Source organism: Microcaecilia unicolor, chromosome 1 (assembly GCF_901765095.1).
Source record: "Microcaecilia unicolor chromosome 1, aMicUni1.1, whole genome shotgun sequence".
Taxonomy (NCBI): domain Eukaryota; kingdom Metazoa; phylum Chordata; class Amphibia; order Gymnophiona; family Siphonopidae; genus Microcaecilia; species Microcaecilia unicolor.
This window is the reverse complement of record NC_044031.1, coordinates 657814734-658052495: the sequence shown is the minus strand read 5'-3', so window position 1 is coordinate 658052495 and position 237762 is coordinate 657814734. Positions and strand designations below refer to the sequence as shown.

Below are 237762 nucleotides of genomic sequence, written 5' to 3'. Positions count from 1 at the left end.
TGTCATGGACCTGAATATGACATCTGAGTCTGGCAATCAATATTTTTAAAGATATCTATTGAGGGTGGGAGGAAGTTAGTGACCACTGGGGGAGTAAGGGGAGGTCATCCCCGATTCTCTCCGGTGGTCATCTGGTCATTTCGGGCACCTTTTTGTGCCTTGGACGTAAGAAAAACACGACCAGGTAAAGTCGTCCAAATGTTCGTCAGGGACGTCCTTGTTTCTTTCGATTATGGGTCAAGGATGTCCAAGAATTAAGCATGCCCAAGTCCTGCCTTCGGGGATAGGTAGGGCATTTATTGGTTCCTGTGTCCGGGTTTTTTGATAACTTACATTTTTGCAGATAGAGCTCATATGCACTGTTTATGGGTGCAATTTGGCTGGGATGCCGCCTCCAGAGATATTTGCAATACTTTTCTTTTTGGTGCTGTCATGCTGTGGTGGAGAGATGGGTAGTCTGCAGGTTGCCACCTTGAATGTTGATGGCATACATTCACTAATCAAGCGTATGAAAATCCTTAGCTACAGTAAGCACTTGAAGGTGGATGTTCTGTTACTTTAAGAGACACACCTCTCCCACTCTGAGCACACCAAATTGAAGAAGAATTGGGTTGGAAAGTTGGCCTTTGCCTCTTACTATAATAGGCAGCGGGGTGTAGCTATTCTCATTCATAAGTCTCTTGATTGCACAAGGTCATATAAGAGCCAGAGGGGCGCTATGCGCTGTGGCTGGGGGTTATTCAGGGGTTTTGAGTGGCTCTGTGCTCAGTCTATGCTTCAAACGTTTACTCCCATAGGTTTTTTTTTCCTCACTATTGGCATCTTTGGCCCCACTGACTGATTATAGGTTGGTGGTGGGGGGTGACTTTAATATCACAGTGGACCCGCTTATAGACTGCAAGCCCCCAAAGCCTAGGGAGAAGGGGGCAGACAGGAAAGGTGTTAATTTTTTAATCCATGAACTGGGACTGTTCGATTCCTGGAGGGTACTTCACACAGATGTCCATGATATACATGCCCGGTTAGACTATATTTTGCTATCATCATCGTTGTTATCCTTAGTGCGGGCGGCGAGTATAGATGCAGGTGTGGTGTCAGACCACAATTTAGTTTGGGTGGATTTGGGTCTCTCTAGAGGACTGAGTCCTGCTGGCTGGCGTATGACCCCTACGCTGTATCAAGATCCCAGATTTAGTAGGTTTTTGGGGGAAGAATGGAAACACTTTTTACAGGATAATGACCCCTCGGAGGTGGACCCCATAATGTTTTGGGAAGCGTGGAAAGCAGTGATGAGGGGGAAAATCATTGAATATACTAGCAGTGGGATGGGGAGCTTCTTAGGCTACTTGGGCAGCTTCAGGGGGTGCACACTGCAACCCTGCATGAGAATGTCCTTGGTGCCAGGGATGAATATTGGAAGTTCAAGAGGCAGACCAATGAGGTGTTAAATCGAAGGGCCCGTCAGGATGTTCAGCTTCATAAATATAACTTGCACCAGTGGGGGAACAAGGCAGGCAAGCTCTTGGCTGCGGTGTTTTGGAGCAGGACAGCTAAAAAACTTATTACTTGCATTAAAGATTGGACTGGAGACTTGCTTACCACAGGGGAGGGTATCCAGAAAGCTTCTGTGGATTTTTATAAATCATTGTATGATGCAGGCCATTGTGATGTGCAGGAGCAAGAGCTCTTTTTTAAAGACTTACAATTGCTGGCCTTGACGCCGGATCATTTGGCAAGTTTAAACGCCCCTATCCAAAGCACTGAAATCCAACAAGCAATAAAGAAACTAAGTTAGCAAAGGCACCAGGCCAGACAGTCTGGGTCCTGAATTTTACAAACGTTTAGGACTCCAGTTGATTGGCCCTTTTGGGGACCTAGACCAGGCCTTTTGCAGCCCAGCCCAGCATTCAGGGTCCCTCACTCATGCTACTATTGTCGTGTTGCCCAGGCCTGGCCATGATGCAGAGCAATCATCCCATATCTTTATTAAATCAAAACATTAAACTCTTTGCGAGTATATTGGCTGCCAGTCTGGGCAAAGTGTTGCCCTGTTTGGTTCAGAAGGATGAGATTCATAAGGATAAAACTGGCTTTGTGCCTGGTAGATATGCTTCAACTAATATATTGTGTGTATTGAGCACCCTGCAGGTGAAAGGGGGGCTTCCTGGGGATGCAATTATTACTAGCCTCGACGTTGAAAAGGCGTTTGACAAAATTTTATGGGACTATTTATTTTGAGCGCTTCCTAAATTTGGCATTATGGGGGAGTTTTTGGCGGGTGTCCAGGCCTTGTATAAAACTCCTATGGTGCAAATTTTAATCAATGGTTGTCTAAGTTTGCTTTGGAGAGGGGAACCCATCAGTGTTGCCCCCTATTCCCCTATGTTATTTTTGTCCCTGGAACCACTGGCTAGTAAGATTTGCCAAGCCATGGATATAGATGGGAATCGGGTGGGACCACATGAATACAAAATTAATCTTTTTGCAGATGATATGCTGATATTTTTGGAAAATGCATCTTGGGGGATGCTCATTTAGCCCTCATCCAGCAATTTGCCTCCTTTTCTGGGCTAAAGTAAATTTTGATAAATAGAGGCTATGGCCATATCTTCAGATTGCAGCTGTAGGCGCTTGCCACATTTCCCGTTTGCATGGTCTACACGTCTGCTGAAGAATCTAGGGGTCTATCTCCACTTAGACATGGTTGTCATATATAAGAAAAATGTGCAAGAGAAATTGGACGCTATCCAAACCTTGTGTAGCCGATGGTGGGGACTCCCAGTTTCTTTTCTAGGCCAAGTTGCTTTGGTTAAGATGATTCTTTTTCCTAAGATACTTTACCCCCTTCAAATGATGCTGCTCTGGGTGTTACAGAGGGATGAACTATTTTACTGTGGCTTAGTTTCTTCTTTCCGATACGGAACGTGCAGAGCTAGGATTGGCTATAACAAACTGGTTTGGGCCCAAAATGGGGGGGGGGGGGGGGGGGGGGTTAACCTATCAGACTTTCATCTTTACAATGTTGCAGCAGCTCTCCACTGGATTCATGAGCTTCATACCGGTCAATTTAAATTTGCGCCGGAGGGTGTGTGGGAGAATACTGATGCCTGTGCCTCGATGTTCAACGCATTTCATTGCAGGAATGAAAAGGTGCGTTTGCCTTCTCTTGTACGCCTCCTGAGAGCTACCTGGGATTGGTGGGGATCCAGGGTGGGGGGTGCAAAGGGTCCCTCCCCTTTTTTGGAACTCTTGCAGAACCCAGATTTTGCTGCTAGTCAGGAAGGGTCCCCTTTTGGAGCATTGGATAAAGGGGGGTGTAGATATGTTGGACGCGGACATTGCCCTTCTTTTTCACAATGTTAGTTACCTTGGAGAATCCCACAAAAATACTTTTACTCCTTCCTACAAGCTCTGACATTATCTTGCATCTTTGAAAAGACCAGATGGTACCTTTGCTACTTTCACCACATTGGATAATATCATTATGCAAATGCCCGCTAACTAAAACTCACTATCCATGTGGTATAGAATTGGGAGAGAACATAGATCCGCCCCTTTTCTGCACAGCTGGCAGTGGAGTGGAGTGCATGGTTGGGGCTGGAGGTCTCTGTCATGGAGCTATCACGTTGTTTTAGTCTGGCCTTCTGGGTCACCCCTAATGTAGGCCTCCATGAGATTCAATTTAAAATTCTGCAAAATGCTTACATCACTAGAAGAAAGGGTCTGACATGTGCGACAAGTGTGGGTTGAGCCGGGGTTCTTTGGTCCACCATTTTCTAGAATGCCTGTTGCTCAAGGAATTTTGGCCTAAAGTCATTGCTGTACTGGAAGACGTTTTGGCTGGTTCTTATGAGTGGTCTTATGGGGTTCTGCTGATGGGCTCCAACGCTGATTTGATCAATCAAGGTCTATCTAGCCATTCTCGTAAATTTTTCTTGTTAGCATTGTTAATAGCCAAGAAAATAATTGCAACACTGGACTGGTTAGCTCACCCCTCCTTTGGAGCAGTGGTACGCTAGTATGTGGCAGATGGCTGATGGGAGGGCCAGAGGACATCTGCATTACCCCGCCAGGTCTCCCAGGAATATGGTGGCTTGAGGAAGCACTGTCTAGAATGGCTACCTGCTACACCTCTTACTATTGTGTCTGTTCCATAAGTCCTGGACATGGGATGGGGGGGAGGATAGATGGGTGAGGGGGGGGGGGGTTAGGTTGGGGGGGGGGGCTCGGTTCCTTTTGTTTCTTTGCTACTATAACATACAAGTGGATTGCTTAACAGGACTTTGTGGACACAGTCAATTATAACCATTTTTGTGCCTTATTGCTTTGTATACTTTTCATTCCTGTATTGATTGTTATGCGTTGTAACCATGTTTTTGCACTACTTGTCAATAAAAGATTTTCAAAAAAATAAAGGGTGGAGGTTGGGTTACGGAGGCTTTTTCCCTTTCTCATATTTTCCACTCCACAGGAACAGTATAGTATATTAAGTACTTTGCAGTTATACAAGAGAGGGAGATTTCTGTATAGTAGATATTATATACTCTCTTATCCTTTGAGTGCTGAACCATTGGTAGATTACTAGCATATACATGTGTATATACACACATATACAAATATATGCCAATATTCTATATAAATGCTAAAATGCATGGCATATATTTGCAAGGGGGGCGTAGCTTGGGTGAGACATATGTGGGGCTCACATTTACACATGTGGAAGGGCCTTTTTGAAAAGATGTCCAAGTCACAATAGGACAAATAAACAAAGTAAACACTGGGCTTTCAGGATTGAGAAAAATGTAGTCCTTTATTTATGATGAAAACCCGACACGGGCCGTGTTTCGGCGTTCAAACGCCTGCATCAGGGGTAAAAGAACTCTTCTAGGTCAGCTAATTAGCTAGTTGACAAAGATGTAGAATAAACAATCAGGATATATTTCCCGCTGTTTGAACAGCAGTTTATGCGGCTGAAGGCGTTCTACAAACAAGCTGTTCAAACAGCGGGAAATATATCCTGATTGTTTATTCTACATCTTTGTCAAATAGCTAATTAGCTGACCTAGAAGAGTTCTTTGACCCCTGATGCAGGCGTTTGTACGCCGAAACACGGCCCATGTCGGGTTTTCATCATAAATAAAGGACTACATTTTTCTAAATCCTGAAGGCCCAGTGTTTACTTTGTTTGTTTGGTTGCTTTTGTATGCTGTTTTCCCTCTTTTCTGTGACTGTACAAGTCACAATAGGGACATCTAGGCCATAATGTCCAAAATGGATGTCCATCTCACAGGTACATACCAACAGGAATTACATCAAGATTTCTTGTTGGAAGTGAGATGGACATCCAGTCAAAACAGCCATGTTAAAAACTGGAATCCAACATATGAATGGCAAAAAAGCAGGAACAAGGATGTCTATCTGATAGCATTCTTAGAAGAATGGCCACACAGACATTTTCTGCAGAGTAGAAGGGAAGCCTAGTGGTTTTGCCATGTTTTTGTTCTGCTCTTAAGACCCTTAGGTGTGAACTTTGCCAGTCAGAGAGAGAGAGTGTGGAGTAGCAGAGATATAGAAGCAAAAGATTCATATTTGATTAAGTTGAATGAGTACAGAGTACAGATTGGCTGTAGCTCATGAGAAAAATTGTTATTACAAAAAGAAGGTGCAGGAAGCTCTGAATTGTCTTAAGGAGCTCTATACTATTGTTCATTCCTTAACACAAGTGAAGAAGGATTTGGAGTCTTGTACTTTGTGAGTTCCCAAGCGAGGGTTATAGGGTGGCCCTGTCAATAACATAGCCAGACAAGATTGTAAACATGAAATAAATGCTTTATTAACTTAAATCTGAGGTCTGTTCCTCTTAGGGTTACCATATGGCTTCAGAAACAGGACAGATTGAGCCAGTCTGGGTTTTATTCCATTGCTTTCAATGGAAGCAAAACTCAGACTGAATAAATGTGTCCTCCTTTTCTGGAGCCATATGGTAACCCTAGACTTCCTCCACAGGCCTAGAACAAAGGTAAAGTCTCTTTTCTGCTGGGGGGGGGGGGGGGGGGGGGAGAGGTTTGTATGGGCCTATGGGCAACAGGGCCCAAAACATAGTTTATGGCCTGTGATAACCATGCCTCAAACACAGTTTGTAATTTCCAGGTCTGGCTCCAGCCAGACTTCAGAACAGGGCTCACAGTTCTTCAAATAAAAGATTGGCCAGATCACAGAAGTTAAGAGTGTTGACTAAAAGCGGCAGCAAGGGCTTCAATTCTTCCTTCCCTAGGCCTCCTTAACCTAAGCCTGGCCTTGTCTTTCCAGCTCACTTCCTCCTGGGGGCGGGATCAGTGCTCTTAAGGTGGCCTAGGCTAGTTAGAGGAACTTTTCTTAAGGGCAAGAGGCACTGTTCTACAAACCCCATCACATACTCCTTTTCAGCCTGAAGACTTTAGTGTTTTTGAGTCTAAAATACAACGCACAATTGACTCTCTTCCAATTGGTGAACTACGATGAGGGAGTCTGAATCAGTAGAAAGCACTTGGAATGTGTTTGCTGTTGTGAGTGAGAGGAAAGTGTGAGCAAATCTGCAGTTGTGTCATAGGACTGCTTTCTCTTGCGATGTTTTTCACTATAGGATGGTCTTGTACCTGCAATGACTGTTATTATTAATCAAACTTTGCAGGAAGGATTTCTCCCAGATGATTTGAAAAGAACCACTGTATGTCCCATTCTGAAGTCTCAGATGTTGGGCTATGGTGATTTGTCCAATTTTCACCCTATTTCTACATTGCTTGTATTGGCAAAAGTGATTGAGCATTCTGTTTGTCAGCTAAATGAGCATGTGAATCAGGCATCCCTTTTGGACTCATCAATACGGTTTCCGCAAGGCACAAAGTACTGAGATGATTGTGGTGGCTACTTTAGATGAACTATGTCATGGTATGGATCAGCATGTTATTTATTTATTTTTAGATATTTCTGCCAAATTTGACACATTGGATAGTGGGATATTGTTACAGAGTCTACATAGTTGTGGCCTTGCAGGAGTCCTCTTGAAGTGGTTTGTCTCCTTTATCTCTAGCTGTAGCCAAGAGGTATGTGTAGGGGCTAAAATTTCTAAGGCCCATTTGTTGCATACTGGGGTGCCGCAGGGTTTGCCTCTGTCAGTATTATTGTTTAATTTATATTTTTTTGCTTTTGTGTTATTTGTTATGTTCCTTTGGGGTTTCATAACAATTATATGCAGATGACATCCAGTTTTTCCTTCCACTGACAGTTGATGTTCCTTCTGCGACTCTTCAGTTGCAGATCATTCTGGTCAGTGTTTCAAATTGGATGAAGGATAATCAACTTTCTTGGAATGTTGGTAAGACTGAGTTACTGTTTGTTTCAGCTAATGAGACTTCTGAAATTCCTTCTTAAGTCTCACTTTCAGGGAAGCCTTTTCAGATTTTGCACCAGCTCTCTTAATTTGTTTTTTTTTTTTTTGGATTCTAGCTTGTTTTTTACAGTTCAAGTGTAGGCTATGGTCAGAAGCTCTTACTTCAAATTACGTTTGGTAAGTTGCGCCTTTCATTAGCACGTTCTGACTTTCAAGCTGTTTTACAGACAATGATTTTGAGCAGTTTGGACCACTGTAATATTGCAAACCTAGGTTTGCCCACTTCATGTGTTCAATCTTTGCAGGTAGTCCAGAATTTAGCAGTCTGATTGCTGTACGATTTGTCAAGATTTGAACGTTACCCCATATTTGATTTCCTTGTGTTGGCTACCTGTACCTTATCGCATCAAATATTACTGCTGCTTGTTCATATGCAGTGGTGTGCTGGAGCAGGCTCTTACAGGGTCGTGAGCAGTGGAAGTCTCGCAAGGCCAGCACTTCAGGGGCCTAGCGAGGGTATATTAGGTCTTTGTGAGTGGACGGAGAGGGGGGGGCAGAATGTGCGTTGCCTTGAGCTGTCTGTTCTGGCTTGCCTTGCTTTACAGTTGTCTGTCTTTTGGTTGGGGGTCTTTTGTGGGATGCATGAGTGTCATTGATCACCCAGTCTTGTGGTAGGACCTCCCCTTTTAGATGCTGGAGGTGAGGCATACTCCGTATGAATTGTGGGACATTCCTTCACCCACTGGGCTGGCGTCAGGGCAGTGCAGTGGCCAGGAGGGATTCACCTCGGACTGGCTCAGCGAGGGATCCGAATATCTTGGTGGGGAGAGCGCGGCATGCAGTGGTGTCAAATCCTGCCTTTGCTCTATTGGTTGCGCAGCAGACCCCGGCACCCCCAGATGCTGCTCATTCATTTGGGGGGCAACGATGTTGATGTCTGGACGGGCAAGAGGCTCATTGACACCATGCAGGAGGACTTGCGTTTGGTAATGGACTGGTTTCCCCAAGCCAAGGTGGCCTGGTCGGATATTATACGCCAGCCAGCCTACCTCCCGTCGCGTAAGTGGCCAGAAACGGAAGTGCCACTTTGCTAACATGGTGGGCGGGGTCGACTGCTGAGGTTGAATTGTTAATAATAAATCAAGCTGCGGCCTATGGTTATCCCACTTTGGTGTAAAGAGTTATTGGTGATGGGAAAGGTGAGGGGGTAAAAGGGGGGGAAGGGCATGCCGGTTCGAACGGGTCCTGGCTACAAGGTTTAAGGTTAACCGCCTCCACAACTTAGAGGAACAGCTGCAAATGTCAACAATTTACATCAACCAGTATTTATGGCAATTAACTTAAATATATCTTGCTAGGAGCCTTACATATACAACACTTTCAAGTTATATGGATCCTAGATGTAATTATGTTCCCTTCAATCATCCATACAAATTCTAAACAATCCCAAATATTTTGTTCTTTCTTTTCAATTTTTTGCCTCAGCGGTGCACATGACCAACTCTCATTGTATGTTGGAAATGTATATTAGCACCAAGTTCTTCATTGGCTTTTAAATGCAATCAAATTTCATTATATTTTCATGATTTAAGTACTTATCTTAATAAATAATCGGACTGGGGTTCAAAGTTGTCCGACATGCATGTTTTGCCAGCTAGGCTGTGTCAAGGACTTCCCCTGCAAAATTAAGCGTAAACCGTCTCAATACATCATGTATGAGTCGTATCTTAGTTTCCCATACAAAATGACCTCCCCTTTATATTCTACATTCAGCATCGATCTCATATTTACCCTTTGCCGTTTTCAGTACCAGCCTTGCAATGTTATTCACGGGATTTCCCCTGCAAAGATGGCGGCGGCATTGTAATGAAACTATTTAAACCATTCCTATCACAACGTCTCTTCCCCCTCTTGGTTCTCATTGGATGGAACCTAACGTCATCTACATTAATGAAGCCCATTCTAATTCGGCATTTAAGCCCATCAGGGCAACTGTTCTTAAAGTGTAAATGTACCACTGCTCTCTGTAATTCAACAATTTATGTATCGATCCCCCCTCCCTCCCCAATTGTATATATTCCAAAATCCTCTACTGCATGTCTTCTGTCATATGATTTTTCTCTACCCAGTGTTCCTCTAGGGAAGCCTGAATGTTCTTGGTGGTAATTCTAGACTTATGTTCGTTAAGTCGCACCTTTATTGGTCTACTACTACTCCCAATATATATCAAATTGCACAGGCACTGTATAGTATATATGATATTTCTTGTCTCACAATTCGTGAATTATTTTAGCTGTAATCAGGCATAGATTAAAAAATACCATCTTGGAAACCATGTATTAAAAAAAGAGGAAGGAAGGCCAAACAACAGATGGCATGGTTAGAAAGTGAAGTGAAGGAAGCTATTAGAGCTAAATGAAAATCCTTCAGAAAATAGAAGGCTCCAACCGAAAATAATAGGAAACAGCATGTCAAAATCAAAACTCTGGTAAGGAAGACAAAGAGAGACTTTGAAAATAAGATTGCATTGGAGGCAAAGACACATAGAAAAACTTTTTTAGATATATTAGAAGCAAGAAGCTAGTAAAAGAATAAGCTGGAATGCTAGATTACAGAGGGGTAAAAGGGACACTCAGGGAAGACAAGACCATAGCAGAGAGATTAAATAAATTCTTTGCTTTGGTTTTCACAAGGTAAGATGTGGGAGAGATACCAGTGCCAGAAATAATATTCAATGATAATGAGTCAGAGCAATTGAAAGAAACCTTTGCAGACCTGGAAGATGTAATCGGGCAATTTGACAAACTGAAGCAAAGCAAATCGCCTGGACTGGATGGTATACATCCCAGAGTACTGATAGAATTGAAAAATGAAGTTGCAGAGCTATTGTTAGTAATATGTAATTAAACTTTAAAATCAAGCATGGTACTAGAAGATTGGAGCATGGCCAATGTAACACCAATTTTTTAAAAGGGTTCCAGAGGTTATCTGGGAAATTATAGACCAGTGACAATTACGTCAGTGGCAGGCAAAATGGTATTGACTATTATAAAGAACAAAATTACAAACTATATATATACATAAGCATGGATTAACGAGATAAAGTCAATATGATTTAAGTGAAGGGCAATCTTGCCTCATCGATCTACATTTCTTTGAAGGGGTGAATAAATGTGAGCCAGTCGATATTGTGTATCTGGATTTTCAAAAAGCATTTGACAAAAGTACTTTATGAGACTGCTGAGGAAATTAGAAAGTCATGGGATAGGAGGTAATGTCCTATTATGGATAAAAACTGGTTAAAAGATAGAAAACAGAGAGTAGAGTTAAATGGTCAGAACACTCAATGGAGAAGGGTAGATAGTGGGGTTCTGTGCTGGGACCGCTGCTTTTTAACATATTTATAAATGATCTATAGATGGGAATAACTAGTGAGGTCATTAAATTTGCTGATGCAAGAGGATTGTGAAACATTGCAAGAGGACCTTAGCAGACTGGGATACTGGGCATCCAAATGGCAGATGATGTTTAATGCGAGAAAGAGCAAAGTGATGCATGTGGGAAAGAGGAACCTGAACTATAGCTACATGATGAAAGGTTCCACAATAGAAGTGATCATACAGGAAAAGGATCTAGGTGTCAATGATGATGTTATGTTGAAACCCTCTTCTCAGTGTTCAGCGGCATCCAAGCAAATAGAATGTTAGGAATTATTAGGAAAGGAATGGAAAACAAAAATGAGAAGGTTGTAATACCTTTGTAATCGCTCCATGATGCGACCGCACCTAGAATACTGTGTACCATTCTGATCACTGCATCTCAAAATAGATATAGTGGAATTAGAAAAGACACAGAAGGGTGATGAAAATGATTATGGGGATGGGCTATGGCTTTTCAGCTTGGGAGAAGAGACAGCTGAGGAGAGATATGATAAGAGGTCTATAAAATACTGCGTGGAGTGGAACTGTTGGACATGAATTGCTTGCTTACTCTTTCCAAAAATACTAGTACTGGGGGGCACGCAATGAAGCTACTAAGTAGTAATTAAAACAAATCAGAGAAAATATTTCTTCACTCAACATGTAAACTCTGGAATTCATGGAAAGCAGTTAGCTTAACAGGGTTTAAAAAAAGGTTTGGATAGTTTCCTAAAAGAAAGGTCCATAACTATTATGAAGATGGACTTGGGAAAATTCACTGCTTAATCTGTGTTTCAGTGACTCAGAGGGCTATGCTGACAGACCATATCAGACAGGCCTCTGAGGAGAAACCAAAGAGTGTCCCAAACTAGGGAGAGTGGAAAGATGGTGACCTGAAGCTCGTATGCTCAACGGCCCAGCTGTCCTCTGAAGTTTGTCATTGTTTACTTGAAATTTCCTCTCTGCATTTGCAGTTACCTTAACTGAGAGGAAGGGGACAATGGGGGGGGGGGGGGGGGGTCAGCCGCTGAAGACCAGCATTTTGTCCCCTGTGTAGCAAGTGTGGGACCGCTGTGCGACAAGCTGCCCATAGATGACTGGGTTGATGATTCCTTTGATTAGCGCCGGCGAAGGAGCGTCGATGCTCTTGGACCTGGAAACAACTTCATCGCTCCCGAGTCATTTAACCACCATATATCCAAAGGAGTGGAGGAGTGAGTTAGGAGTGTATGCTAAAACAGAAGTCGTTTACAGCTGAACCCGTGTCGGCAGTGCCACTCCTAAACCCGTAAGAGCTATCAGCTTGGAGTTTTGGCTCCCGTGGAGGTTACATTGAATCTGGAAGGCGCTCCAGGACCTAACGGTGGTAGTAAATAATTTTGCTTCAGATATAATCTTATTAGTGAGCCACATGGATAATCGAATCGAATCCTTTGAGAATGAAAAATTGATACAGCAAATGACGTTCTACAGGAGTCGTAAACTGTTAAGATTTTGAAAATGATAATACACCAGAAAAATTTGAACAAAATGAATATTATTACAGATTATTATCAAGATTGTTGTTTTCCCAGAGTTCCGGGTATGACTCCTAAAGTTTTTTCCTCTGAAATGATTCCTCTTAGTATATTAATTCAAAAGGAGTGAAGCCTGTGAAACTGGGATTACCTTAATCAGTGGGAATTGGATTAGATATTCAGTGTTTGTATTGTTAAATAATTTCTGGTTTTAAAAGAGAAAAAAATGAAATCAGGTGTATTATTTCCACTAATATCGGACAATAAGTATGTTTCCAATGAAATTAATTGACTATACACCGTCTTGGGTTTGAAGAAGCCAACCAGATGATCAATGTAGAATAGTGATTCAGATAAATAATAACTGGGGATAATCAGGTTAATACCACATTTTCTTTGTTTACTGTTAATTGATCTCCTTGTCTTGTTTCACTCTCCCTATTTATTTTGTGGTCTAAGAAAAAGAAAGATTGTATATAAACTATTTATCTAGTTGAGATTGCTTTTCTCTAATATTGTATTAATGTACAGTCATCTCTGTATTACTGTTTGCAAGTGACCCTTGTAAAATGAAAAATTATAAATGATTAAAAAAAAGAGAGAAAGTCTACGATTCGAAAGCCAGGTAGTCGTGCAGTCAAGACAATTAGTTTAGGGGAGAGGTATCAACCGAATCTGAAGTATTGGGTCGGCATAGCAATACAGGCTGTATCCACAGGACTGAATGAGTGATATCAAAGAAATAATAAAGTTGGAGCCAGGATAGAGCCTCAAGGAACACTTAAACTATAAGGATATATAGAAGAATGGAGATTATCTGGAAAGATTGCTCTGGCTACCAGTTCAAGCATGTTTAGTTTTTAAGCTTTGTGTGTTCATATTTTAAATAATTTATGGTATTCCACAAGGTTACATGCAGTCTAGGAAATTTATTACCATTTTCCCAGTTGCAGCAAAATTGCGCATAAACTGTTTAATTTTCCTAGCTTCAAAATGGTGGAACATTCTACCCCTTGAGATACGTATCCTGGATGATTATGCTACATTCTGGAAAAAGCTAAAGACTTTTTATTTCAAAAGTTCTTGTCTTTATCATGAGGTTATATTATTTTGCATGACACTTTCTACTTAATAGAGGTTTTTTTTAAATTATTGTTTAGCTTTGTAAGCCACAATAAACTTCACAGCTAATGTGGGATAGAAATGTCTATTAATGTAATTTGAAAGTTGGAAACAGCAATGACAAATATGAGGTGAACCAGGATAGAACTGTCTCTGATATGCCCTGTGAAGAGAAGTGTTGTAGGAGTAGATCATGATCAACCATGTCAAAAGCAGAACTCTAACAAAACTATTACGATAGAGGTTTTGAGATCCAGTGAGATACGTATTTTATTATGGAGTGCGGTGAGGAGGGTCGTGGTGCTGTGGACTCTATGAAAATCTGCCCATCTGGGGTGCAATGCAAAAAAGTTTTGTCCAAAACGGATGTAAGTTGTTTCAAAACCACCTTTTCCAGAATTTTGGAAAAGGGAGAAGGTTGGAAATAGGGCAATAATTAAGGGGAAGGGAGGGATCTAAATATGATTTAAGAACAGGAATTACAATGGCTAATTTCTAGATGTAAGGTACAGTTCCCAGTTCATTATTCTGCTAGATAAAAATCATCAGGGAGAGAATAAAATGTTTCACCAGAGAAGCTGGCCATGGAGAGGTTACACGTATTGAGGGCCAGAGATCCATTAAGCCCCGTATTGTAGGTAGATTAAAAAAGCACCATTGTGCCGTAAAAGCAGAGCTTAGTTCCAGAGTATTGGGTGGGGTGGGGGGGGGGGGGGTTATGGACGGACACAGTAATGTTCATATATTGCCTAAGATTACTGATTTTATTCTGCGTGGCCAAGATGTCAAGGGGCAAAGTGCCACAGGGAGGACGTGGACTTTTGTTTCAGTGGAGCAACTATATTCAAGATATCGAGGATTGGAATTGAGAAACTTGATCAGATAAGGGTAAATAAATAAAGGGAGGTTCTAAATGGTCTAGTACTGATTTCATGTTTAATAGAGCCAACTCATTAAGGGACATGGTGAAGTAATGGGAAGGTTTAGAAGAGGAGGGGGCTTAAGGAAAGAAAGCTGAAAAGAAATTAAGTGATCCGACCACGGAACAAGGTGACTGGTAAAATCAGAAAGAGTAAGAAAGGAAGAAGATTGAGAGAAAACTAAATTGAGAATGTTGCCCAAAATGTAAGTGGGGAAATTGACATGTTAGAAGAAGCCAATATTATGAGCCAGTGTGAGCAAGTCAGAAGAAGGATCAGTGGTGGCAAGATTAAAGTCTCCCAGAAGAATAATAGGAGAAAGAGATGCTGAGTTCAGCGATGAATGCGTTCAACTCATCCAGAGATGGAGATACAGAAGTTGGAGGGTGATAAACTAGCGCTAGTTAGAAAGAGAAAGCTGTACTAAAACAAAGAATACCAACATCAGAAAAGGAGAGTGGTTTGAAAGAACATGTATGGATTGGTAAGCCGAGGAATAGAAAAGGCCACGCCTCCACCATGGGGGAAGCATGTGGGAAATGGTAATTGTTAGAACAAAGGTCCAGTGCAGAAGCAGTGTCACCATGCCTAAGCAAAGACTCAAACTCTCCATTCTTTGCGTCACTAAAATGCATGAGCAGATCTGAAACAAGAAGCCCTTTGTGTCTGAGTGAACGAGAGTTGAGAAGCCCAGCAGTAGTAAGAGGTGCAGTGAGCAGAGTATAGAGAGAGCTGCCTGTGGCATTGAAGATTGCAAGTGAGCCAGGATAAGAAAGCTATCAAGAGTGAGGATTATACTTATCTAAAGAACACTGGGGTAGGGGATGATGACCCCACCACACCGGGAACTGAGAGGGTATAAGGAGCTACACACCCTGGCTAATCCAGGAATACGTGGAAGGCACCAAGACAAGGTCCCAGGATGGCCAAATAGGTTCAATTTATTCTTAATGACCAAAAAGTCTGTACATAATCCAGTCTAAAATACAATTCAGAAGATGTACTTGTCAGTCAAATCCCAACACAGGCCATGTTTCGGCAGAAAATGCCTTCATCAAGGGTCCTGTCAAAGCTGCAACTAGTGCAAACCGCAGTGAATGTTAAACAAAAGCGCTGCTTTTAACCCTGTAAAGAATGGCCCGACAGCTTGTCTTGATGGGCTCAGTTAAACGAGGGCTGGGCCCGTTCGGGAAGGTTCTGGGCAGGAAGGAGAAAGTGCGTGGGGGGGGGGGGGGGGGGGGGGGGGGGGGGGTTAGTGTTCTCGGCTGGAGGGCTCGGGGGCTGAAGGATTGGTTGGCTTAAAAGAAGCCAGCCAGCACTTGAGCCTGATTCTTGCTTCTGATTGGAGGAGAGGTTGCCGGGGGCGGGGCAGTGGGGAGGGAATAAAGGCTCGGGGCTTTTCCTGAACCTGAGGCGGCTTTGAGCAATGGCGTCCAGTGCTGGTGCTGCTATGGAGGAGGATATGGTTACAGAGGTGTCTCTGCGCTAGTGACTCCCTTGAAGAGAATCCAGAGTGGGTGGGGGGCTCCCTAAAGGCATGGGCGGCTCCTTGACAGGTTGGGACCACTGGCCGCCCTTCGTTTTGCCCCCATGGGCAGCGATGGCTGCCCTTCCCCCGGTGGCCCCCTGGGCTGGTTTGCCCCCACTAGCGGATATGCGTTGGACATTCCCGAGGGGCAGGGTCGGGAGTCAGAGGGTCTGGTCCTGCTGTTGCTTCCTTTTTGTCTTTACAGGTACAGAGCACAGTGGAGGGTGCGGAGCCGGTATCAGGCGTGACTGGCCAGGTGGAGCTTGGGACAGCGGAACACCCTTCTACATCTGCGGTGGGAGGCGCCAGTGGCAGGATAGTGGCAGGTCGCGAGCGGACCCCGCTCATCAGGGACACGGCCTTGCAACCGGAGAGAACATCGGGAGATGGCCCTGCTGCAGCCCCGGGGACGTCCATGGCAGGTGCTGGAACTTCAGGATCGGGTAATAGATCGTCCTCTACTCGGGCGCGGGGTGGGAGTGCATGGCAAAAAAAGAAGGGGAAGAGAAAGTGGAAGGGCTTCTTCCTCTTCCACATCCTCCTCTTTTTCTTCGTCCGGGAGCGTCTGTTATCTGGTGGAATTGGCGACGGCTGACAGAGAGGGGACGAGGGGCCCACCTGCCTTGGTGGCCCCTTTCAGAGTTATGGGAGCAGGCCCCGCGCTCGTTGCGTAGGAAGATCAGAGGGATGAAGTGTATAGATAAATTTCGGCTGCTGGAGGGCAGGGGGCGCCGGAAGGATAAGAAGAAAGTGAAGACACAGAGGGTCCGAGGGAGCGCAAGGTTGCCAAAATGGTGGTTAATTAGGTGCGATCCTTTCTGCGCAAGGCCAGTGTATGGGGTCGTCATGAACCGGGCAAGTATGGCCTTTTGTTAGCATACGTGGACTCGGTTCTGGACGCCTTTCAGCATTTTGGGGGGTGGTCATGGTTGAACTACGACGAAGCCTTCAGGGACAAGATGGAAAAGAACCTCCATAGATCCTGGGGGACACAAGATATCAACTTATGGTTGGTTCACATGGCTCCTCTGTCCTCAGTGGTGGGGGTGGGGGGGACGGGCAAGGGAGGGCTCGCTCTTGCGACTCCAGGTAGGTCCTTTCGTCCCTCGAGTCTGGGGGTCGGTGCCCTAGAAGCCGGATCAGTTTCATCCTCTGAGGTGTGTTCCAGAAATGCGTATGGCTCTGTGAACATGCCTTTACTTTCTGGGATCAGAAGAGATCTGCGGAGTCCACTGTAAGCAGAAGCTTTTTGAACTTGGTTTCTTTTTAGGGCTGGATTAAGGCACAGACAGACTAGGCATACTAGGTAGCCTTGTGACCAGCTCCTTGAACCCAACCCGCCTGGATCTTTCCCTACCGGTCCTACCATCTGCTGTCTACATTGCTGTCTGGATGTCTCAACGCCACCTGAAATTAAACATGACCAAAACTGAGCTTCTCATTTTCCCTCCCAAACCCACCTCCCTGCTCCCCCCATTTTCTATTTATGTTGATGGCTCTCTCATTCTCCCTGTCTCTTCAGCTCGTAACCTTGTGGTCATCTTTGACTCCTTTCTCTCCTTCTCTACTCATATCCAGCAGATCGCCAAGACCTGTCTTTTCTTTCTTTACAACATCCGTAAAATCTGCCCCTTTCTTTCTGAGCACTCTACCAGAACCCTCATCCACACCCTTGTCACCTCTCGTTTAGACTACTGCAATCTTCTTGTTGGCCTCTCACTTAGTCACCTCTCCCCTTCTCCAGTCGGTTCAAAACTCTGCTGCCCGTCTCGTCTTCCGCCAAGGTCGCTTTACTCATACTACCCCTCTCCTCAGGTCGCTTCACTGGCTCCCTATCCGTTTTCGCATCCTGTTCAAACTTCTTCTACTAACCTATAAATGTACTCACTCTGCTGCTCCCCAGTATCTCTCCACACTCGTCCTTCCCTACACCCCTTCCCGTGCACTCCGTTCCATGGATAAATCCTTCTTATCTGTTCCCGTTTCCACTACTGCAAACTCCAGACTTCGCTTCTTCTGTCTCGCTGCACCCTACGCCTGGAATAGACTTCCTGAGCCCCTACGTCTTGCCCCATCCTTGACCATCTTTAAATCTAGATTGAAAGCCCACCTCTTTAACATTGCTTTTGACTTGTAACCACTTGTGACCACTCGCCTCCACCTACCCTCCTCTTTCCTCTACACATTGATTTGCTTGCTTTATTTTTTGTCTATTAGATTGTAAGCTCTTTGAGCAGGGACTGTCTTTCTTCTATGTTTGTGCAGCGCTGCGTACGCTTTGTAGTGCTATAAAAATGATAAATAGTAGTAGAAGTAGTAGCTTATGAGTTGTGGCCTGGGAAATTGCAGAATAAAAGTATCTTGGTGTGGTGTGACAAGCAGGGGGTGGTGGAAGTAGTGAACAGGTTGCGCGTTGCTTGCTGGTGAACTCCTTGATTAGGGAGCTGGTTCTGCGTTGTCTGCAACTAAATGTTCGCTTACGGGCTAGGCACGTGCAGGGAATTTCCAATCGTTTGGTTGATGCTCTCTCTCATTTTCAATTTCAGACTTTCCGGGCATTGGCACTGGAGGCAGACGTGGAAGGTCAGCCGATGCCGGGGCATCTTTGGCAGCTAGGAGACCTGAGGTGTGGGAGATGCTGAGAGCCTGGGAGATGCTGAGAGCCTCGGTTGCAACTTCCACATTGTCAGTGTATACCTACGGTTATGACAGAGTGACTAGCTATCTCAGGAGCGAAGGTTGGTTAGCAGGCCGGGCATCTGACGAGCTGTTAGCTGCCTACATTGCTAATGCCAAGGCAAGGGGTAGTTTGTGAAGTGCAGTCACACGTCATCTAGAAGGGGGTTCACCTTTTTCAGCAAGGCGTTTGGGTGGGGTCAGACGACATCCAGTTTTCTAGTCTGCAGTTCCTCGAAGGGTTGGAAAAGGTCATCTCCCCTGGTGCCGGATGCTCATCGGCCAATTACTCACGACCTTTTGGTGCACCTTTTGCAGGCTGTTGATAGTGTGACCTTTTCAGCTTTTGAGATGTCTCTTCCGAGTGGCCTTTGCGTTGGCACTTTACGGGGCCTTTCGGGAGGGCGAGCTTGTTGAGAGCCGAAGGTCAGTTAGTGTAATCCGGGCTGCTGTGAGAAAATGTATGTATACAGAGCGAAGTGCTGTGCATCAAGCTGTTGCGCTCAAAAACCGATCAGAGGGGTGGCGGGGGGGGGGGGGGGGGGGGAGCACAATAGTGTTGAAGAGGGTCCCTGGTATGATATCCTGCCCGTGTCCTTGTTGGAAGCCTATTTCGAGGTCCGCCCCCAGGGTCCTTGCTCCTTATTAGTGCATGCGGATGGCTCAGTTTTAATGAGAAATCAATTTGCAGCAATTCTGCGCAAATCTCTTGTCAGCACGGGCGAAGATTCGGACCATTTTGGAACTCACTCCTTCCGCATTGGGGCGGCAACCAGTGCCTGCCAGGCGGGATTGGGGGCGGACGCCATCCAGAGAATCGGCAGGTGGTCTTCTGGGGCTTACCGGGGTTATATTTAGGCCTTCCTGAGGGGGCCAAGTACAAAAGCCTTTGCATTACTTGGGGGTGTTATCTGTCCTGGCGCCTACCCTGCTGTTGCCTTTTGCCTGTCATTCTGGCTGTCTGGTCTCTTGAAGGGGCAGTTTGTGTGTGTCCTCACTCTCCCATCTTTTGGTTGCCCCTCCTCCTTTTTTAGATGCTTGTGGTTCGATATACTCAGTATGGATTGATGGACATTCCTTCATCCATTGGGCTGGCTGCAGAGCAGTGCGGCGTCCCGAAGGGATTCATCTGGGATTGGCGCGGCGAGGGATCCGAATATCCTGGTTTGGAGAGCACAGCATGCGTTGGTGTCAACTTCTGCCACTGCTGTATCAGCTGGGCGACAGGCATCGGCACTCTCAAATGTTAATCATTCATTTGGGTGGGAACGATGTGGACTGCTGGAGGGGCAAGAGGCTCATAGACACTATAAAGGATGACTCGCGATTGGTAATGTCCTAGTTTCCATTTACAAAATTGGCTTGGTCGGATATTGTTCCCAGGCGAACCTGCCTACCAGCGCGCAAGTGGCAACGGGGTTTGAGTAAGGTCAATCAGCAGGTCGGAGTGTGGGTAATGACAAGGGGAGGTTTTCAAATTAACCATAACTGGGTGGACACTCAGTGTGCGGGCCTTTTTACGTGGGACAGGGTACATCTGTCAGCTATGGGCCTAGACCTGTTCTTGAATGATATTCAGGAATTTTGTGTTACAGGGTCCCAGTAGGCCACAGCTTTCTTTCGGGGGGGGGGGGGGGGAGAAGTCTTTGACAGGTGCAAAGGCCCTCCCCCTGTTGCAAAAACCCGAGCAACAGGAGCAATAGCTCATGGGCATTAAAGGTGGGTCAGGTGACCCGGAATAAATGTGTGGAGGTCCACACAGGCCAGGGCTCTTGCTGTTAGGGCGGAGCTGGGAAGAGGAAGAGTGGCGGTGACAGCAGGAAGGTAAAATTATGTATCATACCTGATAATTTTCTTTCCCTTAATCATAGCCGATCAATCCATAGACTGGTGGGTTGTGTCCATCTACCAGCAGGTGGAGATAGAGAGCAATCTTTTGCCTCCCTATATGTGGTCATGTGCTGCCGGAAATTCCCCAGTATGTTGATATCAAAGCTCCATCCGCAGGACTCAGCACTTAGAGAATTACACCCACAAAGGGACACTCTGCCCAGCTCACCACCGCTGAAGCGGGGGAGGGGAAATATTCCAGCGCACCACCACCGGGGCGGTGGGCGGGAAACCATACCCGCCGACGCGGGGAGGGGAACTGGCTTATCCTGCTACCGCAAACCGCGAGAGGAGCTGGCTTACCCTAACACCGCCGAAGCGGGAGGGATACAAAGCTACCCTACAGCCGCAAGAAGCAGGAGGGAGCGCCGGCATAATTTAGTTATCAATCCAGCCACCGCCGAAACGGGGGGAGAGGAAGCAGCAGGTCACTGTAACACAAAATCGTCTCAACTCGAAGAGACTTCAATTGGAAGAACTTGAACACGAAGTCCTCGTGAACAGGAAATGAAGACTGAACTTGAACCTGAAATATAACCAGAACACAAACAATACAGATATCTGGGAGGGGCTATGGATTGATCAGCTATGATTAAGGGAAAGAAAATTATCAGGTATGATACATAATTTTACCTTCCCTATCATCAAGCCGATCAATCCATAGACTGGTGGGATGTACCGAAGCAGTACTCACCCAGGGTGGGACATGGAAATCCCTGAACGCAACACTGAAGCCCCAAACTGGGCCTCGGGCCGAGCAGCCACATCCAAGCGGTAATGTCGTGAGAAGGTATGAGCCGCCGACCAAGTAGCTGCTCTGCAAATCTCTTCCAAGGAGACAGATCTGGACTCCGCCATCGAGGCTGCTTGTGCTCTAGTAGAGTGTGCCTTCAGCTGAATAGGTGGAATCTTCCCTGCCGCCACATAAGCTGCCACGATCGTCTCCTTGACCCGTGCCACTGTTGGCTTAGATGCCTGCAGACCCTTAGGAGGGCCTGCGAACAGCACGAACAGGTGATCCGACTTCCGGAAATCATTGGTCACTTCCAAGTATCTGATGATGACCCGTCTAACATCCAGGTATTTGAGCGCAGGGTACTCCTCTGGGTAATCCTCCCTACGAAAGGAGGGTAGGTAAAGCTGCTGATTCACATGGAATCGAGAAACAATCTTGGGCAGGAAGGAGGGCACTGGGCAAATCGATACTCCTGCCTCAGTGAATCGCAGGAACGGCTCTCTACACGAGAGAGCCTGGAGCTCGGAAACTCTTCTGGCTGATGTGATAGCCACCAGGAAGACCGCTTTCAGCGTCAGGTCCTTCAGCGATGCCCTTGGCAAGGGCTTGAAGGGCGGCTTCTGCAAGGTCCGTAGTACCAGATTGAGATTCCACGTAGGCACTATCGAGTGCACAGGGGGGCGCAGGTGATTAACTCCTTTGAGAAAGCGTACCACATATGGCTGTGAAGCCAGGGAAGCCCCCTTCAGGCGACTCCTGAAGCAAGCTAGAGCCGCCACCTGGACTTTCAGTGAACTGAGCGACAGGCCTTTCTCCAGCCCCTCTTGCAGGAACGCCAACACTGAAGAAATTGGAGCAGGGCGGGAACACGTAGAGAAGCTCCTGTGCCGGCCACTGCTGGAGAAGAGCATCGACTCCCAGAGATTGAGGGTCCCGTCCTCTGCTGAAAAAACGCGGCACTTGGCAATTGGCTGAGGACGCCATCAGATCCAGGCTCGGCCGGCCCCAGCATTTCGTGATGTCCAAGAACGCCCGAGCACACAGTTGCCACTCTCCGGGATCCAAGTTATGGCGACTGAGAAAGTCCGCCTTGACATTCATGACTCCCACAATGTGGGCCGCCGACAGCTGTTCCAGATTCGCTTCCGCCCACAGGCATAGCTTCATGGCCTCCTTGGCTAGAGGGGCGCTCCTGATACCTCCCTGGTGATTGACATAGGCCACAGCCGTGGCATTGTCCGACAGGACCCGTACCGGCCTCAGCACCAGTGCCGGGAGAAACTCTAGAAGCGCCAACCGAATGGCTCGGAGTTCCAGGAGGTTGATGGACCATTTCGTCTCTGCAGGAGACCAGAGCCCCTGCGCTGTCCGTCCCAGGCAGTGGGCTTCCCAGCCCGTCAAGCAGGCGTCCGTCGTGACGACAACCCACTCCGGGGTCGTAAGAGGCATTCCTGCGGACAGCTTGCCTGGCCTCAGCCACCAGCTCAGCTCCTTTCGCACCGCTGGATCCAAAGGAAGGCGTACAGCGTAGTCCTCCGAGACTGGAGTCCACCGCCGCAGAAGAGAGTGCTGTAGTGGTCTCATATGAGCCCTGGCCCAGGGCACTACCTCCATCGTGGCCGTCATGGAGCCCAACAGCTGCACATAGTCCCAAGCCCGAAGAGTAGAGGAGGCTAGGAACTGGTCCACCTGGGTCCGAAGCTTGACGCTCTGGTTGTCCGGCAGGAACACTCTGCCCACTTGGGTGTAGAATCGAACTCCCAGATACTCCAGGGACTACTACTACTACTATTTAGCATTTCTATAGCGCTACAAGGCATACGCAGCGCTGCACAAACATAGAGTCGGGCGCAGCTGGCTTTTCTCCCAGTTGATGACTACTACTACTATTTAGCATTTCTATAGCGCTACAAGGCATACGCAGCGCTGCACAAACATAGAAGACAGTCCCTGCTCAAAGAGCTTACACTCTAATAGATGACCCATCCCAGGGAGCTCAGAAGAGCAATGACCCTGTCTGTAGCTCTCCCGCACTCCGCATAGGAAGGGGCTCGGATCAGCCAGTCGTCCAGATAGGGATGGACTTGCACTCCCTCCTTGTGGAGGTAGGCCGCGATGACCACCATTACTTTGGAGAAGGTCCGCGGAGCCGTAGCCAACCCGAACGGGAGGGCTCTGAACTGGAAGTGTCGGCCCAGCACTGCAAAGCGCAGAAAGCGCTGATGAGGCGGCCAGATGGGAATATGTAGATAAGCTTCCTTGATGTCCAGGGAGGCCAGGAATTCTCCCTTTTTCACCGCAGCTATTACGGAGCGGAGGGTCTCCATCCGGAAGTGCCGAACTTTCAAGGCCCGATTGACTCCCTTGAGGTCGAGAATAGGCCGAGCACAGCCTTCTTTCTTTGGCACCACAAAGTAAATGGAGTAGCGCCCCTTGCCAAGCTGATCTACTGGCACCAGGACCACCGCGCCCAGGCGGATCAGGTTGTTCAAAGTCTGCTGCACGGCAGCTGCTTTGACCTGAGACTTGCAAGGAGAGTTTACAAACCCGTCTCTTAGGGGTCGGCAGAACTCTAGCTTGTAGCCGTCTCTGATGACTTCCAGAACCCAAGCGTCTGAAGTTACCCTGGTCCACTCGCCCAGAAATGAGGACAGCCTTCCTCCTATCTGCACTGGGCCATGGACCAGGTCCCCGTCATTGGGTACGCGACCCTGGGGGCGGGCCGGAAGACGAACCTCCTGGACAGCGGTCCCTACGAAAAGAATGTTGCTTGGGGGAGAAGTTCCGTTTGAAGGAAGCGGAGGCAGAGGAGGCCGACTTGCCCGGGCGATACCGACGGGCTTCCTGGAATCGGCCCTTAGAGGAACCAGGACGGGCACTGCCGGCCCGAGTCCTGACCTCCGGCAACCTCTTGCCCTGGGACGTGCCCAGCTCAGTCATAATCTTGTCCAGCTCGTCCCCAAATAGCAGCTTGCCTTTAAAAAGGCAGCTTGGCTAGGCGAGATTTAGAGGCAAGGTCAGCAGACCAGTGCTTAAGCCAGAGCCACTGCCGCGCAGAGACTGTCTGAGCCATACCCTTGGCCGAGGCTCTCAAAACATCATACAGCAAATCTGCCAAGTAGGCCAAACCCGACTCCAGGGTCGGCCATTCCGCCCTCCAGGAAGGGTCAGAGGGGGAAGCCCGCTGCAAAACAGTCAGGCACGCCCTAGCCACGTAGGAGATGCAAACCGAGGCTTGCAAACTTAGAGCGGCCACCTCAAAGAACGACTTTAAGGCCGCCTCCATTCTCCTGTCCTGGGCGTCCTTCAGGGCAGTGCCACCTTCCACCGGCAACGCCGTTTTCTTAGTCACGGAAGTGATTAAGGAATCTACCGTGGGCCAGACAAAGGCTTCCCGTTCCCCCTCAGGTAAGGGGTACAGATGGGACATAGCCCTGGCTGCTTTCAGGCTCGCCACAGGGGCATCCCATTGCTCTGAAATTAACGTCTGCATGGCTTCATGAACGTGGAAGGTTCTAGGTGGGCGCTTCGTTCCCAGCATAATGGCGGAGCCAGTAGAGGCTGAGAGAAAGCCTTCCTCCGGAGAGGCAATCTTCAAAATGCTCATGGCCTGCACAAGCAGGTTAGGCAAATCCTCTGAGCGAAAAAGCCGCGCTGCAGAGGGGTCGTCCGCTCCATCCGAGCGAGGATCTGTCTCTTCCATAGATTCCGCTAAGGATCTCTGGGAGAACTCAGACATGCTGCCGTCATCCACATCAGAGGAGACCGAGTCCCCCGAGGGTGGAAGATCCACCCGAGGGCGCTTAAGCATAGAGGCCTCATCACCCCGATCAGAGATGTGGGCAGGAGCAGTGTTCTGCATAAGAAAGGCCTGATGCAGCAGCAAAATGAACTCAGGGGAGAAACCCCCCAGTCTGTGAATTTCTGCAGCCTGTGCCGTGGCCCTAGAGGCGCCCTCCATCTGCGCTCCCAGTAGCGGGGGAGAGGCATGTTGCGCGTCCAAAATGGCGTCTGGCGCGAAACTCTGAGGAGCCGCGCGGGAAGAAGGGCGTTTTAATTTCGCCGACTTCTTACTGTCGCCTGATTCAAGGGCGACCAAGCTGTTAACGTCTCCCATCTCAAGGGCGGCCCAAGTAGAAGCCGACCGAGCCGCGTAGACAGTCACGACCGGGAGGGTGGCCAGCAGGGGATGGGCGCCTAAGGCGGGAAAGAAAAACCGGTGAACTCTCCCGGCTCCGAAATGGCGCCCAAAAAGGGCGACTCTACCTTCGAGCCCCCCCGCTTCCCCGCTAGGTGCGTGAACGCGTTCTGGGGAGCGTCTTTTTGCGCCCTTGCCATCCGAGGCCATAGCCACGTGGAGACCGTTCAGGGAACCCCCTGCCCGCTAGTAAAAGGTAAAAATTACCTGCTTCTTGCTCCGAGCAGCGACGACTTGTTCCAGTGAGCAGCTGCAAATGGACGTCCTTTTTGAACGTTTAAAATTTTTTTTTTTTTAACGGAGCCAGCGGGAGGGGGGAGAAAAGGAGGGACCTGGCACCACCAGGTTTGCACTTGCTCACGAAGAGCCATCAACCCCAGGTACTCAACAAAACCTAAACAATTAAGCTTGGAGACCTAGCCAGAGCTGCTGCTGTGTGACCACACACCTGCTGAGATAGAGAACATACTGGGGAATTTCCGGCAGCACATGACCACATATAGGGAGGCAAAAGATTGCTCTCTATCTCCACCTGCTGGTAGATGGACACAACTCACCAGTCTATGGATTGATTGGCTTGATGATAGGGAAGTGGAAGTTGCTGCTTTGCTATCAAGGCGAGCGGCGGAGGGGGGTAGCTGTTGGTGTTATGCTTTGACAACTGTAGCTCGGGAGTGGGGTTCTCCTTTACTGATGTTAATTGAAAGTTTTAAATTGTTAAGAAATCAAGCTGCAGCCTATGGTTATCCCACAATTGTGTGCAGAAGAGTTATTGATTGATGAAGTATTTGGGGGGGGGGGGGGGGAGAAGCAAAGTAAGTGGGAGGGGCATGCCTGGTCGAACGGGTCCCTGCTCCAAGGGTTAAGAGCTGTTCTCCCAGTGAAAACCGAATGGCATCCTCTTCTTTAAAAAGGATTATGGATGAACTGGGCCTTCTGAAACAGCAGAGGAGAAAATGAAATGGCAACAAAGATCCAGGAAATCTGGGAGAGTAGTGACATACAAGGAGTAGCAACAGCTCTCTGCAAGGTGCTTGACTCTTTGGAAAAGGAAGGAAGAAGAGGGGGACCCGCCGGGTGAGGTGGGGAAGAGAGGAAGGGAGGTGTGAGCTAAATCCAAATGATTCCTATATGTCTCTGCCTTGGGGTTTGCAGTATGGAGTGTTGCCAAAATTTGGGTTTCTGCCAGGTACTTATGACTTGGCTTGGCCACTCTTTGGAAAACAGGATACTGGGCTAGATGGACCACTGGGCCTTACCCAGTAAGGCTACTCTTATGTTCTTATGCAAGAATAAACAAACTATTTGGCCATCCTGGGACCTTACCTTTTTGCCTTCTATTCTTTGACTGTTAACTTACTATGGAAGGATTATTTTCCTTTTAGTTTTGCTTGTAATACAGAAATGACAATAATAATAAGAAAATCACCATTCTCCACTGCTGCATGAATAAAAACGTATAAAAATATGCAAGAGATATTCAAAAGGCTAATTTGAACAGCACAGGCAAGAAGTAGTTGAAGCACTGAAAGGTGAAATAAAAAATACTACTTCTGAATTGCTTTTTTTTTTTTTTTTTTTAAACTGCAGCACATCAAAGCTATTTTCTGTGGAAAGTTTTAAATTATGTAACACACTTCCAGAGAACTGCATCATATGAGACATTATCTACAATTCTGCAAATTATTAAACACACATTTGTTTCAACAGGCTTTTAGTGTGGCATGGTTGCTGAGATTTTTTTTTAGTGGTAATTAAGGAACTGATGGTGTTTAGTGTATATGTTAACTTGTTATATGCTGCCTAGTAAGATGGATAGTGCAGAATATAAACTGCGGAAACAAATAATCCTTATTCTATTTTTGGAGTTTATTTTATCGGCTAGGTACCATACATAATGGAGCGTAGATTTAGATCGCAAAGGTAGCTAGCCATGACAGAATAAACAATCCAACTTTCTCCACAGAACCAAGGAGAAATAAAAAACACAGATTTCCATACTCTTTGGGGTTGCCATGCACATAGAATTAGGAAAGCAGAATGGTAAAAACAGTTGTTTAAAATAGGAACGGCAGGAATTACAATAGCAAAACTTCATTCCAGCTAAAAATTGTTAGGACATCCATTGCCATTTGCTAGAAAAGGTAGACCAAATGCGGCAGCAGTAAAAGACTCTGAGAAAATTTATTTTTCCCCGTCTTCGAAGCCGATGAGACCGCGAATTTCTGAAGAAAACTGCAGACCAAGAACAAAAGGCACTTACCTCCAGTAGTACAAAAATAAAGAGAACATACTTGGGGGTGGGTGATCACACTCAGGAGGTCGAAGACAACTATGAACAGATTCATCATTTTAAAAGTATAGCTGTCACACATGAAAGGAGCAGGGCTGGAGCTCGAGGGATGAGGGACTTCGCACCATGGAGTGTCATCCAGACACAGACATCTTCAGGTAACAGGAACAAGCAAAATTAAACCTGCAGTGACCCCCCCCTCCCTGTTCAACTCACAGATAGAAAAACCAGGGGCAGAAGCTAATATACAGGGCTCCAAGCAGGAGTTGCAAGATTTGCCCACTATCCGCTAGGAGACAGAGAAAATACTGAACATTCTAGGCTGCATGATACCCTTAAGAAGTGAATCACTGGAAACTACTTATTTTCTCTAACTCCTTCTACTGGTGGATGGACATAGCCTTCTTGTTCTGGACTAGTCTGGTCTGGATGACAAGAAATTTTAGCTTTGTGGTGAATGTTTTCAAGTTTTTCAAAAGTGTCTTTCAGTTTTTCCTTTTCTATGTACACAAAAATCAATAAAAACATATAAACTCGCTCACACATGGCTTTGTTGTTTTGCATCGTTCAAAAGGCAGTATATCAAGAAATAATGTAAAACTAATACACATTCTAAAGGCAATCCCAACTTCAAAACTGCCAGGCTTGCCTAACATTGTTACAGAATTTTATCTAAAAAAATAGATAATTTTCAACAGGAAAAGAAAGCATGGGACCATTTTGTCCCCACATCTTTAACTTCTCCCTTCATTCACCAATACCAAATTCATTACAGAAAAACATGCAGGTGTAGTGTTGGGGGCAGTGGGGCAAAGAAGTACTTTCAAAACAAAGTAATGGGGAACGTATGCAGAAAAATTTGTAGAACAGACAATGTTACTCTTAAATTATACACTGTGTGCTATGCTTCACTATGGTGCTACCATTTGATGCAACCTTGGGGTAAAGGAGGGGAGGGGTGAAATGCAGTTTGTGCAGATTCGGGTAGAATGTTGTTCTTATGGGAGGAAGTTAGAAGCTGTGAAATGTTGGCAAGCACATCATTAGAAAAATCTCTCTCCTCCAGATTTAGGTTAGCACAAAACCAAAGCAACTCAGGGGTCCTTTTACTAAAGTGCACTGAAAAATGGCCTGCAGTAGTGTAGGCACGTGTTTTGGATGTGCGCAGAACCATGTTTCAGCGCACCCGCAAAAAATGTCTTTTTAAAATTTTTGCTGAAAATGGACGTGCGGCAAAATGAAAATTGCCATTATCCATTTTGGGTCTGAGACCTTACTGCCAGCCATCGGTCTAGCAGTAAAGTCTCACGCGGTAACCTAATGACCTACACGCGTCAAATGCCACTTGGCGCATGTCCAATATGCACGTCTGAAAATAAAAATTATTTTTCAGATGTGCGCCAAAGATTAAATTACCGCAAGAGCCATGCGGTAACTCCATTTTGGCACGTGTAGACGCTTATGTGGCTTAGTAAAAGGGCCCCTCAGTTACCATAATATTCTGGTATAAATTTAAGCTTTAGAAAGCAAGAAAAAAAAAAAAGATGACTATAATTACAATTACATAAATACATCTGTGCATAAGGGGTGAGGGCAAGTGTTTTTGCAGAGAAGAACTTAAGTGGTATGTGGAAGGCATTTGAATATTTGAGAGGGGTACCGACCTTTGAGTTGAGATGTGTGTTATGAGAGCAATGCACCATCCCTTCTTCATCTACTTAATTTTTTTCTTTCCGTACTTGCTCTTGGCCAAACTGCTGGAAGGGGGGCACTTCTGAACAGAACCCCTCATTACTTCTCACAGTACAGGGATCAAGCACTCATTCTTTGAAAATACTAACCCAAAGTTTCTGGTTTTCAAACAATCCACAATATTCCTATTTTCTTTTAGTGAGTCAAATTTGGAGATTTGAAGAGCTATTTTCCCACAAACGGCCCTCTTTTTACTGGTAATTCGCAACCCAGTTCATGTTGGAACACATACAAAGCACTCGTGGAGAGGTTCATTTGTCCACCCAGAAGCATAAGTACTTTGTTTCAATTGCTGTGGTCATACCATCCCACAATCTGGAATGTACTCTTGAAAATGATCCAAAAACAGATCAGTACTCATTGGAAAGTACTAGAAAATCTATGCATATGCATGGTTTTGTTTACCTTGTTTTATTAACACCGCAGCATGTTTGAAAACGTTTGAGCCAGAATGCCAAAAGAAAGCGGAACTGTGTGCCTGTTAAAGATTACTGTGTGGAGTAATCTTTAACAAGCCGTTTCGCTATTAGTTGGCAGGAAGAATCTGTTGAATGGTAACAGATTTTCTTTAATATTTTGTTTGCAAATTCAAGAAGAAAACAACCAAGCCAAAAGTACTAATATATTCACAATCCTTAACAGCAAGGCAAAATTCCAAACCAAAAGACTTTAACTGCATTCAAGCACTCATCAGAGCTCAATTAATACAAAACATTAAATAACACAAATAGCCTTTCTTTATATAAAAATTACACTATAAACAAACACTGGTGTCCAAGCTTCTCTATACAATCTCACTCCAGCAGACATGGGAGTCTGAATCCACTCATACCCATGAGAAATATTGACCTTTACTTGGTCACATACTAAAAAATCTGGCTAGCTGCACTGGTCTACTTCATCCCCCAATTTTAAATAAATACTATATGTAGTGAAAATCTTTATTTGGTTCTTATCCATATTCATTCATGTTAGCTTGTAAATAATGAGCACAGGTCATGCACCATGGAACAGGGCCAAAGGGCGAAAAGCTGATAAGCATGTGAACCAGAAACTCATGATCTGATAAGACATTCTTGTGTGCCAGCAGGCATGAGAAAGAGGCAATTAGGAATAGACAAAAAAAATGTGGTTTAGCAACAGAGGGGAAACAGATGGTGAGAAAAGAAAACAAGATGATCTCTGAGGAAGATAACTTGCTGAAGCTATGTTAAGCATTGTTTAAAGAAAAGATATATAAGCAGCTGTATTAGAACATTACTTTGGAGAGACAGTTTCAGATAGTACTTATGTATAGCAGAGCTGCTCTCCCAAGAGAAACAATTGATTGTATCTTTATTTGGTAAGTAATAAAAATTGCTTTTCTCATACGTGGCCTTGGTCTTTTATCACTCCAAATTGTGGGTAGCTGGTACATAATAATTTGGGGTGGTGGTAAAAAGATCTAAAAACAAGCTATGTCTAAAACAGTCATATAGTCCTGCACCTTTTTGCCCCCCCCCCCCCCCCCGGTAGAATAAATTCCTACTGCTGGTAAAAAAAAGTTGCCTCTCTGTTTTTCAGCTGGCCCCGTTCTGATTTCACATGTAAAAGATTGGTGGCAAAATGGACATATGCTTGACAGTGAAGCTGGGAAGTATATCTCATTTTGAAAATTGATACACCAGTGTTGATTGTACAACATCCTCGAGATAAATAAATGCATAGTTATCTGGAGAAATTCAGTTTTATGTTTTCTAATATTGCAAAAAGGTCCAAAATGAGGGATAGTTAAGCCTGAACCTATGGAATGCTGCATAATTTTTGCAATCAGCAAATGCATATTGATTAATGTTCTCATTTTGTAATGAGCCAAGAAATGCATTTGAAAATCTCTTCACCTGATGTCTTCATGTGTCTTGCTCTGTTATTTAATGATTCATTTTAATTAGATGCAAGTGCTAAGAGGGAACAGGAAACACCTTGTGAGAGTGGTTAGTGCAAATGGGCCATCACAAAGTACCTGTACAGAACACAACAGTAGAAAAGTTGACATTATATTCTTCCCAGTGTGAACAGATAAAAGAGTAATATACAGTATATCATGGTGCTGTTGTAGTAAATGTTTTCATTTATACCACAACAAAGTAACTTAGAAATGTATGAACAGGATTTAGGAGCTCCACATGAAAGGTACAATAAAAATGTATTGTTTTAAAAATGGATAGAACATGAAAATAATGGTACCACCAATGGAGACATCTTAATTTCTGTCCGCTTGCTAACATGTAAACAGATATGGGATAAAAGTCACAAGGTCACTAGAACAATCCAAGGACATAGTACAGATTAATTAACTGGTCAAGGGAGGACAAAGGGCTCGGTTTCGAAAGCAGCTCTTTGAACAGAACAAAAATGGGACAGTGATACATCAGCAAAAGATCACTGAAGTCCAGGAAAAATCCTACCACCACCACATCATGAGATGTACGGATAGATGGATGAGAAAAAGCAAAAATTGATCTCACTGGTGATTAGGAATGCCAACCAAAAATCTGCCCCATGGAACACTGGGCTAGAATGATTGTAGTGAAGATTTTAGAAACAGTTTGGCAGGTTTCACAGGTCTTTTAATCCCCAAACTGGTAATGCTGTTTTTACTCTACTATCTCTAACCATCCATTTTCATAGTCCTGGAGCAACTCCAGATAGTACTGCCACTCTGGCTCACTGTCGTACCTGACCTCATATATAGTCTTTAATGGGTTCTGGTGTCGTTTGTGGACACTCAGCACTACCCCCTGGTACCAGACCTCTGTCTTGTCATTCTCTTCATACAGATGCCTGATCCGTTTTCCCACAAGTTTTGGGTATGGCAACTGAGCTGCAGGGGGTTCCACATAGTATCTGTGTGGACGGAGGAACTTCCTGAGCAATGAGCAGTTTTTGCTCTTGCCTGCACACTTCTTCATTTGTGCCCCTGGAACCATTTGTTGAAATTTGATCTGGACCATGGAATTTCGAAGGTGCAAAACCCTTGAAGTGCTGCGTGTCTTCCTGGCAATCTGGGCAGTTCCTTTCTTCACAGTGACCTCTACTTTCTGCTTACTGGGATGGCTGCCCACTTCCGAGTAGTCTTTAGCAATTTTACTGCCAAGTGAGAGATTGGTCTGTTTTAGCCGAAGGGACTGAGATGGCTTTTTGGACTGGAAGACTCCTTTCTTGGTACAGGAGGGCAAGAGAATTCTCTTCAATTTCAGAACCAAAGACTTAGTTTCTTTCCCAGGAAAGGCCACCTCTCCTGTTGGCAAAGCTACCTTCTTCCCATTAGGTAGTCCCTCTTGTTTTTCAACATGAGCTTTATTCTTCTCCAGAGCTGAGGCACTAGTTTCTTCTGGCACAGCAGACAGTCTGCAAAAGGAACGCACTACTTCCTGTTTCCTGCGTTTCTCCTTCATTGTTGGACCTGGCATCTTGGCAAGGGTTACTGTTCTTTGTGCCGTCTTATTTTTCTGACACAGCAGCGGTGGTGCCACCCTCTCTCTCCCTTCTGAGCTCCCCTTGCTATGTTCACCTGAAAACAGAGAAAGGCACAGCTATGACTAAAACTGGAAAATTAATCTATTTACAAACAGAACAGGTAGCTAATAAGTTGACAAATAATGTTGGCCCTGAAAATAGAGGAGGTGGTTATGTTTGCATTCTACAAGCCAACACACAGCTGCAATAATCTTCTACTTGGTCCTCCCCCTACTTAGCTCCAATTTAATCAAGACAGAATGAAGAAAAGGAGTAGCATCCATATTCCAACAATAATCCAATGCATTCAAACATGAGAACACTAGCTGCTAATTTCACATTCATTTTAAACCTTCTCAGAATTATTTGCTGGCATCATACCATTATTTTTACACCTGTAAAATAATGTGGACAATACAGGAGAACAGTGGAGGAAGATGCAAGTTAAAACAGGCTTAATGATGTGGGTGTGCAGCACAGGAATAACCAGAATGGTGCACAAAAAGATTCAGATGCTCTATGAACTTTATGGATGCTAGGAATGTAAGAAATGCGCACAACAGAACAGCCTGATGCATTAGCATGTTTCTCAGTCTGGTCGTCCCCGCATGAGATATCTGCACGTGATAGAGGTAGCATATGCAAATATATTCCATGCATATTCATTGTGGCTATGCTGAAACCAGATCAACCAGGTGGTTTCAAAAAGAATGGGCTGAAAACAGCTGTATTAGCAAAAATAGGGGAAGGGATATCCGCAATACCAATGAAGGTCAAGGACACGGTACACAGAGAGACCACCGTGGGGACCAGTATTGTAGTAGCCTTGTGTGCAAAACGGGATTGGTAATCATTAGCAGAGCTGTGTGAAGAACCTTGCATAACACCCAACAGAACCACACCTGGATAGTGCAAACACTCACTTTTATAAATGTAAGTAACAAATTATTTCTATTACATTCATATTTGACTTTAAAAAATAGATGCTTAAAGACACCTTTCTCTCAGTGCTGACCTGGATGTTAAATGTATGGAAGGGTGATGAGAAGGGAGAATGGGATGATAAACCAGACAGAGTAATCTGCTACCTCATTTTAAAGTCACAAAGCCAGTTGTTTAGTCAGCCCTCTTCTCCGTCTGAAATCCCCCTTTACACAAACCATTTGTTTGGTTTACAAAGAACGCATACGTACTTGGAGGCATGTAGGCCAGCCTGTGAACTGGAACCTGTAAAAAATAAAGTTAGCGGTAATAATCTGGAAAATTAGTGGAAATATTCTAAAACTGTTAGTACTGGATAGGAACTATAGATTTCAGGAGTGTAATAGTTTGCAGACTAGCTGGAATTGAAGCTAAGAAGGACTAAATAGTAAAGATTCAATAGGACTGCTGCTAGTAGATAGAATAAGGAAGAGAGTATTTAACTTCATTTTACTTTGCTATAGCACATGACAGATCCAACACTCATGCAACATGTGATGAAAAAAAAATATTAAACACTCTAGAATGTCTTTCAGTCTGAGTGGATACAATGTCTCAACAATTTATATTCAGCCTGTTTGCCTACATAAAAAATGTTTTAAATATTGCCCAGTCACGAAAAATATTACAAAGTACATTTATATAGCCATTTCTACAGTTATATGAATGCTTTCCAATCTGAATTCACAATTGTTTTTTAGACTATGGAAATCTGAGTTCATATTACCTAATCAGTCAAATGGAGGTAAAAAGTCTCAGGATGCTGTAGGCGTATTGGATCTAATAAAGGCAGAAAAGGCATAGTAGGCCAGAAAGAGCCATTTTGTTTCTTGTACTCTACTCGTACAACTAAAGAAGCTTAAGGAGCTCAGTTGCACTGTTTAGAGAAGGTCTCTCTCTGCCTCAGATCCTTGTTTGTCTCTACCTGTTGGCCAAAGAGCTAGTTTACTCAAAAGGTGAAATATTCAAGAAAAAAAATCTATTTAAAATTAAAAATGAAAATAAATACATTCATAAGAAAGGAATAACAAAAACAATTATTGAGGTATTGGTATTGAGGCAAAAACATTCTTTTGTGATTAACTAGTTTTATCCCTGGTTTTGTGGGTTTCCAGCTCAATTACAATTAACCTCTATTGTGAATGAAGCTCATGAGTCCATAGCCCAACTACATGGGGGCTCCTCCTATTGTTTATAACATCCTCTCCCCCAAACTCAGCTTAATCATGGCAGTGAAAGTCTTAGGATTACAACCCACAGCACCCTCTAAAACCTAGAGAATGTGACCCCTGAGTCTTGATGAAGTGCTCACTAAGTCTTAGGTTTTATCTTCTCCTACAAGGATTCAATGTGTTTAATCCATACGCTCTGTACCTGTGGTTGTTTGATCTTCATAATATGTAATGAGAAACTATTCCACATAACCACTATGCTTTCTGTTAATATGCCCTTACACTGAATCCTTAAGAACACCATTACCAAGCTATGTTAAATGGTATCCTTGAGATTGTAAGGTGTGCAGGAATATTAAGGAAAACATTACACAAAGCCTGTAGCTGTAAGAAAGCACAAGCAGACCCTACCCTCTCCTACTATGGGTTTCCTGTTTGAAAACTTGCAGAAGAAGAGGGCAGAACTGAGAGCATGTAATGGTTCATAGTAGCCTCAGGCTTAGTGTAAAGTGTTCTTGCCTTGTGGCAGCAGAAGCCTGCTACCGGCCTTCTAGCAAAGAGGTGGGGGGTCATGGCTATCAAATAATGCAAGTCAGGTTTAACTATTCTTGAGGCTTGTTCATGTTAATGCCTGCTCTAGAACCAGGAGTCTCAATCCAGTCCTTGGAACACATCTAGCCAATCAGGTTGTCAGGATATCCATTTTTAAAAATTAATGAGATATATTTCTATAAAACCGAGGCAGGACATGCAAATCTCTCTCGTGTATAATCATTTTAGATATTTGAAAACCTGACTGGCTGAATATGCCTGGAGGACTGGGTTGAGAACCCCTGTTCAAGAAGGTTGCTTATGTCACTCCTAATTTCACCTCCTTTCAACATCTTGTGATCCCCTTTTTCTGAGCATTTCTTACATGGAAAATATTTCCACTAAAACAACTCTAGAACAAGGATTGATAATAGAAGGCTCACATATAGTAGATGGGAATTAACAAAGAAATCCCTTGGCAGAGAAAACTGTGCAATCAGAGCCCCATTCTCCTTGTTTTGAGATGCAGTGGGTAATTCAACTAGCCCAATGTTTCCAAAAATCTTTGCAATTTTTTTTCAAGATTTCCTAGTACACCTGGGGAAATCTGAGGCAGAAACACCAGTCTAAATTAAGTCTCTATTTTTAAGTTTTCCAAGGCTCATCAAATCTGATAAATCTTCAAATTATTTCCAGCTGTAGCAATACTAGACAGTGGACGAGAAGGAAGGGTGATCAAGATAAGGAAGGGGTCTACAGAAGGATAGGCGACAAAGAACAACTAACTTCTGCACCCAGACTCCCCACCCCCATCACATGCTGTCTTCCTCTTTCTAATCTACTCCCACCTTTATGCATTTTAACTTTTCTCCTTCCCCTAGCTTCTGTCAAATCCTTCATGCCTGCAGAGCTCTAAATCATTGACACAGCCAATCATACAACAATCCTGCTCTGCCATGTAGCATAGATCCAAAATCGATCCATGCTCTTTTCTGCAAAACAAAACTAGTATTCTATGATGGCACTTCTTCAAAACAGGACTAGCAACAGGTCCAGCTTTGCCATTAAGTGAACTAGGAGGTTGACTATAGTGCCTAAATCTGAGAAGTACATAAATGCTGCACTGGAACTGCTAGGAGAAAAGCCACATGAGCTGCCAGCTGCTGGAGCAGTGGAAGGCTATGCTACCGTTCCTGACCTAGAAACACAGAATCATGATGGCAGATAAGGGCCAAATGGCCCATCCTCAGCAACCACTAGCTCATCCTTTTCCTAAAGCATCCCACATGCCTATGTCACATTGTCTTAAATTCTGATATAGTCCTCATCTCCATGACCTTCACAAGGCCATTCCACGCATCCACCACCCTTTCCATTAAATAGTATTTTCTTAAATTCCTCCTAAGCCTATATCCTCTTAACTTCATCCTATGCCCTCTCATTCCAGAGTTTTCCTTCATTTGGAAAAGGCTCACCTCCTGTACATTAATGCCACTGATGTATCTAAATGTCTCTCTCCTGCCTCTCTTCCAGAATATACATGTTGAGGTCCATAAGCTTGTCCCTATATGTTTTAGGACAGAGACCATTTACCAATTTTGTAGCTGCCCTCTGGACCGATTCCATCTTGTTTATATCTTTCCGTAGGTGCGGTCTCCAGAATTGCATGCAATTCTCCAAATGGGGCCTTGTCAGAGACTTATACAAGGGCACTACCTCCTCTTATTTCCTGTTGGTCATCCCTCTCCTTATGCACCCAAAACTCCTTCTGGTTTTGACTGACGCCTTTTCTACCTGCTTGGTCAACTTAAGGTCTTTAAACACAATCACCCCTAAGTCCCACTCTTCTTTCGTACACAGAAGCACTCCATCCCCTAAACTATATCGCTCCCTTGGATTCTTGTAACCCAAATACATGTCCCTTCATTTCTTAGCATTAAATCTTAGTTGCCAAAATTCTTAAAGCTTCGCTACATCTTTCCCTATGCCATTCACACCCTCCAGGGTGTACATCCTATTACAGAGTTTGGTATCATTTGCAAAGAGACAAACCTTATCAGATAGCCTTTCCATGATACCACGCACAAAGGTGTTAAAAAGGGCTGGCTCAAGGACAAATCCCTGCAGTACAGCACTGATAACATCTTTTCCTCAGAGCAAGCTCCATTATTAACATTACTCTCTGTCTCCTCCCATTTAACCAGTTTTAAACCCAGCCAGTCACTTTAGGTCCCATACCAAGGGCACTCAGTTTATCAGTCACCTGTGCGGAACTGTGTCAAAGGCTTTGCTAAAATCCAAGTACACCACATCTAGCACCCCCCTCCCATGTCCAACTGTTTGGTCACCAAGTCAAATAAATCAATCTGATTCATCTGACACGACCTGCATCTAGTGAAGCCATCCTGCCTCAGGTCCTACAGTCTATTCAATTCGAGAAACCTCACGATCCTCCGCTTTAGAAGCGTTTCCATTAGTTTACTCAGCGCAGAGGTCAGACTGACAGGTCTGTAATTCCCAACCTGCGCCTTACTTCCGGCTCATGTACAGAAGGACCACATCTGCCCTTCTTCAGTCCTCCAGAACCACTCCAGACTCTAAGGATGAACTGAAGAAGTCAGACAGCAGAGCCGCCAGAACATCTCCAAGTTCCTCGAGTACCTTTGGATGTATCCCATCAAGCCCCATCACTTTGTCTACTTTTAGTTTAGCTAAGTCCTCACGAACACAGTCTTCTGAGCATCAGTCCCGGTCTACCACACATCCATCCCACTTAGCATTTATTTTCTGCAGTCCTACCCCCGGCCTTTCATCCATAAACACAGAACAGAAATAATTGTTAAGCACTTCAGCTTTGTCCTTATTGGTTTCTACAATTCTTCCTATGGAGAATAAAAGATCCCTTTGCTTCTAGTCGACCCCGCAGCAGGGACGCTCCAAATCAACGTCCGGCATATTAAAGTTGCCTATAAGTAGTGCTTCTCCTTTCCTAGCTATCTTGTGGATATCTTCAATTAAGACTCTGCCAATTTCTTATATTACACCAATGTAAATACATTTTCCTTTCCCTCTTACCAGTTTAACCCACAGCGCTCCTTCCTTACCCCATACATCCTGTAGTTTGGTCACTTTAATATTATTCTTAACATATAATGCCACTCCTCCACTTTTTTTTTCTACCCTGTCCTTCCTGAATAGATTATAGCCAGAAATAACTATATCCAAGTCATGGTTCTCCGTGAACCACGTCTCCGTGACTGCCACTATATCCAAGTCGGCTTATATCACTGCAGCCTCTAGATCTAGGCATTTGTTTACCATATTACAGGCACTGATATGTAAGTAAGGCTCTCCAGATGTTACCTTTTTTTCCCCTTTCTATAGGGGCATTTGGCATCTTACCTACCATACTTCCCTGGCACTTACTGTTGCTGAAATTATACACTGCAAGATGAGCAAAGAGAAATGCCAGCTTGTGCTTGAACATTTCTCACAGTAGAGGTACTTCATAATTAACATTTCTCACAGCTGATTCCATAAATTAACACCAGCAATTGAAAAAGTACAATTTCATATCTCTGATAAATGACATGTAGTTACACAAAGTTGTTTCATTGCCTCAGAGCATAATTCTTGTTGAGGTTTATATATCAACACGGTATCCATAAAATTCTGAACTATACCATACACACACTGATGGATCAAATTCAGTATTTGTACTGCACACAAAACTTTATTGGTAACCAGTGCAAACTTTTCAGAGTTGGAGTAATTTGCTCTGATCTCTTTATTCCCACAAGAAATGGGCTGCTGCAGTTTGCACTATCTGCAGAGTCTGAGCATGGAACTGGTACTAATTCCATGCTCAAGGTGACTGCAGGGATCTCCTGCAGCAGTTTCGTCAGACTGCTGCTGGAAGTCCCGGAAGCCATTTTCTGGGCCAGGCATGCGCAGGAGCGAGTGGAGACGCTCCTGTCCCCACTAGCCACCAATGAAAAAGTAGGCCCAGGAAGGGGCTGCTGCTGGTTGGCCTCTAAATGCAATATTTGTATCCTCATGTTAGTTGCAAAATATAAGGTATACAGCACCAATTAGAGCCTAATTCTCGAGAAAGATCTGCAGTCTTAGTACGAACAAAGTTTAGCTGGAAAATTTTCTTCGGGGTCCTTTTACTCAACAGTGGTAAAAAGTGGCCTTCGTGCACCCTTACTTAGGTCATTCCTGTGTGCCAAGGCCATTTTTACCATTGGGGTAAAATGGCTGATTTTCAGATTTTTTTCAATAATGGCCATGCGCTAATGTTCGCATTAACATGCGAGTCCCTACTGCCACCTAATTTGAAGGCAGTAGGGACTCATAAAATAAACCTGCACTAACTGGTTAGCGTGCGGCAATGTAGCTGCACAAATCGATTAGAGTAGAACCCATCCACTCTCCGCCCCAGACACGCCCCTGCACCAAAAATAATTTTTATTTTTTAGCATGTGGGTAGTGCATGCACATGGCAAAATTACTGCGGGATGCTTCTGCATTAGTGCAGTCCAACTCACAATTTGTCGATTCGTTTTGGGAAAAAAAATCAGGAGTTCCGTTCCGGGATTTCCACACCTCCCTCCCTTCCACACACACGTCGTCTCCCAAGCTGCTGCTTCCCTCCCTTTTTCCCTCACTCTGTCACCCAAGCCACTGCAGCTGCTCAAGGTCTCTCTGTTGTTAGTGCAGGCAAGAAAGTCTTTCTATTGGCACGCAGCTGGAACAGGAACTGACATCAGGGGGCAGGACCAGCAGCCAAGCCAAGTAAGGAGGTTTAATAGACAACAGTGGAGGTGAGCTGCCTATCTAGTCCACTGCAAGCAAGTAACCCAATTTGGTTAATCTGTGTGTCCACTCCCCCGCGCAGCCATCATTGCTCAAAACAAAGCAAGCAAACCTATGAGCTGCTGCTTCCACGTTGTCGTTTTTTAATGTTGGTCCACATCTGTAACAAGTCTATAGCTGTTTCAGTTGGATAGGCAGTGCTTTAGGTGGAGGAGAAAAGAAATAACAACTGAATATCACTAAAACAGCTTCACAAATTATTGTAGCTGGTAGAAACAATAATTATAAACTCCCTAGTTTGTGCCTGTTTTTCTTCGCTGTTCTTCTATATAATACAGATGGTCAGATTTTAATGAGGATATCCTGTTTCCTGATAGATTTTATTTTAAATGTTGTAATCTGCAAAGCCTGGTGTTATAAAGATGATGAAATATATTGAAATTAAATGGAAGTAGAATTAAACTCTCCTTTCATTGGGGAACATGGAATCACATCTTCATCTGTTTTGTAGAAGTTTACCTTTTAGCTACACAAATGGATTATTTTGTTTTGAACATGTTTCAGGGGCAAACAACCCATTGGTTTGGCTTTGAGCAGCAGGAATAAAGTCACAAAGAAAGGTGCACCTGCTGAACGTGACTATGATCTTGCCCAAAAACTCATTTATGTTTTGCAGGCTTTTGAGGAAGCCACAATTGTATTTGAAGAGCAGTACATTTCTGTGTACACCAACCACCTCTGTGCCCTCCGAAAGAATTTTTTTCTGCTTCTGGACAAATTATAGCTGCAAGACGCAGTTGTCTGAAGCCAAAGTGGACAAAATTATTTTTCTTAATAAAAACTGGAAGATGTAGAACTTGACCAAACTTCACTTTTCACACGATGTAACACTGCATGGCGTGTTCACACTAAAGTTTGCCTTTGTTCAATTGCTGCTGCCTGTGTAAATTGAGAAACCAATTTTTTTTGAAAGAATCGAATCGTACCGAATCGAAATTTTTTTGACTGAATCAGACAGAACTACTCTGCATGCTCTGTGGTACGCCATTTTTGATGCTGTAAGCATGCTTTAGTGCTTACTGCAGCTTTGTAAAAGGGCTTCCCAAATAAAATGAAAAATCACATAAACATGAAATTAAACAAAATGAAAATTTTTGGCCTGCACACCCATGATGCATATTTCACCTACAGAATTCAACACTTTTCACCTGTTGGTTTTTATGTGATAGAATTTCACAGGTGAATTGTGTCCCTGGCAAAAAACCTCCCCAACTCAATCCACTGGTATTCTTTCAAACTGTGACTGTTGGTGTGCCTCAGGGTTCTGTCCTTGGTCCCCTCCTTTTCTCCATCTATACCTCTTCCCTTGGTACCCTGATTTCATCCCATGGCTTTCAATACCATCTTTACGCTGATGACTCTCAAATCTACCTCTCCACCCCTGAAATCTCAACCTCAATCCAGGACAAACTTTCAGCCTGCTTGTCCGACATTGCTGCTTGGATGTCTCAACGCCATCTAAAACTAAACATGACCAAAACTGAACTTCTCATTTCCCCCCCTAAACCCTCCTCCCCCCTTCTCTATCTCTGTTAATGGCTCTCACATCCTCCCTGCCTCCTTGGTCACCTTGGAGTCATCTTTGACTCCTCTCTCTCCTTCTCTGCATATATTCAACAGATCGCCAAAACCTGTCGTTTTTTTATCTACAACATTAGCAAAACTCGCCCCTTCCTTTCTGAATACGCTACCAGAACCCTTGTCCACACCCTTGTCACCTCTCGCTTGGACTATTGCAATTTACTTCTCACTGGTCTTCCACTCAGCCATCTTTTTCCTCTCCAATCTGTCCAAAATTCTGCGGAACGTCTTAGTTTCCGCCAGAACCGTTTTACCCACACTAACCCACTCAGGTCACTTCACTAGCTCCCTGTCCGATTCCGCATACAGTTTAAACTTCTTGTACTGACCTTTAAATGCATCCGCTCTGCAGCCCCCCATTACCTCTCCACTCTCATCTCTCCCTACATTCCTCCCCGTGAACTCCGTTCACTGGACAAATCTCTCTTGTCGTGCCCCTTCTCCTCCACTGCTAACTCCAGGCTTCGCTCCTTTTCTCTCGCGGCACCTTATGCCTGGAAAAAACTTCCTGAACCTATACGTCTAGCTCCATCTCTACCTGTTTTCAAATCTATGCTGAAAACCCACCTTTTCACTGCTGCCTTTGGCTCCTAGCCAATACTCAATTGCCCTCCCCTTGTCCCTTCCTTCCTTCTCACCCATTACTTCCCTCACCCGTAACTGTCTTGTCTGTCTGTATTATTTAGATTGTAAGCTCTTTTGAGCTGGGACTGTCTTTTTATGTCAGGTGTTCAGCGCTGCATGCGTCTGGTAACGCTTTACAAATGCTAATAATAAAAATAATTTATCAATAATCAAACTTAGCTTGCAAGATAGTGTGCTGTAAATGTTCATCGGCCCCACCGAGTTTTGCCATAGCTGTGTTAAGGTGACATAATTCACCCGTGAAATCCTATCACCTAAAAATCAACAGGTGAAGGTGTGGTTCTGAGGCTTCCCCCCCCCCCCCCCCAAAAATATCATATTCTGTGGTGGTCTGTTAGTAAAAGTATATTGTGAAAAGTGTTGGTGATTTTAGAATAGAATATAAGGTAGTAGAAGAAGTCCCCCTGACGTTTTATTATAAATTAGCAGAAAAGAAAAATTGGAATATCTTCAATAAAATGTCAACAGCATATGATTTATCTGCAACAATCAGGGATGTCACATGAGGTTCAATGAATCACCACATCATGAGTGCTGGAAAGTAGATGGGTGTAATGGGGGAGGACCATTTGACATGCATTATTCTTACACATTTACTTTTTTTTTTATTGGACTAACATAATACATTTTTTGACAAGCTTTTGAAATTAGAGCCACCTTCTTCAGGTCATATAAGAGCAAAAGAAATCAATATTAAATATATACAGTGAAACATAAAAACTATGACCGTCTTGAGGAAAAAGTAGGGGGTTGGGGGAGTGAGAAACAGAGGGAGGTGAATGGGTAGTTTGAAGGCTACAAAGCAGTATAAATTTTATGATTTGTAATGAGATACGAAACACAGATGCTTGTTGAGTCTTGTCTAATGGGTGTCAAAATATTTTATCATTCTAACAGCAAAGGTCTTATGTTCCTGGGTTGTTTTAAAGTTAACCTCTTAGAATTCTGGCTATGAAGTTATCTATGCAGTGTCCTTGTTCAGAAAAAGGTTCCCCACAGAGGTGTCACCCTTAATTGTTTTGTGGTGTTTGATGTGCTGCCTGTGTGAGTTAATTTTTGTATTTAACACCTGTCCGGTTTCTCAAATATAGCACCTTCTTCACATTTTCTGCATTGAATAATGTATACAACATTTGAGGAACAGCATGAGTCGAATCTCTTACACCCTCATGATCAAAAGCCCTGCGCTGTTCCAAACAGTGCTCTAAACTACTGCTGGAACAGCGCGGGGCGCTATTACACCTATGATCAGAGATAATGCATGCAAATTTAAGCAGCGCAATTATCTCTGATCATGGGGTATTAGTGCGGGCGAATTGTGCCGAGCATGCGCTCAGCACAATCCTCCAGGCACTTGTTTGACAGGTCTGGGCTGTCAAAATCCCAAACCTGTCAAACACAGGGGCTGGAGGTCCATGGGACCACCAGGCCCTGACTACCCCTGCCCTGAGCAAGGAGGGCTGGCTGGAGGTCCGGTGGACCTCCGGTTCCACCCCCCCCCCCCCCGGTTCAGGGAAGGCTGGAGATCCGGTGGGTCTCCAGCCTCCCCAAACCCCCAGAAAAAGACTCCCTGGTGGTCAGGTGGCCGCCGCCGCCGGTCAACCCCCCCATCCCTGCAAGCGACAGGGGTGGGCGGACCTCCAGCCCACCCCAACTGCCCGAGTTGTCTGCCGCCGAATCCCTGATAAAAATAACCCCAAACCCCCTCCCGGCCCCCCTACCTTAGTTGGAGGAGGGATGCAGCCTGCCTCCCTCCTCTTCCTTCGACACCGCAAAATGGCGGCGCCCAGCCCTGCCTAGTGCATACTGGTCTGAAGGTGGCTGTTCCTTCGAAAGCTTCAAAAATGAATTTAGTCCAATAAAAAAGTATCACTTTATTTTCCTAAAACAACCACCACACTATTTTACACATTTCCTGCAAGCACCCACTTTTGGACACATTCAGAAACATGATGCTGAGTTAGATGGAGCTTTAGCCCAACACTGTTTGGCTTTTCTTATATTTCAAGTTTCCTGTGGCAGTGCCAGACCACTACTACTAACCATTTCTATAGTTCTACTAGACATACACAGTGCTGAGACCACTTGCTGCTTATTTTGATATCTTACCAGTTTTTCCTGTGACTAATGCCAAAATCTAAGCAAAATATGTGTGTATTATTTTATATAGAAGGGTAAGAAAAAAGTCCTAGTGCCCTACTATAAGCCGATTTATAACTCTGCAACCAGGTAGCACAGAAACATCTTCTGCAACTCAGAATCAGGTCCCTGATGTAGGACAAGAGAAGATAAACTTGCTACTGAAGAGAAAAGAGTTGCTTATATTGTGGCCTGGCTAAGTCTCCTACCATTAGGCAACTGCTGCACCTTATCCAGAGAGATAGAGAGATGAGGTAAAGTGATGATGGAAACATAGTGAGCAGAAGGAAAACACCAAAAAAAAAAAACCCTTATGCTATTTAAGCAATTATATGAACGTTTAAACTCTCTGTGCTCTTTAAGCTCAGAAAATGGAACACTCTTGCAGATCAAACTGTAAAGTTTGTAGACAGGTGGCCACTACAGATAGGACATTGAGGGGGAGGGGCGTAAACTATTATGAGCGGTAAGGAATCTCAATATTTTTAGAAAGACATCTTAAAAACTTGGCTATTCTCTTCAGTTATGAACTACAGGTATTTTATTAATTAGGATTAGCTCAGCCAGATGTTTCCGTTAAGGTATACATTACATCAATTTGAAGTGTGCTCTCACTGTTGAGAATTGTAAAGTGAAATTTAGCTGTACCTGTTAATTTCCTTTCCTTTAGTCCTGCTGCACCATTCCGACTATTGGGTTGTGTTCCCTGCCTACTAGCAGATGGAGGTAGAAAAACTGACTTTTCCCAGTAATGTTACCAGTATAACAGCTGGTTATTTGTAGAAAACTCCAGTATGCATCTGTCAACATCTATGCTTCATTAACCACTGCAACTATAATTAACTTTATAGCCAGAAACCTTGGAACTCTTTTCTTTTAAACACCACTAGAGAGAAAGACAAAATCCCCATGAGTCCTATCATTTGAAGTCTTCTGTGTGTGTGTGTGGGGGGGGGGGGGGGGGGGGGGGGGGGGGGGGCACAGGATGATGCAGCTGAACTAAAGGAAAATAAAATCAACATGTATGATGAAATTGGGATGTACACAAGCAGAACTCAATGGGCAGGGGAAGACAAGGCCCCCTAAATGATGGCTCTGCCAGTCCAAATGGGCTCTGGCTAGTACATCCAGTCTGTAATGCTTTCAAAAGGAATAGGGTGATGACCAAGTTGCCACCCGGCAGATATCCTCCAGGAAGACCACTTGGGCCTCTGCCCAAGAAGTTGCCTGCACCCATGTTGAATGTGTTCTCAGCTCAGAAGGCACTAGTTTGTTCCTGCAAATGTAGGTGCCCTCGATGACTGCTTTTATCCAATGCACAATGGAGGTATTGGATGCCATGTAGCCCTTATGAGGTCCTTGGAATAAAACAAATAAATAATCAGAATGTTGAAAATAATTCGCCTCTTTCAAGTACTGAAACAGGAGTTTGTGGAGCCTCCTGGCTCTTGAATTTGAACCCTGGCCTGCGAAGAAAGGTAAACAGATTTCCTGGCTCACATGCAAGGGAGATATCACTTTAGGGAAAAAGGAGGGGACCGTGTGGATATACACAGGGTCCTCCGAGAAGGAGAGAAACAGGTCCTTACAGGACAGGGCCTAAAACTCCAACAATCTCCTAGCCAAAGCAATTGCCATCAAAAAGACCATCTTCAAGGTGAGATCCTTGATCAAAACCATCCTCCGAGGCTCAAAAGAAGCTCCCAAGAGGACATTCAGTACTACATTCAAATCCCAACTGGAAGAGACAAACAAATGGGATGTCACAGGTGGGTGACCCCCTTCAAAAACTGAGCAATATCCCCATGAGCTGCAAAGAAAAGCCCCAGAACAGGAGAGGGCCATCAGCTGGACATTAAAAGAGTTTAGCACTCACCCCTGATCAAATCCCTAATGGAAAAATCTGAGCACCTCAGGGATCTGAGCCCTCCATGGAGAGAGGGAATGCTGTTTAATCCATTCCTCAAAAACCTGTGTGGAAGAGTAGCCTATTGGTTAGTGCAGCGGACTCTGATCCTGGGAAACTGGGTTTGATTCCCATTGCAGCTCCTTGTGACTCTGGGCAAGTCACTTAACCCTCCATTGCCCCAGGTACAAATAAGTACCTGTATATACTATGCAAACCACTTTGAATGTAGTTGTAAAAAAACACGGAAAGGCAGTATATCAAGTAGCCTTTCCCTTGTAGACCCAGACATAATCCCTCCCGCGGGAGGTGGTGGAGATGAAAACGGTAGCGGAATTCAAGCATGAATGGGATAAACATAAAGGAATCCTATGCAGAAGGAATGGATCCTCAGAAGCTTAGCTGAGATTGGGAGGTGGGGCTGGTGTTTGGGTGGTGGGGCTAGTTCTGGGCAAGATTTCTACGGTCTGTGTCCTGAAAATGGGGCTAATTCTGGGCAAGACTTCTACAGTCTGTGTCCTGAAAATGACAGATACAAATCAAGGTAAGGTATACACAAGAAGTAGCACATATGAGTTTATCTTGTTGGGCAGACTAGATGGACCGTGCAGGTCTTTTTCTGCCGTCATCTACTATGTTACTATGTTACATAATCCAAAGAAGTGGATGACTTGCAGGCCTTTAGCAAAGTGGAAATAACCATAGGAGAAAACCTTTTTCTTGCTTAGTGCCACCTCTTAAGGGCCAAACCGTAAACCAGAAGGAATCTGGATCTTACATTTCCACTAGACCTTACTTGAGCAGCCCGAGACCCCTGGGGAAGGAGAAGCAGAGCCTTATACATAAGTACATAAGTATTGCCATACTGGGAAAGATCAAAGGTCCATCGAGCCCAGCATCCTGTTTCCAACAGTGGCCAATCCAGGTCACAAATACCTGGCAAGATCCCAAAAAAGTACAAAACATTCTATACTGCTTATCCCAGAAATAGTGGATTTCCCCAAGCCCATTTAATAATGGTCTATGTACTTTTTCTTTAGGAAGCCGTCCAAACCTTTTTTTAAACTCCGCTAAGCTAACCACATTTACCACATTCTCTGGCAACGAATTCCAGAGTTTAATTACACGCTGAGTGAAGAAAAATGTTCTCCGATTCGTTTTAAATTTACTACATTGTAGCTTCGTATTTTTGGAAAGCGTAAACAGACGCTTCACATCTGCCCGTTCAACTCCACTCATTATTTTATAGACCTCTATCATATCTCCCCTCAGTCGCCTTTTCTCCAAGCTGAAGAGCCCTAGCTACTTTAGCCTTTCCTCATAGGGAAGTCATCCCATCCCCTTTATCATTTTTGTTGCCCTTCTCTGTACCTTTTCTAATTCCACTATATATTTTTTGAGATGCAGCGACCAGAATTGAACACAATATTCCACTAACTGGTGAACCAGATCTGTGTACCATTGCCTTTAGGGCTAATCTGGATCCACCAGAAGTACCAGAAAGGGATGACATGCTATTCTAAGGCCAACCAGAGGCCATCGCAGAAAGACGCAAAGTAACTCCTCCTTGGGCCACTGCTGGACTAGGGCACTTCCTGTCTTGGTATTCCTGCTCGAGGCCATGAGATCTAAGGCTGACTGCCCCCACCAGTCCTGGAGGAGTTGAAAGGCTGCCTGCCCCAGCAGAGATTGGTTGAGAAAATCCACCTAAAAGCTCCTTGCCAGCTATGTGGACTGCCAACTCCAGAAGGTTTGCTTTAGCCCAGTGACAAAAGGTTGCTGCTTCCAAGGCCACTACTGCTGGACTCCTGGTACTTCACTGCTTGTCAATATAGGCCATTGCTGTTGCACTGTCTTAAAACCACTCAGACCACTCTCCCCCATAGCAGCAAGAGAAACTCCACCAGAGCCTATCAAAACACCCTGGTCTATCCAGTATGCTTTATCTTGTTGGGCAGACTGGATGGACCGTACAAGTCTTTATCTGCCGTCATTTACTCTGTTACTATGGTCTCTAGGAGGCTGATGGACCAAGAGGCCTCCAGGGGAGTCCAACAGTGAGCCCCCCCCCCTCCAGTCTAGTAGGCTTGCTTCAGTGGTCACTACCACCCAACTGGTCAGGTCCAGTGGGCCTCCCCACCCCAAAGAAGGTCCCTGGGACAGTCCCATTAGTCCAGGCTGCGTCAAGCCTTGAAAAGTAGAGGCAGATGGTGGTTGAAGTCCTGCGAGACAGAAGCCCACTGAGACAAGAGGCCACCTGGAGAGGATGCATATGGGCCCGAGCCCAAGGTATCACTTCAAGGGTTGCTGCCACGAAGCCCAAAAGCTGGAGATAGTACCAGACCCATGGGGCATACAAATTGTATAGGTTGAATTTCTTGGCCTGCAACTTGCCCTTGCACTCTTCTGTGAGAAAGACTGCTTCTAGAGCTGTATCAAGGCACACCCCATGCAATCCATGGTTTGAGCAGGCAAGAGGTGATTTTTTGCCTGATTCAACACCCAGCCCAAGTGCTCCAGGAGCAGGATGATCTGAGAGGTGACCACTACAAACTCTGCCGCAGAGTCAGCCCGGACTAGACAAGAATCCAGATAGGTTTGGACATGAATGCCCTGGTGGCGCAACTGAGCTGCAACCAGTACCCATCACCTTAGAGAATCTGAGTGGGGAAGTCACCAGGCTGAATGGAGAGACAATTTTATACTGAGTGTAAACCACCTAGACGGTACTCTCTGACTGGCAGTATATCGAGTATTAATAATATGAAACTAAAAATGTTGCCCCAGGACACAAAAATGCAGTTAGCACATGTGATCTACCTTGATTGGAAAATGGAGATAGGACTCAAAGATCCAGAGATGTCAGTAACTTGCCTGGACAGACTGAGGTGATCACTGAGTGAACAGCCTCCATTCGAAAGAAGTGAACACTGAGGCAGGTGTTTTACCCCTTTGAAGTTGAGGCAGAACTGGTTCCACTGCTCCCAAATCCAGTAAAGATATGATTCAGAAGGGTTTAGATGTGGGCACTAACTGGACGATAAAAAATGTTTACTGTCACCGGCTAGATATAACTCCAGATATTCAGTGCTTGGCCACAGGCTGAAACCATTAAGTCTTGATTATTTTCATACTGTTCAAAATTACTGTAATTTGATTTATCTTGGCTTGCATGCTATTTTTTAAAGACATTTTCAAATAGTTCAGAATGCTGCCGCCCAGATCTTAACTGACGTGTGGTGAGTTAAACACATTTTGTTGCATTGCACTGTCATCCATTGGTGTGTAAGATTTTAACTTTGATCTGTAAAGCCTTAAGTAGAGAAGTAGTTACAAAAAAAAAAAAACCCCCCACAGAAAGGCGGTATATCAAGTCCCATTCCCTTAAGTAGAGAAGTACACCTATGCATCAACTGTTTTAAAGATTTAATCAACTCACTAGTTAAGATTTATTTATTTAAACAGATTTCTAATCCACCCATCCAAACATCTAGGCAGAACACAATAAAAACATACTTAAAATCATTATCACAAATAATACAATACATCCCATTACCCTACTGATATCCCAATCAAACTCCTAAGAAAAAGCTTACAGAACAACAAGGTCTTCCAACTGTTTCGTAAACACAGATAGCCAACAGTACTTGGCACAAGGAGAAGGACATTTTACAGTTCCACAGACTAGGCCCCACAACAAGGAACACGCACGAACGAAGTTCCTCAAGCCGAACCTGATGAAATGAAGGAACCAACAGACCCTGTCCCTGGGATCTCAAAACACGCCCAGGACAATACGCATGCAAGCCCTGTGCCAAGGCCAGGGCAGCATCATCATACAGTGCCTTAAAAATCAACATAAGGATCTTAAACTCAATGCGCCACACGATAGGCAACCAATGCAAACTCTGCAACTGAGGTGTAATGCGTTCCACCTTATTAACACCTGTAAGCAACCGGGCTGCAGAGTTTTGTGCAACCTGTAATGCCCACAAGGTGCCATCAAGACACTTATTACAACTAATAGACTTGTATCCAGACCTTTGCTGTTGTCAGTCCTACCTTTTGGATTTCAGCTCTGGAAGGAAATTCCAAACCCCAAGCCTCAGTATTTAGAACATTTAAAACCGTAATTCTCTAAACAGACTTTTGAACTGAACAACAAAAAATGTGAGCATTGTGAGGCTCGAAGCCGAGAAGGAGGAATATGTATAAAGCAGAACTGCTTAACAATTATTTCTGCTCTGTGTCCACGGATGAAAGGCCGGAGATAGGACTGCAGAAAACAAATGTTAATGGGGATGGATGCATGGTACACCAGGAACGATTTTCAGAAGACTCTGTTCGTGAAGCGCTAGCTAAACTAAAAGTAGACAAAGCAATGGGGCCTGATAGGACACATCCATTCTGGCGGCTCTGCTGTCTGAACTCTTCAATGCTTCTTTAGAGTCTGGAGTGGTCCCGGAGGACTGGAGAAGGGCAGATGTGGTCCCTCTGCACAAAAGCATAGGGAGGACGTTAGGAATTACAGTAGACTAACGGAAATGCTTCTAAAGCGGAGGATTGTGAGGTTTCTCAAACTGAATGGAGTATAGGACCTGAGGCAGCATGGTTTCACTAGAGGAAGATGTCAGACAAATCTGATTGATTTCTTCGATCAAGTGACCAAACAATTGGATGTGGAAGGAGCACTAGATGTGGCTTACTTGTATTTTAGCAAAGCCTTTGACATGGTTCCGCAAAGGCAAGTGATAAACTGAGTGCCCTTGGTATGGGACCTAAAGTGACTGATTAGGTTAAAAACTGGTTAAATGGAAGGAGACAGAGGCTAGTGGTAAATGGAGCTTGCTATGAGGAAAGGGATATTATCAGTGCTGTACCGCAGGGATCAGTCCTCGGGTTGGCTCTTTTTAACATCTTTGGGAGTGATATTGCGGAAGGACTGTTGGTAGGTTTTGTCTCTTTGCAGATGATACCAAACTCTGTAACAGGGTGGACACCTCAGAGGGTCTGGATTGCATAGGGAAGGATCTAATACAGGCTTGAAGAATGGCCCAATAATTGGCAACTAAGATTTAATGCTAAGAAATGCAGGGTCATGCACTTGGGTTACAAAAATTCAAGGGAATGGCACAATATAGGGGGTGAAGTGTTTCTGTGTACAAAAGATTGAGATGGGGTTGATTGTGTCCCATAATCTTAAGGTGGCCAAACAGGTAGAAAAGGCAACTGTCAAAGCCAGAAGGATGCTCAGGTACACCGCAGCCAGACTCATTTTTGGAAAAACTGAATACGAAAGTGCGAAGCCCCTAAGAGAGAAACTGCACTGGCTCCTGCTCAAGGAACGAATTGAGTTCAAGATCTGCACAACCGTTCACAAAATCATCCACGCAGATGCCCCACTCTATATGTTAAACCTAGTGGACTTACCGCCCAGAAACGCCAAAAGATCAGCCTGCAAATTCCTCAATCTGAACTTCCCCAGCTGTAAAGGAATTAAATGCAAACAGTCATATGCCACTACTTTTGCGTACAAAAGCACACAGATATGGAACGCATTACCCATGACCCTGAAAACCATGGACAATCTAACCAACTTTCGCAAATCGTTGAAGACACATCTCTTCAACAAAGCCTATAAAAGACATCCTTAATGAAACAAAGCATTCCTTAAACCATTCAGGTTCATTAAAAACACCTCTCACATGAACTTACCCAACACCTTCCCATCTAAATCCTCATCTACCTTCAGCCTACTATCGATTGTATTTAAGATCATGTAATGACTACATCATAATAACACTCTGTAAGCATTTAATTCCTTTACAGCTGGGGAAGTTCAGATTGAGAAATTTGTGGGCCGATCTTTTGGCGTTTCTGGGCGGTAAGTCCACTAGGTTTAACATATAGAGTGGGGCATCTGCGTGGATGATTTTGTGAACGGTTGTGCAGATCTTGAACTCAATTCGTTCCTTGAGCGGGAGCCAGTGCAGTTTCTCTCTTAGGGGCTTCGCACTTTCGTATTTAGTTTTTCCAAAAATGAGTCTGGCTGCGGTGTTCTAGGCTGTTTGGAGTTTTTTAATGGTCTGTTCTTTACAGCCTGCGTACAGGGTGTTCAAGTGACTTATCACTAATGACTGTACTAGTGTGCGGAAGATGTTCCTTGGGAAAAAAGGTTTTATTCTTTTGAGTTTCCACATCAAGTAGAACATTTTTTTCGTTGTATTCTTCACATGGGTATCGAGTGTGAGGTTTCGATCAATAGTGACTCCGAGAATTTTCAGATTTTCTGAAATAGGAAGTGTGCAGTATGGTGTGGTTACGGTAGGGTATTTGTTTGTGTTATATTGGGAAGTGAGAACTAGATATTGAGTTTTTTTCTGCGTTAAGTTTTAACTGGAATGAGTCCGCGCAAGAGTGCATGATTTGGAGGCTCTTGTTGATCTCGTTGGTAATTTCGTTTAAGTCACTTTTGAACGGGATGTAGATCGCGACATCATCAGCATATATGTAGGGATTAAGGTTTTGATTGGCTAGTAGCTTGGCTAGTGGTATCATCATTAGGTTGAAAATAGTTGGTGAAAGGGGGGATCCTTGAGGAACTCCACATTCCGGTATCCAAGTTGGTGATCTGTCAGTATTTGTTGTTACTTGGTAGGATCTGGTGGTGAGGAATCCTTTGAACCATTTGAGAACTGGACCTCCGATTCCGAAGTATTCTAATAGGTGTAGTAATATTCCATGATCCATCATGTCAAAAGCGCTGGACATGTCGAATTGTAATACGAGTATGGTCTTACCTTTGTTGTCTGGTGATTTTATTTTTCTAATCATCTTATTCCCTGTCTCTGGTTCTGTTCCTCTGTCTGTGCTCTGAACTCTATTTTCAGGGCCTCCTCCCCCCTTCTTCTTCACTTCTTGCCCTATATACATCTTTTACATTCAAACTTTCTGCCTTTTCTTTCTCCTTGTATCCGTCTTGTTTCTATCCCTTCCCCTTCATCCATGAGCACCGTCTCCTCTCTCCTTCGGTCCCCTCCCCTCCATAGGCACCATCTCCTCTGGTCTCTCCTCCACCCCATGGGCACAATCTCCTCTCTTCTTTCTTTCCCTTCCTCTCTATGGGTACCATCTCTCTTCGCTTCCCTTTCTCTCCACTGGCACCATCTCATTTCCACAAACAACCCAGTGAGGAGAGAGGATACTTTGGTACGAATTCCCTCCCTTTCTCTTGGTGGAAAGAGGACAATCAATGAGACACTATGTTAACAGTTACAAATTGTATCGAAATGTTAGAGAGGACCAAATTTGGGGGTGGGGGAGGGAGGAAGGGTTGTGCTATATGTTAAAGAGGGAATTGAGTCAAATAAAATAAACAATCCACATGAAATAGATAGCAGCGTGGAATCATTATGCATAGAAATTCCATGTGTGTATGGAAGGAGTAATCTTGTAGGAATGTACTACCGTCCGCAAGGACAGAATTGACAGATGAAGAAATGTTTACAGAGATTAGGAAAGCTGGCAAATTGGGCAATGCTATAATAATGGATAGTTTCAATTATCGCAATATTGACTGGATAAATGTTACATCAGGAAGTGCCAGGGAGATAACATTTCTAAATGTAATAAACAACTGCTTATTGGATCAACTAGTTCAGGAACCAACGAAAGGTAAAGCCATTTTGGATCTGGTCCTTGGTGGTGGGCACAGCATAGTGCAAGGGGAGGAAGTTGGGTCCCCTGGGAAACAGTGATCATAACATGATCAAGTTTGAGCTACTATCTGGGATGAACCTGCAAAGGAAATGTACTGTAGCTGCATTTAATTTTCAAACGGGCGACTATAATAAAATGAGAAAAATGGTTAAAAAGAAGCTAAAAGGTTAGGACACTAAATCAGACATGGATGTTATTCAAAAATACCAATTTTGAAGCCCAGACCAGATGCATTCTATGTGTTTGCAAAGGTGGAAAGAAGAGAAAATGACAGCCAGCATGGTTAAAAGTTGAAGTCAGGGCCGTGCCTAGGGTCTCTGGTGCCCCCCTGCAGACTATCAGTTGGCGGCCCCCCCCCCCCCCCCCCCCGTGTGGCACAAGATGCAAAGGAAATAGGAGCTGAAAGATGGAGTGCATCTTTGCGGGATTGCTGAACAAATAGAGGGTTTACAACCACTTAGCTTTTCGTGCTTTCATGTTCACGAAATTAGTAATTAAATCTTTGATATCTAACTGGGCACATATATCATTCTCAATAGCAATCATGGCAAGGCTTACAAGCCTTTCTTGCAAAATACTTGATAGCAAATAATTTTTTATGATTTTTAACCGTGAAAATGATTGCTCACCACTTGCTACACTGACAGGAATTGTCAGCAATATTCTTAGAAACAAATTGCTATACATTGCAAAATAAGATAGCAGATGTAAATTCTCAAAGTGGACATATTCCAAACACTAAAATGAAAATAAAATGATTTTTTTCTACCTTTGTTGTCTGGTGACTTGATCATGCTGGCCCAGTACATGATTCTGCTGCTCTCTGTCCTCTTAACTCCGTTTCCATGGCTTCCTTTCAATTTATTTCTTTACTTTCCTCCTTTCTTCTTCATTTCTTGCCTTACAACCGTAAGTAAAAGCTGGGTCCTCTGCAGACTGTCCAGTGGATCCAGCTTCTGCCTATTTTCTCCATCCATGTGCAGGTTTTCTCCCTTTTCCCTCATCTCATCTCCTTCCCTTCCCTCCATCCATGCCCAGCATTTCTTCTCTCTCCTTTTCCCTCCATCCATGCCCATCCTTGTCCCTCTCTGCCCTTCCCTTCCCTCTATCCATATCTAGCAATTCTCCTCTCTCCCCTCCCCTCCATTTCCAGCAATTTCTCCTCTCTCCCTGGTCCCTGCCCTCTCATCCATGTCCTTCCCTCCTCCATCCGTATGCAGCAATTCTCCTCTCTCCTCTCCATATCCAGCAATTTCTCCTCTCTCCCTGGGCCCTGCCCTCCCATCCATGTCCTTCCTTGTCCCTCTCTGCCCTTCCCTCCTCCATCCCTCCTTATCCAGCAATTCTCCTCTCTCCCCTGCCCTCCCATGTCCACCTGCCCGCCCTCTTGAGTCTGGTATCTTGTATTTAAATTTACCTCCATCGTGGCAGCAGCTGCGCAGCGTAAGTGAAAGCGCTGCCGACGTCTCCAGCCTTCCCTTTGCGCTCATTCGTTCCCTCAGTGTCCCGCCTTCTTTTGATGTCATTTCCATGCGAGGGCGGGACACTGAGGGAACGAACGAGCACAAAGGGAAGGCTGGAGACGTCAGCAGCGCTTTCATTGATGCTGCTCAGCTCAGCTGCTACGACGTCGGAGGTAAATTTAAATAAAAGGGCTGCTGTCGGGGTCCAGGAGCTGCGGTAAGCAGCGAGGGTAAGCATGACGCGGCGGCGCCCTCCAGAGGTCGGCGCCCCCCTGAGTGCTTACTCCGTTTACCGTGTTGGCACGGCCCTGGTTGAAGTAAAAGAGGCTATTACAGTCAAAAGATTGTCCTTCAAAGAATGGAAAAATGACCCAAATGACGAAAATAAGAAGGATAAAAGAGAACATGAACAGAAACTTGCTGCAGAGGCTAGCACTCACAGTAACAACTTTTTCAGATATATCAGAAGCAGAAAGCCTGCAAGGGAATCCATTAGATCACAAAGGAGCAAAAGGGGCACTCAGTGAGGACAAGGTCATAGAAGAGAAATTGAATGAATTCTTTGCTTCATTCTTTATGGAAGATGTAAGAGATCTGCCTTTACCGGAAATGGTTTTCAAGGGTGATGATGTGGAGGAACTGAAAGAAATATTGGTGAACCTGGAAGACGTACTGTCATCTGGACTGGATGGCATACATCCAAGGGTACTCAAATAACTCAAGAATGAAATGGCTGATCTGTTGTTAATAATATGTCATTAAAACCGTCCGTAGTACCCAAAGATTGGAGGATGGCCAACTGTAATGACGATTTTTAAAAAGGGTGTGATCCAGGAAATTACAGATTGGTAAGCCTGATGCCGGTGCCGGGTAAAACAGTGGAAACTATAATTATAAATAATAAAACTATGGAACACATAGACAAAATGGTTTAATGGGACAGAGTCAGCATGGGTTCAGCCGAGGGAAGTTTTGACTCACCAATTTGCTTCATTTCTTTGAATGCATGAATAAACATGTTGATAAAGGTGAGCCGGTTGATGTAGTTTATCTAGATTTTCAGAAAGTTTCGATAAAGTTCCTCAGGAGAGACTCCTGAGAAAATTAAAGAGTTATGGGATAGGAGGCAAGGTTCTGGTGTGGATTAGGAATTGGTTATTGGACAGAAAACAGAGGGTAGGGTTAAATGGTCATTTCTCTCAATGGAGTAGGGTGAATAGTGGAGTGCCACAGGGATCTGTACTGGGACCAGAGCTATTTAACACATTTATAAATGATATGGAATTCAGAACAACCAGTGAGGTGATTAAATCTGCAGATGATACAAAACTATTCAAGGTTGTTAAAACACGAGTGGACTGTGAGATATTGCAGGAAGATCTTAGGAAATTGGAAGACTAGGCATCTAAATGACAGATGAAATTTAATGTGAACAAATGCAAGGTGATGCACATTGGAAAGAATAATCCGAATCATAGTTACCTGATGCTAGGGTCCACCTTGGGGGTCAGAACTCAAGAAAAAGATCTAGGAGTCGTTGTAGATAATACGCTGAAATCTTCTGTTCAGTATGCAGTGGTGGCCAAAAAAGCAAACAGGGTGCTAGGATTAGGAAAAGGATGGTGAATATGACAGACAAAACTATAATGCCTCTGTATCGCTCCATGGTGCAACCGCACCTTGAGTACTGCGCTCAATTCCAGACTCTGTATCTCAAAAAAGATATAGCGAAGTTAGAAAAGGTCAAAGAAGAGTGACCAAAATGATAAAGAGGATGGAACTTCTCTCGTATGAGGAAAGGCTGAAGAGGTTAGGGCTCTTCACCTTGGAAAAGAGACGGATGAGGCGAGATATGATTGAGGTCTACAAAATCCTCAGTGGTATAGAACAAGTAGAAGTACATCAATTTTTTACAAAATACAAAAGTGCAAAGACTAAGGGACACTCAAGGAAGTTACATGGAAATACTTTTAAAACAAATAGGAGGAAATATTTTTTCACTCAATGAATAGTTAAGCTCTGGAACTCTTTGCTGGAGGATGTGATAACAGCGGTTAGCGTATCTGAGTTTAGAAAACGTTTGGACAAGTTCCTGGAGGAAAAGTCCATATTGTGCTATTGAGACAGATATGGGGAAGCAACTGCTTTTGCTTTGGGATTTGTGGCATGCAATGTTGCAACGATTTGGGTTTTGAGTTACCTTGCTTGGCCACTGTTGGAAACAGGATACTGGGCTAGATGGACTATTGGTCTGACCCAGTATGGCTACTCATATATAACCCTGAATGGCATATTTTTCTCTCCTACCGCTTTCCCCCTCCTTCCCGGGCACTGCTGCAGCTTTTTCTCTCCTGCCGCCTTGCCTTCTCACCTCCCCCCCCCCCCCCCAACCCCCAGCAGCCTTTTCTTTCCTACCACCCCGTCACTCTCTCCAAGACTCTTGCTCCCTTCTGCATACAATTTTTCTCTTCTACCGCTGATCCCCTCCCTCCCCAGTGCTACTGCAGCTTGTTCTCTCCTACCCCCCCCCCTGCAGCTTTTCTCTCCTGACACTCCGTGTTCTCTGGCATCTCATTCCCCACTCCGAGCAGCCCTCCAAACTTGCCTTGTACGCACAGTGGCATTAAGCTCACACTGCTCTGCACCTCTTTAACCGGAGCCCTCCCTCTCTAGTGTCCAACTCCTGCAGCAGGAAACAGGAAGGTTCATCAGAGGAGGCGGGACGCTAGAGAGGGTGGGCTCTGGTTAGAGAGCAGTGGAGCAGCGTGTTCTTAACATTGCAGTGTGTACAAGATAAGTTCAGAGGGCTGTATGCGTGGTGGCAGAGTGTGAAAGAGAGTGGTGTGGGAGGAGAGAAAAGGCTGCTGGCGTAGGTCGACAGGGGGTAGGAGAGAACATTTTAACGCATTAATCATGTTAAAACACGTTAAATGTACAGCCCTAGTTTTGATTAATAATACTTGGTTTAAATAATTAGAGAAAATTGCTGCTGGTATATATTATTATTGTCTGTATGACCAGTCTAGTAAGACTGCTGGCCCTCAGATATCCCAATTGTTTGTTTTTGTGTATTTTTCCCTTGGATGTTTTTGTTTGAAAATGGCCTTTAAAGAATGACATGCTGAGCACAAAACTTTCTAAAATAGGATGATTTTCGAACCAGATTGGGGTGGTAGGAGAGAAAAGGCTGCCAGCATAGGTTGACAGGGGGTAGGAGAACATTTTAACACATTAATCATTTTAAAGCGCGTTAAATGTACAGCCCTAGTTTTGATTAATAATACTTGGTTTAAATAATTAGGGAAATTTGCTGCTGGTATATATTATTATTATGTTTGAGCCTAATTTTGCATAGGGCTTCTAAGTCAAAAAACAGATGTTCAAAACCCTTATAAACAGGCTTTCTAAATGTGGAGGTTTTTTTTTTTAATATATGTATAGCACCAAAACAAAAAAGGTGAATTTGCTGAAACATACATCAGAAGAAACCATTTCATAAATGCAAATGTCTTGAAAGAAGAGTGGCATCACTTGGGGATTTGCACGTAGTGCCACTATTTACATCTGTAAGTAGCAGATTTTTATTTTTTTGTGATGGTAGAAGTAGGCAGAATTCTCCCCTCCCCCAACATCCTCGAATCCCCAGGAGTTATGAGTTTGAGCAGATGTCATTGCTGACATGGAAATTTTCTGGGGTATATATGTATTGCCAGAGAGAGAGAGAGAGAACCTTTTTTAAAATTACTGCTTGTTTGTATAATGCTCAAGGGTACTAATTTGAACCTTGAATTTACTTTAAGGGGAAAAAAGATTTCGGAACTTCAACTTTTGCTGTTTCCAGCTTGTAGCCTTTAAGCTACCTTTGTCAGTTGATTCCTTCGTCATAGATCTTAAAAAAAAACAACCCATGTTATATATCCTAAATTTATCAATTTTTTTTATTTTTTACATTATATTTTCTTTTCCTAAATGATAGAAAATATTCTTTGAAATATCATACAGATTCTAATATCCAATTTGTAGTATATGCTATACTGTGTCCCTGTAGAAAATTATATGTAGGCAAAAACTTAAGATCCAATAGTTTCACATTGCCTAGAGAATGCTAATGCATTTGAAGACATAAGATGCTGGATTATAGATCAAGAACAGGAATCAATAAGAGGTAGGGATAGGGGTAAAAAAATTGTTTCAAAAACAATGCTGGATTTATAAACTGTAATCAGTTATCCCGAAGGGTCATAACATTCGGGTTGAATGGAAATCATTTTTATGAATTAGTTTTCTGAATTGAGAATTGTATTATTCATATAAGCAGTCTGCAAATATGTAAACTATGTATTACTGACATATTAATTACTGACTGGTAGCCTATCAGATAGCGTCTATTTAAATCTTCAGGTGCCATATGGAAGTTGCCGACAGACTTTATACAACAAAAAAGGCAAGTCTGATCCAAGGTACTGTGTGTTAGCCTTTACTGCTATGTTATCCATTATATAAAATACATATTGAACCATATATTATATTTTTAGGTTGCACTGGTGAAGAGAGACGAAGAAGATGCGCTCTGTCCGGCTTGGTGGTTAATAAAGACTGTATAGAACAAAGTAAATTAAGTTTTCTTCCAGTTGCTTACAAGAACCTTTCAGAAAAAGAAAATATAATGAAAAAAATTAAAAACTGATACATTTAAGATATATAATATGGGTTTTGTTAAGGTCTGTGATGAAGGAATGAACTGACAAAGGTAGCTGAAAGGATACAAGCTGGAAATGGTGAAAGTTCCGAGATCTATTTTCCCCTTAAAGTAAATTCAAGGTTCAAATTAGTACCCTTGAGCATTAGTTATAATCAAGGAAGTGCCGATACTGTAAGAAAGTTGGATATTTATATGTATAACCCAATTTATACATAAAAAGCGCATAACTCTTCTAAAATCTCCTCTATCTTCATCTCCATTACAGATGTATTTCTGTACCTTGCGTAGCATTGTAGATAGTGAAGTTGCTGGTCAGGATATTCACCAGGAACCACAAACCTGTGCATTCAGGTGTATTCTCAAATGAGTATTAGAAAGAAATCACACTGCAAATACATATACAATGAGGATATGGTTTTCAATACCTTACCGAGTTGTTGTCTGACACAGTCATGCCAGAGAAGATCGAGAAGATCTGGATAGATGTCAGGAAGCTGTTTTAAAGCCAAAAGCTTCAGCATTTTAGAGGAACAGCCCTTCAGTTCAGAGTCTCTTAGCAGCCTCTCCTCAGAGAGTGTTGTTGGACGCAATTCTACCTTATGTTCCTGCAAGACCTGATCAACAGATATTCCTGGAAGCCCTGGAAACAACTTCTCCTTGACCAGATGGATAGGGATGAATATGGCACGAGCTCGAACCACATGTGGAAAAGGGCAGTTCTGAATAAACATGAACGTCTCTAGTTGAGAAAGCAGCTTGCTAAGGAGTACAGGGACCCCCTCAAAATACATCCAAATCTCCCTGCTTTTAGAGGCTTTCAGGACATCCAAGATCCTGGAGCCATTTTTGTGTTTGTTGGGAGATTTTGGCCTCTCCTTTGACTCCCCATCAGGCTCAGTCCTGCTCAGCCACTCCTGAAGGAGCTCCAGAGAAGATTCAGACACACAGGTGGAAATGGTAGTGCAGAGAGATAGATGCAGATCAGTGAAATACTGACCTGAAGAGCTCTGTGCTGACTCACAGCTGCAGGGCAGGGATGCACTGGCTTCTGCAAGTGTTGGGGATGACTGTGGTGCACTGGGGGTTAATGAATTGGAAAATTCTGGAAGGACTACTTTAAAGGATGTCACTAATAAAGGTTGTGGGTTTGGCTGCATCAGCACTTGGACTTTTTGGTGCTCAGGGAGGGCATTGTCATGGCAAGAGGTTCTACCAGTCACTGGGGCAGGTTTTAGGATTTTATACTTTTTAAACATAAAGCTTGCTGAGCTGTGAAAGTTGTTGTTCTTATCAGCAGCAGTATTGTTTCCTGGCTGAAGTGGAGATTCTTTACATATTTCTTGGCCTTCTAATGAATCCCATTTCTCTTGCAGTATTTGATGGTCTTGTGCTTGCCCTTCACAAGGATCAGTCTTTCCCGACACAGTCTGGTTCCAAGGATTACTGGCAGTTTTTTTCAGACTGAGATCGAGCACTTCGTTCTCTCTCTGTAGTTTGTTACTCTGTATATTGGCAGGTGAGACTGAGTTATTAACACTCAATCCCTCATGTGTGGGCTGATTCATTGGAAGATTTGGGGGCACAAACACTGGCTGACAGAGTTCATGGGGCCTGACCTCGCTACTTTTCTCTTTACTTTCCACTGTAGATTTCACCCTTCCATTATTTCCAATGTTTGCTTTCAACACACGGGGGTCTGTTCTGCAAGAAGGCTGTTCACTGGCTGTCTCCTGGTATTGAATATTGAGTGGATTCAGGAATGACTCTTGGGAGGAATCTATGCCTCCTCTGTTCTCATCTTTATGTTTCAAAGACCCCTCACTTGATTGTGCGCCTCTGCAGTCTTTGGTGAAAGGGTGAATGCCTGAGCCTTCAAGATATGCTCTGTAAGGTGCCAGACTAAAGACATTATTGATGACTGGCATAGGAGGTGAGGAAGGAGAAGAATTCTCATTATTCCTGAGATTCTTTGGTTTCTCTTTAGAGGGCTGATGGACACACGAGGATGTAGAAGTGGTTGTCTGAGTCTCTAGAGGGTTTAATCTACTGACTCTATACTTTTGAGCTTCTGCTTTACTATGCTGTGGAGTAGGGCTGTCAATAACAATTGGAGCCATGGGACTTGCTTCCTGAAGTAGCATTTTTCTGGACCTTAGCTCCTCAAAAGTTAAACTGGCCCTTCTTTCAAAACTGGAGGATTCTTGTCTACACATATTAAGCTTCTCTACCTCGACAGGATTTGTTATGTAGCTTGTCTCCCCACCCAACACCCCATCTGCAAGCTTTTTAGAACAGTTTACTGAAGCACCAGCTACATATACTGGCTGGAAAGCACTGTGATGGCCACTACGTTGCTGCCCTCTTGAGCACCCTTCAGCTGGTGGCATTTCATAGGAAGAAACAGACATTTTGTTGCTGCCAGGATGGACATACTGGATATCAGGAGTAGGCACAGCATTATTGTATGAAGCCATATCTGGTGAAGCAAAAGCAAAATTGGAGGTTGGTTGTAGAAAGTCCTGCTTGTACCCAAGGTTATGCTGGAGTTCAGAGTTTATCTGTGTAACTCCAGGCTTCACACTGCAAGATTCTACAGGCAAGTGCACAGGAGCGCCATTTGGAGTTGGAACCATAGATCTATATGGATAATGCTCTAGAGTGTTGGGATAATGGTTCTTCAGAATTTGTTGATTGAAGTAAGAACCAGGAAGTGTCTTTGGCTCTCCAATACTTGAACTAAAGCCTTTATAACTGTTTGCAGGCTGCTGTAGGGCAAACACTGAGCCATTCTGTTTGCCAGAAAGAGGATCTCCTGGGTGATATAAAATTGTTTGCCCGTGTGATGTCAGTGGGTAGAGGGGTGGAGACCGGTTATGAAAGGCTGGCATTTTGGAATGTGTCAGAACACTGTGGGTGCCAGGGTGTAAACCTGACCAAGCCTTTTGAGTTGGACTCTCATGATGCATTTCTGAAATTTTCTGGTTCTCATACATGGTTGGATATTTAGTTTCTGGAAAAGAGGAACCCTGAGATATTCTAATTTTTTCCAGTGTTGGCTGAAAAGTTGCATAATCCATAGGTGACCTCCCAGTCTCCTTCGTGTGCACCACAAAGCTTTGCGGCACAGGTAGAAAGTTGGATTCCTGCTGCTGAGGATTGTTTTGCCTGACTGAGAGGGTTCCATAATGATCATCACTTGGATGGGTCAGATGCCCTGATGCAGTTGGGGTCACATGTCTCCATCCCCTGTCCATTTGCTGCTTCTGTTTATTTTCTCTCTGGGATCCTAAGGAAAGGGATGTCCCTGAATTGCAACCAGGCTCCACAAAGCAAACAGAGTTTCTGTAAACTGGTTTGGGAACAGCCAGAGAAGCACACCCAGCAGATGCTGGTGTTGATGTTGAGTTTACAGGCATAGGCTTTTGCAGTGGAAAAGCATGAGTCTGGGCTTGCCGTAACTGGTCCTGGTGTCCCATGAAGTTTGCCCGTGCAATCAGCAGATCCCTGACAGTTTCTTCTTTTCCTTTATCAGTCCCAGTAGGCTGCAAACAAGGCTTCAAATTATCAGTTCCAGGTCTATAGCACAGTCCTTTTATTAGTGCTCCATCTGTTCTCAGGTGATTTAAGGCATTGCCTGCATACTGCAAATAAGCTGCAGCCGGGCTCCAGGGATGAGAGGGCTCAGATCCTTCAGGGTTTTGCAGGGAGTATGGTAAGTAGGCATGTTTATATCCAAGCAGGTTGTCTGTGCCATAACCAGACAGAGGGTTTGACTTGCATAAGCCTGTGGCAATGGCATGGTCTGATTCAGTCTCCAGGTGAGGTAGCTTGTTGTAAATCATAGGATCCAGGGAACTGAGCTGTCGTTTTGCTGCCATTATGGATTCACTTTCACTCCCCACCGAGGACACACACTGGATGTGTTGCTCTGGGCTTCCTGAAAGAGAACACACAGCACTCATTTCAGCAGTGAGTCAAGACAAATGTAAACTGAACTCTGAATAAACTGCCAGGACTCTCCAGATCTGAGCAAGATGCATATTAGAAATTTAGGATCTCTTTTACTAAACCGCACTAGCAATTCCCGCGTGGCAAATGCGGCACAGTCTAGAAAATGAATGGGCTGTAGCGCATTTGCCATGCCAGGAATCACTAGCACGGTTTAATAAAAGATGCCCTTAATGCAGTAGCTCACAATAACCTCCCAAACATCCACTCTTTTTCAATTTATTTATATGTACATATTTTTTTCAGAAAACCCACATTAAAGAAACTTTTTGTAGAAATATATATATGGGGATCATCAGAATCTTCATTAGCAGTCCCTTCTGGGCACAGCGTCCCATATTTTAGGGCGCCATGTAACTCTTCATAGATCTACCCACTTCATATTTTTTCTTTATTGCTTTCTAATCTTTATCTTCTTATTTTTAGTTCTTCATCTTACGACTTATACAATTATAACATTTCATTACTTATAAGTAGCAAATCACTTAGCTTTTCAACAGCAATTTTGCACGCAAGCCAAACCTCTGCCAACATGGCCAGGTTTCGAATCTCTTCGTCAGGGTAGAGGTTTGCGTATCAACATATGCTCTATAATCATAGCAAAAATGGCCGCACATCTATAAAATCAGGTCTTTCAAAATAGCTTAATGCAGTAGCAGCACTAGCTCCACTTTAATCCTCTTCCTGGTTTATTGGTTATATTGGTTCTTGTGGCTTCATTCTGAGAGTTACTTTCTTTCTTTTTTTTTTAAGCCATTCATGACAGAGTTGGACACGCCTACATGTACCAGTATGATGCCTATATGGAGTGCCAATACAGACCAGCATAGTGGCACCAACATCTTCTTAGTATTCCCCCATTATAAAAAGGAACTTTCAAAACCTTGAAACACCCATGTCTTATCATAAATGAATATTTAAAGAGATAATTTGTTTTATTGCCAAATGAATTAACTAAAAGAATATGACAGCCACTACAGCTTTAAAGTGGGCCCCTGATGCGAGTTACTTTATAGACAGAAGGCCTTTGTGCTTCACATACATTAAATCCAGTTCATCAGTTACAAATCTTTAGGATGTTCTGCTAAACCCAATTATGAATTGTTGATTCCATAGGGTTCTCCTCATCCAGCAACAGCAGTTCCTGATTCCAACAGCTTTGCATTTTGCTGCAGTCGCATTGGTGGTCACTTGAGGCTACATGCCTAATATTAGGAAGGCCCCTATTAGTATCAGGGGGCATGGTGCAGTACGACCACGCTCACATTAAGGGTTGTCAAAATTAACAATTCCTTGCCTTAATTAAGCAGCACATAAAAAGGAAGGAATTACTCGGTTCCAGAGTTTGTTTGTTTTTCTCAAAAAGGAAAAAAAAAAAAAAACCCTCTGTGTCTTGTTTGTATTACAACTGAGCAAAAAAAAAGCATTTTTTATATTATTCAACATTTCAACCTAAAGCACTTAGGCTTTATCACATCTCTGACATCTTACAAATCCTTTTCTACATGTGTATCTGTATGAATCCAGATATATTTCAATGCATTATCACAGATCATGAGAAAAAGTATTCTGGAACTTTGAAAGCCAAGTCTTTCAAGCATACAGTCAGTCTAGGAACAGTCCAGTACACAGAAACTGTAGAACACACTGATGTAACTTTCTAGTGTCAGTGGATTCCAGCAGATGGCGTATTCAGACTGGATCTGAACTTAGTTCATGTAGTATAAGAGTACGGGGAAGTGCATTTTTGAAATGTTTCATTTCATTTTTTTTTTTTATAGCTCACACTATTTCATTTAGAGGGTCCTAATAGCACACTGGGACAGGCATTTTCGATATGATGTCCATATCCAATTTTAGACATTTTGCAAAAATGTCCAAAAATCCAGTGCCAAACAGATGTTTTTCTGGATTGAAAATCTGGTTCGAAAATCACCCTATTTTAGAAAGTTTTGTGCTTAGTGTGTCATTCTTTAAAGGGCCATTTTCAAAAAGACATCCAAGGGAAAATGCACAAAAACAAGCAATTGGGATAGCTTACCAGACTGGCCACATAAGACATCCCAGCAGAGAAGTGGGGCAGCCTAGGGGGAACTGCAGTGGACTTCACATAAGAGGTCCCAGGTACACATCACATAACCCCCCTTATGTTGTATGGTGATCCCTCCAGAAATAGGAAAAAAAAAGTGCACAACACAAAAAAAAAAAAGCCCTTATGCCTGCCTACAGGTGTCACCTATATGTGGGTTCAGTTGATATTTTGTGGTTTTGGGGGCACTCACACTTTTCACCACAAGTGTAGCAGTTAGAGTGGAATATGGGCCTGGGTCCCATTCTCTATAGTCTACTGAACTGACCACTAGGCTACTCCAAGGACCAGCTTACTGCTCTAACAGGAATGGCCATTATATCTGCAGCTGCCATAGAGCCTGTTATGCACTGTTATTTTCACCTCTTAGGGGGTGTGGGAGGGGGTAAGTGACCACTGAAGGATTGGGGGGGGGGATCATGCTTTTATCTCTCTAGTGGTCATCTGGTCAGTTTGGGCATCTTTTCAGCACTTGTTATTGAAACAGGTGTAGCCAAAAACATCCTATTTTTTTGCCCTGGACGTTTTCATAACATTCCATTATCACAGAAAAATGTCCAAATCGTAAGTACGCCCTAGTCCTGCCCCAAACACACCTCCAATGTGTTCTCTTGAGATTTAGATGAACTGTATAGAAAAAAAAGTCTTAAAAATTAGTTTTGAAAATAGCGATTTGGACATTTTTGTGAAAAATAAATCCATCTGCTGCTTTGAGCCCTTTTTGGATGTTCTGTTTCGAAAATGAGCCCCTGTATTATTTGTGCCATTTTGTAATAGTACACACTAACGAAAAAAGACAGACACTTTCTGCCACTCCCTGGAGTATCCATGCACATACAATTAACCAAATCCCATAAACAAAAGGTAGAAGAGGAGAGATAGGGGTGGCTTAATGCAAGAAAACCCAACAGCTACAGAAGAAAACAAATGAACAAGTAAATATCGGTGAATTCTGGATACAGATAAGCAAGGACTGCCAGACTTCAAGCAAAAGTTTTTCTAGTTTGGGGAACTGGTTAAGATTACAAAACCTGGTGATATGGCAAGGGGGGAGGATAGAACAGGCAGGGAGGTTGGCTGCTCTGTACAGTCATGATAAATATTCAGGTACATTATGTCTTTATCACAAAAAGTTTACAATCTAAGGGCCTTGTTTACTAAGGTGTTTTTAGCGTAGAGACACCCATAGAAATATATGGGTGTCTCTAGAATTAGTATGTACTAATTTTTAGCGTGCACTAAAAACGTTAGCGCGCCTACAGCACGGCTTAGTAAACAGAGCCCTAAATGTGTTATTTGAGGCAAAGGGAGTGTAGAAAAATGGTAGAGCCTGAGGCCTTGTGGAAAAAGATAGGTCAAGTAATAGGACCTAGAAATCAAATAGGCCTCTATGTATCAAAAGATGACAAGAAAACAGTGACACTTGCTTCCGATAGTTTGGCAGATGCCAGATGTCGAAACTAAGATGATGAATATAACTGTATAAACACCAGATGCAAGAAAAGGAGAAGTTGCAGTCAGAAGTCCAGTACAAACCAGGTGTGGAAAGTTGGGGTTTTTCAGTTATGAAAATCTGCGGTTAGAAGTGTCTTAACGGACATCTGGAACGTAAGGTGTAAACATGTTTATCGGTTGTAGTTGAAAATAAAAAGAATATTTAAGGAACTGACAGCTCAAATGCTGGGGGAGTATCTTGGACATGGAAGACCAGGCTGGTCACTCTGTCGGAACTCCCCTAAGAAAATGCCTATATTCTTATAATCCATTTGTAATGTTTGATTGGGTGAGTAAATAAAATCTTGATTAATCTTATCTCTTTCTCTGTATATTATTTCTGGTCTGTCTACCATTTTGGTAAAAGCAAGTGCACTGCTTTACTGAATTTGGGAGTCAGTGAAAGATTAATTGCAGCCTGGGATTCCCACTTCTCAGTCATAGAGGCTGTTCTCCTCTGTGATCTCAGAACTGGGAATACACGAAACAAACTGAACAGGAGATAAAGGGGCCCTTTTACCAAGCTGCGGGAAAAAGGGCCCTGCAGTAGCAGCAGGGGCTGTTTTTCCCGCAGCCGGTAACCCCCCCCCCCCCCCCCCCAGAATGGCCACACGGTGAGATAACTCTTACCGTGTGGCCATGTGGTGGGGAGCCCTTACCGCCAACCTCTGAGGTAGCGATAAGGACTCCAGCGCTAAACCGGCTGCGCAAGCCATTTCCAGGGGTTTTCTTTTTCCTCCACCAGACAGGACTTAAAGATCTGGGTTTTCTAGCCCATTATAAACCATAAAATTGTACTGCTTTGTCACCCTCCTATCTCCATGCATATCTCCCTGTCCCTCATCCACCCGACTCTTCCTGTCTCTCACCTATCCACCCCCATCCTGTTAGACTGTCACTGAAATGCTTTGATGTTTCACTTCTACTGTCATCTACCAACATTTGTTTATTTCCGATCTGACGAAGAAGGGCAACCTTCGAAAGCTAATCAAGAAATGTATTAAGTTATGCCCAATAAAAAAAAGGTACCATCTTATTTTTTTCCATGTTTTAATTTTGTTTTATTTCTGTTGATTACTTTTAAAAGTGGACTAACACGGCTACAACACCTCTTTTTCCTCCGGAAATGGTGCACACTTGGGACGGGACTACCGCTGGTGGCCGCGTTGAGCCAGCGGTAGTCTTGGAAGAGCGAGCAGTAAGCCCGTGTTGGGCTTACCGCCACTCTGTAATAGGGCCCCAAAGTGATTTGCCCAGGGTCACAATAAGTGTCAATGGCAGAAATGGAAGTTGGCTTTCCTGGTTCTCATTCCACTGCTCAAACTACTAGGCCACTACCTCTTCTTGCCAGCATTTACTAAGTAATATGTAAGCAGAAAAAAAACCAAACATTTGGTCCTTCAAGTGCATGGGTGGCTCAAGGCAACTGGCTGCTTTATGTAATAATCTAGTCTTTTTACCACCACCCCAAATTATTATGTACCAGCCACCCACAATTTGGAGTGATAAAAGACCAAGGCCACGAATGATAAAAGCAAGTTTTATTACTTACCAAATACAGATACAATTAATTGTTTCTCATGGGATAACAGCTCTGCTATACATAAGTACTATCTGAAACTGTCACTCCAAAGTAACGTTCTAATACAGCTGCTTATATATCTTTTCTTTAAACAATGCTTAACATAGCTTCAGCAAGTTATCTTCCTCAGAGATCATCTTGTTTTCTTTCCTCACCATCTGTTTCCCCTCTGTTGCTAAACCACATTTTTTTGTCTATTCATAATTACTCCTTTCTCATGCCTGCTTGCACACAAGAATGTCTTATCAGATCATGAGTTCTGGTTCATGTGCTTATCAGTTTTTGCCCTTTGGCCCTGTTCCATGGTGCATAACCTGTGCTCATTATTTACATTTAGGTGATGGAAGAGACGGTACCTCCTAAGTCACCCAAGGCTAATAGTAAAGAAATTAAAACCTTCCAATTGCTGGTTATACTAGGCAAAAAATTGTAGCAGTTAAATTATGCAGCCTGCGACTAATATAAAAATACTGATCTGAGATTACACATATCACTACGAAAGTTAAATGTAAATATTCTGCAGTCACAGATGCCTTTCTTGCTTGAGTACAAAGCAGAATTAGGACACAATTCCCCACCATAAAAAATTCAGATTCTGGTGTCATCTCAGAACAAGCAACATAAACTCTCTCCAGTACCAGAATTAGGTGACACATTGAGCGAAAAGATACCAAAAGTGGGGTTACAAATAACAGAGATAAAGGTTATAACATTTTGGAGGGGTAAATTTGAGCAACTTTTATTTTTGAAATTTGATCAGTCTATACAATATATCGTCAACATTTTGAACTTCCTATGGATTACAATGTATTTTTCAAATGCATTTGTCCAAAAAGCATACTTAAAAAAAATTGATAAACATTTCTCATTTTTTAAAGACATGATTAGTCCATACCTGAGGCTGAAATTCTGCAGGATTATGCAGCTGATATCCCTCTATCTTGTGGTATAAATAAGTCACATACCCCACTTTTGGTACCTTTTCATTCAGGTCACGTATTATGAAGTAATACAAAACCCTGCAAGTGTCACTCAGGACCAGAACTCATATAAAGACACTAACATGGAAAATGGAGCTTCGTAAATATTACACAGAACCCCAGAACATCAATTTGCCTATTGAGAAAACTGGATAAGCCAGATCCCTACAGAAATATTGAGTGCAGCTTAAACAAATTGAAATAGAACTATATAAACACAAAAATTAAACTGAACCCCCAAGAAGTCACACTATGAATGCAGTTCAGCAACGGAGAAATAGAAACAGCAATGCATTTCACCATGTACTGTGCAAAATCAAGGCAGATGTAAATTCACAAAACGGACATAAACTAAATTGAAAATAAAAGTCTTTATTTTTGTTGTCAGGAGAGTTCATTTCTCTTCTTGTATGGGTCCCAGTCTCTTGTTTATGCCTTCCTATGTCTCTCTCAAACACCATGTCTAGGGCATCTTGTCCATTTGCTATTTCTTATCTTCCCTCTTGTCTTGTTCATTTCCTTCCCTACAAGTAAAACTGACATTGCTGTTTTCCCTTTCAGCTTACTTCCATTTTTCTTCCTATCTACTCAGATTTCACCCTATTTTTAATCATCAGCTGGTCCTTAGTCTCCTTTTTACTAAATCTCCTCCTCACACTCAAGTCTCTTATTCCCATACCTTTCATTAACTCTTCCCTCTTCTCCTCCCAGTGGGGCAGTATTCTCCCTGGACTGTGGTAACGCTAAAACAAAAAAGTAAGCACAGAGCTTTTGAGCCCATGCATGCGTTCAAGGCCTACCACATCTCACCCCTTAGAAACACGAAAGCTGTGTCAGATAAGAAGGAACAGGACACAAAAGCTTAAACATGCAAATGGGCTTAAAGGCCAGCTTCTTTATCATATCCCAGGAGTTCCCAGTCAGTAGCGGAGTGCCCCAAGGATCTGTACTGAGATCTGTGCTGTTTAATATATTCATAAGTGATCTGAAGATGAGAGGTGACAAACTTATTCAAAATTGGAACAAGGGACTGCACAGATTTGCAGAAGCATCTTGTGAGGCTAGAAGCTTGGCATCTAAGGGGGGATGTTACTAAGCTACATTAGGGTTTTAAGTTGTTATTTGCCCTTTAACATGATTTAACGGACTCTAATGCAGCTCATCTTGCCTGTGGTGTTATAACCACAGATTGTATACTAATGAGATGCAAAACATGCAAATGCATGCAAGTTGCAGTATAGCCTGTAAAATAACCTCTGCTAAAAGCTGGGGGGGGGGGGGGGGGGGTTCACCACTTGGGAGCATCGGGTCATAAAGCCATGGCCTGATGCTCTCAGATCACTGCTTCAAGGGCCACTCAGTTGACAACCCTACCTGATCCCCAGTCTCCCCTCCCCCATTATTCACCCGACTCCTCCAATCCTCAACCCCACCTTCCAAATCTTCACCCTCCCCCCAAAAGGCACCACTCCCACCCCTGGAGGCCTATACCTGGTGGGTCGGCCACTCTTGCCTGGCCATTACCATCTTCAGTAATGGTGCTCCTAGCGGTAGTCTTGCACTACTACAGCTAGGAGTCACGTTGACTTTTATGGATCAAAATGAAGTTGCCACCAGGGGCATTTTAAGGCAATTGCTACAATGCCAAAAAATCTGCCACTTGAGGTGACCACCTCACTCTGTCTAATGATATAAACACCCTTGATCAAGTGTGTCCATTTTTACTTGCCTAATGTGCTGCGTATTTCCTACGCTCCCTGCCTCTAGGGTCCCTTTGCATCTGTGTCATGCACCATTTAAATTCTACCACTGTCTTAGCTCCTGTCACCTCCATTAGAAATCTGTTTCAGGCATCCACCACCCTCTCAGTGAAACAATACGACTTGTTTTCTTTTGACCCTCCTTCCTTTCAGCTTCATGTAACAACCTCCTGTCCCCCTAAGGAACTGAAAGGAAGGAGACTCAAAGGGAAAGCAAGAATAGAGTTAAACATCAATAAAATAATTGCAAGTAATTCTCTCTCTAATTTACTGCCAATAAGTTAAAAAAAAAAAAAAAAAAAGTTAAAAAGTGCTTTCATCCAGTAATAGCTGTGCATAACTGCAGAAAACTGACAAGCCGAAAGCTTTATTTGCACATGGAATATTAAGTACATATAAGTATATAAGCATCGCCATGCTGGGACAGACCAAGGGTCCATCGAGCCTAGCACCCTGTTATCGACAGCGGCCAATTTGTCCCGCCCATCCTAGAAATACTGTATTCCCTCGTCCATTCAATAACATTCTATGGCTTTTTCCTCCAGGACATTTCATATGGAACATTCTTCCCATGTAAAAGTAATAAAACCTGTATTTTGTCTAAAAATAAAGTGAGACTAGCAAAATTTTTAGACTTAAAATGAAGATTGTTATCATTTGTAATGGTTTCTTGGACCTTCATAACATCACTTGTACAGAACACAAAATATTCCGGGGGGGGGGGGGGGGGGGGGGGGGGGTGGAGATGTACAGAATTTCTCTTTCACATATAATTTTAAAATTTGCAGAATCTGCATACCCAGATCACATAGGATAGAATGAGGCTTCAGAAGTAATTGGAGGAGCAAAATAGCTGCAGCCCACAGCAGGATCAGCGGGATGCTGCAGCCACAAGGGTTCAGGGCCAAGAAAGAATGGTGGGTTCAAATCTGGAGGCTGGAAGAGCAACGTGGGATAGAACTCTGGCCAGACAGAGAGAGCATAAGTCTTAAGTTTGAAGTGGGTTGGAGATGGAGGAGAAAAGAAGGCAGGACCCCTCAACGTGAATGGTAGTCAAGATGGGGGGGAGGGGGAGGGAAGCAGTGAAAATAGCAATAGAGCTGAAGCTGGGGGAGAAAGAATTTAAGAAAACATGGGGTGGGTTTGAGGCTGGGGAGGGAAAGAGAGAATGGGGGAGGGATGAAAGCTCTAAAAAGAAAAAGGGAGGGGGGTGGGGTGGTCAAGGCCAGGTGTAGCCTGGGTGGAATGAGAGTGTAAAGACGAATGCTGAAGGAAAGGGAAGTTGGGATAGTTGAGCTTGTAGAGGCGAGTCAAGCCGGGGGGGGGGGGGGGGGGGGGGTGCTATGGTCTGGTGAATTACACAGAATTTTTTTTAAGTTTCTCATTTTTGAATAATTTAAAATGTGATACAGAAAATAGTTATCAAATACAGTAATTATGTCTAGTTTCTTGTGATTGTACTCTGCTAAGAACTGAAAGGTATGGCGGCCTATAAATCTGAAATTATGTTATTTCCTCAAAGTGTACAGAATTTTGTAAATACTATGCATAAAATATATATACCCCCAACATACTCATTATTTAAGGAGGTTTGCAATACACAATAAAAAAATAAAAACAGAATTAAAAAAAAAAAATCAGTTGTAAGAATATTCTGTGAGAAGTTCCAAAATGTTGCTAGAATACCTTAACCCACATTCCACCTTCTTAAACATTTTAATAGACAGGATACTACTCAACAAGTGTCTCAAGAGATCAAAGACATCTACTTGGTAGATATCCTGTCATCTTTTCTCATTTTTTTGTGCACTATTTTTCCAGGAGTACACAAAAAGGAGACGAGTTAATATAAGTTTGAAACTTGTAAGCAGTGGCACCAATCTTCATCTTCCACTGACTCTATAGGAAAGTTCACATTATGTACAAAACTAGAACATGTTAGTAATAAGGATTTTTATTAGACTAATGTAAAAATTATCCAAAAGAGAATGATACCAATAAGATTCAGACCACAGAACCAGGGTATGCCAAGACTGTACAATCCAAGAGCTGAAAGAAGAATGGGCTTAAATATACAAATATCAAATTTATGACCCTTTAATACCACTATTGTAAGCTTCCAAGGATATGTAACTGCGCCAACAGACCCCAAAACTTAGAAAGACCTGATTTTATAACAGGATGCCTATAACGGAAGTCCAAAAAGCTGCCAACTTTAATTCTATCTTACAAAAGCAACATAGGAACCTATGTACCTTTATAAGTTAATCACCCAGAACCAGCCTCTGTAGTGCACAACTGCAGACATACACATTTACACCTGCTCCATAGTTAGTATAATGTTGTGAAGTATTTGCATATTTTATAATATATGTGAGTGCATGCATAATACTACTACTACTACTACAAATCATTTGTACAGCGCTACCAGTCGTACGCAGCGCTTCACAATTGAACATGAAGAAAGACAGTCCCTGCCCAAAAGAGCTTACAATCTAAATCAGGACAGACAAGACAAATAAGAGAAAGGGTAGGCCAGACAGAAAGGACACATAGGGAAAGGGGATTACTATAGAGAGGAAGACAAGATAAGGTTACGAGCAAGTAACAAGTTAGGAATCAAAAGCAGCATCAAACAGGTAGGCCTTTAGCCCGGATTTGAAGGCGGCCAGGGATGGAGCTTGACGTAATGGCTCAGGAAGTCTATTCCAGGCATAAGGTGCGGCGAGAAAAAAGGAATGGAGTCTTGAGTTAGCAATGGAGACGGGTGTAATTAGAAGAGATTTGCCTAGCGAACGGAGTTCCTGGGAAGGAGTGTAGGGAGAGATGAGGGTGGAGAGGTAGTGAGGGGCTGCAGAGTGAATGCACTTATAGGTCAATAATAAATGTCAACTCTGTCTAAACTCCACCCAATTCTGCCCTGGCAAAGTCTATACTTGGTTGGGGCAATTCTATAAGTTGGCGCCTAGAGGTATGTGCCACTTTTGTGCAAAAAAGGCACCATAAATTGAAAGTGCCTATGTGCATGTGATGCTATTCTATGAGGTTGCAGTTAAATGACATAGGGGGTCTTTTACAAAGGTGTGCTAGCATTTTTAGCATGCGCTAAACATTAGTGTGCACTAACCATGTAGAAGTCCATACTATTCCTAAGGGCATCTACAAAGTTATTCTTATTTATGTCAGTCCAAATTTCAGTATAAGGAAAATAAACTCTCTCTCTGTGCGTTTCCTTTGGAAGCTATCAGAATCTGACTGGCACAAGATGTGCTTAGCCAGAATACTGATGCTTAATTTTGTCCAATCACTTAATGCCTTATATTTTCTCTTACTTATCTGGTACTCTTCAACTCTGACCTCTAAGGTCACCTTCACATAATTCTGCTTCTTTGGTATTTTTCCCAATTATCCATCATTTGCCCTTTGTAACCTCCCTCCCTCGAAAACTTATCACACTCATACTTGTCCACTGAGAATGTCTCTGTGTTATGATTAGAGCCTGTTTGAAGCAAACAAACAGACACTTGTTAAAGTTTGTGGCCCATTACTAGGGCTAAACAAGCCTGTTTATGGTCTCTGAGATGACCAAGAAGACTCAAGCTAGCTAATTGCCCTACTAGATCATAAATAAGGGAATAAGTTATATATATACAAATTATTATTATTTTATTACATTTGTACCCCGTGTATAGGACAAAGTATATGTAAGAGCTAAGGCGATTGAGGACCAGACCCTGAAGCAGATTCCGAAACACGGATTATGTCGGTGTGGGTCCACTATTATTTAACTAAAGCTGCTGTTAAATAGCATTTTGTTTCAATAAAATCTCTAAAAAATATATATATTAAAGGTTACATGGACCGAAGATGATTACAGTGAGTCACTTAACTGTGTCAAAAGAGTCATTGCTAAGGTCAATGGGATTGTACCTGTACTTTTATGTATGCCAAATAATTCAGTGCTGGGTCATTATCAGTGGAGGGCGTATAGGTGGGCGGAGCACAGACAGGGTCTCCCAGTTACACACATGGGTTATAAGGTATTAAAATTACACATGTCAATTGGTAGACCTACGCACACCAACTTATGCCTGCAATTGACATGGTGTAAGAGGGAGTGCCAATGCCACCTTAAACTACTATTCTACAATGGAATCTTTATGCCAAGATTCCATTACAGAATTGGCATTCAGTGCATGGCATTGTGGTGTCTTGACTGAGGCGCCAATTTAATAAAATCGCCCTTCGTATTCATATATACCTAACATGGTGTCTTGATGGCATGCTGAAAACAGGCTTTACATAATAAAATTAATTAAAAACTGATATAGAATTACCTCTCAAAAGTACTATATCACAAAAGGAAATGGTCACAAAGTGTCTCCATCCTTAAACTTGGGTAAGCATTCTGCCCATCCAGGAAACTAGATGAATTGAGAAACTCTACTGAAGATGAGTGAAAATCCACTGTCTATGACCTAGACCATCCCATTTCTAACATTAAAAAAAAAAAAAACAAACCACAACCCTGGATGCTGGGATCCTGAACTTTTGTCATAAAGGACAGAAATACCGGAAGAGTATTACTAACGTAAGTATCATCAGTGCAATTAGTCTATGCTACCCATGGCGAGGCAGTCCCAATGAATTGCTACTATCAGAGACCGAGAAAAGGTGGCAGAATGATAAACAGTCAAGTCCCTACTGTACCAAGAGCAAATAGCAGGGTAAAAAAAAAAACTTCCAAACAGGAAACAGCGCACATTTCCAACTGACGACTTTACCTCCTCCCGACTATTTGCTTTCTGCATTGATCTTAATTCCTTCCTTATGAATATCTAACATTTTATTTGTAATGAATTAAAAGGCTTCTCTGTAATCGTAGCCGCACCCCCCTCTTCCTCCTCACCATCCCTTCCCTCCCCGAGTCAAGCTGTGCTCCCGTCTATGAGTGCGAGAGCAGCAGCGCGCCTTTTGCGTTCCCGTGTGAAGTTAGAGAAAAAAAAAAAAAAAGGCAGCGAGCTCAGCTCGCCTCTCCGAACACCAGGGCGACGAGCAGCGGCATCCTCAAAGTCAGACTGAAATCTCCCACCGCCGATCACGGCAGCCTTCGCCCGACCCGCCTCTTACCTCACCGCGAAGCCGCAGCTGCTGCCTGCAGACAGAGCAGCAGCACATTTCCGCCCGGTCCTGTGTCCCGACTCCTCCTGCGCCGCCCCTCCCTCCTGCTAACACGCGCCCGGAAGGGGATAAAGTTCCCGCCCGGGGGCTCGAGGCTGTTCCAACTTGTAGTGATGTCTCATCGTGACTCCTGCACTGCTCCTTGAGGCAGACCGTAATAGCACTTTGCCGGCTGCCCGCCGTGCCTTCTCAAGGAATCTCTTCCCCCATCACCCCCCCCCCTCCTGCCCGTAGCGCCCCCCACTGGCGGCATGGTGCAATCTTACGGCAAGTTCGACCGCTGCCCTGCCGGTAGCGTACAAGAATACTTTCTTTTTGTGTTTTGAAAGTGGGAGGTGACAAAAATAACTGGAAAGCTGTTGAGATACCTTCCTTCATATGTAATTTTTCTACAACGTGTGGGCTACTTGAAAACCAAATTCTTCCTAAAAGTGCTGCTCTCCCTTCGTAAATAGCCGCTAATACAAAGGTTGACTGCAAAGATACAGAAGACAACTGTGGGTCATCCGTGGGGGTGGGGGTGGGGGGGGGGAAGGCGGGGCTAGTGCTGGGCAAGACTGAAAATGGCAGATACAAATCAAGGTAAAGTATACACAAAAAGTAGCACATACGAGTTTATCTTGTTGGGATTTAATGGACTGTGCAGGTCTTTTTCTGCCGTCATCTACTATGTTACTATTTATTTATTTATTTATTTGTAGCATTTGTATCCCACATTTTCCCACCAATTTGCAGGCTCAATGTGGCTTACATTTGCCGTAATGAGAGTTGCCATTTCCGGGTAACAGAATTACAAATGGTGTTGCGTTAAGGTGCATACATATATGGTAACATACATGGAACATGGCATATATGGAACTATGTTACTGGAGAATAACGAATAAGAAAGAGGTCAGCGATTCAGAGATCGCATTTCAATATACGCAGTATGGGTTGAAGAAATAGCAGCGCGGTTATGGATCAAGGGATGTTGTTAAAGGTGAAGGCCGACCGAAGTAGCAGACAAAGACTAGGTAGAATGGTATGTGAACAGGAGTTCAGGAAACAACATGAGGTAATAAAGTAGCAGGGAGTTTTTGGCTGTATACAACATAAGAGAAAAAGTTGATAAGCGAAAAGAATGAAGTAATGTCTTTCATGAAAGGGCTTTGTGTAGAAACAATATATAAGTAGCTGCATGATTCGTGAATGTTTGAGACAGTCTGTAGCCAATACTTTTGTATAAGCTAACTATACTATGCGAGATTTTTAATTCTGTATGCACTGTTGGTAAGTTAATAAATTGCTTTTCTCATACGTGGCCTGGTCTTTTATCATTCCAATCTTTTCCTGGGATATGTATGAATGTTGGGATGGTGGTAAAAAGACCTAAATCTTTATTACAGGGTTGAGGTGGTTAATCTAGGTGAGAAATCGAAAGCATCATATGTTTTATAAAGGGCAACATAAATACTTATGTACCTTTATAAAATAGGCATACAAAACCAGGCTCGAATTTAAGATGGTATAAAGTTATGTATGCATCCACATCTATATAATAATTTGTCAATCTGCATCCCTGGCTGGCTGAGTTCATAACTGTATGCAAATGAGCTACATAATCAACGCGCCTCCAGCTTTCCCTTTCCTCTCAGTGTCCCGCCTTCAGGAAAGAGGAAGTTATGTCAGAGGAAGGTGGGGCACTGAGAGGGAAGGAAAGGGAAGGCTGGAGGCGAGCCGAGCCGAGACTGCCGCTTTCACTGATGCCGCTGTGACTTCATCAGGTAAAATAAAAGTTTTAAAGGAAGGGCGGCAGGAAGGAAAGGAGGGCGATTGTGGGAAAAGAGGGCAGGCAAGTGAGGGCTGGGGTTGAACTGGAACTCGGTTGCTTAAAAGGGGGGTAGGTGGGGGCTGGGGTAGGTGGGGGCTGGGGCAGGTCACTGAACATGGAGGGGAGAGAAGAGAAATCGCTTAGAAGATAGCCTTCCTAGGGCCCGTTTCATTTTTGGAGAAACGGACATTTTTGCTTATATTTCATAAAGAACATACTTCATAGCAACCCTGCTTTCTAAAATACACACTTGGGTAGGGCAAGCCCTGCTATTCGGCTGCTGTGTTTTTCACACATGGCCTGCTTTTTTGCTCTTAGTAACTTGTAACAAATGAGGCCTCCACCAAGACACTGCCCTTGCTCCTTGGGAGCCCCCACTGCAGAGTTGCCAGATGGTAAACATTTTTCCAGCCCAAAAGTAGCCCAATATTAATAAGGTCAATGTGAATATTAATAAGATAATCATAATCATCATAAACAGAATCTGCATCAGCATGAGTGGAGGAGTGGCCTAGTGGTTAGGGTGGTGGACTTTGGTCCTGAGGAACTGGGGAACTGAGTTCGATTCCCACTTCAGGCACAGGCAGCTCCTTGTGACTCTGGGCAAGTGACTTAACCCTCCATTGCCCCAGGTACAAATAAGTACCTGTATATAATATGTAAGCTGCATTGAGCCTGCCATGAGTGGGAAAGCGCGGGGTACAAATAAAATATATATATATAATTAGCACAATCAGCACCATAATCAGCAGCATCATCATAATTGTAATTAGCACAAATTCACAATCCATCACAAACCATCTATCTCTTTTGACCTAGGCACAGGAAAAAAAGATTTTACCTCTTCCAGGTTTCAACTTAAATCATGTTTAATGTGGGATATAAATTTTGTAAACTCTGAATGTTGAGCACATGATGTCTGTTTTAGTAGTCCTTTACCAGGAGAAAAAAAATCTCTTCACGATAATACATGCTAGGGTGTCACTATATCCAGGCCCTCCAAATGACACACACATTATGATTTATATCAAATTACTACTCTACCTATGAAAAATTATACTGTGTTTGTGTACATCCGTATGCTGCACAAGCTGGCATGTTTGAAAATATAAGTGAGATTAAATAAAAATGCTACCATCAATAAAGCACAACGTGCACTAGTTGCAGCAGCTCATAGCTCCACTTCGGCTCCCTCCCCCTCCTCCGTTCTGGACTCACGTGCTTTCTTCTGCCTCTTCTGGCTCCGTCCTCCTCTCTGGTGGAGGCCGTGGGTACCCTCTCCTGATGATCTGCTCTGACTCCGAGAGCAGGTCAGGAGGGGATGCGCCACCAGAGCCAACACAGTCCAGCATCCGTCTGTCTCCTGTCCTGCCCCTCGTCTCCGGCTGAGAACTTCAGCATGGCCAGCTGCGGCCACAGCCATGTGGAGGAATTGTGGTCAGGAGGCACAGAGACCTGAAGACCACTGAAAGAGAATAAAGATGCACAGAGCGCGCCATGCAACACAAGAACATCCGACACAGCAGCACTGAAAGGGTGCCGGATGATGGATCCTACCTCCCTTGCCCTCCCATTGGTCCAATTAGGAGCAAGGGGAGGTCAGGTCAGGGAGTCAGGGACGAGCAGTAGTACAGAGCATGTAGCATGATATAAGTTTAATTCTCAGAGTTATTGGTTTTGCTGGATCAGATCCAAATCATATAAAATATACAGCTGCAAAGACTTTACTTCCCCCCTCTCCTCTGGAAAACTACTGAGAAGCTGGATGAATACCTAAGGCCATCAACACCTCTCCAAAAATAGCAGCACCTAACAAAAGACTATACCTCCACCTATTCTCAGACAAGGACTAAGCCCATCAAAGCTCAATCACCCTCAGACAATGGACCAGCGGATGTTCCTTTCCAAAGACAGCTATCTCAGAGACTGCAGTAACAAAAGACTACACCTCCACCTATTTTCAGACAAAGACTAAGCCCATCTAAGCTCAATCACCCTCGGACAATGGACTAGCAGATGTCCAGGCAGGAAGTATTATGATGTCATTGAACATGTGACCTGTTACCATGCTCCATCTCAAAACTAGATGCCCAGAATTCAGCTACCCAGGAGCTTTCTAATTGGACCAAGGGCAACCACCTGACATGAGTCTAAAAATAGCCTGGTAGATAAATGCCCAGTTCAGACACTTTAAAAGCAGGGGCTCTTTCTTTAGAAGGTTAGTTCTTCCTGGCTGTTCCTGATGCTCCTGTCCTAGTCGCCGCTGCCCTGAAGTGATTAAATCTAAAAGCAAGCTAGAATCTCCTGGAATCCTGACTTCTCAAGCTGGACATCACATCCACCTGAAAGATATGGCTTCAAGTAGGGTTACCATATGGCTCCAGAAAAAGGAGGACGGATTGAGCCAACCGGCTTTTACTTCCATTGCTTTCCATTGAAAGCAATGGAAGTAAAACCCGGCTGGCTCAATTACTTCCATTGAAAGCAATGGAAGTAAAACCCGGCTGGCTCAATCCGTCCTCCTTTTTCTGGAGCCATATGGTAACCCTAGCTTCAAGCTCCATCAGACAGCAAATCTACAAAGAAACTTCCTGTTCCAGCAGTGAGGCATCGAGTGGGTTTCCACCTATCTCGAGGCCTCTTGCTGTGCAGGGTCCCCGGGACCGTCCATCATCGGACCCGACCCCGAGGTGATCTGAGGATTCAACGTCGTCCTCGTCGGCACCGAGAAGCCTCGGTGATGTGCATCGAGCGAAGGTGAAGAAGCACCATCATCGTTCCCCCTCGACACACGGTGCTGGGAGCTCTGCGGCGTCGAAAGATTCGGCACCCAAGAATCATCGGCGCCGGGAGGACCACTCCCCATCCATCCAGGAGGTGCCGATGCATTGGCCTCCCAACCGTCTGGTTCCTGCTCCCAAGCCTCAGTAGACTCTGCCACCTACTGCTCCACCGGCCCCGCAGCCTTCTCCGATGGTGGCTCTCGATGAGCACATCCAGGCCTTACTTCCAGAGCTGTTGGAAGGACTGCTGTGCCAGTCAGCGTCAGGGGTGCTTGTGCCTTCCCAACCTTCTGTTGCAGTGGTGTCTGGCCCCCTACCTACGGTGAGGTCCCCGAGCTCAGTGCCGCTTGCGGCTCTGGTGTCGGCTGCCACACAGGTCGACTCCCCATCGACATCAGTGGAGGAAGCTTTGCCGCAGTTTATACAAGCGTCGGCCCCTCGACATCACCATCGGGACCGTAGGTCTTTGGCGTTGAGGCAGGTACATTCTCAGAGTTCACTGAGGGAACAGTGCTCGTGGGAGTCAGAGGAGGATCCCAGGTACTTCTCATCAGATGAGTCCTTTGGGATACCCTCTGAACCATTCCCTCCACCTGAAAGGAGACTATTTCCCCTCCCCAGGAGAGCCTCTCCTTTGCCTCTTTTGTGTGGGAAATGGCTGAGGCCATTCTATTCCCCATAGACATGGAGGATGAGCCCAGGGCTGAGATGGTCGAGGTCCTGGACTACACCTCTCCACCTAAAGAGACAGTGACAGCTCCATTGCATAAGGTACTCATGGAAGTCCTCATGTGAATCTGGGCATCCCCTCTGGTCATGTGATCCCTAAGAAGACAGATTCCCAGTATCGGATCCGAGGAGAACCTGGGTTAATAAGGTCTTAGTTACCCCATAACTCCATGGTGGTGGACTCCGCCTCAAGAGAGCCAAGAGTTCTAGTGACTATGCTTTGGTCCCCAAATCAGAGAAGCTGGAACCTTGGACTCTTTTGGGAGGAAGACGTATCAGTCCACTATGCTCGCCTGTATTCAGTCCTACTAGCTCTTCACGAGCGTCCACTTGCGGAACTCGGTGAGACAGCTGTCTAGTTTGGTCGATGCCCTCCCACCAGAGCTGTCTGAACCTTTTCGTCAGGTGGTCAGACAGCAGAAGGTGTGTCATAAATTTCTGGCCAGGGGCACTTATGACACTTTTGATGTGGCATCCAGAATCTTTGCTTAGGGTATAGCGATGCGCAGATTCTCATGGTTGCGTGTCTCTGACCTAGACCATTCGGTCCAGCAGCGGATGGCGGATGTTCCTTGCCGGGGGGGGGGGGGGGGGGATAACCTTTTCGGAGGGAAGGTAGAAGACCTGGTCGACCAGATCAAGAAGCACAATGATGTTATGGCTTCTCTCTCCTGCCAGGCACCTTCTGCTACCACCTCCTCATCTAGGAGATTTTTTGGTGGGTTGCGGAGTGCTCCCTATTCCTATGCTAGGTGTAGGTAGGCCCCAGCGTGCTCATTCTCCTCAACAGCGTGCACCCAAGGCCCCTGCTGCTCCCCAGCAAAAGCAAGGGACGGGCTTTTGACTGGCTGCAGCAAAGCATAGCCACAATAAAAGTGTCCATGCTGGACTTTCCGGTTGGAGGGAGGGTAATATTTTTTTTTACCAGTGGTTATGAGATAGTCTGGTTAGGATACACTCTCAGTCTGGAATCCAAACCTCCAAATTGTTCACCGGGAGCTCATTCATACAGCTCCCAGCACAGGCAGGTACTTGCAGAGGAACTCTCAGCCCTTCTAAAGGCCCATGCGGTCGAACCCGTTCCACCAGGGGAAGAAGGGCTGGGATTCTATTCCAGGTACTTCCTTGTGCAAAAGAAAATGGGGGGGGGGGGGGGGGGGGTGCTTCCCATCCTAGACCTAAGGGCCCTGAACAAATTTCTGGTACAAGAAAAGTTCAGGATGGTTTCCCTGGGCACCCAATGATTCAGAAAAACGATTGGCTATGCTCTCTGGACTTAAAGGATGCTTACACACACATTCCGATACTCCCAGCTCACAGGAAGTATCTTCGTTTTCGACTGGGAATGCAGCACTTCCAGTACTGCGTGCTGCCCTTTGGCCTGGCGTCTGCTCCCAGAGTGTTTACAAAATGCCAAGCAGTAGTCGCAGCATTTCTACGCAGACTTGGAGTGCATGTGTTTCCTTATCTGGACGATTGGCTGGTGAAGAGTACTTCGGAGGACGGTGCTCAGGAGACCATGCGGATGACTATCCAGGTGCTGGAACTGCTGGGGTTTGTAATAAATTACACCAAGTCCCATCTCACTCCTGTTCAGAATTTGCAGTTCATTGGAGCACCGCAGGCAGACAACCTTCTATTCCTGGTGTCCACAGTTCGAACGTCTCAGCAGATCACAGCTTGGCAGATGTTAAGACTTTTAGGGCACATGGCCTCTACAGTTCATGTTACACCCATGGCATGTGTACACATGAGATCTGCTCAATGGACCCTAGCTTCCCAGTGGTTTCAAGCTGCAGGGAATCTAGAGGCTGTGATCCAACTGTCCTCCGACTTTCACAATTCTCTTCAATGGTGGACAATCCGGCCCAATTTGACCATGGGACGACCATTCTAAATTCCTCAGCCGCAGAAAGTTCTGACGATGGATGTATCCCTCCTAGGGTGGGGAGCTCATGTAGATGGGCTTGACACTCAGGGAGCCTGGTCCTTCCAGAAACAGGTCTTCAGATCAACCTCCTGGAGCTTCGAGCGATCTGGAATGCTCTAAAGGCTTTCAGAGATTGGCTGTCCAACCAAATCATCTTGATTCAAACAGGCAATCAGGTTGCGATGTACTACACCAACAAGCAGGGGGGGCACCGGATCTCGCCCTATGTGTCAAGAGGCCGTCCAGATGTGGCTTTGGGCACGCCATCATGACATGTTTCTCCAAGCCACTTATCTGGCAGGCGTAAACAACAGTCTGACCAACAGGCTGAGCAGGGTTATGCAACCTCACGAGTGGTTGCTGAATATGGGCGTAGCCTACAAGATCTTCCGAGCATGAGGCACCCCCTTGATGGATCTTTTTGCCACTCCAATCAATCACAAGGTCCCTCAGTTCTGTTCCAGGCTTCAGGCCCACAACAGACTAGCGTCAGATGCCTTTCTTCTTCATTGGGGAACAGGCCTTCTGTATGCATATCCTCCCAAACCTCTAGTAGGAAAGACTTTGCTGGAACTGAAGCAAGACCGCAGAACCATGATCTTGATTGCACCCTGCTGGGCACATCAGATTTGGTTACCTCTTCTTCTGGAGTTGTCCTCCGAAGAACCATGGCGATTGAAGTGTTTTCCAACCCTCATCACCCAGAACAAGGGGTCGCTTCTACATCCCAACCTCCAGTCTCTGGCTCTCACGTCTTGGATATTGAGAGCTTAGAATTGCTTCCTTGGGTCTTTCAGAGGGTGTCTCCCGGGTCTTGCTTGCTTCCAGAAAAGAATCCACTAAGAGGTGTTACTCTTTCAAATGGAGGAGGTTTGCCGTCTGGTGCGACGGCAAGGCTGTAGATCCTCTCTCATGTCCTACACAGACCCTTCTTGAATACCTTCTACACTTTTCAGAGTCTGGTCTCAAGACCAACTTCATAAGGGTTCACCTTAGTGCAATTAGTGCTTATCATCAGCGTGTAGAAGGTGAGCCTATCTTTTGACAGCCTTTAGTTGTTCACTTCATGAGAGGTTTACTCTTGTCAAAGCCCCCAGTCAAACCTCCACCAGTGTCAAGGGATCTCAACATTGTTTTCACCCAGTTGATGAAAGCTCCTTTTGAGCCACTGAATTCCTGCCATCTGAAGTACTTGACGTGGAAGGTCATTTTCTTGGTGGCTGTTACTTCAGCTCGTAGGGTCAGTGAGCTTCAGGCTCTAGTAGTGGATGCACCTTTTACTAAGTTTCATCACAACAGAGTAGTCCTCCGCACACACCATGCCGAAGGTGGTGTCGGAGTTCCATCTGAACCAGTCGATTGTCTTGCCAACATTTTTCCCTGTCCTCATACCCACCCTGGTGAAACCAGCTTGCACACCTTGGACTGCAAGAGAGCATTGGCCTTTTACTTGGAGCGGACGAAGCTCTTCAGACAGTCCGCCCAGTTGTTTTCCGATGGCGACTCCCCTCCTGTTGGGTTCAAATGCAACAATCTCCAATTGGTTAGCAGATTGCATTTCCTTCGCTTATGCCCAAGCTGGGCTGACTCTGCAGGGCCATGTCATGGCTCATAATGTCAGAGCCATGGCTGCGTCAGTGGCTCACTTAAAGTCAGCCTCCATTGAAGAGATTTGCAAAGCTGCAATTTGGTCTTCAGTCCTCACATTCACATATCTCACTACTGCCTTAAGCAGGATACCCGATGCGACAGTCGGTTTGGGCAGTTGGTGCTGCAGAATCTGTTTGGGGTTTAGAATCCAACTCCACCCACCTAGGCCTGTTTTATTCTGTTCCAGGCTGCACTCTCAGCTAGCTGTATATAGTTTCAAGTTAATCTATGTTTTCTCCTTGCCATTGCAAGGCTCAGTTGACCAATGTTAATTCTTTTGGGTGAGCCTGGATGCTAGGGATACCCCAGTTGTGAGTATAATCCAGCCTGCTTGTCCTCAGGTATTCTCAGAGGACAGCAGGCTGATTATTCTCACAATCCTGCCCACCTCCACTTGGAGTTGTTTTGTTTTCTTATGCTATAGAACTTAACTGAAGAGCGCGGTTGCGCGATGGGCAGAAAGTCAGTCCGCGCTGCACATGCACCAGACGACTCCGGCAAAAATTTTTCTTTTTGCTGTTGCAAATGCCGGTTCCCGGGCCAACGCGGACGTTGACTCAGTTGTGAGAATAATCAGCCTGCTGTCCTCGGAGAATACCTGCTACAGATAAGTATCTTCGCTTTCTGTGATCCCAGCCTTCCTCCCCCCCCCCTCCATTGCTGTACATGGTGTAAAATACAAAATGGGACACCAGCTTCCCCCCCTCTCCCCCTTGCTCTCCCCATTGCTGTACATGGTGTAAATGCAAAATGTGACCTCAGTCTAGATTTTGGAGTAGCCTAGTGGTTAGTGCAGTGGATTTTGATCCTGGGGAACTGAGTTTGATTCCCACTGCAGCACCTTGTGACTCTGGGCAAGTCACTTAACCCTGTTTATATGGGACATGCAGGTTATGAACCATAAAATAACTTTGCAACAGTAACTGAGAATTATGAGCACAGCTATGCCTCTGTGAACAGGCTATGAACAAGAATCACTGAGAAGCTAAATAATAAATACACAGAATGTGAATCTCATGTCAGCTTGCTCTTCTGCTGAGGAGACAGACGGATATGGAATCATAACAAAGATATGTGTGGCAAGAGAATACTATAATGTAAGAGGGAAAATTTGCTGTTGACCATGAAAAGCAGATAATGGAAAAGACACAACTTTAGTTGCTGGGAAGATGGTTTTTGCAAAGTAGGATAACTTTACTGATCTTACTTATTATAAACAAATATGTTATCAAGGACTTTGCTTCTGTAAAGATGGAATTTGCTAGAATGGGCTGGAATGTTGATTTTGTACACCTAATACTAGCCTATGAGAGAAATGCTGACTTTGTACTTCCAATACTAGTCTATGAGAGAAAAGAGTATAAAAGGAGAAATATGGAGAGAGGCAACCAGAGAGCTAATGTCAGAGGTCACGTTTGAGTCCCGGTGGCTGTCTCATATGAGAATTAATTAATTATATTATGTAGTCTAATTGTATTCCTGATTGGTAAGTGTAATAAACAATTATTGATTATTCTTATATTATTACTATAGCCTTCTGTGTCTTTCTGTGTCTCCACCTGGTGGTGTTAGGACCATATTCTCTGGAGTGCTGGACATTCCAGTTTGCAGGTAAATAGTACCTTTATACCTGGGAGAGGGCAGAAAGATAAACAACCCTTCATTGCTCCTGGTACAAAATAAGTACCTGAATATATGTAAACCGCTTTGAATGTAGTTGCAAAAACCTCAGAAAGGCGGTATATCAAGTCCCATTTCCCTTTCCCCCTTCTTCTTGTGTCTTCCACCTGGTGGATCTGCTGCCTCACCAGGACTGCCAGAGAGGCCAGCAAGTGAGAGAAAATCTCCTGCAGACACATTTCTTGTGAGAAAGGTGAGAATATTTATGATATACAGGTGACAAATAGTGACTAAATGTGACCCCAGCCTCCCCACCTTTTCCTTTCCCCACACAGTTCTGTACATGGTGTAAAATACTTTCTGTGACCCCAGCCTTCCCTCATCCTCTCTCCTTCCTCCAGTGCTGCACATGGTGGAAATGCAAAATATGACCCCAGGCTGGATTTTCTTCTTGTATCTTTCAGGTCAGGGTCAAAGTTTCCAGTTCCACGGTAAAACCACAAAATTGGGCGGTGTCCCACGACCCACCGTGGATTTTTTTGAACGCCAAGGGTTGTGGGTAATTGGGCGTTTTTTTACTGCCACAGCCGTGGGTTGGGCAGTTTTCCCCCACTCTTCCTGATTGCCCTTCTGTTGGTCCAACTGGACCAATAGGAGGCCGAGGGAGGCGGGATCCCAGCCCTCTTGAAATGCCTGTCGGTGCATGGTGGTGGCGTGGCACTGGTGTTTATGGGAGACAGACAGACCCTGGTGTTGGCTTTGGTGGTGGGTCCTCTTCTGATCGAGCAGATCATCTGGAGGGGGACCAGTGGCCCACCACCAGAGAGGAGGAGGCAGAAGACAGGAGCAGTAGCACACTGGCAGGCGCAGCCAGTGAGTCAGGTCAGGAGGATGGGGGAGGGAGCAGGAGCTGCAGCCACAGTGGAGGGAGAGGGACCCAACGCATCATCGTGGGGATGGGGAATTGGAGATCCCACAGTACAGTTTGTGAAGTCTCTATGATTCACTGGCCCCCTCCTCGTCAGTGGGGCAGAGTGGAGGGACATGAGAGGCCACTGTTGTTATTTCCCTCACTAGGGAGAGGGAGAGGGAGGTGAGCAGGCCACTCTAGAGAGGGAGGTGAGCAGGCTACTCCAGGCCCAGTGACAGGCAGCCGCCCTGCTGCTGGATCTGGTGGGAAGCACCTACTGGGGAGATGTAGTTCTCTGCTTGGAAATGCGCGCTGTGTTCCAGCTCCCACTAACCGGAGTTTGGTGCAAGCCGCTACTGAGTGCCCAGGCTGCACTTGGATGGGCTGCAGGCACCTTTCCCCAGTCAGTCTGGAGCGGTGGGGGAGGTCACGTTGCCCATCCCCTGTCCTGGGAGTGAGAGTTGAGCAATTGCTGGGACTGTCCAGTCCTGAGGGCAGTGGCGTCGGACTCAGGTCAGTGAGCAATTGAGTAACGTCTCCTTCCCCTCTCTCCAGCCCTGGGTGCCCTCCCCGAGTCCCTGAACATAGCATGGTACTTCCTTGTGGTCTAGTAAAGATCCACATTCTTTCCTGCCCGCTGCCGCTGATCTGCTGCTCGTTCTGGCTTGTTATTTAAAATGGCTGCTGCGGAGGAGGACAGTGGTGGAGAGAAGGAGAGGCTTCAATCTGTGGCCTTGCAAGAGTTCTGCGGAAGTCTCGAGATGCGAGGCTGCTGCTTGAAGTCTCGTCAGTCGTCAGCCATTTTAAAGAGAAAAGTGGGAGCTACAGGTTTAGCTACCTGATATATCTATTTTCTGGACTTTATTGCTTAATTAATTTGTCCTGCAAATCTGTATTGTGGTGTACTTCTTCTAACCCAAGACCCCAAAAAGACATAAAACAACAAAAAAAAACTTTCTCTCCCTTTCTGCCTAGCTCTGATAATAGTGAGCTTAGGCTTTTCAAACTGTTTCTTGTCCTTTACCCTACTGACTCTAGCTGTAGCATTCTAACTTTGGCTATATACTGAGGTCAAGTTCTGCCAGGTTTATTTTCCATTGCTAGTCCTAGGTAAAAAAGCAGCTTTAGTTTTACAACTGGTTTAATTTGCATTTGCATTGCAGAGACTGCTATAATTATTGGGAATATTTAGATTTACAGGAGAAAAGTTAGTTTCTAGCTGAATTTGACTGTTGTATCAAACTGAATTTGATTAGTTTAGCAAACTGTCTCATTACTTGCCCCAGAAAGTTTTTGATAGAGGACTAGGCTGACACTCACTGAGAGGTAATCACTGCACAGCAGGAAGGGGCAGGGCTCTGCATAGAGAAACCTGACTTACCTACAGCCCTGAATAAACTGATTACCTAACATCAGTTCAAGAATGGGCTAAACACAATAAACTTTGCCTGAACCCAAGTAAAACCAAGCTTCTCTGGGTCCCAAACATAAGTGGACACGTATCTGACATCAAAATCTCTTCTATTAAAAAAGCTGCTTCTATTATTTGCGACAACTATGCTGCCTCTCTCCTTACATCAAGAAGGCAAATCTTATCCCAGTTGTGCATGCCGTAATAACATCAAGACTGGATTACTGTAATGCTCTCTAGAATGGTCTGACTACAAAGGGTCTGCACCAGCTCCAATTGATTCAGAATGCTGCAGCAAGACTAATAGAAGGTTGCAAGAGAGTGACCACATCACACCATTTTTGCAAGAACGTCACTGGCTACCAGTACAATACAGGGCTAAATTTAAAATTCTATGTCTGATCTTCAAGGCCCTTAAAGGAAATGGCCCCAAGTACTTGAAGAACAGGATGACCCTCTATGCACCTCTAAGAATACTAAAGTCCTCCCAAGAGGTATCCCTAACCACACCCTCTCCAAAAGACATCATATGATGTACCCTTCAGGTGAGTCTTCTCTGAAGTAGCCCCACACTCTGGAATGTACTCCCCGAAAGGTTCCGCTTAACACAAGACTATCTCTACTTCAGGAAGCAGGTGAAAGCTTGGTCTTCAACCAGGCCTTTAAGGGAAGAAGTAACTTGTTAGTCTCACTCACATACACAAGGAGTGACATGGGCTGCATATGCTGCAGCAGGACATGTTTATCCACTTCTACCCTAGCGGAGATAACATTTTATCATCTCTCTGACATCATGTGCAACTTTCTTTAAATTAGTCACCTTATTTTCTAACTCCTCTTAATCTCTTACCTATCTATATGCTTCTTCTTTGCTTATACCATACGCTGTTTATTAAATGTTCTACTATGTACTTTGTTGACATTGTAAGTAGTGTACTATGCCATACTTTGTATTTGAATATTTTTACTGCTGTAATTGTCTATTGCTTATGTTTGATTTATTCTTACTGTACACTGCCTTGAGTGAATTCTTTAAAAAAGGCGATAAATAAATCATAATAAATAAATATCAGATAGAGGCATTGAGATGAGATGAAATGACAGGACACCCATATAAACGTCATCTTTTTATAATATATACCTTTTTCTTCTATGTACATAATATAAAATAAAATTGTTCAAGGTTAGCAAAATAAAATATTTACAAAAAGGTGTACATAAAAACAAACAGGAGGGATGGGAAAATGAATGACAGCTTCCTTAGCGTCCCTCCGGACCGGACCAGGATTGGACTGATGGGTTGTGCTCGCCTACCAGCAGGTGGAGACTGAGAAAAAAACTCTGACTCTAGAGAGCCAATAGGAGCCCTGGCCATGTGACCTTAGCCTCAGTATTTTCTCAGTCTCCCAGCAGGTAGGAAGTGAGCCCATTAGTCTCTCTCCTTTTCTCTTTAGATATTACAGATATTTGTGATAATTCTTCTGTGCTTGGAATCTTATTTAGAGGCTTGACAGGGTTTCCTTTCTCTTCTTTCTTTGATAGCCTCGGGGGTGTTAAACTCGGGTGTCTCGAGTCCACCCCCCTTCCTCCCCATCTCCCTGGCTTAGCAGGGAAGGGCCGTCCCTTTCTCTGGAAAGGTGTACCGTCTTTGGGAGAGGCAGCCACTTTTAACAGGCAGCTGCTTTAAAAGAATTAAATCAAATAAAAGGAAATTCAAAGAAGCAGCCTTTCTTTCCCCAGACTTCTAAGGAGCAGGCAGCTCCAGTGTTTTATTATGATTGAGGGGTTATAAAAAAAAAACAAAAAAAAACAAAAGACAAACAGAAGAAAATAATTGTGTCTGTGACTTTAAACAGCGATTTTTCTTGTCAGATTTAATTTCCTCCATTTTCTTGCGTTTTGGCGGCGGCAGTTTAAACAAATGAAAAAAAAAAAAAAGAAAGGTGCGAACCGCGTAAGCGCGGCCACCTGTTTTTTCCGATATGGCTTAAAAGTTCAAACAGCTGCTGTCGGTCAGCGTCGCGCAGTTCACGCAGCCGGAACGTGTAAATTTTGCTCTCCCTTCAAGGTTTCTTCGGGTCCGGTGCTGCCTCCGTTTTTTTTTTTTTTTTTTTTCGGGGCCTTTTTTGCCGGCTGTTGTTTCTTCGCCGTTCCATTGGGCTCCGCTTGTTCGGAGGTGTCGGGCGCGCTGTCGACGATCGCCACGGGGCCAGTGGCGCGAACGGCGGCCATTTTGTTTCTCCCTCCGTCTTTTCAGTCAGGGATCTCTCTGCTGAAGGTAAGGCTGCAGTTCATAGAGCAGTTCGGCTCCAAGATGTGTACACTTTTGTATGTGCTGAACGGCGTATTCTAAAATGCTCTTCACATCAGCAGGCAATATTTGGTTGAAAAGGGGGCTCCTTTCATATATGGATATATAACAAGCTTTTCTTGTTTTAAATTTCTATGTATCACGGGGCTGTTAACACTAGTTTTTTCTGGTGCTCAGTCATTTTTCATTGCCTGGTGGAAAATCTACATCTTATCATAATATCATAATTCATTTCAAGCATTTTCCTCAATAGCTGTAGTATTATACAGTGTTTTAAGAACTTTGGAAACTTTCTCTATAGGCATAGAGTAAATTTCTGTCTTTCTCATTCCCTGGTGGATAGGACTACATTGTCTAAGAGTCAATTGATTGGTACTTTGCACTTCTGACCATAATATCTTAGTTCCTTTCAAGCATTTTACTCCATGCCTATGATGTTATATAGTGTTTTAAGAACTTAACAGACAATCACTCTCAATGGCTGTAGTGTTATACAGTGTTTTCTTTTTCAGACTTTAAGAAGCCTTCTCTAGAGGCATACAGTAGATTGTTCAGATGCCATGGGGATATATCAGCTTTTTCATATTCTCTGAGGGACAGTCCTGTCTACCAAGCTCCCAATCACTCAGCTGCCTTAGCAGGCATGCTTTATTCATGTCTTCCCTTCTTTTCCTACTGCCTTGAAGCCTCTCATATTTCATTTTAGCTTTCTTCTGGGTTTTACAGGACATATGGTCACTTAGAGAATAAAGTCATCCTTTCATTTTGCATATTTCCCACTTAAAGATAGTGGAAGGTCCTCAAACCATCTACTCGTATTTGTCTCTACTCTATCAGTGCAGCATTGGCAGATTATAAACATCCTGGTTTGGTCCAGTATGCCTATACATACCATCTGCTATCTCTTCCTCTTCCTTAGAGAACTGATGTTATATCAAGCTTTCTTGAATTCAGATACAGTCTTGTCTACACTGCCTTCACCAAGTGGCTGTGGCACAACTTCACTTTTTTCGTTACAGGTATTTTCCAAGTTTGTCCTTTCATTTTCATTCTATGCGCCTTCACTCCAGAGTGTTCTTTCAATTGGAAGGGGATTCATTCACTTCCTATGTATTTATGCCATAGGTACATAAGTGTGGTTATGCTGGGTAAGGCCTAAAGTCCATCAAGTCCAGCATTCATATCTAATGGGCATAGGTACATACGTTTTGCCATTCTGGGAAAGCTCAAATGTCCACCTTTCTACAACCAGAACAGCATTAAAAAAAAAAAAAAAAAACCTCTCACGAGAGTATCGAACAGAAATCTCTGCTCCAAAAGCAAGGCTTTGCAGTAATTCTGCAAACTAACGCATACAATATTTGCCATGGCTGTTCACCACTAGGAACACCGGGGACCCTGGGCCTAGGTTCGGTGTTTTAACCTGAAACAAGCTCAACATTCATATCTATTGGGTGTGAGTCTGGTACTACTACTACTTAACATTTCTAGAGCGCTACTAGGGTTACGCAGCGCTGTACAAATTAACAAAGAAGGACGTTCCCTGCTCAAAGGAGCTTACAATCTACATCTCAGTGAGGGAGGACGCATGACCGTGGAAAGTGGATTAGTGGTATGTGAATTAGGGAGATCCAAGAAATTACAGGCCGGTGAATCAGACGTTCATACTGGGACAATTTTTTTCTGTCCGGAGCGTACTACCATAGCTGGTGGACTTCTATATTCAGAACTTACCCAACTATGGAACGCCATAGAGATAGGGTTGGAGTTTGTAGCCCTATTTAACTGGTGTCCTTGGTCACCCTTCCTCTTCTCCTCAGGATCCAGAGAATGGCTAGTTTTTTGCTTATGCATTAACCTGTCATTTTCAGCAGTACTCTCTCTTCCATTCTTTTATAGATCTAAGAGGATGTTCATTGCGCTCTTAGGGTCATTTCATTCTTACCTAGACGACTGCCTAACTGGAGAAAGTCTTATCAGCAGAGTTCTCAGGTCACGCACCGGGTGTTGCATTTCTTACAGTCTCTAGGTTGGGTGGTGATTGTAGCCAGGCCTCTCTTTTGATCTCTCATTTGATCTCTCATCAGATATCTCTGATTTTCTCTTTGTTTAGTCAGGTGGGCGCACAGTCTTTTGTCTCCTCTGCAAACATCCTAGTTTATATTTTTCTTGGTGACCTTGGGCCTTCGGCCATTTCCTCGCTCTATTCTGCAGAATGCAATTTTACTTTCTAATGCCCAAGAAGGAATTTTCCTTCATCCTATTGCGAATCTCAGGGTCATCAATCGCGCTATTTAAGTGTCATCTAGTTATCTCAAGAACCTTAGTTCTGTCATTGGGATGCTTCGTGCAGTACACGTGCAGTACACTTTTTGGCAGAAGCTTGTTTGTATATATTTTTTTCTGGGGGACCTCAGCAATTCGTTTTACCTTCGGGTGAATTTTGTTTTCCCTACTGACAAACAAGGCAGAGAGAGCTATGTTGGTCCTTGCCATGGCAATGGGTTATGTCATCCGCCAAGGAGGAGTTGAGTATACTCTTGAGTTTGTAGTCATTTTTTCTTAGTTGTCTCACCCTGCATTTAGGTGAATGGACTCTCATTTTTTCAGCCTTACTTCCTCACTGTGACACTTCAGGGCTATCTCTTTTTGCCTTCAGGCTCACGAACATTTCTTGCTTCTTCCGTTCAGCAACAGTCTTGACGGAGACAGGGACAGATGCCAACGTCCAGCAGGGGTTTTTCAACCTTCTATATGCATTTCTTCCGTCATCTCACTAGGTGTTCACGCAGAACCAAGGCACCTTTCTACATCCGGACCCCCAGTCACTCAAACTTATGGCGTGGTTACTGGGTCCGCAACGTCTTTGATATTTTCGCAGGAAGTACTTCAAGTTTTAATTGCTTCCAGACAGAAATCTACATTAAAGTCCTATGAATCAAAGGGGCGACGGTTCACTCTGTGGTGCTCCTCTCGCCACTTCATTCCACAAACAGTATCCATTTCGCAAGTTTTGGAATATCTTCTGCATCTGGCGAAATCTGGTATATCTTACTCATCCATTAGAGTTCATTTGGCAGCTCTATCAGTGATGCATGATACTGTTGACAACCGCAAGCTTATGCAGCATCCACTGTCAAAGCGGTTTTCTTAAAGGAGTCCAGCACCTGTACCCCCCGCTTCGTCCACCAGCTAGGTGAACTACGTGAACAGACTCTTAAAGTTCTGATTTCTAGTAGCCATAACTTTTTCTATAAAGTTTTCCTCTTCAAGCAGTGTTTCCTAGTAGCCATTGCAGCAAGTAGATCTATGTGTGGAATACTTCTACGGTTGGTAACTTCTTTTCAGTCTGCTGTAGTTTAAAGTTTTCACCTTTCCCAATCGGTTTTTTCTTATTGGTTTTGTCCTTCTAGCCAGTAGGTGTAAAAGTTTTTCATTGTTTCTAACCCGCTATATCTCGAAGGATCAAGGAAATGAGAATGTCTATTTTTCTTCTCGCTGAGAGGGCAGTTCCACAGAGTATTACAACATATTCCACAACTTCAGAAGCGGGCTCTATTCTTACTACAGCGATTTTTGGTGCTCTCGGTGCACATTGGTAAGTTGGCAACTTAGTCCTAGTTTCATTTTATTTTGCTCATTGGGACACACTACATGTTAGTTGTCGCCAGGTGGCCTATGCAGCATGAACATTTCTCTGCAGTTTTCATAGGGTCCCTCCCTTCAGATTACTGCTTTGGTACTTCCCATCAGTCCAATCCTGGTCCGGTCCGGAGGGACGCTAAGGAAGGAGAAATTAGATCTTACCTGCTAATTTGCTTTCCTTTAGTCCCTCCGGACCGGACCAGGACCCTCCCATGTTTTCTCTACTCTTTAGCTTCTTTTATTAAGTAGGAAGTGTATTCATTCCTTTACGATTTGTGGAACAATACTATATATATACAGAACTTTACGTGGTCTATACCACTTCTCTGGTGGTTGCTGGTGAGCTCAATTGCTGGAATCTATCTATAAAACCTTAAATACGCCATACCACTTCTCTGGTGAGAGTTGTGGCTGAGCTCAGTTGCTGGAATATCTATAAAACCTTAAATATGATTTACCACTTTTCTGGTGAGAGTTGCTGGTAAGCTCAGTTGTTGGAATATATATAAAATCTTAAGTGGGCCATACCACTTCTCTGGTGAGAGTTGCTGGTGAGCTATAAGACAAGTGAGCCATACCACTTTGCTGGTGAGCTATATTATACGTGAGCCATACCACTTCTCTGGGGAGAGTTGCTGGTGAGCTATAGTACAAGTGAGCCATACCACTTCTCTGGTGAGAGTTGCTGGTGAGCTGTAATACATATCGGGCCATACCACTTCTCTGGTGAGAGTTGCTGGTGAGCTCTGATACTTGGCATTGCCGAGTGCTTTGTGGCTGCTAGGATTCCATACGGCACAGAAGGTCTTTCTTTCTTTCCTGCTTTGTTATTCAAATACTGAGGCTAAGGTCACATGGCCAGGGCTCCTATTGGCTCTCTAGAGTCAGAGTTTTTTTCTCAGTCTCCACCTGCTGGTAGGCGAGCACAACCCATCAGTCCAATCCTGGTCCGGTCCGGAGGGACTAAAGGAAAGCAAATTAGCAGGTAAGATCTAATTTCTCCTTAAAAGGGACAAATATATGCAATACAAATAAAAAGGGTGAGGAAAGAGGGAAGGCTCAATTAGGGAAGACGGGAGGGAGGGAGGTGACCTCAAGAGCAGAGCTACCTGAAGAGGTAGGGCCGACTAAGGGTCCTAAGAGGTGGGGGGTCCAGGGATGGCAGCACGCCCTATAGCAGAGAGAAGTAGGGGTTGGTTGACTGCGATGTGCTGACCTGATCAGCTTCCAGGGCCCTTAGTTGCTGGTCAGTAGCATTCTGCATGTACTCCAGCTCCCCCAAGACAGCTTCTGATCCAGTTTCAGGTGTAGGCAGAGGTAGAGCTCCACTTGTGCCACCACCTGCCCCTGGATCCACATGAGTCTCAGCTTGCTGTCTTGGGGAAAATGGGGAGACATGTAGAAGGCCATTGTCCTCTCCTGAGGAGAAGTTTCTTGCCTGAGGGAGTCATACTGCTCCTGGGGTGGTGGAGTAGAGGATGTTGGACTGTGGGGGTAGCTGCTTCCTCATCATCATTTTCATCTCCTTCCTCATCATCTTCATCATCTGGCTGCCCATCTCATCATTTTCCTCCTCCTCTTCACAGTCCCTCAGGGCTGGTGAGACTGGCCTTGTGGCAGCACCGGGGGGGGGGGGGGGGGGGGGGGGTAGCTAGTGCCTGAGCTACAAAGGTGGGAAACAGAAACATTGGTTACAATCATTCTCTCCATCACCTGCACAGTCCAGTTGGCCATTGAAGTTATCATGGGATTTATGGACAAACCTTTGCTTATTGGTTAGACATTGGCACGTAGTTGCGGCCATCGAGATAAGCAAGAAGTAGAGAGGTCATTGGATACTACGTTACCTGCCTTGGCACAAAGCTCAGCAGGTAGCGGGTCCCTCTGAGGTCTTCCATCTGTATGGAGACTGGTTGGAGTGGGAAGGGAGAAGGAGGTTGAGTGGCAGATACCTGACAGATTTTGCATAGTTATGACATTCCTGCTCCTGCCTCCACCTTTATCTCACAGTGTAACATGCCATGTCAATCTCTCTATGTATGTGTCATGATATGGATGGAGAGGCTGGTGTGATTGTCCATTCACATTGAACCTCACAGTCTTTGTGGAGTATTTAACATTAATATGTGTTTCTGTGGGGTGTAGTGCAGTAGGAGGCCTACTGGTTAGAACACTGGCTATATCCTAGGGTAGGGAGTTTAAATCCTGTCACTGGTGCCTGAGCACCTCCCCCTCCCCAACCACACCCCCAACCTGCATGCATTTTGCACTTGACTCCTCAGGCAGGCAGGCAGGCAGGCTTTCTCATTGACAGAGGGTTTCCTACTCAAGGAAGGAGGTGGCAGAGTGGTTAGAACACTTGCCTTACCCTTCTGGGGTAGGTAGTTTAAATCCTGTCACTAGTGCCTGCCCCCAAGTTGCATGCATTTTGCACTTGCTTCCTCAGGGACACAGGCTTTGCCACTCAAGGAAGGAGGTGGCAGAGTGGAGAGTTCAAATCCTGTAACAATGCCAAATTGTCCACAAAACTGTTCAGTAATTAAATTGGTGCTGCTTAAATACCAAAAATATGACAAATAGGAGAAAAAGTCTCAGAGCTCAGTTTGGGACACAGGCATACTCACAAACTTTGATATAACTTTGAAAGTACTAAGCAGCTCTGCCGATATGAAAACTTACTAGGTCCCTATCACCCTGAAGCAGCATTTTCTTTGTAAAATGCTGGTCACCATTGGTGGGACTGTGCATTACTTTATTCGAAAGAAGAAAACACTTTTTCAGATAACTGAACTTTTTTGACATTTCTGAACATTTTTTGGATAATTCTGTTTTTCTGAACAAGTTCACTATTAAACAATTTGATTGACATATTGACAGAACTTACATAAGTACACCACCTTGAGTGAATTCCTTCAAAAAGGCGGTAAATAAATCCTAAGAATTAAATATGTGCTTAGGAGGTTTCTATGACTATGAGGTGGCTCATAAAGCTTTGTGCGGATGAGTGTGTCCCAAACTGAGCTCAGAGGCATTGCCTCCTATTTGCTTCTTTTTTCTTTTTTTTAGTATTTAAGCAGCACCAATTTAATTACTGAACTATTTTGTGGATAGTTTGATTTGCACTGTTATAGGAGTATCCACTGTTTCTTTTGGTTTTGAGTTCCAGTCCAGTCACAGTTGCTGCCCCCAAACCTGCATGCACCTTGCACATCCTGCCTAATAAGCATTGCAAAGCAGGGGAGGAAGTAAACCACTACTATCAATGAACATAACGTCTGCACAATATTTAGCATACTTACATCCCTGGGGAAGGTGGCTTGGGCATTGTAGGTGGCGGTGAGTCTCTCCAAGGCCCTCCTATACTGGAGACAAAACACCACTTTTCTTTTCGAAGAAATAGACTTGCTAGCAGTTTGCTATCTGCAAATGAAAAGTTGGACTGTCTCCTCAGGGGCATTTTTGCTGATGTCCCTGCATTCATCATGTCATGACATTTTGCACGGTTGATGTCAAATCAGTGCTGATCATGTTGTATAAAGTGTGCAGATATTTAGATGTATTCTATATATGGAGTGTAAATTCAGGCATAATCTATATACTGCATGGAAGGTGGGAAGTAATGGACTGCGCTTACATTTAGTCGCAGGAGTGACCACTAAGCATATTCTATAAACTGCACCTAACTTTAGGCAAAGTTTATAGAATTTGCTTAGGTGTATTTTTTTTACGTGTTGTTTTAATGGTCGCTATATGTACAATCTGGTCCATATTGGGTACCCGGACCTGAACCGGACTGCAGTAACAAGTTTCAAATCTTAACTATTTATTGAGTGAAAAAATATTTCCTGCTATTACCATGTAACTTCTTTGAGTGTCCCCTAGTCTTAGTACTTTTTGAAAGAATAAACAATTGATTCATGTTTACCCGTTCTACACCACTCAGGATTTTGTAGACCTCTATCATATCCCCCCCACCCCAGCCACCTTTATTCAAAACTGAAGAGCCCTAACCTCTTTAGCTTTTCTTCATATGAGAGGAGTTCCATCCCCTAAATAATTTTAGTTGCCCTTCTTTTAACTTTTTCTAATTTCTTCTATATCTTTTTTGAGATATGGCCATCAGAATTGCATATAATACTCAAGGTAAGGTTGCACCATGGAGTGATACAGAGGCATTATAATATTTTTTGTCTTATTTTCTATCCCTTTCCTAATAATTCCTAGTATTCTGTTTGTTTTTTTAGCTACTGTTACACACACTAGGCAGAAGATATTGGTACATAGTCCATGATGACACCTAGATCTTTTTCTTGGGTGCTGACTCCTAATGTAGAACGTAACTGGATTATTTTTACCAATGTGTATCGCTTTGCATTTATCCACATTTAATTTTATCTGAAGGTCTTCCTGCAATTTTTCACAGTCTGCATGTGTTTTAACAACTTTGAATAGTTTTGTGTCATCTGCAAATGTAATCACCTCACTCGTTCCCATTTCTAGATCATTTATAAATATGTTAAACAGCACCAGTCCCAATACAGATACTTATAATATATTGTATTTTCCTTTACTTGCACTCATTGTGTGGCTCCAGTTTGTCCTGGCTCCAGGCCTGTGCTTGCTCATGCTACCACACTCCCCTATATATAGTATTTTCTCTTATGCTCTTTCCATTAAAAGTCATCAACCTTCATTTCAACTTATTAGCACTCTATTTCTAAAATGGAAGAGGAGTTAAAGGGGATATCAGAGAAGACAGGACCATAGCAGAAAAACTAAATTTTATTGCTTCTGTCTTTACTGAAAAAGCTGTTAGGGAGATATCCACACTGGAACCATTTTTGAAAGTGATTATTTAGAGGAAATCAAGCAACTCAGTGTGACTCTGGGAGAGATGCTAGAGCAAGATTAACAAACTAAGTGGTAGGAAATCATTAGGACCTGATTGAAGTTCCTTCAGAGATCTGAGGTAAACAGTAATCTAAAACTGCAGATTTCTGTTACTGGTAATTAGTATGCTGTATTTCATTTATTGTTTAGATATACCTAAGTTGGTGTACAGAAGATAATTAAAATCTGCCACTGTATTTGAGAACTGGAGGGTGGACAATTTATTCCTAATTTTTAAAAAGGCATCCAGGATGGCCAAAGAAACTATCAGCGTATCTCTTGTTTATGCCAAGTAAGCTAGTGAAAGCTATAGTTAACAGAATTACTGGACATATGGTAAACATGGCTTAATGGAGAAAAACTGGCCTGGATTTAGCAAAGGGAAGTCATTGCTCACTAATCTGTTAGGGTTTCTTTTACAAAGCCGCTCTAGAGATTTCTGTGTGACAAATGAGAGGACACCCATTCAATTTCTATGGGTGTCCTCGCATTTGCCACACGGGAGTCACTAACGTGGCTTTGTAAAAGAAGCCCTTAGACTGCTTTGAAGGTGCGAGTAAGGTTTATCAAGAATTACTGGGACCAAGGCCATTGAGGATTATGAGAGTTCTCCGTAGGTTAAAAAACAAAAAAAGAAGAGAAACGAATGACAGTGTAAAGAAAAAGTATCAATGTAGAAAATAATACATAGCGAAAGTAAGTAATAGTGCATGCATGAGGAAGTCAACTGCCATTAGAGCAGGTATAGATGTCCAATGTAACTGGAGTGTCAAGATGGTCACTGAGTGATGGGTACTGTAGTATATTGCTGTTCACATTCGTAATACGAAGATTCATCTGTTTTCAGTTAGAGGAGCATAGGACTTCTTCCATGGTAATTGGTGTGGTTGCTGTTACTGCATGTAAAGCATTTTTCATATCCTTCTGCGTCTTTTTAATTTATACATACCAGCTGCCTTAGAAGCACGTCAATATAGTCCATCTGTAAATTGGCACAGTGGTTGCTTGATGAGTGTGGATGACTTGGCCTATACTACATACTTCTCAGCAGCTTTGTAAGCAAGGAAAGAGGATACTGCTGCTGAAAATGTAGCCATCTCCATTAATATAGCCCCAGACACACGTTCCAGATTAAATGGCATCTTGATCCATTGGCTGAATTACAGAGTCACAGCTGAGTGGGAAGCAGGTGACAAACATATTGCTTCTGTCCAATTTTTCAGCAGCCGGCTGAACAGCACTGTTGTCCATCAGCAACACATTCTTGCTATTTGCTGGGCTACGGACTTGATTTTCCAGCATTCACAAGCATATTTGTGCCACTGGCACCTTTTTTGGTAGGCTTACTATTGCCAGAATTGCTGGAAACAGAGGAGTGCTGATGCCCCACTTTCTGCTGAATGGATAACACAAAACCTCTTCTTTTTCACCCCTTGACTTTTCTCTGAAGATGTTTCTTCTAGAGACTACAGTTTTCTAATATACTTTCATCAAATTTAATTCTTAAGTCTTTTGGCTCCTTTTCTTCCAGGCTCACTACTGCCATAAATGCTGGGAGCAACAGTGGAGCAGTTTGTCCATATGCTGTAGCTGCATGTGCACATTAATGGCTTGTGAATAAGGGAGGATGAGTCTTAGCATTAGTTTGTAACATATATGTGGCCTGGGAGCCATGATATTTTTCCATTTCTTTTTTTTATAACATGTTCTGTATATAATTTTTCAGATGATGTTTAATAAAATCTCTCATGATGGACTTTTGGGCAAATTGAAAAAAAGTCATGTGATAAAAAGCAATGTCCTATTGTGGATTGTTAATTGATAAAAGGAAAGAAAACAGAGTAGGACTAAATGGTCAATTTTCACAATAAGTAGAAGTAAATAGAAGAGTGTCCCAAGGACTTGTTCTTGAACTAAAATTTGTTTTTGAGATCATTAAAGAATATGTTAAAGGGAATAAAGCACGGGGTGATCAGATTTGCTGCTTAAACTAAATTATTGAAAGGAATTAAAACACAAGCCTGCATGGAAGATTAACCCAGTGATTACAGTAGTGGGCTGAGAACCAGGAAGGCCAGGGTTCAAATTTCACAACCTTTATTGACACTCCTTTTGACCTTGGGCAATTTAGGCAAATTTGACATCACACCTCATATTTTTGAATTTGGATATTTTTGCTCACACCTTTTCAGCACAGAATCATCTCTTTGCCTTGATCAGAAAGAGGGAAGGGGTGTAAAATTGGGCAAGGGCCCAAAAGACTATTACTACAGGCGGACGGGCCTGTGGGCTCATAAACTGTGCTGAAGAAGTGCTCCCTAAAATTATTAGTTGTGAACTTCCCTCTTGGGGAAAGCCTTGAAACCAGACCCCAAGGAGTAGAGTTTAACTCCTAGGGAAGCCACTACTGGACCTTTTGGAATTTTTGAACCAAACTGTGTGTTTGGCAATGATACAGGCATTCAGAAGGGGACCAGCTACCACTCCTGGAGATAACAGCAGAGGCCTTGAGAGATTACAAATTCTACAAACAGAAAAACTCTCTTACTTTTGTTGCCATTTAGTCTACTATCATGTCACCACTCGTGCCTTTGGATCTCGCAACCAAAATCGCTTGTACATGCCTGGCCACAAAGAAATATTACATGAACACACAAGAGACTATTTTCTCAGTACAGGGAACTCGCTCCCATCTCATCTCCACTTACAAACATCCCTAGCCCCGTTTAAAATAGATTTGAAACCATTTCTATTCCAAGAGGCCTACACCTGAAACTACAACCCCCTTGCTTTCCTATCAAACATTGTAGTTCCACCCTTTGATTTCTTCACTGTGATTTTCTGTAGTGCACATATCTATACTTTCTTTCATTTTAGTCTGTAAACCACCTAGATGGCACGTCCGTAGAGTGGTGTAGAAAGTGTGAATTAAACTTGAAACTTTCTCTGTCATTGCCTCGCTTATGAAATTAGATTGTAAGGAAGTGATTCTATAAATGGGCGCTTCCCTTTAGATGCCTTGATGCCACATAGAGATTATTCTATAACTGAGGCAGCCTGGACAGAGAAATCATATTAATTTGCTAATTCTGTTTAACTTTGGTTCAGTCCTGTAAGTGGTAGAATGCCATCTGGTTTTAATTACTCAAATGTCTAGCTTTTGCTAGACTAGAGGTTAGAAAGGTCAGCAAGAAATAAAACTTTCTTTGTCCCTTTTTGAGTGATGGATTGTTAAGGCTAGTTCATAGGCATAATAATAAACCACATCTGGATGCCATTCTAAGCAAGGCATACTGGACAGTCTCGAGGGGATCAGCATGCAGGCAGTTTTAAAAGATTAGGCTGAATGCTGTTTAGAGAGAAGGAGATAGTTTAGATTTAAATAATTTCTTGATAATTTAGATTCTGTCTTATAAGGAATTCTGATTTCTGCTTATTTTAAAATATGTTTTATTCTGTTTAATTAATAAGTTCTATTTCTCCCTGTAAATATCTTTTCAATTCAGTGTCTGACTTTCAAGTGAGATTTTCTACAGTTTAAGAGGTCATCATCTGGTTTGAATTATCCACATTCCTAGCTAGTTCTGTGTATGAAGCTAAAGGTGAAAGAGGTCAGGAAAAGTCAACTCTTTTCCTTGATTGATTATAGCTAAGTGTAGGACTGGCCCCTTAATGAACCCAGCTAGTATTTTAAGTTATGAAGTTAACTGGGAATCTGAGAATTTAATAATAAAATGCAGGAGATAGGTGCCGCATTGTCTAGTTTGAGAGGCCCCAGGTCGTAGGTCAGTTTAGGAAATATCTGAAACCTATGTAACTGATATTTTAAGTAATGTGTAGAGATAATTAGTTCAAGACAGGGTAATCAATCTATTCCTTACCATCTGGTGAGAAAGGGGGGCTAGAGGGGTTTAGGACCATATATAAATGAGAACAGAAGCAGCTTATACAACAGACAGGAGACGCAGGACCCAGAGAGCTCAGAAGAAGAGACACAGAGAGCCACGAGAAGGAGAGGGCTAGCGCTGATGTCCTACTTTGTTTGCTGGCAAATAAAGAAGACTTCTCTCTCATTCTGGTGTGTGGTATTTGACTCCTGAAGTACCATAGATTCTGCTAACAATAGTGGTAATTCCTGCATCATAACAGCATCTGGGCACCCAGATTCTGTTCAGAATACTAGTGCAATCCGGTATTAGCGCACCTTATATTATACTTGACTGCTTCATTTACTTTGTCACTAATGAACTTTAACGCAGTACCACTTTATTTCTCATTCCGGAAATGAACTCTCTATACTTGACTGCTTAATTTACTCTGTCACTTATGAACGTTAATGCAATACCACTTTGTATTTCTCATTCCAGAAATGGCGATCGCCATTACGGCATAATGTAAGCCACATTGAGCCTGCAAATAGGTGGGAAAATGTAGGATACAAATGCAATAAAATAAATATTTTCGCACCCTAAGTTACACTAGCCATAGATCTGGCATAAATGTGGTAGGGGTGCAAATAACATAGTAATTTATGTATGTTAGTTGGAACCTTGCCCATGTGTTACAACCCCTTGCATTATGTGCTATGCCACTTATGTGCACTATTGCAGAGTAGCATTTAGGTGCCCTGCTGGCACTTTTGTGGTTAAGTATGCAATTAGGTGTGTGACTGCTAATATTCTGCACATTAATGCATGCAAAGGGCATGTAAACACGAGTGCCCAGTTTAGAATTGCTCTTCACAACCATTAAGGCAGGAGACTAATTACACTACCTGCATTGTAACTTGCTGTGACCTCAGGTTTGAAAAGGCAACTAATGTCATCTTAAATCCACGTCTAACTCTGAGAACTTTGAGGCAGGCTTTGCAAGAGTAGGGAACTGGACATGTGAAGGGTAGTTCCGTAAAGTAGGTGCCCAAATTTATGTGCCCCTTATGCAGGAAAATGTATTGAATTACCCACCCTTATGCACATAAGTGTACACTTACCTGTGAAATTGCCAGCAGGGTGCCTAAGTGCTGTTCTGTAACTGTGCACCTAACTTATATAATGTATAAATGCAAGGGGGAGCGTATACATACACCCCTTACTTAGAGTACTGTAAGTTATGTCCATCACTGCTACATGTATACGCCCACAGGTACGCCAGGTCTATGGCTGGTATAACTGAGTGTGTAAATGTTAGGTGTGCCAATACCAGGTTATGCTAGTATCCTGTAATGGAATCTGGGTGCCCAGATGGCAGCATAGAATAGGCTCATACCAAGTGTCTTGAGGCACTTAAAGGGGGTGTCTACTTGAAGAATTGCAAAGAGTGGGAGTGTTCAGCACTAATCAGTTAGTGCAGCTACATTCTAACCGATTAGCACATGCTTAACGTGTGAGCCCTTACCGGCTACATAATACAAAAAAATAGGAATTTCGGCCATTTTATCCCAGTGGTAAAAATGGCTCAGCATGTGGGTATGACCCGCGTAAGGATGTGCTAAAAGCCACTTTTTTACCGCTGTGTGGTAAAAGGGCTCTGTAGATTGTAAAATATGCTAATTTATGCATACAAGGGAAAAGGGATGGAATTTGATATACTCCATTTCTATGATTACAATCAAAGTGGTTTATATGGAAGCAATGGAGGCATGGATGTTCTCACCTGTTCTTCTCTGAGCCTGCAGTGTAGGCACATTTTCTACTGCTTACACTAGTATTTTACAGACATATAGGAGCCTCTTTGTCTTTATAAAATAGTGCCTAAGTAGGCATCTACTTGCCCTATTAAACCAAATGCAACATCTTATAAAATTACTCTCCTTAGGGTTAATTTTATAAAGCATTTTCTGTGTTTAAAGCATGTTCTATGCAGAAACTGGCTCTTATAAAATTGCACAGAGACTAAAAAGTAGGCACACCATAAGATTGCATCTATTTTTACCTGATCTTCCTGGCAGTGTAGTTTGGGCAGAGCTGGGGTGGAACTGCGATGTATATGCAAATTTTGTAAAATGTATTCTTTCAACAAAAACTCCACTATATCAAATATGTACGGTCAAATAGTTCCTACAGAATTCTTAATTTAAAAGGAAGGAAAAGCCTCAGACACTACAGGGGTTCAAATTTTTTGGTAACCCAATCAATCATCAGCTAAAAAAAACCTTCCACTTTCCTTCAGTACTTTTTTTTTAATTTTGTGATAAGTCTAGCAACTGTAGACCCAAAAAAGAGCAGTTAATCCTGAACTACAATACCCAGAATCCCTTACAAGAAGGAAGGAGACGGGCAGACCCAAAAATGTGGAAGGGATTTCTAATACCAGCAGGGGGAGAAGTAGCTCAGCACAAGGTGGGCCAGTTACTCCATTCACCACTAGGGGGAGAAAAAGAGAAGAATCCCAGTTCCCTTGACTGCGAAGGCTGTATATAATTCCCCCCCCCCCCCCCCCAGCTGTGAGAGGGAGGGACAGATTTCCTGAAAGCTCCCAGCAACCAGGAGGGAGAGGGGACTTACTTAGAACAAAAGGCATCCATGGGGTATGTGGAGGAGGGAAGGAACCTGCCTCTAGAACTTCCCAACCTAGAAAAGCAAGCTACCATGGATTGGGAGAATACAAACACAGACCTTTCCAGCACTTGAAGGCAGTGTGGGAGGCCACAGATGTTTTGGTACTATGAAGTGGGAGGTGAGCTGCCAGCCTTGCTCACTGCAGGGCCTCTGAAGTGCAAAGAAGAATGAAAGGTGATTTAATTATTGTTTTTCTTTTGAAGGCTTTTTCCATGTGGGATTGTTGAACTGTTTGTGACACAGAGAAAAGGGGGGGCGGGGGCAGACTCTTACTAAGCCCTTCTTGGGGGGGGGGGGGGCAAGGTTCCATTGGAAAGGAAGAGAAGCCCCTACCTGGCCTTTTGGAGGACCGTTGGAGCTGAATTTTGCATGTTTTTTGGTTTTTTTACTGAACTGAACCTGAGTTTAGGACTGAATTTTGATTGTGCTGTTTGAACGGAATTGAGCCTGAGTTTTGAAACTGAATTTTGATTGTGCTTTGTGGAACTAAGCCTGAATTAAAACTTTTTGAACTGTGAACTGCACTGGAACCCTGTGTGCTGAACAGGACTTCTGGTTACAACCCCGGAGCGGAAGTGGAGGACCCCTTTACAATTTTTAATTTAAATATTTTTTCAAAATCCAAAATAAGAATTGCTGACAAACTAAGTACATAGCATTTTGAAGAAATCAGTAATTTTTAAGTTTTCTTTTAAAGATTTCTTCAAAATCCAAAATATGCTGTGTACTTAATTTGTCAGCAGTTCTTATTTTGGATTTTGAAGAAATATTTAAATTAAAAAATAATTACTGAAGGAAAGTGGAAGGTTTTTTAGCTGATGATTGATTATTGGGTTACCCAAAATTTGAACCCCTGTAGTGTCTGAGGCTTTTCCTTCCTTTTAAATTAAGAATTCTGTAGGAAGTATTTGACTGTACACATTTGGCATAGTGGAGTTTTTGTTGAAAGAATACATTTTACAAAATTTGCATATACATTGCAGTTTAGCTCTTTCCCTTTCCCTTTCCGTGCCCTCTTCCCTTCCTTATTCCCCTCAATGAACCTTTTTCTTCCTGTCCAGCACCTCGCTTCCTCATTGTCCGCCCCCCCCCCCCAATGCAGTACCAATTTTCCTCCCTGCCCTTCCTGATGCAGCACCTCTCTCTCTCCTTGCCTTCCCATGTAGTATCTGTCTCCCTTGTGTTGTTACCCACTCCCCCAATGCAGCACCTCTCTCCTTCCTTGACTGCCATCATGCAGCACAACTTTCCCTCCCTGCCTTTCTTGATGCAACACATCTGTCCCTCCCCCTCTCCCTCCATGCAGTACCTGACTGGCAATCTGTGCCCCCTCCCCCATCAATGCAGTATGTCTGCCTCACCCGAACCAGCAACTCTTTGTCTCTCCCTCTTTGTCCTCCCCCTCCTTGCCTCTTCTGCCGCGATTAATTTTTTTAAGCAGTGCTGACACACATCAGCAAGAGTAGGATCCCAGGGGCCTTCCTTCAGCATGTCCCACCCCTGAGGGCTGAAGGAAAGCCCCCGGGATTGGTTAAAGCAGTCTGTTTCTGCTGACGTGTGCCAGCACTGCTTAAACAAAATTAATTGCCACAGAAGATACCTGAGTCCAAATTTTGGGAGCCAGTTGTTGAATTAGCTTACTTTAACATACATCTCCCAAAATTTGTAAAATATTAACAAACGGCTCTTGCGAGCTGGCTCCAGCACACCACTACTTACAGCCCTGTTGGTCCAGTGGTGAGCTGGGGCACAGCAATCCCCCTACACTCCTGTCCATGTGGTCTCTGTACCGAAAATGGCTGACGCACATTCCAACGGCAATCTTGCGAGACTGCTGCTGGAACTTACAGCAAGCCATTTTCAGTACAGAGACCACAGAATCAGGAGTGTATTGGGGGGGGGGGGGGCGTGCGTTTTGTGTACAATGGGAAGGAGGAAGTGAGTGCCAGTTTCCGGTTCGGGGGGGGGGGGGGGGATAGAGCCATTTGCGGGTTTGTCACCTTGGGGAAGGGAGGGAACAGCAGGAATGCTGGATGCCATGGGAGCAGGAGGTCTGGTGTGTTCTTATTCTGGTTTGAAGGAGGAAAAACTTTTATATTTAAAACTGGTTTTATTTGCTGGTGGAGAGCATAAAAGATTATTTACCAGTACACATATATGTATGTTACTTATGAATCAGTAAGAATCCCAAGCTATGTGTTGTTTTTTTTTTTTTTTGCAAGTTGCCAAAAAAAGGAAAATATGTCACAAAATGATTTACGCCACTTTCTAAGAATTGCCAAAATCTAAACAGCATCATCCATGTCAGGATTTTGGTACTATCCATCTTCTTTGTATCTATACAACTACTGAAAGATCAGGATGGTGAGACATCTATGTGTGTTGAGGCAGTAGTATCTGTGCAGAAGCATATATTGCAAAAAAATTTGTAGTAAATGGAACAGCTGAAGCAGTGTTAATGTTTCCTCATCCCAAAGCAAAGATTCAGTTAATTTACACCAACAGTTTCCTATTTGGGTATATCAGGCATAACTGTTTATTCACAGTGGTGCCAATCTGCTAAAATAGCATGTTGTTTTATGATGAGAAAATTCTCACAGGATTTATTAAGCTGTGTTATTTGCATATTGCAGTTTACTAACTCCTGTGGGAATTCACCTGGCCAGAGCAGTAAGGGGGGGGGGGGCGAATCACAGTTTCCCAGCTCTGTCAATATGCACGATGGGACCTGACTTTTAAAGCTGAAAGAGTAATAGGGCCAGCGTGACCCATTGTGCAAACCATGCACTCAGATTTATTTATTTTTCCTTGTTATCTTGACGCCTAACTGCGGTTCCCAGGTTATCCAGTCCCCAGACCAGATCTGGTTGAACGCGGAGCTGTGCTCCGCTGCTCTCAGTTGTGCTTTTTAACATCCACTAGGTGAGGTGCTTGGTTCAGCCCTGGGAGCCTTACCAGAGGGGTGTGAGTCTCCATTCTCTAGCCCCTTGTAGTCCATACACACTGTGGGTGTTTGTTTCCCCCTGACTCCCCTGTAGCTCCCAAGTATTAAAAAAAAAAATTGGATCTGTTTGGTTTAGTTTTATTCTCTTTGGTATGGAATAAAGTTTTTGTTTTGCCTTATGAAAAAAAAAAACAGAACAGTTTCAGAGAGTAGGGGAACAGCGGAGATGCTGGAGCCCTGGGTTGAAGTTGGCCTGAGTGGAGACACAGATGCTACTCAGACAGCAAGAGCCGTCAGCTTGGCACAGCTACCGGCTCTGTCTGCTTCTCCTGCAGTGGGCCAACGTCGGAAACAACCCTGGGGGGGGGGGGGGGGGGGGGGGCTGGAGCTGACTGCCCTCCCTGCAGTGAAGTGTTGGGATCTGCAGTCCTGATATCTTTGGCAGGAACTTTGGGTTCCTTCACTTTTTCTCCTGCTGCTGCTTTAGTGCAGCAGCAGAGCTCTCCTCCATCAAGGCTTGGTGGAGTGGGGGGCATTCCTCTTCTATCTATCCCAAGTGTGGCTGCGGGAGGGGGGGGTACCAATGGGGGCCCCGGCTCTTTTTGGCTCCAGAGCTTAACCCAAAAGGTTAAGCCCTGCAACGGGGACGTAGCCATTGGGGGCCTGCCCCCCCCCCCTCTCACCTTGGGCTTGGATTCTCTTCAAAATTGCAGCCCTGGATTCATTGCTGGTGGGGATGGTCAAGCTCCACAAGCCAAAAAGATTCACGGCCCAAGTCCCACTCCCTACTTGCAGAGGACCTTTCTGCCCTTCTGAAGGCTCATGAGGTCGAACCCATTCCACCAGAGGAAGAAGAGCTGGGATTCTATTCCAGGTACTTCCTTGTGCAGAGGAAAACAGGGGGGATGCGTCCCATCCTAGACCTAAGGGCCCTGAACAAATTCCTAGTTCGAGAAAAGCTCAGGATGGTTTCCCTAGGCACCCTTCTAACCATGATTCAGGAGAACAATTGGCTATGCTCTCTGGACTTGAAGGATGCTTATACGTACATCCCAATACTTCCAGCTCACAGGAAGTATCTTTGTTTTTGGCTGGGAATGCAGCACTTCCAATGCTGCCCTTTGGCTTAGTGTCAGCTCCCAGAGTATTCACAAAATGCCTAGCGGTAATTGCAGCGTCACTACACAGGCTGGGAGTGCATGTGTTTCCTTATCTCGATGATTGGGTGGTGAAGAGAACCTCAGAGGACAGTGCTCTGGAGTTCATACAGAAGACTATTCAAGTGCTTGGAACTACTAGGGTTCGTAATAAATTATCCCAAGTCCCATCTCACTCTGGTTCAGAAATTGGAGTTCATTGGAGCATTGCTCGACACGAGAGCGGTTCAAGCCTATCTTCCCAAGGCACGGGCAGACAACCCTCTGTCCCTAGTGTCCAAGGTTCGAGCGTCACAGCAAGTCACAGCTTGGCAGATGTTGAGACTCTTGGGGCACATGGCCTCCACAGTTCATGTTACGCCCATGGCACGTCTGCACATGAGATTTGCTTAATGGACCCTAGCTTCTCAGTTGTATCAGGCCACAGGGAATCTAGAAGATGTCATCCTTCTTTCCACTGATTTTCTATATTCTCTTCACTGGTGGACGATTCGATCTAATTTTACCATAGGACATCTATTCCAAATTCCTCAGCTGCAAAAAGTGCTGACGACGGATGCTTCTCTTCTGGGATGGGGAGCTCATGTAGATGGGCTTCACACTCAAGGAGCTTGGTCCTCCCAGGAAAGAGATCCTTCAGATCAACCTTCTAGAGCTCCGAGCAATCTGGAACGCTCTCAAGGCTTTCAGAGATTGGCTGTACAACCAAATTATCTTGGTTCAAACAGACAGGTTGCGATGTACTACACCAACAAGCAGAGGGGCAACGATCTTGCCTTCTGTGTCAGGAGGCCATTCGGATGTGGCTTTGGGCGTGCCGTCACGGCATGTTTCTCCAAATCACTTATCTGGCAGGCGTAAACAACAGTCTGGCTGACAGGCTGAGCACAGTTATGCAACCTCGCTGAATATGGGCGTGGCCTGCGAGATCTTCCGAGTGTGGGGCACCCCCTCGGTGGTTCTTTTTGCCACTCAACTAAATCACAAGGTCCCTCAGTTGTGTTCCACGCTTCAGGCCCACGACAAGACTAGCATCAGATGCCTTTCTCCTACATTGGGGAACAGGCCTTCTGTATCCGTATCGTCCCATACCTCTGGTGGGGAAGACTTTGCTGAAACTCAAGCAAGACCATGGAACCATGATCCTGACTGCGCCGTCTTGGCTGCATCAGATTTGGTTCCCTCTTCTGGAATTGTCCTCCGAAGAACCATGGAGATTGGAGTGTTTCCCAAAGGAGGGGTCACTTCTACATCCCAACCTCCAGTCTCTGGCTTTCACGGCCTGGATGTTGAGTTCATAGAATTCGCTTCCTTAGGTCTTTCGGAGAGTGTCTCCCGAGTCTTGATTGCTTCCATGAAAGATTGCACTAAGAGGTGTTACTCTTTTAAATGGAAGAGGTATGAGGCCTGGTGTGACAGGAAAGCCATAGATCCCCTTTCTTGTCCTATAGAGAAACTGCTTGAATACCTTCTACACTTATCAGAATCTGGTCTCAAGATCAACTCTGTAATGGTTCACCTTAGTGGAATTAGTGCTTATCAGAGTGTAGAAGATAGAAGCCTATCTCTGGACAGCCTTTAGTTGTTTGCTTCATGAGAGGTTTGCTCTTGTCAAAGCCCCCTGGCAAACCTCCGCCAGTGTCATGGGATCTCGACTTCGTTCTCACCCAGCTGATGAAAGCTCCTTTTGAGCCACTGAATTCCTGCCATCTGAAGTACTTGACCTGGAAGGTCATTTTCTTGGTGGCTATTACTTCAGCTCATAGGGTCAGTGAGCTTCAGGCCTTAGTAGTGGATGCGCCTTTATACTAAGTTTCATCACAACAGAGTAGTCCTCCGCACGCATCCTAAGTTCCCGTCAAAGGTGATGTCTGAGTTCCATTTGAACCAGTCGATTGTCTTGCCAACATTTTTTCCCCGCCCTCATGCCCACCATGGCGAAAGCAGCTTGCACACCTTGGACTGCAAGAGAGCATTGGCCTTTTACATGGAGCAGATGAAGCCCTTCAGACAGTCCACCCAGTTGTTTATATCTTTTGATCCCAACAGGAGAGGAGTCTCCTTCGGGAAAAGCACGGTCTCCAATTGGCTAGCAGATTGCATTTCCTTTGCTTATGCCCAAACTGGGCTGACTCTGCAGGGCCATGTCATGGCTCATAATGTCAGAGCCATGGCTGCGTCGGTGGCTCACTTAGCTTCCACTGAAGAGATTTGCAAAGCTGCAACATGGTCTTCAGTCCACACATTCACATCACTCTACTGACTTGAGCAGGACACCTGATGTGACAGTTGGTTTGGGCAGTCAGTGAGCAGAATTTGTTTGTGGTTTAGAATCCAACTCCACCCTTCTAGGACCGTTTTTATTCTGTTCCATGCTGCACTCTGTTAGTTGTATATAGTTTCAGGTTAATCTACGTTGCAAGGCCCAATTGACCAGCGGTTTGTATTAGTGAGCCTGGATGCTAGGGACACCCCACCTGTAAGTATAATACATCCTGCTTGTCCTCTGAGAAAGCGAAGATACTTACCTGTAGCAGGTATTCTCCGAGCACAGCAGGCTGATTATTCTCACAAACCCGCCCACCTGCCCTTGGAGTTGTCTTTTATCTGTCTTTTACTCATGACTGAACTGAGGAGCATGGCTGCGCAGATGGCAGGAAGGAACTCGGCGGATGCACAGTCAGACGAGTGACGAGCTGGAAGGATCCAGCAAACCTTTTTGCTATACTAGATGCCGGTTCCCGGGCCGGCGCGGATCGCCGACGCACTTATGAGAATAATCAGCCTGCTGTCCTCGGAGAATACCTGCTGCAGGTATCTGCACCCTTCTCCGCCACCGCTAACTCCAGACTCTTGCTGCACCATATGCCTGGAATAGACTTCCTGAGCAAGTACGTCAAGCTCCATCGCTGGCCGTCTTAAAATCTAGGCTAAAAGCCCACCTTTTTAATGCTGCTTTTAACTCCTAACCCTTACTCGCTTGTTGAGTACCCTTATTTTATCACCCCCACCTTAGTAATTCCCTTATCTCTTATTTGTCCTCTTTGTCCTAATTTAGATTGTAAGGTGTGTCAAGCAGGGATTGTCTCTTCATGTTCAAGTGTACAGCGCTGCGTACGTCTAGTAGTGCTATAGAAATAAGTAGTAGTAGTATCTTCGACTTCTATTCCGAGCAGTTTAACATACAATGGAAAATGAAATATAGCTTGCTGATCAGCGAAAAAGGCAGGGTAAACTAAGAGTTGATGAAATTCCAGTTGTAAATCAAAGGCGACTTGTGCACCAAAGGGAAAGACAAGCTCACATAAGGAGTATTGAAAACCAACAAGATAATGAAATACAACTTCAGTACCAAGGACAAGAACAAGCTGCTATCAATGCCCAAGAGACCAGACAGGGAAATGCTCAGAGTTTATAAAGTAATCATAAAAGAGAAGCCACTAGAAGACTATTAATGAAATCCAATTTACAAGGGGCAGCTTTTTCTTACAACTCAATGAACGAAAATGAAGTCTCCTCAATTGAACATTGGCAAAATGAACATTGTCTGCAAATCATGTTGTGCACTAAAATTTAAGTCAGAACCCCCTGGTATTTGTTGCTCACGACATAAAGTAAGGCTCTCTTTATGAAATGCTCCTCTAGAAACACTAAAATCCTTATCCAATGGCTGTATACAAGCTGCAATGCATTTTCTGGAAAACATTAGAAAATACATCTCATGTTTTCAAATGACCTTATTTGGGACACACTAAATCAAAAAGGTGGTTTTATGCCTACTTTCAAGGTTAAGGACCAGATTTATCACAGAGCAGGATCATTATTACCATTACCTAACGAAAACCATAAATTTCTATACATCTATTTTATGGACAATGAAAATGTGGGTGCTGAATGTCGTCGTGGCATTGTCCCTAGTGTAGATTATAACACTGTACGTGATCTACAACAATTGTTGTGACAATAACAACTACATTCGAAGTTTTAAAACACCTTTAGAAGCAATGCCTGATGATAAATACTGTATTGTAATCCATTCTGACAAAACTCCAGTGGCCACCATAAAGGTCGATATAATGCACCCTTGGTAAATGAAGTTGCAGTTATCATGGTAAAATAACAAGGTTATATTGTGGTTGAATGAGGTAATTGTGTATCAGGCATCATGTGGGTCGAATGGTATTGTCCAGTACAATCATTGGTTATGTTGTGTTGCTGGGTGTAGGGATTTACGTTGGATCGGTGGGGTAAGCCTTTTTGAAGAGGGTGGTTTTTAGTGATTTCCTGAAGTTTAGATGGTTATGGATTGTTTTCATGGCTTTTGGGAGTCCATTCTATAGTTGTGCGCTTATGTAGGAGAAGCTGGATGCGTGGGTTGTTTTGTATTTGAGTCTTTTGCAGTTTGGGTAATGATATCATCAGTGCTAAAATACCTGATAAAGACCTAATCCTGTTCGATATAATAATGAAAAACAAGATACATAGCTCATGTGGCTATCTCAATCCACAATCTATGTGCATGCAAGATGGAACGTGTTCAAAAAAGTATCCAAAGAACTTTTGTCTTGAAACTCAAATGCCACAAGATGGCTATCCTTTCTACCGATGACGAAGCATACTTGATGGTGGCTATTCCGTTAAAATACATATGAAAGTTAATGGAATAGTACAAGATGTAGAAATTGATAACAGATGGATTGTACCATATTTTCCACTACTTTCTCGGATATTCAAGGCCCACCTGAATGTAGAATTATGGAACTCAGTAAAATCCATCAAGTATATCCTTAAGAACATAAACAAAGGTTCAGATCAAGCAGTTTTTGGAGTAGACAAAGATGGCACTATTAATGAAGTGGATCAGTATCAAATTTGTTGATATATCAGTAACAATGAGGCAATTTGGTGCATTTTTCAATTTCTAGGCAATGAAAGATACCCAACAGTTGTCCATGTAAGTGTCCACTTGGAGAACAGACAGTGTATCTATTTTAAAACCAAAAATCATGAATAAAGGCTGGAACACACTCAGAAACCACTCTCACAGCATTCTTTAAATTATGCCAAAATGATGAATTTGTAAAGACTTCATTGTACTGTGATATCCCAAAGTATTTTACATGGGACAAGTTCAAGAAAATATTTAATCAACTGAAACGGGGAATTCTAGTGCCTGAACATCCTGGCATTTACAAAAATGATGCTCTCGGATGTGTATATACATCCAGTAATTCTGAGTGCTTCTTTCTGCATCTCCTACTTCATTATGTGAAAAGCTCTACATCTTTTGAAACTCTCAAAACTGTTGATGGAAAACTATTACAAACTTACTGTGAGGCATGTTTAGCTTGAAGTTTGCTGCAAGATGACCAACACTGGATTAAACATGATGTCTGAAGCATCTGCAAAACATTCTATGAACTTTATTTGCTATCCTGTTAGCTTACTGTGAAATAGCAAATCCAAAATAGTTATGGGACTTAAATAAAGTTTAGCAGACAATATTTACATTCAAGCCAATACTTTCAAAACTGATGATTTAAATAGTCTACAAAACCCTAACACCTACATAGAAAATATGCCCAATATTGAGCTGATCTTTATTGAATACAAAATTCTACAAATGATTGGATGAAGTTGGATTAACAAGACCAAAATGAATGTTGCTGAATCCTGAAGATCAAGAAACCCTTTGAGAAACAAGCTATGACCAAATAAACCTTCAAGATTTTGTTCAAAAAAATGAACCTCGCTTTACTACAGAGCAAAGAAAAGCATATTCTTCAATTTTACAGGCTATAGATCTACAAGCTAGGGGTCTGTTCTTTCATGAGGCATAAGGAGTAACAGGCAAAACATTTCTCATTAATTTTTTACTAGCCAAGGTTAGAAACACAGACCAAATCGCTATTGCTGTTGCTTCTTCTAGAATAGCTGCCACATTACTTCAAGGAGGCCGAACCACTCACTCAGCTTTTAAATTACCTCTTAACTTGGCTAATACTGAGAACTCAGTTTGTCAAATAAACAAAGGCACAGGCCTAGCGAAATTATTACAATGTAGCCTCATTGTTTGGGATGAATGCACCATAAGCATGTTCTAGAAGCAGTCAACAGAAGCCTACAAGACTTGAGAAGTAATGAAAATTTGATGGGAGGAATTGTTACAGTCCTTTCTGGTGACTTTTGGCAAACATTACTTGTCATTCAAAAAGGTACGATGAACTCACTTTGCCTCAAGTCCTCCACTCTTTGGACTTCCATGTGGCATTTAAAACTGACCAAATATATGCAAACAAAAACTTGAGGCAATGAATCTGTTCAACTATTTTCAAAAAAGCTTCTGGAGTTAGGAGATGGAAAAATAAAATGTGATGCTGATGGATAAATAGCTTTAACTCCAGATTTTTGCAACATTGTAGAACAAATGAATAGTTTAAAGGAAAAGATATTTCCAAACATTGCAAATCATTATCAAAACCACAAATGGTTATGCAAATGAGCAACTGTAGCTCCGAAAAACTTAAACGTCAATGAAATGAACAATGAGATCTAAGAAACGCTACCAGGTGAAACTAAAGAGTATTTGTCCATTGACACAATGCAAGAGACTGACGACATTGTAAATTATCTGGTTGAATTTCTAAATTCACTGCATCTATCAGGAATGCTACCACATCAACTACACTTAAAAATTGGTTCACCAACCATACTGATATGAAACCTAAATGCTCCAAAGCTATGTAATGGCGCACATTTAGCTCTTAAAACTCTAATGCCACATGTTATTGAAGCTACAATCTTGACAGGTTGGGCCAAAGGATAGTACGTTTGTATACCTAAAATTCCTCTTATTCCATCTGACTATCAGATACAGTTCAAAAGACTGCAGTTTCCAGTTCAACTAGCCTTTGCAATGTCCATAAATAAGGCTCGAGGTCAAACGTTAAAAGTCAAGGGTGTCAACTTACAAAACACATGTTTTTCACATGGCCAATTATATGTCGCCTGTTCACGAGTTGGCTCAAAGTCTTTAAACATATATTCTCCAAATCAAAAAACAAAAATGTTGTTTATCAAAATGCTCTCGAATGAGAACTTATTACAAATTATATTAAACATATTTAATATTTATCTACTCCTGTGTGTTCTATTTCTGTCTGTATAAATAAAAATATATCTATACCTATTCTTTGTTTCATTTCTCGCATTAAAGACATCAAACAAAATTTAACAACCATCATAAAAAAGTTAAAAATACATACTTATACAGTGTTATTACACACAAATAAACCTTGCTTTTCTCAGTTACAAAGTACTAACCTATCGTTGAGCCATGCCAGCGGGGACAGCTAGTATACATATACAGTGTGAGCATGACAGTATTCAGACAGTATTCAGCTGTTGAAGTGCTTGACCAATGTGCCTGAATGTTATTCTCACACTATGTATACATATTTAAAAGAGAGTTTTTATGCCTATGATTGTACATAAGTACATAAGCACTGCCACGCTGGGAAAAGACCAAAGGTCCATCAAGCCCAGCACTCTGTCTCCGACAGCGGCCAATCCAGGCCCCAAGAACCTGGCAAAAACCTAAAATTTAATAACGATCAATGGACTTTTCCTTCAGGAATCTGTCCAGACCCCCTTTAAACTCAGCAAGGCCAGCTGCCGTCACTACCTTCTCCGGCAATGAGTTCCAGAGTCTAACCACACGCTGAGTAAAGAAAAACTTTCTCCAATTTGTTTTAAACCTACCACATTCTAATTTCATCTTGTGTCCCCTAGTTCTATTATTGTTAGAAAGCGTAAACAAACGCTTCACATCTGTCCGCTCTACCCCACTCATTATTTTGTAGACCTCTATCATAGCACCCCTCAGCCGCCTTTTCTCCAGGCTAAAGAGTCCTAGCCATCTTAACCTCTCCTCATAAGGTAGTCGTCCCATCCCTTTTATCATTTTCGTCGCCCTTTTCTGCACCTTTTCCAATTCCTTTATATCTTTTCTGAGATGAGGCGACCAGAAATGAACACAATACTCCAGGTGCGGTCGCACCATGGAGCGATATAATGGCATTATAACATCCTCATGCTTGTTTTCCATCCCTTTTCTAATAATACTCAACATTCTGTTCGCCTTCTTAGCCGCCGCAGCAGCACATTGAGCGGAAGATTTCAACGTTCTATTTACGATGACTCCCAGATCCCTTTCTCGGTCCGTAACTCCTAAAGCAGAACCTTGCATGACATAGCCGTAATTCGGGTTCCTCCTTCCCACGTGCATCACTTTGCACTTGTCAACGTTGAACTTTATCTGCCATTTGGACGTCCAATCCCCCAGTCTCACGAGGTCCTCTTGTAATCTTTCACACTCCTCCCACGACGAGACGACCCTGGATAACTTTGTGTCATCTGAAAATTGAATTACCTCACTAGTTACTCCTATCTCAAGGTGCTTATGATAGAGTGGAGATTGTGCCCCTATTACAGTTCAAACTTCTCTTACTGACCTTTAAATGCATCCATTCTGCCGCCCCCCCCCCCCCTCATTACCTCTCCTTTCTCCCTACATTCCTCCCTGTAAACTCTGCTCGCTGGACAAATCTCTCGTCGTCCCCCTTTTCCTCCACTACTAATTAATTCCAGGCTTCGTTCCTTTTCCCTCGTGGCACATTATGCCTGGAATGGACTTCCTGAGCCTGTACGCCTAGCTCAATCTCTACCTGTTTTCAAATCTATGCTGAAAACCCACCTTTTCACCACTGCTTTTGGCTTCTAACCACTACTCAATTCCCCTATCCTTGTGTCTTCTCACCCAGTACTTTCCTCGCCCTTAATTATCTTGTCTGTCTGTATTTTTAGATTGTAAGCTCTATCGAGCAGGGATTGTCTCTCTGTGTCAGGTGTTCAGCGCTGCGCGCATCTGGTAGCGCTATACAAATGTTAATAATAATAATAAGACAGGCTTTTTTCTCCACCTTTGAATTGTGATAGTGGGAGTAGGCAGTGGGCGCATTGAGGCTCTATTAGGCAATAGTGATATAAGCTTTGCAATTAGTCTTGAACATACAGTGACAGTAGTGAACCTCACTCCTAAGCCAGGGTATGTACCTCTCCTTATTGGAAGATTCGATATCCATCTGCATGGTTCCCTCCTTTCTTTCGCATGGTGGTTTGCAGTTCCATGTGAACCAAGAGGTCTGTTTGCCTTCCTTTCTCAAGGAGGGTTCAGATTCTTCAGCTTGGAGATATATAAGTTAGACATCCAGAGGTCATTGCTGCTCTATATCACCTTTCCAGTCATCTCTTTGTTCTGTTCCAAGGCCCTCATAAGGGCCAGACAGCCTCTAAAGCCACTACTGCATGTTGGCTGAAGGCAGCCATAGAATCGGCTTATGTTTGTAGAAATTGGCTGGTACCTCCAAGTTTGAAAGCCCACTTGATGAGAGCTCAGGTGATCTCATGGGTGGAGGCCCAGAAGGTCGCCCTGGAGGAGGTCTGTAGGGCAGTGATATGGTTGTCGTTCCATTCTTTTGTGAAGCATTACAGGTTGGATATGCTTGCCAGGGCTCACTCAGACTTTGACAGCTTTGTCTTCCTCTTCCCAGTAGTTATGCTTGGGTACATCCCACTTGTTCAGAACAATGCAGCCAGATGACAAAGTGAAATTATGTCTTACCTGATGTCCTTTCCTTTAGTCAGCTGCGCCATTTTGAAGCCCACCCTCAGAAGACTAAGGCACGGGGGTCTCAGGGTGCTCTGCTCTTTCCATTACAGTTAAAAAAAAAAAAAAAGGAGACGAAACAATGAGTTAATCCTTGGATATGCAGGATAGTGAGTGCCACTTTGAGGGGTTATGCTCACTTGGTGATCATTGCAGCTGTAGCAGTTGATGAGGCATGGGTGTGCATTACAAAGGGACTTTCTGTTGAGCGTACTGGAGATTTCCACTGAGCACCAGCAGTTTATACTGGTGAGTTCACTGGAAAAGACCAATATTTTTCTCTACCTTCATCCTCTGATAAGTGATAACACCCACTTGTTCAGAATGGTGCAGCTGACTACAGGAAAGGAAATTATTAGATAAGACATCATTTCACAATTTATTTTGATACATTTGGTATGCTGTTATTCAATAACCATATCAAAGTGGTTTACAAACATAATATTGAAAAACTGAAAGAAACCAAAATAAAATAAAAACACAAACAGCCAGTCAAAAATGAGATAACAACATCTAAGCATAGATGAAACAATAGGTAGGGTATTGAATTACACAACAATAAATATCCAATGGACAATAATTACCAGTACACACAACAAATCTGGATAATCTGATCTCCTTAAAATTGTGCTAGTAAATGTCCACATTTATTATCAGAATAATATGTAGCTGACTGCATAAAAATGGGTTCAGTAGTTTGTTTGTTTTTTTTACTAAGTATTGAATTATATTGGAATCTGGTTTTGTTCAGTTGATTTAAGATATGCATATCTGTTGGGTTGGCTTGATGAAGTAATTCCAAGGATTTCCGTAAAATCCCCCCCTTTCTTTCCGAGCACTCTACCAAAACCCTCGTCCACACGCTTGTCACCTCTCGTTTAGACTACTGCAATCTGCTTCTTGCTGGCCTCCCACTTAGTCACCTCTCCCCTCTCCAATCGGTTCAAAACTCTGCTGCCCGTCTCGTCTTCCGCCAGGGTCGCTTTACTCATAGATGCTCTACTTATGTACACATGCGAGGTCAAAGTGCAAAAAAATGCACCAAAAAACCAAAATTTTTAAAGAGAAAAATGAAGAACAAAAATAAAAACTCAAAATGTAAGCACAAATATCACAACTTTGATAAGGAATGTGAGGAAAAGAGTAACGGACCCAAGTGACGTCAACCAAACGTCATCCTGACCCCATACATATTCGTAAGGGGTCATTGAAAAGTGCTCACTAGCGCATTATAGAAAAAGTCACTAGCTCAATCAATTAACCTAAATTAAGGACAATTGCTAAAATAATTAAATATTAGCTGCAGATGCCTGACAGCATCATACAATAAAATAAAGGATTAGTGATAATAAAAGAATCAGAAAAAATAATTAGCAGACCCACATGACATCAGCCTGATCTCATATATATACATAATGGGTTCGAAAAAATTCTCATGATCGCATTTAAAGGAAAATGACTAGCTCAATGATATAGCACATGCCAAAAGAATAAGTAGTTAGAATGGAATAATGATAGCGCTATTCAAAAATCTACGTAATCAACTCTTGGATGTACACAGATGATTATGGACCGTAATATATCAAAGTTAAAAATATAGTTCAAAGAAAAGTTATGAACTCATAATGTAAATTAATGATGACTAAAATAAATTTATCAGTGAGGTATTAAATGCTGACAGCAATGTATAATAAGGGATGGAAAAACCAATCCCTAATGACGTAAGCCAAACAATAACCTACTACATATGCATAACAGGTTGGCAAAACTTATTCATGATCACATTTGAAGGAAAATTACTCGATGATATAGCATAATTTAAACCTGATGCCAATACCTAATTACATCATATGGTAAAAGAATGAATAGTTAAAATCATAGCGCTATACCAAAAATATACGCAATCAACTCTTGGATGTACACAGATGATTATGAACTGTAATACATCCGCATAAAAAATATCAATTTAATATATAAATGGAGAATAAAAAATGGTAACATCTAACGATCATAATAGCGCTATTGAAACATGCTCAATAAATTACCACTATAAAAATATGTATAAAAAAAGGAGATATAAAAAATCTCATCACGTTCCAAATCTAATACAGACTAAAAATTCAGAAAATAAATAATAGAAAATAAAATGAAAAAAAAAAAATAAAAACTAAAAGTGAAAAATCAAAAATCAGTCCTGAGAAAAATAAAATATAAAACACAAAAGCAGCCACACAAACAGGTGGTCTCGTATTCATACTTTTACAACTTAAAGAAAGACAGAGAAGTCAGCCTTCATATTTTGAATAGACTAATATTAAAAAAAAAAACCCTCATCACGTTCCAAATTTATTCTTTTTATGTAATTTAATATTATTGTAGCCCCTGAGGCACCCCCTTCTGGGCGAAACACGGCCAGTGTCAGGTGATATAAGGAGATTGCTATTGCACGAATAAAAGTCTATATACCTATCACCGATCTGCTTTTTTTCTTTTCCATCTTGGAGTTTGTGGATCGATTGCCTTCCTCTTTTTGGGACCCCTTCTTGGCATTTTAGTGCATGCTACTGTATACTGCCTTGAGTGTTTTACTCTAATCCACACAACTCATATTCACAATTAGATTTCTTTTTATTTAATAAATCTTTACTTTAGTATCAAACTCAAATATTGGTACAATACGATCAGATCACACACCCATATCTATAACTCTTAACATAACTACAAACATAACAGTAAACAAAATATGGAGATTTATTGCATCATTATTAGATAACTCTGACTATTTATTTGTTGCATTTGTATCCCACATTTTCCCACCAATTTGCAGGCTCAATGTGGCTTACATTATGCCGTAATGGCGATCGCCATTTCCGGATAGAGAATTACACATGGTAATGCATTAAAGCGCATAAATGGTAAAGTAGACTACAAAGTGATATTGCATTGAAGTTCCTGAGTAATAAGTAACATAAGTTAGATAATCAACTACAGAAAGTTCTTGAGTAATAATGTTACATATGTTAGATGTTCAATTCCGGCATGAGAAATAAAGTGGTAGTGCGTAACTTTCATTAGTAGCAGCGAAGGTTATCAGTCTAGTGTAAAGAGTTCGGTTTTGTCTAGTTCATGTAGAGTCTAGTTGTCTAGTAGTTAGGATTGATCATTATGGTATGCCTTCTTGAATAGGTTGGTTTTCAGTTGTTTTCGGAAGACTGTTGGGTCATGCATTGTTTTTATGGCCTTTGGTAGTGCGTTCCATAGTTGCGCGCATATGTAGGAGAAGCTGGATGCATATGTGGATTTATATTTAATTCCTTTGCAGCTGGGGTAGTGGAGATTCAGGAATGTGCGTGCTGATCTTTTTGTGTTCTTAGTTGGCAGGTCTATGAGGTCTGACATATAGATCGGGGCTTCACTGTGAACGATTTTGTGGACCAGGGTGCAAACTTTGAACGCAAATCGTTCTTTTAGTGGGAGCCAGTGTAGTTTTTCTCTTAGGGTTTGGCGCTTTCATATTTCGTTTTTCCAAATATGAGTCTGGCTGCTGTGTTTTGAGCAGTCAAGTTTCTTAATGATTTGTTCTTTGCATCCGGCATAAATGGCATTGCGGTAATCTAGGTGGCTTAGCACCATTGATTGTACCAGCCTGCGGAATATTTCCCTTGGGAAGAAAGGTTTAATTCTTTTGAGTTTCCACATTGAGTGGAACATTTTCTTTACTGTACTTTTTGCATTGGCTTTCGAGTGTGAGATTTCGGTCAATTGTAACTCCAAGAATTTTCAGACTGTCTGAGACAGGAAGGGTGTAGTCTGGGGTGTTTATGGTGGTGAGTTTGTGCGTGTTATATTGTGAGGAGAGAATGAGACATTAAATGTGTCTTTTCTGCGTTTAGCTTTACTTGGAATGCATCCGCCCATGAATTCATTATTTTGAGGCTGTGTTTGATTTCATTTGTGATTTCAGTTAGATCGTGTTTGAACAGGATGTAGATCGTGACATCGTCTGCAAGATGTACGGGTTGAGTCCTTGGTTGGATAGCGATTTGGTTAAAGGTGTCATCATTAAGTTAAAAAGGGTTGGTGAGAGCGGTGATCCTTGGGGTACTCGGCATTCAGGTTTCCATGGTGGCGATGATTTTGAATTTGAAATCACTTGATATGTTCTTGCGGTTAGGAAGCCATTAATCCATCTAAGTACACTACCTCCAATCCCGAAGTATGCTAGGATGTTCAATAGTATTTGGTGGCTGACCATGTCGAACGCGCTGGACATGTCGAATTGTAGGAGAAGTACATTATTGCCGGTTGCAATTGTTTGTTTGACTTTGGTTAGAAGAGTGATTAGCACTGTTTCAGTGCTGTGGTTGGATCGAAATCCTGACTGTGATTCATGTAGTATTAAGAATTTGTTTAAGTAGTCAGTAAGTTGTGTAGTTACCATACTTTCCATAAGTTTGACTACCAGAGGGATGGATGCTACTGGGCGGTAGCTGGTTGTGTCATTTGTTTTTTTTCTTTAAGTCTTTGGGTATAGGGGTGAGTAGTATATTTCTTTTGTCCTTGGGGAAGAGTCCATGTTGTAGCATGTAGTTCAGATGTGACGTGAGGTCTGTTATGAAGCGTTGGGGGGCAAATTTTATTAGGTTGTTGGGACATATATTTTATATTTATCTATTTACAGCATTTATATCCCACAATTTCCCACCCACGGGCAGGCCCAATGTGACTTACAACAGTTCACAGTGGGATTTGGCGAATTTGTTGATTGCTTGAGTGACGGTTTCTTCGGTTAGAAGATAGAAGTTTGTCCAGATTCGGTCTGCTGGGTATTCAACGGGAATTGGGTCCAGGCAATGAATTTTTCGTGATCAGTGATATTGAGTGGTAGCGTGGATCATAGTTTTATAATTTTCTCATGAAGTATTTAGCAAGATTGTCTGCTGATGGGGTGTCTGTGCTGGTTGTGGTAACCGGTGTGGTGTCTAGTAGTGTCTTTGTAGTCTGGCCCTACTTTGGTTTTGTAGTATGTATGCTCTTTTGGTTTGTCTTATTGTATTATTTGTATTTTCTTTGTATTTGTTTCCATGCGTTAAGTGTGTGTTCATCGTTCATTTTTTTTCCATGCTCGTTCGATTCTCCTAAGTTGTGTTTTTAGTTTTTTCAGTTTTTTATTGAACAAAGGTATCGAGACTTTAAACCCACCATTGAAAAAGCAATTGATTTTTTTTTAATTTAATAAGCCAGAAAACACAAATTGGATCACATTATGGGATTCCTTCAAAAGCATACATCAGAGGTGTCGTAATATCCTACTCTGCCTCTCAACATAAGAAAATTGTTGAAGAAATAAATATGAAAATCCATTAACTACTACTACTACTACTACTACTATTTAGCATTTCTATAGCGCTACAAGGCGTACACAGCGCTGCACAAACATAGAAGAAAGACAGTCCCTGCTCAAAGAGCTTACAATCTAATAGACAAAAAATAAAGTAATCAAATCAATTAATGTGTACAGGAAGGAGGAGAGGAGGGTAGGTGGAGGCGAGTGGTTACAAGTGGTTACGAGTCAAAAGCAATGTTAAAGAGGTGGGCTTTCAGTCTAGATTTAAAGGTGGCCAAGGTTGGGGCAAGACGTAGGGGCTCAGGAAGTTTATTCCAGGCGTAGGGTGCAGCGAGACAGAAGGCGCGAAGTCTGGAGTTGGCAGTAGTGGAGAAGGGAACAGATAAGAAGGATTTATCCATGGAGCGGAGTGCACGGGAAGGGGTGTAGGGAAGGACGAGTGTGGAGAGATACTGGGGAGCAGCAGAGTGAGTACATTTATAGGTTAGTAGAAGAAGTTTGAACAGGATGCGAAAACGGATAGGGAGCCAGTGAAGCGACTTGAGGAGATGGGTAGTATGAGTAAAGCGACCCTGGCGGAAGACGAGACGGGCAGCAGAGTTTTGAACCGATTGGAGAGGGGAGAGGTGACTAAGTGGGAGGCCAGCAAGAAGCAGATTGCAGTAGTCTAAACGAGAGGTGACAAGCGTGTGGACGAGGGTTTTGGTAGAGTGCTCGGAAAGAAAGGGGCGGATTTTATGGAAATCCTTGGAATTACTTCATCAAGCCAACCCAACAGATATGCATATCTTAAATCAACTGAACAAAACCAGATTCCAATATAATTCAATACTTAGTAAAAAAAAACAAAAAACAAAAAACTAGTGAATCCATTTTTATGCAGTCAGCTACATATTATTCTGATAATAAATGTGGACATTTACTAGCACAATATCTAGAATCCAAAGCCGAAAGGAAAAATATATCAGCTATTTTAGACAGTAATAATATAGTACAATCTAAATCAGAAATAATTGTTGAATGTTTTAGACATTTTTACACATCCTTATATGTCTGAAAAATCTGATAATCTTGGTAATCTATCATTTCTTGAAAACCTAGACCATCCCATTTTGAAAGAAGAAGATAATTCTCTACTAATGAAGCAGAAAACTGTAAAAGAAATTGAAATTACATTTTAAAAAAATGGCACCAAAAAAGGCCCCTGGGCCTGATGGATTAACAGTTGAATTTTACACAGCTTTTATACACAAACTTGCATCTTTCTTCCCAAGGATCATCTTCCGTAACCTGGTACAATCAATGGTGCTTAGTCACCTAGATTACTGCAATGCACTCTACGCTGGCTGTAAAGAGCAAACTGCCCAGAACACCGCAGCTAGACTCATATACGGAAAAAACAAAATATGAAAGTGCTAAGCCCCTGAGGGAGAAACTACACTGGCTTCCTCTCAAAGAACGTATCACGTTCAAGGTATGCTCTCTAGTTCATAAAATCATTCACGGAAATGCTCCTGCCTACATGTCAGATCTAGTAGACCTACCACCCAGGAACGCTAAAAGATCATCCCGCACATTCCTTGATCTTCACTTCCCCAGTTGCAAGGGCCTAAAATACAAACTAATGCATGCATCCAACTTTTCTTACCTGAGTACACAGTTATGGAATGCACTACCGCGTAACTTAAAAACTATTTGCGAACTAATCAACTTTCGCAAATCCCTGAAGACCCACCTATTCAACAAGACATACTAACAAGATCAGTAACTATAAATGTAATACATCGCAACCTTACCTACTATCAGCAATGTTTTTTTGCCTACATCTACTTGTTCGAATTTCGATAACGTTATCTTCTATGGCATCTCCACCATACCTATTATCAGAACTGTTTTTTTACTTATATCTACTTGTTTAAATTTTGATTATGCAATTCTTTTATGTAACACTAACTGTTATCTCTCATTCTACTATCTACTAATAACGACACATTGTAAGCCACATTGAGCCTGCAAAGAGGTGGGAAAATGTGGGATACAAATGCAATAAATCTATTTTGAATTCTTTTTTTTTTTCCATATCTTATTGAGTCCAGTGATAATAGAGGTACATTCACAGAAGCTAATATAATAGTACTCCCCAAACCAGACAAGGATCCTTTGTTAATATAAAACTATAGACCACTCTCGTTAATTAATATTGACGCAAAAATTTATGCCAAACTAATTGCAGAACGTTTGCAATGTGTTCTTCCCAAACTAATTAAGAATGATCAATCTGGTTTTATGCATGGGAGACTATCATGTCATATTACCAGACTGTTTACTAACATAATTTTAGGTGCACAAAATTCTCCTGAACCAGTCATTGCTATAGGATTAGATGCTGAGAAAGCATTTGACCGTGTCAAATGGTCCTTTGTTTTCTGTTTTGCAGTGGTATGGTTTCTCTAAAGAATTTCTCCAAATGGTTAAAGTACAGTATTCTAAATCATCTACAAGGATACATTAATAATATGTGTTATCATCCATTCTATCCTACAAAAGGTATCAGGGATGCCCATTATCTCCCTTATTATTTAACTTATGACTAGAACCATTATTAAGTGCCATAAGAACATCCCCAAAGATAGATGGAATTAAGATAGGTAAAATAACAGCTAAGGTATCGGCGTATGCTGATGATATACTCCTATATACCACACCTTCCTCCATCCCTGAGATTTTGACAATTATTAATGAATATTCTGTAATATCTGGGTATAAATTTAACAAATCTAAGACAGAAATTTTACCCCTTAATTGCCCAGAGGAAAAAGAAATAGCAACCACACATGGCTTTATATGGAATTCTAAGTCTATAAAATATTTGGGAATAATCTTTGGCACCACATTAGAAGACACACTAAAATTCAATACAGAACACCTTATTAAGAAAACCACTGAATTAACAACAAAATGGTCTCCATTAAGATTATCTTGATGGGGGAGATTAGATACAATAAAAATGATGATACTTCCTAAAGTTAACTACATATTAAGCATGCTGCCAATAATGTTTCCTATTGATGTATATAAAAAAAATAGAGTAAATTCTAGCAAAATTCTTATGGGCTAACAGGACTCCTTGAATAGCCTTAAAAAAGCTTAAAGCTCCTAGGAATTACGAAGGAGTGAATATTCCTAGCTTCCAGGACTACCATCATGCATTTATAGTGAGACAATCTGCATTATGGATTACGACTAATTCTGAAATGGATACTCCATTATGGTGGAAAATAGAATCTACTTGGTGTGAGGACACCCCATTGAAATACCTACCTATAATAAATACAAATAAAAGAAAACCTAATATTATACAAATCTACTCAGTGTTTTCGCAGAAATTGAACAATATATGCAAATAGCATGGCTTAGAATCTATCATGTACCAATATGGAATAACTCTTTGTTCCAAATCAACGGAAAAACAATAGACTGGAAAAAATGTAGGTACTCTGGTATAATCTTGGTTGACCAATTAATAACAAATCCGCCTGCTACACTTGTGGTGATGTGGTTATTTATTTATTTTTTGCATTTGTATCCCACATTTTCCCACCCATTTGCAGGCTCAATGTGGCTTACAATGTTCTGTCATGGCTATCGCCATTCCAGAGTAGAAGATACAATTGTAAATTACATAAAGAACAAGGGTGACGTGGTATAATTAAGCAATTAGGTAAAAGTATAATTTACCTAATAATCAATATTTTAAATGGACACAACTCAAACATTGTATAGCTGCCAAATTAAATATTAAAACATTATCTAACAAACTTCCTAGTTCTTGGGAGTTATGTCATACAATTTCTAAAAAAAACACAAATCTGCATCTAATTGGTACAAAATGTTCCAATCTTGGAAATACACTACATTCACTAAATCTGAAGATAAATGGAATAAAGAATTGAATATAAACGTAGATATTGATAATTGGAAGCTATTATGGCCTTTATTACTCAGGTCTTCTTGATCTGCTTCTATGACACAATCCATTTACTTTTTTTTTTTTTTAACACAGAGCCCATTTAACTCCGTCAAAAATAGCAAAATTTAGTAAAAATGGCAATAAATACTGGTCATGCCATGTAGAACTTGGAATTTTGACACACAATTTTTGATTGTATTCATCTAAAACAATTTTGGTCTTCCATATGGACAATATGTAAAATAATACAATTTAGATGAACCATTGACTTATGCTATCATAGTGATAGGAGCGCAAGCTCTATTTCACACAATAGATGTACATAACTCTAAACTGTTGCTTATATTGTTGCACACTTCAGAAAGAATGTATCCTTGGGAGCTTAGCCGAGTTCAGGTGGGGATAGTGCTGGGCAGACTTATACGGTCTGTGCCAGAGCTGGTGGTGGGAGGCGGGACCGGTAGTTGGGAGGCGGGGATAGTGCTGGCCAGACTTATATGGTCTGTGCCAGAGCTGGTGGTGGGAGGCGGGGATAGTGCTGGCCAGACTTATACAGTCTGTGCCCTGAAGAGGACAGGTACAAATAAAAAGTAGCACATATGAATTTATCTTGTTGGGCAGATTGGATGGACCTTGCGGGTCTTTTTCTGCCATCATCTACTATGTTACTATCCAGCTTATAATCGAAAGAGAAAAACGCCTATATTGCGACCCAAATCGGGAGATGGGCGTTTTTCTCGCAAAGGCGCCCAAATCGGTATAATCGAAAGCCGATTTTGGGCGTTTCCAACTGTACTCCGTCGCGGAAATGAATAAAGTTGACGGGGGCGTGTCAGAGGCGTGGTGGAGGCGGGACTGGGGCGTGGTTATCAGCTGAGGAGAGATGCTGATAATCGAAAAAAAAAAAAAAGCGTTTTTACTGTGATTTTAGGTCACTTTTTTGGACCCTTTTTTTTCACAAACAAGTCCCAAAAAAGTGCCCCAACTGCCCAGATGACCACTGGAGGGAATCGGGGATGACTTCCCCGGACTCCCCCAGTGGTCACTAACCCCCTCCCACCAAAAAAAACCCACTTTAAAAACTTTTTTCCCAGCCTGTATGCCAGCCTCAAATGCCGTACCCACCTCCATGACAGCAGAATGTGTTCAAGCCTCTCACAGCCTTTCCCTGGGTCAGATGTGGCTCTCCGGGTGCACTACAGGGTCACATCAGCATTGCATTGTGGTGGGTGTAGGGTATTGGGCTCCGTGATTTCATTAGCTTGTGTTACAGTCTCACGATGTTGGTAGTTGGTAGGCTCTTCTCCCATGGTGCTTTTCCCCCGCCTACTGGGTCAGAGTGTGCCCTGTTGTGTTTCTTGTTGTAGTCCATGCGGTAGTGGCCATTTTTGTAAGCCAGTTTTAGTTCCCTTTCCTGTGTTAGCCACGTTAGACAACTTAGTTCTTACCTTAAATGTGGCTGAAAGAGGGCATTGTACAGCATTCTGCCAGCTCTGACCTACTGCTAATCTCAGTACCAGGGAGACTCATTGCCAGTGGGGCACAACCTCTGCAGTTAACTGTGAGTAAACGTGCTTATTCCAATAAAGGACGTTTTCGGAGAGATTAGTCTTCAGGTGTCCTGGTGTCCCAATGTTATACAGCAGCTACAAGTCCTAGAGGCCTGTGTGTATGCAGGTCCCTGGAGCACTTTTAGTGGGTACCGCAGTGCACTTCAGCCAGGTGGACCCAGGCCCATCCCCCCCCACCTGCAACACTTGTGCTGGTAAATGGGAGGCCTCCAAAACCCACTGTACCCACATGTAGGTGCCCCCTTCACCCCTAAGAGCTATGGTAGTGTTGTACATTTGTGGGTAGTGGGTTTTGGGGGAGGGGGGTTGGGAGCTCAGCACCCGTGGTAAGGGAGCTATGCCTGTGGGAGCTTTTTCTGAAGTCCACCGCACTGACCTAGGGTGCCCAGTTGGTGTCCTGGCATATCAGGGGGGCCAGTGTACTACCAATCCTGGCCCCTCCCACGACCAAATGGCTCGGATTAGGACGTTTTTGAGCTGGGCGTTTTTAGTTTCCATTATCGCTAAAAAAAAAACACGCCCAGCTCAAAAACGTCCATTTTTTCGAAAATACGGTTCGGCCCGCCCCTTCACGGACCCGTTCTCGGAGATAAACGCCCATGGAGATAGGCGTTTGCGTTCCATTATGCCCCTCTATGTTACACTGCATAAAATTGATACTACAACATTGGAAATACTCCTCTAAATTGGAATATACCCACTGGTGGAACTCTGTATGTTTAATCACTAAATTTGAAAGAGTTGCAGCGGAAAAAAACAGAAGTTTGCTGGCTTATGAAAAAATATAGATAACTATAATAAAATATACTAGTACATAATTTCAATATTGTAATTTTCAGTATAGAGACACTTTCACTAGACACTCATTTGTTGTTTGTATATTGTAATTGTTTTGGTATATTACTGATTTGTATTAGTAAGTTTGTACTTAAAAGATTACAATTTCAACAAAATTTCCACACTTTTGTATTTACAAATTTTAATAAATTTCTTTGAGTCCAGCAGCATCCAAGACTCCTGACCTGTGATTTTAGGGGGAGTTCATACTTTCTAAAAGGTACTTTGAAGTCAAGTATTTGTCCACTTGTGTTGGGTACCCAAGGAATCTGTTTTGCTTGGGTTCAGCCAGAATCTGTTGTTTTGTGCCCATTCCTGAGTTGCAGTTTATTCAAAGTTGTGGGCAGACCTGGTTCAGTGGGCATGAATAGTTGTACGTTGTCAGCATAGATATAGAATTTTGTGCCTTTTGACCGAAGTAGCTCAACCAGAGGCTTGAGGTACATATTAAATAAATGGGAGACAGTATGGATCCGTGTGGCACCCCACAGTTCAGTACCCAATGATGTGCTGTTGAAGAGAACTGATTGTATTTCTGACAAATAGGATTTGAACCATGTAAATACCATGCCACTGATACTGTTTCTGCCAGCCTTGTAATCAAGATATTATGATCCACAGTATCAAAGGCTGCTGAGGAATCCAGCAACGCTAGTATCAAGGTAGATCCCCTGAAACGGTTTCTGTGCAGATTGAGAAGGGACACAAGAAATGTCTCTGTTCCATAACCAGGTCTGAAGTCAGATTGACATGGGTCTAGCCAATCACTTTCATTTAGCCAATTGAGCTGAATGCAGACTGTTCTATAAGTTTTTAGTTTTGCCAAGAAAGGAATATTAGAGTCTGGTTGGCAGTTTTCAAGCTTGTCTTGGTCAAGGGAGCTCACCACAGCTCTTTTTAGTATTGGCAGCTACCCTTCCACAAGAGAGGAGTTAACAATTTTTGTGTCTCCCCCTCAATCAGGCCTATGCTTGCTCGCTGTACTATCTTTCCTGGGCAGGGGTCAAGAGGGCAGGGCTGCCATTTTGAGGATGTGCCCAGCGAGAGGAGAGTAGTCCCTCCTCCTTTCATCAAGGTAGGGGGGGCCCTGCTAGACCACCAGGGTTAAGTTTTGGGTGGGGAGGTTGGGGTCCTGCCAAGGGCCCCACTGGACCAAAAAGGTTTTATTTATTTTCAGGGGGGTTTACATGTTTGGGGGAGTCTGGGGTCCACCGGACCACTAGGGCTGTGACTGCTGGTCTCCCCTATTCTTCCCCTGCTCAGCACAACCCTAACTCAGCTGCCTGCTGAGCATTGTGGAGGAATGCGGGAGATCGTTTTTTGCATGCTCATTGCGTTCAGAGTCAGCGAGCTCATTGTTTCATGTACTTGCCAGCTCTGATCATTGTGCGCCAGCAAATGCGGGCGCTAGTCGGACGCTAGTGGCCTCTGGTGCCATTGCTTCTGATCATCTGGGCATTAGTATAACAAAAAGCCAGTGTCTTTGGCAGTAGAGTGTTTATTATGCAGATAGTGCTTGATGAGAGACCGAGTCAGTTTGAAGTGTCTGCTTCCTAGGAATTGAGATTCTCTAGGACAGTGGTTCTCAATCAGTGTGTTGCGGGGCCAGCACTCAAACTGCAGCACTTTTTTTTTTTGTCCAGTATTTGTATTGCAGTTTCTTGTTCCTCATCCCTCTCACCATGAGTCCAGCAGCTTCTCCTCATCCTTCCTTGGCTAGCCAGCCAGCTCGATTCCCCCCCCCCCCCTCCCCACCCCGGGCTGCTTAAACCTGAGTTGTTCACCGGCAGAGGCAGCGATAGCAGGCTGCCGGAGCTGACCTGGAGCCTTTTCTCCACTACTGTCTCGCCCCTGTGACACGACTTCCTGTTTATACACAGGCGGGACAGTAGTGGAAGACAGGCTCTGGGTCAGCTCAAGTAGCCTGTTATCACTACCCCTGCTAGCGAACAAAGTTTTTGCAGCCTGGGGGAGGCTGACTTGCTGAGGGAGAATGAGGGAGAAGTGCTACATCCACGTGTGGGGGGAGGGGGCTGTCTGGCTAGCTGAAGGAGAGGTGCTGCACCCGCAAGGGGGTAGAAGGGGAAGGAAGAGTGAGAGCTGCTGAACCCATGGGGAGGTGGTAGAGGGAGGAAGAGTTGCTAGACCTGCAAGGGTACGGGAACAGGAGAGATGCCAGACTGGGGAGTAAAGGAGGTGTCACACCCAGAAGGAAGGTGGGGGAGAGGCTGGGGTCAAGGGGTAGATATCAGACCATTTGGGGGGGGGGGGAAGAGGGTGAGTATGAGACAGATGTTGGACTGTGGGGGATGGAGGAAAGGGAGGGAGGAGATGCAGCTGCACAGACCTTGATAGTGTGCTTCTTCTTGGGCTGTGTAGGCAGTAAATTGCACTTAGTAGACTTTTTTTATTTATTGCATTTGTATCCCACATTTTCCCACCTCTTTGCAGGCTCAATGTGGCTTACAATACATCATGAAACGTGGAAATTATATTATAATAAAATAGACATTTAGTGTTACAGAAGGATATTGGGTAACATGAAAATGATAAAACATGATATTAGTATAACAAGCAGATATTGTAAGACAATTCTGAATATAAGTGGAGGAGTTGTGTATGTTCACATTTGTTGATCTTTGTGGTATGCCTTATTAAAGAGATAGGTCTTCAGTAGTTTGCGGAAGTTAGTTAGTTCGTGGATCGTTTTTAAGTTGCGTGGCAATGCGTTCCATAACTGTGTACTAAAGTAGGTAAAGTTTGATGTGTGCATTAGTTTGTATTTGAGACCTTTGAAGTTGGGGAAGTGCAGATTAAGGAATGTGCGGGATGATCTTTTAGCATTCCTGGGTGGTAAGTCGATCAGGTCTGACATGTAGGCTGGTGCATCTCCGTGAATGATTTTGTGAACTAGGGAGCAGATTTTGAATGTGATGCGTTCTTTAAGTGGGAGCCAGTGTAGTTTTTCTCGTAGGGGTTTGGCGCTTTCATATTTTGTTTTTCCAAATATGAGTATAGCTGCAGTGTTCTGGGCTGTCTGAAGTTTCTTGATTATTTGCTCTTTACAGCTGGCGTAGAGTGCTTTGCAGTAGTCTAGATGACTGAGCACCATTGATTGTACCAGGTTACGGAAGACAGTCCTTGGGAAGAAAGGTCTTACTCTTGCTACGTCATGCAAGGTTCCACGTTAGGAGTTACGGACCAAGAAAGGGATCTGGGTGTCGTCGTCGATAACACACTGAAACCTTCTGCTCAGTGTGCTGCTGCAGCTAGGAAAGCGAATAGAATGTTGGGTATTATTAGGAAAGGTATGGAAAACAGGTGTGAGGATGTTATAATGCCATTGTATCGCTCCATGGTGCGACCGCACCTTGAGTATTGTGTTCAATTCTGGTCGCCGCATCTCAAGAAAGATATAGTAGAATTGGAAAAGGTGCAGTGATGGGCGACTAAAATGATAGCGGGGATGGGACGACTTCCCTATGAAGAAAGACTAAGGAGGCTAGGGCTATTCAGCTTGGAGAAGAGACGGCTGAGGGGAGACATGATAGAGGTATATAAAATAATGAGTGGAGTGGAACAGGTGGATGTGAAGCGTCTGTTCACGCTTTCCAAAAATACTAGGACTAGGGGGCATGCGATTAAACTACAGTGCAGTAAATTTAAAACAAATCGGAGAAAATTTTTCTTCACCCAACGTGTAATTAAACTCTGGAATTCATTGCCGGAAAATGTGGTGAAGGCGGTTAGCTTAGCAGAGTTTAAAAAGGGGTTGGACGGTTTCCTAAAGGACAAGTCCATAAACCGCTACTAAACGGACTTGGAAAAATCCAAAATCCCAGGAATAACATGTATAGAATGTTTGTACGTTTGGGAAGCTTGCCAGGTGCCCTTGGCCTGGATTGGCCGCTGTCGTGGACAAGATGCTGGGCTCGATGGACCCTTGGTCTTTTCCCAGTATGGCATTACTTATGTACTTATGTACTTTTTAATTTCCACATTGAGTGAAACATCTTCTTGATTGTGTTTTTCGCGTGGCTCTCAAGTGTTAGGTGTTGATCGATGGTAACTCCAAGAATTTTTAGGGTGTCCGAAATTGGAAGATTCAGATTTGGTGTGCTAATGGTGGTGAATTTGTTCATATTATGTTGAGAGGTAAGTATTAGGCATTGGGTTTTTTCTGCGTTAAGTTTCAGCCGAAATGTATCCGCCCATGAGTGCATGATATGGAGACTTTTGTTGATGTCATTGGAAATTTCCTTTAAATCTTGTTTAAATGGGATGTAAATCGTTACGTCGTCAGCGTATATGTATGGGTTGAGGTTTTGGTTTGATAATAGTTTGGCCAAGGGTACCATCATTAAGTTGAATAGAGTCGGTGAGAGGGGGGATCCCTGTGGGACTCCGCATTCAGGTATCCATGTGGCTGAAGTAGTCGAGTTAGATATCACTTGGTATGATCGTGTGGTTAAGAATCCCTTGAACCAATTGAGAACGTTACCTCCAACTCCGAAGTACTCAAGGATATGTAGTAGTATTCCATGATCAACCATGTCAAATTGTAGGAGTAGTATGTTCTTTCCAGTTGCGATCATTTGTTTGAATTTAGCCATGAGAGTAACTAGTACTGTTTCAGTACTGTGGTTAGATTGAAATCCTGATTGGGAGTCGTGGAGTATTGAGAATTTATTTAAATAGTTTGCGAGTTGTTTGGTCACCATCCCTTCTGTTAGTTTGGTAATTAAGGGAATGGATGCTACTGGCCTGTAGCTGGTTAGTTCGCTGGCACTTTTCTTTGCGTCTTTTGGTATGGGGGTAAGTAGAATGTTTCCTTTCTCCTTCAGGAAGAGTCCATTTTGTAACACATAGTTCAAATGTTTCGTTATGTCTGTTATAAATTGTTGAGGAGCAAATGTCATAAGGTAGTTTGGACATGTGTCTAGTTTGCAATGAGATTTGGCAAATCTTTTGAGTGTTTGGGAGATGATTTCCTTTGATAATGTCTCGAAGTTGGTCCAGGTTCTGTCTGCTGGATATACGCCAGGGTCTGGGTCTAAACAGTCAAGGAATTCAGCATAGTCGATGGTACTGACAGGTATCTTAAGTCGCAATTGTACGATTTTCTCATTGAAGTATTTCGCGAGATTATCTGCTCCTGGTGCGTCTTTGCTATTGGTTGTGACTGGTGTAATATCTATTAGTTTATTCACAAGTTGGAAGAGTTTATGTGTGTCCTTGTAGTTTGGTCCAATTTCAGTTTTGTAATATAATCTTTTAGTTTGTCTTATGGTATATATATGAAGTGAAAGAATGGAAAAAGGTAAGAGAAAGTGGAGAAAGGTCAAATGGACAGCACTCACTGGAAAAACAGCACAAGACAAAGCAGAAAAAAAAACCTGAGATGGACATGCTTGGAAAAATAAAATGCCCAGACATCAAATGTAGAAAAAAAATGTATTTTATTTTGAATTTATTAGGTGGAATATGTTAGCTTTGGGAAATGTGCATCACGGATGTCTGCATATTTGTTAGAAATGCATTTCTGTTTTATTTCTCCTATGTTGTGGTACCTACCTAGTTTAACTTCTTGAGATTCCCAGTTAAATTTTTGCCTTTATATTTCTGTATCTAATTTGTGATTCCTTGTTCTGTGGTTGACCAAGGTGTGCTGTTCTGTTTGCATGTAGTTTCTCTGTAGCACTCTTCCACTTGTGCTGTTCTACCAGTATTAGGTATATTGGTGTTCTAGGGCCCTGTGTAATATTTGTAGTCTGCCTATTCATAGGAAGGGTTCATGTAGTTTGAATAATAGGAATTAATGCTATTGTTGTACAGTATGTCTACTACAAGTATGTTGAGTTAGGATTTTTTTTCAGGTTTTGTATTTCACAATGGAGAGAATTATGTTGCCATTACTCAGATGGCATGAGAATCAGAATATGTAGAAACAAGCATGATTTATAATATTTTTTGTATGGTAACTTCCATGGAGGAAATATTCTATTTATGATCTGCATCTTTTTTTTTTTTTTTTTTTGGGGGGGGGGGGGGAGGATTCTTATGAATTAAATGTAAACATCCTCTGTATCCACAAGAATTGCCATACTGTATCAGACCAAAGGTCTGTGAATGTTATGTATAAAGTGCGTCAGATATGTGAGCATTGACTATCAGGTATGTCCCAACTGAGAAAAGGTTGGGCACTACTGATCTAGCAGATATGTAGTTAGTCAGTCCTGTAGAACTGCTTATTCTTCTATATTTTGTGCTTTAAAATCTTGAAACAAGATAAAATAGATATTAGGTACTAAACTTTTTAAAAACTAACAAGGCACTTCTGTTTGCTAGAGAGGTAAATCAAATTACTGTATTCCACTCCTGTGTGAATTCATTTGAAAAATTTAATGCAGAGGGAGAGTCAGCAGGATATCAGAAATTTAGAGGTAAAATAAGTTAAAGATATGAATTTCAACTCTCAGATTGTTCAGTTTCTGATCCTGATGTCCTTTGATGAGCCAATTGATGCAGATCACTGGAGGGTTTTGTTGTTGTTGTTGAAGATCCAGCTCAGATCACAAGCAAAGCGAAAGGGTTTTTGCTTGAAAACTGCAGGGGGGCAAAAGGTTGCCCTTATCCAAACAAAACAAATGCAATTAACTACATGAAGGAAAGAAAACTCAAAATAACATTCAGGATGGGTATCCCAACATAGACTGAGAAGAAGTAAGTAAGTAATTTTAGTAAATTAAAAGTGTATTATTTGACCTGATTTGTAGGTGCCCGATGTGAACACAGCCTCTGGGGCTCTTTATAAATCTCTTTTGTGTGTTTTGTAATTGTGAGCCCTCCTGAAACAAAACAATATCTAATGTACCTAAATACATAAGCCACCAGCAAGCCTGAAGGTACAGTAGGTAGTTAGTTAGTGGGGTCCCGCAGGGGTCTGTGCTGGGTCCGTTGCTTTTTAATGTATTTATAAATGACCTAGAGATGGGAATAACTAGTGAGGTAATTAAATTCGCCGATGACACAAAATTATTCAGGGTCGTCAAGTCGCAGGAGGAATGTGAACGATTACAGGAGGACCTTGCGAGACTGGGAGAATGGGCGTGCAAGTGGCAGATGAAGTTCAATGTTGACAAGTGCAAAGTGATGCATGTGGGTAAGAGGAACCCGAATTATAGCTACGTCTTGCAAGGTTCCGCGTTAGGAGTTACGGATCAAGAAAGGGATCTGGGTGTCGTCGTCGATGATACGCTGAAACCTTCTGCTCAGTGTGCTGCTGCGGCTAGGAAAGCGAATAGAATGTTGGGTGTTATTAGGAAGGGTATGGAGTCCAGGTGTGCAGATGTTATAATGCCGTTGTATCGCTCCATGGTGCGACCGCACCTGGAGTATTGTGTTCAGTACTGGTCTCCGTATCTCAAAAAAGATATAGTAGAATTGGAAAAGGTACAGCGAAGGGCGACGAAAATGATAGTGGGGATGGGACGACTTTCCTATGAAGAGAGGCTGAGAAGGCTAGGGCTTTTCAGCTTGGAGAAGAGACGGCTGAGGGGAGATATGATAGAAGTGTATAAAATAATGAGTGGAATGGATCGGGTGGATGTGAAGCGACTGTTCACGCTATCCAAAAATACTAGGACTAGAGGGCATGAGTTGAAGCTACAGTGTGGTAAATTTAAAACGAATCGGAGAAAATTTTTCTTCACCCAACGTGTAATTAGACTCTGGAATTCGTTGCCGGAGAACGTGGTATGGGCGGTTAGCTTGACGGAGTTTAAAAAGGGGTTAGATAGATTCCTAAAGGACAAGTCCATAGACCGCTATTAAATGGACTTGGAAAAATTCCACATTTTTAGGTATAACTTGTCTGGAATGTTTTTACGTTTGGGGAGCGTGCCAGGTGCCCTTGACCTGGATTGGCCACTGTCGGTGACAGGATGCTGGGCTAGATGGACCTTTGGTCTTTCCCAGTATGGCACTACTTATGTACTTATGTTGCTGTTCCTGGAGGGATCACAATTACAAAAACAGAATTTGAGTAGGATTTGAACCTGAGTTCCTTGGTTCACAGTCCACTGCTCTAACCACTACGCTGTCCCTCTGCTCTGCATGGACGTCTGTGTGGCCATTTTCAAAGAATGCTGCCATACAGACGTCTATGTCCCTTGTTTTCCCCTGTTCATAATTTGGACATTCCAGTTTGGTAGCAAACATGGCAACACTTATGGTTTATATATGGGCCTTATACTGTTAGAACTGCTGTATTTGATAAGATATAAAGAATACCAAGAGGAAATCTAAAACAAGTTTCTCTTGCAGCTAAAACAGAATGCCATATCTTTCTGCACTAGTATGACGATTATATTAATAAGAACTCGTACAGTGATTTCACAGTTTTCTGGTTCAAAATTGGCAGGTGAAACATGCCATGTACAAGTGTGAATACTTTCTGGAGAAACATGGCGTGAAATATACAGAAAATGTATTGATGAAACATTAAATGAACTGGGGTTGAGTTTTATCAATATACCATGCACAAATGAGAATCTAAAATTGTTGCTGCAACGGTGTCAGAAACCTATGTGGATTGCTCCTGTCATTGCCTAAACACATTCACAGGTACAGCCAGGAAAATGATTTTATCTTCATCAGCTTGATAGTTTTTGCCACAGGTTCATCAAATATGTAAACCAAGCATCTGGAATACATTCACTTCTACTTCAATCTTTGAAACACAGCAGCAAACTAAGGCCATGGAGTAGTTTTAAGTGGGGAATGTTTACATCTGTTTACTAGAGCCATGAAACTGTTTTGCATGTTCTAAGAGACAGGAAATAAGAAAATGTAGTTCAAATCAATTTTGATCTTTTATCATTCTTAGATGTGTTCCTGGTTCTCTTTGATGTTCTGGAATTTGGCAATGTTCCTACTCTGCAGAACACCTTGCCTGTGTTTTACACCCTCTATCAGCCACAGTCTTTGGAAAGTGCCCCAATTTCTCTGCTATAGAAGGAGTTTCTAGCAGCCTTAACCAGCTGCTATTGTTAGGACATTCCTTGATCTTAATTTTACACAACACTTCCTGTTTATAAGCACTTGTTGCAACCGTGACCATTTTTTTTTTCCAAACATGCCAGAGAAAGTTAGTCACTAGTGAGCGAAGCATCAGAGATTGAATCAGAAATACTAACAGCAACACCACCATCAAACTTGTCAGTGCGTGAAGTTATGAATTCTGTTTCTACATCAGGAAGCATTGATGCACCTGCGACCAAGAAAATGAGAAGTAATCCATTTGACTGGTTTCAAACTGATTCACTCGAAAGCAACTGGCACAAGCAAAACGTGGTGTACCACTAGCTGACAGGACTCATAGAGAGAACAAAGTATACTATGGAACTGATTCCACATACTGTCTATCTTGGAGAATTTGGTCCAATTTGAAGGGGGTGGGGGGTGGGGAGCAGAATAACAGATTTTTCCATACTTTCAGACATTGGTAGGAAGATATTCATGATTCCCTCTTCATCTGCTGAATGGAAAGGCATTTCAGTGCTCGTAATATTACAGCACAATGCAACAACCAGTGGCATACCAAGGACTGAATGGGCCCCCTATAACTCCATTTCTCCAAAAGTAGTGGATAGTGGGGACTTGATGGGGAGGGGGGAGGAAGAACCCCTTTCAGATCTCCAATAAACAAACCCTGCAATAGCAGACACAATTAAAAAAAAACTGTCATAGTAATAGAGATGCACTGAAATGTTAAATATCAGAAGTGCACATTTCCCAAAGCTTGCATACTATAGTTAATAAATTCATAAATTATTTTCTTCTACCTTTGTTGTCTTGCCTTGGTCCAAGTGTCTCTCATACGTTGTTGTTTTTTTTTTTCCTTAACTATCTTTCAAGGGTCTCCTGTCCTTTTGACATTTCTTCTCTCTGTGTGTCCCCCATCCATCTTCCTTCTGTCTCTTATCCATTCTCTTTCCCCTTGTCCATTCTCTGTCTCCCTTTCCTCTGCCCCCCCCCCCCCCAGTCCAGCATCTTTCTCCCTCTCCCATCCAGCATGTCTCCCCCTCTTTTCTCCTCCAAGGTCTACTTTTATCTTCTCCCCTACCCTCACAGCCTTAGTATCTGTGCACCCCCCCCCCCCCCCAGTTCTGGCATCTCTCACTTCATCTCATCCCTCCATCCCACAGGTTTGTCCATCTGCTGAAAGCAGGTAGCCTCTGGCTGGCCCCACCATGGCCTTTCCTCTGCTGTTGCCCACCCACAGGAAGTGACATCACTGGAGCAGGATGCAGCAAAGGAAAGGTCATGGCAGGGCCGGCTGGAGGCTACCCACTTTCATCGCTGCAATGCAAGTTTGGAGGACTGCCGGGGGGGGGGGGGGGGAGAGGAAGGGAGAGAGAAGAGAGATACCGGACACCAGGGACACAGAACAATGGTTTGACAGCAGATGGCCCCTATCATTGGATGGTCCTCCTGGGCTTTTTGCTGAGCTTGTTCTATGGTAGCTTGACAACTACTTGTATCCAGAAACTGTGCAGGCATTGTCAACTGTCCTCAAAGGACATGAAACATGCTGCTGAAATGACTTATGCAAAGGTTATGGAATTGTCAATGATTATATTTAGTATATGGATAATGGGCAACATAATTGATGGGTCATGGGTCACTAGCTGTACGGGTCAAATAGGTCATGGGTCAGCTTACATGACCTGTTGCTAGCTTTGCATTGAACCTTACTGAGATTATTGAGAAGCCAGCTGAGGAAGTGGTTAAGAAAAGTATGTTATTAGTATTATTTGTACAAGATAGAGAAAATAACATTTTATTTCCAGAATCAGAATACACTTTTTTAATGGGAGCTAAGGTTCAAGAATTTCCTGATGTTTCCTGTGCTGCTCATTTGCATAATAACTGCTTTGCATGCATTTGCATGTAATACATTTCATGTTATTTAATCACATTGCACTGGATTTAAACATTCTATAAGGGAAAAGAATGCATTATGCATGCTGTCGAGGACCGTACACTGGAGGGCCACGTGGGTTCCCCACCAGTCTCCCATGGGAACTGGTGTCCGCTGCACCCCTGGTCCTCCTGGCACCGGGTGCCCTCCACCATGTGGCATCTGACCATGATGGGAATTACCTTTAGGCCTTGCTTTGCAGTTCCAGACAGTCCAGCCACTGGAGTTCGGTCCCAGCGGTGGCTCTGTTCCAGGCTCATAGTGACGTGCAGGGATCACCTGAAGATGCTCCAATGTGAGTCTGTCCCCGGCCCCTGCTGCTTTCAAAGACGCAGGTCTTCCTCTGCTGCCCTACTTTATCGTGGATCACCAGGTTGGCCCTGGCGCCGGCCACCAGTTGGTCTACATCTGTGTCTGTGCTCAGTCCTCTCCTGCCCTCAGTGACTGGGATCTGACCAAGGTCCACAGAGCTGATTGCTCATGTCCTTCTAGTCGGCGGCCATCTTCAGTAAAAAAAAAAAAAGGCTTATAGTAATCTATGTAACTTTGTAAGTCTCTGTACTTTGAAAATAAGCCTCAAAATATCCTAATAGAAATGGGTACCAAAGCAATCAGGTCCCACGTCATATACAGATTGTGTGTGTGTAGTGATGTGCATGTTTAAGTGCACTTGTCATATTTAAAAGTTTTTAAATGCCATCATACTTTAAAAAAAAACCTCAAAATGGTTCAACATTTTTAGAACAGTGTTTTTCAAATGAGGTTTCACAGAACTCAAGGGTTCCAGTAGTCTTGTAGGCATCACTCCAGAGCAGCTGTTTCCTTGTAGCAGTATGTGGCTGTCAGTGATTGGTGCCATGTAGTACCTAGACTCCCACGCCATTCTCACAAGAATCTGAGCACAGCCCAAATTACTGAAAGTCTTGCAGATTTGGAAAGAAGCCAGCTGTTGTGGGGGTGACACCTGCAGTCTGTTTTCCCTTATTGTGGTCATTCTGGGAATTGTTCTCTCCTCCAGCAGTTGTTCCTTGCCCCATCAAAGGTTAAAGACGGCTGTAAAAGTGCTTACAATGCCTTCAATTTTTTATGTGTTGTGTGTATATGTTAGGAAAGTTTGTATTCACAAGCACTTGAAACTTGAAATGTCATTTCCTTGTCACCTGCAGCAGATGAATCCAGGAACTGGTGGGTTAGGTCTGCCTACCAGCAGGTGGAGATAGAGATAAACAAACTGAAGGCAGTGATGCCAGACGGCCAGCCCCTTTCTCAGTTAGTATGTCACTATCTCCAGCAAGTGGTGGACGGCTTTTCTCCAGCTCCTGGATCCAAGGCTGCTGAGGGTGCTCCTGGGCCGGTGGCCAGTTTGAGCCGGGGGTGGCAGACTGAAGGTGTCCCCTTTGGCAGCATACCCAGGTTCTGGGTCCCTGCTGCACCTCAAATTCCCTCTGAACAGGCTTTTACTGTTCTTTTCCTTCCCTATTTGTTTCTGCCTCCTCACTAAAAAAAAAAAAGAGAACCATAAGATTTATTAAAAAAAAAAAAAAGAACAGAACCAGAGGGGAGTCGTGTTTTCTGTGAGAGCAGAGCTGTGTTCCTGCCCATCTGAGTTCTGTCTGTGTTGCCAGCTTGTCTGAGCCTTGACTGGGATTAGAGTCGGAGCGTTTCTCCTCGACTCCTGTTGCAGGTCCCACGCTTTTCCTGGCTGTGGGTAAGTGCTGCAGGGTTTTTTGTGTACAGGGACAGATGGCAGCTGAGGCTGTTAAGCGGTGTTCCCGATGCGGGAAACGACGTTCGGCAGCGGGTCTTTGCAGTGCGGGGTGCACTGACTTGGTGGGACTTGATGGAGCGGTGGCCCCCCCCCCCCGAGAGCGTGCTTTCCCGCCCTGAGCCCGGCAATTTGCGTGCCATTTTGCGAACCACCGCGGTGCCGGCTCCGGTAGCAGTTTTGGGCAAAGTTTCTCCGATGTTAGGGGAGTCTGGGGGACCGTCAGGCACTGCTGGCTGTGGCTCAGGGGCCATGGCTGCGGGTTCCTCCGCTTAGGGGGAGGGGTTTTCACCCGAGTTTATTTTGCTCCTCCATCAGGCTTATTTGCTGAAGAGGACCTTCCCCCCCCCCCCCCACGCTACTGCTGCAGCTTCTGGCATTGAACCTCTTGGGGGGGGGGGTCTGGGTGTAGTCAGGCGTTATTGGGCTTTCCCCAGAGGATTTCTCCTCCCTTAAAATGCATAGAGTTTTCTTGGGGTCTGTTTGCGAGACCTTCTGTGGATAAGGGGCTATTGTACCTGTCCCTCCTCTCGAGCGGCGCACAGGCCGGTACTCCATCTTCTTTGTGGTTCCAAAGAAAGGCGGGGCTTTTCGACCTCGATCTCGGGAAAGTAAACCAGTTTTTATGAGTCAGACACTTCCGCATGGAGATGTTGAGAGCAGTTATTGCTGCTGTTCAACCAGGCGAGTTTTTTACAGCTCTCAATTTGTGAGAAGCTTATCTGCACATTCCCATTTGGCAGCCTCATCAGCGATTTCTCAGATTTGCAATGCTGGGCCAGTACTTCCAGTTTCGGACCCTTCCTTTCGGAATGGCCACTGCCCCACGCACCTTCTCCAAGGTCATGGTGGTGGTGGCGGCATTTTTGTGGAAGGAAGGGATTCGGGTGCATCCCTATCTCAACGACTGGCTAATTTGGGCGACTACTGCGGAGGAGAGTTGAGTGGTCACCGACCGGGTGATTGTAGTCCTGCAATCCTTAGGTTGGGTGGTCAATATGGACAAAAGTCATCTGGTTTCTACTCAGAGCCTGGAGTACCTCGGAGTGCGATTCAATACGAATCAGGGGAAGATGTTTCTTCCCGTGGGTCGGAGGACCAAGTTTTATTTATTTATTGCATTTGTATCCCACATTTTCCCACCTATTTGCAGGCTCAATGTGGCTTACATAGTTTTATTAACATTGTCATTCTAGGGTATCAGATACGGTTAGTATTGTGCCGAGATTAAGTAGGGAAGAGAGAAGAAGAAGGGAGTGATTAGGGTAGTTATAGAAGGTGGGTTTTCATAACTGAGTAGGTTGGTGAGGTGGATTAGTGAGGTTATCGGTTCTCGTTGTAGGCTTTGTTGAAGAGGTGTCTCCAGGGCTTTGCGAAAAATGGTTATTTCAATGATTGTTTTCAGGTCTGTAGGTAGTGCATTCCATAACTGCGTGCTCATGTAAGAGAAGGTAGTGGCATGCATCAGCTTGTATTTTAGTCCTTTACAGTTACTTTCCCAAGTCTGGACCTTGTTGAGTCATCGCTATCCTCAAGTGTGGGACTATGTTCAGCTCCTTGGTTCCATGACAGCAACCTTAGAGGTCATTCCGTGGGCAAGTGCTTACATGCTGCCTCTTAAGATCTTCCTTTTCAGCAAATGGTCGCCGATGTCAATGGATTATCAGCGGTGCCTTCCTTGGTCAAGCCGAGCCAGGGACAGTCTTGCATGGTGGTTCCGGCCGGCCAATTTACAGAAGGGCGTTCCTTTGGCTTCTCCCAATTGGGTGGTGGTCGTGACGGATGCCAGCCTTGCTGGTTGGGGGGCCCATTGACTACATCAGGTAGCCAAGGGATCTTGGACCCCACTCGAAGTGACTTGGCCGATAAATCACCTGGAGTTGCGAGCAGTCGCAAATGCGCTGCGGAGTTTTCAAGACCTTCTGCGAGGTCAAGCAGTTCGTGTGTTCTCGGACAACACCATGACGGTGGCCTACATCAATCGGCAGGGAGGCACTCGCAGTCGTCCCCTGGCAGAGGAGGCGTCTCATCTTCTGGTGTGGGCGGAAGCTCATGTTCTGTGTCTGTCGGCAGCACACATTACAGGTCAGGACAATATTCAAGCGGATTTTCTCAGGCGGAATCTTTTGGACACAGCAGAGTGGACGCTGTTGGACTTGACGTTTCGGTTGATATGTCAGCGTTGGGGAGTACCGGTGATGGATCTCATGGCCTCGGCTTGCAATGACAAAGTTCCCTAGTTCTTCAGGAACCGCAGGCTTGGATGCTGTTCTCCAGCCCTGGCAGGAACAGCAGCTGCCATGTGTTTCCTCCGTGGCCTCTGATAGGGAGGATTCTTTGTCGCATAGGGTGGCATCGGGGGCCGGTCATTCTAGTGGCTCCAGATTGGTCCTGGCGTCCGTGGTATGCGGATCTCGTTCGGGAGCTCTGATCCCCCGTTGCGGCTGCCGGTGACTCCTGATTTTCTGCATCAAGGCCCAGTACAGGAAAATCCCTCCCGCTTTGGTCTTACGGCCTGGCTATTGAGAGGCGGCAGCTGAGGAAGAAGAGATTTTCAGGACCAGTCATTGCCACTCTTTTGGGGGCACAGAAGCAGTCCACTTCGACAGCATATGCGCGGGTGTGGAAAACTTTCTCGGCGTGGTGTGGTCTGCATGCCAAATCGCCTTTTTAGGCATCCGTTCCGGTTATTTTGGTGTTCCTTCAGGACTGTCTTCAAAAGGGATTGGCATATAATTCCCTTCGAGTTCAGGTGGCCGCACTAGCCTGTTTTCAAGGCAAACTGGACAGCTCCTCATTGGCAGCTCACTCAGATGTGGTTTGTTTCCTCCGCGGGGCTCTTCGTCTTCGACCTCCTGTGCGACAGCCGTGCCCGTCATGGCATTTGAATGTGGTGCTGCGAGCCCTGCAGGCCCCACCCTTTGAGCCTTTGAACAAGGCCTCTGAGAAGGATCTTACACTTAACACAGTGTTTTTGGTGGCCATAGCTTCGGCTTGCTGAGATCATTTTTTGCAGTTTTCTGAAGCAGGAGTGTCAATTCGGACGGTGCCGTCGTTTCTGCCAAAAGTGGTTTCGGCTTTTCATGTCAATCAGGCAGTTTATCTTCCTTCCTTTTGAAAAGAGGATTATCCGGAGGAGTATGCGTTGCTTCGTTTCCTGGATGTGTGGAGAGCTTTGTTTAGGTACCTGCAGGTTTCTAACGCATTTCGTTGCTCGGATCATCTCTTTGTGCTCTTAGCTGACTCGAAGAGAGGTGAGGTGGCTTCTAAGGCTTCCATTGCTTGCTGGATTAAGGAGGCCATTGGGGTGGCGTATGTGTTACACGGTCGGTCGCCTCCAGTGGCCCTGAAGGCCCATTCTACTCGAGCGCAGATGGCTTCGTGGGCAGGGACGTCTGCCCTATCTCTGGAAGAGATTTGTTGGGCAGCTACTTGTGCATCCCGTCATACTTTTGCGAAGCATTACAGATTAGACGTGTCAGCTTGGGAAGATGCAAGTTTTGGGACGGGAGTGTTGGCGTGGGGAGCATCGGCTTCCCACCCTACTTAGGGAATGCTTTGGTACATCCCACCAGTTCCTGGATTCATCTGCTGCAGGTGACAAGGAAGGTAAAATTATGTCTTATCTGATAATTTTCTTTCCTTTAACCGCAGCAGATGAATCCAGGATCCCTCACTAGCTCAGCCGACTGTTTTCGTTTTCTGCATGGAGTAGATGGTTTTCCTTCCGGGTTCTTTTTTGCAGAGTTCAGACAGATATGGGAACATGGAAAGGATTCTGATTTGTGGAACAAGTGGAAGTTGTTTCAAGTTTGTTGTTTGGTTCTCTGTTTTTAATAGTGAGGATGGTTTCTTGTTGTTTTCATGTTCTTGCCTTGGTTACTGCTTACGAATGACATACTAACTGAGAAAGGGGCTGGCCGTCTGGCATTACTGCCTTCAGTTTGTTTATCTCTTATCTCCACCTGCTGGTAGGCAGACTTAACCCACCAGTTCCTGGATTCATCTGCTGCGGTTAAAGGAAAGAAAATTATCAGGTAAGACATAATTTTACCATCAGTGTGCAATCCTGAGTGTACTAAATTTACATGTATGTATGTGCTGTTTAGCATATATTATTGCATAAACGTGCATTTATACTGTCAGCATGCATTACTAAATAGTATAAATACACATACTTAAATGGGATTTAGGGGGTGCTGTTAAACCTTGCCTGCACCTATAAGAAGCAGGTCCTTCAGAAGAAATTAATAAAAACCATTGTAGACAACTTTTGTGTTGGAGGAAGCTTAGAGTTTCATCTGCAGCTCGTTTGGATTTTGTGGAAAGGAGAGGTAGATGCCCAAGAAATTAAAACACACCAGACTGACACAGTAGGTCAGGTCAGTCAAACATTTATCCTCAGAGCTATAAAAGGCGGCCCTTAGATATACAGAAAAGAAAATCTTAGATTCAGCCTGACCATGCATAGTACACACAATGGGTTCTAGTCCCTGAGAGAGGCTGGGCCTAATGCATTTATCGCAGTCCTGAAGAAGTGTATCATTATTTCAAGCCTGCAATGCTACAAATACACCAGCATGTAGCAAAACTCTGTGTAAACCCCCTATTGTATGGGGTTACTGAGAGGATAGAGCCCTAGTAGAAGGTCCCTGGGTGGGAAGTAAGCCCAGCCCAAGGGGGCGGGTTAGGAAATAAAATGCAGCAAGATGGTGCAGAAAGGGGATGAGTGACATGTTGGGAGGAATTAGGTCATAAAAAGATTACCATGTGCTTGTACTTGGTCTTTTGGTGGTCCAAGTTTCCCCTGCCATTAGTCCAGGTTGGAGTAAAGGGGAGTCCCTGATTAAGAACTGACATCCTGTGGAGTTGAAAACAGGAGACAAGTCATAGTCCAGACGGGCGGAGACTGTCAGGAGCTCTGGAGTGTGGGTAAGGGGAGTCACGGTCAGGAGCTGGAGATAGGAACTGGGGAGAGTTCCATCTCATAAAGGAGCCAGGACACCCAAGTCTGGAACCCGTACAAAGGAACCACACAGCTCATGTGGGTAGATTGTCGCTTGGAAGGGATGGACAAGGAAAGCAACTGTATAAAGTGTATATATTTCTGATCTGCACTCTTGTAAATACTCTGCAAAAATCAAGTTTATATTGGACTGCTATCTATTTTTTATTGGTTTGAACAGACTGAACTGTTGGTTGCAGAAGTTAATAAAAGTTCCAGTTAATTTTCATATAAACTGCTGGACTATGGAGTGGTTTAATCCTGGAAAGTGCCTCGGGAACCAAGGGTTCTCAGGGGCCATTCTAACTGCCAGCTTGCACCCCACAGGAGATTTGGAGCAGAGACCGAGTTCCTGGGAGAAGAGGGTCTCGGAACCCACTAACCACTTCTTTTTGCTCAGGCACCGTGTGTCAACTATTAAGTGAAAGGGTCCGAAGGAGTCTGCCTGTTGAGAAGGTTCCCTGCCCGCTTGGAAACCCCGGACCTGAGGAAGCTCTCCCCCGAAGAGCTCACAGAGATGAATTTGACCCTCTTTCCAGTCCCAGTGTAGTCTCTGTCACTGTCAGCCACCTGTTCCTCTCCAGCCCTGCTTGGGCTTGGATCCTCTATGACCAGGGTCATTGCACTCTCCAAACCCACCTCCACTGACATCTTGACTTCCCCAGCATGGTCGGGACTCGGATCTCCCCCCCCCCCCCCCCCCGCAGTTGGCTTCAGGGCATCAATCCGGTCCTCCAACAGGTCCAACTGCTGCCTTAAACAGTCCCACACAGCCCAACGCTCTTCCTTCTCGGTCACTGCCTCCAGTCTATTCCACTCCTGTTCCTCCAGGGCATATAGTCGATCCCTTAGAAGGTCCAAATGGAAACTCCAGACTCATAGCTGGACCTGTAGTTCCTCTGCAGCTTCTGGAGGGGATTCCCCAATCATGTCCAATACAGCATGGCCATGACAATCTCTATCTCTGTTTTTAAATCATTCAGCCGAGCACAGAATTCCTCCTCACTCCCAGCTGGCCAGGAACTGCCACCTTGATGTCACCATGCTAGTTCCTCCTGCCCTGTTTCCCAGGTACTCAGTTTTGGATCGCTTTTACTCTGTCCGTTAGCTTGGCCTTTTTCCTGGTCAGTAAACTTTGAACTTTTACTGGACTGGGTCCCATAATCTCTCCAGTAGCAAAATTTGTAATTCCAGGCCTATGTGACAGGCCCAATTATTTGTAATCCATGGGAAAATCAAATGTTAATGCAATTCATTAGTAAAAGCAAATTTATAATCCACAAAATAGTGCCATTGCTGGAAACCAGTCTTTCAGCCACTTTAAAGATCTCTTCCAGCACACTCAAATGCCAGCTTACACCAAAACGTTTATCTTTTATAACCATTAAAATCCCAGCAGTGCCTCCATGAAATGCCCTGAAATCCAAGTGAGGACAGCGTATCAAGGAGTAGGTGGTGATCAAGAGTGTCAAAAAACAGCAGATAGATCAAGAAGGATGAGGATACAATAGAGACCTTTGGATCTGGCCAGGAACAGGCCAATGGAGACTTTAGCAAGCGCTGTTTCAGCTGAATGAAGGGGGCGAAAGCCAGACTGAAGTAGATCAAGAATAGCTTGAGATGAAAGAAAGTCAAGACAATGGCGGTGAACAGCACGTTCAAGTATCTTGGATAGGAAATGGAGGAGAGAGATGAGATGGTAGTTGGAAGGACAGGTAGGGTCCAATGAAGGTTTTTTGAGGAGTGGTGTGACTACGGCATGTTTGAAGGCAGCAGGAACAGTCACAATAGAAAGTGAAAGACTGAGGATATGACAGATAAAAGGGATGACAGTAGGAGAGAGAATAACATGTATAGAATGTTTGTACGTTTGGGAAGCTTGCCAAATGCCCTTGGCCTGGATTGGCCGCTGTTGTGGACAGGATGCTGGGCTCAATAGACCCTTGGTCCTTCCCAGTGTGGCATTACTTATGTACTTATGTACTAAGTAGAAGGGTGGGAATAGGATCAGAGGAACAGTTAGTTTTGAGGAGGAAATTAATTGTGTAACTGAAAAGGAAACTACACAATTAATTTCCTCCTCAAAACTAACTGTTCCTCTGATCCTATTCCCACCCTTCTACTTAGTACATAAGTACATAAGTAATGCCACACTGGGAAGGACCAAGGGTCTATTGAGCCCAGCATCCTGTCCACAACAGCGGCCAATCCAGGCCAAGGGCATTTGGCAAGCTTCCCAAACGTACAAACATTCTATACATGTTATTCTCTCTCCTACTGTCATCCCTTTTATCTGTCATATCCTCAGGTCTATTGAATCACTGGATTCAGAAAAGGAAGAAAAGGAGGCAGGGGTTGAAGGGGTTGAAGGAGGGTTGAAAGAATGGACTAAGGGAAGAAGAGGTGGAGGTGACTTGGTTGAGAATTCAAGTTTAATCTTGTGAACCTTACATGAAAGTACTCAGCCAGAGTCTGGGGAGAAAGTGAAGGAGGAGTTGAAGGCACTTTGAGGAGAGAGTTCAGTGTGGCAAAGAGACATCTACGGTTTGAGCCAAGAGAATTTGTCAACTGGATGTAGTAGTCCTGTTTGGTAAGTGAAAGAGCAGATTGGAAGGAGATCAGCAAGAATTTGAAATGTATGAAGTCAGCATGGGCACGGGATTTCAGCCAACGGCGTTCAGAAGAGCGGGCACAGACTGAACTGCTGGTTGCAGAATAAAAGTTCCAGTTAATTTTCATATAAACTGCTGGATTCTGGAATGGTTTAATCCTGGAAAGTGCCTCAGGAACCAAGGGCTCTCAGGGGCCATTCTAACTACCTGCCAGCTTGCATCCCACAGGAGGTTTGGAGCAGAGACTGAGTTCCTGGGAGAAGAAGGTCTCGGAACCCACTAACCATCTTTTTTTTACCTAGGTGGAGGCACCACGTGTCAACTATGAGGTGATAGGGTCCGAAGGAGACTACCCATTGGGGAGGTTCGCTGCCAAAGGTTCGCTGCCAGCTCTGTTTGTGAGGATGGAACCACCTTCTCAACATAGGGATAAAGGGTCCTTACTTTCAAGAAGGCTGGACAAGGGGCTAGGAAGAAGAAGATAGCAAGAGTTAAAAGTGTAGACGTTCTTCATCTTCCTGTGTTTCCTCTGACTCTTCTACTTCTTCAGCTTCCGCTTCTGATTCCAAGTCTCCAGTGGTTTAGGTGAGGAAAGGGGTTGGTAGTGATGGGGATAGGGGCACACCAGCCCTATTAGCTCTTACAGAGCTTTGGGAAAAAGTGCCCATATCATTCAGGAAGAAGATTAAGAAGAGTATACATTGACATCTTTAAGTTAATGAAAGGCAGGATAAAAAGAGGGAGGAAGAAGAAATCTAAGACCAAGGGTGAGATGGCTAAGAACAAGAAAATGTCATGGAACATTATTAATTGAGTCAGGTACTTCTTGTGGCTGGCTATGTTTGGGGATACAATGACCCTAATCAGTATGCCTGTTCTTGGCCTATGAGGACACAGTCTTGGATGCTTACCAAAGGTTCAGGGGTTGGAGTTGCCTGACCTACAGTGAGGCTTTTCAGGACAAAATGGAGGAAAGGCCTCACATGTCTTGGAACACAGATATTAACCTCTGGCTCACTCATATGGCGGCTAGGTCCTTGGCGGGTGCAGTGGGGCAAGCAGAAAGGCAGTAATGAGTAGTTTGGGGGTTACTTGGCTGTTTTGGAGCCTTGGGTGATGCAGCTGGGCCAGCAACATAAGCGGTCAGTGTTTGGAGAGGCTAAAGTGGGAGGGGCAGGTCCAGCGTGGCGTCTGCGTTCATAATTGTCTGGTCAAAGAATAAAAGTGGCAAGAAAAACTAGACTCTGCAAACTTCAGCCAGCAGCCAAAGTCCAGCACACATGGCCACAAGGAAACCGAGGTCCCTCAGCCTAACAGACACCAATCAGGTGTGTTACCTGGACTATTATGACTTGCATTAACCTCTTTGTAGCGCTAAAAGGGGAACACAGCTGGCACAGGACAGACAGACTGCTCCATGAAACTTACAATCTCGTCAATAGAGTTTGAAGACTGAACTCACTCAAGATCCTTTATGCAGACTAATAGATACTGTGAGCCTCTTTTTAAAATAAAAACCGAGAAGGGTAGTTATCTGGCATAGCCTCCTGCTGTTCAAAGGAACCCAGAATCCTCGACGCAGCTTGGCTAGTGAAACATAGCGCTAGGTCTGTGCCAGAGCCGGTGGTGGGAGGCGGGGCTGGTGGTTGGGAGGCGGGGATAGTGCTGGGCTGACTTATACGGTCTGTGCCAAAGCCGGTGGTTGGGAGGCGGGGATAGTGCTGGGCAGACTTATACGGTCTGTGCCAAAGCCAGTGGTGGGAGGTGGGGCTGGTGGCTGGGAGGTGGGGATAGTGCTGGGCTGACTTATACGGTCTGTGCCCTGAAAAAGGACAGGTACTAATCAAGGTAACGTATACACAAAAAGTAGCACATATGAGTTTATCTTGTTGGGCAGACTGGATGGACCGTGAAGGTCTTTTTCTGCCGTCATCTACTATGTTACTATATATAGTGCTTTTAGGCAACAGAATTATAGTGGATTGAAAGAATTGTTCGTAGATGATGCCTTCACCTCCCTAGGGGCCAGTAGCTAGTCTGCTTCTCTCTCATCCCACCTTTGCAAAGCCAGTATACACCCCCTTCTCTCTCACATATGTTCTCTCCCTCCTCTTCCACCCTCAGAGGTTGTTGATTTTGCTGTCCCATCAGATTGAGAGCTGCAAGATCAACAAGTTCTTCATGAACCTTGTTGCTCAAAATGAGGGCTTGGTGGCTGCATAGTGCAGTTGTAAGAAAAGTACATTTCTGCAGCATAGACAGACAGGACTTCTGGATGACATAAAATTGCCATTGCCAAGGTCCATTTTCCAGGCACCATGGCAATCTGGTGCTCAGGATTTGTTTAGTCTTGACTTGACTGACCTGTGTATGTGTAATGTTTCGTACGAGCATACAAATCAACAGATCAATAGTTATCAGCAAAAGCCATATAAGCATACATAAACCAAGAGTTGTCCTAGTAACCTCTGTCACTGATGATAATCACAATGCATACACTCCAGGGAATTAGGCACTAAAACAAACAAAAAAAACCCAACAACAACAGTTTTTTCAGTATTCTGGGAATATATAGATACACCTATTTTACCACATAAAACAATGAATAGATATCTAATACTTTTTGTTGTGCATGGGACAGGGGTAAGGAAACTGTTGGACACAGGAGTAAGGAAGGGAAGGAAGATGCAAGACCAGAATGCAGAGATGGACTTACTACCCTAAGGATTGAGATTGAAGGCCAATGAGTGAGGTTTATCTTCCAGAGCACTTGGTATAAATATAGGGACTACGGTCCAGGGAAGGTCTGCTGGCTACTCTTATTGACAAGTAATTTATTTATTACGATTTATTTACCGCCTGTTTGAAGGAATTCACTTAAGGTGGTATACAGTAAGAATAAATCAAATATAAGCAATAGACAATTACAGCAGTACAAATATTTAAATAATAAAAAATATGGCATAGTGTACTACTGACAATGTTGACAATACAACATAAGAACCACAAGGACCTTCACAGTCACAAAGATACACACCACACAGGAAAGGTGACATACAAATGGAAACTAGATGATGCTCATGCCTTTCATGCTTACCTAAAAATGGACTTCTGCTTCATGGGTGACATGTTACATATTTTAAGCTAAATTGTATCAAGTATTTAAATACTCCTCAAATGTCCGCTATAAAGATAACCACCTCAACATGTCAGATCCACCAAAATTTTCTAAAATCATGTCTGATGTTTCGACAAACTACAATTAAACTTCTGATGTCACCTCAATAAGACCGACACACAATACCTTCACTGCAAAACACTATACACAAACTTGTGCAAAAACACACTTGGAAACTTACCATACCATAACAGCACTAACTCCCAGGATTCAGAGGAACAACTTTATCTATGAAAAGGCAGCACTGTAAATATTACACCAGGCCCTAAAGCACCAATTCACCACCTAGTGAAAAAACATAAAACAAACATGACTGCAATAAGATCATTACACAGGCACTTCATGTTAGTAGAATACTGCACCTTAGTCACATACTCAACAAATATGAAACAAAGGCAAAAAAAAAAAAAAAAAGCTGAACTGAAAACCTCAAAAATTCAGACTCTGCATGTATGTTTATGTTTATTCTTTAGGCTTGATATACCACAATTAGCTGTCTAGCAGATCAGTGCAGTTTGCAAAACGGTAAAAACATTAAAAATTAGTAAGGAAAGGAACACCAATAAATGGATAGAAAAGTTAAAACCGTCATCACTATACAGCAATACTAGAGAAATAGAAACAGAAATGCAAAACATTAGAGAAGCATGTTTCCAAAAGCCAACACATTCCAACTAATAAATTCTGAATAAAATACATTTTTCTACCTTCGTTGTGTGAGCATTTTATTTTTCTATTCACTTTAATCTCAGTGTATTATCTATTCTTCTGGGGTTTTTTCCCCAATCTTTCTAGGATCTCCTATCCATTTGTCATTTCTCTTTTCTCCATGTTCACCATCCATGTTCTCTATGCATCCCTATTCAACCTATACAGCATCTCTCCTCTGTGTGCCTGTCCTTATCTTTTCTCATTCAGCATCTACCCTCTGTGTCTCTGTTTTTCCCTGCCCTGCATTTCCCCCTGTGATCAGCATTGCTCCTCTGTGTCCCTGTCCCTCCCATGTTATCAGCATTGCCCCTCTGAGTCCCTAGCCCTCTTCCCATGTAAAGTATTGCCCCTGTGTTTCACTATCCCCGCTTCATCCAGCATGAACCCCTGCATTCTTGTTCCTATGCTCTCTTCATATCCACCATTTCTCTGACTCCTTGCCTCTCCCTTCCCTCTTCTCTTCCTCCACACTCTGCATCCCCCACCCTCACATTTTATTATCTCTCTCCTGTAGAATATGGGCACAGCTATGAGCCTTAAGACCAGAGCCTAGAAGAATAAACAGTTAACTAGCCTGTGTGACTTCAGAAACTTCTGAGATACTGAAGACACCCTTTGTTCTCGGAGAAGTACCAAAAGAGTGCAGGCATTTCAGAGAAAAGAGAAGTCATAAAAACCTCATAAACAGGATAATGTGGTTTAACAACCTAAGGGGAATAACATAAGGGAAATAGATCCTGGGAAAAAGAGAACTGTATGGACCTCTGTGGAAAGTACCCAGTAAAAGTGGAAAATATCTTGCAGAAGTAAATGAATTGTTAGCTTGTCTATTTTAGTATATAAGCAGCTGTATCAGAGCATTACTTCAGAGAGACGGTTACAGATAACACATGTGTAGCAGTGCTGTATTCCCATGAGAAACTATTAATTGTATTTGGTAAGTAATATGGCTATGCCTATATTCTACACTCCCCTCTTCTATCCAGCATATTTCCCACTCTCCTCCTCTCTTTCTCTCCCTCAGTTAATTTTCTTCTTTCCTTCCCCTCCCTCCCCAGGGTCCAGCACCTCTTCCTGCAGCAGCCATGTTGAGATTGGAGCCAGAATGAGCAGGAGTGATCCTTAGTCACTCCTGCCCATGCCAACCTCTGGCAGCAGCCTTGCAAGATTGCTGCAGGGATTTGTAGCACCCATTTTGATGGCAAAAATGACAAGGGCAGGAGTGACTGGGGATTGCTCCTGCCCCGACTAATCAGTTGACCACCAGGGACTCTAAGGTAGGCCTGGGGGGGGGGGGGGGGGCAGGTCTGCCTTTGCATGGGGAAGGGAGAGGAGGCTGCTATTGTTTGGGGGCGAGACCAGTTTGAGTTGAAACCGAGCTGCACATTTTGGCCGCAGATTCTGTTTTGGCTGAAACTGAAAAAAAAATAGTTTTGTTTGGCCTCTAAAAGAAATATAAGAAAGAGACCACTTTCCTTCTGGGATCTTTCGACCTTGCCATTACTGTGAACTTTGACTAGGGTGGTTGAATTTGTCTCATTTGGATTCGCCTCTCTGACCTTCCTCTGTTGTGAGGCCTGTCCTAGTCTACTGCATGTGCATTTTTTTCCTCTTTCATTTAGTCTTCAGATGGGATGCAGCACTTGTGGTTCTTTCGGTCATATAAACCCCCCCCCCCCCCCCCTGAAATTGTAAGGGTACTCAAATGGAACCTGTCCCAGCCTTACCGTGACTCAGAGGTGGCTCACACTGCCGGTGCATGGCAGGGGAGCCTTCTATGCAAGCTGGATCATGCTGCCGGCAAGCAGAGGGAGTAGCCTCCCATGCAGCATCACGGGACCTGTATTGCAGCCACCAGCGCCAGTGGATGATGTCAGATGCCAACTTCGAAGCGGAGCATTTAACCCTGTCGGACACTTGTCTAGACGCTCTTGCGTTGTTAGCTGCCCAGCTGCTGTCCTGCTCCTGTGTGTCCTGAGATGCCTTCCTGATGCCCTCACTGTCCAGCCTTCCATCTGCTGTGTGAGTGGATTCTGTGGAACTATTCCTTCTAAACAGGATTCCTTTGTGTTTATCCCACACATGTTTGAATTCCATTACTATTTTCATCTCCACCATCTCTCGCGGGAGGGCATTCCACATATCCACCACCCTCTCTGTGAAAAAATACTTCCTGGCATTAGTCCTGAGTCTGCCCCCTTCAACCTCAATTCATGTCCTCTAGTTCTACTGCCTTCCCATCTCCGGAAAAGGTTCATTTGCGGATTAATACCTTTCAAATATTTGAATGTCTGTATCATGTCACCCCTGTTTCTCCTTTCCTCCAAGGTATACATGTTCAGGTCAGCAAGTCTTTCCTCGTACGGTTTGCAATGCAAATCCCATACCATTTTTGTAGCTTTTCTTTGCACCACTTCAATTTTTTTTTTACATCCTTAGCAAGATATGGCCTCCAAAACTGAACACAATACTCCAAGTGGGGCCTCACCAACAACTTGTAGAGGGGCATCAACACCTCCTTTCTTCTGCAGCCTAGTATCCTTCTGGCCATGGCCGTCGCATTGTTTCTTCAGCTTTAGATCCTCAGACACCAACACACAGAACGATGGGTCGCTTCTACATCCCAACCCCCAGCCTCTGGCCCTCATGGCCTGGATGTTGAAAGTGTAGAATTTGCATCCCTTAAACTGCCTGCGGGTGTCTCCAGGATCCTACTAGCTTCCAGAAAAGATTCCATCGAGAGGTGTTATACTTGTACATAGAGGAGGTTTGTCATTTGGTTTGAGAACAAGGCCCTAGATCCTCTCTCTTGCCCTGTGCAAAACCTGCTTGATTACCCCCTCCCCCCCATATCTCTCTGAATCTGATTTGAAGACCAACTCTGTAAGGGTTCACTTCACTGCAAAAGAAAGAAGAGCAAATGACAGCCAACATGGTTAAAAAGCTATTAGAGCCAAAAGAGCATTCTTCAAAGAATGGAAAAAGAATCTGAATGAAGAAATTAAGAAGCAACATAAGCACTTTCAAGCTACTACTACTACTTAACATTTCTAAAGCGCTACTAGGGTTACGCAGCGCTGTACAATTTAACATGGAAGGACAGTCCCTGCTCGAAGAGCTTACAATCTAAAGACAAAAGTACAGTTAATCTGATAGGTCAGACAGATTGGGGCAACCTATATGTTCGAAAGGTTAGGTTCTGAATGCAGCATTGAAGAGGTGAGCTTTAAGCAAGGATTTGAAGATGGGTAGGGAGGGGGCTTGGCGTAGGGATTCAGGAAGATTGTTCCAGGCATAGGGTGAGGCAAGGCAAAAAGAGCGGAATGCATTGATAATGAAGGCTAAAACAGAATATAAAGAAAAATTTGTCGTGCAGAGAAAAACTCATAGTAACACCTTTTTTTAGGAACATCAGAAGCAGAAAGCCTGTAAGGGAATCCATGGGACTGTTAGATCATGAAGGATTAAAAGGGACACTCAGGGACGACAAGGCCACAGTGGAGAGATTGAATGAATTCTTTGCTTTCGTCTTTACAGAAGAAGATGTAAGAGATCTACCTTTACTGGAAATGGTTTTCAAGGGTGATGATGCAGAGGAACTCAAAGAAATCTTGGCAAACCTGGAAGACGTAGTGAGCCAAATTGACAAGTTACAGTGATAAATCACCTGGACCATATGGTGTAAACCCCAGAGTACTGAAAGAACACAAACATGAAATTGCTGATCTGCGATAGTGATCTGTAAACTGTCATTAAAGTCGTCTGTAGTACCTGAAGATTGGAGGGTGTCCAATGTAACACCAATTTTTAAAAAGGGTTCCAAGGGTGATCTGGGGAATTGTAGACCGGTATGCCTGACTTCAGTACCAGGCAAAATAGTGTGACTTTCACATCCTTCCATGCAGCTGCAAGATTGTGAATTGCTAAATTTATATTGTATTTTCTAATGTTTTGAAGAGTTCTTTGACCTCTAGTATAATTTAGCTCATCTTATGTTCCAGCACAACAAACACTTCTTGACAGTATCTTCACAGATACAGGAGCTTACATCATAGGAGCCAACTTTGTGGGTGTGTAATGGTATCAGTTTATTATTGAAATATGTAGCATGGTATTTTGCTGGATCATATATAACAATATAAAAATACAGCTTTGAGATCAGCCTGAATTTCATCTCCCCTTCCCCTTTTCCTGGGGACTTCTGATAGCAGGACTAGTTAATTACAAACACTTGACAGAGACAAAAAGGTACTGTGCTTCAAAGAGAAATAAAACTCTCTCTGCCCTCCCACCTAAAAAGACTGAACAAAAGCATGACTAAGGTGGATACTTGAAGAATCACATAGACATCTCCACCAGCAGACAGATAGTCTGGAAAAGGCATAACTCCAGCTATTGATAACAAAGACTTCAGAGGGGAAACCATAAACAAGACATTTGATTGTCAAACCATTTGGTAGTTACCTCAGATATGTATACCTGCCCCCTCCCATCAGCTTTCAGACATGTGAAGATAGGAAGGATTTATAATGTGTATCTGCTCCAGAGACTGAGCAGGAAGCCTTTTCACATCAAAAGACCATTTGTCAGCAAGATCCAGACAGCAAGTCTTGTGATGTCATAAGACATGAGACCAAGATACCACAATGCTTTGCAAATGCCCAAGGGTCGTGTGCAAACCAGGAAACCAAGACAGAGATACACATGGCATGTCTTCCTGCAGTTTGCAAGAGTATAAAAGATAGAAGCTGTTCCAGACAAGCAGATGCTTCCCTTCAACTGCAACACAGATTCTTCTCTTCCTGGGACCTGTAGCCCACCTGCCTGCTATGAGGACCTCTTCTGCAAACATGTGCTTACCTCATGCTGTTCATACTATATAACAAGGACTTGTAAGTAACATAACTTTTGATCTAGACCTGCTACTTTACCTTACTTAAGCACAGATTATCTGTAAAAGATCTCTTAAAAAACCTACCTCTCGTGTGCATTTGTATATTAAATCAACCTTTTTGAAGCTAAAAATACGGTCTCTTTGTGTTCTGAGTATATGGTATCTTTTATATATACTTAATTTATTTAATTTATTGCAATTATCACCTTTGGTGATTGGTGGAGAAATTAATATCCTAAAACTTATAAATACAGCGCCTGCTCTTAAATTATAAACAGTAGCGAGTGCTCTAGAGCTCTTTCCCCCAAGATAAATCATTTCTTGTAACAGGTGCTTGAGCACCCTCAACATTGAATACATTTCTTGATCATGTCCTGGGAGAGAGAATGTCCATTGGGTTTAGCACTCCAAATAATTTTGAAAAAGTTGGCTCCCATGGTTTACATGATAACAACTTGATCCATGGGTCAGATCAACGAGGTGGTGTTAGAGGTAGAAAAATGGCATGGATCTTACCATCTTGACTAACCAACTTGTCTGCTTAGGGGTGGGCAGGTGTATTGTCTGGGAATAGGACTGCCTTTACATCTTGTACATTTTTCTTTAAAACCTCTATTTGGTAACTGTGAACCTCTGGAACAAAATAATTGATTGAAAAACCACTCTGCAAAAATGTGAGGTAAACCATGCCCTCTGTGAATAAAAATAATGAGCTGGTAACTCATACATACAGTCTTTGAGAGCACGTGAACGAGTGGATTTCTCCACTACAATAATCTTGAAGCGATGCATACCATCAGCACTTGAACATAACAGCACAGATATCCTCTCTTTAGTTATCTTTCTAAAGGCTTCTGGTCTTCAGGTTTAAAAACGTGAGTGTTTTGTGGCAGGGCCTGCCAGAATAACCCCCGTCTCATCTGCATTGTACTCTTGTGACAGGTTCAGTTCCTCCTTCGTAATTAAATCATTCAGCTGCATCTGGAAAGGCTCAACTCCTTCTGTGTCAGGGTTAGCTATCTCTTCAGGTGCATACCATTTATACACCATTCTTCTAAATCTTTATCTCTCACTACTTTCATATGTTTTCTAGCTCTTACACCACTTGCACCTTTGACACTATACTTAAGAGCAAACTCAGTTTCAGCTTTGATTTTTTTTTAATATCCAAAATGGTTTGTTTCTTGATGCCATATTCAGTACAAAGTTGGGCTAATGAAACTCCACTTTCCAATTTCTTAGCTCAAGTTTCTGCCCCACACTTAAATTCACTTGCTTTCTCTTCTCTCTACTGCTACCACGATGTTTGGAAGCAATTGTTGATCAATGAGCATGTGGGGTCTACTGTGCACAAAATGATACTGTTAAATGCTGCCACAAAGACAAGAGCACGTGCAGGGAAGAAGAGGAAATACATCCTTATGCGTTTTCTTCTCCGCTGAATTCTGTCCATTAAATCAGGAAATCGAGGTTGACTATATATCTAAGGCAGTCTGTCAGGAGGGTGCTGAAAAATCACTTTTATTCAGGCATTTGGCATGGGAAATATTTCTTTAGCTTTCTATCACATGTTCTTAGTTTCTGATTGCATTTCTTGGTACTTGAGGATCCTCTCTATCTCCACATGATGCACAGAATAATCACTTGGCATCAAAATTTCTATTATCAATGCTATTCTCAGGGTTTTCTCTTTTGCTACAATGTCTGGTTTGATTGCATAGAGCTTTTTATTGGTTGGACAGGAACATCCCTTGTGATCCAAACCTTTTTATTCTCCAAAGTTCTCTTAGGGTTGCGATTCCAGTGCTTTTCCAGTACAGTGATGTCTGGAATGTTATCAACTCATCTGTGTTGGCCCCCTAAGTGGAGGAGCAGCCTAATGGTTAGTATAGTACTAGGCTGAGAACCTGGGAACTGGATTCAATTCCTACTGCAGCTCCTTGTGACCCTGAGCAAGTCACTTAACTCTCCATTGCCCCAGGTACAAACTTAAATTGTGAGCCCACTAGGGACAGAAAAGTACCTGCACATAATATATATAAACTGCTTTGGTTGTATTCACAGAAAGGCAGTATATCAAATCTATGACCCTTTATACAAAGTTTTCATTGAATGAGACATGCCACCTATTTTTTTCCTTTCTGTATAGAAATTTTCTTCAATCAGAACGCTGCAGCCACTTATGAGTAACTATTTCCAGCTCTTCCGTACAGAATCTACATATGTCTGTTTAACAGTTTTTTCTGGATTTGCTATAAACTCATCTATAGTTTACAGTCCTAGACTTCAACTTTCAATCTCTCAATCTTAGGTTTCAATGCTCTTTTCCTTAACAAGTCTTACGTTTGGTTTTGACTGACATGGTTCCTGGAGTAACTCTTTGTATTTTCCATGACATTTATGTAGTCGTTGCTCTGAGAGTCCTGGGAATTAGTATTTGTTTTAGAATGGCAGGGCTACTGCATAGATGCTGAGTTTCTTTTTAGGAGTGAGAAGTTTTTCAGTTATCAATGTAAGGCAGCAAATAAAAATAAAATCTCCAAGAGATCAGTAAAGGTTTGTCTTTATTCAGAACGTCATACGTAATTTTGCCTGGCAAGGAGAGAAATTGGGAATCATTACACTAGCATGCTCCCCTGAAATCCAAATATTTTTTTAGTGTATAGTAAAACACCACCATCTTTTATAGCCCTAAAACCACAAATCATCATAGGTAAACAAGTTACACACAAGTGTTACAGGGTCTCAAGCGTGAATAGTTTATCTTTTGATATCAGAGGTGATAGGGTCTCAACTGCCACATAAACATCCAGTCTGGAATGTTATCAATACATCTGTGTTGGCATCCTAAAATGTCTCACCAGTTCTTATCTAAAATATGCAGACTTCAGTTACTGGGAAAGCGGAGCTATAGGGCAAAGGAGAGCAGCATGATTTAAGCTTGTGGCTTACTAGCATATACACTGTTGAGCTATTTTTCTTTCCAAAAGTTAACTCTTTCCTTCCAAATCCTCATTTGAATATTATTTTCTATATGGTTAGTAGTAAGTGAATGTCCAAGCAGCATACCATGACATAAGGACATAAGATATGGCATTTTGGATCAGGCCAAAAGTCCAAGTCTAGCATCTTTGTCTTCAACAGCAACCAATATGGGTTACTAGGAAATACCTAGCAGATGCCAAAGAGCAGATATATTCTTTGCTGCTTACTCCCAGGGATTGCTAGTCGCTTTCCTAAGATTATGTGGCTAATAAGTGTTTATGAACTTTTTTTTCCATTTTATCTTTTTGAGGTGAGTTCATGCTGTATTGATCAATACATGAGCAGTGGGCATTATATTCTGTGTTTTTATTATCCATTCTTCTCCTAAGAATTCCTAACATTCCATTTGCTTTTCTTTTCTTGCATTGTGATTGCATACTGTAATGAGAAAAAAGTCAGAGACTACAGGACCAGTACATGAAGAATTCCTTCTTTTTTTTTCTTTCAGAAGGGAACTCCTAAAAATGAGATGAAGATACCACTTCAAGAATTGTTTGAGGAAACAACAGACCTCTTTGGTTGTATTTTCTCAACCTCATCAATCTTGTATAGGTCCTTGGATTATGTTACTGCTTCAGTAAATGATGCATAGATTTTGCCAGGCCCAATCAACCAAAAGATCCTACAATATTGTATTGTATGATTTCTATTCCACCTTTATCCAAATAGTGCAAATTGGATTACATTCTTAAGAAAACTTCCTTATTAGAAGGAACTTACAACAAGATTACCATTTCATTACAATATTTGTAAAATCTTCAACGACCTAATACATTTAATATTGTTGATTTTTTTTTAAAAAGTACATCTTGAGGGCCTTTGAAAAAGACAAATATGGCATAACTTGATAACATCCAAAGGGAATATTATTCCATAAATTAGCACTTTGAAATACAAATGAACATTCCCAAACTAATATTGAACTCATACTCTTCATAGAGGGAAAGTCCGACATTAATCTTTTCCAGCTTCTCAAGTAATTTCTGTTAACTGTAAACAAGAGAAGACCTCCCACAGATTCTGAATTTAGGCCATAGAAACTAAAAAAAGTACTAGGAATTGGATCACAGTGAACTTGATCAGTTCAGTTGGCTAACTTTGTGTGAAACATGAGGCAAACTGTTCTGCACACAGTGCTGTTTCTGTACAAAGGCCCAAACCTGTCATAAAAATGAAGCGTGCATTTACTGTTGGTGATTTTCAGAATTGGAAACATGTTGCCGCTGCTTCTGAGAAAATGAAAAAAAAAAAAAACACGTCACCAGGCAGTTCAGATGCAAACCTATGTCACATAGCTTGATTTACAACTCAAAGCTCAACAAAAATCTAAATGAGAAGTGTCACTTAAACAGTTAACATTCTCTTCTTTCCTAACTGGATAAGGACGGGTAACCAAGGGTCATAATATTGAAAATGGCATTCAATTTATGAACTTTATTCTGAAGATCGTCTTGATCGTAACTGCTGAATTTATGTAAAAAAAAAAAAAAACATTCCCATGACATAACCAATGAGTTTATTCATCTCCCTGCAATGGACATCTTACAGAGACTGCTTTCAAAGATTCATGGGATGCGAATTTGCAGTCTTCATGTAGATGAAATGAGGTTTATTTATTTAAAAGTATTTCTTACACACCAATCCAAGAAAAGCCTCTTTGCAAGTTCCAATGTAACATATACAATTAAAACAAACACCATATAAAAATGCATACAACACATTATGTAAAAGTGGAGGAGTGCCCTAGTGGTTAGAGCACCTGTCTTGACATCCACATGTGGTCAGTTCACATCCCATTACTGCTCCTTGTGATCTTGGGCAAGCCACTTAACCCCCCCCCATTGCCTCAAGTACAGAGAGCCTTTTACTAAGTGGCGGTCTTACCACTCACTAAACCAGAAATGTCAGAAGTAATTTCAACCACCACAATAGGTTGCAGTAAGTGCTCCCTTCTCCCCCACCCCCCCTCCCCTCAAATGGCTGCGCAGCAAGTGCTTCATTTGCCACACAGCCATTTCTTTTTAAAAAACCCAGCTTTTTACCTGCTGCAGTAAAAGGGGGCATCAGCGTGCATCAAAAACATGAGCTGACACCAGCACAGACCCCCTTTTGCCACAGCTTAGTAAAAGGACCCCTTAGATTGTGAGCCCTCCAGGGACAGAGAAATACTCAGTGCACCTGAATGTAACTACCATGAGCTACTACTGAAAAGGTGTGAGCAAAATCTAAATAAACAAAATAATATAAGATCCAAGATGGCCGCCGAACTAGACGTGTGAGCGTGAGCTCCGGTATACCTAGTTCAGTGGGTCTGTGTCACGGAGCGTTCCCCGGGTAAGATGTTTCTTTATCTATTATTATCTGAATTTTATTAGTTATAATTTCTTATCTTGGATCCACGTGTTGTGGACAAATATGTTATGATTTTACTTCTGATATAATTCTTGGAGTTATGTGCTAAATCTTTACATCTTAATCTATGAACATTGGTGTGTAATTATGTTGAAAATATAAATTAAAAAAATATATATATAAATATAGATATTACAAACAAAAAGCAGCTGATCGCTTAGGGCTCCTTTTACTAAGCCTTGCTAGTAATTACCACATGGCAAATGCAATGAAGCCCATTCAATTCCGTTGGACTTCGTCGCATTTGCCACGCTGGGAATCCCCTGCAACCATTTCACATTCATTGCTGGGCACACTGTGAATCTGTGCCTGCAAGACGCTGGGAAAAATTCTAAAGTAGTTCGGGATGTATTGGACTTGGTGTTAGACATGATCTATCTCATCAATCAGTCCCCAAAGAAAAAATTCTTGTTTAGACTTAATTTTGTCTTTAAAAATTCAAAGAGTCAAATTCCTGTGTACCTTGTGTCCAATACAATGGACTATCTGCATTAGTATGGTGAAATCCATCATAATTAACTACAGTATTCTTTATACTGTGGTGAAAAAAAATCAACTAGGAGTCACACAATGAATATGATAGAAGATTTGGAGGGGCATAATCAATAGAAATCAAACAAAATAAAACATGGAAAAGAAAATAAGATGATACCTTTTTTATTGGACATAATACATTTCTTGATTAGCTTTCGAAGGTTGCCCTTCTTCGTCAGATCGAAAGGGACATCCTCATTTCGATTTGGACGTCCTCGCAAAACATCCCCATCCAGGGGCGGGGAAACCCGCATTTTCGAAACAAGATGTACGTCCATCTTTCATTTCGATAATACTGTCAGGGACATCCAAATCCTTAAATTTTGGCGATAATGGAAACCAAGGACGTCCATCTCACAAATGACCAAATGCAAGCCATTTGTTTGTGGAAGGAGCCAGCATTTGTAGTACACTGGTCCCCCTGACATGCCAGGACACCAAGCGGGCACCCTAGGGGGCACTGCAGTGGACTTCATAAATTGTTCCCAGGTACATAGCTCCCTACCCACAACTACCCACTACCCATAACTGTACACCACTACCATAGCCCTTACGGGTGAAGGGGGGCACCTAGATGTGGGTACAGTGGGTTTGTGGTGGGTTTTGGAGGGCTCGCTGTTTCCTACACAAATGTAACAGGTGTGGGGGGGGGGGGTATGGGCCTGGGTCCGCCTGCCTGAAGTGCACTGAACCCACTAAAACTGCTCTAGGGACCTGCATACTGCTGTGATGGACCTGAGTATGACATCTGAAGCTGTCAATCAATATTTTTAAACATGTTTTTTGAGGGTGGGAGGGGGTTAGTGACCACTGGGGGAGTAAGGGGAGGTCATCCCTGATTCTCTCCGGTGGTCATCTGGTCATTTCGGGCACTTTTTGTGCCTTGGTCGTAAGAAAAACACGACCAGGTAGTCGTCCAAGTGTTCATCAGGGACGTCCTTGTTTCTTTCGATTATGGGTCAAGGATGTCCTAGTGTTAGGCACGCCCATGTCCCGCCTTCGCTACGCCTCCAATACACCCCCTTGAACTTTGGCCGTCCCTGTGACGGAAAGCAGTTGGGGACGTCCAAAATTGGCTTTCAATTATACTGATTTGGACAACCCTGTGAGGCCGTCCATCTTCCGATTTATGTTGAAAAGATGGGCGTCCTTCTCTTTCGACAATGAGCCCAATCATGGCATTTTGGCAATGCTACAAAAATTCAAAATATTTTGTAGTCTCTCCTATCTTGTATTCTTGGCTATTGAACAGTTGTCCAAAACACTTTAAGAAGTTAACACAACACTACAGGATGCACAAACAAGCAAACAACAACAAGAAAACTAATGGAGTGGGATGACCTTGTTACAGGTTGGTCCATTGATTGATTCCCATCTTCTTGTGATGTTGTTTGAATATTTAGTTTGTTTTTTATATTATGTATGTGATTATGTAATCCGCTAAGAACTTTGGATTGAGCGGAATAAAAGTTTTTAAATAAATAAACACCTTAGCATATTTCTCCCAGTCCTCTCCATTCACAACAGATATTCTTCTGCAAAGGAGCAAGTTCTCTCTGAGGGAGAAGGCATTTTCCTTCAAGGCTTTGGTGTAGAGGTTCCTTTACAAAATGACTCGGGGGATGCTCCAACTCTTTGCCAAAAATATATGCAAAACAATTACCACTTTGAGGTAGTCTCTCTGTGCTGAAGTTGTATGCTATTGAATAAATACCATAATGATCCACTCTTCCTCTATCTGCATCTATGATCCCTTTCAATAATATGTTTTGGGGTAAAGGGTTTCCCAGGTTCTAGAACAAACCTCTTCCCTTCTGAATCAAATACATACTCTCCTTTCTGGGATCCACTCCCACACAGATTCTTCACAGTAGGAATAACCTACTACACAATACCTCCTCAAGTACTCCAACTCCTGAGTAGAGTTCTTTCTTCTTGTCCTTTCAGCTTGAGTGAGTCAAGATGCTGTTTCATTCCTTAGTTAAATAACAGGCAGAAGGGTAGGCAAAACTTCTGTCTTCCGCATTCAGTTTACACAAACTCAAAAAGACAAGGGAGTCTGTCTTCACACAAGATAAAAATAAAAGAGAGCCCAGAAGTTGAGCCTTAGACAAGAAATTTTCATAACACTACACACACTCTAGGAGTTTGACTTACATAAGAGCAGGCAGTATCACTGCAGCCATTCCAGTAGAGGCATGCTTCAACTAGATGGTATACACCACCAGGGTTGTTATCAGCCCTCCAATTTTGGGGGATGGGGGGTCCCAGAGGTAGACTAAGGAGAAAACATATTCCCTCTCGGGTGCGTAAAAAAAAAAAAAAAGACTGCAGTGGGTACTAAAATATCAGTGTACCTACTGGAAAACTAAACAAACCTAATAACTACAGATTGATTCTACACAGACATTCAGTGCTAAAAGAATATCTGATCTCTTTCACACACATAAAATCTCACCAAGTCAAAGTAATCACGAATTAAAAATAGAAATATGTAGACAAAAATTAAATTAAACCACCAAGAAGCCAAACTCTACATATAATGCAACAACCAGGGAAAGTGAAACAGTGATACATACACCCCTCTGCAGTGCAATATAAAGGGTCAAACTAAATGAGCTTCCTAGCATTTGCCGTGCTGGGAATCACTAGGGCGGTTTATTAAAAAGGGCCCAAAGATAGAAGATGCACATTTCAAAAACTGACACATTCCAATCACTACATTACAAATTAACATAAACAAAATTTGGAAAATAAGGTGATATGTTGTTTTTTTATTGGACTAACCTAAAAAAAAATGTGACTAGTTTTAGAAGGCCAAAACCTAGATCAGGACAGTATACCATAACACATGCTGTCCAACCTGAGGAAGAAGGCTTTGGCCTCTGAAAGCTAGAAAATTAGTAAATATATTTAGTCCAATAAGAAGGTATCTTATTTTCCATTTTTTTTTTCTTTTTATTAACCTTTAAAGTGGGCAAAGACAGCTACAACATTACTTCATCCAAAATTTAAAATAAAGAGCTCCTTTTACTAAGCGGCGGTAAGCCCAACATGTGTTTACCACTCGCTATACAGGAAGTACCACCGGGCTACTGCAGCAGCCCAGTGGTACTTCCCACCCCTAGCGCACCGTCATTTCTGGTGCTACAAAAATGTATTTATTTTTGTAGTGACGGACTGTATCCGGCACTAATTGGGCAGTGCTGCGCGCTGCTCAGTTAATGTGGGAGTCCTTACTGCCGCCTCAGTATATCCATCTAGCTGTATGATTTCTTTAGAAGGGGTAAATTACCTGTTTTCCTGTCCCATTAAATTAAAAGATTTTCTTATAGCTAAGGAGACTTTACGCGAACCTCCTGTGATGGCTGTTCCCATTTAGTAGTACTGTCCAGGCTGCAAGATTTTGATGTCCTTCTAGTTGTTTCTTGATATCTATTATTATCTGAATTTTATTAGTTATAATTTCTTATCTTGGATCCACGTGTTGTGGACAAATATGTTATGATTTTACTTCTGATATAATTCTTGGAGTTAAGTGGTAAGGGCTCCTCCCCGAAATGGCCACACAGAAAGTGCTTTACTTGCCGCCTGGCCATTTCCTGTCGGAAAGTGACAACTCCCTTTTACCAGCATTGCCCCTGCTTCTCCTTCTCTCTACCTCCCCACTTAGCATCACCCCTGCATCTCTCTACTCTCCATTTAGCATTGCCCCTGTCTCTCTCTACCCCCCCCCCCCCATTTAACATTGCCCCTGTTGCCTCTCACTCTACCCACCTACGTACACACCTACTTACCTAGCATTGCTCCTGTCTCTCTCTACCCCAGCCTCAACACTGCTCCTCTTTCTCTTTATACTGGCCCCATCACTGTCCCCCCTGCCCCCTCAGCACTGCTTCTGTCTCTCTCTCCCTAAGCCACCCTCTAAGCTGTAGCACTTTTCCCTACTTTCTTTCTGTTGTCATTTCTGACGGTAGAGTTGGCAGATGGTGAAAACTTTTCTAGCCCAATTCATGAAAAAAGCAGCCCAAAAATAGCCCAACAACGTTGACACCAAAAATCTTACCTTCATAGTGATAATAGTCAACTTCTTTATTTTGCTGTATTTTATTTACATCTATGCCCAGGTGCTCTTGCACTTCCTGTTTTGCCTGCCACGTGCATACAGGAATTTCACAATCAGTCATGTTCCTTCCCCTTTCGCTTTACTAGTGCATATAAAATTTGCATCCATTTGCTTTGGGCATTGGGGGGCTGGTTTACTGCACCATTTTTGTGCTATGGGATGTGTGCTCTTGCACCGGAGTTTTAAGCATTGAGCCCGTTATTAGCAAGTTTTAGCAGGTAATAGGCACATATCAGGGTGCCCCAGGAGATGCATGCAGTAAAAGCTACTCAGAAACACTCTGCTAATGGTAGAAGGTTTTTTTTGTGTGTGTGAGGCCCTGCTAACGGGAGAAAGGGAGAGTTGTAATCTGTGTTTGGCTTGCATTACAAAGCCATGCACTAATAAAATTGTGAGCTGTATGTCAAGCTCTACATGCCATCTTAGGTAAATTCCTTCATAAAGGCAGTTAATAAATTCCAATAAACAATTGTCAGCACACTGCTCTAATACAAGCTTATTGCATTGGCCCCTGATACTGGTAAAAAAAGCACCCATTTTAAGAGAAATAGAAAAAATAAGAAATGACAAATAACTGAACTGCCTAAATGTCACACTGGTGCCCTGCGCTATCACCTAAGGACTTAAAAGTGAGATCACACTACACTTTCTCTCTCCCTCTACCATCACCAGTAGAAACTCATCAGTTATGAGACCCATGCATTTTTGAAATATTAAAAACCATGTTAACATTTTCCCACCTTGTTACATTAAAACAAAATGCAATCTAGGGCAGATGCACAAAGCATTTTCACAACTGATATAAAGCAACAAAAAAAAGTAAAACCCTTTATTACTTAAGGCCAATCCTCACCAAAGTCCAGATATTTGTAAGTGTTTTTACACTCCACTCTGCCTACCTGAGTGTGCACAGCATCACCCACAGCTCCTCAGGATTCACGGGCGGCGGCATGTTCACCCTGCCGGCCTTGGATTTGGCTGGTGGATCATGATGGGATTTGTGTCCTGTGAAGCTAGGCGTGCGTGCAGTGGCACCAATGGATGGAGGTGAGATAGCAAAAATGAGGCCGATATCCCAGAAGCAACCCACAACATAGCAACACTTGCGACAGGTGGGCTCACGTTGTCTGCAGTGCCCCTCACACCGGAAGTAGTCAGAGTGGCCACAGTACTAATTATATAGCAAAGCCATGGGGGACTGCATCTCACTGCAGCTGCTTCCTCCAGATCCACCCTGCCCCACCTCCTCCAATATAACTTCTTCTTTGACAGGAGGTAGGGTCGATCCAGAGGAAATAGCTATAGCATGCGGAGAGTGGGGGGGTAGGAAAAGTGCTACAGCTCGGGAAGCGGCTTAGAGGGGAGAGAGACACACACACACACACAGGGAAAGTCATGACGGCTATGATGCTGGGGCCTCTATGCTGGTGAGGCTCTTTGTGGTCACCCCTGTCTAAGACCGACCCTAAGCATGGGGAGGGGGGCCTGAGAGAAGGATGAGGGGACCTGGGAAGCCCCCTGTAGCTTCGCCACTGTACACCACGTGTATAACTTGGTATGGTCCAGAATGCAGGAGCATGTTGGGCTAGTGAGGAACCTGCGGCAGTCATCAGAACAGGCCTATGAAAGTTTATACAAATCAGTGATGGGAGGATGCAACATATTTGACCAATGGCAGTACTAGAGATCCCCAAAATGACTGGATGAGGGAGAAGTTGGCTACACTTTCCAGTGTCTGGAAGAATATTACAGGAAACAGTATTACAACATTTTGGATCTGCTTGTATACAAACTGGCTTGCAGGTCTGATTAAAAAAAACCCACTAATGTGGCAACTGACCTGGAGAAGCTTATGCTCACTGTGGCTAAAGGAAACAGGTCACTTTTGTTATGTTATGTTGCATGATTTTTGTATTCTACAATTACCATTGCTAGTTCTATGTGGATCATAAGGCAAGACAACAGAATTAACAACAATGTGTAATTACATAGTTAGAATTACGATTGAAAGTGTTTCACAAATAAGTCTTGTGAAATGTCAAATAATTTGATATACAGCGAATCGATAAAGGCAATGAGTTCCAAACATATGTAACTTGATAGTATACAGAGGAATTAAAGATTTTAAGACTCTTTGCCTGCTTGAATGATGGGAAGTGGAATAACAGTTGATTGCTTGTTTTACTGCCATTTCTGGTAGCGAGAAGGGATACCCAATCAACTAAATATAATGGAGCTTCTCCGTATAGGATCTGAAATGCTAGAGTGCACAGTTTAAATTGAATTCTTGCATAAATAGGCAACCAATGTAATTTTTCGAACAATGGAGAAACTGAATCTGAACGTTGGGCAATGTATATCTAGTAGCTGCATTCTGCACCAGTTATAAGCAACCAATTAAAATTTTAGAGCAATTTATGTAAATTGCATTATAATAATGTAATCTGGACAAAACCATAGATTGTACTAACAGTCTAAATTGGTGGTTCCCAAACCTGATTCTGGAGCCACCCCAGCCAGTCAGGTTTTTGGGATATCCACAATGAATATTCATATGAGAGATTTGCATGCAGTGGCTGCAATGCATGCAAATATCTCATGAATATTCATTGTAATTATCCCTATAAACCTGAGTGGCTGGGCTGCCTCCAGGACCAGGTTTGGGAACCACTGGTCTAAATTTTTCAGGATCAAAATATTTATGTATCGATCTAAGTTTTGTTTTTTTTTAACATCTAGAAAGACTTGATGATCAAAGATTTAACTTGATCAGATAATGTCATAGAACAACTCATTTCTACTCCCAAGATTCTTGAGCATATATCTAGCATGAAAACAGTACCAATTGACAAGTGTTGGGATAATTCAGTGGAGTCTAATGGATCCAACTACAGAAATGTGTTTTTTTTTCAAAATTCAATTTTAGGCGATTATTCAGGATCCAGTTTTCAATTGTATGCACACATAAAGTAATGTGTAGAGTATCAGACTAATCCCCTAGAATCAGGAACAACATTGTTATACTGTCTGCATATATATTTATTTATTTATTTATTGCACTTGTATCCCACATTTTCCCAACTATTTGCAGCTCAATGTGGCTTACAAAGACCTGTTATGGCAACGCCATTCCAGGGTAGAAGATACAGTTGGTATTACAATGAGATCGCGAATGACATAGAAGAACTAAGCATGCAGTTATAAAAGGCGTCATTCAGAGTAGGTGGATTGGTGAAGTGTTATAGTTAAGCTATGGATTCTCGGGCTTGTTGAAGAGAGAGGTTTTCAAAGATTTGCGAAAGTTAGTGATTTCGTTGTTTTCAGATTTGTTGGTAGTGCATTCCACAGTTGCGTGCTTATGTAGGAAAAGCTTCAAATTTTTCCAGAATAACACCTAAAGGCTGGAGTACGATATTAAATAATGATGGAGATAAGGGTAATCCCTGTGGAACCCCACAACCTGGATTCCAGTTATTAGAAAAAATACCATCTTTATATACTTTATAACTGTGAGTTGACAGAAATGCCTCAAACCAAGCTAATACCCTATTTCCAATACCAATATTGCTCAACATGATATTGTGATTGGTGTTAAAACAATTTCTCTGTCAATCTCTGGGAATCTACCTTCTACCAAACATTGATCAAACCAGGTTAGAAAAGTTAGAAACTTATCATTAGATTTATTTAGTAAATAACCTGGACAAGGGTCTAAAGTACAGTTCGATTTGGTATATCTTTTCATTAGAGACTTTACGTCAGCAAGAGTCATAAGTGTAAAGTCACACCATATCCTGTCCACAGGAACATCGTTTATATAATTTAAAGGTATAGAATTTTCTAAAATCTTACATAAGTAATGCCATACTGGGAAAAGACCAAGGGTCCATCGAGCCCAGCATCCTGTCCACGACAGCGGCCAATCCAGGCCAAGGGCACCTGGCAAGCTTCCCAAACGTACAAACATTCTATACATGTTATTCCTGGAATTTTGGATTTTTCCAAGTCCGTTTAGTAGCGGTTTATGGACTTGTCCTTTAGGAAACCGTCCAACCCCTTTTTAAACTCTGCTAAGCTAACCGCCTTCACCACTTTCTCCGGCAACGAATTCCAGAGTTTAATTACACGTTGGGTGATGAAAAATTTTCTCCGATTTGTTTTAAATTTACTACACTGTAGTTTCATCGCATGCCCCCTAGTCCTAGTATTTTTGGAAAGCGTGAACAGACGCTTCACATCCACCTGTTCCACTCCACTCATTATTTTATATACCTCTATCATGTCTCCCCTCAGCCGTCTCTTCTCCAAGCTGTATAGCCCTAGCCTCCTTAGTCTTTCTTCATAGGGAAGTTGTCCCATCCCCGCTATCATTTTAGTCGCCCTTCGCTGCACCTTTTCCAATTCTACTATATCTTTCTTGAGATGCGGCGATGTCTGTAATTGTCTCCAAATAGTTACCACCTTTTCTTCAAAATAAGAAGCCAAGGTTAAAGCTGAAGGTAATATAATGCCTGTTTCAGAAGTCAGGTTAGTAACATTAAACATGTTGTCAACCAGTTGAAATAACTTATGTATATTTAGCTGATTGACACCAATCTGGTTAGAATAAAATTCTCATTTCTTTTTGGTATGCCTTTGTTTATACAATGAAATCTTAGAACGCCAGATTTTTTTTTTTGTATCGTGGGACATAGATCTCCAAACTCTTTCACATTTCCTGCGTTCGTTTTTAATAATTAAAAGTTCTTCATCAAACCATTTCTCTGATTTATATGTTGGTTTAATTTTTGTTTTATATGGTGCTATGCTATTAAGTATTTCTGAAACATAATCATACCAGTTATTAAATAAGTCATGTTGAGGAGTAGAATCTATTAAACCCTGTAATTTGGTCCAGAATAGATTAACATCTGTCCGTCTGGTTCTCCTAGGTGCTTTTAAAGTATGTTTTTAAATAACTGATTCTCACCAATAACTTGTAAAATCAAACAAAAAATGATCAGTCTATGGTAACATAGTACAGTTATTTAAAGTAATATTAAAGTCTGATGAATTAAGACTGGACATTGCAAGAATGTCCAGGTTGATACCCTTACTATGCGACTGATACATGAAGATGATCAATGCCAAGGACATTTTAAAAATCTAGAAACACCCGAGCCTGGATATCTGATATATTTTCAAGATGTAAATTAACATCTCCTGCCAGCACTGTTGCAGAATATTGCAGTGTATATTTTACTAGCAGCTCATTCAGAGTATCTCTATAAGTTATCCATTTACCTAGAGGACAATTTTTATTTATTTATCTCATTTATACCCCACATTTTCCCAACTGTGTCAGGCCCAATGTGGCTTACATTGCACCGCAAAGGCGGCCGCCAATACAGTAAATTAAGCTAATACATCATTAAACCTGCATAAGAAATAAAGGAGAGGATGGGGAAGGAAAAAAAGGAACAGGAAACCAGGGGAGAGAAGGGAAGGGTGGATGAGTCCAAAATTGTCATTATATTGATGTGAATCAAGAGGTGGAGACACATGCTGAGTCTTTGGGGTAGGCTTTTCCAAATAACAAAGTCTTAAGAGATTTCCTGAAATTTAGATGATTGTGAATTGTTTTTATAGCTTTTGGTAAGGAGTTCCATAATTGTGAGCTGGTGAAGGAGAAGGATGAAGCATATGTGGATTTATACAATATCTCTCTATATAAAAGGCAACACCAACGTTCTATGAAGCCTCCAGCCGGAAGTGTGAAGGGGGCGAGATATCCGGTTTCCCTATGAGTGTCTGCCCCGCCCTCTCTGTAACACAGTCAGTGAAGGAAAACAGCAGAGCACGAAATCAAATCGCTGGCTCTGTAACAGTGAAGGACTCAGAGGGGGGAGGGGAGAGAGGCCAGAGGGCAGGGACACACACACTCCCAAGAAAACATTGCTAGCCCCCGTTTCATTTGCATCAGAAACGGGGCTTTTTTACTAGTATAATAATATAACATAATATATCTGAGAATGTGGAATCAGAGACAAAACAACACAACACCTAACCTGAAGGAGAGAAAACTTTTCCAAAAGTTTGATATTACTAAAAGATCTATAAAGAATTATTAGACCTCCTCCTTTTTTTCTTTGTCTGGAGGCATGTAAAATTTTGTAACCATTAGGGCATAGTAATTTTAAACAAGGATTATCTTGAATAGAAAACCAGGTTTATGTAAAAAAAAAAATAGCAAACTTGGTGAAGTATCTTCTATCAAATCTCTAATAATATCTACTTTCTTGACTGCAGATCTCACATTCACATAAAGCTAGGGAGCATGTATAAAAGAATAGGTATTGGTGGTTGTACGCTGAATGATAATCAAATTTTTGATGTTCCTTGATGAACCCTTACTATTTTTATAATTAATCCTTGAGGCTCGTTGGACTCCTTTAGCACCTAAAAAAGCAGGAATTTGGTTTTGCATCTTTAACGAGCAATTTATCAGATTGTTCTGATTAACTGACCTCACATAAGGTTCATAGTAGTGCCTCCTTGAAGAAATTAAAACAGGAATGCCCCAATCCTCAGTCATTATTCCTAAAATCTATAGTATTATCCCCCAGCCCCACATTACAAAGCCCCAAAGTAATAACTTAAAACGATTCATCTTCAATAGATTAAAATAGTATAGCACGCTGATCTAATGTATAATTACACCTCCTATAACAAATGTTCTAGGTAAAACAATGATTATTACCACTTAAAAACTCAGACACAAATTGCTATCCAAGTATTACAAAAGTCACTGCACAAAGGTGCATTTTAGGCTGTGCACAGAGCGGTGGCGTGCCACTAGGCCGTGGCCTCTTATCAGCATTAGAAAGTGGGCTGTGTGCTGATGATTTTGAGTTGATCTTGATAGTTTGCATACACAGTTGAAAATGTTACCAGATACAGTAGGAGAGCCCATTTGAGTAATATCAGATGCTATGAATGCAGTGCATGTGGCAAAGAAGCTAACGCTAGAGGTGGTACACAAACTGTTTTGTATATACCGCCTCTCTGTAGTACAACTAAAGTGGTTTGTTATTATATGCAGGTAATTTGTCCCTATGTGGGCTCATGATCTAAGATTTTGTACCTGGGGGAATGGAGAGTTAAGTGACTTGCCCAGGGTCACAAGGAGCTGCAGTAAGAATCAAAACTAGTTCTCCAAATTTTCAGCCTTCTGCTTTAACCATTTGCTACTCTCCTCCAGTCCTGTGACTATGACAACAACAGAAAGATATGTTCTGCAAATTAACTGCAATCTACAATGAGTCAGATGTGAATATAGGTTCACATGAAGTCATTTGGGGCCCTGTTTACTATGCCGTGCTATAGGTGAGCTAGTGCTTTTAGGGTGTCTCTAGTGCTAGCATGTGCTAACAATGCTAGCACACCTTAGTAAACAGAGGCCTTAATCTCAAGGAGACCCTTGGACAGTCAGATAGTAGTACAAATGTAGCTGAATTTGCAGAGTAAAATGAATGCAAAAAGACTTTTCAAAGTTTGACAAACATGAACAATAAAATGGGTCTTCTATATTCACAAGCAAGCAGCTAATAGATATTGATTTATATATCTTTGAATATTTTCCAGTGTGTACTTTGTTGTGTACATTGTATATTTTAAAGTCATCCACCTAGATTTCCCTGGGAATATAAAAGTGGAATATAAATTACTTAATAAAAAGTTATTGTGCATACAGTGTGATTTTACTTAATTTTGTGGTTGGCACTGCGGGGAACCTATTCATAGACCTAAGCTGCTCATCACTCTTGGGTCTCCTTTGACAAACACCAAACCTGCCCCAAAATTCTTGGTGGGATTACCTGGACTTTGGGACTCTGATGGCCTGGCTGAATACTGGACTGGTGGGCTCTGAAGAAGAGTTGTTAGTACATAAGTATTGCCATACTGGGACAGATTGAGCCCAGCATCCTGTTTCCAACAGTGGCCAATTCAGGTTACAAGTGCATGGCAAGATCCTAAAACAGTACAATACATTTTATGCTGCTTATCCTAGAAATAAGCAGTGGATTTTCCCCAAGTCCATTTTAATAATGGCTTATGGACTTTTCTTTTAGGAAGCTATCCAAACATTTTTTTTAAACCACACTAAGCTAAGGTAAAATTATGTATCATACCTGATAATTTTCTTTCCATTAATCATAGCTGATCAATCCATAGACTGGTGGGTTGTGTCCATCTACCAGCAGGTGGAGATAGAGAGCAATCCTTTTGCCTCCCTATATGTGGTCATGTGCTGCCGGAAACTCCTCAGTATGTCGATATCAAAGCTCCACCCGCAGGACTCAGCATTTAGAGAATTACACCCACAAAGGGACACTCTGCCCAGCTCACCACCGCCGAAACGGGGGAGGGGAATTAACCCAGCTCATCCCCACACAAGTGGGGGAGGGGAATCCGTCCAGCTCATCCCCGCGGAGCGGGGGAGGGACACCACACCCGCCGATGCGGGGGGATCTGGCTTATCCTGCAACCGCAACCGCGGGAGGAGCTGACTGACCCTAACACCGCCGAAGCGGGAGGGGTACAAAGCTGCCCTACAGCCGCACGAAGCGGGAGGGAGCGCCGGCAGAATTTAGGTCTCAATCCAGCCCCGTAAAACGGAGGGGAGAGGAATGCAGCAGCTCACTGTAACACAAAATCGTCTCAACTCCTGAAGAATCCAATTGAAAAAACTTGAACACGAAGTCCTCCTGACAGGAACTGAAGACTAAACTTGAACCTGAAATGCAACCAGAATATAAACAGTACAAATATCTGGGAGGGGCTATGGATTGATCAGCTATGATTAATGGAAAGAACATTATCAGGTATGATACATAATTTTACCTTCCATATCATCATGCTGATCAATCCATAGACTGGTGGGATGTACCGAAGCAGTGCTCACCCAGGGTGGGACACAGAAATCCCTGACCGCAACACTGAAGCTCCAAACCGGGCCTCCGCCCGAGCAGCCACAGTCAAGCGGTAATGTCTGGAGAAGGTATGAGCCGATGCCCAAGTTGCTGCCCTACAAATCTCTTCCAAGGAGACGGACTCGGCCTCTGCCATCGAGGCCGCCTGTGCTCTAGTGGAGTGAGCCTTCAGCTGGATAGGCGGCACCTTCCCTGCGGCCACATAAGCCGCTGCAATGGGTTCCTTGACCCATCGTGCCACTGTAGGTTTGGCAGCCTTCAGACCCTTACGAGGACCTGCGAACAGCACAAACAGATGATCCGACTTCCGGAATCATTGGTCACTTTCAAGTATCTGATGATGACTCGTCTCACATCTAAATATTTGAGAGCAGAGTGCTCCTCTGGGTAGTCCTCCCTACGAAAGGAGGGTAGACAGAGCTGCTGATTCACATGGAAGCGAGGACCAATCTTGGGCAGGAAGGAAGGCACTGTGCGAATAGACACTCCTGCCTCAGTGAACTGCAGAAAGGGCTCTCGACATGATTGCGCCTGGAGCTCGGAAACTCTTCTGGCTGAAGTGATAGCCACCAAAAGACTGCTTTCAACGTCAATTCTGTCAGAGATGCCCTCGACAAGGGTTCACAAGGCGGCTTCTGCAAGGCTCTTAGCACCAGATTGAGATTCCACGCAGGTACCACTGCGTGCAGAGAAGGGCGCAGGTGAATAACTCTCTTGAGAAAGCGTACCACATCTGGCTGCAATGCCAGGGAAACACCCTTCAGGTGACCCCTGAAGCAAGCAAGAGCCGCTACCTGGACCTTAAGGAAACTGAGCGACAGGCCTTTTTCCAGACCTTCTTGCAGGAACGCCAACACTGATGAAAATTGGAGCAGTGAAGGGAGAAAGTGAGCCTGCCTCACATCATGATGCAAAGGTACACCAAACCCTGGCGTAATCAGTAGAAGTAGAGCGCTTCCTCGCTCTCAGCATAGTGGCGATGACCTTGTCTGAGAAGCCCTGTTTGCTCCAACGCTGCCGCTCAATAGCCAGGCCGTAAGACCAAAGGGGGAGGGGTCCTCCATCACCACGGGACCCTGATGCAACAGGCCCCGCTCCGCTGGCATCTGCAGAGGTCCGACCACTGAGAGCCTGATCAAGTCCGCATACCAGGGACGTCTGGGCCAATCCGGACTCACCAGGATTATCCGGCCCGGATGCTTTGCCACCCGGCCTAGCACCCTGCCTAACATGGGCCAAGGCGGAAACACAAAGAGGAGCTCCTGTGTCGGCCACTGTGGGAGAAGAGCATCTACTCCCAGAGATCGAGGGTCCCGTCCTCTGCTGACAAAGCGCGGCACTTGGCAATTGGCTGAAGACGCCATCAAATCTAGGCTCGGCTGGCCCCAGCGCTTCGTGATGTCCAAGAACGCCTGAGCAATATTCATGACTCCCGCAATGTGGGCCGCCGACAGCTGTTCCAGGTTTGCATCCACCCACAGGCATAGCTTCATGGCCTCCTTGGCTAGAGGGGCACTCCTGGTACCTCCCCTGTGATTGACATAGGCCACAGCCGTGGCATTGTCCGACAGGACCCGTACTGGCTTCAGCGCCAGGCCCGGGAGAAAACTCCAAAGGCGCCAACCGAATGGCTCTGAGTTCCGGGAGGTGGATAGACCACTCTGCCTCTGCAGGGGACCAGAGCCCCTGCGCTGTCCTTCCCAAGCAGTGGGCTCTCCAGCCCCACAAAGAGGCGTCCGCGGTGACGAAAACCCACTCCGGGGTCACAAGAGGCATTCCTGCGGACGGCTTGTCTGGCCTCAGCCACCAGCTCAGCGCCTTGCGCACCGCTGGATCCAAGGGAAGGCGCACAGCGTAATCCTCCGAAGCTGGAGTCCATCGCTGCAGCAGAGAGAGCTGTATAGGTCTCATATGGGCCCTGACCCAGGGCACTACTTCCAAAGTGGCCGTCATAGAGCCCAACAGCTGCCCATAGTCCCGAGCCCGAAGAGAAGAGGCTGCTAGGAACTTGTCCACCTGAGCCTGAAGCTTGACAATCCGATTGTCTGGCAGGAACACTCTGCCCACTTGGGGGTCGAATCGAACTCCCAGATACTCCAGGGACTGAGTCGGGCGCAGCTGGCTTTTCTCCCAGTTGATGATCCACCTCAGGGAGCTCAAAAGAGCAATCACCCGGTCTGAAGCTGTGCCGCACTCTGCATAAGAGGGGGCTCGGATCAACCAGTCGTCCAGATAAGGATGGACTTGTACTCCTTTCTTGCGTAGGAAGGCCGCGATGACCACCATAACTTGGAGAAGGTCTGCGAAGCAGTAGCCAACCCGAAAGGGAGGGCTCTGAACTGGGAGTGTCCTCAGAACTGCAAAACGCGGAAGCGTTGATGAGGAGGCCAGATGGGAATATGCAAGTAAGCTTCCTTGATGTCCAAGGATGCCAGGAACTCCCCTGCCTGCACTGCCGCTATAACAGAGCGGAGAGTCTCCATCCGGAAGTGCCGAACTTCCAAGGCCCGATTGACCCCTTTGATCACTTTGAGGTACCACAAAGTAAATGGAGTAACGTCCCTTGCCAGGGTGACCTTCTGGCACCGGAACGACCGCACCCAGGCGGATCAGAATGTCCAAAGTCTGCTGCACTGCCACAGCTTGACTGGAGACTTGCAGGGAGAGTGCACAAACCCGAATCTTAAGGGTCGTCAGAATTCTAGCTTGTAGCCGTCTCTGATGACTTCCAGCACTCAAGCGTCTGAAGTTACCCTTGTCCACTCGCCCAGAAACGAGGATAGGCATCCTCTAATCTGCTCTGGGCCATGGACCAGCGCCCCGTCATTGGGTACGAGACCTTGGGGGAGGACCAGAGGAGGCACCTCCGGGACGGCGGTCTCTGCGAAAGGAATGCTGCTTGGGGGAGAAATTCCTTTGATGGAAGAGGGGGCAGAGGAGCTCGACTTGCCCGGGCAGTACCGACGGACTTCCTGAAACCGTCCTTTGGAGGCACCGGGGCGGGCACCATTGGCTCGAGCCCTGACCTCCGGTAACCTCTTGCCCTTAGACGTGCCAAGATCGGTCACAATCTTGTCCAGCTCGACCCCAAAGAGCAGCTTGCCTTTAAAAGGCAACTTAGCCAGGCGAGACTTAGAGGCGTGGTCAGCAGACCAATGCTTCAGCCAAAGCCACTGCCGTGCAGAGACTGTCTGAGCCATACCTTTAGCCGAGGCTCTCAAGACATCATACAGCCAGCCTGCCAAGTAAGCCAAGCCCACTTCCGGGGCTGGCCAATCAGCCCTCAAGGAAGGATCCGAGGGGAAGCCCGCTGCGCAAGCGTCAGGCACTCCCTGGCCACATAGGAGCCACAAATTGAGGCCTGTAAACTTAAAGCAGCCGCCTCGAAGGACGACTTTAAAGCCGCCTCCAAACTCCTGTCTTGGGCGTCCTTTAGGGCCGTGCCACCTTCCACCGGCAATGCCGTTTTCTTAGTCACCGCAGTGATTAAAGAATTCACGGTAGGCCCAAGAAAGGCCTCCCGTTCACCTCAGTCAGAGGATAGCGGCGGGACAAAGCCCCAGCCACTTTAAGGCTTGCTTCTGGGAAATCCCATTGAGCCGAAATCAAGGTGTGCATGGCTTCATGCACGTGGAAGGCTCTAGGCGGGCGCTTAGTCCCCCGCATAATGGCAGAGCCAACAGAGGCTGAGGGAGAGACGTCCTCCGGAGAGGAACTCTTCAAAATGCTCATGGCCTGCACTAACAGGTTGGGCAAATCCTCTGAGCGAAAGATCCGTGCTGCAGAGGGGTCATCCGCTCCATTCGAGCGTGAATCCGTCTCCTCCAAGGAATCCCCAAAGGACCGTTGGGAGAACTCGGATACGCTGCCCTCATCTACATCAGAGGAGACCGAGTCCTCTAGGACCTGGAAGTCCACCCGAGGGCGTTTGCTTCCGGAGGCCTCAGCCCCTTGATCAGAGGGGAGAGCCGGGGCAGTGTTTATCATAAGAAAAGCCTGATGCAGCAGCAAAATGAACTCAGGGGAGAAACCCCCTAGACTGAGCACTTCTGCCGCCTGGGCCACGGCCCTAGACGCACCCTCAACCGGCGCTCGCAAGAGCGGGGGAGAAAACATGCTGCGCATCCAAAATGGCGTCCGGCGTGAAACTCCGAGAAGGAGTCGCGCGGGAAGAACAGCGCTTAACTTCGCCGCTTTCTTGCCGTCGCCCGAAAGAAGGGCGACCATAGCATTAACGTCTCCCAGCTCGAGGGCGGCCTAAGAAGAAGCCGTCCGAGCAGAGTGGCCGGCAAACATGGAGTGGGCGAGCAGCGGGGGATGGGCGCTTATGGCGGGAAAAACCGCCGCACCGGAGGAAGAACCGGGATACTGACTGGACTCCAAACTGATGCCCCACGAAGGCGATTCAGGCTTTGAAACCCCCGCATCCCCGCTAGACGACACACGCGGTCCAGGGAGAGAATCCTCGCGCCCTCGCCCTCCGACGCCATAAGCCACGTGGAGACCGAACGGGGAACCCCCTGCCCGCTATAAAAAGGTAAAATTACCTGCTTCTCGCTCCGAGCTGTAACGAACTGGTGTCCCAGTGAGCAGCTGCAATAAACGCTGATATAAACGTTGAAATAAATGTTGAAATAAACGCCCTTAAAGGACGTCAAATTTTTTTTTTTTTTTTTTAAACGGAGCCAGCGGGAGGGGGGAGAAAAAGAGGGACCTGGCACCACCAGGTTTGCACTTGCTCAAGAAGAGCCCTCAACCCCAAGTACTCAACAAAACCTAAAGATTAGGCTTGGAGACCTAGCCAGAGCTGCTGCTGTGCGTGACCACCACCTGCTGAGATAGAGAACATACTGAGGAGTTTCCGGCAGCACATGACCACATATAGGGAGGCAAAAGGATTGCTCTCTATCTCCACCTGCTGGTAGATGGACACAACCCACCAGTCTATGGATTGATCAGCATGATGATATGGAACTGCTTTTACTACATTCTCTGGCAACAAATTCCAGAGTTTATTTAATTAGGATTTATTTAACGCCTTTTTGAAGGAGTTCATTCAAGGCGGTGTACAGTAAGAATAGGTCAAACATGAGCAATGGGCAATTACAGTGGTAAAAATATTCAAATAATTACATCAGGAGGCCAGACACAGCAGATGCCCCAGGACTGGTGGGAGCAGGCAGCCTGTCTTCTTAACTAGAAGTAAAAATATTTCAAATTGTGACCATCACCTCAGGGACAGCACACACACCCCTTCCACTGCTAGACACTTTTTTTTAAATCGGATGGGCTTTTGTTTGTATGGTGACTCTACAGGATGTGGAGACCACTAGTACTGACCATTTTACTTTGGGTGACAAGGGCCACCAAAGGCAGCCCTTGCCCCAGAGCCTACTTTCAAATAGAGCCAGATACTTTGTGAAATAACACAAAATCCTGCAAGATGACACTCAAAACATATACTGAAAACTAACACACCATAACAGCCCTAACCCACCTATGAAAAGAGAGTGATGTAAATATTATACTGGGCCTTAGAGCACCAATATTCCGGCTACTGGGAAACTGGAACAAGCTAGACCTTTCCTATACAGACACTATATGCTAGCACAGGGGTGGGCAGCCTCAGTCCTCGAGAACAGCAAGCCAGTCAAATTGTCAGGATTTCCCCAATGAATATGCATGAGATCTGTTTGCATGCATTGACTCCATTGTATACAAATAGATCTCATGCATATTCATTGGAGAAATCCTGAAAATCTGACTAGGTTGTGGCCCTCGAGGACTGAGGCTGTCCACTCCTGTGATAGCAGAATCCTTCACCTCAGAATATGGACAGCCTCTCTCACCTGGTACAAAATAGGTGAATTCAGAAGACTGACTCATGGAAAAGAGATGGAAACCAGCTTAATTAGAAAATTAAAATTCCCAGACTACAAAGGTAGAAAAAAAAAGGTTTTTATTTAATACTTTTAAGGACTGAGATGTGCCTGCTTTGTTAAATGTTCCTTTTTTTTCTATTTTTATTTTATAAAGTACAGGAAAAAATTCATTTCTGCTTCTCTCTTGCCAATATTGCCCTGCTTAAAGAGTCTGGCTTTCTTGAGGGTATCCATTTCAGGTTTTTTCTGCAGGTTTTTTGTGGTCCCCTACTTGGCTGCGAAGTAAAAGTAACAAATGAAAGAAAGCCGCACGTGGGGTCATAGCAGCAGCTCTATGGGTGCCGCTGCCGGTTCTTACTTTTAATTACTTCACAGCCAAGTCGGGATCGGGGAGGCAGACAAGCAGTATGTGGCACAAACCAATAAGCGAGGGGCAGATCAGGGATGGGAAGCAAGTTCGCGGTTCCTTCAGGGACTGGAAAGGCGCTTAACCTATGGCACAGTCTTTCCACTCAGTTTTAAAAACTTTGTACCACAGCATTAACAAATAGAATCTAGCAGGCACTGCAGGATCTAGTTTAGTCTTCCCGCCCATCCCTAGGACAACTCTTCATTTATAGTCAGTTATTGTAATTAGGGAGTGCTCTTACAGAGTTTTAAATACATTTCATTACCATCTGAGAAGGAAACACTAAATAAATCATACAATACACTATCCAGCTTATAATCGAACGAGAAAAACGCCCAAGTTCCGACCTAAATTGGGAGATGGACGTTTATCTCACAAAAACGAATAAAGCGGTATAATCAAAAGCCGATTTTTGGACGTTTTCAACTGCACTCCGTCGCGGATGCGGACAAAGTTTATGGGGGCGTGTCAGAGGTGTGACGAAGGCGGAACTGGGGCGTGGTTATCTGCCGAACAAAGATGGGCGCATTTCAGCGATAATGGGAAGAAAGTATGCGTTTTTAGCTAGAATTTAGGACACTTTTCCTGGACCCTGTTTTTTCACGAATAAGGCCCCAAAAAGTGCCCTAAATGACCAGATGACCACTGGAGGGAATCGGGGATGACCTCCCCTGACTCCCCCAGTGGTACCTAACCCCCTCCCACCACAAAAAAATGATGTTTCACACATTTTTATTTTCACCCTCAAATGTCATACCCAGCTCCCTGGCAGCAGTATGCAGGTCACTGGAGGAGTTGTTAGGGGGTGCAGTGGACTTCAGGCAGGTGGACCCAGTCCCATCCCCCCCCTACCTGTTACAATTGTGCTGCTTAATGCTTATTAGTCGTCCAACCCCCCCAAACCCACTGTACCCACATGTAGGTGCCCCCCTTCACCCCTTAGGGCTATAGTAATGGTGTAGACTTGTGGGCAGTGGGTTTTGAGGGGGATTTGGGGGGCTCAACACACAAGGGAAGGGTGCTATGCACCTGGGAGCTCTTTGACCTTTTTTTTTGTTTTTGTAAAAGTGCCCCCTAGGGTGCCCGGTTGATGTCCTGGTATGTGAGGGGGACCAGTGCACTATGAATCCTGGCCCCTCCCACGAATAAATGTCTTGGATTTATTCGTTTTTGAGCTGGGCGCTTTCATTTTCTATTATCGCTGAAAAACAAAAACGCCCAGCTCACACATTGTTGAATAAAACATGGGCGTCTATTTTTTTCGAACATACGGTTCGGTCCGCTCCTTCACTGACCCGTTCTCGGAGATAAACGCCCATGGAGATAGGCGTTTTCGTTCAATTATGCCCCTCTATATAAACTAAAAGACACTTTTATATTAGGCTAATATCCTTAATACTGTAGCAAGTTTTAAATTATTGAAAAACTCAAAAACACTAAGATGGAGTCAGCAGTCCAGCAGCGAGAGGGGTGCTATCCAGTCTTTTGCATTGTGTCACATGTATGATTATCTCCCAGTTGGTGAGATGTCATATGTGTGTGCCCAATGCAAACAGCTCCTAGCTCTCAGAGAACGTGTCCGTTCTCTTGAGGCTAGAGTAGCAGACTTGGTGGAGCTGAGGGAGACAGAGAGGTACATAGAGGAGACCTACAGGGATGTTGTAGAGAAGTCCCACTTCCAGTCTGGTAGCCCCTGTGCTACCTTGGAGGAGGGAGGTCTCCTAGAAGGAGAGCATCACCCTGGTGAAGTAGGAAGTACTCCTGTAGCCAGGACCTGCCCACCAGGTGATGTACTATCCTCTTGCACCAAGGATATGTCTCCAAGTGCTGCCCGGGAGGGAAAGGTTAGGACAGCTGTTGTAGTTGGTGATTCGATCATTAGGCATATAGATAGCTGGGTGGCTGTGGACATGAGGATTGCCTGGTCACTTGCCTACCTGGTGTGAAGGTGGCGGACCTCACGCACCACCTAGATAGGATTTTAGATAGTGCTGGGGAGAAGCCGGCTGTCTTGGTACACGTGGGTACCAATGACATAGGAAAATGTAGGAGAGGGGTTCTGGAAGCCAAATTTAGGATCTTAGGTAGAAAGCTTAAATCCAGATTCTCTAGGGTAGCATTTTCTGAAATGCTACCTGTTCCACGCGCAGGGCCCAAGAGACAGGCAGAGCTCCAGAGTCTCAATGCGTGGATGAGACGATAGTGCAGGGAGGAGGGTTTTAGATTTGTTAGGAACTGGACAACATTCTGGGGAAAGGGGAGCTTATTCTGAAAGGATGGGCTCCACCTTAACCAGGGTGGGCAGGGCCGGTCTTAGCAAGTGCGGGGCCCTGTGCAGACCAATTTGGTGTGGCCCCATCATAGCCCCGCCCCGCCCTAGCTCCACCCCATTGATAAGATTATTCAATTTTTAGAAATTTTTTTTATTTATGAAATTTCAAATAAAGACAAAGCTAAACTTGTACAGAAAAACTGATTGAAATAATAAGCACAATGATATCATGAAACCCCCCCTCCCCAGAAATTATTCAGTTCAAGTCCACTACAATTAGTAGTTCCAATCTTCATAACAAAGGAGAATAAAGGAAAAATATTAATTAAGAAAAGATCCAGTACTTTCAAATTCCCCTATTACTCTGTAACCCATCAAACCAGAGAGGCAACACAGAGATCCCCAACCCCAAGTAGCCAAAAAAGATGTAAATTACCTCAAGAAGTCAGACTCAACATGAAGCTGACATATTCCAATTAATAAATTCTGAATAAAATACTTTTTTTCTATCTTTGTTGTCTGATCATTTAGTTTTTCTATTCGCTTTGGTCCCAGTGTCTTCTATTTTATGCAGTGTCTTCTTTCCATTTGATATTTTTTCTCTCCCCATGTCCACCATCCTCCTGTGTCCTTATGTGTCCTGTCCACCATCTGTAGCCCTGTTCCTATCCTTTCTCCAGTTTCAGCATCTACCCTCAAAGTGTTCCGATCCAGCCCTTAAATTCAGCAATTTCCCCTCCATATCCTGCATTTCTCCTCACTCCCCTCCATCCATGTGCATCTACTTTCCTCCCCATCCCTCCATCCATGTCCAGCATTTCTCCTCTCTCCCTTCCCCTCCACCCATGTGCATCTCCTTCCTTTGTCTTTCCTTCCCTCCATTCCTGCCCAACATTTCTCCTCTCTTCCCTGCCCTCCACTCCATCTATGTCCAGATTTCTCCTCTCTTCCCTCCCCTCCATCCATGTGCATCTCCTTCCAGTCTTCCCTCCCCTCCATCCATCCATGTCCAGCAACTCTCCTCTCTCCCCTGCCCTCTCCTCCATCCATATCTACCAAATCTCCTCTCCCCTGCCCCCTCCAGCCATCCAAATCCAGCAATTTTCCTCTCCCCTGCCCTCCTCTCTATGTCCAGTGATTTCTCCTCTGCCCGGCCCACCTGTGGCTACGCCACTGTGCCCCGCCCTGGCCTCCCCTCCATGTCCAGCGATTTCTCCTCTCTTCCCTGCCCTCCCCTCCATGTCTGATTCTCCTTTGCCTCCTTGTCCACCCCTGCCATCCATGTCGACTTGCCCCAGCCCCCCCCCCCCCGAGTTTGAGGTGCTCCCCAGCCCTGCCCCCATGAATCAGGAATCACAGACCTCCATCCCTGATTTCTGGCTCCGTGCTGCCCGCAGGCATGGCTGCCACGTCAGTCGCCGCCGGCCTGTGCTTCTCCCGCTCCGCTCAGCCTTCCTTTGACCGGTGGCTCTATGCTCTGTACAGCCCCGGACCCGGTCTCAGGCTTTGGTGCTGTTGCTCCGCTTTGCCTCCATCTTGTTCTCTGTTCCTCTGCTCTGCTGCTTCCAAGCATGCGGCTGCGGGGACCGGCGCGAGCGTTGCTGGTCCGCATCGCCTGACTCCGCCCCCCCGCCTCGCTCTGCTGCTACAGCTGCACCGCGTAGGGGGCGGAGTGGCAGAAACACCAATGGGCAAGAGGTGCGCGATGCCGCGAGGAAGAAGGTTGCACTGGCCTTAACTGAAGAGGCGAAGAGGATTTTGCCGCGTCATGCTGCTTCCAGTTCCAGGAAGGGAGATCGCCATGGGAGGTGGCAGGAATGGAGAGGACGGAGGGCTGTCGGGGGGGGGGGGGGGGGGGGTTGGGCGTCGGTGCGGGATGGAGCGGAGGAGGCAGAAGAGTTGAGGCGCGCGGGGCCCCCTTAGGCGCGAGGCCCTATGCGGCCGCCTCGGTCGCCTCGGCCTAAGACCGGCCCTGAGGGTGGGACCAGGCTGCTGGCATCGGCATTTAAAAAGGAGATAGAGCAGCTTTTAAACTAGAAACGGGGGGAAGGATGACAGTCACTCAAAAGCGCATGGTTCGGCATAAGGTATCTTTCAAAGATATCACCAAAACAGGGAAGATAGGGTATCTTGATAGTGAGGTTGCAAAAGAGACCATGGTAGATCAGGTGTCCTTAAAAATAAATAAAAATCAGACAAAAGATTGCGAATTAATACTGTCAAGTACTAAGCATGATGTAAATAGGAACAACAAACATACTTTGAAATGTCTATATGCGAATGCCAGGAGCCTAAGAAATAAGATGGGAGAGTTAGAATATATTGCACTAAATGAAAAATTAGATATAATACGCATCTCTGAGACCTGGTGGAAGGAGGATAACCAGTGAGGCACTGTCATACCAGGGTACAAATTATATCGTAGTGATAGGGTGGATCGAATTGGTGGAGGGGTAGCATTGTATATTAACGAGAACCTTGAATCAAATAGATTGAAAATTCTGCAGGAAACAAAATATTTCTTGGAATCACTGTGGATTGAAATTCCATGTGTAAAGGGGAAAAGGATAGTGATAGGAGTGTACTACCGTCCGCCTGGCCAGGATGAACAGACGGATGCAAAAATGTTAAAGGAAATTAGGGACTCAACCCCCTCCAAAATCCTGTACTAGGCATACCGAGAATACAAAACACTCGGGACCTATGGAGCAATTCTACCATACCATAAGCAGTAATTTCTATGAGTCACACAAGGAAAAGGAAAGCACCTTAAACACAACTGTGAGCACTAGAACATCAATTCACTTATTGTAAAATGAAACCAGATAGAATAGTACAGATCGTCAATCCTGCACAGTCAGTGCCAACAAAAGCCCTGTCTTTTTCACAGACACACCCTAATCCACTATAGAATAAGTAATCATAAACTTTCTATTTAAACAAAAATTAACCTGAACCCCCAAGATGCCAGATTCTGCATACAATGCAACATACAGAAACAGAAAATGTCCCCTAGTACTGTGCAAAATATAAAGATAGCAAATGTAAATTTGAAAAAAAACTAACAAATACCAATAACTACTTTACAAATTAACAAAGAGAAAACAAATATAGAAAATAAAATAATACCATTTTATTGGACTAATACATTTAGCTTTCAGAGGCCAAAACCTCCTTCCTCAGGTCAATACAGTATACTGCTGTTACAGTATCCTATCCTGACCTGAGGAAGGGGGTTTTGTTCTCCGAAAGTTAGTCAAACTGTATTAAAAAATTAGTCCAATAAAAAGATTACCTTATTTCCATGTTCTATTTATAAACATTTATTAACACAGCTACAATACTACTTTATCCTAAAGCAAAAAAAGAAAAAATATATATTTTATTTACAGTTTGTTGTCTCTGGTTTCTGCTTTCCTCATCTTCGTTTCACTGTCTCTCTTCCATCCAGTATCTGTCTTCGCTCTCTCCCTACCATCCAGTGTCTACCTTCTCTCTCTCCCTGCCATCCACTTTCTGCCCTCTCTCCCCTGTCCCCTCCATCTACCATCTCTCTCCCTTCCATCTAGCGTCTGCCCGCTATCTCTGCCCCTTCCATCCACCATCTGCCCCTGTCTGCCCTCTCTCTCCCCCCCCCCTTCCATCCACTATCAGCCCTTTCGATCCACCATTTGCCCTCCCTCTCCCATCCAACCAGGGTCTGCCCTCCATCTCCCCCTTCCATCCAGGATCTGTCCCCTCTCTCTCTCTCTGCCCCTTCTTTTTAGCCCCCAGTTCCAGCCCCATTATCCCACCTGTCCCTAGTTCCAGCCCCAGCCCATGTCTCCCATCTGCCCCCTCCTTTTCAGCCCCAGCCCTTTTCTCCCACCATTCCCAAGCTTTAGCCCCAGCCACTTCTCCCTGTCCCCTTTTCAGCCCCCAGTCCCCACAGTTTCATCCCCTGCCCATTTTCAGCCCCCAGTTACAGTACTAGCCCCCTTATCCCACCTACCCTCCTTTTCAGCCCCCAGTCCCAGTCCCCTTAATCCACCTGTCTTGCATTAGGGCCCCCCTTTTCAGCTCCAGCCCCATTGTCCCACCTGCCCCTGTCCCAGGCATGGCCCTATTCTCCCTCCTGCCCCCTTCTCAGACCCCAGTTCCAGCTCCCGTCTCCCATCTGAGGCCCCCTTGACCCACTCCCCTTCTCCCATATGAGCCCCCCAACCTAGTCCCCTTCTCCCATTTGAGCCCCCCCAACCCAGTCCCCTTTTCCCATCTGAGCCCATCCCCCGACCCAGTCTCCACCTGCCTACCGTCAGCTCCCTCAACAGCCCCCTTCTCTCTGCCACCCGACCGGCTGTGCTGCAGTTTAAAAATCGCTGAATCGGCGGCGCTCCGGCCGGGTGTAAGAGCGAGGGGGGTGCTCCGCTCCTGTTGCGCCTGACTGAAAGGCTGCTGGCATCGCAGTCAGCTCCTTCGACAGCCCCCCCGACCCGCTGCGGTTTAAAAATCGCTGAATCGGCGGCGCAGCTCTAGTGTGCAGTGAATGTGCCTCTGCCTGTAAAAGAAGATCGCCTTGTTGGGCCTTCTGTGTCCCACCCTCGCGGAAATAGGAAGTTACATCAGAGGACGGCGGGACTGTGAGAGAAGGCCCGACAAGGCGATCCGCTTCTTTTACAGGCAGAGGCGCGTTCACTGCACGCTAGAGCTGCACTGCCAATTCAGCGATTTTTAAACTGCCTCGCCCTTGCTACGCCACTAACAGATTTAACACGCACTAACAATTAGCACATGCTAAATGATAAGACGCTCATAAGAATATAATAGGTGTCTTATCATTTAGTGCATGCTAATCATTAGCTTGCTCCAAATCTATTAGCACACCTTAGTAAAAGGACTCCTCATTCTCTCTAGTAGTAGTAGTAGCAGTAGTAGTAACTCTGGTGAACCCTCCGCCTTACAAAAAGGTTCTTTCCATAAAAATTTTTTTACAGCTGTTTCTCTCTTTGGATTACAGCTTCCAGACAGGGTTAATATAAGGTAGATGGTAATACAGGGAGCTGGCCTCTTTGAGCCTGCAGGTACACAGTCCTGGTGGTAGCTGTTCCCTTCCTGGTTGAATTCCCTACTGGGGTTCTCTGTCTTGCTGCATCTTCTGGATAGATCCTTTATTTATTTATTCAGTATGGCGGTCTGATCCTCAGTCCAAATACACCTCAGAAGTTTAGCGGAGATTGGGTGGCAAAGCCGGTGGTGGGGCGGGGCTGGTGGTTGGGAGGCGGGGCTAGTGCTGGGCAGACTTCTACGGTCTGTGCCCTGAAAATGGCAGATACAAATCAAGGTCAGGTATACACAAAAAGTAGCACATATGGGTTTGTCTTGTTGGGTAGGCTGGATGGGCTGTGCAGGTCTTTCTCTGCTGTCATCTACTATATGTTACTATGTGTTGCCAAGTTCTGAGGAATTGCGGTAGTGCACAACAAACATGCTTATATAGTCTTCTGGAAACATTTTATCTTCAAGATTTTAATACAGCAGCTTTCATTTTCAATATCCATAGACCGCTACTAAATGGACTTGGGAAAAATCCACAATTTCGGGAATAAGTTGTATAAAATGTTTGTACGTTTGGGTAGCTTGACAGATGCCCTTGACCTGGATTGGCCGCTGTCGGGGACAGGATGCTGGGCTCGATGGACCTTTGGTCTTTTCCCAGTATGGCATTACTTATGTACCTTGGAATCAGGGCAGCAACTAGTAGGTTCTGTCCCCTGTTTCCTTCACTGCTTCCCTCCCCTGTGCGCGACTCACAAGCTCTCCTTGCTTAATGGTGAGAAGCCTGGGAGAAGAAGCCAAAGACACAGCCACTCCCATGAGCTGGGGTTTTATAGTCCCTCAACTTCCCTCCACAGGGGTGTCTTATCCTACTGCTGTTACTAGGCAAAAGGATCAGCCCTGGTTTCTAGAAACTTCAAGAGCTTTCCAAGTCAAACGTTCACACACCTCACACTACCTAGAGGCATTAGAGATTGCATTTCTGTTTAGGGTTGCAAACTGCTGCTTAGTGCAAGTTAGCTCACTGTGCGTCATTTCATCAGTCTTCACCACTAACTTTGGCAGGGTATTCCAGGCATCCACTGTTTTTTTTTTCTCCTATTGGCGAGATTCAGGGCCTATAATTTTTTTTTTTCTGTTGGCTGAATTCAGGGTCTATGATTGCTTTTGGAAGGAGCTATGATGTATGATTTCCATACCAGGGCCACAGCTGCAATGACTAGATAGGGAAAGAGGGTTTTTTTTAGAAGCAAAACAGGAAAAAAATCCCTGGGTACTTGTGAATGAAAGCTCATGGCACCAGATCCCTAGCCTGGTTTCAGCCAACCTCTAAGCAGAAAACAGCAGGAAAAAAATAGCTGAGTCAAACTAGAAGAAAAATCCATGCACATTTTGATATGTTGATTGTATATATGATGAAAGTAATTTTATAACTGGTTGCCTACCTTATACTTCAGAAATGCACAAACAGTTGTGAGCAAAGTTTAGGCACACCTGGTCAAGTTAAGTTTCAATGAATCCAAAAGTGAACTGAAGCTGACACAACCTCAACATGGCACAAAGTTAAAAACATCCCATCAAATTTTAATGCATAATTACTATGTGCAGGTTTTTACAGATTCAAGATACAAAAACAGTAAATAAGCCAGGTGCATAAATGTTTGCGTTCCCTTTAAGTCAATACTTTGTAACACCCCCTTCATACAAATAACTGCTTCCAAACATTTTCTTAGACAGCTAAGGGTCTTTCTGATTTTGCTTTGGGATTTTTTTCCCCCTACTCTTCCTCACATAACTTTTCTAGCTCAAAAATATTCCTAGGTTTCCTCGCATACACTGCATCTTGGGAATTTCCCTCAGATTTTCAATTATAAAATCTGGGGACTCTGAAAGCTGTTCCAAAACATTAATTTTTCTATCATCTAAGTACTTCATGGTTGATGCCAAAACGTACCTTAACATCATTGTCTCGCTGAAAGATCTAACCCTTTTCAGCTTAAATTTCTTCACTAAATGTGGGACATTAGCTGCTAGGATATGTTATACCCATATACTATTTTCTGTTCCACTCTCTTCCAGAAGACAAAGAACAGTATTTACAGATGCAGGAAACGGTGCGCACTGAACACAGTACTACTGCCGGGCATCTGGGCGTGCCCGGCGGTAGTGGTGTTTTGCCATTGGCTTAGCCCTACCACCCTTTAGTAAAAGGGCCCCTAAATAACAATTACTACTACTACTTAACATTTCTAGAGCGCTACTAGGGTTACGCAGCGCTGTACAATTTAACAAAGAGAGACAGTCCCTGCTCAAAGAGCTTACAATCTAATAGACAAGTGAACGGTCGGTCCGATAGGGGCAGTCAAATTGGGGCAGTCCGGATTCACTGAACGGTAAGGGTAAGGTGCCGAACGCAGCATTGAAGAGGTGGGCTTTAAGCAAAGACTTGAAGACGGGCAGGGAGGGGGCTTGGCGTAAGGGCTCAGGAAGGTTGTTCCAAGCATAGGGTGAGGCGAGGCAGAATAAGCGGAGCCTGGAGTTGGCGGTGGTGGAGAAGGGTACTGAGAGGAGGGATTTATCCTGTGAACGGAGGTTACGGGCGGGAACATAAGGGGAGATGAGGGTAGAAAGATAGTGAGGGGCAGCAGACTGAGTGCATTTGTAGGTAAGAAGGAGAAGCTTGAATTGAATGCGGTATCTGATCGGAAGCCAGTGAAGTGACCTGAGGAGAGGGGTGATATGAGTATATCGGTTCTGGCGGAATATGAGACGTGCAGCAGAGTTCTGAACAGATTGAAGGGGGGATAGATGGCTAAGTGGGAGGCCGGTGAGGAGTAAGTTGCAGTAGTCCAGGCGAGAGGTAATGAGAGCGTTTCGCCATGCGCTTAGCCCTACCACCCTTTAGTAAAAGGGCCCCTAAATAACAATTAGTACATAAACAATTGCAATATTTTATTCATAAAATATTTTTGATATATTTAAAGTTTAAAGTAGATTTGTAGTATCATCAAGCTCATTCATTTTTACTGTGCAATATAATTATAGCCTTGTACTCATAGATACAGCAAATCCCAGTGTCGAATACAAGGTTATTTCAATAACAGAATCAACAAACAAAAATATCTATTAGACTGAGTATCTGTTACAAAAGAGAATTATTTATATTTTAAAGTTGTACCCCTGATGGCCACGTTTGGTTTTTAATAAAGAATTACATTTTTTAAGGACCTTATTCATCTGTAGTAATACTGTTATTTGTCTTCTGGAAATCAGTTTTACCAGGCCTCTGTAGTTTTCTTCACTTCCATTGCCTGGCAAAGAAACCCACAGCATAAGAGATCCACTCCTCTGCTTAACAGCCATCAAAATATGTATCTTAGTGGTTATGACCAAACAGTTTCAGTTTTCCTTTCACTCTTTTAAACTTTCAGGCATCAAGGTTTTATTTTGCATGCTTCAGACTTTTGTGATGAGGTGGAAGAGGTTTCCTTCTGACAACTCTTCCATGCAAATCATTGTTCTGTAAGCAACTGCAATGCTGTACTGTGGACAGTTTCTCCAGTGTCAGCTCAACTCTTCAGGACCTGCAGGTTCTGTTTGGCAGATCTGAGCGGTTCTATCAGAGTTTTCTTTATCTTCCAAAAAATTCAATGTAACTTCGATCTCTTAATAATATAACAATTGAAATGGCTAGCTGGAATCAGATTTTATTGTAGATTTCCCCTGATTTATAAATTATGAGTGAATCATCTTCATTTTTAAATGCTTAGAGAAGCCCATGGTTGTTGAAACTAAACAGAGCAATCATGGCCTGAGAGGTTAGAACATTGGCTATTTGTTCAACTCTGGAGTTGTCTTCATCTAACCAATTGAAGACCTGAGAGTCAAACAACACTTTGCCCCCTACTAAATGCTGTTTATATATTAAAAAAAAAAAAGGTAGTAATAAATCAACACTTTGGCAGATTCCATATTCATTTTTTAAAAATTATTTCAATCTGTCTAAGTCATCAAATAATAATTTGGATTACAATTGCAGAAATATGTTGGGCCAAAATTCAAAAGGGTTTAACCTGGTTAGACCAAACTGAGCGAGATGGGATATTTGGCAGTACTTAACTGGGCACTGCCACTGAATATCTTCTCTGACTGCTGTGGCACTGTCTAGGCAGTGCTTGGGCAGTCTGGGGTGGAAAGGTATGTGGGCACCCTCAATATTCAGTGCTGGTGCCTGCTTAGATAACCAGGCAAGCAGGACCTTTTAAATAGTAGTCTAACTTTCTCTGGTTTAGCTAAGTATATCTGGCATTGAAATATGGGATGTATTCACATAACTTACATGTATCCTCACTCACCCAGATGTTCAGTGCTGGTGCCTGGAAATAGCCCAGCACGGAATATCTGTGTCTAATTTGACTGGTGGTAGTCAGTGTTTAAAAAACACTCACCACCGATGGCTGAATATCGATTGGGTTGTGTTTTAAGTTTGTACTAAGTTCAGTTTGTAGTAGCTTCTGTTCACATAGAGATTTATTATATGATTTCACCTGGAGGGCCTAAACATTTGTACACCATTCTACATTATGCCTATTTTATAAAAGGAACTTATACACATATTTGACTTTATAAAATAACCCTGCCACCCAAAAAGTAACCACTCACATTTAGTACCTGCTATCAGGCTTTCACAAATTTCCCAGTTCATTTTATATACATCTGCATGTGTTTTATAACATATGCAGCTAATAACATTACTTTACATTATACTAGACTTATATCCCGCTAATACCATGAATAGTTCCATACGGTTACATGTTAGATAAGAGTAAACCACATGTTCGGATATTACATATCACTCAGTTAATAAGTACAGTAATAATAAAAGATCATTAACTAAAAACCAATTTCTATACACTGAAATACTTCTGAAATAAAAAAAGTCTTAAGTGATATCCTAAAAAAAAAAAAGTAATTTCCTATCAGTCTAAGTTCTAATGGTAAGGAGTTCCAAAATGATACTGCCTTATAAGAAATAGAAGTAGACAATAATCCCTTACATTTGACATTACGCACCAACAGGAAATTGTTTATATGGGACATGCAGGCTATGAACCATAAAATAACTTTGCAACAGTAACTGAGAATTATGAGCACAGCTATGCCTCTGTGAACAGGCTATGAACAGGTTAAGAATCACTGAGAAGCTATATCATAAGAAATTATACAGAATGTGAGTCTCATGTCAGCTTGCTCCTTCTGTTGGAGACACAGGCAGATATGGAGCCATAACAAAGATATGTGTTGCAAGAGAATACTATAATGTAAGAAGGAAAATTTGCTGTTGACCATGGAAGCAGATAATGAAAGAGACATAACTTTGGTTGCTGGGAAGATGGTTTTTGCAAAGTAGGATAATCTTACTGACCTTACTTATTATAAACAAATATGTTATGAAGAACTCTGCTTCTGTAAAGATAGAATTTGCTAGAATGGGCTGGAATATGAGAGAAATGCTGACGTTGTACTTCTATGAGAGAAAAGAGTATAAAAGGAGAATTATGGAGAGAGGCAACCAGAGAGCTAATGTCAGAGATCACGTTTGTGTCCCGGTGGCTGTCTCATATGAGAATTAATTAATTATATTATGTAGTCTAATTGTATTCCTGATTGGTAAGTGTAATAAACAATTATTGATTATTCTTATATTATTACTATAGCCTTCTGTGTCTTTCTGTGTCTCCACCTGGTGGTGTTAGGACCATATTCTCTGGAGTGCTGGACATTCCAGTTTGCAGGTAAATAGTACCTTTATACCTGGGAGAGGGCAGAAAGATAAACAAAGTACAACAGACACTGTCTTCTTAAACAATCAGATTTATAACCAGAGGAAATATTAACCATTTTGTTACAAGATAGTAAGGGGCCTCACCATGCAATATCCTAAAAACAAGAATCCCAAGTTTAAACTCCAACCTCAACTCCACCGGAAGCCAGTGCGCATATCAAACAAGTATGGTGTAGCTGAATCACATCGATTCAGAGAATAAATCAGCCTGGCTGCTGTATTCTGTATTATCTGCAGACTATGCAATGACACTTTGGTGCAAACCGAAAAAACAGTATTACAATAATCGATCCTAAAAAGAATTAAAGATTGAACCACTAATCTAAAGGTAGAGGTGGTGAAATATTTCTTAATGTACCACAATTTTTTCAAGAAAAAAGGCTTCTTAACAACTAAGTTGATATGAGATTACATATTATGCATATTATCAAGGTCTATACCAAGTACCCTTGTTGACTTATCAAAATGTGCTGGTGAGAGGAATATTTCTTCTGACTGCCTTGGCACTATCCAGATGGTGCTGTAGTGGTCCATGAGTGAAGCCAGAAGTTATCAAACCACTAGCTGGATAGTTATCTGATTAACAGTCTGAATATTACCTAGACAGCACCTCTGGTCAATGCTAATTCCAGCTATTCAATACTGGCTGGAATTCCAGATGCTGGCAGTTAATATCTGTTTTTTATTTACCCACAGCATCCAGCACAAAAAAAAACACAGCTCAATATCAATTTTTTGTTTTTCTTAACTAAAATAACTAGCCAAAATATGGCATGTAATATCCATTGGAATGCCTCTATGCTTATCAGGATATGCTGACCTCTGGCCAGTGAAGAATAATTCCTGAAGATGTAATAACACCTTATGAATTCTTTCTGTGTAAAGCCTTCCTTTTGCATGACTTACAATCTCCCTATAATGTGCCATCCTTACAAGGTAGCAACCCTTTAACTTAACTGATTTATACCTTTGCCACCTTTGCCTATACCATCTGCTTTGCAAAGGTCCCTCTAGCTCCTCCAACTCCCTCACAGTACAATGGGGAAACATTTGCCCTTCTCGCAGAGATATCTTCAATGGTGCTATATTCTCTAACACTGCCATCTCTCAATTCCAGGTGTTAACTAACTCAACAATATTAGCACCAACAAACACCAAAAACCATGGATACTATCCATATCTATTCCTGTAGGATGAATGCCATCTCTCCTACTCTTATTCCTTTTATCTGTCACATTCTCAACCTCTCACTTTCCACTGCAACTGTCCCTGCTGCCTTTAAACATGCTGTGGTCACACCTCTCCTTAAGAAGCCTTCACTTGACCCTACTTGTCCCTCTAATTACCGACCCATCTCCCTCCTTCCTTTTCTCTCCAAATTACTTGAGCGTGCTGTTCACCGCCGCTGCCTTGATTTTCTCTCCTCACATGCTATTCTTGACCCATTACAATCTGGTTTTCGCCCTCTCCACTCAACCGAAACTGCGCTTACTAAAGTCTCCAATGACCTATTACTGGCTAAATCCAGAGGTCAATATTCCATCCTCATTCTTCTTGATCTTTCCGCTGCTTTTGACACTGTCGATCACAGCATACTTCTCGATACCCTGTCCTCACTTGGATTCCAGGGCTCTGTCCTTTCCTGGTTCTCTTCCTACCTCTCCCTCCGCACCTTTAGTGTTCACTCTGGTGGATCCTCTTCTACTTCTATCCCTCTGCCTGTCGGCGTACCTCAGGGTTCTGTTCTTGGTCCCCTCCTCTTTTCTATCTACACTTCTTCCCTTGCTTCATTAATCTCATCCCATGGCTTTTCCTACCATCTCTATGCTGATGACTCCCAAATCTACCTTTCTACCCTTGATATCTCACCTTGCATCCAAACCAAAGTTTCAGCGTGCTTGTCTGACATTGCTGTCTGGATGTCTCAACGCCACCTGAAATTAAATATGACCAAAACCGAGCTTCTCATTTTCCCCCCCAAACCCACCTCCCCGCTCCCCCCGTTTTCTATTTCTGTTGATGGCTCTCTCATTCTCCCTGTCTCCTCAGCTCGAAACCTTGGGGTCATCTTTGACTCTTCTCTCTCCTTCTCTGCTCATATCCAGCAGACCGCCAAGACCTGTCGTTTCTTTCTTTACAACATCCGTAAAATCCGCCCCTTTCTTTCCGAGCACTCTACCAAAACCCTCATCCACACCCTTGTCACCTCTCGTTTAGACTACTGCAATCTGCTTCTTGCTGGCCTCCCACTTAGTCACCTCTCCCCTCTCCAGTCGGTTCAAAACTCTGCTGCCCGTCTCATCTTCCGCCAGGGTCGCTTTACTCATACTACCCCTCTCCTCAAGACCCTTCACTGGCTCCCTATCCGTTTTCGCATCCTGTTCAAACTTCTTCTACTAACCTATAAATGTATTCACTCTGCTGCTCCCCAGTATCTCTCCACACTCGTCCTTCCCTACACCCCTTCCCGTGCACTCCGCTCCATGGATAAATCCTTCTTATCTGTTCCCTTCTCCACTACTGCCAACTCCAGACTTCGCGCCTTCTGTCTCGCTGCACCCTATGCCTGGAATAAACTTCCTGAGCCCCTACGTCTTGCCCCATCCTTGGCCACCTTTAAATCTAGACTGAAAGCCCACCTCTTTAACATTGCTTTTCACTCGTAACCACTTGTAACCACTCGCCTCCACCTACCCTCCTCTCTTCCTTCCCGTTCACATTAATTGATTTGATTTGCTTACTTTATTTATTTTTTGTCTATTAGATTGTAAGCTCTTTGAGCAGGGACTGTCTTTCTTCTATGTTTGTGCAGCGCTGCGTATGCCTTGTAGCGCTATAGAAATGCTAAATAGTAGTAGTAGTAGTAGTAGGAACTCGAACAATCTCATGTGGAGGCACTTTCCAAGTGCAGACCAACAGAAAATAATCAGACCATTTCCTGTTAACATGATCTTGGTGGGGGTAGGAGGGAAACCAAATGTAGACCATTACCCTGTTGGGGTTTGTGAACAGGCACCAGCCTAATGAACACAAACTTCAAACATTCATGGAATGAAGAGAATATGGACTCAGCTGGGAAAGCAGAAAATTGAAAGTCCCTAAAAACAATATATTGAGAATTGTTCCAATTTTCTAGATTCAAACAATTCAATTAACGTCAGGCACTCTACCTCAATAGGATGAGGACAGTATACAAAATAACCCCCCCCCCCCCCCCCCCCGATGAAGTGAAATGATCATCTTTTCACATTCTTAGTCAGCATAATGATTTGCTGCAATATAGTTCATAGGCTTTCTTATCAACACCAGTACCTCTCTACCTTTCCCACCTACTCTGGGTGGGGGTGGGGAGAGAGATGTGAGTTTGCTCATTCATACCTTGTTTGGTCTAATTGATTTAGAATCGCTTGCTCAGTCTCCACTAGCCATATTTCAGTCACAGAAAGTAAAGCAGGTTTCTGCTCTAACAATAAATCATACTCTGTTACTAACTCAGATCTAACTGATCACGTTAATCACATAAAACATTAAAGGCTCAACTACAATCTTCTGGAACACAATGCTTAGTATGTGCTGTAATTAAAGTACTAGCTTGTCACATAAGTGTTTCACCATACAGTTTACCAAAAGAACACTGCCCACACCTACCTATGAGGATGGACATACCACTATCTTCAATAGATGAGAACATTACTGTTGTAAAGGGGCATTCCACAGGGCTCATCCGTGTCTCCTATAATTTTTAACGTCTATATTTGTCTGGCGAAAGATGTTCAAACTGCTTAGCTTTCAGCTTTACATTTAGGCTGATAGCATTCAAATCTTTGTTCCTTTCAAGAATAATATAGCAGAAGTCTTAAGTTTCTTAAATGACTAGGCTTCGAGCAGGTGATTAGGAGACAACTGCTTAGGGTTGAATACGGAGAAGACTGGGGTCTTTTGAGCATTTCCCCTAGGCTTAACAATTTGGTTTCTTTACTTTTGGGAGGGGTATATATTTCATTGGAATCAGAAGTGCACAGTCTATGAGTTGGATTTGACTCATCTTTATATGGAATCCCAGGTGGCTGCTGTCTCAGAGGGCCTGATTTCAATTGAAATGAGTTCATCAGCTCCAATCCTTTTTGAACCCTCATCATTTTATAACTACTTCTGGTGTTTGTGATTTCCTATTGATTTTGTAATTCTTTTCTATTTTGCTGTTTTATGATGCTGTCATGATTTGGCAGTATATCGAGACTTAATAAATGATTTCTAAACCATAATGCAGGTTATGGTTATCAGCTACCTGGATTATTGCACTTCATAAGGATGGCTTCAAAGGATTAAAAATCTGGTTTCTAAGGTTGTCACTTATAGTAGTCAGTGGGACAAGGTCACTCCTCTATTACATTGGCTACCTGTTTATTTATTTACTGTTTATTTATCACTTTTTTGAAGAAATTCACCCAAGGCAATGTATAGCAAGAATAAGTCAAACACAGGCAACAAACAATTACAGTAGTAAAAATATTCAAATAACAGTACATAGTATGGCATAGTATGCTACTTACAGTGTCAACACAATACACAATAAAGCATCTTAATAGCATAGGGTGTAAGCAAATGTTGAACATATATAGATAGATAAGATAGAGTAATAGGAGTTAGAAAATAAGGAGACTAATTTAAAGAAAGTTGTATGTGAAGTCTGAAAGGTGCAGGAATATAATCTCAGTATGTGCAGAGCAGTGTTAGTCCTGGGGTGTGTGTGTGTGACTTGCAAATCAGTTGCTTTAGAGGCCGACTGAATTTCGGTTTCTGTTTCAGATTCGGAACCAAAACTGGCCTGAAATCTGGGTTCTGGTTTCAGCTGAAAATGTCAGCTCATTTTCGGCTGAAACAAAACTCCTTGCCTACAGCCAGTGCCGGTTCTGATGCCACAAGCCGAGGCCAATGCCCCCTCCCAACAAAAAACCTGGGCTTCCCACCAACTTGGCCCTTCCCAGGCTTACCTTTTAGAAGCCCTGGTGGTCTAGTGGTCTCTTCGAGACCTACGGGTGAGCAGTGGAGGCAGGCAGACTTGGAGGATGGCCTAGAAGAACAGGCTTTTTGTGAAGGGGTAGGGCTGGCCCAGGGGTGGCATGTAGGAGGGGCTACAGTTTCTGCTTCGGTTCCAGTTGAAACCAAGCAGCGAATTTCAGCCACAGATTTTTTTTTTCAGAACCAAAAGTTTCTGTCGCCCTCTTAGTTGCTTCTTCCATTAAAGGCTTAGGTGAAGAGTCAAGCTTTCACCTGCTTCCTGAAGTAAAGATTAGTCTTGTGCTGAGCAACGCTGTTTGAGGGGTGCATTCCAGAGTGTGGGGCAACTCTGGAGAAGGCTTGCTGGTGGGTATCACATCACGCAATGGCCTCTGGAGAAAGAGATACTCCTTGGGAGGACCTTAATAATCTTGGAGGTATGTAGAGGGAGATCCTGTTCAAGTACTCTGGCCCATTTCCTTTAAGGGCCTTGAAGATCAGACATAGAGTTTTAAATTTAGCCCTGTATTGTACTGGTAGCCTGTGACATTTTGTTGAAATGGTCTGATGTTTTAACATCATTTAACAACCTTCTATCAGTCTTGCTAAAGCATTCCAGATCAATAGGAACTGGTAAAAACTCTTTGTAATCAGATCAGTGTAGAGTGCATTACAGTAATCCAGTCTTGATATTATCATGGCATGAACCACTATGACAAGACTTGCGTCTCAATATATGGAGAGAGGCATTGAGTCCAGCTGTACCTCAAGGTTCCTGACTTGTGATTTAAGGGGAAGTTTGTATCTCCTATTGAAGTGTATTTTGTTTCAGCTATTGTGTTTGACTTTTCAAGCTCTACAGGAGGTAGGCCAGGTATCTGAGTGAAAAGCTTTTCAGATATGTCCCTGCTGGAGCCTTGCAGTCTATTCCTGGCTTGCTGATTTTAGTGGGTTACTGCAGCACAGCATTTGTTCAGCGAATGTGTTCCAGGATTTATGGAATAAATTGCCTACAGTAGTAAGATCTGAGCCAAATTTCTTGAAATTTCAGCAGCCTTTGAAAACTTTGCTTTTTGACCAACTCCTTTTTATAAATGATCTAAAGATGGGATTAACTAGAGAGGTAATTAAATTTGCTGCTGACACAAAGTTATTCAAAGTTGTTAACTCACGAGGATTCTGAAAAATTGCAAGAGGACCTTACGAGACTGGGAGACTGGGCGTCTAAATGGCAGATGGCGTTTAATGTGAGCAAGTGCAAAGTGATGCATGTGGGAAAGAGGAACCGAACTATAGCTACGTAATGCAAGGTTCCACGTTAGGAGTCACTGACCAAGAAAGGGATCTCGGCGTTGTTGTTGATGATACATTGAAACCCTCTGCTCAGTGTACTGCGGCGGCTAGGAAAGCATTATTAAGGAAAGGAATGGAAAACAAAAATGAGGACATTATAATGCTTTTGTATCGGTCCATGGTGCGACCACACCTCGAATACTGTGTTCAATTCTGGTCACTGCATCCCAAAAAAGATATAGTGGAATTAGAAAAGATACAGAGAAGGGTGACGAAAGTGATAAAGGGGATGAGATGACTTCCCTATGAGGAAAGGCTGAAGCATCTAGGGCTCTTCAGCTTGGAGAAAAGACGGCTGAGGGGAGATATGATAGAGGTTTATAAAATAATGAGTGGAGTGAAACGGGTAGCCCTAGGGCTAGGGGGCACGCAATGAAGCTACAAAGTAGTAAATTTAATACGAATCAGAGAAAATGTTTCTTCACTCAATGTGTAATTAAACTCTGGAATTTGTTGTTAGAGAATGTGGTAAAGGCGGTTAGCTTAGCGGGGTGTAAAAAAAAGGTCTGGACGGCTTCCTAAAGGAAAATTCCATTATTAAATTTACTTGGGGAAAATCCACTGCTTATTTCTGGGATAAGCAGCATAAAATGTATTGAACTTTTTCGGGATCTTGCTAGGTATTTGTAACCTGGATTGGCCACTGTTGAAAACAGGATGCTGGGCTTGATGGACCTTTGGTCTGTCCCAGTGTGGCAATACTTTTGTACTTCCAAAGGAATTAGGAGGCATGTGTAGACTGAATATGGTGAAGGCTTAGAATTTTTTTTTTTTTTATCTTTCAATTATTTTACTATATATTTCATTTCAATGTTTGCTATTTGGTTGTATTGTTGATTTGCTCTGTATTGTTTTGCATTCATGTTGTAATAATCCAGTCTGTATGCTCTGCCAGGTGAAAGAGTGGTATAGAAAATTTTAAACTGAATTGTATAAGTAGACTGTTTGTGCTGATGTTTTTCCATATATACCCAGGACAATTCAATGCCTTTTCTGTACCTATAAAAATGACTTATAAAACTACCCCCTATGTCTTTTGTGCTTCAGGAGGAGATGTTTTTGGCAGTATGCAAATATTACAAGAACTTATGAAGTGTACTGGCAGTAACTTTAACAGAATGAGATCATACTTAACACACCCTGGCTAAAGAGCAAAGTTCATCCTGTTAACATGTGTGCAAAACAAATCCATCTGAAGACACAAACGCAGACAGTTTACAAGGACTATGCTGTAAGTCCTTGGTTTTCACTTCCAGTTCTCGAGGGCTGCCAATAGGTCAGGTTTGCAGATATCTCTAGTAAATGTGCATGAAGGAGATTTGCATGCCTACTACCTCCATTGTATGTAAACGTCTCTATTTGATACCTTGATTACCCCAGTGTCCTAACTTTCTTACCTCAGTGTCACATCGCATTCCCAACTCTCCTTTATGCCTTATATTTCCATTGTTTGTTTTATATTTTTGTACTCTGCGACAACTTCATTCAATTAGGTCTTTTTTCGATCATACAGCGTTTCATTCATTTATCATTTCTTTATTTATATCTAGATTAGACTATTGTAATATTGTGTATTTGGGGCTGCCAAAGTATGCCATTAGGAAGTTACAGACATTGCAAAATTCAGCTGTGCGTCTTTTGTGTAACCTTCAAAAATCAGCTCATGTAACTCAATCTCTGAAACAGTATTACTGGTTACCAGTAGAATTTCGTGTCACTTTTGAACTCCTTTTAACATTTACAGCTTTTTGTGGTGGTACTCCAGGTTATTTATCATTGTTTACTATCCTTTATTCTCCTGGGCAGGTTCTTAGATCCCTTAACGATCATCTTTAAGTTTTGAGTAGTCCCTGTATGGTGCAGTTAGAATGCACACGTCACAGTGCAATCTTTTTCATGGCACCTGCTACATGGAAATCTCTTCCTTTGTCAATCAGAGGCAAATTATCCCTAAAACAATTTAAATGTTAATTAAACACTTGGCTTTTTCAGAAGGCTATTAAGGGTACTTAAACTGGTTGGGATTGATTCTGGGCAGCATGAGTCTGAATTTTTTTGTCCTTTCTGTGTGACTGATTTTAACTTTCCTATTTGATATTGTAGTTCTTTTCTTTAATGTGAATTTTTAGATTGTACACTGCTTTGATCTTCCATGTGATAGTTAAAGGCGGTATAGCAAGTTTTTAATAATAATAATAATAATAATAATAACAATAACAAACATTAGGGATGTTCTGAAACCTAGACTGTGTTAAGTCCATTTGGTTGTACTGTTTTTGTTTTGTATTTATGTTGTTGTAATCCATAATGTATGCTCTGCAGGGTGAATGGACAGCATAGAAATGTTTTAATTATTCTGGTTAAAAACAAGTATTTACAGTTAGGCTGTCTGTGCTGAAGTTTTTGCATATATGCCCTAAGCAATTTAATGCATGTTCATCCTGTTTACTAAGCTGTGCGCTAATGCTCACACAGCCCATTCACAGCATGTAAAACTACCCCCTATATCTTTTATGCTCCAGAAGGAGCTATTTTTGGCACTGTGCAACTATTGCAAGGACTTATAAAGTGCACTGGCAGTAAATTTAAGAGTATGAAATCATGTTCTTCCATTTCTTTGTCTAACATCACCGGCAAGTTAAAAAGTTTATAACAGACACTTCAGTTTATATTTTCAGCACTTGATGGCGCCAGTGTGTGTGAAATATATACTGCTGAATGCCAGTGTATTCAAATGAAATATTCAACAGGTTGTAGCTAGTATATATACTCTTAATGGAGAATTTGTCCCCCTTCTTTCCCAGACTGAGGCCTACTTTCTGTCCCTACCACAACACATCGCTCTGCCCCCACCTCTGCAGGCAAATGCCAATGACCAAGCCAAACTCTTTCCCTTTGTGCTGTCTTCTTTCTCTAGCTATGGGTAAACTATTGCTGCCTCCTTTCCACTCCATGCCTGAGTTTGCATTCTCTCTCAGCCCTGATGTCTTACTCTTCCTGCTTGTTCTCCCATTTACTGCCTCCCTCCAGCACCACAGCTTTCTTTGCAGTGCCAACAGCTGTTGTGAGAGTGCAGTGGTCCTTCAAAGTTGGAGTTGGCGGAGCATCAACAGAAGGGTACTACCAATTTCATCCCTAGGCTTATCATATATAGAGATATAATTTACATAGAGATTTCTTTTTAATTGAAACTCACTAAAAACATTTCACCTGAATACCCTGCCTGCACAATGATTAGTAACAGAGAATGTTAAAGTTCTTTGGCTTCAGTCCTAGGAGCTACAGAATAATCACAGCTAAAAATTACAAAAGAGCACTGCAGAGTACTGTAATCCTGAAAAAAAACAGATAATATCTGCTGCAAAGTGATAAATGTGTTATTTCTTCCTCCAAGAAAAGATAGAAAATAGGTAAATGCAGAAAAAAAAAAGGAATATAGAAGGTAAGAAGAAGCAGGGCAAAGGGAAAACTGTTCCAAGTAGATTCACCATTAGAAATACACCTATTGGGACAGATCAAAGATGGCAGTCTTAACATGGTATAAAATAATTTTGCTGTGCACTGAAAATTGTGTACTTTAATGCCAGGAAGAATGTAGGTAAAAGGAAAATAGGATTTAAAACTGAACACTATTCAACTGTTCATTCAAGGAACAGCTGTTTCCTTTTCTCTCTCTCTCTCTCTCTCTCTCTCTCTCTCTCTCTCTCTCTCTCTATATATATATATATATATAGCATTAATGGCATGCACCAGAATTTTTGAAAAACAAATTTTCAGCTATAGAATTCAGTAGGTTTTGCAGTAAAAGGTACTCTCGGGCTACCACAGAAAGCAAGGGCCTTGATTTATACCTAAAGCGTCTTGTCTTAGGTGTTTATTTTCAAGCTAACTAGGGGTTATTTGATAGTACAAAAAAAATAAGTATTTATCAATGTTTTTGTGGCGCAGGTACCATTTCTGGGTTCTTTTTTCTGGTAAAAATCAAAAACATACAATTGTGCAGCTGAGGCAACAGCAGCAGCGAGAAGGCACAAAAACAGTGAATGATTTTTTTTTTGTATTCAATAAACACCTATTTTACATTGTTTATCAGTTGAAACCTAAAATCAGAAACTCTATTTATGGTCTAAACAGAAAATGTGTGCAAATAAATGTAGATCTGTGCATAGACAAATATTTGAGTCACCTATCAGTTAAATTATCTTGTTCACACAATGGCAGACCTTTTCTCACTGCCAAAGCAATCACTTGCCATTGTGTATGTTGCACTAAGGATCACAGAGATTTAAAAAAAAAAAAAAAAAAAAAGGCCAATAAACCTTGTGGATGTAAACCATTGACAACAATGACTGGGATATGCTTTATGAGGCTTAGGGCAGTGATTCCCAAACCTGGTTCTGGAGGCACCCCAGTCAGTCAGATTTTCAGGATCTCCACAAAGAATATTCATGAGAGAGATTTGCATGCACTCCCTCCACAGACTGCAACTCTCTCTCTCATGAATATTCATTGTGGATATCCTGAAAACCTGACTGGCTGGCTGGGGAGCCTCCAGATGGGAACCACTGGCTTAGGGGTTTACTTAAGTTGTCTAACCATAGAATCCCTAGTGGTTAAGGAGGACGGATAAGATTTAGCCACAACTGACTAAAGTCCACTAGTGTATTATCATGCCTTAGTATAATGTGATAGGCCTCATTCACTGTAGCGTTAGCAGCACTAAGATCTGCCCTTAATTTGTATTAAAGCAACCAATTTTTAATGCAGCTCTGTAAATCAGCCCCTATGACTTTCTGATAGTGGCACTTGCCCCATTTCCAAGCCAAAGATTGCAGCACTCACCAATGTCTAAGCCATTTAAGCATTGTTTCATCAACGTATATGATTAAAGACTCTTAACTTCCCTTTTTTTGAAGGCCCTCGGTGCTTTTTGTTTTGTTTCTTGGCTTTTTGTGCTTGGCTCCCCCTCTCTCTGTTTGACTATGCCGAAGGTAGCCCAGAATTGTGCAACAAAGTAATAATTTGCCTTTCTTGGGCTTTAGCTATAACCTCCTGCTCCCTTATCTGCATCATTCATAATTTATTGCTATATTTAAGGAAATAAGGATCAACGACCAAGTTATAGGTGATATCTTTTTATTGGACTAACGTAATGTATTTTTAATAAGCTTTCCAGAGTTATCCTGTCATCAGTGAAGACACAATACAGTTTCACCGGTTTAAAATATTTTGGTTGTTGTCTTCATGCGTTAGTACTGGGGGGGGAGGGGGAGGAGACGGCCAAAGGTGAGATAAAAAGGAGAAGAAAGACAATGTCTTTGAGTCCCGGAAAGCTGTTAAAGATATACTGTTAGTCCAATTAAAAAAAAAAAAAAGAAGTATCACCTACTAGTTGGTTGTTGATCTTTATTTCACATAGCTAAGTGGACTGACTGGCCAATCTCAATTCTTTGCTGTATTTTTAAAATGCTATAAACTCCGCTTTCTTTGTTTACTACTAAAAATCAGCGGCACAATAAAAAAAGAAAAGAAAAAGCTGATTCACTTTCTCACTTTTTATTACAGAGGCTTAAAAGCACGTTTTGCACTGTAAAGCACATGGTAAATATAATGTCCTTCTGTACAATCCACGATTCCCTTGAACAGAGAGGGTTTGAGCCACTACACTACTACTGCTTCGTTTTTTATCCTCTCCCACATTCTCCTGTCCATTTTTCTCCCCCTGATTTAGGCTGCATGAGTTTTTCATGCAAGTAAAAAAAAAAAAATCAGCATCTCTGATGCAACAACCCCAATGCATTAAACTTCAAGCCACGGCTCTGCTCATTTCCTGTCCTTATCGCCTTTGCTCACTATGAGTAAGAAGTAAGATGTACATATCTGTCACAGTTTGGCTTTTTTTTAATCCCCGTCAGCAGTCCGAGGAACGAAAAGGGATTGGTCTCTAGGCTCCGTTATTAGCCCGATCCCTTCGTAAAGCTCGGAGTAGGCGAAAGATCGACTCTCTGGACACCTTACCTGGCGGACAGAAAGGACATCTTCTGGTGTCTGGCCACAGCAGCAGGAGGAACACACGACCACAAATCCGGAAAGACTAGCAAAACCGATCGCTGCAAATTCTCTTCAGTGAGGAAAGGGGAAGTACCGCCAGATCCCATGACAATCCGAGCATAAAGCAGCCAATTACACGCTGCAGAGTGGAGAAAAAAAAGTCAGAGCTGAGGTGTTGGCAACTGCTGAACCCTTATATAGAGAGAGCTGCGGCCAAGTCTCTGCTGGCCTTCTGGCTGAACGTGCGACAGAATTGAGAAAAGCAGCATCGATGGCTCCTGTCCGGCTGGGCACTTTCTATGGGAAAAAAATCAGCAGTTTAAACACTTTATACTTTCCCTGCTGCGAGTCTGAAACTTTTCGGGGCAGGAAGTGGAATAAGCTAAAAACATAGGTGTGGGTAGAGAAGACTCCAGAATTGGTTCATCCGAGCGAGAATGGGATTTATCAGACGGTGGGATGTAAATCTGGAACGATCTGAATATTGTTTTGCTTTGCAAATTAACTTGAATAATATAGCTTGTATTTATCGTTCTTTGTTTTGATTTCAATTTGTTAGTTTAAAAATTAATCCCTTATGAACCTTTTTGGCTGTGCAGACCAATTTTCAACCTTCAGTAGTCTGGAGGACTCGGAGCCTATCCCCACAGCTATTGCTGCAGCCCCTCCCTACCAGTCTCCCCTCCGTCCCATTTCTTTCTTCTCCAGCCCCTCCCCCAACCTGTCTTCCCTCACCTTGTTTTGCAGCTGTTACTGAATGGCCAGTTTGACTACTCCACCGGTCCCTAGGTTCACTTTTGGTTTTTTGGGGCTGGTTGGCACCTGGGAATTCTGCCAACTCCACTGCTCTACATCTTTTCTAGCATCTGTCCCTACCCCTCCTTTCCTCCACCCTCAAAATAGCTAAAGTGCTTAAGACTGAGGAGAGGCTTGCTGCACGTGACTATGAGAGTCTTCCAATCACGTGAGTCTCATGAATGAGTGTGATTTGACATGTTTGACACTGAGTAAAGTTAAATCACTTTCTTCAGTCTCCAGTTACTTAAATAACTCCATCTATGTGCTGAGTCAGGCTAAAATAGTAGGGCATAACCCACCCAATATGAGAAGCAATCTACAAAAATTAGAAGAATGGTCTAATATTTGGCAGTTAAAATTTTAATGCAGAGAACTGCAGAATGATGCACTTGGGGGTGTAAAAATCCCTTCATCTAATCACCTACTTCTCCGCATTTCGCTCCTCTCTTAAAATGCTTTTATTCTAAGATGCCTGTTCTCTTTAGTTGTAAGATATTCTGGAAGTACTGAGGTCTTGGCTGGGATTTTCTGTTTATTACAGCATATCTAGCATTTTAACATGTTTTAAACTTTCCTAATCTGTCCTATATATAATGGAGTTCCTTATTTCCCTCTTTTATTCCTCTTATTTTCTTAATTGCTTATGCTTGACTTTATATTTTACAATGTAAACTGCTCTGAAAGTATAACTCGAGGGCGGTATATTAAGTTTTAATAAACCTAAAACTTGATATGCACAGGGCAGGAGAGGGACCTTGGGGTGATAGTATATGAGGATTTCAAGGTGGCAAAATAATGTGACAAGGCAGTGGCTAAAGCCAGAAGGATGCTAGGCTGCATAGATAGAGGTATAACCAGCAGAAGAAAGGAGGTGTTAATGTCCATGTATAAACCACTGGTGAGGCTCCACTTGAAGTATTGTGTTCAGTTTTGGAGGCCGTATCTCGCTAAGGAAATAAAAAGGCTTAAGATGTTTTGTACTCAAAAAGCAGTATATGTATGAGAGATATTATATAACTGTATGCCCATTTGTTTTCTTACATCCTTTTTTTAGGAATTTATTGAAGATTCCTTCAATGGATTACTGTCCAAGAATTGGCTGATTTAAAAAGGTCTTTGCCCATCTTCAAATCCTTGCTCAAAGCCCACCTCTTCAATGTCGCTCGCTTTCGGCACCTAACCATTGTACCTCTATCCAGGGGAAATCTAGACTGCCCCCAATTTGATTGACTGCACTTTTTGTCCTTTAGATTGTAAGCTCCTTTGAGCAGGGACTGTCCTTCTTTGTTAAATTGTACAGTGCTGCGTAACCCTGGTAGCGCTTTAGAAATGTTCAATTATACTACTACTACTATTTGACTGGAATATTGAAACAAAGAACTACTGGACATGGATTCTCTGCTGTATTTTAGGCCTCATGATGCAGTTGGTAGGTTGCTTGCCCATGACTTGAGCGTGAATCCCACACTGGGATTTCTGTCAGGTAACCAGCCTTTGGCCAACTTATCCATCCAGCTACTCTTGCTTGGTAAATAAGTACTTAGCCTTAGCTGGGGAATGAAGATGACTGAGGAAGGAAATGTCAAACCACCAACACCGATAGTCTTTCAAGAAACCGTCAGGGATATGGCAGCCCTTATAAATCATTCACGACTTGGTACTTGCATACAGGGGACTACATTTTACCTTTACCTAATACAGTGTGTACCTTCCTTAGGGGCCTTTTTACTGCCCTGCACTAAGAAAAGGGTTTAGTGCACCTTTACACAGGTTTTTCCCATGCACAAAGCCCATTTCTAATGCACCTGTCATAAAGGACTTTTTTCTATTTGTTTCATTTATGGCCCCTTAGTTTGTTATTGTTTATTTCTGTGTGATTCAGCTGGATTAACATGGCAACTACAATGCTTTATCCTTTGCTTCTACTGATGAATTCACTCATGTATTTAAAAAAAAAAAAAGGAGTAATTTCCCCATTTTCCAGGGTGAGACGTATTTACTCACTCCTGTTATGTGAAACAGGAAGTACTGTACTTGTTTTAGCTTTTTAAAAAAAATTGTACTCCAGGAGTTGGGAATCAGATCAGCCTCCTACTATCAAGTAAAACTTATTGCAGTTGAAATCTCATTGCATGGGACTTAAGGTATTTTGTGATTATGAAAACAGCATAACCCAGTTTCTTTTTATTTTTCCTATGGGATAAAAAAACATTCATAGCAAGAAAAATGCAATATGTAAGTGATTATTTATCAAGTAAATGTTACTAATAATTGTAAGTCTGCTTTCTGTAGAGATGAATCCAAAAACCATAGTGGACTCTTGGAAAAAAAAAAAAGTATAGCTATTCCTTCAGGCTGAAGCACTTGCTAAAATGAACCCATTGTAGTGAATGACTTTGCACATCCATCTTGCTAGTGGCCTAGGCATATTCTATAAAGTACACCTAAATTTAGGTGTACTTTATAGAATAAACCTAAATTTCCACACAGTTTATAGAATATGCTGAGCACCCATTCGTGCAATTAAATTTAGCCGTGGGCACTTACGCCAAGTAAAACTTGGTGTAAATACCAATGCCTAAATTACGCGTGGACTAGATGCATTCTATAACATGCATAGATTTTAGAAACACCCATGACCTGCCGGCCATGCCCCCTTTTCAACTATGTGACTTAGAATTTATGCGCATCACTTTATGGAATACTCTTAGATATTTTTGTGTGTAAATTCTAATTAATGCCAAATAGTGTCAATAATTGCTTGTTAAGTGGCAATTATTTGCACTGATTGGCTTGTTAGGTAATTAAGTTGCACGCTCAGATCCAGAATACGACTGGATTTGTGTGTGCAACTTAAGTTGCGCTATATAGAATCTGGGGGCTGCTGCGTACGCTTTGTAGCGCTATAAAAATGCTAAATAGTAGTAGTAGTAGTAATGCTCAGATTCTGCTTCTGTTGTCTTGAAGAAGACCTCGTTCATTATACAGCATACCTGACTGTACTTAAAAGAACACTTCCATCCAGAGGAGCATTGAAAGGGTTCTGTCTCAAAAGTACCTTCAAGCATAGCTTCTTCTATGGTGCAGCAGGAAACGTTCCATTTAATGAAATCAAACTTCAGAACAGACGAGAATGGAGTCATTTTGATGAATGTACCTGTAACATTATTTTGTGTCATGTCACCTACCTCAACACAAGCGGCGTCCTCGGGCTGCGCAGGGTCCTGTCGACATGCACACTTGACTGGCACAGCCCTGAGCCATGTGTGTGTAGTTCTTCTCTGGCTGCAGGCTCCTTGATTGCTTTGCTTCCTTGCAGCTGGGTCTGCTCTTCCTCTGCCTGGCTTCCCTTGCTTCTCTCCTATTGGTCTTCTGGTTCCTCCTTCCCCTGCTCTTGCCCTATGGCTGTGCCCCTTCTCCCTGCTGATTTCAGATGCCAGCACTTTTATTTATTTATTTATTATTTTGCTCACACCTTTTTCAGTAGTAGCTCAAGGTGAGCTACATTCAGGTACTCTGGATATTTCTCTGTCCCAGGAGGGCTCACAATCTAAGTTTGTACCTGAGGCAATGGAGGGTTAAGTGACTTGCCCAAGATCACAAGGAGCAGCAGTAGGATTTGAACCGGCCATCTCTGGATTGCAAGACTGGTGCACTAACCACTAGGCCACTCCTCCACTCCTTATCAGCTGAGCTCTCCCTGAATTCCTTGCTTCGGCTTCTACTTTGGTAGATGCTACTTGCTCAGTAGTGTGCTTCTCCTCTACTTTGTTCTTCAATGGTGACTTAGCCTGTACCTGGATTACTCTCATGTCTGCTGCCTGCCTACTGACTCTGCCTGTATCTGGATTACTCTCGTGTCTGCTGCCTGCCTACTGATTCTGCCTGTACCTGGATCACTCTCTTGCCTGCTGCCTGTCTGGCCGTCACGTTCATCACCTCGCTTCCTGCTCCATCTCGTAAGCCCTGCAGGCCGCCTGCACCTAGGGGCTCCACCTCTGGGGAACGGCGGTCAGTGAAGGTGAAACCCGGGGTTGTCCGACCGCCAAGCAGAACCTGGTCCGAGTACCGAGCTCGGCAGCGCTCTACTTAGTACAAGAACTCACAGGTCTGACATTTTGGACCTCGGCAACACTTTTGATGCCACTGTGTGCAAAGTGGTGTGGTACTTATGAATTATTGTAGTTCTTTTCTGTCTTTCTCTTGTTTTTAGAGTTGTATATTGCTGTGGTCTGCAAGTTAGTTAATTGCAGTATAACAAACCCAAATTAACTATAACTATAAACTATAAATAGGGATGAGATAGGACTAGAGGAGACCAAGAATAGCTTGATTGAACATGACTTATAGAATCTAAGAGAGGTTGCCCAGTTGTATGAGAGTATGAGAAGTATGAAGAAATGACAAAGAAGAGCTATATAAGAATAATGGAGATATTTTTATTTATTTTATTGCATTTGTACCCCACATTATCCCACCTTTTTGCAGGCTCAATGTGGCTTACAGAGTAAGGTTATGATAAAGTCAGTACATGATTTAAATACAGTTGATCATAAGCTGAGGTAAAAGAGGATTTAGATGGGCGGATGTTGGGTAGGTTGTGTGAGAAGTGTTTTAGGTGTGCTTGGGTGGTTTGGGGGATGATTTGTATCATTGAGGGTGACTTTTGTAAGCTTTGTTAAAGAGGTGTGTTTTCAGAGCTTTGCGGAAGCTGGTTAGATTGTTCATGGTATGGCTATGCCTGAAGAATTAAGGTGGATGGTGAAACCACAAGGGATTGAAGAAGCTCAGGAAGGAAGTGAGAAGAATGCCCCAGTCATTACAGAAAGAAAGTGTAGGTCCTGGAGGGCATGAAATTATGATTAGAACTTCTAATCTGTAGTGTTTTTCAAACAAAATTTTAGTTTATTTTTCAGACAATTAGGTGCTTTTGGACGGTAAGGCAAATAGGATATTTGTGTGTGTGTTTTTACATTGCAATATGAAATTCTAGGTACATTTTTAGGTAGATTTACTTTTGAAATGCCTACTTCTTTTTTTTCTGTTTTTAAAGAAGGGGTTAGTGCACGGTTGAGAAAACGTTTTCCAGCTGGTTGCACTAGTAATTCTAGCTTTTAAAAGGAGCTGAGATTAGATGTCCCATGGAAACTTTGGCTGAGGAGTAGAGTGTTGTGGGGGGAGAGGGGGTAATTTGAGGGGTAATTTTGGTTAGTGCAGCAGTCAGTACCAGCATCAGAATCTTCCACCCCCTCTCATCTGTACCTTCTCTTGAGGTTGTAGCATCTCCTTGCATCTTTTCACTTCAACAGTTTTGCCTTTGGAAGCTGGCTTAACTGAATATCTGGGGAGAGTGGGGGGGGGGGGGGGGGGAATGCCACTCATGCCAGGCCCATGCTGCATTTTGTTCCCAGATTGCTGCTGCAGCTACAAATGTTTGCTGTCATAGTCAACACTAAAAGGAGCAATTAAAATACTCTTGCTGCTGTTCCTTCATTCCCAGCTACCCATTTTAGTTTTGCAATTTAAAGATATCAACTCTCCTAGCCAAATTCAAGCAGGAAATAGCAACAGGCAAAATCATCCTTCTCCTCCAATTCAACATGTCTAGTGCATTCGACATGGTAAACCATGATATACTACTTAGACTACTTGACTACTTCGGGATCTGTGGAAACATACTTAACTGGATCAAAGGTTTCCTAACCACGAGAACATATCAAGTGAAATCAAACTCAAAGTTATCATCATCGTGGAAAGCGGACTGCGGAGTACCCCAAGGATCACCGCTATCACCAATCCTTTTCAACCCAATGATGACCCCATTAGCCGAGTTCTTGTTCAACCAAGGCCTCAACCCATTCATCTATGCAGACGATGTCACCATTTATATTCCCTACAATCATGATCTGAGAGAAATCATCAACGAAATCAAGCTCAGCTTCAACATCATGGACAAATGCATTTCAACTAAAACTAAACAAAGAAAAAACACATTGTCTCATCCTCTCCTCCCAATACAGCACGGATAACCCAACAAGTATCAACACCCCAGGCCACACCCTTCCCATCCCAGACAGCCTGAAAATCCTCGGCGTTACATTAGACTGCAACCTAATTTTAGAGAGCCAAGTGAAATCCACAACAAAGATAATGTTCCACACAATGTGGAAATTCAAACACGTGAAACCATACTTCCCGAGGGAAATATTTCGCAACCTGATACAATCAATGGCACTAAGTCACGTAGACTACTGCAACGGAATCTACGCAGGATGCAAAGAACAAATCCTAAAGAAGCTTCGGACTGCCCAAAACACGGCAGCCAGGCTGATATTTGGTAAAACACATTTTGAAAGCACAAAAGCCCTCTGTGAAAAACTACACAGGCTCCCAATCAAAGAACGTAGTGCCTTCAAAATCTGTGCCATGATTCACAAAATTCTCTACAGAGAAGCCCCAGGATACATGACAGACCTCATCGACCTACCAACCAGAAACACATCTAAGTCATCACGAACATACCTAAATCTGCACTACCTTAGCTGCAAAGGCCTCAAATACAAATCAACTTACGCATCCAGCTTTTCCTACATAAGTGCACAACTGTGGAACGCATTACTGAAAGCCTTGAAAATAGAATGTTGGGTGTTATTAGGAAGGGTATGGAGTCCAGGTGTGCGGATGTTATAATGCCGTTGTATCGCTCCATGGTGCGACCGCACCTGGAGTATTGTGTTCAGTACTGGTCTCCGTATCTCAAAAAAGATATAGTAGAATTGGAAAAGGTACAGCGAAGGGCGACGAAAATGATAGTGGGGATGGGACGACTTTCCTATGAAGAGAGGCTGAGAAGGCTAGGGCTTTTCAGCTTGGAGAAGAGACGGCTGAGGGGAGATATGATAGAAGTGTATAAAATAATGAGTGGAATGGATCGGGTGGATGTGAAGCGACTGTTCACGCTATCCAAAAATACTAGGACTAGAGGGCATGAGTTGAAGCTACAGTGTGGTAAATTTAAAACGAATCGGAGAAAATTTTTCTTCACCCAACGTGTAAATAGACTCTGGAATTCGTTGCCGGAGAACGTGGTACGGGCGGTTAGCTTGACGGAGTTTAAAAAGGGGTTAGATAGATTCCTAGAGGACAAGTCCATAGACCGCTATTAAATGGACTTGGAAAAATTCCGCATTTTTAGGTATAACTTGTCTGGAATGTTTTTACGTTTGGGGAGCGTGCCAGGTGCCCTTGACCTGGATTGGCCACTGTCGGTGACAGGATGCTGGGCTAGATGGACCTTTGGTCTTTCCCAGTATGGCACTACTTATGTACTTATGTAACATACGACCACCAAAATTTCCGGAAATTAGTAAAGCCCAACCTGTAGAAAAGGCATACCCTATCAACCCAACCTAAAAGCCTGATCTCTGCAACACAACAAAAGCAAAGTACGTATTAGACATAACACAACTTTTCCGTTGACTGCTCCACACGAACTTTCATTACCACAACACCACTTTGTATTTGTTCACAACGGAGTCTGCAAATGCATCTCCGACACTATGTAAGCCACATTGAGGCTGCAAATAGGTGGGAAAATGTGGGATACAAATGTAACAAATATAAATAAATAAACTATAGTATGTACCTTAGGCTGCTTTCTGTTTGCCAGCAGTCTGGGTCTGGGCTGTAGTGGAAGAGGAAGAAGCCTAAGATGGGTAGCTGGATGTGAAGAAACAGCAGTGGGAATCTTAACATTTTTAATTGCTCCTGTTGCTGTTGCATACAACAGAGGGAGGCTATGCTTGTAGAGTGGGCCCCACAAGGTGGAAGAAAAAGACTGGTCCTTCTCCAGTGGTGTCATCTGGCCTTAGTGGCAGCAGCTGAATGACATCATTGGATCGCTTAAGGTAGCATGATTTTGGGGAGTTTTTGGTTACAATTGGATAACTCATCATCCCCATTGAATGCCTTTATTTGGGTTTTTGGTTGACAAACAAATCAGAAGCTCTAAATACAATAACTGATAATGGGAAGGGTAAGGACAAAAAAGAACAATGAAACCCAAGAGATGAAAAGGAGAGATTTAGAACCCGGTACAAGACCATGACTACCAATATGGTGCAAGGGTATTAAGTGCACTAGGCAAACGTTCAGCCTTGCAGTCCTCATTTAACTTTTAGGTCCTAGCCCCTCCCCCCTAAGATTTTGATAATCTATATAAATAAAATCCCCCCTCAAACGTTCTGAAGCTCAAATCCCCCCTCAAACGTTCTGAAGCTCACTCCCTGGCAGTGAAGCACTGAACTCCTGTACTGTTCGTAGGCTAGGCTATCACCCTCACTCATAGACCTGCCCTCAGCCATGCCCCATCTGCACATAAAAAGCAACCTCAACGTTCTAAGGCTCACTTTGTGGCTTCAGGGTTCGTAAGTTCGAAGCTCTGTAACCACTTTTAGTAACCATCTATCTGTGCCCCGCCCTCACGTCACAACGTTATGATGTCGAGGGCAGGTCATAATGAACACAAGTACACGAAGGTAGGAAGCCCATTCTGTCATCTCTCTTTCCACTCCCCAACGCAGCCGTCATTCCCATACAGTGTAAACGAAGCAACATCGACACTACCTACGCGTCGCCCCCCCTCCAAAATCCAACCCCCCCGTCTTACTCTCAGAGATGCCCCTGCACGTCACCCCCCCTCCAAAAATGACAAACCACTCCCATCTGTCTCAGCCATGCCTCCACCCGCGCAACGGCCCTCCCCGACATAGGCCCCACCCATCCCCCTACGTGCACGGACGCCCCCCTCCAAAATTGCTAGCCCCCATCTGCTACCCTCCCTTCCTCTTACCAGGGTCCCGGCGCAAGAACTGAGGGGCAAGGTAGCTCACAAATTCTGCTGCCTTCTGTTGTCTTCGCTATGAGCTCTGTGCCCTGACTCTCTGGTCCCGCCCAACAGGAAATGAGGGCGGGACCAGACAGTCAGGGCACAGAGCTCATAGCGAACACAATGGAAGGCAGCAGAATCTCCGAACTACCTTGCCCTTCAGTTTTGCCGCTGCAGCTGGGACCCCTGTAAGAGGAGGGGAGGGTAGTAGAGGGGGGTTGCCGATTTTGGAGGGGGGGCCGACGTGCACGTCCGCGGAATGGGCAGGGCCTATGCCGGGCATTGGAGGACCTTGCTTGCACCCGTTTCATTGCTGCCAGAAACGGGCCTTCATTACTAGTTATACATAATGATCATAGCTTGTATAAAGCCACCCCTATCTCAAAATGATACCATAAAGATGTATAATTGGACGTTTAATTTAAACTTTCTGTATTCCTGGTAATGCTATATGAATGCTTATATATAATGCACTTATATAACACTAACAGGCATACACAACTCTTTGCAAACACATGATTGGTGGTTCCTGCTCTAAGAAGCTTACAGTCTAGTCAAGACAGACTAGACACATAGCAAGAAACAAAGAAGGTATTTGCTCTTCAGATAGGGACCATTTAAACTAATACATGTTTATATGTATGAAAAAATGAAGGCAATTCTAAAACTCACATATCTGAGTGAGTGGGCTATTTGAAAACTGCCCCCCCCCCCTTCCTTGTAGAAAAAAAGCATACGTTGATGGTTCTTTGGGTATGATTGCAGCTGTTCTTTACCACCTTCTAGAAGCAGCCACAGTAGGTGATTGTCTAGTCAGACTAATGGTTAAGGGCAACAAACAGCAGCTGTAGTCAAAGCTTAAACAATAACATAGGCAAGCAGCACTCACATCACATGTCATTAGAGAATGTCCCCATCCCTGTGGGTTCTGTCCCCGCAGTGTCGAGGAGCATCATAAATTGCTGAGTACTGGTCAATCAAATGCATTCTGTCTCATTGAGGACTATTTCAAATACTAATGAGAAGTGAATGTGGCACATGAGGACTAAGTATTTATGTATTTTTATTTATTTGACATTTGATATACCACAGGCTTGTCCAACATTCAGCCCGTGGGACAGAACATGGCCAACAAAGTGCTTTTTTTCTGGCCCTCAGAAGCTTGGCAATTCTTGTGGTGCTTACAGCAGGATTCTTGCATGCCCACTGCAACCTGGCTCTCTGTAAGCATGCGCCATGCAGTGCCGAATGTTCAGGTTGATCTTGCAGTTTCAAGTCCTGCGAGATCAACCTGAACTTCCAGCCCTGCATGGCTCAAGCTTGCACAGAGTCCTGGAGGGGAAGCAGGAATCCTGCTGTTTCTTCTGCAGCTGAAGCCAGGTGAGAGAAAAGAAGCTGTGTGTGTATGTGTGTGTGTGTGTGGGGGGGGGGGGGGTTATATGAGTGAGAAAGACCGGGTAAAGACTGGGCAGGGAATGATGCACCGTCATATTTTGCCACTATTTGACGAAGCATGTGCAAAATATGACAGTATTGTTTTGGCTTTCCGAATGTTACAAAATATAAAATGTTGACCCTGACAGTACAGAGTTGGACAAGCCTGATATACGACAACAAGGTGTTGAGCAAAACAGTAAGAGTTTAAGAGAACTACAGTGGTGCCAAGCATTCAAGCACAATGATACAGGTAGGCCAGCGAGGTGCATGCCGAGCAGCCGCACATAACATGGCGGCTGCCACGCGGCAGCCCCAGCCTGAGCTTCCCTTCTCTTCCGGCTTCCCCATCGTGCTGGGCGACGTCAAAGGGTGCCCTGCCAGCCATTGGTGGGGAGGCCGGAAAAAGGCGGGGCCTCAACTCTCGACATAAAGACTGCCGAAGAGAAGGGGAGTCTCTTCTTCAGCAGCGAGCAGTCAGGAGTTTCCCGCCCTCCCTCCCTGTCTTACTGTAATGGATGCGGGTTTCTCCTTTAAACTGTACATAGTCTTCAAGCTATACAATGTTATTTGGCAATTCCCGCTGTATGTTAGAATTGTTAATTCAATATGCTACAACGTTACTATGCAATGTTTTGTGGTTTGTTTTGTTCTAAGATCTGTATGTTGAGATACCCACTGTTGAACGCTTTGATTTGCTACTAACACATCGTTGCTGACTTGAGTTGCTACATCCCACTGTTGATTACATTTATTCGCTAAACCTAGCGTTACTACGCTTTTATAGACATATTGCTGATTTGATTTGTTATATCATTGAATAACTATGTTACTGACATATTACTGATTATTGCTGAGTTGAATTGTTAAATCCTTGCCTAACTATCCTTGTTATTGGTCTCCTGCAAGACTTCTTATGCATACTTCCTGTACATTGTCACAGCGGTGGAGGCACCCAAGCCTGGGAATTCTTGGAGGTGCGGGAACAACAGGCGAAAGGAAGCTTGGTCGCTTCAGGCAAACAACGGGAACACTCACTGGGGACAGGCCTAATCATCTCACTGGCTATATACAGTGGTGGAAATAAGTATTTGATCCCTTGCTGATTTTGTAAGTTTGCCCACTGACAAAGACATGAGCAGCCCATAATTGAAGGGTAGGTTATTGGTAACAGTGAGAGATAGCACATCACAAATTAAATCCGGAAAATCACATTGTGGAAAGTATATGAATTTATTTGCATTCTGCAGAGGGAAATAAGTATTTGATCCCCCACCAACCAGTAAGAGATCTGGCCCCTACAGACCAGGTAGATGCTCCAAATCAACTCGTTACCTGCATGACAGACAGCTGTCGGCAATGGTCACCTGTATGAAAGACACCTGTCCACAGACTCAGTGAATCAGTCAGACTCTAACCTCTACAAAATGGCCAAGAGCAAGGAGCTGTCTAAGGATGTCAGGGACAAGATCATACACCTGCACAAGGCTGGAATGGGCTACAAAACCATCAGTAAGACGCTGGGCGAGAAGGAGACAACTGTTGGTGCCATAGTAAGAAAATGGAAGAAGTACAAAATGACTGTCAATCGACAAAGATCTGGGGCTCCACGCAAAATCTCACCTCGTGGGGTATCCTTGATCATGAGGAAGGTTAGAAATCAGCCTACAACTACAAGGGGGGAACTTGTCAATGATCTCAAGGCAGCTGGGACCACTGTCACCACGAAAACCATTGGTAACACATTACGACATAACGGATTGCAATCCTGCAGTGCCCGCAAGGTCCCCCTGCTCCGGAAGGCACATGTGACGGCCCGTCTGAAGTTTGCCAGTGAACACCTGGATGATGCCGAGAGTGATTGGGAGAAGGTGCTGTGGTCAGATGAGACAAAAATTGAGCTCTTTGGCATGAACTCAACTCAGCCGTGTTTGGAGGAAGTGAAATGCTGCCTATGACCCAAAGAACACCGTCCCCACTGTCAAGCATGGAGGTGGAAATGTTATGTTTTTTGGGGTGTTTCTCTGCTAAGGGCACAGGACTACTTCACCGCATCAATGGGAGAATGGATGGGGCCATGTACCGTACAATTCTGAGTGACAACCTCCTTCCCTCCGCCAGGGCCTTAAAAATGGGTCGTGGCTGGGTCTTCCAGCACGACAATGACCCAAAACATACAGCCAAGGCAACAAAGGAGTGGCTCAGGAAGAAGCACATTAGGGTCATGGAGTGGCCTAGCCAGTCACCAGACCTTAATCCCATTGAAAACTTATGGAGGGAGCTGAAGCTGCGAGTTGCCAAGCGACAGCCCAGAACTCCTAATGATTTAGAGATGATCTGCAAAGAGGAGTGTACCAAAATTCCTCCTGACATGTGTGCAAACCTCATCATCAACTACAGAAGACGTCTGACCGCTGTGCTTGCCAACAAGGGTTTTGCCACCAAGTATTAGGTCTTGTTTGCCAGAGGGATTAAATACTTATTTCCCTCTGCAGAATGCAAATAAATTCATATACTTTCCACAATGTGATTTTCCGGATTTAATTTGTGATGTGCTATCTCTCACTGTTACCAATAACCTACCCTTCAATTATGGGCTGCTCATGTCTTTGTCAGTGGGCAAACTTACAAAATCAGCAAGGGATCAAATACTTATTTCCACCACTGTACGGCAGGTGGAATACTGGTCTGAGGTGCAGTCCCAAGCAGATGGATGCGCGGTCACGCTGGGGGCGGAGTCATGGCTGGCCGCCACACGGGACGGTGATGCAGACTCCCCAGCTGGAAAGACATGGCCGGGAGCAGAAGCATCTGCAACGTAAAACCCAGGGCTCGGGTGCTTCCTAGGGATTTTGTTAATGTGTTTCAATAAAGCGGTGGCCAAAATTTCCCAAAAAGAAAAACGTGTTTCATGACTGGTCTGTACATGCTATGGGTGTAAGGTGAGAAAGGGGGCGAGAGGGTGCAGCCTGCCAATGTTATGCCTGGTCCAGATAATCCAATACGGGTCTAAAATAGAACAGTCAAAGAAGTTCCATTGATCCTAAATTTCCTTTCCTTTTTTAATAAAGCACAGCTGCTGTCAGTCAGGGGGAGGGGGGGGGGTTGCCCTGAGAGATTGTGCTGTGATGTACAGAAGCACCTATCATGCAGGACAGTAAGACCCAATGGTGCAGATACTGAGTACTGGCTGGAGTATTCTTGGGTTGGAGGGGGTCTGGAACTTTGAGGTTTAAAAAAAAAATTATTTTCGTGGAGTCTGTCGAGGTAAACTTTGGAGCCGAGCAAGACAGTGTCAATAAATCAAAGCCTTAAGAAACAGTGCTGATAGCTGCAAACACTTACATTTCCAGGCATGACAACCAGTGGTTACTAGACCTGAACCCCCAGGGTGGTTGATGTCTGCATACTAAAAGAAGACATCTACCTCCCGGGGGTTCAGCTCCAGTCACCACTGGTTGTCATGCCTTGAAACTTAAGTGTCTGCCAGCTATCAGCACTATTTCTTAAGGTTTTGATTTGTGGACACTGTCCTGCTCCAAAGTTTGGAGATAACTAGCTTTGAAAAGCCTTTAAAACAATACTTCTGCCAGCCAATTGACAGAGTCCTGTGAAAACCGGGCAATAATTTCACAAAAATCCTGGTGGGAAGGGTGGGGGAAGGGTCACTAGGTTCTGATCTCCAGAGCAGAGACAGAGGAAAGGGGCATAAGGAATGATGAGAGAAGCAAGATAGGAGGAGGCAAATGGTTGACGGGATTTATAGACCATTTGTATTCCTTACTTAAGCTTTATACATTACTAATTGTATCTGATATCCTGGAATGACTATGTCATAACAAAACTCTGTAAGCCACATTGAGCCTGCAAATAGGTGGGAAAATGTGGGATACAAATGCAATAAATAAATAAGGAAGATTTTGTATTTGATGTGAGCAATGACTGCAAGCCAATGTTCATAGCGGAAGAGGGGAGATCACATGATTGAAGTGGGTAGCATTGTGCAGGACTTTGACAGCAGTTGACTAGATGAGCTGAAGGTGTTTGAGGGATTGAAGAGGATGACAAAAGTAAAGGGGTATCCAGCGAGTTGCCACTGCGACAGTTCCCTCCAGACAGTTCTCACCCGCCTGGACAATTCCATCTTAGGACTTTTCCCCCTCAAGGGGATAATTCCCTCCTAGGACTGTTTCCCCCCCCCCCCCTGCAAAATTTTTATTACCGGTATGTAGTTTTAGGAGTTTTTTTCCCTTACATCAATGTTCTGTAGGGTTTTTTTTTTCCTTATGCATTGTAGTTTTTATGAGAAGCATCGTTGCGTGGCTTGGCGTTTGCTGCGTCGGGCAGAGGTGAAGGATTTAGTCGGGAAGTAGAATCTGGTGGGAGTGACAGAGGTGAAGTTTTGAGTCTGGGAGCAGAGCGAAATCGGGTGGGAGTGGGAGAGATGAGGTTTTGAGTCTGGGAACGGAATCGGGAGGGATTGGGTTAAATTTTAAGGTCAAGTGTTTAGTCTGGGAGCAGAATCAGGTGGGAGTAGGTTAAATTTTAAATCTCCAATGTAGGTTTTGACTGATTATTGAGGGAATTTTGTGTGTGTGTGTTTCAGGTGTATTGGTTTGTTTGTTTGTTTTTTGCTTTGCAGTCCATTATGGCTGTGTTGGTAATATTTTGTGAAAGCTTTTATAAAAGGAGGAGTGGCCTAGTGGTTAGGATGGTGGACTTTGGCCCTGGGGAACTGTTCAATTGTACCTGTATACAATATGTAAGCCACATTGAGCCTGCCATGAGTGGGAAAGCACAGGGTACAAGTGTAACAAAAATTAATAAAATTTGGAGTTTCATTCTTTTTTGTGTGTGGTGTGGTGTGCTAAAGGTAATGTTTTGGGGGATGTAGGGAGGCATTGCCCCCCCCCCCCCCAACAAGCTGCTTGTCTGGAAGGGTAAAAGGAAGTAGATAGACCGTGTTGCTTCATGATTGTTAAGGGTGGGAATTGGGTAGGTGGTAATTGTCCTAGGTGCCAATTTTCCAGATGGAAATTGATGAGTGGGAACTGTCCAGTGGAAACTGTTCAAGTGGGAACGGACATAGAAGCAAGTAAAGGGAATTACAGTAGTGTAAGCGGGATATAACAAGTGCAAGAATGAGGGGGCGTAAGTGTGAAGATGAAATATGAGAATGAACAGCACAGGGACTGGTGAAGGGCAAAGAAGGAAAAGATGTGGAAAACCAAGTCTATTTATGATTTAAAAATGAGTTGGGAATCAAGAATGACTCCAAGAACCTTGATAGAGTCTGTTTAGTGAAGGGTACAGAAAATGCAGAGAAACAGAGCCCTTCAGAAATAAAGCACTATTTATCCACAGTTTACCCTACTTGTTTTCTGCTGTCTGCTGTCAGAGGAGTTGCAGTGCCAAGAAAATGCTACATTAATGGGCTGATGATCAGAAGCAAATGCGGATGCTGGAGGCTATTAGCGTCATACTAGCGCCCACGTTTGCTACTGCCCCATGATCAGAGCTCCCAAGTGCATGAAACAACATGCTAGCAGGCTCTGACTGCAAATGCATGCTAAACAGGTATTTTATTATTCCTCTCCAATAATCAGCAGGCAGTGCACCAAATATTGGTGTGCTGCCCGCGGCAAACCATTTGCCAACTCGAAGCTGGCGCTAGGGTTTGCAGAACATTGAGAAAGAATAGTGATCCCAGTGCAGCATGCATTTGCATGCTAGCAGGCTCCCATACCCCCAATAGAACCCACCATGCAAGAACCCGTGAGCCCCCTCCATAGGAGGTTTCCTGTGGGGGGCTCAGGGGCTCCTGCAGGAGGAGGGGGTTTCTATTGGGGGTATGAGGGCCTGCTAGCTTGCAAATGCATACTGGACAGTGATCACATTTCCTCCACAATGTGGGCTATGGGGTTCTGGGGGGGGCACTAGGCCACTAGGGCTTTGCGTTGCAGGGGGATCTGGGGGTTCCATGACTTCCAGCCCCTGTGTTTTACAGGTCTGGGCTTTTTACAGCCTGGACCTGTCAAACAAGTGGGGGGGGGGGGGGGGGGGGGGGGATTCTCAGACACAATCCTCCAGCACTTTTACCCTATGATAATAGAATTTTTAAATTTGCATGCTATTATCTCTGATCATAGGGGTGGTAAAGCTCCATGCTGTTCCAGCATTATTTTTAGAGCACTGTTTAGAACAACGTGGGGCTTTTGAACATTTGCACCTAAGTGTACACGGTAATCAGTGGTAAGTGCTTTACATTTAGGCCTATTGAATTTACCACAGGGAAAATGCATTTTATCATTTTTGGGGTTTGCAGGTTTTCTTCCACACCTGTGTATATCAATTAAATGTTATACCATTACCATGCATCTCCATCTCCATGTCATTCTCTGCCTGTCATATGACACTCATTTCCTTCACTTTGGTACAACAAGGGTCATGGATTTAATTTACTGCCTTTTTGTGGTACAACCAAAGCAGTTTATATTAATTACATGCTGGTGTTTCCTCAGTCACTAGTGAACTCACAGTCTGAGTTGTTGTACCTAGGGCAATTGGGGATTAAGTGACTTGCCCAGGATCACAAGGAACAACAATGGGAATCAAACCCAGGTCACCAGGTTCTCAGCCTACTGCTCTAACCATTAGGCTCCTCCTCCACTCCACAAAGGTTTTAATCACAATGAAGGGAATAAAGGCCACAGCTTTATTAACATAAAAATTAAATTAATCTTGAGAGCATATGAGCCTTAAATTAACCAAATTTATTTATTTATTTTTATTTATTTGTTGCATTTGTATTCCACATTTTCCCACCTCTTTGCAGGCTCAATGTGGCTTACAATACATCATGAGTAGTGGAAATACATGAGAAAGTATACATTTAGTGATAACAGAAGGATTTTGGGTAACATGATAATGATAGAACATGATAGTATTTTAGCAAGCAAACATAATAAGAAATATATAAGAGATATATACGAATTATATAAGAAAATATACATTTAGTAATATAAAAACGATCTTGGGTAGCATGATAATGAAAAAACATGTTAATATTTTGGCATGTAGATATTATGGAGGCAGTTCTGGATATGTGTACAGGAGTTCATATTTGTTGATCATTGTTGTATGCCTTGTTAAAGAGTCTTCAGTAGAATTCAGAAGTTAGCTAGTTCATAGATTGTTTTTAAATTGCGCAGTAGCCCATTCCAGAATTGTGTGCTCAGGTAGGGAAAGGTTGATGCATGCGTTAGTTTGTATTTGAGACCTTTACAGTTTAGGCAGTGAAGATTAAGGAATGTGCTGGATGATTTTTTAGCATTCCTGGGTGGTAGGTCTATCAGGTCTGACATGTAGGCTGGTGCGTCTCTGTGAATAATTTTATGAACTAGGGTGCATATTTTGAACGTAATACGTTCTTTGAGTGGGAGCCAGTGCATCTTTTTTCATAGGAGTTTAGCGCTTTCGTATTTTGTTTTACCGAATATGAGTCTAGCTGCAGTGTTCTGAGCTATCTGAAGTTTCTTGATTATTTGCTTTTTGTAGCCAGTGTAAAGTGCATTGCAGTAATCTAGGTGGCTGAGTACCATTGATTGTACCAGGTTGCGGAAGACGGTTCTTGGGAAGAAAGGTCTTACTCTTTTTAATTTCCACAATGAATGGAACATCTTCTTGGTTGTGTTTTTCGCGTGACTCTCAAGTGTTAGGTGTCTATCGATGGTAACTCCAAGAATTTTTAGGGTGTCCGAAATTGGAAGATTCAGTTTTGGTGTGTTAATGGTGGTGAATTTGTTCGTATTGTGCTGTGAGGTGAGTATTATGCATTGGGTTTTTTCTGCATTGAGTTTCAGCTTGAATGCATCCGCCCATGTATGCATGATATGTAGGCTTTGGTTGATGTCATTGGAAATTTTCTTTAGATCTTGTTTAAATGGAATGTAGATCGTTACGTCGTCTGCGTATATGTATGGGTTAAGGTTCTGGTTTGATAGTAGTTTCGCCAAGGGTATCATCATTAAGTTGAATAGAGTCGGTGAGAGGGGGAATCCCTGTGGAACTCCGCATTCAGATATCCATGTAGCTGATGTAGTCGAATTCGATGTCACTTGGTATGATCGTGTGGTTAGGAACCCTTTGAACCAGTTGAGAACATTTCCTCCAATTCCGAAATACTCAAGGATATGTAATAGTATTCCATGATCAACCATATCGAAGGCGCTAGACATGTCAAATTGTAGCAGTAGTATGTTCTTGCCAGTTGCAATCATTTGTTTAAATTTATTCATGAGATTGCCAACCTTGCACTAGCTGGGGCATAGTGTCCAATGGATGTGTTCAACAACCTGCCATCCTACAGTCCAGCTAGGTTCCATGTTGGTTTAGCCATAAACATAGCGCAGTTCGAGTCCATGCCTGCTTTCTCACTTTCTGGGCATTATAATCAATAAAGTGTCCCGTTATTGATGTCAGTTGTGTGCTCGCTGCTGTCTTCAGCAGTTCTGATCTCACAAGAATGCTTTAATGGCTCAGATGTCCATATACCTGGGCAGCATGCACTGCCCCAGGTGCCCGCCTCCTCCCCCCCCCCCCCCCCCCACGCACACAATGAGCACATACAACAAACTTTAGCTGTCAGTCCTGACACTGTCTTGGTAGCTGTCGATGAAAATAATCTTGCAGTGCCTCTTGCAAGTCATTGAGTAACAAATCCACTGCCACTTCACAGAGGTGGAGGAGATCCTTGTTGAATTTCCTGGGATGCATGGGGGTTGCCCAATGATGCCATATCTTGCATCCGCTTAAGAAAGAGTCCCATAGTCTAATCTGGCAATTTACTTTCTTCAGGCTGCGGCCTCAAAGGGTGGAAGTGACCCATCTGAATCATGGAAAAATGTCAAGCCACATTAGACAGGTGGAAGGCAGCAGTACAGCCACTTCAAAAAAGATCCTTTTTCATGCAGGTAATCAACTGTTTGCAAGAGGTGGTGCTGAGGGGCTTGACCAGCCAAGAGCCTCTCTTGAATTTGCAGGCAATCTCAAAAACCTCACCCTTCCCTAGATCCTCTCCCAATCAGTGAGCCCAGCTTCCCCCCCCCCCCCCGTGTTATGAGGCCCACCCCTGCCACATCTCTACAGGCAGGAGGAAGGGTCGCCAGGCCCGCTGATAGAGAGTGAACATGCTGGGTTTGGCTGTGTGGCTGCCACCATGTTAGTTCAGGCAGTACATCATATAGCTCCCAACTTCCTTTAACTCCTGACAGTCAGACAAATTCAAAGAACAATCAGCATGTATCTTTGTTCACTGGCAGGGTAGGTAATTTCAAATAGTCAATTTACCCAAGTAAATAGCGCTTGGAAACTGCCCTCATTGGGGGTAATTTCATAAAGAGTGTTTTGCATGTAAACCGCGTTTTCCATACAGAAAATGGCTATTATAAAATTGGTGAGCTTTTATACAATTCCACCAAGGTATGTGGCATTGTGACAGCCTGCTGCATGACTATCTTCCAATTAGAAGGCAAATGCCAGAGACAAAGTCACAACTCAGACATTAAGTCAGGAAGGAGTAGAGTCAAAAGAAAGATGAGGAGGGACCGCACCTGGGAGGATCAGCTGCCTCCCCGGGACCACTAGAGATTTTGGCCAATAAGGGTGAGAATATTTATTATATACAGTTGCCAAATGGTGACTACATGTGAGCCCAACCTTCACTTAGCTCCCTCATCAACCCCACAGGTCCCAATCCTCCTCCTCCTCCTCCTCCTAAAGGTGCATAAATGTGGACTTACAGTAATATTCTACAATGGCAATTGCATGTGAAATTGCTGTTATAGAATCTGCAATCAGTGCGCAGCTTTAGGCGACCTTTTGAAAATTACCCCTTTGCTGTCCTATGTGCCCTGCAGTAGAGGTAGACCTAAGACTTAGGTCCCAGTTTTCCTTCAACATTTCTGTAGTCCTTCCAGTGGGGTTTAAACCATAGTTTGTATTCTAAATTCCCTATGTAATAATAGTTCATCTAGTTCATAGTTCATCTTTATTTGATATATCACCTATAAAACTGCTTATCCTCCACACACCGCCAAGGACACTAAGGTCCTCCCAAGGACTTTCACTAACCACACCCTCTCCAAAATACATTACACGATGTGATACCTGCAAGTGAGCCTTCTCCGGAGTAGCCCCCCACACTCTGGAATGCACTGCCTGAAAGGCTACACTTAGCACAAGACTATCTCTACTTCAGGAAGCAAGTGAAATCTTGGCTCTTCAACCAGGCCTTTACTGGAAGAAGTAATTGGTATACATAAATAGGTACTGTGTGCTGCTATCTCTAAGTTTGGAAGGAGTTTTGCAATGCGGTGTCCAAAGCCATAGTGCCCTACACCCAGGACATCAATCCCATGCATCTGACTGTCTTCGCTTTAATTCAGCATATTGTCTACAACGACACCTAGATCTTTTCTTGGGCGATGGCTCCCAAGTGGACCCTAGCATCAGCTGGCATTTTCTCATAGTGATATACAACATATAAACTGCATGACAGTTGCCAAAGACTAACAGCGCAACCATCATACCTGATCATCTAACAGCCCAAAGCGAATTAACACCAAAATGAACACCGCCAAACTGCCCCTAATAATTTACTCCTTATCCCTAATTCACCACACACTAACCACCTCTCTCACAGAAACCAACAACATACCCACAATACACAAGCTCAACAGACTACCCAGATATAATACATCTCAAATAACAACAACCAAAACAATGGAAGAATTACTATAAGCGGACAAAATCAATACAAAGGAAAGAAAGGACATAACAAACCAAAACTGCAAGAGAATAGACAACTAACAAAAATCAACACAACTTCGAACCTAACTGATCCCTACCAAAAAATTCAAGTGGGATACATAAACGCCAGATCAGTAGTCAACAAAACAACAATAATAACAGACTGGATCACGACAGACAACCTCGACTTTCTATTCATTAGTGAAACCCGGATCCACGATCATAAGGACCCCATAATTTTAGATCTGTGCCCCCCAGACTACAAAATCACTCACTGGACAAGGAAAGAAAAAAGAGGAGGAGGCATAGCACTAATCCATGGATTTCACTTCACCGTAACAACAACAGCCGAGTCCATAAAACCCCAACTTGAAATTGCCTCAGTTAGAATCCACCATACAACCTTGCTCGATCACCTAAACGTTGTCTTGTTTTATAGACCACCAGGTAACTGGCATGAATGCCAACCACACTTCATGGATTTCATATTGAACACATGTGTATCTAACTCCAATCTACTTATAATAGGGGACATAAACCTACACCTAGAAGACCCTAACTCAACTAATGCACGTGAATGCAAGGATTTCCTCCAACTATGGGACCTCAACTGGCCAAATATGCAAACAACCCATGTCAAAGGACACACACTTGACCTCATCACACACAAACTGTCCTCAGACTTAAACCTAGTACTAACAGATACAAAATGGACAGACATACCATGGTCAGACCACCACAAATTAAACCTATCCCTACAATGGCGAAAAAAAGGCTCATACCATAATCAAGAATGCACAACCTATACCACGAGAGGCCAAATTGACCCTGTAACATTCTGGCAACAAATCTACAAGAACGAATGGACAGCACAAACAGACTCGAAATACTATCTCCTAGATTGGGACAACAGATGTAGAAGCACATTAGAAAACATAGCACCACTACAAACAAGAACCTCACAAAGACACAACTCGATACCATGGTTTAACGAAGAACTGAAAAAACTAAAAACACAAGTTAGGAGGCTTGATCGAGCATGGAATAAAATAAAAGATGAATACACACTCAACGCATGGAAACAAATGCAAAGAAAATACAAATATGCACTAAGACAAACCAAAAGGTCATACTACCAAAACCAAAATAGGGCCAGACTACAAAGACACGCATAAACTTTTCCAACTCATGAAGGAACTACTAGATACCACACTGGTTACTACAACCAACACAGGCGCCCCATCAGCAGACAACCTTGCTAAATACTGTTAATATGGGGCTCCAGGTTTAATGCTGGACATGACCTGAGACCCTATGTGAAGCTGAACAAGCTTGGATATCTGTGTGTAGCTAGGCCTCTAGGTTAAAAGGCCAAATGAAACAAGCCTGTATTTGACATACAGTGAAAGCAGAAATGATGTAATGGAAACAGCTGCAGAGTACAGATGATCATTGTTTCTTAATAACGATACATGAGATAAGAGCTTAGATGGCAGTTGCAGGCAGTTTCAATAAGAAACTGAAATATCTGTTTCTGAGAAAAGGGCCATATAATCAAAATAGTATTTAGGGGAATATGGGACAAGACAAAGGTAAACAAAACCTGTGGTTTGGAAGTGCTAACACGAATAACCCTGAATATACAAAAATGTGATGATTTACTGTAAATTTTGATTAAGAATATAGATTACATAGGAAATAAGTTCTAATAAACAGAAAGCCAGATGGTAAAAAGGAGAAGTTGAAAATATCATTTAAGGAACTATAAAAAGGCGGATTTAGTGATGAAAAATGACAAGTACTCAATAGAGTTCAATGTAACACAAAAAGTATATAAGATGCAACCTAATCAATTAGAATCAGAGATGTATTACTGAGCAATCGCGTCTTGTGACCGGTGTACGATTCTCTCTGAGAAAAAGCCTGAGGCTTGTGCCAAGTACCTTGATTTGCTGTACTACCTGATCTGAAATAGCCATTATATACTCGATTGGTAAGATATAATAAAATTACTTTTTCTCATATAACTAAAAACAGCCTTCTGAGTCTGTCTCTCCTTCTTTATAATATATTAGAAACATTCTATATACATTCTATATACTACTGTGGTGGACACTGTTAGCTAATTTCAAAGCACTTAGACTTACAAAGTTTCATAGCAACCTATGGAACTTTGTAAGTCTAAGTGCTTTGAAAATGAGCCCCATAGAACTATATTTAT

The 237762-nt window shown here is 43.4% G+C and overlaps 1 protein-coding gene across 6 annotated transcripts; it reads right to left on the bottom strand.

Annotated features, from left to right (window-relative positions):
* Window positions 1-30028: 30028 nt before the first annotated feature.
* C1H15orf39 (chromosome 1 C15orf39 homolog) lies at window positions 30029-214076 on the bottom strand. 6 transcript variants are annotated; one of them, XM_030186689.1, is made up of 4 exons: window positions 213581-214076; window positions 61061-64572; window positions 34112-34145; window positions 30029-32973 (listed from the first exon to the last, which is right to left on the bottom strand). In XM_030186689.1, exons 2-4 carry the CDS (start codon window positions 64511-64513, stop codon window positions 32057-32059), a joined length of 4404 nt encoding a protein of 1467 aa, XP_030042549.1. In that variant the 5' UTR covers window positions 64514-64572; window positions 213581-214076; the 3' UTR covers window positions 30029-32056. The 6 variants fall into 6 exon arrangements, 5 of the variants coding, with proteins under 5 accessions (XP_030042549.1, XP_030042572.1, XP_030042557.1 ...); XM_030186712.1 differs by lacking the exon at window positions 213581-214076 and adding an exon at window positions 144695-144861; XM_030186697.1 differs by lacking the exon at window positions 213581-214076 and adding an exon at window positions 77679-77759.
* Window positions 214077-237762: the final 23686 nt, after the last annotated feature.

What these genes read in the sequence shown, in the direction of transcription:
- C1H15orf39 (XM_030186689.1), bottom strand. Translation starts at nt 64,513, where the DNA reads ATGGCAGCAAAACGACAGCTCAGTTCCCTGGATCCTATGATTTACAAC. An exon ending in TCAGACAACAACTCGGTAAG is followed by an intron (nt 34,146 to 61,060) that starts GTATTGAAAACC and finishes TATTTTTTACAG; the next exon opens with GTTCCAGTTCACAGGCTGGC. An exon ending in GCTGGCCTACATGCCTCCAA is followed by an intron (nt 32,974 to 34,111) that starts GTACGTATGCGT and finishes CTCTGTTTTCAG; the next exon opens with GTGAACATAGCAAGGGGAGC.